General features: G+C 43.0%; 2 protein-coding genes and 3 long non-coding RNA genes across 5 annotated transcripts; 3 read left to right on the top strand and 2 right to left on the bottom strand.

The window, feature by feature from the left end:
• Window positions 1–916: 916 nt before the first annotated feature.
• Window positions 917–3,986, bottom strand: LOC137600743 (uncharacterized). The gene is made up of 8 exons (XR_011036979.1): window positions 3,344–3,986; window positions 2,971–3,128; window positions 2,554–2,698; window positions 1,874–2,372; window positions 1,670–1,771; window positions 1,300–1,421; window positions 1,096–1,160; window positions 917–1,001 (listed from the first exon to the last, which is right to left on the bottom strand). It is a non-coding gene; the product is annotated as an uncharacterized lncRNA (long non-coding RNA).
• An 8,219-nt stretch (window positions 3,987–12,205) lies between these two features.
• LOC137600465 (uncharacterized) lies at window positions 12,206–23,373 on the bottom strand. Its single transcript, XR_011036944.1, has 3 exons — window positions 23,035–23,373; window positions 19,128–19,242; window positions 12,206–12,395 (listed from the first exon to the last, which is right to left on the bottom strand). It is a non-coding gene; the product is annotated as an uncharacterized lncRNA (long non-coding RNA).
• LOC137600464 (uncharacterized) lies at window positions 17,193–18,302 on the top strand. The gene has a single exon (XM_068322115.1). The coding sequence runs from the start codon at window positions 17,193–17,195 to the stop codon at window positions 18,300–18,302; it is 1,110 nt and encodes a 369-aa protein (XP_068178216.1).
• Window positions 23,374–52,448: 29,075 nt separating the features above from the next.
• Window positions 52,449–273,605, top strand: LOC137600858 (protein phosphatase 1 regulatory subunit 29-like). The gene is made up of 7 exons (XM_068322721.1): window positions 52,449–52,569; window positions 142,083–142,362; window positions 219,275–219,323; window positions 260,759–261,191; window positions 269,322–269,471; window positions 269,931–270,925; window positions 272,035–273,605. Exons 4-7 carry the CDS (start codon window positions 260,994–260,996, stop codon window positions 273,548–273,550), a joined length of 2,859 nt encoding a protein of 952 aa, XP_068178822.1. The 5' UTR covers window positions 52,449–52,569; window positions 142,083–142,362; window positions 219,275–219,323; window positions 260,759–260,993; the 3' UTR covers window positions 273,551–273,605.
• LOC137600859 (uncharacterized) lies at window positions 261,682–266,964 on the top strand. Its single transcript, XR_011036993.1, has 3 exons — window positions 261,682–261,781; window positions 261,873–263,066; window positions 263,268–266,964. It is a non-coding gene; the product is annotated as an uncharacterized lncRNA (long non-coding RNA).
• Window positions 273,606–288,358: the final 14,753 nt, after the last annotated feature.

Here is a 288,358-nt window from a genome sequence, read left to right as displayed (position 1 = left end):
GAAGAGTCACCCAAAGATCATGAACTTATTCACCAGTTTGTATCCCACCATCTTGCAGACACTGATGTCATTTCTCCTGACATTGTTGACGCAATCTGCCAGAGTCAGCTGGTTAAAGCCTCTCAGGCCGTTGATTCTGGTCAGTGTTGCATGACCCTGATCAAGTCGCTTTCCCGCAAAGCCGATGCTGTTCCAGAAAGTTACATTTCTGAAGATCACTTACCTGTTGTTCCAGCGCTGTCTCACTCCAGCTTGAAAGAAAAACAGAGGGCAGACCCAAGCATGAGAGAACTCATTCATCAGATGGAGACAGGAGAGAAAGTCCCACCAACAGCTAGGGTGGAATTGCCCGACCTCCCTCTCTCGTTGCCAGAATGGACAAGGTTAGAGCTCATAGATGGTATCTTGTACCGCAAGCGTACAACAATGCATCCTTGTCATACCAACTTGTTCTCCCTGATGAACTCCGCCCTTTTGTACTGAAGAGCCTTCATGATGATTTGGGCCACCTTGGAATCGATCGCACCCTTGATCTTGTTCATGCACGGTTCTATTGGCCTAAGATGGCTAAGGACGTCTAACAAAAGATTAGGACCTGTGGCCGCTGTGTGCGAAGGAAAACCCTTCCTGAGAAGAGTGCACCACTTGTCAATATCACCACCCCACATCCCCTCCAGCTACTCTGTATGGATTTCCTGAGCCTCGAGCCTGACTCTAATAATGCCAAGGACATTCTTGTTTTAACAGATCACTTTACAAAGTTTGCTGTGGCCCTTCCAACACCAAACCAAAAGGCAAAAACTGTGGTTAAGTGTTTATGGGACAATTTTATTGTCTATTATGGCATCCCCGAGCGTATCCACACAGATCAAGGAACAGATTTTGAATCAAAATTGATCAAAGAATTTTGTGAAGTTGCAGGAATCCAGAAGAGTTGAACCACATCGTATCATCCCAGAGGCAATCCCGTGGATTGGACACTTTTGAACATGCTTGGAACACTGGAAGAGAAGTAAAAGTCAAAATGGAAGGACTATGTGAAACCATTAGTTCATGCATACAACTGTACTAAGAACGATGCAACTGGTTACACACCTTATGAGTTAATGTTTGGCCGAACACCCCGTCTTCCTGTCGATATGGTTTTTGGACTACCACTGCTGGGGACCAAGTACAAAAGTCATTCACAATATGTTCAAGGGCTGAAGTTACGACTGGAAGAGAGTTTCAAAATAGCCTCAGAGAATGCTCATAAATCAGCAGGATGAAACAAAACACGGTTTTATCAGAGAGTCATACCAGCAGCATTGGAAGCAGGTGATCGATTGCTTGTGAGGAATGTCTGTCTCAGGGGAAAACATGTTTGACAAGTGGGAGGAAGACATCTTTGTAGTGGTTAGCAGAGCTGGTGATCTCCCAGTCTACAAAGTGAAGCCGGAAAACGAAGTTAGACCCACTCGCACACTCCATAGAGACCTCCTTCTCCCCTGTGGTTTCCTTCCATCTAAGGAAGACCATAGGGCATCATTTGAAACAGTTCCTTCTGTAAGACCATGTACTCGTTCTCGTCAATTTGTTGACCACTGCAGTCAAGATGCTGACAGCTCTTTGGAATACCTTGCTAGTGATGATGATTTTGAGACTGCAGTTTCATTGAATCCAAACTTACCTGCAGTCCAATTCACCATGGACAAAGACATTCCAGCTCCTGTTCCTTCGCAATCATGTGTAGCTGTCCAAAGCAGTCCTCTAACTCCTCCGTCTGTCAGCCCTGTGGTCTCGGAAGTATTTGAAGAGGAATCAAGGGTGGAAGAAAATCTTGTTAATGAGTCACAAATTGAAAACTTACCTGATATAGTATCTGTAGACTTACCTGTACCTGTAATGATCACTGCTGTGAGTTCTGTGGGTAAAGTTACATCTGAAGAGTCATGCCAACCAGTTGCCACTGACGCAGATCCACCAGTTGCCACTAATGCAGAGCCACCAGTTGCCACTGACACAGAACCATTAGTTGCCACTGATGTAGCTGACCATGACCCAACTCTTAGACGTTCAACCCGTGAACGTATAGCTCCTGACCAACTCCAGTATACAGCGCTACACCTACACCCAGGTTGATCATTACCCTCTGAAGGAAGTCAAAGGTGTTCTTCAGTGTTTTTGGATAATCCAAGGGAAGAGCGTATATTAGTCCAAATGTAATGCAAAAAGCTTGTGCATGGCTTTCAACATCATCCACAACAATATCACCTTCCAGTATGACAGCAATGCTAGAGGGTTCAAGGTGCAGGGCATGTGGAAGTGGCTGCTGTCCGTCTTCAGGTATAATAGTCAACAAGAACTTGTGTGACATTGGTAATATCAGTGCCCTGCAGATATAAAGTAAGGTCACAAACTAATTTGAAAATTTTGGCTTCATAGTGCAAAACTTTCAACATACCAAATTGTGCAAATTATGTGTAATACCTGGACATTCTAGTGGTATCATTTGTTATTAAGTGGCCCAGCCCTCCTAAGTTATCTGTTTACTTATTGTTAGTGTAGACCCACCTAATTTCAAACTGGACTAAAGTAGTTGCAGTTTCTGATTTCAGTGTGTTACAAAAATTTCTTTGAAAAAAGCACTTCCATCATCGCCAAGGAAAATTGGAAGACATCGCAGGACATCAGTCCTCATGGCCTCGATATCATGGGTCTAAAATTGGGGAAAATGTGAAATAAGGAGAAGCATTTTCTGAAGAAATTGAATCATATGTTTCCAACTTGAGTTATTTAAAGGAGTAGTTTTACATGTTAGGAAAGGTATGTTCTTGTCATACTGAGCTAGATTATAGGGTCGATTTCACTTCCATGTCTGTATGGCAAATATTTGCCATAGCTGGTTATCAGGGTATTTTTGTGTTTGGAAACTAGAACATTGTCAGAATGATACCACTTAAACAGTATAAAAAGAGACAGAATGCTTACTGTTTTTTCAACCTGGGAAAGGATCTCCTTAAGTGTCTTTCCAATTATTCAGTTTTAGATTTGAAGATCTCAAGGAAACGTAGGGTATGGCGGTCCAAGGACTCAAAGAAGTCCCACACAAGATCTTTACTTGCTGCCCTTGTGAATTCTGCAAAGACCTTCAAGGATAAAACAGAATACAAACAAAACATTTTGTACCAAGTTAAGAGTTGACCACAATATTATCATATAAAAACTATGAATGAGACTATTTTGCATTGTGTACAACCTTTGTGATTTTATGTCTAAGCAATGTGTATAGTTAAATTATTTGCTTTTTTTCTTATTCCCCTGAGCATGAAACATCCTGTATTTATTTAGCATATTTGCTTACCTGTTGTTTTCTGAAAAGAGCTGGCCATCGTTCCAAAATCAGTTTCACAGAGGGCTGCTCTTCCTCAATTTCTTTGTGTCTTAATGATAAGGTCTTGTTCATCAGCTGTATCACAAGGACTGCATTTGGGAACCTTTTCTTCACTTCATTTTCAAGCTGCTGTCTACAGGATTCAAGTGTTGAGGCATCTTGACCCTGTGGAAAATTTGTTTCACTTCTTCTGGGTCTCTTGAAGTTTTTAGGTTTCTCTGTCTCAGTCTATATTCAATATTTACAGAGAAATATGGCACCTCAAATGTAGAAGGCCATGGTTCACATGAGGTAAGTGGTGATGTCTCTTCTGTGCGTGGCAGTTTTTCTGTGTCAGACGACCCAGGTGAGGACAGAATCAATGCTGAAGACAATGCACTGGCTGAAGATATACTGGCAACAGATGTTACAACTACATTTTCCAGAGAGACAATCTTCAGTGTAGGCCTATCAGGCAGGTCAGTTATATCCGTAAGGTTGCAAAAAGTATAGTTGAACTCTGGGTCTTCATAGTGAAGCATGAAGTCATACTGCTGATCAAGTGTTTTTTTTCTAGCTCGCTTATTAGCTCTTCCAAAGAATTTGGCCTTTTGTGGAAAGTTACTTTTCAAATGTCATTTTCAGAAACTGGCCAGGACTGGTCCATGGTTCTGAAAAAATAACATAGGATATCAGCACAAACTTTAACGCTTTAGGGTCACAAACAACTGGCCTTTCACTCTGTCGCCAGAGAAGGGAAAGGCATCATTTAAGTCTTTCAACTCAGTTACAAGCAAGTTTGAGCTATTTTAACAGACTTCATAAGCTCTCAAATGTTTACAATTAGAACCTGCTGAATCTGCCTGAATTCCAGAAGGCCTGCACATGAACCAACAGACACCACCATGTCAGCTGCATACTTAACACTAGGGATGCGCGAGTACACCACTATCTGTATCTGTGTCTGTATCTGTTCAACCATTTAAATGATCTGTATCCGTACCTGTACTCAGAATGGGTGGGGCTTAAACCGGACGTGGGTGTAGTTTAACTGGAAATGGGTGAGGCTTAAATCGGTACATTACTTTAAGTCTGAAATTGATATGGATTGATCAGAAGTTGCTATATTGATTGTTTATTTTAAAACTATTTACAGAAAAGCCTCAAAATTGAGATTCAAATCAATATTTTTGATCACAATAGTAGGACAACTATTTACAGAAAAAGTTTTTATTAAATCAGAACATTAATATATTAAGTGTTTTTTGAAGTATATGGATGAATATTTACAGAACAGCCTCAAAATTGAGATTCAATGCTTTTGATCACAGTAGTAAAGGAACTATATACAGAACATTTTTTATGAACTCAGAGCATGAAGTGCATTTATGAATACAACGCATGCAATAGGAAATTATGAACTAAAGTATGTATGAACAAGAATTGTCATACTCAACACAAATTTCAATTTTTTTTTGTTTTCCTTTTTAATTGTTTTTAATTTTTATGATCAAACTGTTTTTTTCAATTATTTATTTATTTTTACCACCTAATGTTCTTGCCATTTTTTTCACACAAAGTTAAACAAAGTTTATTAAGGTGTGTGTACGTGTGTGTGTGTGTGTGTGTGTGTGTGTGTGTGTGTGTGTGTGTGTGTGTGTGTGTGTGTGTGTGTGTGTGTGTGTGTGTGTCTAATGAGGGTTTGTCTGAGAGGGTGACAGAGAGGGAGACAGAGAGAGAGCAAGTGTGGGTGTGCATGTGTGTGCGTGCGGGCGCTGATACAGTTAAAATATATATACTGTGTAGAAACTATTAATTTGAACTGAAGTGAGAAAGTGTCAAACTAAGAGCAAGCAGGTCAGAAAAAAAAAAAAGACTGGAGTGGAGACGATGCAACACCAGCAGTTTTCAGCTCTGTGAAATGCACAGTGTAAGCGCAACAAAAAAAACAAGAAACGAGTTCACCAAGTAACCTTTAATAGAACAAAAAATAGAGACAAGCTGAAGACAACCTTAGGAAAGCAAGTGAAGCCACGCACAGTGAAGCCACGCACAGAGGGATCAGTCAATGTCTGCGTATGCGCGAGACTGGGGCAGTGTCTCTGTAGTGTCTCCGTAGGGAGGGGTGGGCGCTGTGTCAGTTCTGAGGGTTTTCCTTCAGCTATGCCAGCTGGGATAGGCTCCAGCTCCCCGTGATGCGTGCAAGCGGATGCAACGGTCAGGAAAATGAATGAATGAATGAATGTATGAACGTGCACGAGTAAGTTTTACTAGTAACATGCTCGTACTCGTCAAAAATGCATTATCCGTACCGGATACTCGTCTGAAGCGAGTACTCAGCTTGACCCTACTTAACACTATCTATGCTAACAGATGTCGCTGTAAGGACTATGTTTTGATTCGCATTTTTTGCCAACAAATGGTGCTGCACATTGTCTGGAAAGGAAGAAATCATTGCATTATTTACTTTGTCTATTTCCAATACTGGTTTAAAAAATGAAGCAGAATGTAAATGGTAAGCCATCATCTTCTGACGTTGATCAGCCAAAGTCAGAGGAACATTTCTGAAGTTGTGGGGTCCCCTAAATACTTGCTTAAAGACTTTGTGTTTTCCCTCAAATCTCATAGTCCACACATCTACAAGTGGTCCAAATACTTGAATTAGATGAGGATAATGCTCCAAGTAATGGTGTTTTGGACGGAGTTTGTAGTGAGGGAATGCCTCTCGAACTAATGTTCTATGCTCTGACAACTTGAAATCCAGATAGTGGAGTGACTCCTCAGTAAACCTTGTGCAAATCACCAACTCCACCACATCTTTCAAGCAGAGTAAAACCTCCCATGATTTATCTTCTTCAGGGATATAATGGCCAATCAACAGGGGAAGGAGTCTGATCAAGCTCCAGTTTTTATGACCATTACCTGCAATGGTCCCTTTAGCATGGAATGTTTTAGAAATTATCTGAGGCTGGTTTTCTTTGTCCGAATGTGTGCCGGGAAATTCCTTTATGGCATGATTCATCATCTTAAGTGTGAAGAACTTCTTTTTTATGAAGTCCTGAATGCAAAGACACAACTCAGAAGGAACCATGCCCTCAAGCAAATCACGGAGGATATCAGGGGGGAAGCCATTAACAACATGAAAGTGCTCCAAATGAACAGTTAAAGGCAGCTCCCTTTCACACCCTATTGCTTTGCTATCTGGGCATCCTGGTGGACTTCCCACACATGTCGGTCATGGTCTTGTTTTGTTCTTAAGCAGAAGTGACCAGACCTGACTTCATTATCTTGTATGTTCTGTCGTGTAGCCATGCAAAAGTGGCAAATCTTATGAGAGGAAACTTTCATGGAATCCTGCCAAGGAGTGAGCAGCCAAATTATCTACTGCAATATACAGAACAGTTCCTTTGACACTTGAGCATAATTTTTCAACATATACACCATGCTTTTCAAGAAGCACAATATCCCGAAGGAGTGGATGAAGGACTTCAGAGTACCCACATACTTTGACAGTGTTTGTCTTACAAAGAAGAGCTAGAGTAACTGTATTGAGCTGAGAGAGGAGCAATATACTGCAATATACAGAACAGTTCCTTTGACACTTGAGCATAAGTTTTCAACATATACACCATGCTTTTCAAGAAGCACAATATCCCGAAGGAGTGGATGAAGGACTTCAGAGTACCCACATACTTTGACAGTGTTTGTCTTACAAAGAAGAGCTAGAGTAACTGTATTGAGCTGAGAGAGGAGCAGAATTTGGGTCCAATATTTAGTAGAACCCAATCTATTTCTCAGATTTTGTGTTTATTTTTAGAGGTCCACAGAGGGTTTACAACCTCAAATTCATCAATGTAACGTGCCAAGGAAATTTGAAAATTTTCCTCCACTAGTAAAGAATTTGTTTTGAAACGTGAATGATCCTTGAAGGCACTGTCTCCTCCCCAATCACCATTGCTAACTGTGAGAGCTTTGTCTGAGATTTAATCTTTGTTTAACAATATCTGGAGCATTTTAAGGACAGTTATGTATACAACTGATTGCATGTGTTCACTTGTGACAAACTTAACAGGTTCCACAATTTTAAACTCTCTCACCATGTAAGAGGCTCTTTTGCAGGAGGTGGATAGGGACCCTCCTTTTTGAGTATGTTTCAGAATGGCATCACTCTCTGAGATTGCACTTACTATATCTCTTGCAATAGATATGTCTGCATCAGGATAGTAGTTCAAGAGTACTCTCTGAATAGCAGAAAAATGCAAAGGTTTTGACAGTCCATTATCTGTCTTATTCTGTCCATTATTCTTGTGTAACCACCATGTTTCAATTTATAAATTTTGAGTAATTGTCCTCTCTTTTCACATGTGAAGTTGTAAAACTTAGATATCCACTGCATCAGTGTTGGTTGTCTGCGGTCAAACCCTAAACAAAGCAATAAATTAGATCACAAAAATAGCATCAAAAATAATTCACATACTTAAGTGAAGACATTTAAGGTGAATTAATTTTGGCAGAGCAAGCAGGGCATCTTTTGTCATTTAATCCAGAATGACAACACCTAAACAGTTATGAGAAATACACACCAGGTTGTTTCTTATTTGGTCATGGCTGTGGTCATTCTGCCCTGCATCTCTGCCCAAATTAATTTACCAAATATGTAAATGTTAATTTGAAGCAGAATAACAAGGTAGGAGTTCTGTGGGTAATCAATTATGATTTGCAATAGAATCATATTTAGGTCACATTACAACGGTGACGTTAAAGGCTACATTACAACGGTGACATTTACAGACTTCAATCAGTTTTTCAAGGGGGGGGCTCGCGGACCTAGCCATTAAAAATCAGGCTTAATAACTACTGAATTTAGCGTAATAACGACTGATCCGGTTACTGAACAGAGGACGGAGAATCAGAAGAAGACGGAAAAGTTTTAAGTTGCGGCAGCTCACGATGGAACAAAGCTTGCGTGTGTCAGAGCTCACCGGGGAGCGAACATGATGTCGTCCCGAGCGGAGCGAAGCATCCTGCAATCGGTCAAGAACAGAAAGAAAACACCGATAAACGTCCGGAGCGTCGATGGAGTGTTATAAAGCACTAACAGCCAACATTACAATTTATATATTAGCACAAGCCATGTGATTCGATTCAATTTCACTGCTTTTCTCTCGCTCTGACTTTTTCACATTTCTCTTAGGCCTGTATTTTGGGATTGAAGTGCATTGTAGTGGAAAGATAGGCAGGCGGTAACACTATTTTTGTGGATGACTACTATATTTCCAGGGATAATTGTGCCAAATACACAAGGGCAATTTAAGCTATAATTACTGGCTAGTTCATTAAGATATTCAGAAGATGTTTTGAAAGATGCTTGAAGAAAGTTTCTTTCCCTGATGTGAGATGTTCTGATAGAGTTGGAGAAAAAAAGTTGTCAAATCCCAGATCCTGAGATTGCTCCAAATAAAAAGGACTCTAGTATGATAGGAGCCAGCCATAGCAGATTAATCATGCTGTCAATGTGCACAATTTAAGCTAAAGTTTTAATTTATACATTTTTTAGGGGGGATACCATAAAATAATACAAATTAAGCACTCCACTGTGGAAAAGCTATGAAAAATAATGAACAAAAGTGCAAAGTGTGTCATTACACATGTAGACAAGAACAAAATGTTAGCATTGCAGTCATAAAGTCAACATTAACACAGCATTATTTTATGTATCAATTACATATCAATAAATGGTTAAACAATGCAACAAAATTGCATTTTGATCACCATTTATATCCAAGCAGAAACAGAATAAAAAGCCAAATGTGAATGAATTTCCCATTAGGTCGATATAAGGTTGCATCTCTGCTGTGAATAGGGAGGTGGTGGGACTGTTAGGCTTCTGCTTCAGAGACCACACTAAAATATAATGAACCACAGACCCATAACAACATGCAGTATAACAAGCAGTGAAGAAAGTATGTATGAGCTCATACGCATGTGGGAAATAAGTTGATATGTGCAGGAGTCAGTTAGTCATTAGTCCTAAAGAATCACATGGACAAATCCCTCTCCCCCGATAAATTAAATATCCACTGTAAAATCTTCCGTCCACTCATTTTTATTTACATATTCTTCTTCCACAGCAGAATAAACTCCATTCCAGGGGTCAGTAAAACTATGCAAAACGAACAAGATTTTGACTAATGTTTCAACAGAAAAAGGGCGATCACATAATCTCTGGTGGAAATGCTTGCATACACAAAAAAGCCCTTACTGAAATAAGTTTGCCTGTACATAACCAGGAAAACACATTCATTCAGTTCCATTGAGAATACTTCACACTTGTAAAAGAATGTAAAAGAATTGTAAAAGCAGAATGCTTTCACATATAGTACAGAGCTGCACAACTTTTCAAGGAACTCTGGACCAGTATTTTTCAGTGTATCCAACAGCCAGTCAGCCGTAGATGTTGATGATTCACACCCATCTAAATCCACAATATAAACCTTTAAATTGTATGTACATATTAGATAGTTTTTTTAATTGTTTTTTTGAACGATTGCAAAATAGTCATAATTCCGGTGCATGAAAAATAAATACTACCGATGTGTGACTAGCACGTATGACAGAAAATAACATGAATTTAATGTGGATTTTCTATAAAAGCTGTAATGTGCAGTTGTACAATATACATATAACATTTGGGAGTTATTGTTACTTAATAATCTAAAGTAAAAAAATTGCACACACACTGCAGCATATTCACAATGTGTGTAGTAGCAACTAATTTTCTTGCTTTCAATCTTTTCATAAAAAAGACAAACACAACCACAGTCTGAGATCAGGTGTCCACCAATACCACGGTAGGAAGTGTAGTCAGAGACTGACGGTGAGGGACATCAAGTCTGTCTGTACCTCGTCTTGCCTCACTGCTGTTACCATGACAACGGACTGAACCCTGGAGTGGGGTGCTTGAGATTCTTCACGTATACGTCCTGTCTCTCTTTCTCAATTTGTCTCTCCTCTTGACCTACTCTTCCATTTCTCACCCCCTACCAAGGGTTCTCTACACCCCTTCACCATTTCATCATTATTTTTCCCTGTCAACCCAACCAATACCTCTTCACCAAACAGTACTGATCTCACTTGGTCCTTTCCTTCCCGATGGATTTTCAACAATAACAAGGCAAGAACAGCAACCATAATAATAAGAAGAATAAGAATACGAATTAAAATACTGCATGAACATAAGTGTTCTCTCCTTTCCTTGGTTTTACAGCCAATCCACCCCATTTAATGTGGAAGTTGGAAACAAATACATTGTTTTGATTCCTGGTTTCAAAATTAAATAAAAAAAGTTACTTCATTGGGTGTAAGATGATGAACATGGATTAAGACTAGGACTGATGAATCATATTGGAGTCAAAATCCCAACGGGTAAATAAACTATGTGAACAAAAAAAAAGGGCATACCCCTGAAAAGTAAAGAGGGAAGAGGAGTAAATGATCATGCAAATAATTAAAGCAAGTTAAGTGGCTTAATCTCTTCATGAGGATAGAAGACGATGCACATGGAGTAAGTGGAGCTTTGTCCTCCACTTACTTACTCACTTACTTCCAAATTGGAATGCAGAACAGTAATGTGTCATGCAGGGAGGCAGGACTCATGTGCACGACACTGAGTGGTAAAATCAGACCTTGTTACTGGCACACACAGGGCAAGCGTTAACATAGTCAGTAACATCTTTCGCGATTTTAGGCCATCAGAAACGTTGTTGTACAACAAACAAAGTCTTATTGATACCGGGGTGACAGACAGTCTTATTGGGCCCAATGAATCACCTCCCCCAGGAGGGCCTGAACCATAAAGAGCTTACAAACAGGACACTCCGGAGGTACGGTGACACCCTCGGCCAACCTTGTCTTCCACTTTCCAAGAAAGATGGAAAGTTGATGCTGAAGCAACCGCTGAAGCACTGAGTGGACGTGGTGAGTGTGGATCTCTTCATCGGGGGAAAAGATCAAGATGTCATCCAAATAAACAAATACAAAAACATTAAGCATGTCTCGGAACACATCGTTCACAAGGTTCTGGAACACGGCAGGAGCATTGGTGAGACCAAAAGGCATCACAACATATTCGGAATGGCCCGTGGGAGTATTAAAAGCAGTTTTCCACTCATCCCCTTCCCTGATCCCTACCAAATGGTATGCATTGCGGAGGTCAAGTTTCGAAAAAATCTCGGCCCCTCCAACAACTCAAAAGCTGAGGAGATGAGGGAAAGGAGGGTACCTGTTTTTAATTGTAATGTCATTGTAATGTGATAGCCTATGCAGGATCGGAGGGTCTTGTCCTTCTTCTCCACAAAGACAAACCCGGCTCCAGCAGGGGATGAGGAGGGGGGATGATCCCAGCGGAGAGAGTCCCGTCACATAGTCCTCCATGGCTCTGAGTTCTAAAGCAAGGAGAGAATACAACCTACCCCTGTGTGGGGTTCTACCTGACAACAAGTCAGTAGCACAATCATAAGGATTGTGTGGTGGCAGGGACGTGGCCTTAGCCTTACTTAAAAAATTTCAGCTAGGTCATGGTAACATGGCGGCACGTTAACTAAGTCAGGGTTCAAGAGATCAGTGACGGTGGTAGAACTGTAGGATTTGGGGAGACAGGAATCCAAACAATTTGGTCCCCAGGAGGTAATCCTTCCATTATCCCAATCAAAATTTGGATTATGAGTCTTGAGCCATGGGTGTCCTAAAATTACCTAATGAGCCATAGAGTTTTGTCATGAATGTAGCGCAGAGATGCAGGACTCAAGTGCACGGTAAAATGAGTAAACAAGGTTTATTCCAGGTGGGGTTTGGTATACAGGTACACAGGTAAGGCAGGTAAGGCAGTCAATCCAGGCAGAGATATCCAAGGCGGGAGGCAAAAAGGCAAGGTCAAAAAACAAGCAAGGTTCAAACACGAAAAGCTATGACAAGAACTAGGTGCGGGAAACACAATCAGGGATCAGGTGCATGCAAATGAGGAGGGGGCAGGGCAGACAGGAACCTGGAACAGAGACAGGGGTGAGTGATCACAAAATAAAACAGGAAGACAAGACATGAAACAGGGAAGCAAATAAAACACTTAACAAACAGGATCATGACATAATGATTTCAAGATTATAACTGTTTTAACATTACTGATCTAACATTATTCACAAGCTGGAAAATGCTGGGTCCATGTTTGTCAGATATACATAAAGTATTGATTGGTATTATTTTTAGTGTCTAATTAATGTTGAATCTGAAACTACTACTGTTTTCCTATTGTGGGCGTTCTGCATTGCACACTAGTTGCATATTTTGAAGAGATTTAAAGCCATTTTGCAATCAGATATCTAGTCATCATTACAGATTTGACAGTTCATTTTATAAAATTTAATCATTACTTGAATACTATATTTCTTAATATTTATAAGAATTCGCTGTGGCTTTCCCTTCAGGGGTCGCCACAGCGAATCAGTTGCCTCCATCTAACCCTGTCATCCACTTCTCTCACACCAACTACCTTCATGTCTTCCCTCATTACATCCATAAACCTCCTCTTTGGTCTTCCTCTAGGCGTCCTGGCTGGCAGTTCAACACTCAGTATCCTTCTACCAATATATTCACTATCTCTCCACTGGACATGTCCAAACCATCTCAGTCTGGCCTCTCTGACTTTATGTCAAAAACCTCTAACATTTGCTGTCCTTCTGATGTACTCATTCCTGGTCCTATCTATCCTGGTCACTCCCAAAGAGAACCTCAGCATCTTCATCTCTGCTACCTCCAGCTCTGTGTTCTGTCTTTTCCTCAGTGACACTGTCTCTAGACCAAACATCGGTGGTCTCACCACAGTTTTGTACACCTTTCCTTTCATTTTAGCTGAAACTCTTCTATCACATATCACACCTGACACCTTTCTCCATCCATTCCATCCTGCCTGTACACCCTTTTCCGCACTTTCCATTGCTCTGGACTGTTGACCCTAAGTACTTAAAATCCTCCACCTTCTTAATCTGTTCTCCCTGTCACAGTCTCCGCCTCTCATTCCCCTCCTGTCACACCCCTGCAGTATTTTTCCACTCTCCCTCACTCTGCTCCACTCTACCTGCCGGCCACGCCTACTGCTTCAGCCCATGCTGCTCACCTGCTTCTGATCACTGCAATCAAGCCTGCATTTAGTCTCTCCAGCACCTTCACTCCATGCCAGATTGTTCTTCAGCGTCATGCGAGACTTTCCAGCGTTTATTCCCGGTCTGATTTTCCGGTATCGACTCTGCCTGTCCCTGACCTGCCATCCTCGTCTGCCTCCCAGTAAACTCACCTGCCTTCTGTCCCTGAACTCGTGCTTCGCCTCAGCACCTCTGGTATCTGCCTGCTCGTTTGGTTTCGACTCCTCCGCCTGGCCTTGTCTCTTCTCCTGCCTGTTCCTAAACGGTACCTCTGCCTTCACGGACTGTTCACCTGGCTTCGACCTCCCTGCCTGCCCCGACCTATCTTCGGCTCACTCCTCATCGGCCTCACAGTTCGTGCTGCCTGCTCTCCAGAACTCAGGGCGTGAGTCTCTGTTAACCTTCAACGCAGCAGAGGCTCGTCAGTCTGCATCATCCCTGGAACGAGCGCTAACCTCGCTAGCTGCCCAGGTACAGCAGATGGCAGCTTCCATGGCACAACACGCTGCTTCGGTCCCAGTTCCGGCCCCTCCTGCTCCTACCCCTGTGCCAGCATCAAGCTCCACATCTGAGCCCCGTGTGGGGGCGCCAGAGCGCTACGATGGGGATCCTGAGGGTTGCAATCCCTTTTTGACGAACTGCTCAATCCTGTTTGCCCTGCAACCCCATACCTTCGCCACAGAGGGGGCCAGAGTCGCCTTCGCCATCAATCACCTCACTGGTAGAGCACGTCTGTGGGGGACGGCGGAGTGGGAGAGAGGCACGCCTGCCTGCGCCACATTCCAAGCCTTCGGTGAGGAGCTTCGCAAGGTGTTCGGACCCGTTTCCCTGGGTCCTGATGCAGCAGGGGGACTCATGAGTCAGAGGCAGGGAGATCGGACAGTTTCGGACTATGCCATAGACTTCAGAACTCGGGCTCGTCTCAGCGATTGGAATGCTGCTGCCCAATGTGACGCCTTCCTGAATGGGCTGGCTCCTTACGTAAAGGATGAGCTGGTTCCGTTCGACCTTCCCAATTCCCTGGACAGTCTCATTGAGCTGACTACGAGGCTGGACAGGCGGATACAGACGAGGAGGAAGGAACAACGCCGTGAGAGAGGTGATCCCCAGCGTTGTGCTCGTTCACATAGGGTCCCAGTCATTCCTGTTCCCTCTTCTGAACCTATGCACGGGGGGGTGGAACCCATGCAGGTGGGGCGAACCAGCCTTACACCAGAGGAACGAGAACGACGACGCCGGGAAAATCTCTGCCTCTACTGTGGCCAAGCCGGCCATTTTGTCTCCCGGTGTCCAGTAAAAGGGAGGGCTCAGCAGTAGAAGGGGGCATTTTGCTGAGCCGGTCCCAGAACTCTGCCCCTAGCCCACGACCTCTGTTTCATGCCCAGCTCCTGTTGGTAGGGGGGTCCCACACCCTCGCCACCTTCATCGACTCGGGGGCAGACGTCAACCTGATGGATGAGGACCTCGCCCGTCAACTGGACATCGGTCGAGATCCTCTCCCTCGCCCCATGCCAGCCAGCGCTCTGGACGGTCATCTCCTGGGAACTGTCACCCATCAGACTGCCCCCATCTCTATGCTCCTGTCTGGCACACACCGTGAAACCATCCGGTTTCATATCCTGAGGTCTCCCAATCTTCCCCTCATCCTCGGCTACCCCTGGCTTCGACGCCACAACCCCCATATAGACTGGTCCACGGGGTCCATCCTGGGATGGAGTCCCTCCTGTCAGCAGATCTGCCTCAGACCTGTGGGGGCCCCCACGCCGTCTGCCAGCCCCTGTTCCATTCCTGATCTCTCCATGGTGCCTTCTGACTATCACGACTTCCGGGAGGTGTTCAGTAAGGCGAGGGCCACCTCTCTACCTCCTCATCGGCCCTACGACTGCGCCATCGACCTCCTTCCCGGCTCTGTACCCCCCAAGGGCCGTCTCTACTCGCTGTCCGCACCTGAAAGGGAGGCCATGGAGACCTACATCAGCGATGCCCTGGCCGCCGGAATCATTCGACCCTCCTCGTCACCTGCTGGAGCGGGGTTTTTCTTCGTCGACAAGAAGGATGGGTCTCTGAGGCCGTGCATCGACTACCGAGGTCTGAATGACATCACTGTGAAGAACCGCTATCCTCTCCCCCTCATCGCCTCAGCTTTTGAGCTGCTCCAAGGGGCCACCGTGTACACCAAGCTGGATCTCCGCAACGCCTACCATCTGGTGCGGATCCGAGAGGGAGATGAGTGGAAGACGGCCTTTAACACCCCTATAGGACACTACGAATATCTGGTGATGCCGTTTGGGCTCACCAATGCCCCGGCTGTGTTCCAAAATCTCATCAATGATGTGCTGAGAGACATGCTAAACAAGTTTGTGTTTGTCTATCTAGATGATATCCTGATCTTCTCCCGGTCCAAGCAGGAACATATCCTCCATGTCCAGACGGTGCTGCAGCGCCTGCTAGAGAACTCCCTGTTTGTCAAGGCCGAAAAGTGTGAGTTCCATGCCTCCTCCTTGTCCTTCTTAGGTTACATCATTGGCCGGGACCGCATGGAGATGGACCCCGCAAAGGTCTCAGCTGTCGCCTCCTGGCCTGTCCCTGACTCTCGCAAGCAGCTGCAACGCTTTTTGGGGTTCGCCAACTTCTACAGGAGGTTTATCCGGGGCTACAGCACGGTGGCAGCACCTCTCACCGCCCTCACCTCCTCCAAGGTCCCTTTCCACTGGACTTCGGCCGCCGAGGAGGCATTCCAGCTCCTGAAAGGGCGTTTCACCTCGGCCCCCATTCTCCTGATCCCTGACCCTGAGAGACAATTCGTTGTGGAAGTCGACGCCTCTGATGTGGGGGTAGGGGCCGTTCTCTCTCAGCGTTCTGCCAAGGATCAAAGACTACACCCCTTGTGCTTTCTTCTCCAGGCGTCTGTCCCCAGCAGAGATTAATTATGACATTGGGAACCGAGAACTATTGGCGGTGAAGCTGGCTTTGGAGGAGTGGCGCCACTGGTTGGAGGGAACCAAGACCCCCTTCCTCGTCTGGACTGACCACAAGAATCTGGAGTACATCCGCTCAGCCAAGAGACTGAACTCCCGTCAGGCCCGGTGGGCTCTATTCTTCGCCAGATTCCGTTTTACCCTCTCCTACCGGCCAGGCTCCCGCAATGTAAAACCTGACGCCCTATCCCGACAATTCATGGGCGGGGAGGAGGCCCCCTCTAGTCCTGACAACATCCTTCCTGCTTCTCATCTGGTGGCCGCTCTCACCTGGGAGGTGGAGGAGCGCGTGAGAGCTGCTTTGGAGGACCAGCCGGGGCCCAGCTCCTGCCCCCAAAACCGCCTATTCGTTCCCCAGCAGCTATGGTCTGAGGTTCTACAGTGGCCCACGCTTCTCGACTCACCTGTCATCCCGGAATACACCGCACCAAGGAGGTTCTGCAGCGGCGGTTCTGGTGGACCTCCATGGATGATGACATCAAAGACTTTGTAAACGCATGCCCAGTCTGCAGTCAGAACAAGGCTCCTCGCCGGGCTCCCGCCGGGCACCTGCATCCTCTGCCTGTGCCCCACCGACCCTGGTCCCATATCTCTTTAGACTTTGTCACCGGGCTGCCACTGTCAGGAGTTTACACCACCATCCTGACAGTAGTGGACCGGTTCACCAAGATGGCCCATTTCGTGCCCCTGGCCAAGCTCCCCTCGGCCAAAGAAACCGCTGAACTGGTCCTGCAGCACGTGTTCCGGCTCCATGGCCTCCCATCCGACGTGGTCTCAGACCGAGGACCCCAGTTCACCTCAGCTTTCTGGAAAGAATTCTGCCGCCTCCTGGGAGCCTCCACCAGCCTGTCCTCCGGGTTTCATCCTCAATCCAACGGCCAGTCCGAGAGGATGAACCAGGAGATGGAGACAGCGCTCCGCTGCATGGCTTCAAAGAATCCTGCCTCCTGGTCCACTCAACTGCTGTGGGTGGAATACGCCCATAACACCCTCATCAGCTCTACCACCGGCCTATCGCCATTTCAGTGCGCCTATGGCTACCAACCACCCCTCTTTCCTGCACAGGAGAAAGAGACGGTCTGCCCCTCCGTGGAGGCCTTCATTCGCCGTTGCCGCCGGACCTGGACGCAGACTCGGACAGCTCTCCTGCGAGCCATTGACCGGTACACGACAGCCGCCAACCGCCGTCGATCCCAGGCTCCCCCCTACCAGGTGGGACAGATGGTGTGGCTGTCGACCCGAGACCTTCCGCTGAGGGTGGAGTCCAAGAAATTGGCCCCCAAGTTTATTGGGCCATTCTCCATCGAGAAGGTGGTAAACCCTGTGGCTGTTCGGCTCAAGTTGCCCCGCACCATGCGGATTCACCCCACCTTCCATGTTTCCAGGGTCAAACCATTCCAGGAAAGTCCTCTGCAACCTGCCTCCCAGCCACCTCCGCCTCCTCGCTTCATTGACGGGGCCCCTGCTTACACAGTGCACCGCCTGCTACGCTCTCGTCGCCGTGGGAGGGGCCTACAATACCTCGTCGACTGGGAGGGGTACGGTCCGGAAGAACGGTCATGGGTCCCGGCCCGTCAAATCCTGGATGCTAGACTCATTAAGGAGTTTCATCGCCTACACCCCGACCAGCCTTCCAACACTGTCTCTGAACGAGGGGGTCCCATCGGCAACACTCGGTCTCCTCCTGCATCTGGGGCATCTACAGGGGATGACGTCAGCTCGGCCTCGGAGGGGGACAGTTCTCTCTCGGCGGACGAAGAGACTAGGACAGAGGCCTAGGGGTGTGGTGAGGGGTGATGGGGGGTCTCCCTGCCCCGTGCGCCTTGGGCCTGTCCCGTGCGCCCTGGCGGTGGCGGCCGTTGCCTCCTTTGGGTCCCTGGGTCTACGTGGTTCCCAGTGCCCCCGGTGGCTCTTCGGGTGATGGTCTCTGGATGCTCCTGGCTGCCGGGGTTAGCTCGGCTAGCGTGGCCCTGTTGAATTCTGGTACCCTATCTGGATGTTGGTTTCATCACACATGCATGTTGGGTCAGGGTTTACCAGCTCCTGTCAAGTTTAATTATTGAGAACCATTGGGTCCAGTCAGAATGTGATGAGTCTCACTTCAGTCATCACAATTTTATGCCCTCTATCTTCCTCCTACACTGGTTTCCTCTGGTGGCCTATTCTATATTATCAGGACCTCCACTAATCTGATGTTTTGTAACATCAGTTCTAAGATAGAATAAAACAGCCTAAACCTTTTTCACTCCAACAGCACTACCTGTCTATCCGCTACCTTGTTTGTGTTTTCTCTCCCTGTCTCCTTTTGCTTTCCCCCTTAACTCACAGGGGTGCAGCACTTCCCTCTCTGGCTCACAATAGGAAATTCTAATAAAGACTGACAATTTTGTTCCCAGAGAGGAGTGGTGACGGTCACATGCACGCATTAAAATATATAAAGAGATTTTGCTGCAAGACTAAAATAAGCATTGATCTCATAAAAGGTTGACCCCCTTTTATGGGGTTAAACTATGAGAATACATGCAGATGGGACACAAAAAAAAAATCAGTAACTTGTAGCATTACAGAACATAATTTCGTGAACAACTTGGTTTTGTAGTTTACCGCGCTCTCCAGAATCCCCTCCATCCAATTGACGCGTCCTCCTTCACCAGAGGAACAGGCGCTTCTCCGGTCCAGAACACGGTCCCAATTTCACCCTCTACCAGAAATACCTGCCCTAGAGACAGGCCATAGATACATAATATTACACATAATAAGGCTGAACAAACCGAAACAGGAACAACTACAGTATTCACATCACGATTATTAACAGTGCAATTAGCAGCCGGCATGGCTGGCGTGATTCACGTGACTAACATGACCAGCCTCACTAGCGCAGCAAGCACGATTAGCGTGGCTAGCACGATTAGCGGGGATAGCGCGACTTTCAATTTCCGTCTAATCTGTATGAACTCATATGCACATATATGTGTACCGACAAGCAGCGGACCTTCTCCACTCACCACTGAATAGCCGCAACGCTTCTGTCCTTTATTAAATAGAATGTGGAATCCTCGTGGCTCTCTCTCGCAATTTGACACGGGCCGGCAGAGTGCGCTCCAGGATAAAAAGGTAGAAGACAAGGAGTAGACCCAACCTCAGGTGGCCAGGGATGCCGGGCGTCTCACCCAATTGGTCAGGACTCATGTCAAAGCCCTCATCACCCGCCCACTATGCCACCAACCAAATACCACTGTTTTCTAAAGCCAGGGCTACAATAGGACCTAGGCCTAGAACCCTATAGTGCATCTGAGCTGTCCTAAAAGGTGCCTTACTAAATTTTTAAACATCACGATAATGCGATAATGTAACAAAATGTAGGAAACTTACAAGATTTATAAGATTTTTAGCTATGAGTAGAATATCTGTCTATTTTTAAAGTATTATTTTTTGATTGTGTGATTAATCTCCAGGGAGCTGCAAGGGATGCATTAAAGAGCTACATGTGGCCCCAGAGCCGCAGGTTGCTGACCCCTTCCTTAGACTGTTGCTGAATTTCACATGATACACTGAGGTCCCGCCTCTTCATCTCTTTCATCTACTTGGCATTTTCATTTCTCATTAATTGATGTTACTAGCTTGACTTATTCCCGAGAGAGCTAACAATTTTGTTCTGCAGGTTTTGTAGCTTGTGAACTGTAGCTGTAACTGATAGCAAAGAATGCAATTGTCGGTGCTTTTGTTGTTGTATTAGTAGATGTAAACATATTTATTAAAGGCACCATTCAGTCTTTTTCTTATTATAACTGTTATCTATCTATCTATCTATCTATCTATTTATCTATCTATCTATTTATCTAACTGTGCATGTCTTTTTCTTGCATGCCCCTCTTGCTCTTTGTTGTTATATCCCGCTTCAAAGCAGTTATGTATTGTAATTGTCAGTGTTCGTGTGTTCATTCATCCGTTTGGCCGTCCATCCGTTAGTATGTCCACCAAATATCTTCACAACCATTGCAGATAAAAAAACTTGAAACAAAAAGCACATTGCTCTGGTGACAAAGGGGATGCAAATTAAATTATGACCTTGACCTTGAGACCTTGAAAGGTCAATACTATGTCCCTTGTCAGATACTACTTTCAGGGTACCCTGACCTAACGATCTTGGAATGTTGCCTTCATTCTTGTCTTTAGTTGTAGTAATTCAAGAAACCAGACTTGAGGTCAATTAATCTACAGGATAATGGGGAGTTCCTGGGTGATGCTATGTTCACCATGGTGTCTCCTAACTCTTTTCAGTCACATGTGCTCAATGGGACCCTTCAGTCATTGGTGAAAATGAACCTTCAGTCATCGATAAATGACTTTCCAGTTCTGGTGATCTGATGAATGCTATTGCTGCACCATGCTGGACTGTGTGCTAAGTTAATTATTTTGTGGGTGTAAGTATGTGTGTGTGTGTGTGTGTGTGTGTGTGTGTGTGTGTGTGTGTGTGTGTGTGTGTGTGTGTGTGTGTGTGTGTGTGTGTGTGTGTGTGTGTGTGCAGTAACTAAATAACTTAAAGAAATATAATTTGGGATTTAATTTCTTTGTTTTCTCCCTCCATCTCAAGCACCCAGGCAAGATCAGTGCATGTCTTAAGTCGTTAACAGTGTAGTACTTGAAATTTTTCTAATCTCAGGGTTGGCCGTGAACATTAAATGCATATCAATAGAGAATACAAGTGCAGGGAGTACCCTAACTAGATATGAAACATTTAGATAAGGAAACATTCAGTGCAGACAATAAAAGCAGTGACATTCACTACTGGGTTGAAGGAGTCTTGACTTCTTAAAACATCTGTAAAGGCTGTTGAAGTGAATTCTATTGTTGTGACACTATTACAACATTAATGGGTCTTTGTGGTAAAACCAGCCTGCCATTACCACTGAAATGGGTTAATTATTTTTAGTCTTGTATATTGTAATTTATTTTTGCTCCACATGGTCAGCACCTACCCAAACATTTGTTTGCTACACATGGCCCAACCTGAATCAGCTGTGAATCACAATTGATTTCAGTTTGTTACAGTTTTTATTGGCTTATATGTACATTTCACTTAGTTTATAAAAGACACACAAAGCATCTGATTAAATCATATATTTAAAGTCAAATGTGTGTGTGTGTGTGTGTGTGTGTGTGTGTGTGTGTGTGTGTGTTCAGTGCCTGTGCACACTAATATATATATATATATATATATATATATATATATATATATATATATATATATATATATATTGTTTTTTTTTAAATATATTTAATATATTTTATATATATTTCCCTTTGGGGATTATAATCAGTATATAAAATAAAATACATTTAGAATAGTTTCAAAAAATGTTTAATGTATACCTTAATTTTGTCATGTAAGTGGGATATAGTGTAGTTTCGGACTGAAAGCCGTTTATAACACCCAAATCTTGTATTTCTGTGGGGACATTGCACATGAAGTTCATATATCAGCTAATAGAAGATATTCGATATTGTTTTTGCTTGAACATGATGGAAAAGAGACAATATCTGGTGGTAATTATATATCTTTCTTTTCTCTTGTTGCATCGTAGATATAGTTTTATATTAATATATTTGTCAAAATATATTTGTCAAGATATAAAGTACTCCCTTTTTGTCACTTGTTCTCCCTGTTTTTCACCTTTTCTCAATCTTCCTGTCTGTATGAGTTATTGTGAGTCTGCAGAGCATGATTGCTCATTCATGTCATCTGCTTCTCCTTCTTCTGATCACCAACAAGCAGTCTCCTAATCAGAAGGCTCCTGTTTTATTTAGTGATGTAGCCCAAGCTCTTTATGTGATAAATGTGATATACATTGATAAGGGAAGTTACCCCCCTTGCTCTTGTAGGCACACAGACAACTGTGTATTTGCCTGGTGATTGAGAAAAAATACATCTAAATATCTTCTGTTACATGAAATGTATGGACAAATCCAGACAATTCAGACAACTAATGTCATGATTTTAATGAGTATTTCAGTATTTTTTACCTTGTGGATATTTTTAAACATCTCCAAATATAGTTCACATAAATTCCATGATATAAATTTAATGATTAGGTTTTGATTTACTATAACCTGGCAGACTCTGACGTTGTGTTTTCTGCCAGCCTATTTCAGACTGCTTTTCATCTGGGTTATGGTTAGTGTTATGGTTAGGGTTAGGGCTCAAGCCCTGGACTCTTTTAAATGTCAGAACAAAGTAATATTTTGAAAATCCCCGGCCTGCCAAGATTAATCAACTCATGCTCGAGGTGCTGGGTATTGACTGATGACAGCACAACAGGACAACAGAACAACAGCAAGCAGTGATTGATTGCTGGTGCTGCCTTCCCATGCTGTGTCTTAGTATGACAAAATAAACCTAAGCATCTGTGTGTGTGTGTGTGTGTGTGTGTGTGTGTGTGTGTGTGTGTGTGTGTGTGTGTGTGTGTGTGTGTGTGTGTGTGTGTGTGTGTGTGTGTGTGTGTGTGAATACCTTATGGATTCACATGTAGATGTGGGGCACCATGGTGGCACAGAGGATTAGCACTGTTCTCTCAAGGTTCCAAGCTCAATTCCGTTCCATGCAGTTTGTACGTATGTTTTATCCAGGTTTGCATGGGTTCTCTCAAGGTTCTCTGGCTTCCTTCCACCTCCAAAAACATGCAGCTTAGGTGAACTGGTCACACCTAATTGTCCGAGTATGTGACTATGAATATTTGTTTGCCTTTTGTATGGCCCTCCGATAAGCTGGCAATTCGTATGGGGCGTGACCCACAAGCTGTGGTACACTCTAGCAGACCTATGACTGGCAAGGAGGATAAGTGGCTGAAGACGAAACAATTACATTCATCTTGTCTCCAATAAAAATGGATAGATGTAAAGTATGTAGACGTGAATGTGTATGTTTTGATGGCTGGATCAATCAAAAACCATGAAAACCATGTCCACTGCAACTAAGTAGTTCCAAATTACACTGATAATATGCCCAAATCACACTTTCCCCAGAATAAAATTTTGCCAACCTAGCAAGATGTGTGGCCTTCTGCTCTGACAGGTTGTATGAAAAGGCAAATTGAAAAGGAGGGGAAGAAAAACATTGATGAAGGGTGTTAATGAATAGGCCCATAGATGTAAGGCAATGGTGACAATGATGGCTATAATAATGATTGAAACAACTGTCAGGATGTCATCATGGTATATTTGTGTATTAAAATTGGCATCAACAAAATGCAGCTGTGCTCTTTGTTTACAGTTTATGGCTGCCCACACTATAAACCCATCACCACACAGCTGCAGTGTAAGCAAGGATTCATCAGCGAAGAGAACTCCTCTCTTATTTGCAATCTGCCCTGTGATGGTTTCTGTTGATTTCTGATAGCTTGTGCTAAGAGTCTTTGGTAATGGAAACTAATAGTTGTCCACTGCGTTCGGGTTGCTAAAGTCAAATGATCTAGCAGGTGGAGAGACTGAATGGTCTGGTTCTGACACAGATACACTAGCCCGTGGTTAAGAATGTCTTGGAGAAATAAAAAAGTAGGGAAATAAAAAGATAACTGTGTTACATAGACCAGTGGTCCCCAATATCCCGGGCCGCGGACCGGTACCAGTCTGTGGGTCATTTGGTACCAGGCCACACAGAAAGAAATAATAATTTAAATTACTTCTATTTTATTTATTTTGGAGTCGGTAAGATGTTTTATTTTGAAAAGTGACGTCTGTGCGGAATGATGCACAGACAAATGCATGTGTCTGTGCCTCTTGACAGGTCTCGGTCATGTGACAGGTTACAAGCCATTACCCCTAAATTAAGCGCCCACAGTGTTCTGGATTACAGTCAGTGTTCTGGATTAAAGTCAAGGCAGATTATCCTAAAATTGCCCAAAAATTATCAAAACCCTGCTTCTGTTTCCAACCTCCTGTCTTTGTGAAGCGGATTTTCTGCAGTGACCATATTGTAATATTAAATCATTAACATTTATTGTAATATCTTCCAGGTGTTTTGATGTCTAAATGTATAACCCAATAGTATCACATCAACTGCACTTTACTATGATGTAGTTCTGTCGTGGATTGTACTTTTCATTATTATTCAAATATTCAAATATTTTGGCCTAATTTGAGAAAATTTCTCAATGTTAAAATCGTTTGTTTGTTTTTTATTTCTGTGACTTTAATATTTTATTTTAATATAACCATAAGTTTGGACACATTGATTTCTCTGAAAAGTGAGTGAAAACACATTATTTAAAGAAATGCCTTCAACTAAATCCAAATGAGCACTCCTATGTTAAACTAATTCACCACTTGGAGAAGCATACAGTTACTTTGGAAACAAACCTGGGATCACACTGAACATAAATCCCATTTAAAACTTGCACAGTTTGTTGGGTGAGCTAGAGTGTCAGTGTGAACCTCCTTCACAAACTCAACAGCAATTTCAGGTACCTCTGACTGAGTTGGCTGCCACCCATACAATTGCCATCCAGATGTTGTGCCAGTCCTTGAGAAAAAGGATTACTATTACAGCCAACAGTTATGTGGAACATAGTAATTATTTTTAATGTAAAATGTGTAATTCTTTCTGTCACCTGAGATGGTCATGGTTCCTATGTGTTTGTGTTGTTTTATCATGCCTCTTAAATTAACAGCTTAATTTAAGGGACAACATAAAATAAACACATACTGTATCAAAAATAGTATCAATAGAGGTGTGTAGTTTTAAATTCTGAAGGAATACAGTAAATATCATTAAATACTCCTTAACACTCAACTTATTTAGTAATTTCAATATTTAAATGAAGAGAAGCTAATTGATGAGGCAAAAATATTATAAAAATGATTTATGTGTGACAGTTTTGGCTGTTGAGACTGTATATCTTCATTTGGAATCCATTAATTGGTGGTGGCTGATGACCCTGGTGAAACTCTGGTGTAGATGATTAACCTATAGAGAATGGGTGGTGGCGGGGAGGTAGAACATAAGGAAACTGGTAACGGAAAGACCTTGTCACGTCTCTGGACAATTATTATCCTGTTTGTTTTCTTATTACTAACGTATCATGTCATTCCAGATCTGGTCCCACCTGCAATCAGTTCATTCCCTGCACATGCCTTCCCTTCATTCACCTGAAGCCACTCCCCTAATCAACCACCACTCTTCACATGCCCAGCTCAGCCCTCAGCTCTTGGCCAGATTGTTAGTGTTCACTAGTGATGGGCAAATGAAGCCCCATGAAGCATTGAAGCTTTTCATCCCAATAGGTTCACGCTGGTTCAAAGCTTCATGAGGCTTCATTTGCTGTAGTACGACATCTACTGGATGCTAAAATATAGTGGTGGGCCGTGCATTTCACACTTGGGCCTTCAGTGATGTTTTCCTATTCAAACGTGAATAAATACAACCCATAATACTATAAGCTGCTCCCACCACTGTCACCTATGTAGCATTCAGGACTGAGGTGTTTATATTTTAATACTGTTATATTTTTTTAATTTTATACTGTTTATATTTTAATTTTATACTGTTTATATTTTAGTTATAGTTTAGTATATAAGTCCTGTTAGTGCTACATGTGTCTGTTAGTGTAGTGTATGTCTTGTGGTATGTCCTGTGATGTCAGTGTTTCTTTTTCTCCTGGTGTTTATCCAGTATTATTTGTTATGTAATGCCTGAGCAGTGGATATATACGATTTCCTCCGGGATTAATAAAGTGTCTGTCTGTCCGTCCGTCCGTCCGTCCGTCCGTCCGTCCAAATCCAACCACTTTGTTTCTCCATGTTGCAATAGCCATTCAGCCAGTCCACGGAGTTGTGCTGCCCAGTAGTACAATTTCAAGTCTGGGAGGTTGAGCCCTCCTAACCTTTTTGGGTAACATAGTTGTTTAAATTTGATTCTTGGTTTCTTTCTCTGCCATATAAATCTGGAAATCATCTTCTCAAGCATTTTGAAATATTTTGCAGGGATCCAAATAGGTAGTGATTGATACAAATATAAAAACCTTGGGAGCAAGTCTTGACAGTTTCAATTTGCCCAAAAAGTGAGAGTGGCAAAATCTCCCATCTAACAATATCTGATTTTATTTGAGTTATTAATATACCATAATCTTGTTTATATAATTGAGACGTTTCTGGAGTGATACATACACCCATATATCTAAAACCCAGTGTTGACAAATTAAATGAAACCTCTGTGTCCAACTGAGATGGGCGGGTGGCCCATGATGGGCCTCAGATTTTGTCATCATGGCCTCACATTTTGTTTCATTAATTTTATACCCGGATACCGTTCCAAACTCCCTCAGACATTTAAGAAGTGTTAGAATTGATGTAAGAGGATCACTAAGGTACAAAATAACATTGTCAGCGTACAGTGAAATTTTATGAACTGCTACACCATTTGATATTCCATATATTCCCGGCTCCATCCTTGTTATTTCAGCTAGGGGTTCGATGCTTATTGCAAACAGCAACGGTGACAAGGGGCACCCTTGTCTGGTGCCTCTTTTAAATTCAAAGTTGCTCGACATAAACCCATTAATTCGGACCCGTGAAAGTGGTCCTTCATACATTACTTTAACCCAGTTAATAAAATCAGAATGAAAGCCCATTTTTTCCAATGTGAGTTCCAAATATAGCCAATTTACTCTATCAAATGCTTTCTCAGCGTCTAAGCTGAGAAGCATTGATGTTTGCTGAGACCTACGGGCCAAAGTAATTATATTCAGGGTTCGCCTAATGTTATTTACTCTGTCTTCCGAGAATAAATCCTGTCTGATCTGGTTTAACTTTTAATACAGGTCTGGATTCTTTTAGTCATTATGGTACTCAGTATCTTTAAATCTGTGTAAAGCAAACTTATGGGTCTATATGATGTACATTCTATTGGGTCCTTACCTTCCTTTGGTAACACGGTGATAATTGCCTCTGCCCATGTTTTAGGAGGGTCCCTCTCCAGGAGAGCATGATTAAAAACTCTTTGGAGAAGGGGTATGATCTAATTTCTAAAACATTTATAAAATTCTCCCGGATATCCATCTATCCCCGGAATTTTATAAAATTTTTAATAACATCTTCAATTTGTTGTTTTTTAATAGGTTCAGCCATTTTTTTGGAGTCTTCTTCATTCAATTTTGTCAGGTTAATTTTGTCAAGTAACGATCTAATTTTACCTACTTTATCATCACTTTATCATCATCACCGGTGCATCATATAACTCCCTATAGTAATCAACAAAAGCCTCTGATATTTCTTTTGGGTGCTGGGCTTGCACTAGGAGCTAGTATGACTAAGCCACTGTGGCTCAGTGTAAAATAATTGAGCGAGCCACCAAGAGCCACACTCTGTGTCCAAGACAGTGGCGCACGGGCAGATGACCAAGCTTGTTGCGGGGGGGCGTGGGGGGGTCCGGGGGGCCTCCCCTGGAAATTTTTTCTGAAAATGAGGCTGTTTTCCTGCATTCTGAGGGCAAACTCTTCTGTTCAGTTTACCTACAAAAATACACTAAAGTCAACAGTTCAAGCTAAACTATCTTTATTTCTGTCCTATTTTATGCAGGTATGAATGTGAGATTCAACAATTGAAAACTTCCATTCACTATGTGAAGATGCAGTCATACAAAATATTACTCAATGTTTACTTATAAGTTTTACTTAGACTAGAAGACATTTCAACTTTGACCACCACCAACACCATTGGTATGCTATTGTTTATTTTATTTTTATTTAATTAAATAAGATGATTTTTCATTTCAATTTAAAAAGGCATAAAAAGTAGCAAGCGAGGTGAATACATATTTACATGCATCGCTGGTTATTCCTGCCGGTCATAGGGAACAAAAGTGTAAGACTACAAACAAGTATTGATAATATCTTTCATTTACCTTCTGATCGGTTTGTCACTACTCAAACCGATCAGCATTCACCATTTGTTTTTTAATGAGGGCTTCAACACGAACTCTACTATAAAACACTGAATTCTTTCGATCGATCGCGGGTTCAGTTTGTAAAAAAACAATATTGTAAGTTTTAGCCTTTTTTCCGTAAAAATAAGAACGCCACTGTGGCTACACAGTCTAAAAACCTTGTAGCCAATCTGGAATTTACTTTGCCTATGGCAAAGTGGCGAATGGCTAGCGCAAGCCCAGGGGTGGGAAACTATTTTTTTGGAAATAGGATTAACAATTTTTGAAATCACTCTGCTGGCTTGTACCTTTCTTAACTGAAAGGCCAATAATCGACTGGCTTTGTTTCCGGATTCATAGTATTTCTGATTTATAATTCTTATAGCGCCCTCGGCTTTGTTCCTCAATAAATCATTTAATTCCCTTCTACACTTGTTAAGATTTTTCAAAATAGCGTCGTTATTTGTCTGTTTATGTTCCTGCTCCATTTTTTTAATGTTGTCTTCTAAATAGCTTTGTTTTTCTTCTCGTAATCTTTTGATTCTAGAGGCAAGTGCAATAAATTTACCCCTTAGTACCGTCTTCGATGCCTCCCACAAAGTAGATAGAGACACCTCCCCATTATCATTTTGTTCTAAATAATTCTTAAATTCATCCTTTATACTCAACAACATCTGGGGTATTTAATAATGAAACATTCATCCTCCACTGTTTGGGGTATTTTTCCGTTTCCATCAGAAATTACATGACAACCGGTCCGTGGTCTGATATAGTTATGGGTTCAATATGACAGTCGGTCACTTTGTGGGCTTCTCCTATTGAAATTAAAAAAAGATCTATGCGGGAGTATTTTTTATGCACCTTTGAGAAAAAGGTAAAATCTCTGTTCTTAGGGTGTTTCAAACGCCAAATGTCAGTGAGTCCAAATTCTTCCAAAAAATTATGTAATGTTTTTGCTTTTTGTGTGATTGGTCCCTGTTCATATGGACGTTAATCCATATGGACGTTTATGTTGGTTGTTGTGATACACTTGTGAATAAATACACTGAACTCACCCCTACTCTTGCCTCATTCCTGCAAACCTCCACATTGGTGACCTCGACGTGATATGGATGCCAGTCACAAAACCCAGACGGGTAGTTCGGCGCAGGTTCCTGCCGCTTCTCCAGCGATTTTTGCGGATACAGTTAAGCTGCCGGAGTTTTGGCAGCACGACCCGGATCCCTGGTTCCAACATATTGAGGCCCAGTTTCACCTCCATGGAATCACAGCCGATGAGACCAGGTATTTCCATGTGGTCTCAGCTCTGGACTCCTCCACCACCTGCCGCGTCATGGGGCTGCTGAGAGACCCGCCGCTGACCGGGAAGCCCGCGGAGCTGATGGAGAACATGCTGGCGCTGATGGGATCCGGTGATACTTCCTTCCTCTTTATCCATCTGTTCCTCCGCCAGCTTCCACCGCCGGTGCGCACGGCTCTCGCCACATCTCCCCTCACGCGCACGAAGGACTACAGAGGGTTGGCAGAGGAGGCCGACAGGATTCTGCTGGCGTCCCGTTGCTCTCACCTGCACGCGGTGCTCCCGGGACAGCCACAGCCCCCGCCAGAGGATGGGGCTCCGCCAGCCGTGGTCGCGGTGGCGGTGCACCGGAAGGACATTCAGGAGCTCTGTTTTTATCATTGCCGTTTTGGAGCCAAGGCAAGTCGCTGTATTTCACCCTGCTCCTTCTGCAACCAGGGAAAGGCCAGGGCCGGTGCTCAGTAGCAGCTGTGGGCACTGGTACGGCGGAACGGCTGCTTTTTGTGGAGGAGGAGTTGTCTGGGCTTCGCCTGCTGATGGACTCAGGCGCTCAGCTGAGCGTCATACCAGCGTCAGCCGCGGATGCCCTGGCTGGCAGCGTCGGACCTCCGCTCGACGCTGTGAACGGGACGCCCATTCGCACCTTCTGCTCAAGGTTTGTGACTGTCTTTTAATGGACGACGGTTCGGGTGGGAGTTTATTGTGGCTTTTGTCTTGGTACCCATACTGGGTGCGTATTTCTTGTGCGCACACAGACTGCTAGTGGACGTAGCGAATCGCCGTCTTATTGACGCTGTTTCGTTTGCCACCTACCCCTGCACGCTGGGGAGCTCCGTGCCGCTCGCCCTCGCCAACATCCTCGCTAGAGGGGACGTATATCAGCGGCTCCTTGCTGAGTTTCCGGCCCTGACAATCCCGACTTTCTCTGCTGTGGCCGTGAAGCATGGTGTGGAGCATCACATCACCACAGCTGGTCCGCCGGTTTTCGCCCGGGCGCGGCATCTTGATACCGCCAAGCTGGCAATCGCAAAGACAGAATTTGCCACAATAGAGCAGCTCGGCATCGTGCGCTGCTCAGACAGTCCATGCGCATCCCCCCTGCATATGGTTCCTAAGCGGGAGGGGGGTTGGCGTCCCTGCAGGGATTTCCGGTGCCTCAATAATGCCACCACCCCGGACAGGTACCCCGTCCCGCACATCCAGGATTTCTCTGTGCACCTAGCAGGGGCAGTAATCTTTTCGAAGGTGGATTTGGTGCGGGGTTAACATCAGGTGCCAGTCCACCCGCAGGACATTCCCAAGACTGCTGTCATCACTCCGTTCGGATTATTTGAGTTTTTGCGGATGTCGTTTGGCCTTAAAGGGGTAGTGCAGACTTTTCAAAGGATGATGGACTCCGTCCTGCGAGACATGCCCTTTATTTTCGTTTACTTGGATGACATCCTGGTGGCCAGTGCTTCTGTAGATGAGCCCTGTCACATCTTCGTTTGCTGTTTGCTCGGTTAAGTGAACATGGACTTATTGTGAACCCGGCCAAGTGTCACTTTAGCCAGACTGCTATTGACTTCTTGGGACACCGTGTCTCGCCCCTGGGAGCCGTCCCCCTGCCTGCTGAGGTTGAGGCCATTTCTTCCTTTCCTCAAATTCCGGACTGTTAAGGCCCTGCAGGAGTTCCTCGGCATGGTGAACTTTTACAACCGGTTCATTCCCAGGGCGGCTCACCTCATGCGCCCACTGTACGAGGTGCTGAAGGGTCAAAAGGCCAGCGCACCTGTGGACTGGTCGCCGGAGAGGGTGCAGGCTTTTGAGGACGCCAAGGCTGCACTCGCCAATGCTGCCCTGCTAGCACACCCATCGGCTGCTGCTCCTGTGGCCCTGACGACAGATGCCTCAGATTCTGCGGTGGGGGCGGTCTGCGAGCAGTGGGTTAGAGGCGCATGGTAGCCCCTGGCCTTCTTCAGCCGGACGCTAAGGGACAGTGAGCGGCGGTACAGTACATTTGACAGGGAGCTGCTCACTCTTTTCCTGGCTACACGTCACTTCAGGTTCCTGCTGAAGGGCCACGAGTTCACCGCCTTTGTGGACCACAAGCCTCTTACCTTTGCCATGGCCAAGACTACTGAGCCGTGGCCTGCGAGGCAGCAGTGCCACCTCTCTGCCATTTCGGAATTTACAACTGACATTCGCCATCTGGCAGGGAAGGATAACCTGGTTTCTGACTGCCTCTCCAGAGCACAGGTCACCTCTGTGCATTTGGGGGTGGACTACTCTGCCGTGGCTGCTGACCAGCTCTCAGATGGGGAGATCCAGGCGTTCCGGTCAGCAGAAACTGGACTGCGCCTGGAGGATGAGGTTTTTCAGGGCTGTGGGGCCACGCTTCTCTATGACGTTTCCCTAGGGCAGCCCCACCCCTTGGTCCCCTCCAGCTGGCGCCGCCGAGTTTTTGACTCTGTGCATGCCCTTTACACCCGGGCGTTAAAGCTTCGGTAAAGCTGGTGGGGGCAAGGTTTGTCTGGCCAGGCCTCCGGAAGGACGTCCCAGGAATGGGCTGCTGCCTGCGTGCCCTGTCAGCGTGCCAAGGTGCACAAACACACTAAAGCACCTCTGGAGCCGTTTCTCATTCCACAGAAACGGTTTGACCGTGTCAACGTGGACCTGGTGGGTCCGCTTCACCCATCTGGGGGTTTTACTCACCTCCTCACCATGGTAGATGGGACCACCAGGTGGCCGGAGGTGGTGCCCTTGTGTTCCACCGCAACAGTGGAGATTGCCCGGGTGTTCATTTTTGCCTGTGTGGCCAGGTTTGGTACACCCTCTGACCTGACATCCGACCGGGGGCCACAGTTTACCTCTGAGCTCTGGACGGCAGTAGCGGGGAGCGTGGGCGTGAAGCTCCATCTCACCATGGCGTACAACCCACAGGCCAATGGGCTGTGCGAGCATTTTCACCGGTCCCTAAAGGCAGCACTCCGAGCCGCACTCACAGAGGCCAACTGGATTGATCGACTGCCATGGGTCTTGCTCGGCCTGTGTTCCGCTCCAAAGGAGGATCTGCGGTCTTCATCAGTGGAGTTAGTCTACGGCCAGCCACTGAGGGTCCCTGGGGAGTTCCTGCCGGAGGGTTCGCCCCCGGGCCAGCGGTGGTTCCCCGGCCCGTGCCCCCCAATGCTGACCACGTTTGTGTCCCTGTGCCTGTTCACCACTGTCTCCCCATATCATACATCCCGAAGGACCTTCTCGCTGCGGAATACGTTTTCATCCGGCACGATGCTCACCGTTCTCCACTCCGGCCTCCTTACGACGAGCCATTCAAGGTGATTGAGGCAGGGCCGAAGTCCTTCAAAGTAGAAGTGGGGGGACGTTCAGAGCGGGTTTCTGTGGACCGCCTTAAGGCTGCGCATCTATTATCAGAGGAACCGGTCACGGTGGCTCAGCCCCCGCGCCGCGGCCGGCCGCCCCTTGTTTCATTACGTTAAACGTCTGCTCTTGTTTCAGGTCGTGCCTCTAAGACAGCCCGCCGGCCAGAGGAGCTGCCCCCGACCCCTGCCCGCTGTTAGGCATAACCGTTGGGGCTGAATTATCAGGCCGCCCATGCGGGGCTGAGACTTTTTCGGTGGTTGGCCTGTTCATAGTGTTCAGGGGGGGGCTGTGTAGTGGACACTTGAAGAGCTGTCTCACACCAGGCAGGCACAAGGGAGGTGTGACGTCACGGGGTTAAGGGGTGTGATAGAGGAAGTGGATATTTAAAGGGACTGTGTTGGTTGTTGTGATACACTTGTGAATAAATACACTGAACTCACCCGTACCCTTGCCTCGTTCCTGCAAACCTCCACAAATGTAACATTCCTAATGTTACACACTTCAATGAAGTAATGAGTCCATAGAGGTGTGGTTGGATTTTTATTTTACTGGATAGTTATCTGCAACATAATTTGTACGCACACACCATGAGACACGTTCTGTCCAGCCATCTCACTCAATACAACTGCCGCGTGTACTGACTTCCTCATTGACTGACTAACTGGACATCACTAAAGAATAGATATAAATAACATCACTAATTTGGTTTATAGAACACAATACAGTTTATCAAATGTTATTATTAATCTATTATGGTATATCACCATCACGGTGAGTTTTCATACTATATTAATAACATTAGACACACACACATAGTTCTGCTTAGGGCCGACTGCAGTGTACCTTACTGTTAGCATTAGCTGGCTAACCCAGTAGAACGAAGTCGAACATGAATGACTGCAGTACACTAAAACATACTGTGGGTACAGATGGCCATCCTTCCCACTATCATATCATATGCCCCTCTCCTGCAGTATACTGTTGTATTTATCTAGATAACCCACTTATATCTCACCTGCAACACAATTTGTACGCACACACCATGAGACACATTCTGTCCAGCCATCTCACTCAATACAACTGCCGCGAGTACTGATTTCCTCATCGACTGACTGACGGTAACCTGCTACTCACTGGGTTATCGCCCTCTTGTGGCTCAACGGTGCTATAGCGTTGTGTTCTTGGCAGGGAAGACATAAATACTGGGTCCGTTTCACAAAGCCGGTTTAGTGGAAAACCTGGGTAAGTTAACCCTGAAATTAGGGAAAACCAGGGCTTTCGGTGTCACAAAGGGAGGTAACTTAACCCAGAGTAAGAGGAGTAAACCTAGCCTGTGTCATGAGGTAAACCTGTAGGTTTGTTACCACAGTAACAAATTCTGAAGCTAACCTGGTCTGGAGGAGGGGCCGTGTCACAAAGCAGGTGCAGTGGAAACCCAGAGTAAGTTAACCCTGAAATCAGGGTTCTCGGTTTCACAAAGGGGGGTAACTTAACCCACAGTTAGAGCAGGAACCCTGGCCTATTTCACGTAGCGAAGTAAAGTGAACCTCTGGGTTTGTTACCACAGTAACAGACTCTCTGAACATAACCTGGTCGGGAGCAGGTTTTATTCCACAAACCCAGGGTTTTTGACTCCGCCCCCTTTCACCGCCGCTCGCACGGCTTCATTTCCTGGTTCCATCGGACGGAGAGTCTGACCGAAATAAGGTTTAATAAAAAACTCCGTATTTTAGAGATGTTTTAGAGGGGAACATGTCATGTCCGTTTGACGTGGAGCCCCTTGATGGAGTTTCCGCATTAATTCACAGAGAATTAAATATGTTTGTATCGCGTTCAGATGTCCCGTCATATCCAGACAGTTCTCTGTATGAACGGTACACACACACACACACACACACACACACACACACACACTGCGTGTAGCGCTCCGTTCAGTTTTTCATTTTTTATTTGCAAACGGTAATTTTCCTATATATATATATATATATATATATATATATAATGTGGGAGATGCTCAGTGCGCCTCGCCTTTAAACTTTTACCCCACTTTTTCTTTTTCCCTGGAGAGAAACCCGTCAGGATCATCAAGGAGGAGTTCCACAGGACTGCAGGTGAATGATGTAGAAATCTGATTAATTTGAAAGTATGTTCTCTTAATGATATTGTGCTGCAGTCCCAGACATTAATTTCTTTCGGATGTCCCAATGTAATTTGCTGCCATAGATGGTACCCACATTCCCATCAAGGCTCCCTCACATAAAGAAGGTGATGATGTGAAGAGGATGTCCATTCACAGAAAATATATGCAGGTACAAGTACATTGACTACTGTTTCTACACGTTAAAGACTGCATCATAGATAAACTAACATCTGTCCAGATCACATGTGATGCAGCAAACTACATTTTCCACCTTTATTTATATAGCGCCTAATCACTTCAGCAGACATTTCAAAGAGCTTTAACAGACAGACACCCAACAGAACCCTCCAGAGCAAGCATAGCATACTGATGTGGAGACGGAGCGGTCCTGATTGGTTCCTGACTCACAGGTGTATGATGAGTCTCACCTGAGCAACAGACTAATGCATTAAGTAAAGATCAGCACAATAATTCACTTGTCTCCCATCGTTTAATCCACTCTAATGAATCTACTTTCCATTACAGGAGTCTGATCGTTGTTTTCTGGGGGACAGGGGTTACCCATGCCCAACTGAGGCTGCTGACCCCTTACTAACCCAGGCCTCCAACAGAGCTTCAAATGGCTTCACTGCAGGACGAGAGCCCGGGTGGAGATGACCATAGTTCTGCTGAAAGGCCGTTTCCAGTGTCCATGACACCTCAGGATGATTCCTGAGAGGACCTGTGATGCAGTTATGTTCTTCATAGTAGTATTGCCACTATCAGATGAGAACAACACCCTACCCCACAAACTGAACACCCCGATGATGACCCCGTCCACCTGCCAGCTATCCAGGGTGGCAGAGCAGTGACTCCATCTGCCAGAATCATTTCAGAGTCTGTGTAACTCACCATCACCACAGCGGGCAATAAAAACATATAATATACATTTCATTTGGTCATCTTTATTACTTACAAATACAAAGCCATTTCTTAGATCATTTTAGTGATGAACATTCTAATATTCAACATGATTCACTTGTGAACAACACCCACCTCTAACTTTGTATTTGTATCTTCAAATCTGCCCTCCTAATCTGGAGGTCCAAAGAAACTATTTTTTATCTGTTGTCTGTATTTCATAGAAAGCAAATTGGATAAAATTCTCTAACAAACAGCTGGAAATACAGGAGGACGACATCAAAACATACAGTTGCATATGAATGCCACAGAAAGAATCGCTGGTGTTCACTGAGCGTCTATCTGTACATTGGATGTGACGGACTGTCCTGCTTGCTCTGTTAAAAAAAGATGAGAAATTGTTGATCCTTCAGTGGAGGCTAAATGTCACTCCGTATTGCACCAGAATGTTAAGGAATAGGAACAATCAGTAACAGAAAATATTTGACCACCTTTCTTAACTTCAATTTCCTGTTAATTTATTTTTCTTTTTGTCAATTATTTATTATTTGACTAAAAGACAGATAATTGAACATGGAATGCCTATAGATGAGAGCACATTTATGTGTGTGACAAGAGCATTCTGTTGGCAATAAAACAACTGACAAGCCGAACGTCCACTTATTATTTACTGTACAATGTCATTATGTTATAATGAGGAAGAGGAGGATCCCTAACGAGATGATGCAGAAGTCTGACCTGTGTGAACGATGTTTTTAAACTTCGTTCTCAGCTGTTGACATGTGTGCTTCTCCCCCGCTGGATTGCATCTAAGAAAATAATTTAATAAACTATTATTCAAGCCGTTTACCTCCGTAATTGTACCGTGAGTCCAACGGACTACGTTTAGACGTACGCATCGACTTGAGCAGCAGTCTCAAGTCATCTCTCTCTTCTTTACAGCTGCAACGCTGTTCCTCTTTTCATAACATGTCCTCTACGTCTTCATACACGTAGATTACAATCTGCACTTCAACTGCGTGAAGTAACGCGGAGCGCGTCTCGTCCGTCGTCATGGTGACTCGTCAAATCTGGGCTCCATTGATGATGGCTTTTTAAAGTGGCGTCGCGCCTGTTAAACTGCAGGTCAACTTTCCCTGGGTTACAAAAACTAACCCCAAGAAGCGCTTGTGAAACTGAAAACCCTGGGTTTCCAAGTTCAGGGTAAAGCAACCCAGAACCACAGGTTGTACTCGGGGGGTCGTTAACCCTGCTTCGTGACGTCGTGCCGTTCAAAAAGCAGGTTTAGTGGACAACCAGGGTGAGGTCTCCGTGAAATCAGGGAAAACCAGGGCTTTCATTTTCACAAAGGGAGGTAAGTTAACCAAGGGTTAGAGCAGTAACCCTGACCTGTTTCATGACGCGAGGTGAACTGAACCTCTGGGTATGTTACCGCAGTAACAGACTCTCTGAACTTAACCTGGTCGGGAGCAGGTTTTATTCCACAAACCCAGGGTTTCCTCTGACTCCGCCCCGTTTCACCGCCGCTCGTGCGGCTTCATTTCCTGGTTCTGTGAGACGGGGAGTTTGACCGAAGTAAGGTTTAATAAATAACTCCGTATTTCAGAGGTGAACATGTCATGTCCGTTTGACGAGGAGCCCCTTGATGGAGTTTCCGCATTAATTCACAGAGATTTTTTTTTTGTATCGCGTTCAGATGTCCAGTCATATCCTGTCGGACAGTTCTCTTTATCAGTTCTCTTTTAAAAGGGATGGGAATCTGTTAATACTTAAGTAGAGGATACATTTCACATTGTATTCCACCAGAATGTGAAGCAATGGGAAGAGAACAATCAGTAACATTAAATATTATCCCACCTTTGTTTTCTTCAATTTCTTGTTAATTTCTTTCTTTTTTTTATCCATTATTAACTCCTGTGTGTATCATGTGACTAAAGCAGACAGAAAATAAAACCTGGAATACCTTAAAGCGGTTATAAGCAGTACAATGCCACGGCCACTGTTGTATGAACTAAAGCAGTTTTGGCTATGACTGTATCAAACGAGCTACATGTCAGCTCTTGATTTCAGTTCTTAGATAATATCGGTGTACGCAATGGTGTGAATATCCTTCTCAACTGTTTTTGTAACGTGCATATGTCGATTTACTGTTTCATCTACACAACAATAACACGTTTTAATGTATTTCATTATTTAACAGAACCTGATATAGATTAGAGCGCTTTTATGTGCGTGAAAAGAGCATTATGTTGGCGATGAAACAACTGAACAGTCAAACGTCCACTTAATATTTATTGTACAATGTCAAACACAATGAGGATGAGGAGGATCCATAACGAGATGATGCAGAGGTCTGACCTGAATGAACGATGTTTTTATTTTCATTCTCAGCTGCTGACGTGCGCTTCTTCCCCCACTGGATCACACCTAAATAAAATAAATTAATAAACTATTATTGAAGCCGTTTACTTCCGTATTTTTACCGTGAGTGCAACGGACTTAGAGCTTACGCATCGACTTGAGCAGCGATTCACTCCCACCACATGTCGCTCTTCTTTGCAGCTGCAATGCTTTTCTGTTTCTTCTGAAAATTTCCTCAAAGTCTTTCTATTCATAAATTAAAATCTGTACTCTGACTTCCGTAAAGTGTTGCTGTGCGCGTCTCGTCCATCATCATGGTGAATCGATGAATCGGGGCTCCATTGATGATGGCTTTTTTTCAAGTTGTCGTGTCAGTTAAACTGCGGGTCAATTTACTCTGGGTTAGAAAAACTAACCCTGAACCGCGTTTGTGAAACCGAAATCCCAGGTTTTTCCAAGTTCAGGGTAAAGCAACCCAGAACCACAGGTTTACCTCAGGGTAGGTTAACCCTGCCTTCGTGAAATAGGCCCACTATTTGACTATAAACCATTACATGAATCAAAAACAAAAAGGAAATACACTTGCAAGAACTGTCATGCTTTTTAACTATTTTTAACTTGTGATCTCCTCGTGAACTTGAGTGGGATTAAATATAATGACCCAGAACAAATGACTAGAAAATAAACACACAAAAAATAGAGGGTGGCTTTGCCTTAGCTTCCACTAATAGTACCTACTACCATGATGTAGCGTCCCTTTTTGTCTTCATATACTGCTTCTGAGACTAAATTTAATGTTTTATGACTCAGAATTGCAACACCTCTTTTTTTACCGTTTTCATATGAGGCACTAAAAACCTGACCTACCCACCCCTTTCTCAGCTTCTTGTGTTCTTTCAAATTCAAATGTGTCTCCTGCAGTAATGCTATTAAACAATTCAGCCTTCTCAACTGAGTGATCATTTTTGTTGTCTTTATAAGGATGATTGATTCCGTTTATGTTGTAACTAACTAATTTTAATGTATTCATATTTCCCGTTTTATTTTGTTACTTGAGTTTGCTGGATACTTTTCCATGTTATGGTGTAGACTGTATTTTGTAGTTTTGCCATGTATAGATATAAAACCAAAAAAACAAATGAAACCCCTTAGTATCAGCAAGCTTGCAGCAAAACACAAACTATAAACAAATAAGTGAACACAAATTATTAATATATACCTTGAACAAAAATCAACTTCCAAATATCCAGTGGACTGTCTTAAAAAAAAACTATTCATCTCTAGAAAAGAATATCCAAATGCAGTCCACCCCCAATCTAAAATGGGCAGAGAGATGTAGCTCTCTGGAAAACACACTCAAAGTGCAACCACAACGAGCCACCAGGGTACCCCTGGTTGGGCAACTTGTCCTCTTAATAGTACGTCAGAGTGTATAGTGTTCATATCCCTTCCCTCACCCCGCCCAGACTCCAAAATGATAAATCAACTCTCTAATTCAAAACTGTTAGCCCTTATCTATTATCTGCATCTTCTCTCTGAAGTCCAACAAATGTTAATATCTTTACAGTCTTGATATTCAACCTCCATAACATTAGTCAAGGTTCCAAAAATAGTTTATGCTACTCCGTTGTCTCTATGAATGAGACCTCTAACATCCGTTAAATACAACTGATTCTTCTTCTGGTTTCCACGGGTCATCCATCCATCCTGCAGCAGCTCCCTCTCCAGCATATCCCGTTCCTCATTCTTCACTTCTACTCCAAGATCATTCAGCGTTGCTTGCGCGTCCAGCGGCGTATGGAAGATTCTCACTCCCGTTTCCATAAAAACTTTAAGTTGTGCAGGATATGGAGATTGGGCTTTGTATTTTTGTCTTTAAGTTTTTTGATTACCTCTTGTACCTGCTTCCTTTTTCTTTGCAGCTCGGAAGAACAATCATGGTCAAAGTACACTCTCTGGCCCTGGAACTGGATGCCTCCATGCTTCCATGCCTGCTGCAAAATCATTTGCTTCACATTAAAGTCCAGAAAACGAACAATAATGGCTCTTGGTGGAGCAGACGAATCCTTTGGTTTTGATGCAAGGGCTCTTTCAAGCTTAATGTCCACTTTGTTTCGCAGGTCCAATTCTGTCAATAAGAAGTCTGTAACGAAAGTCATCATATCCCTGCTTTCTGCACCCTCCTTTGTCCCATATAAACGGATGTTATTGCGTCGCAGCCTATTCTCCATATCATCACATTTAGCAGCCAGAGTAGCTTCATTCTTCAGCAAATGACTCACAACCCGTTCTAGCTGAATACTTTGGTCCTCTGTTGCACTCACTCTGTTCACCACCGCTGTCATTCTCTCATCCATTTTCTCCATCTGTTGTTTGATTTCGTCCACAGCAGACTCCACTCTGTTTAGCGACAGTTTGGTGTCCCGGAAAAACTCCGTATTCTCCTGCCGGAGCCTCTTTAACTCCGTCAGTATCTGCATATTGTCGCTTCTTTCCTCATAGTTAGTGCTTGCTAAAGACGTAGCTGCTAGCATTAGCTGTTTCTGACCGCTCTTCATTTCCACTTGTTTTGCACTTTTAGCATCTCTCGTGTTCGGCGCGTGGTTGCCACTCACTGTGACATGGCGGTCACTAGTGAGTCTTGTATTCATTTGTTGGATTAAAGTTTCATTTTGGCTACTTTGTCTGACGGAGCTCGGTTTTTGTGCGTCTACCTAGGTCATTACGTCACCGGAAGTCATGAACCACATTTTTTAATAAAAAATAAATTATGCACTACGTAGTCATTGAACAAGAAGAGCTTTTGAATCTTGTGTAGATTATTATTAAGTTAAATTTTGCTGGTTATAGTGACAGTAATTTATTTATATTTTTACAGCCTAAGGCCAAGAAGAAAATGTCCCTAAAAGTCCCTAAAGATAACTCGATGACAGAGGAGTCCAAAAATGATCTGGATGGTACATTTTTCTGTGTTAACTTTCAAGGAACTGTAATACTTCTAATAATTATAATTGTAATAATTATCTTGTCCAAATATATTTAAATGTTTAAAGTCATCTATTCATATGTTATATGTATACATTTTGTTGTAACTATGCCATTCTGTAGGTCCTGAAGATAAAGGAGATAAAGGCTCTGCTCCAAGTTGCAGCAGCACAAGCAGCATTGGATCAGGTAATGGTTTCTCATTTTCTAGCAGTGTCTCTTGGTTGTCTAAACTGAGTTTCATTTTTTGCGTGATTTTTCCGCCTGAGATTAAAGTTGTTGGCAGATGTTGTCAGTATACATGTGTGTTCTTACAAATCAAATTAAGACACACGCCATATCTGGTCCACTACCTTTGTTGCATGCATGTCATTCTCTCTCTGTCTCACTCATTTAATACTGTCAAATCATGATCTTTTTTTGTATCCTGCTCTCTTGTTTTTAAGGATCAATTTCCAAAGTGGAGTTCCTAGAAGCTAGGATCCAATGGCAAGAAAAAATAATAAAGGATCTTGAGCAAGAGCGCAATTTCTTGCGTGACCAAATCATGGGAAAGAAGAGATCATGTGAGTGATTTGGGGGCAACTTGTATCTGCAAAATATAATGTAATTTTAATGAACGGTGTGATATATTTCATAACAATCTGATCTTTATAAACCAACATGGCGCCGTGCTAAGTGGCGACTGTTACAGTAGCTCCCATGTGTTTCTTTGTTTTTGTATCGTTTCTCCTTTTGTATCGTTTCTCCTTCATTTTTGTCCTTTCATCTTTGTTTTTTTTTAGTTCCTGCCGTTGCCAACCAGATTGGCGACTACCTTCTTATCCTTTTGAAACTTTTCTGGAAATATCCCCAACTTTTTTATTCGGGTGATACTCATGGCAACTGGTGAGCGTATTGTTTACACCCGCGACCAGCTGATCGCGCTGCGCCCACCTGGGCCACTGCCTGGAGTGAGGCCCGACATCCCGGAGGAGTTGAGGAGGAGGGGTCAGGGCCGCAGAGCTGGGGCAAAGCTGAAGGCGAATAAGATGAGGCAGTAAGGTGGACGAGCTTGCCACGCTGGTTGAAACCCAGCGGGAGTAACATGAGTGTAGCGTGATGTGTTTCACAGCGACATGGCTGCACTCGTACATCCCAGCGTGGCGGTACCCGGCTTCAGTGTTGTTCGTGCGAACAGAGACGTTATTAGTAGCGGCAAGAAGAAAGGAGGAGAGATTGCACTATATGTGAGTGAGAAGTGGTGCAATCCGGGACACGTGCACGTGAAGGAGTGTCTCTGCAGCCCGGACATCGAGCTGCTTGCCGTGGGAATGTGGCCATATTACCTGCCACGGGAGTTCACGTCGGCTGTTATAATTGGTACCTACATCCCCCCATCAGCTGACGCACCAACTGCATGTGACGCCATCACCTCCACTGTCGCCAGGTTGCAGACCCAGCACCCGAACGCCTTCACAGTGATCACTGGTGATTTCAACCATGTCGCCCTGGACCGATTGCTGTCCACGTTCCACCAATATGTGGACTGTCCCACCAGGAACAATAAGTCTTTGGACCTGCTGTATTTTAACACCAAAGATGCATACAGCACGACAGCCCTTCCTCCCCTTGGCAGATCAGATCACAACCTGGTCCTGCTAAATCCCAGGTACTTCCCGCTGGTCAGGAGGCAGCCTGTCCACACCCTGATGGTACGTAAGTGGTCTCAGGAGGCTCCTGGGATGGGATGTGCTCTGTAGGCCACATGGGGAGGACATCAACAACCTGACGGACTGCATCACAGACTACATTAGGTTCTGTGAGAACACTACTGTGCCAACCCGGACTGTACTTTGCTTCCCCAACAACAAGCCATGGGTTACAAGTGACTTGAAGGAACTCTTAAATAAGAAGAAGAGGGCTTTCAGGTCTGTTGACCGAGGGGAATTGAAAAGAGTGCAACACGAAGCCCGAGACAAACTGAGGGAGTGTAAGGAGATCTATAGGAGGAAGCTGGAGGCCAAACTCCAGCAGAACAACATGAGGGAAGTGTGGTCGGGAATGAAGAAGATCACAGGGTGCTCAGGGGGACAATGGCAACCATCAGGCGGTCTAGACAGAGCCAACAAGCTGAATATTTTCTTCAACAGGTTCAGTTCACAACCGTCTGCCTCCCCCTCACATTCCGACCCCCCGTGCACCCCCTCCACTTCCATCACTCCTCTCTCCACCCCTGTTGGTGGGCAGTCCTGGGCACCCCCCCCCCACCACCACCACCGCCTCCTTCATGGAACCAACACCCCCATGGAACCAACACTAATACCCCCCACCAGCACCCCCCCACACACATGTCAGTGACTACGGGCCAGGTCAGCAGACAGCTGGAGAGACTTCACCAGAGGAAGGCAGCCGGACCTGATGGTATTAGCCCCAGGATCCCGAAGACCTCTGACCCCCAACTGTCTCCAGTCACACACCTCTACAACCTGAGCCTGAGCCAGGAGAGAGTCCCGGTGTTGTGGAAGACATCATGCTTGGTCCCTGTCCCTAAGAAGTCGGCCCCATCGGAGTTGAATGACTACCGACCAGTTGCCCTCACGTCCCACCTGATGAAGGCGCTGGACAGGCTGGTCTTGGCCGGCTTGAGGCCTCAGGTGAAGGAGTTGCTAGACCCCCTATAGTTTGCGTATCGGCCCCAATTGGGAGTTGATGATGCCATCATCTACCTCCTGCAGAGACCCCATTTGCATCTGCATGGTGGGGGAAGCACTGTGAGAATCACCTTCTTTGATTTCTCTAGTGCTTTTAACACCATTCAGCCAAGGCTGCTGGGCGAGAAGCTGCGGGGGATGGGTGTTGACACCTCCACCACCTGGACACCTGGATCAGTGACTACCTGACAGATAGGCCACAGTTTGTCCGTCTGGGCAGTGTTCTTATCTGATGCGGTGGTCAGTGATACAGGAGCCCCTCAGGGGACTGTGCTGTCCCCCTTCCTCTTCACACTGTACACAAACAACTTCCAGTACAACTCTGAGTCATGCCACCTACAAAAGTTCTCGGATGACTCGGCAGTTGTTGGGTGTATAAGTGAGGGGAGGGAGGGGGAGTACAGGGCTGTGGTGGATGACTTTGTGGAGTGGGCTGGAGCCAGTCACCTGAGGCTGAATGTTGGCAAGACCAGAGAGATGGTGATCGATTTCAGGAGGAAGGGGAACACGCCACAACCAATCTACATCCTAGGAGAGGCTGTAGAGGAGGTGGCGGACTATAAGTACCTGGGTGTCAAGATCTCTAAAAGACTGGACTGGAATTCTAATGTTGACGCTGTCTACAAGAAGGGGATGAGCAGACTCTATTTCTTGAGGAAGCTGAGATCTTTCAACTTATGCAGCAAGATATTGGAGATCTTCTACCAGTCTGTTATGGCCAGCGTACTTTTCTGTGCCGTGGTCTGTTGGGGGAGCAGCATCAGAGCCAGCGATACCAACAGACTTAATAAGCTAATAAAGAAGGCTGGCTCTGTGATTGGCTGTAGTCTGGACACTGCGGAGGCCGTGGTGGAGAGGAGGACTCTTAACAAACTTTTATCCATCATGGATAACCCCGCTCACCCTCTCCACCACACACTGGACAGACAGCGGAGCTCTTTCTCAAAGAAACTACTACAGCTCCACTGTCAAACAGGAAGTCATTCCTGCCACAAGCCATCGCGCTGTACAACAGCTCTGAAATGTCAGACAGCGTCCCAGAGTCCGACCACCAGTCTGATGTTCTGGTATGGCTTCACTAGGTCCTGTGTATGGCCACTGAGTGCCACACTTATTTATCTATGACTAAAGGCCTACCATGCTTGGGTACTGTTGTTAGTATTGTTACTATTATTACTATTATTACTATTATTAGTGTTAATATTGTTAATATATTTTTTATTTGTTATTATATATTTGTTATTATTATTATTATCTTTAACTGTCTTATTTTTCCTCAATGCACATTTTCTGTATATTTACTGTAATAATTCTGCTCTGCTACTGTGACACCTAAATTTCCCAGTTTGGGATAAATAAAGTATATCTATCTATCTATCTATCTATCTATCTATCTATCTATCTATCTATCTATCTATCTATCTATATCTTTGTCTCATCTATCCTCTATTTGATCAAAGCTCAACCTAAAGTATTTACTTTGGAGGACGACCACACGATGATGATGGCAACATGGATGAAGATGACATCATTCCCCCATGTTCTCCAGACAACAGTGAGTCCTTGGACAGTGATGTTGTCATCCAAAGAAGGAAGAAACGTCGGACACAGCCACCTGCATCTGCAACGGTGGCTGTGCATTGAAAAGCTCATGTAAGAGGTGAGAATGGCATAACTTGAACCACCTGCCCTGTTAGCACCAAGTGGTCATGAAAAATAAGTATTAATAAAAGCGTTGGAAGAGCTTTTATAAATATGTCCTGAAGTAATTATGAGGCAAAAATACAGATCTTCAGTTCTAGATTCTGAATATACTAGGGATCTGATAATAAATAAAAATTAAATGTCTAAAGTCAAAAATATGGCTTTCATCAAGAATAAAGCTCCATTTTATTTTGCAGCATTCACACTAATTATCATACAACATCAAATGTATTGCTAGAAAGATTTGTCGCAGAATTAAACATGATTCCGAACCATAAGACTTACCAACTAAACAGATCTTACAGAGTATCATTTTTGTATTGGATTCTGAACCACATATTGTGCGTGAAATCATATCAGGAGATGAGCAGATTCTTCAATTCCTAGAATATGCTTCATACTTTTATCAAAAGAGAAGTGACCAGTTTCAGCAATTTCAGCTGACCTTAAGCAGAGGTTTGTGCTCATTTCTCGTGTTCTTTGTTTTTGTTTTATATATTTTTCAGTGAAAGGACCAGCTGAGGTTATCAGCAGATATAAAAAAAGCCTTGAAAAGCTTAAGCAAAGTCCGCACCATGACTGAAGCCTTCAGAATCAATGGCGTGGACCGGGGAACCATCAAGATGACGGCTGCAATTGCAGAGCTCAACATTGTGGATCTTTTGACCTTCAACACCCTGAAGTATGATCCTGCAACTGAGACCCTGCAGTCCTTTGCTAAGAGGTGTGTACATAACCTCTGAGAAGAGCATTATAGAGGACATGAAGGCCAAAGGTCAACTCCTCTCCCTGTTGATGAAATATTAAGACTTAAGTGAGCTTCCTTGTTCAGTTAAATTATTTTATATTGTATTTGAAAACTGAAATATTTGTGCACAGGGGAATAAATCACCTGATGCAGTAATTACAGAGCAAGTTTAGGCTGTGGAAGTGCAATGTTTGTACAGTTCAGTACATTTGTTCTAACCTTTGACAAGTCATGTTGAGCTGTGCAGGTTTTTTATTTTTTAGATTTCAATTTTTTGTATTTTTGTACTTTATATTGTGTAGTGTTTTTTCAACAATAGAGTACCTGTATTATCATGCAGTATGACCTGCTTATACATTTGATACCATATTGTATGACATATACATACATTGATACACTTGTCAGCATTTGAAATTTCAGGAAGACCCCATTATCTGTTTGAGCAGTATTTGTTTTCAGCCTTGGGAAAAAACCTGAACCAGTGGTTTAATAAATGAGGTATTTGTACTTGTGCTGTCTTTGTTATTCTACCACTGAATGAGAGGGAACCTACTGTATAGATAGATCCATTTTTCAGAGGTGTAACCCATCACTTGTTTATTGCAGTAGTTATGTGCTATAACATATTAACTAATTGTGAAAAGGAGGCAACTTTAGATTAGGGAACATGTGTTGGTTAATAAGTGTTCAACTATTAGTGAATTAGTAATGATCAAGATGTCACTTTAGTATGGGGAACATATTCTAAGTAACAAAGACTTAATTTAGAGTTATTTGGACACTATTAATATTTGTAGTTTTGTGTTTTGTTATGTTCATTAAGTGGTATTAAGGGAAAATAACTATTCTTGGGGTACTACCACCTCATTAAGTCCATACTAAGCAAAGCATATTGAGATCGTAATTCATATACAACAACTTCCTTACTTAATACTAATAGGCAATAATTCTGAGGTTATTGAGGGAAGACTCTTAGTTCATGGCTTACTGGTTGTATAATAAGGCCATGCAGAACAAGGCATTAATAAGTACTTAATAATGACTAACTAAGAGCCAATGTGTTACTAATTTGCATGTTAATATGCAACTAAGTAATGGTGAATAGGTGTACCTTAAAATAAAGTGTTGCCGAAATTTCTTATCCTTTAAAGACGCAGAAAAAAATATACGTGCCTTCGTTACTTCTAGATTGGATTACTGCAATTTCTTATTATCGGGTTGTTCGAGCTCCTCTGTTAGGACTCTACAATTAGTTCAGAATGCAACTGCCCGCTTACTGACTCGAACTGGGAGGAGAGAGCACACTTCTCCTGTCGTAGCATCCCTACATTGGCTCCCGATTAAATCTAGAATACAATTCTAAATCCTTATAATTTCATTTAAAGCTCTTCACTGTAAGGCTCCATCTTACATCGAAGATCTCATTGAAGTGCATCACCCTCCCAGGGCACTTCAATCCGAGGATTCAGGATTTCTGGTGATCCATTGGGTTTTTAAGAGTAGAACAGGAGGCAGAAGCTCCAGCTATCTGGCCCCTTTACTCTGGAACGATCTCCCGGCCTCGGTCCGGGGGCAGACACCTTTAGCTTATTTAAAAGTAGACTAAAAACCCTCCTCTTTGATACAGCCTGCAATTAGAACTAACACATACCTCAGTATATATCCTGCTATAGGCCGAGGCTGCTGAGGGTATTTTTCCCGTGTCTCTCCCGTAAAAGGGAGATATTCTGGAGCTTCTGTCACTTCTCTTTCTTTATCTTTCTATGCTTTTGTAATTTACTACTACTGTTAAATCACACTCTTTGTTTGCAAGATAGTGCCGCTGTCTTTGTGCTTCTTTTCCACAGGTGGGGAACATGCATGGAAACAGGAAATCCAAAGGCTTGGAAATCCCACCCCCACTTCAGCAACAGCTCACTATGGACATGAAAGCTCAATCTGGCCTATCTGCCACTCTCTCTCTGTCTCTTTTCCTTAAGCTATCTCTATCCCCAGGGTTTTTCTTTTTCCCAACCAACAGGTCAAGGTGGATGACCGCCCTCCAGAGCCTGGGTCCTGCCTGGAGTTTCTTCCTCAATGAGGGACTTTTTCCCCACCACCGCTTTCCCCATCACCGCTTATGCTTGCTCTGGAGGGCACTGTTGGCTTTCTGTCTGTTAAGCGCTTGTAAATATCTCGAGATGTGATTAAGCGCTATATAAATACAATTTTATTGATTGATTGATTGATTGCAGTAGCTGCTGTAACTACAACAGCCTGTTGCTATCTCCCATTAAATCCTGAACAATGACCAATCATAACTGATAATAAGTCACCACATGTTCAGGAATACCATGAGAGACCACATGTGAGTTTGAATTAATCAGGTCCCCACAGTTAATTTGTTGTGCCAATTAATATACAGGTGCTGGTCATATAATTAGAATATCATCAAAAAGTTGATTTATTTCAGTAATTCCTGTCACGGCTTGCGGGATATGGACCCAAATGCAGGACACCAAAAGTGAATCTTCCATCCATGATTAAATGACAAACACAAAAAATTCTCCAGACAGAACAAATCACAAAATTAGGACAGACTAACAAGAATCAAACTTGAGAAAACGAGCCAGCAACAGGCTGTGACAAAAACCACCTTGAATCTGCTCCTGTTCCTGCACCCCACCTCGAGTCTGCTTCTGCACTTGGATCCCACCAAATTCCAGAACCTGTTCCTGACCCTGGGCCTGGACTCCATTTGGTTCGGGGGCACGACCCTAACCCCATAGATTTTTTATGGGGTTATGGTCAGGCGAGTTTGCTGGCCAATTAAGAACAGGGATACCACGGTCCTTAAACCAGGTACTAGTAGCTTTGGCACAGTGTGCAGGTGCCAAGTCCTGTTAGAAAATGAAATCTGCATCTCCATAAAGTTGCTCAGCAGCAGGAAGCATGAAGTGCTATAAACCTTCCTGGTAGACGGCTGCTTGACCTTGGACCTCAGAAACACAGTGGACCACCACCAGCAGATGACATGGCACCCCAAACCATCACTGACTGTGGAAACTCTACACTGGACCTCAAGCAATGTGGATTCTGTGCCTCTCCTCTCTTCCTCCAGACTCTGGGACCTTGATTTCCAAAGGAAATGCAAAATTTACTTTCATCAGAGAACATAGCTTTTGACCACTCAGCAGTAGAACAATCCTTTTTGTCTTTATCCCAGGCAAGACGCTTCTGACGCTGTCTCTTGTTCAAGAGTGGCTTGACACAAGGAATGCGACAGCTGAAACCCATGTCTTGCATACGTCTGTGCGTGATGGTTCTTGAAGCACTGACTCCAGCTGCAGTCCACTCTTTGTGAATCTCCCCCATATTTTTGAATGGTTTTTGTTTCACAATGCTCTCCAGGGTACAGTTATCCCTATTGCTTGTAAACTTTTTTCTACATCTTTTCCTTCCCTTTGCCTCTCCATTAATGTGTGTGGACACAGAGCTCTGTGAACAGCCAGCTTCTTTAACAATGACCTTTTGTGTCTTGCCTTCCTTGTGCAAGGTGTCAATGGTCGTCTTTTGGACAACTGTCAAGTCAGCAGTCTTCCCCTTGACTGTGTAGCCTACAGAACTAGACTGAGAGACCATTTAAAGGCCTTTGCAGGTGTTTTGAGTTAATTAGCTGATTAGAGTGTGGCACCAGGTGTCTTTAATATTGAACCTTTTCACAATATTCTAATTTTCTGAGATACTGAATTTGGGGTTTTCATCAGTTGTCAGTTATAATCATCAAAATTAAAATAAATAAACACTTGAAATAATCAGTGTGTGTGGAATGAATGTATACATTATACACATTTCACTTTTTGAAAGGAATTACTGAAATAAATAAACTTTTTGATGATATTCTAATTATATGACCAGCACCTGTACAATTCACCTATGCACACACATGTTCATATATGATGCTTTTCAGTCCACTCTTGGTGCTAACTGATAATCAAGAGAAGATGTGAAGCTTGAGTTGCACGGTGAGTTGTGAGGTATATGGAGGTGCATTTGGGTTTTCTGGGTGGTCAGATTTACAACAACTCTCACTGTTGTGTTTGACAGTCTGTTTTTGTGTGTGTGAACGGTGGCACATAGGTTAACAGCAGACACGCCAATACTGTTTACACATGCAAAATTTTCACATTCTGATAGGCAATGATATCACAACTCTTAATGGTGCTCTTCCTCTTTTATGTTATATCTATGCATGAGCGTGTGACTCACTTTGTGTGTTAGGGAGGGAGGGTGAGAGAGAGAGATAAAGATTTGATTCTTTTTTTAAAATCACATTTATTCATAAACTCGATATTACAAGATAGTTACGTTGGCACAAAATCCCAAAGAGATTCACGCAAACAGGAACTCTCACTTCAAAAACACATGACAGTGGTACCCCTACTTACGAAATGATTTGGTTCTGGAAGAAATTTCGTAAGTAGAAAATTTCGTAACAGATGTGTTTTCCATGCAAATGCCCTAATCCGTTCCAAGTCCTCCAAAACAACAGAGTGAACAACTGTCCTCCTTTTGAACTTCTCCAACCACACACGCGATGCCTTAAACTCCTTAAACTTCCTTTTGTTTTAATAACCTGGCGATTGTAGATGCATTACTGCCGTATTCTTTGGCGAGATCAACCAAATGCATCCCTTTTTCATGCTTTTCTAATATCTCTTGCTTTGTTTGTATGGACAAAATAACTCTTCGTCTTTTCTTTTCCTCTTTTCTCCGTCACTTTCTTGGGGTCCATAGCAAATACTCAAAAAGTTAATATATTTGCGTAAAACTATCAGAACACATCATTGGTCAAGGGACGAATGACGAGGACGCTGCATAGACACCTATGTAGCTACACACAGAGGTCCCTCTTAGCCAATGGGATGCCAGGATGCTAGGTAATAGCCAATGGCAGAGCAGCTATAAGAACATTGTGTTCAGGAACCTTTGGGCGCTGCGAGTATCAGCCCATATTGTATTTTTACCTTTTTTTTTTCCTGTTGAGGCGTTTCGTAAGTAGAACATTTCGTATGAAGAGACATTCGTAAGTAGAGGTACCACTGTATATGAAATGTATGTGAGAGAGAGAGCGAGAGAGACTCTCTCTCCCAGCATACTTATGAGGCGCCTCGCTACGTGCCCAGATTTAAAAGCAGCTACGCGCCACTGCACAAGAAGGTAATTGGTTTCACATGTGATGGAGGAAGAAACCCATGACTGTCTTCGTTTATTTTTTAGAACTTAACACATTATCGCAGACTAATACTAATCACCACCTTTGGAGACATGACTAAACTCCTGATATTTGGTGATTGTAGGCAATAAACCTTACGCTGCCTGTCTTATATAGGTGTCACTGAAGTTAGATTATCCCTCAGAGGTAATTACAGTTTGACATTTACGTTTGTAATTTTTACAGAGAAATCAGGAAAAGGTTGCAAGAAACTGTCTTCTTTCGATCACGCGAAGTCCCACGGGGAGTCCTGTAGGCTATTACTCTGATATTTGAATCTGGCTGTCTTTGACATTTGTAAGATGCAGACACGACATTTTAGAAATACTGAAAGTTCCCGAAAATGAGAGTTGTTGTTTTTTTTTAAATTTTATTTTATCCCGGAGGTTTGTGACACACTAATGGAATCGGGAGCGGCTCCCGATTCAACATCACCCGTGCCAGACTGAGTTACCGCCTCCCCCTCACCCCTCTCTCTCCCCCATCAGCCCGCCTCCGTCTCTCGTCCCTCCTCTTGCACACACACCCCCACCCCCCTCTGTATTTTTCTCCCTCCTGGAACGCACGGACCTTCGCCGCTGGCCGGGTTTAACACCATTGCTTTCTCTGTCTGTGCAGCTGGAAAACTGCGCGTTAAACTGCACACTGTCTCATCCTCCTTGTCAGACCGACACTTCCATCAAGGTAAGATAAGTCAAACCTCAACGTCCTGATTCCAAGCTGGGAACAATGTGCGCACTGGAGGCACGCATAATACTTAAACTCCTGTCGCTGTATGAAATGTTTGTCAGATTGTTGTTGAGGGTTCACGACTGAGGCACTAAAGACAGAGAAGTGTATACTGCTCAGAGAGGGGTAAAAAGAAATAGAAGTAAAATAAAGCACAGAAAGAAGACACATAAGGCAAGCTAAGAGAAAAAAAATCGCTTCATTTATTTTATGATAGTCAAAGATCATTATAATTATCATTGTCAGTATGACTATTCGGATAGACCGCAACGACTCTCCGGTTTGTAATGAGTGCCTGCTGACCAGGAGACAGAAGACATCCTGGAGCGGTGACGTGGTGCTGAAGTTGATCGGTGTCAAACTGCTTGTGTCTGCAGCGGCGTTGTGCGCATGGGTTTGTGCGTGCTTCTTTGTGTCTGTATGCACTGCCATAACCATATAATTTCGGGGTTTTACTTAACAGACATGTGCAGAGACAGTGTACAGCAGTGATGACTGACAAAAAAAAAAGGATTCGCACGCATTTTACGCGCGCACACGAGTGTCCTTGCTCGAGTTATCAATATTTCCATACATTTCCACACAAAAGTACTTGTCTCCATAGATTTTGCATTAATAGGGATGGAGGGAAAGTGAGGAAGGATAACTCTTCCATTTTAATCCCGCAATAAAAATCTTATTCAGTAGCAGCAGAGTCCGTGGTGTTACGGAGAGGTAAAGGAGAACAGAAAAGAGACGGACAAGTAGAGGGGGATGGAGGGCAGATGACAAAGTGGCCAAGGGGGAGACAGAGCGATGAAAGGGGGCCTGAGAGAGATGAGAAGAGGGAAGGGAAATGGCGTCCTACACCGACGCCTTCTGACAGTCGTTTGATTTATCGCCTCACCGATGCGAGCTGGCGCACAGAATTGCGGGTCCCCACTACTCGCCGTTATCTCACCAGTTGATCAGGATTATCTTGGATTGACGGTAGTCAATCCATCTAACCAAAAGTACCACACCATAACACAGATAGAAAGCTGTGTCGATCCTCACTCCTATCTCCTGTGTGATATCACCGGGCGGCCAAACGGGTAAAACACATTTCCAGATGTGCCGGCTGGTTGCTGCCGTAAAAGCAATCACGGCTGACGTAATGTGCGGGCCAATGGACATCCAGCAGTGATATGTTGTGAGCCCAATTAGATTCCCTCCCTACCTCCGAATTGTTTAGCAAGTTGATTAATTCACTTTTGCATCACATTGTAATTTTGAAAGCCTGACTAATATGACTTTGCAGTGCCTTGCTAGGATATTGGAGGTAAGAGCTGCGTTCCAGACTTGGAAAGGAAACCACATTTTATTACATTTGTAGCAAAAAATCATTACAAGGCACTTTTAATTAAATACTGTATATCGACAACACAAAATATTCTAAATGCATTTTAATGGTGGATGGAGTATTTCCACCTTGCTCGTCTTTCATTACTTTAAAATAGACTACAGTATTAGGAAACGGTCCTACAGAAGCATTCATAAATCTTCTCTGGGGCAACAGGTGAACAGGCAGCACAGGTGTAGATGCTACGGAAACGACGACTTAGTGATACAAATAAATAATGACAGGGATCAATGTACAACTAGAAATTATTTTTATGTATTTGCATTAAGTGTGGGTTTGTTTGTGTCTTTTACACACTTCAGTGATGGCTTTTAATCATGAAAAAGGTATGAGCAGTAGAAGAATATGGAGTTCTTAAGGGGTAAAATAAGCCATTGAAAAGGTGAAATCGGGAGACATATGAATAAAAAGATAGGATAAAAAAAGACAAAACAAAATAGAGGAGAATGAAAAAGAAACTCTTGATAGATGAAGACTGAAGGGACCAGAGGAGACAATACAGATGCTGACTGTTGTGTTTTCAGATCTCAAAAAGCTAAATTTCATACTCATTGAGCCATATTTCCAAATAATTTAACAAAGCTGAATAAATGCTTACATTTATGAATTTAATATGCACCCTGAGACTGAAAGCTGTGATTTTAAAAAAAAGGACATAGAGGGAAAATGAAAGTTTATGATGGTGAATGTTTCTGCACTGTGGCTGCATGTTGCCTTAATACTGGACAACTGGTGAGTATAGTTCATCACTGCCCAGCTCACTATAGTTGTGGTATGTGTACTAGTGGTCATATGCATTTCCACTGGAGCAGCAGGAATTGTGATGATTCAAGGAGTTAATGGAGTGTCATTTAACATAAGCGGTTGAGCAGAAAGAATGCGACATGTAAAAAAAAAAGTCACCCTATGTCCTATATTTGCGTCTGTTCCATAAATGTCATTGGTTATAGTCGTGCCTTTTTTCCATCGGTGGCACTTTTTTTCCCAGAGGTCAGTGGTGTTCTACTAGTCATATGGACATCAAGAAAAACTGAGGTCCACATTTGGACTTGGATGGTGTTTGCTTTATTATCAGTAGAGTTGCTCAAATGAGATTCATCTGCACGTAACTTTAATTAGTCTGCAAAATGATATGTATTTTAAATAAACCACTAAATTATGAATAGTAAAGAAAGGCTGATGAAGTAAGGCACACAAAATGTTCAGTGAAAAGAATAATAAATTCTAGTCTTATCTCAGGTAATATTCACAGAGGTGACTTATATTCTATTCGGAATCATGATGGACAAGTGTGTGAGCTTTAGTGTTCCGAATGTCCTGTCACAGTAATGTTAGTCGACTCAGTGTTATTTTTGTAGTACCAAATTACTATTACAAAAGTAATATAAAGGCACTTTCCTAGAAGAGCAGGTGTAGAACAACTCTTTATTTTAGAGACCCAACAATTCATCATGAGAGCACTTGGTGACAATGGCAAAAAAAAAAAAAAAAAAGCATGTTGAAAACACACCTGCAAAAACAAAACATGTAAAATATCTAAATGTCTATAGGGAACTCACACTGTTAAATAGTGTGAATAATTGTGTATCCAATGTGGATTTTTGGTTTTAAATCGGCAGTGGCTCAGTGGTAGAGCATACAGTGGAGCGGGTCGTCCGATGATTCAAGATCGGCGGTTCGATTCCCGCTCCCGCCCAAAACCACCTGGAGTGTGAGCTGACAGTGGGAGGTGTCAGCTCACACTCCGGGGCACTGCCGAGGCGCCCTTGAGCAAGGCGCCTCCCACTTTACAAATTACTCATGAGGGGCGCATCATGACGGAGCTGCTCACCACCCTACTTCCCCTTGCATGCCTACAGGCCCCCTTGTGTGTGTGTGTGTGTGTGGGGGGGGGGTCAGATCAGTATATAAAATTTTTAAAAAATGAAAAAAAAATCTACCCAAAGTCCTGGGACTATTGGTAGTCTGTGTAGAGTTTGCATCTATTCCTTATCTGCTTGGGTTTCCTGAAGGTCTTCTGTGGATTCCTCCCACAATCAAAATGATGCAGCTGATAAATAATTTGTGACTGATTTGCTCTGATTAAGGTATGAATGTGACTGACAATTATTGTTTGTCTCTCCGAATGTTGGTCTTGTGAGAAACTAGAAGCGAGAAGATGTCTATCACGTTATGCAGTTCATTGCCACTTTTAGTCTTGTTAGCATCAGAAAAATTCATCAACCGAGATTAAATTTAAATATAGGTGATTAATCTCTGAAATTTATCATACCACTGTTGAATTTCCACAATATATGATAAATCTATCCAAAAAAATATAAATGCTAAAAAGTTTATGTATATATGAAAAAAACTTTTTGGAATTCATGAGACATAGAGGAAGCATACTGTACTAATAATCAAACTGTACTGTAGCTGGGGGGAGTATAGCATCATATTACACCATGAATGTCAAGTATGTGCCAATGTGTGAATTTTTTAAGTTGTACGTAAATAAATTACAAAAAAGGTCACCCAAATACAAAAATATAACACTTATCTGTACACTTATACTTACAGACGTACTATAAAGTCTCTAAATAGGGGTTACATAGGCTAGCTAAAGGTGGTACAGACAGTTCCAAAATGATAAACACAATATGTTCCGAGAGGCTGTTCGTAAGATGCCTTGTTCTTAACCATGTAAAGCCTAAACCATTAAATATTTGCCAGAAAATCCAATTCTTCAAAACTGGAGCCTTTATTTTTCCTTTTGAAAAAAAAAGAAAATCAAATATAAATTTCCCGATATGAGTTTGAATATGTATCATATTTGATACATTGGGTCACAATGCTCAAATATTATTTTTTCTTGAACAAAGAAAAGACAGTAAAACACTAACAAATACAAAAAAAATGTTAATCCCAAACATAAAAGTGCTACTACAATGCAGCAATTAGAAATCCACCAATGGGACTGGCATCGTGGAGGTGTGGAAGACATAACATCTCAGTTATTTTTACTTGTTTTGCTGTTCACAACCTTGTTATTTTACATGATGTTAGGCTTGAAAACAGTTTTTGTCCTTGTCCAGACAAAAATCTCACAGTACACATGGGCAAAGTGGTCTACGCAGGCTTGCATCTTTGCCGGTTGTCCCATGTTGGGAAGTGCTCGAGGCCATCCTTTCTCACATCCAGGGACACCTCAGTGATTTTCCTCCTCCATTCCTCTACTGTCAGGTTTGACCAGTCGATCGTGATCATTGTAGTGACCACCCCTTGTCTTGTAGGTAAATTACTGTCGCCGTTAGATATCAGTGCACTGCGTAAATGTAATTAAATACAGTAATCCCTCGCTTATATGCGCTTGAAGATGCACAGCTTCACTACATTTTTAGTAGGTAGTCATGTGATACCGTATGCACATGCTATTGGCCGACAGCTTTCATGTGTGTGCTGCGTTCTGAGACTCATGTTTCCACCTGCAACTTGTCTTTAATACAGAAGTGTTTCAAACAGTCTATAAGAGTGTGGGAAAAGGTTATACAGATAACCATCCATTTTCTGCTGCTGTATCGGCCGTAGCGCGTCACGGGGAGCTGGAGCCTAGCCCCGCTGGCATAGGGCGTGAGGCGGGGGACACTCACTCCTACGGGCAATTTGGGACCGGTGGGAGGAAGCCGGAGAACCTGGAGAGAACCCATGCAGACATAGAAAGAGCATGCAAACTCTGCATAGACTGGGACTCAAACCCGAGACCACCGTGTTGTGAGGCGACAGCGCTACCAACTGCGCCACCGTGTCACCCTGGTAATACAGATATAAAGTAGTTTAATATTAGTATGGGAAGGATTCATTAACATTTAAATTACCGTAAATATTACCATGAGAGTGTGCTATTCTGTGCAGCAGAACAGCACACTCTCACGAACAAAAAAATCAGGAAGAGGATGAGGGAAGTGAAAGAGAAGTGGATCACAGAGCAGTGTGAGAAGGATATGACACGGCAACAGTAGAGCAGCTTACGCCACATTAAAGAAACTGACAAAGACGCAACAACCTAAAGCTACAATAATTGAAGACAAGAATGGATCTCTACTAACTGAAAAAGCCGCGGTAACCAAGAGATGGACCGAATACTGTAAGGAACTTTACAACTTTGCAATAACACCAGACCCTAACATACTTATCAGCGTCACAAAGTCCAGCATCGAATGTGAAGACATGCCAATACTCCAAGCTGAAGTGGAAGAGGCAATTAGGAGTCTAAAAACCGGGAAATCACCAGTTATCAATAACATTCCTGCAGAACTTTGGAAATACGGAGGGCAAGAGTCAATTAAAGCACTGACTCACATTTGCCAAAGGATCTGGGAAACGAAGCAGTGGCCCAAAAAATGGACCCAATCTTTAATTATACCCATCCCCAAGAAAGGGAATTCGAGACAATGCCAAAATTATTGGACTATCAGCCTCATATGTCATGTGAGCAAAGTGTTGCTGCGGATCATCCTAAAAAGATTGAGGAGTAAGGCAGAGGAAGTTATTTCAGAGGAACAAGCGGGATTGAGACCAAGAAGAAGCACCACCGAGCAAATCTTTAACATCAGACTACTGATTGAGAAGCACCTTCAGCATCAACACAAATTATGTCACAGCTTTATTGACTTCAAAAAAGCCTTCGATCGTGTCTGGCATGATGGACTATGGCAGGTTATCCGAAACTACAATGTTGACAATAACCTTATACAGCTCATCCAATCACTTTACAGCCAATCATCCAGTGCAGTGCTTATAAGCAACACTATGGGTGAACCTTTTAAAACAACAGTAGGTGTCTGTCAGGGCTGTCTCCTCTCCCCTGTCTTATTTAACATATTGCTGGAGAACATCATGGCAGAAGCTCTTCAGGGGTTCCACTCCACCATAACCATCGGAGGAAGACCTATCTCCAACCTTCGCTTCGCAGATGACATTGACCTACTAGGAAAAAGTGAAGCTGAACTCCAGGAACTTACCACCAGACTGGAGCAGGTAGCGGGAGCATATGACATGGAGATAAGTAAGAAAAAAGCAAGATGCTGGTCAACAGCTACAACCATCCAACATTAACCAACATAACATTCAACGGGCAAATACTGGATCAATTAATCTATTGTATGCAAAGATAAGATTTTCCTCCAGGAACTATAGTATATTAAAAAAATAAATACTTAAAAACCACTGGCATGCTAATATTGTTGATACATGACACATGTAATGAGTAGTGAAGTAAAGAAAAGGACTGAGTGTTAAATTGTATTATTTTGTCAGTGTGGTTGACTGGTTGGACACCTGTGCACCTGTGAAGTGACAAACAATATTTCCCTGCATCTGCTATCCTCATTTTTACTTGTGTTGTTTCTATCAGCACAAATATGAGAACAAAGGAAAGAGAAAGAGATGGAGAGTAGGGAAGAGAATGATATTTCTACCATCAAGTCTCTCATTTGTTTCCAACAGTAACACAAGCAACACTTAGGGCAAATCCTATCAGCTCCCTAATGTTTAGTTTTTGTCATTATGAAATGCAAGACTGTGGCTGCTGGCAATAAGTTGGCAGAGAAAAACAATATTTGTCTGCCTTTTTAGATGAATGCAGAAAAAGAGAAGAACAGGGCCAAGGAAATAAGGAAGAGGGATGCCTCAAGGACAGAGGAAAATAGTTTAACCTCATAGAATTATCCGTGCAACAGTATTTAAAAACTGCTACAGGCCTCTAAAACTATACATGGCAATCTAAACACCAATAGTTCTCATATAAAGTATATCGTCAGACTGAGATGAGAAACGGTTTAAGACATTTGTGGCTCATTGACAGCAATAGTCCAGATGTGACTAGAGCTCATCATTTTGAACTTAAAAATTTTGAAATTCTGAAAATATTTAATGAATGATGTACAAAACTGGTGAGACCAGCGATGTTGTTTGGTCTAGAGACAGTGTCACTGAGGAAAAGACAGGAGACAGAGCTGGAGGTAGAAGAGGTGAGATGCTGAGGTTCTCTTTGGGAGTGACCAGGATGGATAGGATCAGGAATGAGTACATCAGAGGGACAACACATGGATATGAAGTCAGACAGGCCAGACTGAGATGGTTTGGACATGTCCAAAGGAGAGATAGTGAATATATTAGTACAAGGATGCTGAGTTTTGAACTGCCAGGCAGGATGCCTAGAGGAAGACGAAAGAGGAGGTTTATGGATGTAGTGAAAGAGGACATGAAGGTAGTTGGTTTGAGAGAGGAGGATGCATTAAACAGAGTTAGATGGAGGCAATTGATTCACTGTGGCGACCACTGAAGGGAAAAGCCGAAAGGAGAAGAAGATTTAATAAATCCAATGCCTCAAACTATATATCTTGCCGTTCAAACATTTGGCTTTGTTGCAGTGCTGTCATGTATGACTATGTGTTGCTGAATACCAGAGTGTGCTTCCCAAACTGACTTCTAATTGTTTTGAAATTGTTACTATGAATACAGATAACTACATATATTGAATTTGTTACTAAAATCACATTTTCTGATATAAACTGTATGTTCTCTATCAATGAGAGACTCTTTCTGCACACAGGTACATAATTCATACCCTTCTTGAATTTTACCATGCTGACAAATGAAGGGGATCATTCAAAAACAACACAACAGGTGTGCTGGTATGAGAAATCTGATTGGATATTTTCAGACGGCAGTCATGATTCATTAATCAGAAGGCATTTTATATAATGTATTTGCATTACTCCTACCCTTTCTGGGCTTGCACTAGGAGTTCGTATGACTAAGTCACTGTGGCTCACTGTAAAAGAATCGAGCAAGCCACAAAAAGCCACATTCTGTGTCCAAGACTGTGACGCAGTGCGTGAACAACCAACGTTCGTCATGGGGGGGCATGGGGTTGTTTTACTGCATTCAGTTTACCTACAAAAATACACTAAAGTCAACAGTTCAAGCTTAAGTATCTTTATTTCTATCCTACTTTTTACAGGTAAAAATATGAGATTCAACAATTGAAAACTTGCGTTCACTATGTGAAGATACAGTCATACAAAATATTACTCAGTGTTTACTTGCAAGTTTTACTAAGACTAGAAGACATTTTAACTTTGACCACCACCACCAACACCATTGGTATGCCATAGTTTAGTTGAGTTTTTTTTTTTTTTAATTCGATAACATGATTTTTCATTTAAATTTAAAAAGGCATGAAAAATAGCAAGCAAGTTGAATACACATTTAGATGCATCGCTGGTTATTCCTGTCGGTCATAGGGATCAAAAGTGTAAGACTACAAAAAAGTATTGATAATATCTTTCATTTACCTTCTGATCGGTCTGTCATCACTCCTACCCCCTCTAAGGATTCACCATTTGTTGTTCAATTAGAATTTTAACACAAACTCTACTATATAACACTGGATTCTTAAGTTCTTTCGATTGATTGTCCTCGTCTTGTCGTACACCAATTCGCGGGTTAGAATCTTTTTGTTTTTCATTGGACGAGAAGAGATCATGACCCAAGTGCATATTTTATGATCGGGAGCGTTCGGGCCACTTCAGCTATTTCCGTCGGCTATTTTCCGTCGGCCGCTATTTCCTTCGGCCTGCTTCGGCTATTTCCGTCGGCTGCTATTTCCATCGCCGCATGCCGATGGAAATAGCGGCGCTAGTGAGAGAAAAAGTTTGTTATCGCTCGGGTCCAAAAAAGTTGTAAGTTTTAGCCTTTTTTCCTAAAAATAAGACCACCACTATGGCTTCACAGGCTAAAAACCTTGTAGCAAATCTGGAATTTACTTCGCCTATGGCGACATGGCGAATGGCTAGCGCAAGCCCAGCCTTTCTGTACTACTGCGATGGGGTGTGGGGAAACACACATAAAAGTGGTTTACAACCTCTATTTTTGATCCAGAAAAGAGCCATAAGAATTATCAACAATGCTCATTATAGAGCTCATACAAAACAATTATTCATCAAATCTAAACTACTGAAAATATGCATGATGCCATGCATCATAAGCTATAGAACTGTTTAACTTTGGGGCGGCAGTGGCTCAGTGGTAGAGCATATGGTAGAGCAGGTCTTCCGATGATTCAAGATTGGGGGTTTAATTCCCGCTCTCGTCCAAAAACACCTGGAGTGTGAGCTGACAGTGGGAAGTGTTAGCTCACACTCCGGAGCCCTGCTGAGGCGCCCTTAAGCAAGGCGCCGCCCCCTTTACAAATTGCCCAGAAGGGGCGCACCATGAAGGAGCTGCCTGCCACTCTACCTCCCGTTGCATGCCTACAGGCCCCCATGTGTGTGTGTGTGTGTGTGTGTGTGTGTGTGTGTGCTACCGGAGCCTATACTCACTAAAATATATGCATACATTTGAACTACTAATGAGTGTGCCTTCTTAATTTTCCTTCGGGGATCAGAACAATGTATAAAATTTAAAAAAATTAAAAATATACTGTATATAAATTAAAAAAAAACATGTATAAAGAAGCCAATAATTGTTTACTACATAATATACTAGTACAAATTCAGCATAATGAATCCAGCTATCAATTTAGAGGAAACATTTTAAATTATCTTTTATGGTGTCAAACTATGGAACAAATTGGACAATGAACAATGAAGTCAGGAGCCTAGGAACTCTATCTGCCTTTAAAAAAACATTTAAAACTTGACTTTGCAAGGTTATAGTTCTGACGTAAATGATGGTTAACATCTTAGAATATTATGGCTTATTAAACTATGTGTTATGCCTTTGAAAAATATCACTGTAACCTTAGGGTAACAAATGAGACCATGGACTATGACTGCTTGACATGGGAAAGGAAAGGTTTCCATCACATGGAATGTACTATTAGAGGTCATTAACAAAATTTGAAGTTACTCCAAGAACTGATAAAGACGTGAGCAAACACGCACTTCTATTGGAACTGAATGGACAGTTTTCTTTTTCAGGTGTTGTTGTTGATGTTGCAAATGTGATGAAGGTGAAGTCTGCTGTGATAACATGTCCGGAAAGAAAACATTAACAAAAAAATAAATAAACAATAAATCATTGTTGAAAGAGAGGGAGACAAAGATAAAAAACACATAAGTTGAATATCTTTTGATGAGATAGATTTATGTCCACTGCCACATGCGCAAGACAGCTGCACTGACACTGGGGTGCAATCTTTGTTTCTTGTGTGGCTTTCAGGCAGAGCTGACAGTGCATTGGAGGTGTGTTGCTGTGCCACTTTATACATTTTTAGATAAGTGGTGATAACTATGTTTCAGGAAGCCCGTACGTCCATGCTGACACCATAACACAGCTAATGCCAATGACTGGTAGACAGCAAATCAGCAGCATATTTCATCCCTATATTCACACAACCATGTTTTGGGAAACTGCAGAACATTCATAGAAATAAATATAGATGTTGGTCACAATTCTGGGTAATAGAACAAAGTTGCTTTTCAATGAGAAATACAAAAAAACAAGGGTCAAGTGCTAGCATGTGGTGAATTTTCATCTTTGTGGGATGCTTCCAACCTAATATGGAACTGGAAAGAAAAATATGTCTCTGCACCCCAGGGAATGGATGAGGCCAGCATGTAACAGTTAATTTTTAAATTGTTACATTCATGAATTTCAGAACCAATAGAAATATTAGGCAAACTCACTTTATAAGGATACATCTCTTGCACAGGGACCGAAACAACAATAAAAGATAGATAAATGAAAAAAGAGGGTTAATAATACACAATAACCATGGACAAAAAATATGCTAACAATGCTAATAGAAAACTACATAGAAAAATAGCAGTTGTTGACTACAAAAAACTGATAAATACATATACAGAGCTGAGGTAAAACTAAAAAAGATAAAACAGATTTTGCTCAAATTGTTCCTTTTGAACCTGCAGCCACCAGAGCTTCAATAGCAGCTAAAAGCAAAACATTTCTTCAGAGGAATGTTCTACAAAGTGAGTCCCTACAGTTTCTTTCAGAATTTTACATTTTTTTAAAAAAATCATCCGAAAGCCCTTCTGGAGAGGGAATCACTTCTTACCAAACAGTAAAGATCACAGTATCCATCTCTTTTTCTTTCAGTAGCATTCAATTTCTATTCCTTTGTTCACATGTACTTAGCAGGGCAGTATCTTGGAATCTTTAAATATGTAGAGAATAACTTTTAGTGCATCAGCAGTGCTGTGTCTTGCAAAAAATGTTTTTTTGTACCAGAAATCTTAAAATATTCAAGCCGAAGGATCACATTGTATGCACCATGGATTCAAGCAGTTTTGGGGGTTTTTTTGTCTCAGACTAAGGGGTGATGATATACTGTGGAATGGCTCTTGCTGTGACAACACAACAAATGTGATGCTCCAGCAGAATCTCAGAGGAAATGTAGATTACATTCTACTATTCATGTGAGAGCTTCCCTACTGCTGCTATTTCACCATGTCTCTTTCACAATCTTGGTGTTTTTTATTTCTAGTGATTCTGTTTAACTAAGTGGATGGAGATAAGCTTTAACAATAAATAGTTATGAATTCTTGGGTAACATGTTTAGTTTCAATAAAATGACCTAACCAAAACTCATTCATCTTCTTAACCACTGTTTCTGTCACAGTTGGGTGTGGCAGTACTGCTGTGTGGCAGGGAGAGGCCAAGCTTGTGGGTGGAGCCACGGCTCCACACTTGTTACTTATCATCACACCTGAACTTGTTTTGGGCTATTGACCCTGAGGCTTTTTAAGCCTCGCTGAATGAGAGCTAGTTGCTGGTGCATTGCTCATGTTTGGTTCCTGGTAGTCTTTCCTGATTTTGAGTTCCTTGTCTGTCTGGAGAATTTTTAAGTTTGTTAATAAATCATGGATGACAGTTTTGCCATTAGTGTCCTGCATTTGGGTCCATACCCCGACATACGTGACAGAATGCACCAGCCTGAACTGGATCCAGCGGACACTGACTATCTTGCTGCCTTGACCAGCAGCAAGTCCTGGAATCCGGAACAGGCTGCCGAGTTGAGACAGAGGGGGAGAGACACCTGGGCATGGCTGGCAGCATATGCTGGAATTCCAGCTCCACCTTCTCTGCCAGACCTCGAGCCTGTTCCAGTGCCTGTTCTGGTCCCCGCATCCCGAACTCAGCCTGTTCTGGTCCCCACACCCGGATGCCAGCTTGCTCCCCAGTCGGAGTCTGCTCCTTTTCCTGCTCCCAAGTCTGCTCCTGTTCCTGTTCCCCAGTCTGCTCCTGTTCCTGCTCCCCAGTCTGCTCCTGTTCCTGCTCCCCAGTCTGCTCCTGTTCCTGCTCCCCAGTCTGCTCCTGTTCCTGCTCCCCAGTCTGCTCCTGTTCCTGCTCCCCAGCCTGCTCCTGCTCCTGATCCCCAGCCTGCTCCTGCTCCTGATCCCCAGCCTGCTCCTGATCCTGATCCCCAGCCTGCTCCTGATCCTGATCCCCAGCCTGCTCCTGCACCCCAGCCTGACCCTGATCCTGACCCTCCATGGGACCGTTTATGGGACGTCGGGGGACGTCCCTTGAGGGAGGGGTACTGTCACAGTTGGGTGTGGCAGTACTGCTGTGTGGCAGGGAGAGGCCAAGCTTGTAGGTGGAGCCACGGCTCCACACCTGTTACTTATCGTCACACCTGAACTTGTTTTGGGCTATTGACCCTGAGGCTTTTTAAGCCTCGCTGAATGAGAGCTAGTTGCTGGTGCGTTGCTCATGTTTGGTTCCTGGTAGTCTTTCCTGATTTTGAGTTTCTTGTCTGTCTGGAGAATTTTAAAGTTTGTTAATAAATCATGGATGACAGTTTTGCCATTGGTGTCCTGCATTTGGGTCCATACCCGACATACGTGACAGTTTCTGCATTTGTATTTGGTCCGAGGGTCTTCTTCTGTAGGGTCTGCCTTTTTGTCTTGCTGGTGGTTGCTGGTGCCTTTTATTTCGGACCCGGTTGCCATTCGGGGCTTTTTTGGTGGCCCCTGAATCATTATGGGGGGCGGCAGGGTGCCACAGTGGGTCGTGCTGTCGCCGGACAGCAAGGCGGTGCCTGGTTTGAGTCCCACTCTGTGCAGAGTTTGCATGTTCTCCCTGTGTCTGTGTGGTTTCTCTCAAGGTTCTCCTCATTCCTATCACCTCCAAAAACATGCACTTCAGTTGAATTGGCCAACCACAAATTGTCTGTAGGAACCATCTTGCTGTGAGGCACTCACTCATGCCTTTCTTTGCATTAAGACTTTTAATCCCTATGATTTGAGCTGATATGTCTTTAGAGACAAGGTATTTTATCTCTCTTACTTGTAAATGTTAAACTTATCATTATCATGTTGATAATTACAAATATGAAGATGTAAAAGTAAACATTCAAGTTATGATTAATAAGTAGCTTTTTTCTTGGTCAGTTAAATACAGTATTTTTCCGCATAGATTTTAGTGTAATAGTACAAAAAGCTCAAGAATTACAATATGTAATTAAAGCTTCATTCACTCAGTCTTTTGCTGGAACTTCTTTTGCCACTGTAATGTAACAGGCAATTACATTTTACATGATGAACACACTAAACATATATTTATATACAAAAAAATCTCCATTTTAACTCTAAAGCTGGTGGAAAATGAAGTGTTTATCCACCAGTTCTATTTTTTTATCAACCCCACTTTAGGTTGCAAATGTCTCAAAAGTCAAAAACATACTTGTCAAAAGAAGGAATCACTTGTAAAAAAAGAAAAAAATTCTAATTTATTCTAATATGGATTTTTTTTTCCATCTGCTGCCGTCCTGCTAAGTGAGGTCTGGCTGTGAAAGAGTAACCTTATCTCACAAATTACCGGTAAGTGTGCTTTTGTTCATCTCTGTGTGACGATAACTTGGGAACCATTTCCTTTACTACTGCTGCTAACTCTAATTTAGATGGAGAGGGATTTTCATCCTGCAGGGAGTCCAGGAAAGGATTGTAACAAATTACCTGTCAAATATTTCAAAAATCCAAAGCAGCATATAATCATTGCTGGTGACTAAAGTGTCCACATTTTAAATCCATTAATGTACCAGATAATAAACAGATCATAGCCACCTCAGGCGGTGTACATGAGATAGGAGACAGATGAGAGTGTTTGAGTCTAATGACAATATGGAAACCTATACATAGTTGATCATTTTCTTTTCTTTGTATCATAGGCTTATTAACATTTGAATTAGACAACCTCTTGTGATCTTAATTTGCAGCAGGTGTCCCCATTTGGTTGACTCCAGTCCATATCCAGAACACTAAAGATTTTCCTCTATACTGAGAAGTCCTGCACCATAATGGGATGAAGCATATACCTATCCTTAAGATTAATTCCTATTTTACACCCCCACCCCTATCTCTCTCTCCCTCTCATTTATTACACACATACATACAAGCCGCAGTATACACACAAAGACTCAGTAGACATACAGCAAATGTAGAGAACATAGACAGATTGACAGCCATGGGGTAGAAGTATTGGTGTTTTTGAACTGACAACTTCAGTTCACACTCCATATTGTGGCCCACACTGGACTTGAACTATCTACCAAACAGCCTCCTAGCCAAGTCCTTGTCGACTGAGTTACTACAACTCTTCACAGTGATAGCTTAGTGGATCCATATAGGCCTTACTGTTTTTGATTGTTTGATTTCTTGAATATGGTTACTGTTGAGACAATTTGAAATGGAAAAGTATTCTATTGTATTAGCAGAGGATGCACAGCCACAACTCAGTGCTGCTAATCAAAATTCACCTGAAGAATCATGACTGACAGCTGGATTGTTTACATTAGAGCCTTTGTAGTCTGAATGACCACTTTTTTTTTAATCAGGACGTTTTGTTAAGTGATTAGAAGAATAACAGTTTGTAGCTTTTTGTTTTCTGAATCTGTACTGTATAAACTTGTACTGTATATCTCAAAGCATATAGGAAAGCACAAGAAAGTAAATGCTGTTAAAGATTACAATAGTAATATACGAAAACAATGCTACTGCAAAACTGTAGATACTTTACTCAGTGAAATTGTGAACAGAACTTTTGCCTGACAGGAATTATCAGCCATATATGTAGTTATCAAAGTCTTTTAATCACAACAGACGAGGAAGGTTTGCATTTCAAATTTAGATAAATGACACTAATTTGCTTAGTACTTGTGTATTTTGTGTGTTGTTTCTCTCTTTTTTTCTTGCTGCAGCAGTAGTCAAATTTCACATCAAGGATCATTAAATTTTAATTCTTTCAAATCTAAGATCGATGTAACCTGAAATTGGACATTTCTGGCAAACCACTTAACTTTCTGTCACTTTTGTTTAAATGTAACCCTAATTACTAAAAGTGTTAAATCCTTGCATATTCAGAACACTCTGGATCTCATTCTGGGAAACACATGCTGCTCCACTGGGGGCAGAATTGAGTGTTCCCATACATAGTAAGATGACTAACTTCTTAACAGTCTTTGACATTCACTGACTGATTATAATCCAAAATCCATTTTATGGCTAGTTGGGAGTTGTGAAAGATAAAATTGAGAGTGCTTATTGTGAGATACATGGTATTCAGAAATTTTATAATAAATGTATGTTTTCTTCTTTCCTACATATGGTGCCTTGTTTTCATTGATGTACTTATTTTGAGAGTGCTTGTGGTAAATTATTATTAAATGATGTGGTCAACTATTGTTCTGGAAATGCCAAAGAGTTGACCTGCATATGCGCTTTGTATCCATCATGTAAAATAACAGCAAACTCTAATTCAGAAGAAGAAGACGACAAAGAAGAAGAAATGTATACACACACACACACACACACACACACACACACACACACACACACACACACACACACATACACAGAGCCTATAGGCATGCAACATATTTCGCGAAAGGTAGAGTGGTGGGAAGCTCCATCCTGGTGCACCCCAATGGACATTTTGTTGGGGGGACGGTGACTTGCTCAAGGGCACCCCGGCAGTGGTCAAGAGGTGAACTGGCACCTCCCAATGCCAGTTCACACTTCAAATATTTTTGGTCCACACAGGCCTGAAGCTGGCAATCCTCCAGTCCCCAGCTCAAGACTTAGTCAGCAAGTCAGCTGAGTTAAGCTGCAGCAATCCTCGCGACCCAGCATAAGCGTAATAAGTAGTAAAAAATGAATAAATTAATGAATGCATATGAAACCAAAGCTTGCAAGTTAAGTGTCATGTGAAAATGTGACACAATTATGCTGCCACAATCACCAGGAGCTTTAAGGGATCCATCCATCCATCCATCCATCTTGCACTGCTTATCCGGAATCGGGTCGCAGGGGCAGCAACTTCAAAGGGAGCCCCAAACTTCCCTGTCTCCGGCCATCCACTAGCTCTGACTGGGGGATCCCAAGGCGTTCCCAGGCCAGCGTTGAGATATAATTCCTCCACCTGGTCCTGGGTCACCCAGAGGTCTCCTCCCAGCTGGACGTGCCACAAACACCTCCCTAGGGAGGCGCCCCGGAGGTATCCGCACCAGATGCCCAAACCACCTGAACTGACTCCTTTCCACGCGAAGGAGCAGGGGTTCTACTCTGAGCCCCTTGCGAACAGCAGTGTTTCTCACCTTATCTCTAAGGGAGACACCAGCTATCCGCCTGAGAAAGCCCATTTCAGCCGCTTGTATCCGCAATCTCGTTCTTTCGGTCATGACCCATCGCTCATGACCATAGGTGAGGGTAGGAATGAAGATTGAACGGTAGATGGAGAGCTTTGTCTCTCGGCTTAGCTCCCTCTTTGTGACAACAGTGCGGTAAAGCGACTGCAATACCGCTCCTGCTGCCCCAATTCTCCGTCCAATCTCACGCTCCATTGTTCCCTCACTCATGAACAGGACTCCAAGATACTTAAACTCCTTCACTTGTGGAAGAACCTCATTCCCCAATCGGAGAAGGCAGTCCACCAGTTTCCTGCTGAGGACCATGCCTTCTCAGATTTGGAGGTGCTAATCCTCATCCCCGCTGCTTCACACTCGGCTGCAAACCGGACCAGTGAGTGCTGCAGGCCACAGGCCGATGACGCAAACAGGACCACATCATCTGCAAAAAGCAGCGATGCAATCCTCAGGCCACCAAACTGTAACCCCTCCTCACCTTGACTACGCCTCGATATCCTGTTCATGAAAATCACGAACAGAATTGGTGATAAAGCGCAGCCCTGGCGAAGGCCAACAGCTACTCGGAACAAGTCCGACTTACTGCCGAGAACCCGAACGCAGCTCTCACTTTGCGTACAGGGATTGGATGGCCCTGAGGAGAGGCCCCCTCAAACTCATACTCCCGCAGTACCTCCCACAGAATATCCCCGGGGACGCGATTGTATGCCTTCTCCAAGTCCACAAAACACATGTAGACTGGATGGGCATATTCCCATGCCCCCTCCCTTTTCCAGGGAGGCCGAGGAGTGTGATGCACCTGTAGTTGGCACACACCCTCTGGCCCCCCTTTTTAAAAAGAGAAACCACCACCCCAATCTGCCACTCTTTCGGTACTGTCCCAGACTTCCACACAATGTTAAAGAGGCGTGTCATCCATGACAGCCCCTCAACACCCAGAGCCTTCGGCATTTCTGGGCGAATCTCATCAACACCCGGGGCTTTGCCACCGTGAAGTTGTTTAACCACCTCGGTGACTTCGCCCCGAGAGATTGACTCTGATCCCTCATCATCCTCCAGCTCTGCTTCTGCAACAGAGGATGAGTCAGTTGGGGTAGTTTGATTCAGGAGTTCCTCAAAGTGTTCCTTCCACGACCGACAACCTCCTCAGTCGAAGTCAACAGTGTCCCATCTTTGCTGTATACAGCTTGGATGGTGCCCCGTTTCCCCCTTCTGAGGTGTTGGACAGTCTTCCAGAACAACTTTGGTGCCGTCCGATAGTGATTCTCCATGGCCTCTCCGAACTCTCCTCCCACACCCTCTGTTTTGCCTCCATCACAGCCGAGGCTGCAGTCCTTTTTGCCCGTCAGTACCCTGCAACTGCTTCAGAAGTCCCCAGGGACAACATGCCCCTGAAGGCTTCCTTCTTCAGTCGGACAGCTTCCCTGACCACCGGGGTCCACCACGGTGTTCGAGGGTTACCGCCCCTTGAGGAACCCAAGACCTTGCGACCACAGCTCTCAGCTGCAGCTTCAGCAATTGAAAATTTGAACATCGACCATTCAGGTTCAATGCCCCCAGCCTCCACAGGGATGCACGAGAAGCTCCTTCGGAGGTGTGAGTTGAAGGCCTCGCGGACAGAGTCCTCCTCCAGGCATTCCCAGTTCACCCGCACTACTCGTTTGGGCTTACCAGGTCTATCCAAAGGTTTCCTCCGCCAACGGACCCAACTCACCACCAGGTGGTGATCAGTTGACAGCTCTGCCCCTCTCTTCACCCAAGTGTCTAAAACACACGGTCGAAGGTCAGATGATACAATCACAAGATCAATCATTGACCTCCGACCCAGGGTGCTCTGGTACCATGTACACTTATGAGCATCCTTGTGTTTGAACATGGTGTTAGTTATGAACAATCCGTGACTAGCACAGAAGTCCAACAACATAACACCGCTCGGGTTCAGATCAGGGAGGCCATTCCTCCCAATCACGCCCCTCCAAGTTTCATTGTCAACGTGTGCATTGAAGTCCCCCAGAAGAACAATGGAGTCCCCTGCAGGGATCCTATCAAGGGCCCCATTTAGGGACCCCAAGAAGGCCGAATACCCTGAACTGATATTTGGTACGTACGCACAAATAACAGTCAGAGTTTTCCCTCCCACAGCCTTAAGGCGTAGGGAGGCGACCCTCTCATCCACCGGGGTAAACTCCAACACACCGGGGTAAACTCAGCCGGGGGCTTGTGAGTATCCCTAACCCACCCTGCGCCTCACGGGCGCAGGGTGTCCTCTGGGCAGGGTCACATTTTTCCCTTTTCCGTTTTTCATGGGATCTTATGGAACCATTCTTTGTCTGGCCCTTCACCTGAGACCTGTTTGCCTCGGGTGACCCTACCAGGAGTACAAGACTCCCGACAACATAGCTCCCAGGATCCTTAGGGCACACAAACCTCTCCACCACGATAAGGTGATGGTTCCTTGGAGAGGAGCTGTAAGGTAGTCAACATCAAAAAATGAAAAAAGCAAACAAACAGGAAATGCTGGGTTTCTGCTGTCTGCATGTGTGTGTGCGTTTCTATTAAAGTGAAGCAAAATCTAAAACAAGAAGGCGACCAGTCATTCTGACAATTAGAGAGAAATTAAGTGTACAATAGTGTGTAAAAATAAAAATTAAGGTCTAAGTGGATATCATTATATTGCATCCATATCTTTAGGTCATGTTTCCAAACATTGGCTGGCTATCGGTTACCGCAACAGCTTTTGTTACGTTTCTAGATTTTAGAACCCAGACCTTTACCATAGAGATATGGTAAAATGGAACTTTTAAGTTGCGGCAGTAGCTTAGTCATGGACTTAGTAGCTAAGTCATGGACTTGGGACCGGAAGGCTGTCGGTTCAAGAGCCGTGTGGAGCAAAACATTTTGTAGTGTGAACTGACAGTGGGAGGTGTCAGTTCAACGTTTAAGCACTGGCACAGAGCCCTTGTGCAAAATCCCCTTTATAAGTTGCTCATCAGAGGCGCAACATGATGCTGCCTGCCACTCTACCTCCCCGTCACCTGCATGCCTACAGGCCCTTTATGTGTGTTACGGCCCTTTATGCTACATGCATGCAACTACTAACCAGAATGTGTACAGTAGACTGCTAATTTCAATACGGGGATCAATAGAGTTAGTAAACAAAACAAAAAAGATAGTAGGCACATGGTCATAATGTCATGGTATGTGGAATCTATCTAAAGACAATTAGATCCAAGCTTTTTAAATTCAGACAAGGACAAGTCAAAGTCACCTTGAATGATGGAATGTAATTTACATTTTCATCATCACTGATGTTTAATTAATTTGGCCTTTTTGCTGGAAAAGAAAGGAAAAGGAGGAGAAAAGAATGGTTTGAGTGTGTGTGTGTGTTAGTTGTAATCTTTTAACTTTATTACCACAGACAAGAACAACAAAATAAGAAAGAGAGAGAGAGAGAGAGAGAGAGAGAGAGAGAGAGAGAGAGAGAGAGAGAGAGAGAGAGAGAGAGAGAGAGAGAGAGAGAAAGGGAGAAGCTGAATGGCAGCTTAGCCAGCATTTGCTATAGTCTATGTGTGTTTGGTGTTGACATTGGAGTTCATCAATTTAAAACATTTATTAAATAGCAGGACATATTTTGAGTTTGACTTCCATTCTCTGACCTCACCACTCCTCACAGGTATGTTTAAAAGGTTATATTAGGGAGAACAACTCTTGTGGATTTACATACAGTGGTGGGCTGAAAGTGAAGCAGGAAGTGCACATGGATCAGCAGCAGCATTTATAGACAGAGGAAGTGATGGGAGTAGGAACATAAATTAACTGCCAATTGGAAAGCGTGTTGCTAATGTCTGAGGAACATAAGACATGCCATGTGCGTAGTATGTGTATTGCAGCGTGTGCTTAAGTTTTTGCATGAACTAGCTTCACAAGCTACTATCCATTAAATGGAAGCCCATATCTACTTTTGTAGTTTTTATTTGTAAATTTGCTGACACAGCAGGACTTCACACTCATATCAGGTTCTTGCAACATCACCTGTTTCATCCAACATTTTCTGTGATAATTTCACTATTCTAGTTTTTTAAGCTCTATTTTTAGCTCTCTAGGTCAACTTCATACTATTTTTTGTTTTTTTGTTTTTGAAGCGTGTAGCTGAGCTTTCATTCCAGTGACTTGTCAAGTGTGTCTGTGGAGTGTTTATCAGACCAAAAGAGTTGCCTGTCATTTACTTAAAAGCTAAATCCATCATCCAAAAATAAGCTAAAGTCTGTCAACCACTGCGAAATGACACACAAGAAAGAAAACTGCTTTTTATAAGGAAATCATCTGACAGAGAAATCATCTGACAGAGCTTTCTTCTTGAGCTGCCACTCAAGACGAAATATGATGTATGAATGATGTATGAGAGCTATAAGGGAGTTGAGTATGTTCTTTTCATCTTATCATGATTAAAACAAAAACTGCAATCAATGAAGGACTCCATCAAGGACTCCATAGACATTACGGTGGACACCCACCAATATGCCTATAGGAGGAACTGCTCCACCGACGATGCCATCTCCTCTGTGGTCCACACATCCCTCACCCACCTGGAGAGCAAAGACTCTTACATCCGCCTGCTCTTCCTGGATTTCACCTCCGCATTCAACCCCATCATCCCCCAGACCCCGGTGCAGAAACTGTTAGAGCTGGGACTGTCTGCCACCACAGGGAACTGGGTCCTGGACTTCCTGGCAGACAGATCGCAGACTGTCAGGGTCAACTACACGGTCTCCTCCCCCATCACCCTCAGCACCAGCTCCCCACAGGGTTGCGTGCTCAGCCCCCTCCAGTTCACCCTACTGACGTATGACTGCTCAGCAAAACACCCGAGCTGTCATATCGTAAAGTTCGCAGACGACACAGTAGTGGTGGGACGCATCCACAACAACGATGAGTCCAGATAGAGAGGAGGTGGAGCACCTGGTGCACTGGTACAAACGCAACAAACTCTGCATCAACGTGGGGAAGACCAAGGAGATGATGGTGGACTTCAGGAGGAAGAGACACTCCCCTCCCCCCCTGCACATCGGAGGAGCAGCTGTGGAGGTGGTCTCCAGCTACAGGTACTTGGGGGTTCAACTCACTGAGGACCTGGAGCTGTAACACCTCCTACCTGCTCAGGAATGCCCACCAGCGGCTCTACTTCCTTAGAAAGCTGAGGCTTGCTGGACTGGGGGGTCCCGTCCTGAAGGCTTTCTACAGGTGGAGAGCATCCTCACCACCAGCATCACTGTGTGGCACGGCAGCTGCTCTGCAGCAGACAGGAAAGCTCTGTAGAGGGTGGTGAAGGCTGCACAGAGGACTGTAGGGGGTGGCCTACCTATCACCACAGAAATCTACACAAGTAGGTGTAGAAAGAGGGCCACCCACATCATGAGAGACCCCTCCCACCCAGCACACAGTCTGTTCCAACCCCTCCCCTCACGCAGGAGACTACGGAGCTTCCGGAGCAGGACCACCAGGCTGAGGAACAACTTCTTCCCAGAGGCTGTTAGACAGATGAACTCCTGTGGTGCTCTGTAGTCACCCTCACGACACCCCGAGTGTCACCACAGACACACAGGGATCTGGTGCAATATGGTGCTTCATCAGGTGCAATGGATGGAGCACCCACATACTTACCCACATACAGCTGCTACACTGTAAATATACTTTGCTGTTTGAACACTTTTCAATTTACACTTACTATTCTTAACTTTTCTCTGTTCTCCTATTTATCTTACATTTTTAACCTATCTTTTCTTAACTTATCTTATTTATCTTATTTAATCTTATTTATCTTATTTATCAACCGGGCTTACTTGGACCTCCAGAGACATATTTCGTACTGTCATATTTAAACGTGTGTCAGCATGACAATAAAAAACTCTGATTCTCTGATTCTCTGATGAAAAAAACGTTATTATATAATATAGAACTCATTGTAGCTTTGCACATTATCATTAATCCTCAATCATGTTTCATTGTTCATACCAAAACGGTCTCAATTGGTAGAAAAGTGAATGTCAGACAAAAGTATGGCAATTAACTCATCAGTCCTCCCAATATATTTGGGTGACAGACACATTGCCTTAAAGCATTTACAAATTTTACTGTACATAATTTCAGATGTTCTAAGTATAGATTTACCTTGCTAATTTGTATTTGTATTATGTCATGTTTCCTGACACTGATTTTTTTGTCAGGAAAATTTTAAATATGTCTCTGGAGGTCCAAGTAAGCCCGGTTGATAAATAAGATAAATAAGATTAAATAAGATAAATAAGATAAGTTAAGAAAAGATAGGTTAAAAATGTCAGATAAATAGGAGAACAGAGAAAAGTTAAGAATAGTAAGTGTAAATTGAAAAGTGTCTAAAGCAAAATCTATTTACAGTGTAGCAGCTTAAGTATGTGGGTGCTCCATCTATTGCACCTGATGAAGCCCCATATTGCAGCAAATCCCCGTGTGTCTGTGGTGACACTCGGGGCGTCGTGAGGGTGACTACAGAGCGCCACAGGAGTTCAGCTGTCTAACAGCCTCTGGGAAGATTTCTATGGTGGTAGGTAGGCCACCCCTTACAGTCCTCTGTGCAGCCTTCACCACCCTCTGCAGAGCTTTCCTGTCTGCTGCAGAGCAGCTGCCGTGCCACACAGTGATGCTGGTGGTGAGGATGCTCTCCACCGCTGCCCTGTAAAAGGCCTTCAGGACGGGACCCCCCAGTCCAGCACGCCTCAGCTTCCTGAGGAAGTAGAGCCGCTGGTGGGCATTCCTGAGCAGGTAGGAGGTGTTACAGCTCCAGGTGAGGTCCTCAGTGAGTTGAACCCCCAAGTACCTGTAGCTGGAGACCACCTCCACAGCTGCTCCTCCGATGTGCAGGGGGGGAGGGGAGTGTCTCTTCCTCCTTAAGTCCACCGCCATCTCCTTGTTCTTCCCCACGTTGATGCAGAGGTTGTTGTGTCTGTACCAGTGCACCAGGTGCTCCACCTCCTCTCTGTATTTGGACTCATCGTTGTTCTGGATGCGTACCACCACTACTGTGTTGCCTGCGAACTTTACGATATGACAGCTTGGGTGTTTTGCTGAGCAGTCATACGTCAGTAGGGTGAACTGGAGGGGGCTGAGCACACAGCCCTGTGGGGAGCTGGTGCTGAGGTTGATGGGGGAGGAGAATGTGTTGTTGATCCTGACAGTCTGTGATCTGTCTGCCAGGAAGTCCAGGACCCAGTTCCCTGTGGTGGCAGACAGTCCCAGCTCTGACAGTTTCTGCACCAGGGTCTGTGGGATGATGGTGTTGAACGCGGAGGTGAAATCCAGGAAGAGCAGGCGGATATAGGAGTCCTTGCTCTCCAGGTGGGTGAGGGATGTGTGAACCACAGAGGAGATGGCGTCGTCGGTGGACCGGATCCTCCTGTAGGCATATTGGTGGGGGTCCACTGTAATGTCTATGGAGTCTTTATGTGTGCCATGACCAGCTTCTCAAAGCACTTCATGACTATCGGGATGAGGGCCACCAGCCGATAGTCATTCAGCTCCTTCACCGAGTGGCCTTTGGGGACCGGGAGGATGGTGGCGGACTTCAGGCAGCTGGGGACCGTTGCTAGCTGCAGTGAGGTGTTAAAGATGTCTGTTAGCACCTCTGCTAGCTGGTGGGAACAGTCCTTCAGCACTCTCCCTGGGACGCCGTCGGGGCCTGCAGCCTTTGCGAGGATTGATGTTTTGCAAGGTCCTCCTTACATCCTCTGTGGTCACATTGAGGGGCGTGTCGTCGGGGGGGGGGTGTTAGTTTGGTGCTTGGGGGGGTGTTGGGGTCCTCAAAGCGGGCATGACATTTATTGAGGGCATCTACTACTAGGGAGGGGTCATTCCTGGTGTTAGCAATGCACCTGATGCCCTTCCACATGCTCAGTGGGTCCCCTGAGGTCAGGTGACCCTGGATCTTTTGAGGATTTGGCCTCCTTTATTCCCTTATCCAGAGCCCTCCTCGCTGCCCTTAGTGCCCCTGCCTCCCCCGCCCTGAAAGCAGCATCCCTGGCCTTCAGCAGAGCTCTCACCTCTGCATTCAGCCAGGGCTTCTGGTTCGGGTAGATGGTGATTGTTCTGGTGTTAGTCACATTGTCCGCACACTTGGAGATGAACCCGAGGACAGAGGAAGTGTATTCCTCCAGGTTCACCTCTCCCCCCTGTGTGGCTGCCTCCCTGAACATCTGCCAGTCTGTGTATTGGAAGCAGTCCTGGAGCACTGGGGCCACATCCTGGGGCCACTGAGTGACAGTTTTCCTCGTGGGTTTGAGGGATTTCACCCTTGGACAATATGCTGGGGCCATCAGGATGAAGATGTGGTCTGATAGGCCGAGGTGTGGTTGGGGGAGGGACCTGTATGTGCCGTGTAGGTTGGTATATACACAGTCCAGCGTGTTGTCCCCACGTGTGGGTACGGTGACGTGCTGGTAAAAACTGGGCAGTGTGTCCGTCAGTTTAACGTGGTTGAAGTCTCCAGCTACCACGTAAAACACCTCCGGGTGCCTGGTCTGCAGTGAGCTGATGGTGTCATGCAGCTCACATAACGCTTCGTTAATGTTAGCGTTAGCATTAGCACCCTGCGGGACGTAAACAATGGTGACGAACACCGCCGTGAACTCACGAGGCAGATAGTGCGGCCGGCATTTAACAGTCACGTGTTCTATCGCCTCGGAGCAGTGGCTCTTGACTAGTTCACTATTTGTGCACCAGCCCCTGTTCACGTATGCACACAGTCCTCCCCCACATGTTTTCCCGGATCGATCGTCCCGGTCCGCTCGAAACAGTTGTAATCCATCGATCTGGAAAGCAAAGTCCGGCATGCTGTTGTTGAGCCAGGTCTCCGTCAAAATGCCGACCACACAGCAGCTCCTCATCTCCTCCCAGACCCTCAGCCGGATGCGTAGCATATCCATTTTATTGTCCAAAGAACGGACATTGGCCAAAAAGAGTGAGGGGATTGGTGGTCTGCTGGATTTCAGCTGGGTTAGCCAGCCAGCCCTCTTTCCTCTTTTCTGCCTCCGGGCACATCACTTCCTCTTGCCGGTCCGTCCTCGGGCCCCCCTGCGCCACTCCTCCTGCGTTCTGAGTATCCCCAGTCTGCCGAGAGTAGCTTTCACCGTTGGTGAAATTGATGCCGTTTTGTTATTTCTGATGAAGTACAGTTCGGCTGGGCTGTACTTCACATTTGTTGTTAAGCTGCTGTTCAGATTATTTCTTAAAGCGCTAGAAATGGGCATTACAGCAGGAGCTCCTGAAGCCACTGCAACCCTGTGCGCCGCCATAATGTTGCTGAACTGAATTTGAATTTGTTATTAATTATTTATTTTATTTCATTTGATTTTTCAGTATCAAATGGTACAATAAGTTGGTCAAAAATGTTACAGTTTAAACAAGATGTTTTTTTTATTTTGGGCAAATTGATGCACTTAAGACTTTTCTGTTACAGACTAAAAAATAAAGTTAATGAATTATTATTTGTTATACATTGAACTTTATTTCCTTTTTTTGTTTTCTTTAATGTTAATAAGGATACAATGTGTTAATAAGGATACAATGTTATACAGAGGTGTACTTATAACAATTTTATAGACAATTGATATTATTTATAGTTGTGTGAGAGAGTGTGTGTGTGTGGGGGGGGGGGCAGCAATTGTTTTCTTCTTGCTGGGGCGGCGCAACAGAAAATAAATCAGAAGCACTGAACCAAATGAACATTTCTTAATGTCTTTGGAGACAATTCTTTTCAATTCATTCTATGTACTGTTTTCTTATGATACAAATGGTAATCTAGTGTTAAAGCCTATCCTCTCTGTTCAGCCCATCTACTGAGTTTAACTCAGTGAGTTTATCTCTACCTGCAGACATTTTCTATTACTCTTTGTTGAGGTTCACCTCCAGCATGGAGCTTATGTGTGAGAATGCATACGTGTATAAACACAGATTCACACACACATATAAGCACACACACACACACACACACACACACACACACACACACACACACACACACACACACACACACACACACACACACACACACACACACACAGAGTGTGTGTGAGAGAGAGCGCGAGAGAGAGAGAGAGAGAGAGAGAGAGAAGGAGAGGGAGAAAGAGAAAGAATTTGGGAGAAAATAGTCTTGGTGATTGCCGATCCTCCAGCAGTTTCCACTTGCTGAAATCCTCAGTGGTAGAATTACAGTTTATGGCAGAACCTGTCTTCATGTAGGTAGTAACAGCTGAGCAGGAAATAAGAGAGTTTAAGAAAAAGTCAAGACTGATCTGATGAGGCTAAATGGTTAGATCAAACTGTTTTCAGCATTGTTGAGAGTTTGTAATTTAATTATATACACCCAAAAAATCATGTACTTGCTCAAGTTCAAGTAGTCCTCAAGATATAAACACCCAACTTGCAGGTTTATTAACAGCATCTGTACAGAAATAATACGAATTGTGGCATATTTAACAGTAGTTATTTTTACAATTTTTCCACTTCATGGTGTCCTACATTTTGAAACTGGTTGTGGAACATATAAATCCCCTATATGTCTCAAATATTATCACCAGTTTTAAAATGGTGACCACTTACTTCCTTTCTTGATCACGTTGTACTGTAGGGCAAAAATACTTCAATTTTGTCAACTAATAACAGCTAATTATTTTTCATTCATTTAGTCCCAGCCAGTTGACAATTTCTTTTATTTTTATCACTATGGAATGCCTGCCTTCTTCCTCTCCTCATGTATTACTGCAGTTTGTTTGCAATGTCTTTTGTTTACTGGTCGCAGTAGTCTACTGTAATTTTAAATGGTATAAACCATCTGCAAAACCAAACTGCAAACCAAACAAACCATTTTTTTAGGACTTTGACCCGAGAGAAGTTTCACACCTGTAATTTCGGTCAGCATAAAACTAGAAATGTCAAAGTTTGGGCAGTAAAAGGTAGCTGTAAAAAAAGTTTACCCTATGGAAATCAAGACAAAACACCAACATCAATCTGATAAAATCATATCATGTAATTAAATGGAGAAAATCATGATGTAATTTCTACATACACTTCTTCGTTTCCTTTCGGCTTTTCCCTTCAGGGGTTGCCACAGCAAATCAATTGCCTCCATCTAACCTCGTCTTCTGCATCCTCTTCTCTCACACCAACTACCTTCATGTCCTCTTTTACTACATCTGTAAACCTCCTCTTTGGTCTTCCTCTAGGCCTCCTGCCTGGCAGTTAAAAACTCAGCATCCTTCTACCAATATATTCACTATCTCTCCTCTGGACATGTCCAAACCATCTCAGTTTGGCCTCTCTGACTTTATCTCCAAAACCCCTAACACATGCTGTCCCACTAATGTACTCATTCCTTATCCTATCCATCCTGGTCACTCCCAAAGAGAACCTCAGCATCTTCATTCTGCTACCTCCAGCTCTGTCTCCTGAATTGAGACAGTACGTGTGACAATAAGCACCCTATTGAAGGACAGTTCCAAATATCCAGTTAATGTGAGGACTGTGCTTCCTTAAACCAAGGATACCCCTAGATTACAGGTTGTTGGGGAACGTCAGTGAAATGGAAGTTGAGAGACTCCCCAAGAGTACCTGACACGCACATGGACAGAGGAACATTTTGATGAGTGACCCAGCAGATAAGTTGAGGTCAATGGCGTCCAGGTCAGTGGCATGGAAGGGCTCGGCTAGGGACTCTATACCAATCCCTAAACAAGTAGCCAGGGATCAGTCAGGCAAGTTGGTGTCAGCTCCCGAGTCAATTAAAACACCAGCTGTTATTTCTTGTCCAGAGCAACGGAATTTTGCGTGCAACAGGGGTTGTGAAGACATATCAGCATTCACAGTTCTATTCACCAGCGCCCTCTGTTCATTACCTGGTGAGCTCACCCCTCTTACCAGACAAGAAGAAACAAAACAGCCAGCCTGGCCACAGTAGAGGCAGTGATTTTCACGCAGGCGACGCTCTCTCTCGGCTGGGGGTAGATGATAGCGGCCCAGTTGCATGGGTTCCTCCTGACTTCCAGGGACATCCTCAGTTGTCGGTGGAGGTATTCAAGTCATTGGTGGGTCGCGAGGCACCTAGACAGCCTTTGGGAAGCGCAGTCTCTCTCTTCTACTCTCCCGAAGGCGGCCATCTGTCCAGATAGCCAAGGCCACAAGAGAATCAAGATCAGCAGGGGGATCTCGCGTCCCCAGTTCATCTTTTACACGGTCGGAAATACCATGGTAAAATGCATCAAAGAGGGAAGCAGGATTCCAGTTGCCCTCTGCTGCAATGGTTCGGAAATCAATGGCATACTCGGCCACAGATCTTCCCCCTTGAGACATTTTCAGCAACCCCCGGGTTGCCTCTCTCCCAAAGGTCACCAGATCGAACACTTTTCGAAACTCGGCAAAAAAAGACTGGACAGAAGCACAGACAGGTGATTGTCGCTCCCATTCCGGGCCTTCCCCATGAGTAGGGAGACAATGTAAGCCACGCGAGACCGTTCCATGGGGAAAACCAAGGGCTGTTGCTCAAAAATGAGGGAACACTGTACCAAAAAGGACGACAGGTTCCTGGGGCACCAGAACAGCGCTCCAGAGGAGGAATCCGAGCTTCAGAATAGACGGGCGGATGAGCAAGTAGAACAGGAACAGCAGCACTGCAGAAAATGTTGCGAGATGTTCCCAGATAACCTCTATGTTGCACTCTAGGTGGGCGTTGTTGGACTGCATAGCCTCAGACAAGAAGGAAAGGTGCTGGTCGAGGAGCTGGATCTTGTTTGAGTCTATGTAGGACTCATCCCCAGCATCCCCAGCCGACAGCGGGGATGCTGTCGGCTGGGTTCATATGGGCCAGATTGTTCTGTCACGGCTCGAACAGGACTAGTGGTCAGAACCCAAAAGCACGACAGTGAAGCAGGCGGGTCAAGTCTCAAAACAGGTTTAATTGGACAGGCAGGGTTCTGGTACCGGTGAATCAGTCCAAACAGCAGACGAATCAGACAGACAGCAGGCAAACAGGCAGAGTCCAATAATCAGACGGGTCATACACTAAAGGCAATCCAATAAACCAGGCAGACAAATCCAAGGAGGAGTAGACAGCAGGTAGGGTCTGGGGAAATAGGCAGAGTCAAACACACAATCAGAATTGGCAGGAGATAAACACCGGAAAGTCAGGACAAACACTAACAATCTAGCAGAGAGCCAAGGGCTGAGTTGGGTATGGGAAGAGTGGTGGCTGCAGGTGAGCGAAGGGAAGGCAGGTGCAGGGAATGAACTGATTGCAAGTGGGACCGGATCTGAAATGACATGTTAGTGACAGGAAAATACACAGGATAATAATAGTCCAGAGATGTGACACGTTAAAGGAAACAGAAGCTGGTAATAGTCTATTATATAACACTTTTCTTGTCTGTGGTGTTAAAAAAGATGAAGGCTGAAGCCAGTGTGCATGCTTGCACTTTGAAGGTCGGAAAGACAGAATAGACACCCAGGACTGTTTCTTCAATATCCTTTGTATATACTGTAGTCTTGCTCTGAATTTTAATGTCTTCGTCAACTTTGTAAATAAAAGCCTTTTTTTCCCTTTTTTAAATGGATCAGTTTGGATCCAGACCAGAAATATTTTTTTATGAAGTTTCCATGTTATTCCCATGTCTAGGTTAGTTCTCTCTGGGTCATTCCGGTTCCTCTTACAGTCCAAAAATATGGAATTAAAGTTTATAGGTGTGAATGTATATGTGAATTGCTCAACGTCAGGACAAACTCCAGCTCTCAATAGCCTTGAAATTGATTGGCATTTGAATGTTAATGAATTGTTGGATATTGTAGAAAAAACAAAATGTGTGGAAATAGTGAGGACTAATGAACAACAGGTTATTCATCAGAAAGGTCCCATGTAGAGATAAGCCACAAAGCTGGTTGATATGTGGTAATGCAATTAATCAATTTGAGTCAATAGGTAATTAGGCAGATTGATAGTTGAGTGCCCAGGGTACATTATGTGGATTCAGTATATTCTTTTCATAGACACTAGTCTCCCATCACAGCCTCAACACACTTCAGCTCAGTTGGACTTCTAACTGCCTGAAGGGAAAATTGTGAATGTCTTCTTGCCTGCATTTGACTGTGATGGACTGCTGACCTGTCCAATTTGTCACTGCATTTCACCAAATAGGCCTTGGCTGTCCAAGGACTTCAAGAAAAAAGAAGGAATACGTTGGAAGGGTGTATCATAAAAGTTAAGGGTTGGTCTGTCAAAAGTTTGTCTATTTGAGGTGTTGAAAATTTACATAGCCAGATGAGCTCTTCTTTGCTGACAGTTGTCCAATGGTGCTAAAATATAACGATCAGCTGTCATGACAGTATGGCTACCAACACTTGATATGACAAAGTGTGCTTTCGGAAAAAGTTGTTGTAGTAGCTGCACATTTATATATACACAACTGAGAAACATTAGTGAGCTACCATATGTTATGGAGACTGTTGCTTTTGCTAACATCCATCCATCCATCCATCCATCCATCCATCCATCCATCTATCCATCCATCCATCAATCTTCAACTGCTTATCCAGATGTGGGTCGCAGAGACATCAATCTGAGCAGGGATGTTCTCTCTTTCCTCTCCTCAGATGGGCAAGATGAGGTATCTAGCTCTTCTGGGGGGATCCTGAGGCATTTCCAGGGCAGCTTAGAGAAATTGGCTCTCCAACATGTCATAAATCTTCCCTGAGACCTCCTCCCGGTAGGACATGCCCAGTACACCTCCCCAGGAAGGTGTTAAGGAGGCATCCAAAACATGCCTGGGCAACTTCAGCTGGCAGATCTTTGCAAAAATTGCATCACTGCAGCCGTTGTGGCTCCAACAATATGTACATTACCGTATTGGCCCGAATATAAGACGACCCTGATTTCAAGACGACCACCTCTTTTTCAAGACTCAGGTTTGAAAAAAGACTTTTTGAACACCACATTTAATTTTTCTCCATCTCCTTACATTACACTCTGTGACACCATATTTCACAACCGCTTTGCAATTGTTTGAGGACTCTGCCTCATTTATCACCATCATCTTGAAGTTTGCATCATAACTTCTCCTCAGATGCCAGTTAACCTGGCTGATCTTCGACCCACTTTTCTCCAGATTGTCGCTACGTTTCTCCATTTTCTGTTATCTCTTCCTTTATTTTCTTCTCTTTTTTTTCGTACCACTATTTTTTATTTTTCTTCTTCGTGGTACCACTATTTTCATTTTTCTTCTTCTTGAAGGGTTCGCTTTGGCCTGGGGAGTTAAGTTCAGCATTTGCTTTAAAGATATCTGGCACCATCTAGCGTTGTGGATGGGTATAATGTCTAGAACCCGAAGGTAAGACGACCCCCACTTTTTCAGTCTTATTTCAATGCAAAAAACGCCGCGTTATATTCGGGCCAATACGGTAGTCTCATCTTCCATCCTTCCCTCACTTGTAAACAAGACCCCAAGATACTTGAACACCTCAACCTGTGGCAAACACTCCCCACCCAGCTGGAGAGGCCAGACCACGTTCTTACGGTTGAGAACCATGGTCTTGGATTTGGAGGTGCTGATCCTCATCCCACTCATGCAAAAACTCAAGTGCATGCTGAAAGTCAAGGGTTGATGAAGCCAATAGGACAACACATCCACAAAAGGCAGAGATGAAATCCTTTGGTTCCCAAACCAGACTCCCTCCGGTATAGGTATGTACTCCTGTAGTCAATTTCTTCGTGAATTCTTGCCCACTCAGTAATATAAATAAAATGATGGCTGATGTGAAGGAGACACTGTTTCCTGGCAGATAGCTGACAGCTGAAGTGTGCCACTTGTTGGTGTGTCTATGTTCATGTCGATGTGAGTATACTATGCAGGTCATTTGATCAAGGATGTTCAAATTCATACATGCAACCATTTAGCTTTCTTGAATTGTGTGCTTTCGTCGTGTGAGGAATGGGCTGGACAGGGGGATTGAAGCACTTAAGTTAAATTTTGTATTCCTTGCAGCTGCACCTCATTTTAGATGAAGGAAAAGCATGCACAGCCACACACACACACACACACACACACACACACACACACACACACACACACACACACACACACACACACACACATACACACACATACACACACACACAAAACAAAACACATTTCTCAGGAGATGTTTTCTCCTTATCTCAAGAACGTAAGTTTGTTGCTTCCAAATTCATATTCTGCAGCCACACACTGTGCTCAGCAGTGTGTGGCTGGCTTGCTAAATATTAAGTGCTAAACATTTTATTATCGTTCTACTAAGTCGTATGTACCTGCTAAAAGCTTACTCATAGAATCAGCAGAGGATGGAAGCTTCAGGCTCTGCTGAAGTTGCACTTTGAATTTGAAAGGAAGGTATATGCTGTCAAAACATGGAACAACTAAAATAGAAAAAGAGGTTATGATTTCACTGACGTCTGACTGTCTGTTAGTAGGTGGAATTTATTTAGCACTTCTATTATACATAGACTGCCCAATGGATTTTGATTAAGCATTTTAAAACAGTTTTACTTGTAGCAAAAAATGACCTGGTAAACTTCCCAGCAGTTCCGGAGAGAAAGGCAACGGTTTTCCATTACTTTTTATAACAATATTTCATTATTTATATGTACAACATATTAGCAACCTGTACTTAAATAATCCAGTGCATGAAGTACATACCCAATCTTTGAAGTGTTCAAATCTGTTGTTTTGCCATCCAAGCGAAATGGCGACTGAAGGTTGCACTTTTTTCTCTGCAGTTTCCTCATCAGACCTTATTTCAATGGAGAAATAGGTAATGCAATGCAATAATATGGAATATGCATTGAACTGTTTCTTGAAGTGAGTAATTTAGAGATTACAGTATACAAAAACACTTATCTGTAAATCATCTCTGGGCCACTGTGCATGTGGGCCACTGCCCGTGGGTCCAGTCAGTGACAGTATTATGATGAATTCACAATGAACTTACACATGAGATTGACTGTGAAGCATTGCGGTTTGCAATGCAGATGTGTCGGTTACATCTCCAGTCATGCACGGACTGCAGGTACCCTGCCTTGCCAGGCAGACTAGTCTGACTCAAACAGACCTATCCAGATCCATTAAACTGCAATACATGAGTAATCATTTCAATACAGAGCACCTGGAATATTTGAATCGCTCTCTTTGGCCCTGTTCCCTGAACCATGCCTACTCTTTCTCTCTACCTCACTTCCCCAGCTAACTCAACCCAACCGCCATAATCTGCCTCTATAGTCAAGAAGATAATCGTTTCATATCTGGCCAACTGTTAGTCACAGAGGGAGAATAGACATATGTTGAATTTACATATCTGGCAATACAGTAAGCGAATGGTGATCAGATCAGTTTCACAGCAACAGAACTCTTAAAAGTTCTTATGAGAAACATGTTCATCTCATTTTGATCAAATTTTGGCAGTTTTTATGGTACCTTTGATGTTGTCTCTAAATACCCCATGAAAAAATGTCTAACATAGCTATGCTAGGTATCTTTTTCTTCGCCACAACTTCATCTATATGAAGACCTACTAACCAGTCACGCGCTGACCACGTCACTGACCATAAATATATGACAGGGAAAATAGTTTTGACCCCAAAATGGTAACTATGTGAACAGAACACCTGCTGTTTCATCACATGAGAAGTGGGCATTTAAACATATTTTCTATGGTCCAATGACAACAATAATTTCTCCGTTTTCCTTGGGACGATGGGCACCAAATGAAAACCAGGAAAAAGTTTCTCATTTACACTGTCACGTAAAGAAGACTGCAGTGATTTATGGAATTGACTTCCTTATGATCTCGGCACAGTGTCAAGATTATCGGAGTAGTAACGTTAAAGCTCTTTGGGAAAGGCCTTAACCAGTTGTTGGGTGTTTTTACAATTTTTTTAAAAATTGAAGCTTTCGTCGCCAAAACAGATCCAATTTCCACTCTCCCACTCGGTTTTGGTCTCTGTTTTTTTTCTTTTTTTTATGTCTTTGCCTTTGTCTCTCTCCTTTTTGCTTTGTCAGTCCTCTTTTAAGCTGGACACTAGCTGCTGCCTAATGTTTACATTATTTTGACAAGGGCTAAAAACACAAGCAGTCACACTAACACAACATTGACAAACACAGAGAGCTGCTATGATTTTATCTCAGTAGAATTATTGATAAATTAGTGAGAAAAATGCAAAGTCATTGACAGTTTATCGGAACGATACAAAGATAAGCAAGTAGCCCAAATGGAGAGCAAATTTTGATTGTGTGTGTGCGTGCGTGCGTGCGTGTGTGTGTGTGTGCGTGCGTGTGTGTGTGTTTCCTGTCTGACATACTGCATAAAGCACTGGGCCAGGCCACGCATAGATGTGTGGGTCGAAGTGATTAGTCAGTCCTGCAGTGATCTGTGAAAGAAGCCAAGCTGTTGCCAAGTTTGTATGCTGTGCATGTATGTGTGTGTGCGCGTGTGTGTGTGTGTGTGTGTGTGTGTGTGTGTGTGTGTGTGTATGTGTGTGTGTATGCGTGCGTATGTGCGTGTGTGTGCGTGCGTGCGTATGTGCGTATGAGTAAGAGAGAGAGAGAAAGCTTGTGCATGATGGGCAGGTAGAGAATTGCCCTGCAAGGAGCAAGGTCCCTGTTAGCAAGCATCTGGCAGACAGGTAGATAAATACTGACAGAAAGGTTTGCGGCTTTTAGACATTCATACACACACACACACACACACACACACACACACACACACACACACACACACACACACACACACACACACACAAGCACGCATGCTCACACACCAACTGTTATTTATTTCAGAATGCTGATGCTGTCATCTTTCATTCTATCTGTATGTATCATTTTACATTTCTTAATATCTTCTAAAGACTTCACATATAGTCATAAATTGAGTTTTTTATGTGCCACCATTTGTTTTTACATATAATAACATTAATCATTTAAACAATTCGCAGTTGAAAATATTAATTTCACTTATGAAACCTTTCATTCATTTGTGAAGAAAAACCACTTACTTTAATATGTCCTAGTCATCATTTTGTTCATTTATTCAACGTCAAATGCCCGCTTTAAATGTCGTCGTAGGGTGCTGGAGCCTACACCAGCTGACGGGGGCATGAGTCAGGGTACACTCCGGTCCCAAAGCCAGTGCACCGCGAAGCCACATGTAAACAGACACGCACACACACTCACACTTGAGAGAAGTTTGGTATCATCAGTTCACCTGAAGCACATGTTTTTATGTGGTGGGAGGAAGCCAGAGAACCCGGAGGGAACCCACACAGACACGGAGAGGACATGCAAACTCCACACAGAGCTGGATTCACACTGGGAACCGCTTTGCTGTGCAACAACAGCACTGCCACAGTGCCACCGTGCCGCCCTCATCACTTTATTGTTTTGCTTATATATTGTATACCTTTCATGTACATGAATGAATAGCCAAGCACATGTGAAGACATGTGAAAATGTGGCAGTTGCATGTGAAGGAGCATAGTTGATTTCATTTTATTTGACATGATTTGCTACCAGGTCTGAAAACAGAACAAAACATCTATTTAGTTGGATGTATACTTAATGAAAATAAGAATTTCATAAATGAAATATGAAACAAGAATAAAAAGCAGTGTAAAAGAGCTCAAGTTGCAATTATTGTATTTTGGTAGGACTCAAAAACAAACAAAAAAACGTTAACATGTGAAATTAGCCAGTGATGAGATGAAAAGTGTGAAATTGTGGCTTTGAGATAAAATTAAGCAGTGCAACAAAAAGCAATGTAATTTTTCTTCAACTGAAATATAAACTTGAAGATAATATGATGATTTTAGGAGTTAATAAATCATACAAAAAATAGTAGAATTTATTTCTTCAAAAATACATGACAACATAAAATTTAGGAAGTAGCTGTAAACTGAAGGGATTTGAGTTTGCACATCTCAAGTATGAGCAAATATAATCTCCATCGTACAAGTAATTTCACGCAGTCATGCAAAACAGCAGATTTACTGTGTAATTGATGAAACAAAAAAGAAGAGTAAGTTTGAGGTTTGTTCATATTCCCATGGAGTACCACATATCTACCTGCTTTGCTGCTTCTAAATCGGTGCTGCAGGGAGAGCATCTGTGCCATTATCCATTCACAAAAATAAAGCTTAAGCTTTCGTTTTGTCACACCATGAAGTCCTGCAATGCTGACTTTGGTCCTTTGAAGAAATTTTACACCGTAACAAATATTTACACACTACTTGGTTTATGACAACATGCAATCTGTGCCCATTACAAGCTGTGATATTCTTCCTGGAGGCTGCACTGGAGGAGACGGGAAAATGACTCACTCAAATTTTGCCTTTGCGTGAAGTTGTCTCATTGTTTTCATTGTGACTGCCAGTCTCTTGTTTTGTGTTTGGGGTCCAAGGTTTCGAAGGGAGGAAAAACCAATGAGGGGAAGGTAATGGAGTATTCCGTGTTTATTGGACCTTTCCAGCTGAGTGATAAGAACAGACATCAAGCTGCTTGGTCATTATGTCAAGACAATGGTGTACAGCAATACCAAGGCTTAAGAAACTATTGTTAAGGGGTTTTCATTTGACTGCCAAGCTGTTGATCTTGAATTACGAATTTGTTAACATTAAAAAATGTTGCCTCTATTATGAATGCTCAGGACATTTGGATTGAATGTGATTTTATAAACTTGTCACACGTTGCTTAGTATAATAAAGTGCTTATTGAACGAATCATTTCTTCCTCACCAGCTTTTTGATATTGATGACTTTGCTGAAATGGTGACATTGCAGAAATATTGAAACTTGCATTAATGCAATTGATTGCTGTGTGACTGAAGGACTGTAGAACTCACTGTAAATCTACCAGGGGAAATTAAAAAAACTGATAATTTTTTAAGAACTTTAGCCATGTATATTTAAGAACTTTAGCCACATATATTTAATACAAAAGATAGTTTTTAGTTTTATTTTAAATCAACCATTTAAAATCAAAATGTTCTGCATTTAACCCAAACTCTTGCTTGGAATCCATTTCTAATTTATTTGTTATTTGGGTTTATTGGGATTAAAACAAATAATTTTTGTTTTCACATGATGTGGTTTCTGAGAAAAATTATGTCCATATATGAAGACAGTTTCAAAGTAAATTTGTACTCTGTGAAATATTTTGTGCTGTTCAGGACAAGGAAACTACGACAAATGAAAAAATCAGTTTAGAGGATGAGCAACTGGAGATTAATTTTCATATTTTATTTGTCAGCTCTCTTTTGCCTGCTAAGAAATGCTTACAATAATTTTTCACCACTGACATTGGAGGAAGGAACCCAAAATCAATGTTTCTGGTGCCAGTGAAGGACACAGAGATAAGACATCTGGTCAGCCAATGTGTATCAAAAACTTCCACTGATGTGAATGGATTTGATATGAAGCTAATCAAGGACATACTGGATGGAATTCTGCTACATCTTAGACCTGTTTCAGTAACACCATAGTTGTAAATGCTGTTATAAAAATTGTGTCCAGCAGCTATTCCTTATTAAACCTACAGAGGTCATACTTCGCCTTATCCAAGCACAAGTCTGTGGGGTACAGGTGGATTGTGGGTGCAGGTGAATTGTGGGTTCAAAACTTGATGGAGAGCGGACATGTTTAAGTTGTTGTCTGGCGAAAGTTTAAAGCAAAAAACTAACCTCCTCCCATTTTGGAGCTGCAAGCGGGCAAAGTGGTTAGTATGATTTATTTCAACTTTGTGTTATTTTTGTACTGTGCTAAAGTTTAAGGATGTTATGTCTGTTTGTAGTTCTACGATGGTGGCGATGGTTGGAATGACGAATAAAGATGCTACGTTAAGCTAGCCATCAATAAAGATACCATCTGTATAAAGAACCGGAGTCCTCGCATGTTTCAAATGGGAGCACAAAAATTCTAGAGAAGCTGTTCAATAACAGACTGGATAAATTCATAACAAAGCACAATCTCCTTGACTGTAGTCAGTACGGCTTCAGGAAGGATCATTCGACTGCGTTAGCGCTAACAGAAACAATAGAAGTCAATACTGATGCGATAAATCAAAAGATGTACTCCATAGGAATCTTTACTGAACTCAAAAAGGCTTTTGACACAAAATTCAAAATTTTGAAATTCTAACTGAGAAACTGGAACAATTTGGATTCAGGGGTACAGTACCAGAATGGATAAAGAGCTACTTACATAAGAGATCACAATATGCCACACTGGGAGGGAGAATATAAAAAACATTAGACATTGTGTGTGGGGTACCACAGGGGTCAGTGTTGAGTCCAAAATGGTTTATACTTTACATAAATGATTTATGTAAGGTTCCAAATGTCTTTAAAATTATATTTTTTGCGGATGATACAACGATTCTTTGCAAAGGAAATGACATACATAAATTAGCCCCGACAGTAAATGAGGAACTGGCTAAGCTGCAATTATGGTTTGATATAAACAAATTATCATTGAACCTAACAAAAACTAAATATGTTATTTGGGAAGAAAAGCTGCAAACACAAAATTAATATCAAGGTGAATGAAGTAAATATTGAGTGGGTTGCTGAATTCAAAATGCTAGGAGTGATCATTGATGAGATGCTAAATTGGAAACCTCTCATAAGATAAATACCAAAAAAAAAAAGTTAGCCAGAAGTGTTTCCGTACTCTGGAAAACTCAAAAACTATTAAATCAGAAGGTGCTTTATATAATTTATTGTACATCAATCCTGCCCTATCTTAACTATGATGATGAAGTATGGGGAAAGACATATAAAAGTGGCTTATAACCTTTATTTTTCATCCAGAAAAGACCCATAAGAATTATTCACAATGAACATTATACAGCTCCTACGAATCAATTATTTATTAAATCTAAACTACTGAAAATACATGACATTATGAGGTATAAATCTGCTCATCTCATGTATAAAGCAGCTAATAATTATTTACCACACAATATACTAGCACAAATTCAGAATAACGAATCCAGCTACCAACAAAGAGGAAACAGAGCATTTTTACAGAAGAAAGCAAGAACTACACTAAAAACATTTTTATTATCTTTTATTGGTGTCAAACTTTCCCTTCGGGGATCAAACCAGTATATAAAATTAAAAATTAAAATTAAAAAAACAGGACAACAAAGTTAGGAGTCTAGGAACTCTATCTGCCTTTAAAAAAGCTTTTGAAAACTTGACTTTGCATGGTTATATTTCTGATACAAATGATGGTTAATATCTCAGATTGTTATGGCTATGGAAAAACTATCACTGTAACCTTAGCGCAGCAAACGAGACGGTGAACTGATAAAGACATGTGGAAAAACACACATCGAAAGGACTGAATGGACGATTCAAAACAACAATGTACCAAAATCAAATAATTTAAATGTGATATGTCAAGTATGAATTTGGTAGATGATGTGTTGTAATGACAGATGTTGTTGAGTCAGGGGAAGGGAATTTTACAATCCAATGGCTTCTACCCATCAACACCTTTTTTTCTTTTCGGATGCTTTTGATATTCCAAAACTGATGAAAGTGAAGTCTGCTATAATAAACTGACTAAATAAAAATATAAATAAAACTACATGAGTATTTTGACAGTACAGATAAAGTGCTGTTTATAGCCATAAATCACCTTCAATGTCCATTCCATTATTAACCTTTCTGTATACTCACGGTGGACTATCACAGCCCAGAAATTGCAATTAAGATTCTCCAGTCCCACGACAGCATACAAAGGTTGTATGTTCACTATATTTTCAGCTCACTCAACAATGTATGTGTGTGGGTTTGTGTGTATGCATACACATTGAAGTGGATGGTGACATTTCAGAATGATCAATAAACACGAACAGGTTAGTTAATTTATTTAACTGAGCCATAGAGAGAAAGCTGTTATAGCATCTTGTGTTTCTCTTCCCCAAAACACTTTGAATTTTCCAGAACACCCACACAAGAGTCTTCATAATTAATGGAATAATAATTCTTCTCAGTTTGCAATGCTCAGAGCCACACTGGGGATTAGCTGTGGTCCTTTATCTCCACGTAACACTAAGAGAATTAAAGGTAAAAGTAGGCAACATGATGGTGTAGCAGCTCTCTTGCCTGCAGTCTGCAGTCTAGCATGTTATTGTGTCCAAATGATTGTGTCACTGACCTTTCTTTCTTATCCTGACTAATGTATTTCTGTTTAAAAGGAAAAAGCAAAATTTCACACACACATGTGTTCACTCATCATAAGCATGTGTGAGGCTGGGTTTTTACAGGTTAGTTGATTTAAAGATCACTGGATCACTGAACATGATGTAAATTAAATGCCATTTAAAAAGTCACATGTCAACGCTATGCAGCATCTCATATCCTCTGACTGAGTCACTATTTGATTTACTTTGAATTGATTAATTGGCATGGACTAAAACAAGGAAGGGAATATAAAACAAGGGAAGACAAAGAAAACTAACATACCCTACAACCATTTATGACAGTAAGGGCAGAGCAGAAAGCCCAGTGACACTACCAGTTTTTGGAAGGAAAATGAAATTGGTTTTCAGAGGCCTCTTGATTTGAATTGAGCTATCCATCCATCCATCCATCTTCCACCACTTATCCGTAGTCGGGTCGCGGGGGCAGCAGCTTCAACAGGGAGCCCCAAACTTCCCTTTCCCCGGCCACATCCACCAGCTCTGACTGGGGGATCCCAAGGCGTTCCCAGGCCAGTGTTGAGATATAATCCCTCCACCTGGTCCTGGGTCTTCCCCGAGGCCTCCTTCCAGCTGGGCGTACCAGAAACACCTCCCTAGGGAGGCTTCCCGGAGGTATCCGCACCAGATGCCCAAACCACCTCAACTGACTCCTTTCCACGCGAAGGAGCAGCGGCTCTGCTCTGAGCCCCTCGCGAACAGCAGTGTTTCTCACCTTATCTCTAAGGGAGACACCAGCTATCCACCTGAGAAAGCCCATTTCAGCCGCTTGTATCCGCAATCTCGTTCTTTCGGTCATGACCGTCCAATCTCACGGTCCATTGTTCCCTCACTCGTGAACAGGACCCCAAGACACTTAAACTCCTTCACTTGTGGAAGGACCTCATTCCCCAATCGGAGAAGGCAGTCCACCGGTTTCCTGCTGAGGACCGTGGCCTCAGATTTGGAGGTGCTAATCCTCATCCCCGCCGCTTCACACTCGGCTGCAAACTGGACCAGTGAGCGCTGCAGGTCACAGGCTGATGACGCAAACAGGACCACATCATCTGCAAAAAACAGCGATGCAATCCTCAGCCCAACAAACTGTAAAGCCTCCTCACCGCGACTACGCCTCGATATCCTGTCCATGTTAATTACAAAACAGAATTGGTGATAAAGCGCAGCCCTGGTGAAGGCCAACAGCTACTCGGAACAAGTTTGACTGTGGTGGGGGTTTCGTTTTTCTTAAGGACAGGAGACAGTGTAAAATACAAGCTATTTATTTGTCAATTCAAATCATGTATAGGTTGAGTAGCAGTACAATAATATCATCAATAGGTTGAGTATGAGTCCAATAACATCATCGATGATATTGACAGACAAACAGGTTCAACAAACAGACAAGTTCAACAAATACTTATCTAAGCATGATGAGAGCTCTGGGGACGATGAAAAAGTCCTCCGGTGTGTTGTTGCAGAGTACTCTGGGTACAGGAAAAACTTCAAGTACAAACTAAAACATGGATCACATCTCTTTTTATACTCTAAAGGCGTAACTATGGGAGGTGTGAATCAGTTGTTTAACTTCATTCCCTCTGCTCTCCACTAATCTTACCCCCAGTTTCAGTAGGTACATCATGACCTCAAGAAGTTAGCAGAGACACCTAGTCGACAGTTTCACATGGCTGATGACATAACCTAATCAGTCACGCGGACATTTAGTGCATACAAAATTATTAACAGATACTGACATTTACGCAAACACTTCTAAAAACAGATTAGATTCTTGCAGAATCTTTCATGACCTTGAGACTTCCTGGGGCCGTTTCTCCCAAGTGCTGAAAGATTTGACACACACACTCTAGATTTTTGGGTCAAGAAATGATATTATTTTGGTATATTATTATATTATTTTATTGTATAATTTTATTGTATTAAAAACTTTCCCCCAAAACCTCCTCACTACGACTACGCCTCGAGATCCTGTACATGAAAATCACAAACAGAATTGGTGATAAAGCGCAGCCCTGGCGAAGGCCAACAGCTACTCGGAACAAGTTCGACTTACGGCCGAGAACCCGAACGCAGCTCTCACTTTGGGCGTACAGGGATTGGATGGCCCTGAGGAGAGGCACCCTCACCCCATACTCCCGCAGTACTTCCCACAGTATATCCCTGGGGACTCGATCATACACCTTCTCCAAGTCTACAAAACACATGTAGACTGGATGGACATACTCCCAAGCCCCCTCTAGTATCCCTGTGAGAGTAAAAAGCTGGTCCGTTGTTCCACGACCAGGACGGAACCCACATTGTTCCTCCTCAATCTGAGGCTTGACAATCGGCCGGACCCTCCTTTCCAGCACCTTGGAGTAAACTTTCCCAGGGAGGCTGAGGACTGTGATGCCCCTGTAGTTGGCACACACCCTCTGGTCCCCCTTTTTAAAAAGAGGAACCACCACCCCAGTCTGCCACTCTTTCGGCACTGTCCCAGACTTCCATGCAATGTTAAAGAGGCGTGTCATCCACGACAGCCCCTCAACACCCAGAGCCTTCAGCATTTCTGGGCGAATCTCATCAACACCCGGGGCTTTGCCACCGTGCAGTTGTTTAACTACCTCGGTGACTTCACCCGAGAGATTGACTCTGATCCCCCATCATCCTCCAGCTCTGCCTCTGCAACAGAGGACGGGTCAGTTGGGGTAGTTGGATTCAGGAGTTCCTCAAAGTGTTCATTCCACCGACCGACAACCTCCTCAGTTGAAGTCAACAGTGTCCCATCTTTGCTGTATATAGCTTAGATGGTTCCCCGTTTCCCCCTCCTGAGGTGTCGGACAGTCCTCTAGAACGACTTTGGTGCCGTCCGATAGTCCTTCTCCATGGCCTCTCCGAACTCCTCCCACACCCTCTGTTTTGCCTCCATCACAGCCGAGGCTGCAGTCCTTTTGGCCCGTTGGTACCCTGCAACTGCTTCAGAAGTCCCCAGGGACAACATGCCCCTGAAGGCTTCCTTCTTCAGTCGGACAGCTTCCCTGACCACCGGGGTCCACCACGGTGTTCGAGGGTTACCGCCCCTTGAGGCACCCAAGACCTTGAGACCACAGCTCTCAGCTGCAGCTTCAGCAATGGAAGTTTTGAACATCGACCATTCAGTTTCAATGCCCCCAGCCTCCACAGGGATGCACGAGAAGCTCCTTCGGAGGTGTGAATTGAAGGCCTCACGGACAGAGTCCTCCTCCAGATGTTCCCAGTTCACCCGCACTACTCTTTTGGGCTTACCAGGTCTATCCAAAGGTTTCCTCCGACAACGCACCCAACTCACCACCAGGTGGAGATCAGTTGACAGCTCTGCCCCTCTCTTCACCCGAGTGTCCAAAACACACAGTCGAAGATCAGATGATACGATCACAAGATCAATCATTGACCTCCGACCCAGGGTGCTCTGGTACCAGGTACACTTATGAGCATCCTTGTGTTTGAACATGGTGTTAGTTATGAACAATCCGTGACTAGCACAGAAGTCCAACAACATAACACCGCTCGGGTTCAGATCAGGGAGGCCATTCCTCCCAATCACGCCTCTCCAAGTGTCTCCATCATTGCCGACGTGTGCATTGAAGTCCCCCAGGAGAACAATGGAGTCCCCTGCAGGGATCCCTTCAAGGACCCAATTTAGGGACCCCAAGAAGGCCGAATACTCTGAACTGATATTTGGTGCATATGCACAAATAACAGTCAGAGTTCCCACCCCCCACAGCCTTAAGGCGTAGGGAAGCGACCCTCTCATCCACCGGGGTAAACTCCAATACAGCGGCGCTCAGCCAGGGGCTTGTGAATATCCCCACACCCGCCCTATGCCTCACGCCTGACGCAACTCTGGAGTAAAACAAGGTCCAACCCCTATCCAGGAGTTTGGATCCAGAACCGAGGCTATGCATGAAAGGTAAGCCCCACCAGATCCAAATGGTAACGCTCCACCTCCAACACAAGCTCCGGCTCCTTTCCCGCCAGTGAGGTGACATTCCACGTCCCCAAAGCCAACTTCTGCCGCCGGGGTCTGGTGACCTCCTGTCGTCACTGCCACCCATATGGCAGCGCACCCGACCCCATCGGTCTGCCCTGCGGGTGGTAGGTCCACAGGGGTGGGAAGAATCCACGTTGCCTTTTTGGGCTGAGCCCGGCCGGGCCCCGTGGCAGACCCGGCCACCAGGCGCTCGCTGACGGGCCCTCCGTCCAGGCCTGGCTCCAGATGTGGGCCCCGGGCTTCCTCCGGACAGGGTCACATTTTTCCCTTTTCCGTTTTTCATGGGATCTTCTGAACCATTCTTTGTCTGGCCCTTCACCTGAGACCTGTTTGCCTTGGGTGACCCTACAAGGAGTACAAGCCTCCTGACAATATAGCTCCCAGGATCCTTAGGGCACACAAACCTCTCCACCACGATAAGGTGATGGATCCTTGGAGAGATGAATTGAGCAGTTGAACAGTTGAAATCGCCCGTCCACCCCACTTCTCGCTCATCCATTCTCTAAATACATATGTTTAACCCCCCTGCCCCCCATCAAACCCTATTGTCCTTTCCTCTCTCCTTCCTCTTCATTGATTCTAGTTTGTCTATGAACATCATTGTTCTTTGTCTGTTCCCTCATCTCATCTCTATGCATATTTCTTTTTATTTTCCTCATTCTACTTTTTCTGCTCAACACGCTGACATTTTTCCCTCCCAGCCTTGGCCCTGATTTAATTTTCTGCACCATTAATGCTAAACTAGGGCCTATTGCCCAGATTTGCAGCCCCCTATGAGAGAAAGAAAGTCATATGTTTGGGGCTTTCCCATAAATAAAAATGGAGGCCAGTAGGCTGATGGGATTGGACATACCACAAACACACACAAAGACGCTTAAATAAAATTGGTATTCACACACACACACACACACACACACACACACACACACACACACACACACACACACACACACACACACACACACACACACACACACACACTGCGTTACTGCAAGCATGGTTCCGGTTGAGGAAAAGGCTGGTAATTGACAGGGAAAGGAGCAGCATGCGACTGAGGTGCAATCTACTGTGGCTTCTCCTGTATTATGATGAAGAACATATCATTAAACACTATCAATGACTGCACAATAAATGATGAACAGTGCTTTAATTCAGGAATTAATGCAAAATGGTTAGGATTTTCAAACATTACACTCAGTGCCCACTGGGAATTTCACTTCTCTGAATGAGTGGGGCGGTTTACAACACTGGGTTTACAAAAAAATGTTGAACAAAAAGTCCTGCAGTCATTGGTTCCAAAGATACAAGTTGCACATGGTTTATATAGTCACCCAAGCCTAATTTATTCCCCTTCTAGTAATACGTATGATTTTTTTTTTTACCTAACACTGTTCATTACTGAATAAGCTTGAAAGACTGAAAATTTTTCATCAGTATAATTGGATACAGTCATGGTGGTCCTGCTGGCATGCTGCAGAGCTAGTTGCAATTTCTATAAGTAGATTTCCCTGATGTTTATAACGGCTGCCCTTCAGGAAAGTATTACAGCCTCGGCAGACACCGATCACTTAGACAGACGTGCTCAGCTATACCCACAGTGTTAATGATTAAGTCTCACCACCTTAATTAACAAGGTCAAACTGATCTTCTTATTAAATGAATGACACACCACTAAAAAAAGTTCTCTCTACCTCTTGAACTGGGATTGTGTGTTCCGACATATTCAGTGTGCTATTAATCATTCAAATGCAATTTGTTTAAGGAGTAATCGGGTAGTGACTGAACACAAGATGTGATATGCTGGTGTATAATGCTGTTGTATAATAGTCATTCAAACTAGGGTTATTTACACAAGCAGCTAAGTTGTCTGATTTTTTTGCCAGTCCTTCATTGACAGAATCAAATAAAAAGTCATTCATTCATCTTCTTAACTGCTGTTTCCGCTTTTGTGGGTCACTGGAGTCTATCCCAGTGGACTTACAGGCAAGAGGCGGGGGACACTCTGGGTTGCGATGCCAGCGTAACGCAGAGCCATATGAAAGACGAACACACTCAAACACATGCTCACATCTAGGGACAATTTGGAACTGAACAATTCACCTGAAGTGCATGCTTTTGGAGATGGAAGGAAGTCGGAGAACCTGGAGAAAACCCAGGCAGACGCGGTGACAACATACAAACTTAGCACAAAGCAGGACTCAAACCCAGAACCATCTTGCTCTGAGTCAACAGCACTACCCATTGCACCACCATACCACCCAAATAAAATGTCAAATGGAATAAATATACAGAAGTTACATCGTGCCTTTGTAGTCTGACTGAACACTCAAAGTGCACTGACAGGGGCCATTGACTGAACCATAACAATAATGTAATACTTGAATCTAAGCAACTTCTAACTTGGGATTCTGATTCTGACAAGCCTTCTGCTAACCCAGAAGAGATGATATCCTTCTCTACCACAATGATATCTCAAGAAAAACTTTCATGATGCACTGAATTTTTCTGTCCTGACACATGTTTCACCACTACTTCAGGTTTCATGGAAATTCAGCATGTAGTAAATGTTTTCAAGTAGTTTTTGTTTGTTATTATATGAAAATCTGTCTGCTGAGCTTAGCATTTCAAGATTTTTCATGCCGCAAATTCACCCATGTCCATGATTGAGACTGTAGTATTCCACCTTAAGCCACTGAGCACCTTCATACATATGAACAAGTGAAATCAAATGCCTTGGAAGATATAACATCAATCAGGTTTTATGAGAACATTTGCCTAGGAGTATCTACAATCTACTATTCCATTGCATTGTCAAGTTTACTTTTATATTCTTGTCATGATCAAGGTTAGGTTGACATCTCCCAAATGAGCAGTTGGAGATGCCAAAAATATAGACTATAGGCTACCTGTAGAAAACTCAACTTGCCTGTTATTTCATTTTTTATTTTTCTTCAATAATTGACGAGGTTGTCCCATAGGAGCCAAATAATGTATTGGGTCTCCTGGGGTTTGGTGCTCAGGTATAAGTAGGAACCAGTGCTGGTAGGGTTAAGTTTCAATCAACATTTTTTGACCAGTGAACGCTTAACAAATCACAACCTGCTTGGACTGATTGATAATGAACTGATTATAACATAAATTATATCACAGTAATATACACGTTATAGACCAGGCAATGTTAGTTTAACAAAAGAAATAAACTAATGAAAAAGGGTAAAAAAAAAAGTTCAAATAATAATGTAATCATTCTCTGCTGCATCAAGATGCAATGTTGGTTGACCGCAGTTTGTTTTTTAACAAACAAGTAAGCAATTTGATGTGGATCTTTGGCATAAAAATGGCTGTTGCATCAGCTGGACTACAGCAGTGACACTTATACTGTGCCACTTTTTGCTGAGCTCATGCTTGGGTGCTGATTAACGCTAGTAATTTTGTAGCTGGGGGATATCAACATAGAGCAGCAGCTGATTATAGTAAATCACAAGAACATTGGCTGGCTCTCTAATGGCTAAAAAAGAAGGAGCATAAAAGAGTCATTAAAACTGGTAATTTTCTTAAATGATCTTCTCTGGGATGATCACTGAAAATTTCAAGTCCTTGTGCTCTACACACACAAGGTATGAGTTACTAAAGAGTTCATCAGTAATTGTGCCTTTTGATGGGCAGAAATATTTGATAAATGGCGAGCATATATATTTTTACAAGGATATAAGGAATTTGAAATTTAATTGATATTCACAGATATTTGATTGTAAGATACAGTACCAATAAATAATGTGGCTATATTTCCAAAAGGGTGAGAGTAAGCTAAAACTTTGTTTGAACATTTTTAGGTAAAAGGAAATTGGTTGTACCTAGGATTCAGAAATAAATCAGCTATCATGTTTGCCTAGTTACCTAGTTTTCTTCAATGTAGCCGCAAGAGGGCACAAGCCAGTGTTTTATTGTGCCGGTCCCAAGCCCGGATAAATACAGAGGGTTGTGTCAGGAAGGGCATCCGACAAAAAAATCAATATACAAATCGAATCTATGACTTCCGTACCAGATGGGTCGAGGCCCGGGTTAACAACAACCGCATCGATGCTGTTCACCTAAAGGGTGCCGGTGTAAATTGGACTACTGTTGGTCAAAGAAGGAGAGGAGAAAATTGTGTCGTAGGAATAGAGAGAAGAGGAACGCCACCAGTGTAGGACTGAGAGTAGGGACATTGAATGTCGGAACTATGACAGGAAAAAGTAGAGACTTGGTTGACATGATGCAGAGGAGGAAGGTAGACATACTGTGTGTCCAGGAGACCAGGTGGAAAGGTAGCAAGGCTAGAAGTTTAAGAGCAGGGTTCAAGTTGTTCTATTGTGGTGTAGATAGGAAGAGAAATGGAGTAGGAGTTATCTTGAAGGAGGAGTTTGTGAGGAATGTCCTGGAGGTAAAAAGAGTGTCAGATAGAAGTCTGAACCTAGAAATCAAAGGTGTAATGTTATTTATTGTTAGTGGGTATGCTCCACAGGTAGGATGTGAGCTGGAGAAGAAGAAATTCTGGTTGGACTTTGACGAAGTGATGCAGAGCATGCCTAAGTGAGAGAGTTGTCATTGGAGCAGACTTCAATGGACATTTTGGTGCAGGAAACAGGTTATGAGGAGGTTATGGGCAGGTTTGGTATCCAGGAGAGAAATGCAGAAGGTATACGCAATGGGATGAATATCATTCTCAACTGTTTCTGTAACATGCATAAGCCGATTTACTGTTTTGTCAACATAAAATTAAAATATTTAAATAGATTTCTTTATTTAATAGAACTTGATATAGATAAAAGCACATTTATGTGCAGGAAAAGAGCATTATGTTGGCGATAAAACAACTGGAAAGTCAAACATCCACTTAATATGTACTGTACAATATCAAACATAATGAGGATGAGGAGGATCCCTGAGATGCAGAATGCAGAAATCTGACCTGTGTGAACAATGTTTTTATACTTCGTTCTCAGTTCCTGACATGTGCGCTTCTCCCCTACTGGACTACGCCTATATAAAATAAATTAATAGACTATTATTCAAGCTGTTAACCTAAGTAGTTTTACCATGAGTGCAGCAGACTATGTTTAAACATACACATCGACTTGAGCAGCAATTCACTCCCACGCTATCTCTCTCTTCTTTGCAGCAGCAGCTCTGTTTCTCTTTCTTCTGACAATGTCCTCAAAGTCCAACTACCGTAAAGCACTTTGGTGCGCTTCTCGTCCGTCGTCATGGTGAATCGTTGAATCAGGGCTCCATTGATGATGGCTTTTTCTAGAGTTGTCGCGCCTGTTAAACTGAATATGCTGAAGGTATGACAAGGGGATGGAATAGGGTTGTCATGTCTATTTAGAGGATGAGGAGGAAGGCAGGATGGAGAAATAATGATTTGGAGGCAGTTTTAGCTGATGAGACAGAAAAATACCTCTAATAATACCTCTACTAAAAGTAACACTTTTGTATGTAAACTTCAGCACTTCACTCTTTTAACTAATTACCTGTACTCATTCTCTCAGGATTAACATTGGCACTTGTACTGAAGATATTTTTGGCTGACATTATGACATGTCCGGGTATCCATCATGGCTTCCAGCTGCTGGAAGAAAAGCGAAGTGGTAAGCTCGCCATCTCCAACTCCACTTTCACTTCCAGATTTGTATGCCAGTGGGATCCTGGTTTGTTCTTTTCCACAGGTCCACATTGGTTACTTTGTCTTTCCACCAGATGTGGAAAGACAGGATTCTTCTTAGGCAGGTGTTAATAAAAGTTTGCAGCCTTGTGTTATGAGTTTAGTGGTCCTCTGTGTCTTTGATCCCTACAGCATTGCCTGTTTCACATTGGAGTTGAAGGAGGTTCTTTGAGCTACAGATCTTCCTGAGCATGTTAAACATCACTCTAGCCTTGTTAATTCTGCTTTTTATGTCAGCATCGGTACCTCCGGTTGTGCCCACCATGCTGCCTATAGGTAAAAGCTTCTACCTCTTCTAGGGCAGTGTTGTTAATACTGATTAAGCGGTTGGTTCTGGTGTGGATCTTGATCAACTTTGACTTTGCAGTATTGGGAGTTTTATTGCAGCTTTTTCAAGCCTCTCTGTCTTTTCTTGCATTTGTTGGTGTGTATGTGAAAGGAGAGCTATCTCATCCGTAAACTCGAAATAATCTAGTTGTACTCACAATGTCCGCTGAATTCCATTTCTCTTCCCCTCTGTTAGTTCCCTCATGACCCAGTCAATTGCCAGGAGGAGCAGAAATGGTGAAAGCAGGTATCCCTGCTTGACACTCATGTTGACATCGAATCTCTGAGAGAGCTGGCCTGCATGTATGAATTTGCATGAGGTTCCATCATATGACTTCCTGATTAGGATTAGGACCCAGGGCCTTGGTCCTTCCAAGTCTTTACTTCGTGTTGCAGGTCCACAGCGGGATCATCAAGTAACTGGGAACACCTGGTTGGTGCTCCCAGGTTATTTAACCCTGCCTGCCATTCATATTCATCGGGGCGCATCACTTTAACTCACAGAGGGTTCTGGCTGCAGACGTGGAGGACGACTGTCTTTTTGATTAATGCCATGCTGCTAGTTGTGTTAATTTATTGGTATTAAGTTGGTCGTATTTGATAAACTTGTTATCATCTCCTTTAGTTTGTTGCGGTCTACGAGCTGTCCGTAACAGTGGGGATTCCATAATAGCCCATTAGTTGCAATAGTGTTGACCTGTCTAAGCTATCAAAAGCTCTCTCAAGGTGGATAAAGTTGATGTACAAGGATGTGTTTCACTCAATAGACTGTTCAATGATGATGCGTAGTGTTGCTATGTGATCTGAGCATGAGCGATCCTTCCTAAAACCTGCTTGCTCGTCCCACAGCCTCTTGTCTACAGCTTCCTGGAGACGATCGAGAATGACCCAATTGAAAATCTTACTGGGCACCGAAAGTAAAGTGATCCCACGGTAATTGTTATATTTCCTCATGCCACCTTTCTTTGGCAGTGTTATGCCCCCGGTCTAGGGGAACCTTGGACACAACACGCTTGTGCGCTCCCCCCCGTCTTCTCACCACAAGAAAAGGCCAGCAACAACAGTAAGCCAAGTTCATCACAAAAAGAGAGCAGTTTTATTTTCCTCAGAGGGAGAACAGGTGCCAACATAACAAACATAAAATATCCTAAACCAACCCTACCTTCCTAACAAAAGAAAAAGGGAAATAAATAACAGGGTACTATCCTAACTATCTAAACTCAAAACAGGAGAAAAGAGTTGAAAGAAAACGGCTTCTCCCTCCTACCAACTGCTCAATTGTCTAACAGATTATTTCACAACTATGTACAAGGGCAGCTTTAGCTTAACCAAAAACTACAAACACAGAATTGCCGCATTAACACCACAACACCAGTCTATCAAGCTGGCTTTCCTGGCGGTGGGAAGGCTGGAGAGGAGACAGAGTGCAGTCGGCGGGCTGTTCAAATAGGTCAGGGGCCCGCCCCCTGACCAATCGTGCGGCAGCAATCAGGCGAGCCAGCCAACGAGCGGACACCACCTGCTCCTAATTCACTCATTAAAACACACACACAAACCAAGGAGAGAGGAGACACTGCAACACAACACAAACATAACAATACATGACCCGTGGGGTCATAACAGCAGTTTCACTATGTGCCCCTTTGGTCATTCTGTGGGTGTCTTCTCTTTGTCCCAAATTCTCCCAAAAAGGCAGTATAGCCTGTCTGTGGATGTATCTATGTCCATTTTAAGGGCTTCAGGCGGGATATTGTCAAGGCCAGCGGCCTTGACAGTTTCTTGTTGCTCAATTGCAGCTTTTATTTCACTTTTTGTTCCCCTGTCACATTTGATTTTTAGTGGTATCCTGGCTTTTGGAATATACAGTATGCCTCTTGTGCTGGTGGTGGCCTGTTTGATTGGCCATTCTTGTCTGCGATTGGTTTATTGTTTTGATACGGCCTAGATAGCCTCCTTGTGGGGGGCCTCACAAGGAGGCTATCTAGGTCGTGCCCCTTGGGCCGGTCCTGTGCGCCCTGGCGGTGGCGGACGTTGCCTCCTTTGGGTCGCTGGGTCTACGTGTTTCTCGGTGGCCCCGGTGGCTCTTCGGGTGATGGCTTCTGGCTGCCGGGGTTGGGAGTGCTTGGGTAGCGTGGCCCTGTTGGGTTCTGGTAGCCTATCTGGATGTTGGTTTCATCACACATCCATTTTGGCTAAGGGCTTACCAGTTCCCGTCCAGTCCAATTATTGAGAACCGTTGGGTCCCGTCAGAATGTGGGTCTCATTTCAGTCATCACAATCTTATGCCCTCTATCTTTCTCCTACACTGGTTTCCTCTGGTGGCCTATTCTATACTGTCAGGACCTCCACCAATCTGATGTTTTGTAACATTGGTGTTGAGGTATCAGTTCTAATATAGGATAAAACAGCCTAAACCTTTTTCACTCCAACAGCACTGCCTGTCTATCCACTACCTTTGTTTGTGTTTTCTCTCCCTTTCTCCTTTTGCCTTCCCCCTTAACGCACAGAGGAACAGTACTTCCCTCTCTGACTCACAATAGGAAATTCTAATAAAGACTGACGATTTAGTTCCCAGAGAGGACTGGTGATGTTCACATGCATGCATTAAAATATATACAACAGCCACATCCAGCTTGGTTGTAAATAATTGTAAATTACATGAATGTACAAATTGATGCACGTTTTTATTAAAGAACTATTGTGGCATGACAATGCAGACATTGGGCTAAAAGAAATTATGTTTTATTAGCTGTTTGATTATATTATGTGTTTCACAACCAGTGTCACACTAATAATATACTTCATAGCAATTCATATGCAACAAATATCAATCTGTTCATTGAACTATTCATTACCTTCAGTGAACAAGCAAGGAAACTACTATTATTACTTTGTAATGATTCATCTGGCACTATATGTTACATAAAAGGCTTCATTTACACTTTGCACTTGTGCACTAGTGTATCCTACCTGTCTGATATTAGATTAGATTAGATTAGATTCAACTTTATTGTCATTACACATGTACAAGTACAATGTAATGAAATGCAGTTTGGCATCTAACCAGAAGTGCAATTAGTTTAGAGTAGTTTAGGATATACAGATATACAGATTTTTGCGTGTGATATACAGTATATACAGTATGTACATGTGTGGTGCTATGGACAAACTATACAAGAATATACATAATATGGTATACTAGTGGTATACCAGTTATTGGAATATACACTACAATGCAGTGGTTAGCAAGTGTGGAAAATATCAGTATACAGACTAAACTGCAGTGAGTATAAGTGGAACTAATATACGGATATATGGATAAAATGAGTGATATGAACATGCTATACAGAAGTACTATGGACATATTTTAGATGAGAAATAAATACACTATACATAATATACAGATGGATATAATATCCCTAATGCTGAGCAGTGATGGCTCAAATGATTTGAACACATCCTTCATAGGTCATCAATTCAATCATTTCATTTTCTTGTGATTAAGGCAATTAATAATGTTTCTTACAGGAAAGAATATGTGATAATTAGCAAGTCAGAATGTCTTTGCTGTTTGATTCTTCCAAGAGATTGATTCACACCGGTGGTGGATGATGACTGTGAAGAAGCTGATGACACTGTAAAGGCTAAGTCATCATGATGATGGATATATGAATCAACAATTTAAGGAACAGACTGAATAATCTTTAAAAGGTAAAGCAGCAGAATGATAGGTTGACAAATGAAGGTGTGCTGCTGTACTGCTGGATAAGTGGGATTGGCTGATGACAACATCTGATAACTCTTGATGGCCCAGACCTTGATGGAGAAAAATAGGAGCAGGCATGAGAGGTATGAATAATAGAATAACATGAGAACTTATGTATAGCCTGGGTGTGATAGACCTTCTTTTACTCTAGCTGTCTCATAATCAGTACACCAATCATAAATGTGCACCACCTAAGAAAAGCATATTATTAAGTGGACAGACCCAATTAAGTACAGGCAATCAAGTTGAATGATTTAACTGCACAATGGATTAATCAGCAAACGATCAATTAAGATCAGGATTATGCAAATGAAGCATCACATATGCATATCAACTATATATTTACTGTATATTAAAAATGTTGAATGTGGAAAGAGTTATAAGACAAAACTCATAACACTCAGTTACACACGTTAATATTAAACAATGTGTCATTGACACAGTATACTGTTTAATTGGATTACCTGTACAATTACTTATCTTCTTCTTCTTTTCCTTTCGGCTTTTCCCTTCAGGGGTCGCCACAGCGAGTCAATTGCCCCCATCTAACCCTGTCTTCTGCATCCTCTTCTCTCACACCAACTACCTTCATGTCCTCTTTCACTACATCCATAAACCTCCTCTTTGGTCTTCCTTTAGGCCTCCTGCCTGGCAGTTCAAAACTCAGCAGCCTTCTACCAAAATATTCACTGTCTCTCCTCTGGACATGTCCAAACCATCTCAGTCTGGCCCTTCTGACTTTATCTCCAAAACCTCTAACATGTGCTGTCCCTCTGATTTACTCATTCCTGATTCTATCCATCCTGGTCACTCCCAAAGAGAACCTAAGCATCTTCATCTCTGCTACCTCCAGCTCTGTCTCCTGTCTTTTCCTCATTGACACTGTCTCTACACCAAACAATGTTGCTGGTCTCACCACAGTTTTGTACACCTTTCATTTTAGCTGAAACTCTTCTATCACACCTGACACTTTCCTCCACCCGGCCCATCCTGCCTGTACACGCTTCTTCACCTCTTTTCCACACTCTCCAATGCTCTGCACTGTTGACCCTAAGTACTTAAAATCCTCCACCTTCTTCATCTCTTCCCTCTGTAACCTCACTTTTCCACTTGGGTCCCTCTCATTCGCACGCATGTACTCTGTCTTACTGTGGCTAACCTTCATTCCTCTCCTTTCCAGGACAAAAATATAAAATTACTTATATGGTAACTTATAAATGCACAGGACAAATCAGCGAGAAAACGATTTAAATTTCTTGGATGTGCTCCCAAGAAAATTTACAATGAAGTTCCAAAGGGAAGACACTGCTAAAAACTGTCAGGGGAACCGCTCCTACAGTTAACACTGACAAGAACACACCGGTAAATCAACACAACAGCCTTTCAACCCTACACGTAGAAACACAATAAAGAGTGCCCAAAACAATGTCAAAAAACAAAACATGCACTACCAAAATTATGTTCAAACTCACCCTCAGTGCATTTCCCTGCGCAAATGAAAGAGAACAAAAACGTAGTGAATGTCCTTGGCATGTCAATTAGACAGGCCCCCGAGTTGTTATGCCGGCTCATTAGGAAGATGTACACTGGGTGGCTCCAAAAGTTAACACAAACTAAAAACAAAACAAATAGCAGCATGACTTTAGTTAGAAATTACAGGAACCCAGCAGCAAGCTCCAACGTCTGCTATTGAAAGTGATGTCCTAGTGATGTCCGCTTTGTTCCTGCGCTCCGATACATGCCACGGACTCAGTGTGCGTTCCCGTGTGAAACACTGCTCCGGAGCCTGCTTCAAACAACCACGTGACTGATGACGTTTGGCACACCAAGTGCGCCGAAACACTAAGCGCCTCATTCACCAGGTGACACACTGGCACTCCATTTACCAGGTGAAACAGTTTAGTGGTCCGGATAAATGGGTGATCCGAAAGATGGATTAAGAGTAGGGCTGTCGGTTTAACATGTTAATTAGATTAATTAATTACACTGCAAATTAACGCGCTATAAAAATAACGCAATTAATCATGACTGGCAAGTTAATACGTAAGCATTTTAAATTTGGCCCATTGAGTGACCCGTAGGCTGCAGCTGCACGTCACTTCATACCTGCGCCACTAGTCAAAAGCAGGGGGGAAAGTTTATTTATAAAAAGAACAAAGTTGGGACTATCAACAAAAACAAATCGATTTGTACCTTTTGTAAAAGAGAATTTTCATATCACCGAAGCAGCTCCAGCCCAACGTATCATGTAAATGCAAAACATGTCAAGGACACAGAGTTGTCTTTTGTCAGTTCCTGTAACGTTAGCTTACCCTTTTAAAGGGTTAGGGTTAGGGTGCCTGTTGGCATCTTGCTATTGATGTTGCCTTATTTAGAGGCATGTTATACCATTCATTTCGAATTGCTGTATTGAGTCAGCTTTAGTATTCATTTTGATTGAGAGTCTGCTTATGTAGAGTATAACTTCATGTATCCCTTAAGGAGGTTCCATCAGGGAAATGTGCCTTATTTTACTTGTGAATTTTATTTATTTTATTTAACTGTGTTTGTATTGCATTTTTGGGATATGCACCTGGCCTAATTGGTTTACTGATGTGCTTGACCTTTTTTGTTTTGAATTTCATTTATTAAGCACACTTAACCAATAAAAATGTGGATTTCAAATCTTCTCTTCTTGGTGTATTCTATTGATTAGTCATGCACTACAATTTTGTAATGTCCTAGAATTCAAATTCATAATTTAAGGGCCTTTAGTGGGTATGAGATTAAAATGTGATTAACTAGATTAATTAATTATAAATCCTGTAATTAATTAGATTAATTTTCTTAATCACCTGACAGCACTAATTAAAAGATGTATTAAAATGGATGAAACAGCATGGTGTGCTGTCAATCGTGTCAATATACCTTGGATTGATCAAATGAGCGTTCTGATTGCTGACAGTTTGCGTCATAATTACTTTACAATGGATCCAACCAGAAAGAGATCCCAAGTCTGGGAACATATAGAACTGGTGCCGCCGAACAAAGTAGATTTTAATGTCTAAGAAACTCATTTACAGGCTGTTGCTCACACAGTAGAAAATAATAAACCACACACATGTAATTTTAATTACAGGTGAAGTATCTGCTTTGGTCCCAGCACCTGACATACAGTAACAACACGTCATCAATGATGAGGCGTTACCGATCCAGACGTGAGGATAAAGCCAGTGGTGCTGCTGTGATGGCATCTTGGAATCCCGACTTTTATCTCACCCCGTAGTCTTTGTTTTTTTCTAGTGACACTAATCATGCTATGTTACTCACGCGCACGAACAAATGTTTATATTTATATTAAATACACCTGCATGAACATGTTATCTATATCGTCTTATTCAACCCTGCAAGGACCAATGATCATAAAACAATTTCCTGTAATATATGGCTACAATATAGCAAGTAAGGATTAACACATTGAATTAGATTATATTTGGTTTTATTCAGAAAATACTGTATATGCAATACAGAAAACGTCAAAGCGCTGTTTTCTGGGCTCATTGACCGTTGTGTGGTTGCAATACAGCCACCCTGCCAAAGAGGGCGTCCACATTCTCAATGAATGGGGCGCTGAGTAATGAAACAACCTGCGGTACAATTGTCGCAAATGGTTCGAAACCCGATGGGGTGCCATTCAGACATCACTAACGGTGCCCCCGGTGAAATGGGAGGCAGGGTTAAGCAGCCTGGGAACACCGGCCAGGTGCTCCTCATTACTTGATGCTAACTCCGCATAGCTGAGGACCTGAAAAAAAGGCAAAGAATGACTCGGGAGGATCAAGGCCCCTTGGTCCCCCTCCCCAAACCTCCCATCCCCATCAAGTCAGGGTCTCAGAGGTTGAAAGTGGATGGATGGATGGATGGATGGATGGATGGATGGATGGATGGATGGATGGACGGCTGGAATTTGTCTCCACTCTCATATGTGCTACCTACTTAGAGCAACTCCATTGGCACACTTTTTACCACTATAAGTTCTGATCAATCCGAATGCAATGCATATCTTGAAGTTAAATCTCATAATCAATTGCTTTCTGTGAAACCTATCAACAGCAAAATAATTGAAGTATCAGAAGGTTGCGGGAGGAAATCTGTTTCTGGTCCACAATGTGATCATGAACTTCTACAAGCTCTCCACATACTCCACACTGAAAGTGATGCCATATGCTTTTTGGTTCTGTGTTTATGTGTATACTTTTCATTTTTGTATGATTAAGAATTCACATTCTGTTTATCCACAATATCTTGTCCCCCACTAGCACTTGTTGTGTGGGGTTTCCATGCCAATTCTCACCCCAGGTGGTAGCCCTAATTGGTCAGTAACTACATCATGGTGAGAAAGAAAGATATTTATTCATGGGTTTTAGCTGAATATGTGTAGACACCAAACAAAATGCTATGTGCACATAGAAAGTAACGGATGCTTATTTACAGAAATCATGTATGTCTGTGTGTGTGTGTGTGTGTGTGTGTGTGTGTGTGTGTGTGTGTGTGTTGTGCATAGAGATGTGAAGCTAAGAACAATTCTAACTCCATGCACCAACATTAAATTGGGTTAGCCTTACTCTCAGTTGCTATCTTAACGGATTTACGGTCAAGCTTGAAGGCATTGACTGAACAAATCGGATCCTTGCCAAAAATAATTAAATGCATTTATGAGACCTTTTAAAACTAACTAATTACTTGTTCAAAAAATATTTTTGATATTGTCTGGATTACTGATCAGCATATACAGTTATGTTCATAATAATTGCAGTGTATCTAAAAATGTAAGTAAACTTCAAAATTCTTTAAATATTTTTTTATTTTAATGCATACAAATGCATTGGGGACATTACATTCTATTTCAAAGCAAGAGAAGTGGAAAAAGTCATTGAAAATGATGATATTTCACATAAAGTCATCAAACATAATGTTAAAAAAAGCCTTGGAAGAAATGAAGAACAAAATGAAGAAAATGCAGAAAGACATGGATGAAAAAGACCGAAAAATTGTTGTCTTGGAACAGGGACAACAAAGAATGGATGATTTGGAACAAAGCATTCGTATAAATGATGTGATCATCACTGGAATCAAAATCAAGCCGAGGAATTACAGAAATGCTATGGCTAGCACTGGCATCGAATCTCTGGAGCAACAAGTGAGTTCTCAACTGAGGGATTTGGAGATAACTATAGATCCGGACCAGATTGAGACATGTTACCCATTACCATCTGGAGGTAGGAGACCACCTTGCAGTGCTGATAAAATTCAACAACCGTAAACACAAGATAGCTCTTCTGAAACAAGGCTTCAAACTGAAAGGAAAAAATGTCTACACTAATGAGAATCTCACTAAAAAGAATGCTGATATCGCTAAAAACCTCGACAACTGAAAAAGAATGGGCTGATCGACAACACCTGGACGAACAACTACAGGATCTTCATCAAAAAAAAGGGGCTTTCTCTGGACCAGATGAAAAAAATGGTGATCAGAGGCCTGTACCATAAAACTTGATGAACATGGCCGGGCTTCCTCTTACTTATCTGGCTTCACTCACCGAAACATCCGCCCTCTGGATTTTCTGTACCATGAAGCTGGCTATCAACTCACTAATTCAATTCAGGCCTGTCCACTCTAGATCTGTGCGTGCTCACATAAAAAGGGCGGAGGTTGCTGCATGCGACCAATCGCAAACATGAAACAAACCGGCCCAAGACGCATATACCACAACGGAGGAGCAAACAATAATAATTAATAAATACGAGCAATACAAATGAATAATCCAGGCAAAAAGCAACACAGTTGCAGCTGCCAAACGGCGCAAGGATCGCTGACGCAAAATCGCCGACTGTGTCAATGCGGAAGTTAGTGCCATTATAATATTACTTCCCCACTATGACTGCACTTGCATATCCTACTACAGTAACATTTGTGTGTTCCATAAATGTATGTGTGTAGGACATCTTTCGTTATGGCAAGTGATTGTAGCCCCCGCGACTTTATGAATAGCTCTACATACTGTGTTCTTCCTGAGGTTTTCGGCATCGCCAACAGAATACATAAAAGTACCTATAAATGAATGAATCAATCCATGATTTACTTAAACAAATAATTGATTAAAGGGGCCCTATTATAAAAATCACACTTTTTCAGGTCTTTACATATACATAGTGGTCCTCCCTAACCAGACCAACTCCTAGAATCTGGTAAACAAACACTTCCTGCATCAATAGATATTTGGACTTTTAGGAAGTCATGGCTCTGAATGACTCGATTCGACCATAAAGTGCTAGAATAGGCATTCTTGACGTCAGACTTTGCACTCTGTGCTATTGGACAGAGCATTGGACAATGTGGATTGGTGAACATGCTCAAGGGCGTGGACGATATGGATTGGTTGACACGCCCAAGGGCGTGGCCATCCCCAAGACGGAGTTCTTTGTGTAAGTGGCGTCCGTGAGAAGGAGACAAGGTAGTTGCGCAGTTGTTGATTGTACAAATCAACACCAGTGTTTATTTTTAATCCCATCCAATGAAGAACAGAAGAGAGCGTGGTTGCATTTCATTTTTAATGGCAATGTGCAGCTACATCGCCTGCACGTTTGTTTGTGTGTGGAACCACTTTTCACTCCAGCCTGTTTTAGCAATGAGGGTCAGTACAGACGCGGCTTTGCCTGAGACTGATCCTCATTCAAGGATCACTCCCAACCATACAGGACCAAGGAACTGCACCCCGGTTGCAGGTAAGTCTCACCACATTTATCTTTTTTGCAGTTGTCTGTTAGCATGGGTGATTAATTGCTATTTGGCTAATTAGGTGGTACTGCTTTGTTTCGTGTTTGCGTATTGCTTGTGTGTGCGTGCACTCCCACACGTGTGTGCGTGCACTCCCACACGTTTGTGCATGCTGGCCTACAGTATAAAACTAAAGCGCACGTAAGTTGGTTCATATTTTCTTATTGTTTGTTAGCCTGAATGAAGTCATGTTACGCTAGGCTATGTAGGGAAGTTGCCTCTGTTTCGGGTTTGTGTATTGTGTGTGTGTGCATGGACGCCCGATCACGTGTGTGCGTGCTGGACCTACAGTAGGTACAACATACATAAGTTGGTCTCATATTTTCTTATTGTTTGTTAGCATGAAGTCATGCTATGCTAGGCTATGTAGGGAGGTCTCCTTTGTTTCCAGTTTGCGTGATTAATGTGCGCACACGCTCCCACACGTGTGTGAGTGCCGGACCTACAGTATAAAGCTAAAACTCACAGTAAGTTGGTCTCATATTTTCTTTTCTATTATCTGTCAGCATAAATAAAGTCAGCTTATGCTAGGCTAAGTAGGGAGTCGTGCTTTGTTTCGTATTGTGTGTGTTCGCGTACGTGTTAGTCGATTGTTTGTTGGTCGGCATAGCGACAACGCACACAGGTCTGTCCTTCTTATCCAAAATCAGAACATTGGTGTCCTGAAATTAGTGTCCCTCTTCCTTGTGTATCCATTCAGCCTACAGCTTCAAAGGACGTGCCATGCCAAACTGACCCAGTGGACACTCATACTGTTGGTACACAGCTGTCTTGCAGGACTCTTCATTCCCACAATTGAAGTAAAGGTATGTACAAGTCATATCCCATACAATGTTTTAATAAAATTGGTTAAACACACCAATTTTCTAAATATAGTTGTCTATAGATGTTTGTGAATGCACATGTGTTGATAGTAGTTCAGTAAAAAATAAGAGTGTTGTGTATTAGAATTTTCCAACAAGACAGTAAGTGAAGTGAAGACTTTGGTATAAAAAAATTTGAGACAGATTCATGTATGTCATATATTGTTTTGGCTCCTTATTTCGTTACTTTTGGTGCACCCCTCTACAATGTACACTTTCCGAAGGCTTTTGAAGGGACAATGCAGGGTCAAACCTCATAAGACAGAGCCAACATTCTGTTAGTGTTGCAATATTTTAATATTTCAAACAAACATGTTTTGAAATTCTGTTGGTAATTGTTTGCAACAAAACACAGTAAAAAAGTAACCATACAAATAAATAAATTAGTAGCAAGTACCAGGATGTATTTTGAACACAATTTTTCTAAACAAAGAAATTAATCAAACAATATCAATACAGTAACAGTAAAGATCTATCTTTGTGTTTTATTGAACAGGTTTTGTAGCTGACATGTTGGACCTCATATGTGTCAAAGTCTTGGTGGACCCCATGCCATACACAAATGAGATGATGGCCATTGCTCTCCCCGAGAATCTGTCTGCCCAGTATGAGCGTCCTGACAAGGAGGAGGTAATTGCCAGCTACATGACCAGGTTCAACCAAGACTCGGTCTAAATCCAGCTTAGTGGCCTTTGTCTTCAAGAAACTCCTGGCGTATGTGAAGGACCACACATGCCGGGATGACAACCCAGATTCTGCACCCTAAGTAGCCCCAGCACCAGCCAACAAAGGTGCGATAGGCCAGATGTCTGCACCATCTACAGAAAAAGGACACAAAACTATTTATTTCACAATATTTTCAATCCCGAGTATTACAACTGTTGTTGATTTTCTGACAGGATGGCTCTGTGTTCTCATTATTGTTATTGGATGTATTGTTTTATGTAAATAAATGTTTATATATTTCAACAGAAATGGATTGTGAATACCAAAAAATATTCAACATGTCTATTAATAATACAAAAATCAAGGTGTAGCAAATACAATATATTAGACTTTGTTGTACCTATATATGTCATGTTACTGCATTAATGAAGGAATGCCTAATGAAGCAAAATAAGACATAACTAGTTTTTATTCCGACATTTTTCAAAGAACGACTTACCGATGTATTGGTCTCAGACGTGAAGGGCCATACTCAGCCCTCAGAACGTGACCGGCCATTTGTAGGGTGTACACGTTTAGGCACACAGGCTGGAACCCAGGATGTTGAGTCATGCACGGAACCTCATCAACCTCCTGCAGACGGCTCCTAACCTACAGTGAAAAACATGGTAAAGGTCATTTGAATTTACAATTGTAAAAGTAGCCGAATACTGTAGAGACATAACTTTGTGGTTTAGCTGTGAGCTTGCTACTTGTATCTTTAAACAGCAGATGTTTTCTGCTTCTGTTGGCATACATTCAGTGTCCACAGGAACACCTGTACAACAGGTGAAGACACCTCAAAATAGAGTAGATAAAGGCATCACTGCAATATGGTTACATCAATTCACCATTAACCTGGTGTGATGTGACAAGTGTTAGCTCCGTGTGTCTTGTCACAGAGGACTGCCTCAAATATTTTGCAGCTTAGTAACGGGTCAAATCAATGTGATAGAAAAATAAAGTAACTTAGCCATGAGCAGAAGCTAGCATTAGCCACATGGTAATAACTATCAGAACCACCATCAGACTTTACTGTCACTTATAGAAATACAGCAACTTTTTAGCAGTCAACACATCTGCACATATACAAAATACATAATAAGACATATTACATTATTACTGTGCGATGAGAGGCGGGAGTAGAAACAAAAGTAGCTACCGGACGATGCTAACGTCCTGTGATGACGTAGGTTACACAACAGAACACAACACAGAACCAACTAAGAGACGTTCACGCGTACTAACCATTCAGAAACGTCCTGCTGCAGCCGCACAGTCGGTGTTTCTTTAGGAGCCCCCGCTTTTGGGTCCGACTCAGGGTCATAAATGTACGGCGACATGATGGGTCTTCCAAACACCATAATGATAACAAATGTAATGCCGGTCAGTGTCCCGTTAGCCTAACGCTCTCCTTCACAGAGGCGTGACCCAGGTGAAGGAGGTGTTGACCAGTGGAGCTCATTAACATACTACAGCCGTTGGCCTGAAACTAAGCGTTTTGTGAGTAGCCCAGATGAGCGATTTTGAAAAGCTGATATTTAGGACCACAGATCACTTTAGGTCAAAATATTTGGAATACAGTCTAGTTGGACATCTGGCAGCTGAATGACTTTAAGTTAATAATACATAATATGGGACCTTTAATGGCATTTTATCTGTGGCTTGCTTGTAACCCATCCAACGAGGGATTTAAGGACATCATAATAATTACGAACATCACTAAGAAATATATTAACTGTGGCAAAGAACCTCAGTCCAATGCACACTGTCTGCGGGACTGTCAGTGCGTGGTTGCGGTGCGTTACATTACTGTAAGGCTCCAGCAGCTGACAGATGTAATGTAACCCCTCTCCCCAAAACTTGTACTTTTCGTACAGTGATTGTTCAGGCAATTCGAATGGATTACAGCGATCTCTAAATATTCTCTCGTGCCTGAGCGCTCTTCGCACAAGCTGTGCACCAAGATCCACCGGGTTCTCATAAAACGGACAGCCCATTTTCCTAGAGAACTGATTGGTCAGTAGGTGGGGCTGTTATACCTGCTGAGCTCTTATCCTGAACTTATCCTGCTCCGGAGCAGGTTAGGTGTTCAGCATAGGTTACCACGACAACGTAGCCCGATAGAAAGTAAGCCACCTTTATGGTACCGAAAAGCCAGGGTTAGGCCTGAAGTTATCTCGCTAAGCCGTAATCCAGCTTTATGGTACAGACCCCAGGAGTACAGAGGAGTTGATGAAATATGAGCAATAAAGACGGACAATAATTGTTACTACACCAAAGATCAGTACAATAGAGTCACTTCAATATTGGGAGCTCTACAACAATTTTGGACACGTCAAGTATTTCATGGAACAGTCGAAAAAATCAATACATTGATGTCAGAAACATGGACTAATGAACAAAAACAAACAAGCACAAAAAAAACAACAACACATGTATTTGTGATAACATGGGATAACATTAACGTTAAGACTTTAAAGAGCATGTTGATATCTTTTGACAATATAATACCATGTGAAACTGTTAAAGTGTCTGCAACAAACTGGTTAATTATTGTATAAACACTGCTGAAAGAGGTTAATATGATCATTATATTCTTGTGGAGAACACTGGCAAGGTCAACTTCTTGTTTTGACTATCTATGATGTTAACAAACCCTGTGTTCCTAGGAAGAATGTAAAAATGGTTATACTCTAGGGTAAAAGGCTAATATCTGGAAGTGGATAAAGGTATAAACATCTGTCAGAATTCAATGTATGAGCTGGTTGAAAACTTTTAATGTCTGAGTTTGTTGATTACATATTCTAATGACAGTGATGTTTTGTTGATAATTTAGGGGACGGGAATCTTACAAGCCAATGGCTTCTACCTGTTAACCCTTTTTTTTTTTTCTTTTTGGATGTTGTTGATGTTTCAACACTGATGAAAGTGAAATATGTTGTAATAACATGTCTGGAAAGAAGAAAAATGAACTGAATAAATTAAAAAATAGCAGTGCCGAGCTCAATTAGTGATGTCATTGATTATGTGAAAAAAAAGGTGTTAAACAGGTGGCCCTTCGTTAAAAATCAAGGCAACTGATGCTGTATATGCCAGCTGTGCATTTCTCCTTGAAAAACAGATTAGAATGGGTTGTTCAAGGGATTGTTCAGAAGAGGAGCGTTCCTTTTGAGAAGTTAATAAAAGAGGGGAAAACCTATAAAGAAGTGCACAAAATGATAGGTGTTCAGCCTAAATGATTTCAAACACTTTAAAATGGTAGCCAAATCCATAAAGGTGACTAAAACAAAAGAAAAATGACTACTCAAATGGATTCGCGAATAACCAAAATGGCAAATGCTCAGCCAAAGATCATCTCCAGGAGGATCAGAGAAGATCTAAGGTGGTCTCTGAGTACTGTAGCAATCAGATGAAGTCTATGTGAAGCCAAGTTACAAGCAAGAAGCCCCTGCAAAGTCCCATTGTTAAAAAAAAGACATCTGCTGAAGCGGTTACAATTTGCCAAAGAACCCATTCACTGGCCTAAGAAGAAATGGTGTAACATTTTGTAGACTGATGAAAGTCAGATTGTTCTTTTTGGGTCTAAGGGCCACAGACAGTTTCTCAGACAACCCCAGACACTGAAAAAAAAGCCCCAGTACAAAGTAAAGACAGACCCAAAACACACCGGCAAGCGAGCAAAATCAGACCAACACCATCCAACTAATGGAGTGACCAGAGCAATCCTGGGTCCTCAACCCCATAAAAAACGTGGGCTGACATAAAAAATGCTGTTCATGATGCAAAACCAGATGCAGAGGAATTGTGGAACCTACAATTGTCCTGGGCTGCAATATCTGTTGACCGATGCCAGAAGTTGGTCGAGTCCATGCACCACAGATGTGAAGTAGTTATCAGAGAATGTGGTTATGAAACAAAATATTAGTTTAAGGTTCTTAGGAAAGTACAATACATTTTTTTATTCAGTACACTACTATTTTTTGAACATTTGACTTTCTGTAAAATATTATAATATTTAATGTCTGTTTCCACTTTTCTTGCTTTGAAATAGAATGTGAAGTGTTCCCAATGCATTTGTGTGCATTAAAGCAAATTCTTTTATGAATGTTGAGGTTTACAAACATTTTTAGACACACTGTTATTATTATGCTCAAAAAAATTAGAGGAACTCTTTAATCAGAGTATAGCATCCTATCAGTCAAACTTCTAGTATATTTATCTGGTCAGATAAATATCAGAGGGGGTTGTTAATCAGTTTCAGCTGCTTTGTTGTTAATAAAATCAACAGCAAGTCCATCAGATGGGCAACATTGAGATGGCCCCCAAAACAGGAATGGTTTTCCACGTTGAGGCCACTGATATTTTTTTCTCTCATCTCTTTTGGCTGATTTTTTACTGACTTTCTACTGCTGTAGCTTTTTATTTGGCTTGGATCAACATCTCTATTGATAACATGGTGCGTTACCTGGATGCCACAGAGGTTGCACAAGTAGTCCAACTCCTCCAGGATGGTACATCAATATGTGGTGTTGCAAAAAGGTTTTCTGTGTCTCCCACTACAGTTTTAAGAGCATGGAGGGGATTCCAACAGACAGGTAGTTACTCCAGGAGAGCTGGACAGGACAATAGAAGGTCCTTTAACCCTCTGCAGGATCGGTATCTGCTCCTTTGTGCAAGGAGGAACAGGATGAGCACTGTCATAGCCCTACAATTCAACTCCCAGCAGGCCACTGATGTGAATGTTTCGGACAATAAAATCAGAAACAGGCTCCATGAGGGTGACCTGAGGGCCCACCGTCCTATATTGGGACCTGTGCTCACTGTCCAGCACCATAGAGCTTGACTGGCATTTGCCATAGACCACCAGAATCGGTAACTATGCCACTGGCACCCTGTGCTATTTGCTGACAAGAGCAGGTTCAACTTGAGCACATGCGACAGACATGAAAGGGTCTGGAGATGCCGTGGAGAATGTTGTGCTGCCTACAACATCGTTCAGCATGACTGGTTTGGTGGTGGGTCGGTGATGGTCTGGGGAGGCATATCCCTGGAAGGACGCACAGACCTCTACAGGTTAGATAATGGCACCCTGACTACTATTAGGTATTGGCATGAAATCCTTGGACCCATTGTCAGAACCTACGCTGGTGCATGGGGGCCTGGGTTCCTCCTGGTCCACGACAATGCCCTACCTCATGTGGCTAGAGTATGCAGGCAGTTCCTAGAGATTGGGTACCAAGCCCCAAGAGACATACACAGCCTCAATACAAGAGCTGCTGACCTTAGAAGGAAGATCGTGACCCAAATGGAAACCTGGAGCCTCCGACAAATACCGAAGCTAAGTTGTCAAGTACCTCCAGAAGATCTGCTAGAAGATGTGACTGCTGCAATAAGAACCATCCCCACAGGGAACATAACTGAGACCGACAAGATGATCCACAGTACAGCAACAGTAATACTTGAGATGCTGGGATATAAGATCAACACAGGGCATAACAAACAATACCCTCCATGGAAGAGACGGTTAGAGGCCAAGTTAAAGGCGACACGGAGAGAAGTCAGCCAGCTAGCCGAGCTACAGAAAGGGAACATGGTGAATAAAGGGGTACCTAGGAAATACAGCAAGCTCTCCATACCTGAAGCACTCGAAATTGCCAAAAAGAGACGGCTCTGGCTACCCGACTGAAGAGATACACCAAGGAGATTGAGGCCAGGAGAGTAAACAAGACCTTCTCCACTCAACCAGCAAAGGTGTACTCTCAGTGGCAGGGAAATAGCATCCGGTCAGACCCACCAAGAGCTAAGGTGGAGAAATACTGGAAGGGCATGTGGGAAAGAGAAGCATCACACAACACCGATGCCCAGTGGCTAGTGGACCTGAGGATTGACCACAGCTGCCTCCCAGAACAAGAACCAGTAACCATCTCAATGGTGGACATCGAAGAAAGAGTGTCAAAGATGAAGAGTTGGTCAGCACCGGGCCCGGATGTGATCCATACATACTGGCTAAAGAAGCTGACAGCACTCCATGAGCGTCTAGCAGCACAGATGAACCAGCTGCTAAGGGATGGGACGCACCCATAAGGGTTGACTGAAGGCAGGACATGGAAGACCCAGAGAAGGAATCTACCCCATCGTACTACCGGCCAATAAGCTGTCTCAGTACAACATGGAAGCTCCTGTCAGGCATCATGGCGGCGAAGATGAGTAGGCACATGGATCAATATATGAGAGGGGCACAGAAAGGAGTTGGTAGTAACACCAGCTACTGGTGGACAGAGCAGTACACAGAAACTGTAAGAATAGGCATACCAACTTGTGCACCGCCTGGATAGATTACTAGAAAGCCTACGATTCAACGCCACACACATGGATACTGGAATGTCTGGAACTGTATAAGATCAACAAGACACTAAGAGCCTTCATAAAGAACTTAATGGGGAAGTGGAAGACAACCCTGGAGACTAACTCCAAGCCAATTGCCCAAGTTAACATCAAGTGCGGCATATACCAAAGGGATGCACTATCACCACTGCTGTTCTGCATAGGCCTGAACCCCCTCAGTCACATCATCACAAACAGTGGCTACAGATACCAATTCCGAAGCGGGACAACAATCAGCCATCTCCTCTACATGGATGACATCAAGCTGTATGCCAGGAATGAGTGAGAAATTGACTCACTGATCCACACCACCAGGATCTACAGCAAAGACATAGGGATGTCATTCGGATTAGACAAATGTGTCCGGATGGTATCAAGAAGAGGCAAGATTATCAGAACTGAAGGGGTTGACCTACCAGGGGGCAGGATAGAAGACATCAAGGACAGCTACAAATACCTTGGAATTCCACAGGCTAATGGCAACCATGAGGAGGCTGCAAGGAAGTCATCCACAGCCAAATACCTCCAGAGAGTAAGGCAAGTCCTGAGCAGTCAGCTGAATGGCAAGAACAAGGCCCAAGCCATCAACATGTATGCACTGCCGGTCATCAGGTACCCCGCTGGGATCATAAACTGGCCAAAGGAGGAGATAGAAGCCACAGATATCAAGACTAGAAAGCTCCTCACCATGCATGGAGGGTTTCACCCCATGTCCAGCACCCTGAGGCTGTACACTAAGCGGAAAGAGGGAGGCCGAGGACTAGTGAGCATCAGGGCCACTGTCCAGGATGAGACATTAAAAATCCAAGAGTACATCAGGAAGATGGCCCCAACAGATGAACTGCTCAGTGAATGCCTAAGACAGCAGAAACCTGAGGAGGAAGAGGAGGAGGAGACAACATAGAGGGACAAGCCCCTATACCGCATGTACCACCGTCAGACAGAGGAAGTGGCTGATATCAAGAAGACCTACCAATGGCTGAATAAAGCTGGACTGACAGACAGCACAGAGGCACTGATCATGGCAGCACAAGAACAGGCCCTAAGTACAAGAGCAATAGAGGCCAATATCTACCACAGTAGATCTGACCCAAGGTGCAGGCTATGTAAAGAAGCCCCAGAGTCAGTCCAGCATGTGGTAGCAGGGTGTAAGATGCTCGCCAGCTCAGCATACATGGAAAGGCCCAACCAAGTAGCTGATATAGTGTACAGGAACATCTGTACCCAGTATGGACTAGAAATACCCAAATCCCAATGGGACATACCACCGAAGGTGGTTGAGAACGGCTAAGATCCCTTGGGACTTCATCTTCCAGACTGACAAACAGCTGCTGGCTAACAAACCGGACATAGTGGTGACCTCAACCCCAGAGACAGGAGAACCCGCCTCAGAGAACCCAGACTCTGTTTCCTCATGGGAAGGCGTGTCTGCGGGATTGAGGAGGTCTTCGAAGTATTCTCCCCACCGAGTCACAGCGTCCCAAGTTGAGGTCAGCAGTGCCCCATCCCCACTACATACAGTGTGGATGCTGCACTGCTTCCCCCTCCTGAGACGCCTGATGGTGGACCAGAATTTCTTCAAAGCAGACTGGAAGTCGTCCTCCAAGGCCTCACCGAACTCCTCCCATGCCCGAGTTTTTGCCTCAGCAACCACCAAAGCTGCATTCCGCTTGACCAGCCGGTACCTATCAGCTGCTTCAGGAGTCCCACAGGCCAAAAAGGCCTGATAGGACTCCTTCTTCAGCTTGACAGCATCCCTTAACGCTGATGTCCACCAACGGGTTCTGGGGTTGCCGCTACGACAGGCGGCAACCTTACAGCCGCAGCTTACCTTACAGCCGCAGCTGCGGTCGGCCGCCTCGACAATGGGGGCGCGGAACATAGTCCACCCCGCCTCCCCCGGAACTTGAGTGAAGTTCTGTCGGAGGTGGGAGTTGAAACTCCTTCTGACAGGGGATTCCGCCAGGCGTTCCCAGCAGACCCTCACAATACGTTTGGGTCTGCCAGGTCAGACCGGCATCTTCCCCCACCATCGGAGCCAACAAACCACCAGGTGGTGATCGGTTGACAGCTCCGCCCCTCTCTTCACCCGAGTGTCCAAGACATGCGGTCGGTATATGTATATATACAGTATATATATATATATATATATATATATATATATATATATATATACATACTGTATATATATACAGTATATATATGTATATAATATGGGCGGCACAGTAGTGCAGTGGGTAGCGCTGTCGCCTCAAAACACAGCGGGTTGGGGTACGAGTCCCACTCTGTGCATGCTTTCCCCGTGTTTGCATGCTCTCCCCATGTCTGCGTGGGTTCTCTCCGGGCTCTCCGGCTTCCTCCCACCTCCAAAAGCATGTTCTTCAGGTTGATTGGCCGGTCCCAAATTGCCCATAGGAGTGAGTGTGTGAGTGCATGGTTGTCTCTCTCTGTGTGTGGTGCGTTGGCGTCGTGCCCGGAGTGTCCGCCGCCTCACACCCTATGCCAGGTGAGATAGGCTCCAGCTCCCCGTGACCCGCTATGCCGGATGAAGCAGCTTGGTGATGACACTGTGGAGCTTGTCAAGAGCTTTATGTACTGTATCTGGGATCCATAGTGACGGACAATGGGCACCTTAAAGGAGAGATTCTCTGCAGAAGAGCTCTGGCAGCATAAGCTCTACAGTCTCTCTGGAAGACCATCTCATCAGACCATCTCATGCAAGACAAGCTCTGAATTTACAACTCTGCCATCCTCTTCATCCTGCTACAACTCAGAACTGCGTCACATCCAGAAGTATGACACAGCTATCGTGGGATGTATCAGGGACAATGAGGAGGAGGAGTATAGATGCCTGGTGAAGGACTTTGTTGACTAGTGTCACAGCAACAGCAGCTCAACACCTCCAAAACTAAAGACCTGGTCATTGACTTCAGGAGGGACAGACCCCAACCTAGACCAGTTCTGATAGGAACAGAGGAGGTGGAGATTGTGCAGACCTATAAATATCTTGGGCTGTGGCTGGACAACAAGCTGGACTGGACCAGCAACATGAGGCAGCTGTACAAGAAAACACAGAGCAGAATGTACTTTCTGAGGAGGCTGAGGGCATTCAACATCTGCAGGAAGCTTCTTTGGATGTTCTATCAGTCTGTTGTCGCCAGCGTCCTGTTGTTCACCTTGGTGTGTTGGGGAGGGAGCGTGACAAAGGCGTATTTCTCCAGGATGGAGAAGCTGATCAGGTGGGCCAGCTCGGTGGTCGGGATGAAGCTGGTCCCTCTGGCAACGGTGGTAGAGAAGAGAACATTAGACAAACTGCTGGACATCATGGACAATGTCAGCCACCCTCTGCACACAGTTACTAACAACCAGAGAAGCCTGACCAGCCAGAGGCTGCGCCTTCCAACATGTAGGACAAACAGACTGAAGAACTCCTTCATCCCCCGTGCTCAACTCCTCTCTGGGGGAGTTGAAGAAGAAGAAAGTCCACACGAGAGCTGAGGGATGACACAGACAATACAGCAAAAATAATACAAACACTATAGACATTTCACGATACCCATACTTAACCAGGCCTGTTTATTTTTTATTTCTATGCCTGTTTATGAGTTTCTACTTATATATTCTTGATGGGTTATTTATTACTTTCTATTTGGTGTTGTACTACTTTCTATGTGCTGGGGCTTCCTGTGTGTTTTTCTGTATGTGTATATATATATATATATATATATATATATATATATATATATATATGGGCGGCACGGTGGCGCAGTGGTTAGCGCTGCTGCCTCACAACACGGCGGACCCGGGTTCGAGTCCCGCTCTGTGCGGAGTTCGCATGCTCTCCCCGTGTCTGCGTGGGTTCTCTCCGGGTTCTCCGGCTTCCTCCCACCTCCAAAAGCATGCGCTTCAGGTTGATTGGCCAGTCCCAAATTGACCATAGCAGTGAGTGTGTGTGTGAATGATTGTTTGTTTCTATGTGGCTCCGCGGTACACTGGCGTCGTGCCTGGAGTGTCCCCCCGCCTCACGCCCTGAGACTGCCAGGATAGGCACTGGCTACCCCCTCGACCTGCGTTAGCGGATTAAGCGGGTTGGAAAATGAATGAATGAATGAATATATATATATATATATATATATATACAGTACAGACCAAAAGTTTGGACACACCTTCTCATTCAAAGAGTTTTCTTTATTTTCATGACTATGAAAATTGTAGATTCACACTGAAGGCATCAAAACTAGGAATTAACACATGTGGAATTATATACTTAACAAAAAAGTGTGAAACAACTGAAAATATGTCTTATACACTATTCTAGGTTCTTCAAAGTAGCCACCTTTTGCTCTGATTACTGCTTCACACACTCTTGGCATTCTCTTGATGAGCTTCAAGAGGTAGTCACCGGAAATGGTCTCCCAACAGTCCTGACAGAGTTCCCAGAGATGCTTAGCACTTGTTGGCCCTTTTGCCTTCACTCTGCGGTCCAGCTCATCCCAAATCATCTCGATTGGGTTCAGGTCCGGTGATTGTGGAGGCCAGGTCATCTGGCGCAGCACCCCATCACTCTCCTTCTTGGTCAAATAGCCCTTACACAGCCTGGAGGTATGTTTGGGGTCATTGTCCTGTTGAAAACTAAATGATGGCCCAACTAAACGGAAACCGGATGGAATAGCATGCCGCTGCAAGATGCTGTGGTAGCCATGCTGGTTCAGTATGCCCTCAATTTTGAACAAATCCCCAACAGTGTCACTAGCAAAGCACCCCTACACCATCACACCTCCTCCTCCATGCTTCACGGTGGGAACCAGGCATGTAGAGTCCATCCGTTCACCTTTTCTGCGTCGCACAAAGACACGGTGGTTGGAACCAAAGATCTCAAATTTGGACTCATCAGACCAAACCAGATTTCCACCGGTCTAATGTCCATTCCTTGTGTTCTTTAGCCCAAACAAGTCTCTTCTGCTTGTTGCCTGTCCTTAGCAGTGGTTTCCTAGCAGCTATTCTACCATGAAGGCCTGTTTCACACAGTCTCCTCTTAACAGTTGTTCTAGAGATGTGTCTGCTGCTAGAACTCTGTATGGCATTGACATGGTATCTAATCTGAACTGCTGTTAACCTGTGAGTTCTGAGGCCGGTGACTCGGATGAACTTATCCTCCGCAGCAGAGGTGACTCTTGGTCTTCCTTTCCTGGGGCGGTCCTCATGTGAGCCACTTTCTTTGTAGCGCTTGATGGTTTTTGCGACTGCACTTGGGGACACTTTCACAGTTTTCCCAATTTTTTGGACTGACTGGCCTTCATTTCTTTACTTGGCTGCTTTTTTTCTTGCCATAATACAAATTCTAACAGTCTATTCAGTAGGACTATCAGCTGTGTATCCACCTGACTTCTGCACAACACAACTGATGGTCCCAACCCCATTTATAAAGCAAGAAATCCCACTTATTAAACCTGACAGGGCACACCTGTGAAGTGGAAACAATTTCAAGTGACTACCTCTTGAAGCTCATCAAGAGAATGCAGAATGTGTGCAAAGCAGTAATCAGACCAAAAGGTGGCTACTTAGAAGAAACTAGAATATAAGGCGTATTTTCAGTTGTTTTACACTTTTTTGTTAAGTGCATATTTCCACATGTGTTAATTCATAGTTTTGATGCCTTCAGTGTGAATCTACAATGTCAATAGTCATGAAAAGAAAGGAAACTAATTGAATGGGAAGGTGTGTCCAAACTTTTGGTCTGTACTGTATATATATAATATATATATACACTGTATATACACATACACACATACTTTATGTGTGTGTGTGTGTGTGTGTGTGTGTGTGTGTGTGTGTGTGTGTGTGTGTGTGTGTGTGTGTGTGTGTGTGTGTGTGTGTGTGTGTGTGTGTGTGTGTGTGTGTGTGTGTGTGCTTTGAATGTTGATCTAAAGATGTGCTACTTTCATTTGTGATAGTTTCCCACATGGTTTTCTTTAATCACATTGTGTCCAGACTCCTTCTGTCTGTCGCTGCAGCTGGAGGTGCTCCACTCTCAGATGCTGATGCTTATTAGAGAGCGATGGGGAGACTTAGTGCAGGAAGAGAGATATGTACCTGCAAAAAAGACAATGATGAGAAGTTTACATATGCCCAGCCCTTGTCATTGTAAAATTTGACCCCACCCATGGATTGGCAATAGTGCATTGTCAGCACTGAATAACAAAATTTCCTGGTAGTGAGTCAATATGGATCATTGGCAGCAACAGATGTACAAATCTTATTTGACAGTTTTTGCTCAAGTTTATATGGGGAAATGAAAATGAAAGTGAAGAACACAACATTAATATGCCATGAAAAACATGGTATTTTAGGGCATACATCTCTCTTTTGTTATTTTGAAAAGAAAATTAGAAATACCATGGGAAAAAATCATTGAAAGAAAAGGTGTGGAGTTAGAAAATCATTGGGAAGATGGACAGTAACGGGTGGAGAAGTAAGAAAGTTCATGAACAAGAGAAAGTAAGGTTTTCGGTTTCACAAAGGGAGGTACCTTAACTCAGAGTTAGAGCATTAACCCTGACCAGTTTCATGAAGCGAGGTAAACTAAACCTCTGCATTTGTTACCATAGTAACAGACTCTGAAGCTAACCTGGTCAGGAGCAGGGTTTCCTCTGACTCCGCCCCCTTTCACCACCGCTCGCAAGCTTCATTTCCTGGTTCAGTCGGATGGAGAGTTTGACCGATGTAAGGTTTTATAAATAAGTTGGTATTTTAGTATTTTGTATTTTGGAAGCAGTCATGACATGTCCGTTTGACGAGGATCCTGTTTGTGATGATTCAGCATTAATTCACAGAGAATTAAATATTTTTTTGTCGCTTTCAGATGTCCCATCATATCCAGACAGTTCTCTTTATGATCGGTACTGGTTCACATCCCGATCCATCAAATACATCCATGACCTAATCCATCCTCACATCTGCAGCATCACTGCGTGTAGCGATACGTTCAGTTTTTATTTTTTCTTTGCAAACAGTAGATTTTCTATACAATGTGGGAGATGCTCAGTGCGCCTTGCCTTTTACCCAAGTTTTTCTATTTCCCTGGAGATAAACCCATCAGAATTTCATTTTATTTCATATACTTATTGGGATCCCCGAAGGGAAATTAAGACAGCACATTTTAGTAACTTTGTTAATCAAATTCATACATTATACATTAGGGGAGGCAGTGGCTCAGTGGTAAAAGCAGGCGGTAGAGCGGGTCATCCTATGATTTCAAGATCGGCGGTTCGATTCCTGCTCCCGCCCAAAAAATGCCCGGAGGTGAGCTGAAAGTGGGAGGTGTCAGCTCACCTCTGGAGCACTGCCGAGGCGCCCTTGAGCAACGTGCCGCCCCCTTTACAAATTGCTCATTTAAAGCGCACCAAGATGGAGCTGCCTGCCACTCTACCTCCCTTGCATGCCTACAGGCCCCCTTGTGTGTGTGTGTGCTACAGGGGCCTGTACACACTAATATATATATATATATATATATATATATATATATATATATATATATATATATATATATGCATGCGTTTGAATCATTAGCTAGAGTGTGCATTCTTAAATTCCCTTCGGGGATCAAAACAGTATTTAAAATAAAAAAAATTTAAATGTGTATATCTATATATATATATATATATATATGTCCCTCTCACCCTTGTGGGGTGGTATCCGTGTGTCATCCTCAAGCTCGGGTCCTCTACCAGTGGCCTGGGAGTCTGAGGGTTCAGCACAGTATGTTAGCTGTTCCTAGGACTGCGCTCTTCTGGACTGAGGCTTCAGATGTTGTTCCAGGAATCTGCTGGAGCCACTCTTCCAGTTTGGGGGTCACTGCCCCAAGTGTACTCCTACCACGGGGACCACATTAACCTTGACCTTCCACATCTGTTCCAGCTGTTCTTTCAACCCTTGATACTTCTCAATCTTTTCGTGTTCCTTCTTCCTGATGTTGGCGTCAGCTGGAATCGCCACATCTATCACCACTGCTCTCTTCTGCTCTTTGTCCATCACCACTATGTCCGGTTTGTTAGCCAGCAGCTGTTTGTCGGTCTGGAAGCTGAAGTCCCACAGGATCTGAGCCTTGTCGTTCTCAACCACCTTCGGTGGTATGTCCCATTGGGATTTGGGTACTTCTAGTCCATACTGGGTACAGATGTTCCTTTACACTCTCACAGCTACTTGGTTGTGCCTTTCCATGTATGCTGAGCTGGCGAGCATGTTACACCCTGCTACCACATGCTGGACTGACTCTGGAGCTTCTTTACATAGCCTGCACCTTGGGTCAGATCTACTGTGGTAGATATTGGCCTCTATTGCTCTTGTACTTAGGGCCTGTTCTTGTGCTGCCATGATCAGTGCCTCTGTGCTGTCTGTCAGTCCAGCTTTATTCAGCCATTGGTAGGTCTTCTTGATATCAGCCACTTCCTCTATCTGACGGCGGTACATGCAGAGTAGGGGCTTGTCACTCCATGTTGTCTCCTCCTCCTCTTCTTCTTCCTCAGGTTTTTGCTGTCTAAGGCATTCACTGAGCAGTTCATCTGTTGGGGCCATCTTCCTGATGTACTCTTGGATTTTTAATGTCTCATCCTGGACAGTGGCCCTGATGCTCACTAGTCCTTGGCCTCCCTCTTTCCGCTTAGTGTACAGCCTCAGGGTGCTGGACTTGGGGTGAAAAACTCCATGCATGGTGAGGAGCTTTCTAGTCTTGATATCTGTGGCTTCTATCTCCTCCTTTGGCCAGTTTATGATCCCAGCGGGGTACCTGATGACCGGCAGTGCATACATGTTGATGGCTTGGGCCTTGTTCTTGCCATTCAGCTGACTGCTCAGGACTTGCCTTACTCTCTGGAGGTATTTGGCTGTGGATGACTTCCTTGCAGCCTCCTCATGGTTGCCATTAGCCTGTGGAATTCCAAGGTATTTGTAGCTGTCCTTGATGTCTTCTATCCTGCCCCCTGGTAGGTCAACCCCTTCAGTTCTGATAATCTTGCCTCTTCTTGATACCATCCGGACACATTTGTCTAATCCGAATGACATCCCTATGTCATTGCTGTAGATCCTGGTGGTGTGGATCAGTGAGTCAATTTCTCGCTCATTCCTGGCATACAGCTTGATGTCATCCATGTAGAGGAGATGGCTGATTGTTGTCCTGCTTCGGAATAGGTATCTGTAGCCACTGTTTGTGATGATGTGACTGAGGGGGTTCAGGCCTATGCAGAACAGCAGCGGTGACAGTGCATCCCCTTGGTATATGCCGCACTTGATGTTAGCTTGGGCAATTGGCTTGGAGTTAGTCTCCAGGGTTGTCTTCCACTTCCCCATTGAGTTCTTGATGAAGACTCTTAGTGTCCTGTTGCTCTTATACAGTTCCAGACATTCCAGTATCCACGTGTGTGGCATTGAATCGTAGGCTTTCTGGTAATCTATCCAGGCGGTGCACAAGTTGGTCTGCCTATTCTTACAGTTTCTGTGTACTGCTCTGTCCACCAGTAGCTGGTGCTTGGCTCCCCTGGTGTTACTACCAACTCCTTTCTGTGCCCCGCTCATATATTGATCCATGTGCCTACTCATCTTAGCTGCCATGATGCCTGACAGGAGCTTCCATGTTGTACTGAGACAGCTTATTGGCCGGTAGTAGGATGGGGTAGATTCCTTCTGTGGGTCTTTCATGATCAAGACTGTTCTGCCTTCAGTCAACCATTCTGGGTGCATCCCATCCCTTAGAAGCTGGTTCATCTGTGCTGCTAGATGCTCATTGAGTGCTGTCAGCTTCTTTAGCCAGTATATATGGATCATATCCGGGCCCGGTGCTGACCAACTCTTCATCTTTGACACTCTTTCTTCGATGTCCACCATTGAGATGGTTACTGGTTCTTATTCTGGGAGGCAGCTGTGGTCAGTCCTCAGGTCCACTAGCCACTGGGCATCGGTGTTGTTTGATGTTTCTCTTTCCCATATGCCCTTCCAGTATTTCTCCACTCAGCTCTTGGTGGGTCTGGCCGGATGCTATTTCCCTGCCACTGAGAGTTCACCTTTGCTGGTTGAGTGGAGAAGGTCTTGTTTATTCTCCTGGCCTCAATCTCCTTGGTGTATCTCTTCAGTTGGGTAGCCAGAGCCGTTAGTCTCTGTTGATATACCATATTGATATACCATATTTATGATATCATTGTCTCATTTACATGTAATACTGGATATGTGAACTGGAACAGAGTTGGAGAGAAATTAGATGAATTCAAATGACAGGAGAGATGATTCAGGTTCTAAGTAAAGTAGATGGGGCACCCACTCTGTCATTATCCTCAGATTGATCTCCTTTTTGTTTTTCTTGTTTATTATTAAAGGGACAGTAAAGTTAATTTTATGTGACACATACGTTATTCATCATAATGAAAAATAGAAGAAAATATACATTTTATATGTGTAGCATAATCTGTTTGGTCAAAAAAGCTTAAAATCCTCGGATTCAGTGGTCACGTGGGCGTCAACGTCCCTTGCGCCCAACATAGCTTGACAGCCATAAGAAACAATGTAGCTCTAGACGCGATTTACACCAAAACCATCATGGTTACCTGCGCGGTGAACGGTTCTGTCAACAGAACAACAAAAAAATGCGAAGACAAGGACCTGTCATTCTTTAGAATAACTTCTGCGAAGGTGTCGCGCTAAAAATGCCAACGCACTAGCCCGTCAATGGGATTGTTCATATTATACTATATTATATTATACTATAAGTACCTGGGACTGCAGCTAGACAGCAGACTGGACTGGTCACTCAACTCCAACTGTGTGTACAAGAAGGGGTAGAGCAGGATGTACTTCCTAAGGAGGCTGGCCTCCTTCAACATCTGTCCTAAGCTCCTTTTCATGTTCTATCAGTCCGTAGTCTCCAGTGTGCTGTCATATGTCATTGTGTGTTGGGGTGGGGTGGCCAGAAAAAAGAGATATGGACCGTCTGAACAGACTCATCCGCAGAGCGGGCTCAGTGGTCGGGCTGAGCCTGGACTCTGTGGATATGCTTCTGGAGAGCAGGACCATGTCTAAAATTAAGGCCATCATGAACAACACCAGGCACCCCCTACACACCACCTTCTCCCAGCAGAGAAGCACCTTCAGCGGCAGACTGCTGTCACACAGCGCCTCCACAGAGAGGCTGAGGTCCTCCTTCGTGCCCCGTGCCATCAGGGGGTACAATGACTCTCTCAGGAGGAGCGGGGGGGAGGTGGCGAGGTCAGCACGGGGTTGAAAATGGATTTAATTTAATTTCATTTAAATTTAATTTTATACTGTTGTATATAATATATATATAAATTATTTATTTTTTATACTGTTTTACATTTTAATTCAATTTTATACTGTTTAGATTTTATTTTATACTGTTTATATTTTAATACTGTAATATTTTTAAATTTTATACTGTTTATATTTTAGTTATAGTTTAGTATATAAGTCCTGTTAGTGCTGCATGTGCCTGTCTGTTAGTGTAATGTATGTCTTGTGGTATGTCCTGTGATGTCAGTGTTTCCTTTTCTCCTGGTGTTTATCCAGTATTATTTGTTATGTAATGCCTGAGCAGTGGATATATGCAATTTCCTCCGGGATTAATAAAGTATCTATCTATCTATCTATCTATCTATCTATCTATCTATCTATCTATCTATCTATCTATCTATCTATCTATCTATCTATCTATCTATCTATCTATCTATCTATCTATCTATCTATCTATGTTAGCATTGAGCTAACTGCATATAACTTGTTATTAATTCCACAGTGAATTTATTTGAAAGTGGCGTCTTTTTGCTGTTCAACCGTTCACCGCGCAGATAACCATGATACTTTTAGTGTAAATCGCGTCTAGAGCTGCATTGTTTCTTATGGTGTCAAGTAGTGATGTGACGCTGGGGATCGAAGCTCCAAAGCGTGTGCCAAGCAGGAGAGGGGCGTTCCCGCGAAGTGCGAATCGAGGCCTGCTTCATCGATGGGAGGAGCTGTAATTGATGACGTCCGAAGCCTCGCAAGCAGCGAGGCTTCGGGCATGTCTTCCGTATCGACGCTCCCATCACGGGAACGCCCCGCTACGTGGCCGATACCACATGACTGATTCGGCTCACGACACGCGTTCCAACACCAATATAAAGCGATCACACTCCATTCAGAATGTAGTTGTATGGTGGAGAGTTGTGGTTAGATAGTGTGGAGACAGTTAAGAATTTAGATAGCGTTAGATATATTCTGTAGCAAGATATAGATAGTGTGGAGAGAGTCAGTTTAGGAGATTCAGGAAATGGAACCTGCCACAGTGGAGAAATTGTTTCTAAATAAAAACCAATGATGTCACCAAGCATAATCACTGGCTATACCTCAATGTTACAGAAACACAATCATTGTCCATACCCCAACCACCCTCCCCTCAGTGTACATGTTTATTTGGACATGAGGAAAAAGAAAATAATCACTTTCCATAGAGCTGGTGTGTGTGTGTAATAGAAACAAGCAAACCTTGGTTTGGGAACACTCTAGACATCAAACAAATCTGAATTCGACCAAAAAATACAAACAAAATTTGGAAGATGAACGCAAAACAAATGCCTTTTTCTAGCCGCCAGGCGAGCGAAAAGTCTAGAGAAAACATGACGGTAATGTGCTTTTTCTTTTAGTTTACTGTATTCAATAATTTCACTTAATTTGCATTCCATTGCCTATGGTACAGTACCCTAAACTTCGGTCCCAAAGACAATGATAACTTGCATCTTGGGCTAACCATATTTCTTTCTCATGTTTGCTTCCTTCTTTTACATTTCTTTGACATGTTTCATTACTATGCAATTTGATATATAAATGACTATAAAATGTTGAAAAAAAGTGTCTTGGAACCGATTAAGACCCTTTACATTATTTGAAATGGGAAAATTGTATTTGAAATTCAAACAAATCGTTATTCGAACAGCCTTCCGGAACAAATTGTGGTCAGAAACCGAGGTTTCCTGTATATATATATATATATATATATATATATATATATATATATATATATATATATATATATATATATAATCACTAAACTATACATGTTTTGCATACTTCTTTATTTTGCTGACAGTTTTATTAACAGGATTTCTGCAAAATGCTGCAAACTTCAAACTCATGCCACCTGATATTTTACCATCCAGTAGATGTCGTACCAGAGCAAATGAAGCCTCGTGAAGCTCCAAACCACCATGAACTGATTGGAATGAAAGGCTTCAATGCTTCATGGGGCTTCATCTGCCCATAACTACTGTCAAGCTATGTTGGGCACAAGTGACTTGACGCCCACGTGACCACTGAATGTGGAAGCTGCTGCGGCGCAGATTTTAAGCTTTTTTGACCAAACGGATGATGCTAAACACATAAAATTTGTATTTTCTTCTATTTTTCATAATGATGAATAACATATATGTCACTTAAAATTAACTTTACTGTCCCTTTAAGATTCTTATACGTCAAACTCAGAATAAAATCACCCCCACGCCCACCCACCTTTGCATCATTCTTAATTTTGAATTGTACTTGCTGCATCAAACAAATTTAAGCTTGTGTTTGCATTAACAAAGAGGTCACTAAAATGGGATTGTATATACCTTTTCCTCACTAACATCTTCAACCTCTGACTCCTCTTTCTCCTCCTACTTCAATCCATTTGGTGTTTCTGGTTGTTTGCTTGTACATCAAAATCCCTGGTAGTTGTGAGGCAGAGTCAAATAGGGAGAGTGGTGCACTGGCTAATAATGCAGTACTCCTTTTCACCTGAGCCATTTAGATCTTGTCCAAATACACCAAGATATACATTAAGTATATGGAGTAAATTGTGATATTGATGGATCTTTTCATGTGTCAAGGGTCCACTTACGTAAATACTGTACAATACTATTTTTTGTGCTTCATCCACATGCGCTGTGCATGATAAAGAAGAAAACAATCATGTTTTTCCATTTTCCAGAGCACAATAAAGGGTGTGCTCAATAACTGACTCTATTATGATGATGCAAGTCTCACTCATTATGTATCATTAAAGCTGTTTCTTCAAATTGCAATGATTAAGCCAATCAGACAAAGGACAGTTTGTGATTTGACATAGTGATCTTTTCAGTGCTTCATTAACCTCCTCAGTTTAGGTCAACAGTGTTCCATCTTTGCTGTATACAGCTTAGATGGTCCCTCGTTTCCCCCTACTGAGGTCTCGAACAGGCCTCCAGAACAACTTTGGTGCTGTACGAAAGTTCATTTCCATGACCTCTCCGAACTCCTCCAACACCCTCTGTTTTGCCTCCATCACAGCCGAGGCTGCAGTCCTTCTGGTCTGTCAGCACCTTGCAACTGCTTCAGAAGTCCCCAGGAACGGACGGCTTCCCTGACCACCGGGGTCCATCACGGTGTTCGACGGTTACCGCCCCTTGAGGCACCCAGGACCTTGAGACCACAGCTCTCAGTTGCAGCTGCAGCAATGGAAACTTTGAACATAGACTATTCAGGTTCAATGTAACCCCAGCCTCCATAGGTATGTGAGAAAAGCTACTTCAGAGGTGTCACTTGAAGGCATCGGGGACCGAGTCCTCCTCCAGACATTCCCAGTTCACCCGCACTTCTCGTTTGGGCTTACCAAGTCTATCTAAAGGTTCCCTCTGCCAACAGACCCAAGTCACCACCAAGTGGTGATCAGTTGACAGCTCTACCCTTCTCTTCACCCAAGTGTCCTAAACAGACGGTCAAAGGTCAATTGATACAATTACAGTTCCAGGAACACTTACGAGCATCCTTGTGTTCGAACATGGTGTTAGTTATGAACGATCCGTGACTAGCACAGAAGTCCAACAATATAACACCACTCGGGTTTAGATCAGGGAGGCCATTCCTTCCAATAATGACCCTCTAGGTGTCTGGTGTCTCCGTCATTGTCGACGTGTGCATTGAAGTCCCCCAGGAGAGCAATGGAGTCCCCTACTGGGGTCCCATGAAGGACCCCCTTTAGGGACCCCAAGAAGTCCAAGTACTCTGAGTTGCTATTGGTGCATACACACAAATAACAGTCAGAGTTTTCCCTCCCGCAGCCTTAACGTGTAGGGAGGCGACCTTCTCATCCACCGGGAATTAACTCTAACACAAAAGCACTCAGCCAGGGGCTTGTGAGTATCCCCACACCCAACCTGTGCCTAGCACCTGGCGCAATTCCTGTGAAAAACAAGGTCCAACCCCAGTTCAGGAGTTTAGATTCAGAACCAAGGATATGAATGGAGGTAAGCCCCACCATATCCAACTGGTAACGCTCCATCTCCAACACAAACTCCAGCTCCTTGTCCATCGTAACCCCCTGTCTTCACTGCTACCCAAAAGGCAGTGCACCCAACCCCATTGGTCTGTCCTGCAGGCGGTGGGTCAACAGGGGCGGGGAAAATCCAAGTTACCTTTTTGGGCTGAGCCCGACGGGGCCCCCTGGCAGATCCGGCCACCAGTCCATTCGCTGACGGGACCTCTATCCAGGCCTGGCTCCAGATGAATAGCATACCTGAGAACTGACCACAGCAGCCTCCCAGAACAAAAACCAGGAACCTTATTGTGGTGGAGAGGTTGTGTGCACTTTATTCTACGGCCCCCCTAGGGGGGTGCGACCCACTATTTAAGCATTGCCCTATGGGAATTATTTAAGATTTTTTTTTATTTAACTATTTCATTTTCTTTTTGCGAATGACATTTCTCCATATACATGAAGTGTCATTATGGAAAATATGCTGAAGGGTTAATTGAATAGGATATGGAAAATATCTTATTCAATTAGCCCTACAACACATCTTTTTAACTCTTGACCTCACACTAGATCTATTTTCTCCAACCTGTGATATTCTTATTTTTGCCACATGCACACATTCATACGACCATCATTATGTCAAGGTTGTAGTCAGCAACTTCCTATTTTTTCACATTTACTTTACTTTCTCTCCATCTGTCAAATTGGCCTTCCAACATATGTCTCCTCTTTTGCACAAACACTGTCACGGAAAAGCTCTCTTCATAACTTAAGACCAGAGCTTTGAACCGGTTCATGGAACGAAAACGAAAACCAGAAACTTTTGGTATTTTGGCAGGAACGAAATGGAAACCGAAAACTTGATATTTTTTAATGTTCCCGAACAGAATCGCAACAGAAAATAATTGTAAACCGGTTAATACCGGGTTTTTTTTCGTTCTTGAAAAAAATATTTGACCTCATGTTTCACTCCCTGTCATTCACTGGACGCGGGATAAGAGCCGAGAGAAGTAGCGGCTATCAGCAGCAGTTAGCAAAAGGGCAGTCTCCCAGTCACCATTTCATCATAACAGGTAAACACTGCAGTATGTCAATCTTAAAAATGTGTGATTTAGACATTAACTCATTGGCTGCAGTCATTTTCAGAGCAGTGTGTTCCCGTACTGCCAGCGCTTTGTTGCAATATTGAGCTATGGGAGAAGCACAATGAAGATCTGTTGTTCAGCAATTAATGACATGGCGGAAGTTATTCTTGTCTTATTTCATGTAATGTCTGAGTAGGAGGCATAAGCCTTAACTACAGTGATATAACTTAAAGCAGAGGTGCAGTGCTGTGGTACTGTTTACTGTAGGGTAGGGGCATATCTATAATTATGGTATATAAACTAATTGCTTTAGTTGTCAATTAAATTTAAAAGTCCTTAAGTTACCGTATTTTGCGCACCATTCGGCTCATTGTACAAAGAGGCGCAGTCTAAATAATGGAGTTTATTTCTGTACTTTAACCGGACACACAGCGCACATTATTACTCGGTGCATGGTTGCTATAGGAAGCAAAAAGCTGACTGTGGTTGGACTGTGTTGTGCTGCGTATTTAAATTTAAAAAAATACACCAACATTATTTTTTATATATGTTTTTATATGTTTTTATATGTTTTAAATCCTTCGAAGTCCTCATCTTAAGTCTGCATTGAATAGCTCGGCAATTTCACTATCGCTGACAGTCACGTTTCCGGGTGGCTGTCCGGTAATGATGCTGGCTTTTGCGAAACATCAGGCAAAAGTCGAAGCAGACACGTTAGTCCAGGAATCCGCAATCCACGCACATATTGTGGGGGTGTAACTCGCGGTGTAACTCGCTCGGAACTGCCTCCAGTCCTGGTAAACGTGTGTTCACCATCTCATCCATCACCCCACGACGCACGCAGCTTAACTTTAAAGGCTCTGTTTACAGCGTCCAGCGGTTGGAGTTCTTTCGTTAATCCTCCAGGATGATGGCAAGCTCAGAATTCAGCTGCTTGACGTGGTTTTTGATAGAAGCAGTGGTGTGGGCGTGCATGAAGTCACAGATCAATAGAGATGGCGAAGCGTGAATAAAGCCCCCCGATTGAATGAAGCCCCTGAACGAACCGATTTGCAAAAAATTCTGGTTCAAAGCCCTGCTTAAAACCCACTTGAAGTCTCATTCAGGGAAGAAAAAAGTATCTGTCTATTTTTGAAAATGGTGGTTATTTTTTTAATACCACTGTGGCAAATCTCCTTTTATATGAGAAAAGTTGAATATGTATTTAGGCCTATTAGTTATCCCATTCCTGCAATTTTATTCTTCAGACATGTTTGAATTTAGGGGATGGGAACCTCAATATAACTGTTATTTGTGTGTATAAACCTATTTGATTACATTTTACCAAGCACAGACCAGATCAGTTACTGTTGCACAAGAGCTCTAAAAGAGAATGCCTTTTAAAAAGCACACTTATATTTGAATATCAACTCCTTAAACCAATATTGAGATTATATCTTGTTAGCTGAGTGCAAAGTGCAAAAGAAATATCACGTTTGCTGCTCAGAACAGTTTTAGTTTAGATGAAATCTTCAAGTCAGCCCACAGAGCAGGTTCTTCTCACTTTTCATAATTATTTTAATACAGAACAATATTTTCATTTACATGATCAGATGGAATTACACAACTGAAGAATATAATGTCTAATGGTGAATGACAATGCTGTAGAAATCGTAAATAAATTCTCCCCATCATTACAAGAGTTGTCATTCACAAGTTTCCCTGTATGCCATGGAATATAGATGACCACCACTAGCTATAGAGTGAGCTGCATCAGGGCTCGAAATGAACCTTTTTTCTTGGTAGCACTGGTGCTCCCAAATTTAGAAGTTAGTAGCACCAGCAAAGACTTTAGGAGCACCTACCCAAAAGCAAAGGCAGTGACAGAGCGATAGAGACCGCTCATCATCTCTGTTCCGCGCCTCTCCCCTTCACCCAGCAGAGCAGCCGCAGCTGCGCTCTCATTGTTTCCTGGCAGGACCGCAGGAGCGTGGTCTCACAAAAAAAGGCGCACCAGATTTTTTTCCTTAGTCTCACCGGTGCTCCCAAATATATTTAATAGTCGCACTGATAAAAATTTGGGCGCATATGCGACCAAAATGGGCACAATTTCGAGCCTTGTGCATGCAGTCTTTGTGATGTGTTCACCTACACCTTTTGACCTGACACAAGCAACATTCAAAGTGACATAAAGGTCATGATTTGTTGAGGAGGGACAAACTCCGGGCTCGACGCCAGTGTGCCGCAGAGCCAGATATTTTCTTTGCTTCTATATATATATATAGAAATATTTGTGAACCTTGTATATCTCTTACCTCTTGCTCAGATCTGTAGTCCGTTGGTCTCTTATTGTGTGTGTGATTGTGTATACTGTGTTACTGCGAGCCTTGGCTGAAAAACAAATAAAGGAGAAGGATGCCTTCCAAGTACAGAGACTGAGATAAGTGTCGGTATTAGGAGAATCACCATTTCTCCATAGTTGTCTGTGATTTACAGTATGTCTCTACTGTGTATATGGAGAATCCCATATAAAAATGCATTCTATAAATCTAACATGAAGATAAAGCATCAGAGAGAGCTTTAAATACATAATGTTGCCGCGACATGTTTCTGTGTTTAAACTGTAGCTGAGGAGCTTAGTTCTTTCAACTCTAACCAAAAGGAAATCTTTTGATTCCTTTACTATTTTTCTCTGTTTAGGGAAATCATTTTTGCAATTGTGATTCCTCACATTCCGCCACAAATGATGTATTTTGATATCATAGGATTTTACATGTCTGGTCCAAAAGTTTCATTCTCTCAACCTCTCATGCTGAAAAGAAAATATTGAATCAAGAGGAAGAGGCTTTTTGATGCGTTTGTTCAGTGAGAAAGTATGTCATTATCTTTGAATGAAGTATTCAACTCTCCATAGCAACTAGTGTAAGGGAATGTGCTCTCTGGTCACAAATTAGTTAGAGTAGGCGGTTCAATATGATGGTATGGCAAAAGAAAAAAAAAGCAAAACTATCATCCTTCTACTGCAGTATAGATTTTTCTCAAAGGTATAGACTTTTTTGCTCATTTGAGCATTGCAGCTTTTATTTCAGTATCTAAAACTTTATTTCATCTGATATTCTAACCTTGCACATTTGTTAGACCAAAAGGTAATTTCAAGTTTTATTGACATCTAAATCATTTTCTTTTCTCTTTTCTATTTCAGTATTGCTTCAAGACTTCCTTTGGCCTAAGGAGAAGAATCATTCTCCTCTGGATAAATAATCTACTGGACCAGAAAACTTCCCAATGTAGACTACCGATGACACTCCTAAATAAATATGATTGAAGCTCATCAGTTCAAAGGTAGAAGTTCATAGTCACGTATTCGAAGACCATCCAGACCCTGGAGGACGATCAGCTGACTCTCCACATAGTCATTACTTGCACAGACTTGGCTTCCCACTCTTTTCTCTCTGGACTTCAGTCATTCTACCAAAACAGAGGTGAGTGAAACAACCAGCTAGCAAAGATCAGCTGTCGCTTAGACTCTTATTCAATTGTACTGATGAATATGAATTGGTGGACTGGGGTTTTAAAAGGTGTTTAGAACTGTTGAATTGTGTTCATGTTTAAAAGAGAAAATAGTATAATGCTTGAATATATGGGATAAGATTTTTTTCTGAACTAAAGATATTGGATGCATTTTTTGTATGCACAACTTTATTTGAGAGACCAGAGCCAAACACAACAAGTAAATCCTAAACCAAATTGTAAACCAAATCCTAAAATCCTAAAATTGTCCTTATGAAAAAACGGTACTATCTATCATAGGTAACTATGAGCAAGCTGACATGAAAATGTTCTAAGTGGAAATAGGCCTAAAACTGTTACATTAAGCTAATTGAGGAAATTAGTATTGTTGATTAGTATTATTCATATCATTATTGTTAATAATGTAGCCGCAAGAAGGCACAAGCCAGTGTCTTATTGTGCTGGTCCCAAGTCCGGATAAATACAGAGGGTTGTGTCAGGAAGGGCATCCGGCGTAAAACTTTTGCCAAATCAAACATGCGAATCGAATATATGACTTCCACACTGGATCGGTCGAGGCACAGGTTAACAATGACAGCCATCATTGCTGTTTAGCTAGAGGGTGCCGGTGGAAATTGGACTACTGTTAGTCGAGGAGAAAAGGAAATTGTGTTCGTAGGAAGAGAGAGAAGAGGACCGCCAAGGGTATAGGACTGAGAGTAGGGAAGTTAAATGTTAGAACTATGACAGGAAAAGGTAGAGAGTTGGTTGATATGATGCAGAGGAGGAAGGTAGACATACTGTGTGTCCATGAGACCAGGTGGAAAGGTAGCAAGGCTAGAAGTTTAGGAGCAGTTTCAAGTTGTTCTATCATGGTGTAGATAGGAAGAGAAATGGAGTAGGAGTTACCTTAAAGGAGGAGTTTGTTAGGAATGTCCTGGAGGTAAATAGAGTGTCAGATAGAGTGATGAGTCCGAAGTTAGAAATTGAAGGTGTGATGTCCAATGTTAGTGGGTATGCTCCACAGGTAGGATGTGAGCTGGAGGAGAAGGAAAAATTCTGGTTGGACTTTGATGAATTGATGCAGAGCATACCTAAAAGTGAGAGAGTTGTCATTAGTTCAGACTTCAAGGGATATGTTGGTGCAGAAAACAGAGATGATATGAAAGTGATGGGTAGGTGTGGTAACTAGGAAAGGAATGCAGAAGGACAGATGGTGGTTGACTTTGCAAAAAGGATGGAAATGGCTATAGTGAATACTTTCTTCCAGAAGAAGATGCAGGAACATAGGGTGACCTATAAGAGTGGAGGTAGGAGCACACAGGTAGACTACATCTTGTGTAGACGGTGTAATCTGAAGGAGATCAGTGACTGCGAAGTAGCGGTAGGTGAAAGTGTAGCCTAACAGCATAGGATGGTGGTATTGTAGGATGTCTTTGGTGATGAGGAAGATGAATAGGAGAGCAAAGACAGAGCAGAGGACGAAATGGTGGAAGTTGAAAAAGAAAGAGTGTTGCATGACTTTTAGGAAGGAGTTAAGATTGGCTCTGGGTGGTCAGGAGCTGCTTCCAGATGACTGGACAACTACAGCTAATGTGATCAGGGAGACAGGTAGAAGAGTACCGTATTGGCCCGAATATAAGACGGTGTTTTTTGCATTGAAATAAGACTGAAAAAGTGGGGTCGTCTTACATTCGGGGTCTAGACATTATACCCATTCACAACGCTAGATGGCGCAAAATATCTTTAAAGCGAATGCTGAACTGACCTCCCCAGGCCAAAGCGAACCCCTGTCACGAAGAAGAAAAATAAAAATAGTGGTAGCACGAAGAACAAAAATTAAAAATAGCGGTAAGAAAGAAAAAAAAAGAAAATAAGAGAAGAGACAACAGAAAATGGAGAAATGTAGCGACAATCTGGAGAAAAGTGGGTCGAAGATCAGCCAGGTTAATCGGCAGCTGAGGAGAAGTTATGACGCTGTTAGGACTGTAAAACAATGGTAAGGTGTGCTGTAGGTGTGACAGAGGAGTTCAAGGTGGAGGTGGGACTGCATCAGGGATCAGCTCTGAGCCCCTTCTTGTTCGCTATGGTGATGGACATGCTATCAGACTAGGTTAGACCAGAATCTCTATGGACTATGATGTTTGCAGATGACATCTATAGTGAGAGCAAGGAACAGGTGGAGGAGAAGCTAGAAAAGTGGAGGTTTTTCCTGGGAAGGAAAAGAATGAAGGTTAGCCGCAGTAAAACAGAGTACATGCATGTGAATGAGAGGGGCCCAAGTAGAAGAGTGAGTTTACAGGGAGAAGAGATCAAGAAGGTGGAGGATTTTAAGTACTTAGGGCAACCGTCCGGAGCAATGGAGAGTGTGGAAAAGAGGTGAGGAGGCATGTACAGGCAGGATGGAATGGGTGGAGAAAAGTGTCAGGTGTCAAGTGTGATAGAAGAGTTTCAGCTAAAATGAAAGAAAAGGTGCACAAAACTGCCATGAGACCAGCGATGGTGTTTGGTCTAGAGACAGTGTCACTGAGGAAAAGACAGGAGACAGAGCTGGAGGTAGCGGAGATGAAGATGCTTAGGTTCTCTTTGGGAGTGACCATGATGGATAGGATCAGGAATGAATACATCAGAGGGACAGCACATGTTAGAGGTTTTGGAGATAAAGTCAGAGAGGCCAGACTGAGATGGTTTGGACATGTCCAGAGGAGAGATAGTGAATATATTGGTAGAGGGATGCTGAGTTATGAAATGCCAGGCAGGAGGCCTAGAGGAAGACCAAAGACGAGGTTTATGGACGTAGTGAAAGAGGACCTGAAGGTAGTTGGTGTGAGAGAAGAGGATGCAGAAGACGGGTTTAGATGGAGGAAATTGATTTGCTGTGGCGACCCCTGAAGGGAAAAGCCTTCAGGTGAATTGGCCTGTATGAAATTGATTGTAGGTGGCAGTGTGTGAGTGAGTGTTCGTCTGTGTGTATATATGGCTTCGCAGTGCATTTGCATCGCGCCTGGAGTGTCTCCTGTCTCACCCCCCAGTCGGCTGGGATAGGCTCCAGCAACTGCGGGACCCACGCCAGCAAACAAAAAGCGGGTATAAAAAAATGAATCAATATGATTGTATGATTATTACAAAAAAGTAATTTACCTATGGGGATTATTAAAGGATTGATGTTTGATATTATTATTTTTATTGTCGTTGTTGTCATTGTCGTTGTCGTTGTTGGGAAGTGAAAACATTATTGAATTCTGTGCATTTGGTTTTTAATTGATAAAATAACTGCTTTTATGGCCAAGTGACTGTGACTGACTCATGACATGAAACCTAAGAAAGGGGTCTATACAAATTAAATTATTTTAACACAAGAGAAGTCAGATATGTTGAACATATGCATTTACATCAATCCTGGCAGTGACACATTGAAGTGACAATAAAAATAAAGAAATTGCCAGATTCCATGTCTTTGCAGAAAATGTACAATACTTCACACTTGGCATTATAACCAGAAGGATTTGTTCACATTTCACTGAGCGTTGAATGTTACATGTCTATAACATATAACTGTTTCGGCTTCGTCAATGAGATAATCAGTCTGAGCTGCCTCGCCTATTGTCTCTATTCAAGACTCAAGACTATTGGGAGGATATTATAATTTGTCTGGTAAAAATAGCACTAGACTAGAAAGAGCAGGTGGCAGGGTGGGTACTGCTGTTGCCTCATAGCCAGACGGTTCTGGGTTTGATTCCTTTCTGTGCAAAGTTTTTTTATTTTCTCCCTGCATCTGCAAGAGTTCACACTGGATTTTCTGGCTTCCTACCGTAACCCCTCTATTCAGGCCTACTCCCAGCAGACTGATGACAGCACAACTTCTCCCAGGTTGATAGTGTTTATTGCCAACTCTGTTGATCAACAACAACAACACAGGTGGTTGGTGGTGACTGTGTATGGCTCAAGTAACACAGCTCCCATAACAGAAAATGCAGCAGCGCAGGAGCGCGCACAGTGTGATCGTATATATATATATATATATATATATATATATATATATATATATATATATATCTTCTTCTTTTCCTTTCGGCTTTTCCCTTCAGGGGTCGCCACAGCGAATCAATTTCCTCCATCTAGCCCTGTCCTTTGAATCCTCTTCAATCACACCAACTATCTTCATGTCTTCCCTCATTACATCCATAAACCTCCTCTTTGGTCTTCCTCTAGGCCTCCTGCCTGGCGGTTCAAAACTCAGCATCCTTCTACCAATATATTCACTATCTCTCCTCTGGACATGTCCAAACCATCTCAGTCTGGCCTCTCTGACTTTATCTCCAAAACCTCTAACATGTGCTGTCCCTCTGATGTACTCATTCCTGATCCTATCCTTCCTGGTCACTCCCAGAGAGAACCTCAGCATCTTCATCTCTGCTACCTCCAGCTCTGTGTTCTGTCTTTTCTTCAGTGACACTGTCTCTAGACCAAACAACATCGCTGGTCTCACCACAGTTTTGTACACCTTTCCTTTCATTTTAGCTGATACTCTTCTATCACACATCACACCTGACACTTTCCTCCACCCGTACCATCCTGCCTGTACACGCTTCTTCACCTCTTTTCCACACTCTCCATTGCTCTGGACTGTTGACCCTAAGTACTTAAAATCCTCCACCTTCTTGATCTCTTCTCCCTGTAGCCTCACTCTTCCACTTGGGTCCCTCTCATTCACACACATGTACTCTGTCTTACTGCGGCTAACCTTCATTCCTCTCCTTTCCAGGACAAACCTCCACCTCTCTAGCTTCTCCTCCACCTGTTCCCTGCTCTCACCGCAGATCACAATGTCATCTGCAAACATCATAGTCCATGGTGATTCCTGTCTAACCTCGTCTGTCAGCCTGTCCATCACCATAGCGAACAAGAAGGGGCTCAGAGCTGATCCCTGGTGCAGTCCCACCTCCACCTTGAACTCCTCTGTCACACCTACAGCACACCTCACCACTGTCTTACAGTCCTCATACATGTCCTACACTGCTCTAACATACTTCTCTGCCACTCCAGACTTCCTCATACAATACCACAGTTCCTCTCTGGGCACCCTGTCATAAGCTTTCTCTAGATCTACAAAAACACAATGCAGCTCCCTCTGGCCTTCTCTGTACTTCTCTATCAACATCCTCAGAGCAAATACTGCATCTGTGGTACTCTTTTTTGGCATGAAACCATACTGCTGCTCACAAATGCTCACTTCTGCCCTTAGTCTAGCTTCCACTACTCTCTCCCATAACTTCATTGTATGGCTCATCAGCTTTATTCCTCTGTAGTTGCCACAACTCTGCACATCTCCCTTGTTCTTAAAAATGGGCACCAGCACACTACTCCTCCATTCCTCAGGCATCTTCTCACTATCTAAGATCCTGTTGAACAACCCAGTCAGAAACTCTACTGCCACCTCTCCTAGACACTTCCATACCTCTACAGGTATATCATCAGGACCAACTGCCTTTCCACTCTTCATCCTCTTCAATGCCCTCCTCACTTCATCCTGACTAATCTTTGCTACATCCTGGTCCACAACAGTCACCTCTTCTAGTCTTTGTTCTCTCTCATTTTCCACGTTCATCAACTCTTCAAAGTACTCTTTCCATCTTCCCATCACACTACTGGCACCTGTCAATAGACTTCCATCCCTATCCTTAATCACCCTAACCTGCTGCACGTCCTTCCCATCTCTGTCTCTCTGTCTTGCCAACCGGTATAGATCAGTCTCTCCCTCCTTACTGTCCAACCTAGCATACAAGTCATCATAAGCTTCTTGTTTGGCCTTTGATACCTCTACCTTCACCTTACGCTGCATCTCCCTGTACTCCTGTCTACTCTCCTCGGTCCTCTCAGTGTCCCACTTCTTCTTAGCTAACCTCTTTCTCTGTATGCACTCCTGTACCTCCTCATTCCACCACCAAGTCTCCTTGTCTACTTTCCTTCCAGATGACACACCAAGTACTCTCCTACCTGTCTCCCTGATCACATTAGCTGTAGTTGTCCAGTCATCTGGAAGCACCTCCTGACCACCCAGAGCCTGTCTTAACTCCCTCCTAAAAGTCATGCAACACTCTTCCTTTTTCAGCTTCCACCATTTCGTCTTCTGCTCTGCCTTTGCCCTCTTGATCTTCCTCACCACCAGAGTCATCCTACACACCACCATCCTATGCTGTTTGGCTACACTCTCACCTACCACTACTTTACAGTCACTGATCTCCTTCAGGTTACACCGTCTACACAAGATGTAGTCTACCTGTGTGCTCCTACCGCCACTCTTATAGGTCACTCTATGTTCCTGCCTCTTCTGGAAGAAAGTATTCACTACAGCCATTTCCATCCTTTTTGCAAAGTCAACTACCATCTGTCCTTCTGCGTTCCTCTCCTGGATACCAAACCTGCCCATCACATCCTCATCCCCTCTGTTTCCTGCACCAACATGTCCATTGAAGTCTGCTCCAATGACAACTCTCTCACTTCTAGGCAAGCTCTGCATCACTTCGTCAAAGTCCGACCAGAATTTCTCCTTCTCCTCCAGCTCACATCCTACCTGTGGAGCATACCCACTAACAACATTGAACATCACACCTTCTATTTCTAGCTTCAGACTCATCACTCTATCCGACACTCTTTTTACCTCCAGGACATTCCTAACAAACTCCTCCTTCAAGATAACTCCTACTCCATTTCTCTTCCCATCTATACCATGATAGAACAACTTGAACCCTGCTCCTAAACTTCTAGCCTTGCTACCTTTCCACCTGGTCTCCTGTACACACAGTATGTCTACCTTCCTCCTCTGCATCATGTCAACCAACTCTCTACCTTTTCCTGTCATAGTTCCAACATTCAACGTCCCTACTCTTAGTCCTATACTCTTGGTGTTCCTCTTCTCTTTCTTCGAGCGAACGCACTTTCCTCCTCTCCTTCTTCGACCAACAGTAATCCAATTTCCACCGGCGCCCTGTAGGTCAACAGCGCCGATGGCGGTCGTTGTTAACCCGGGCCTCGACCGATCCGGTATGGAAGTCATAGGTTTGATTCACATCTTTGATTTGGCAAAAGTTTTACGCCGGATGCCCTTCCTGACGCAACTCTCTGTATTTATCCGGGCTTGGGACCGGCACAATAAGACACTGGCTTGTGTCCTCTTGCGGCTACATTTATATATATATATATATATATATATATATATATATATATATATATATATATATATATATATATATATATATATATATATATATATATATATATATATATATATATATATATATATATATATATATATATATATATATATATATATATATATCGAGCAGCTGGATAGTACAGTGGTTAAGTCAACTGACTTGCATGCAGGAGGTTGTGAGTTCGAATCCCGGTCGGGACAAACACTATCCAGTCAACGTGAAATGCAGAAAGGGGCGTGGTCTGGAATGCAGGAGGGCGTGGTCTGGAATGCAGGAGGGCGTGGCTTCGAACCCCAAGACATGGCAGGCACTATCCAGTGAGGGTCCTTAGGCAAGACCCTTAATGCTATACGAGCCTACCTCAAACATGAGCGAACACAATAATGACAGAGTCATACCGGCTCGGACGTCGCCCAGGTCAACAAGGTCCGCGTCAGATGCTAGGGAACCAGGGCAATCTGATGAGAAATGGGCTACTGGAACAAGACACACATGGACAAGGGCGGAGAATACGGAGTTGTTGGAATGCTACTGCACAAGTAATCCCAGAGAGAGGGGATATATGGGGCGGATGTGGGACCAATGGATGCTTCGAAACCCACAATCAAGGCTAACAAAGAAACAGCTGTTAGCCCAGTGTTCCAACATCCGTAACCGAAAACTGCTGTCACAACTAGAGATCGATGAAATACAACAACAATGCTACGGCAAGGGGGAGCCAGGACGCCAGGTCAGCGGGGGGATATCACCCCCCCCACAATCCGTGATTGGGTACCAAGCCCCAAGAGACATAGACAGCCTCAATACAAGAGCTGCTGACCTACGAAGGAAGATCGTGACCCAAATGGAAACCTGGAGCCTCCGACAAATACCGAAGCTAAGTTGTCAAGTACCTTCAGAAGATCTGCTAGAAGATGTGAATGCTGCAATAAGAACCATCCCCACAGGGAACATAACTGAGACCAACAAGCTGATCCACAGTACAGCAACAGTAATCCTCGAGATGCTGGGATACAAGATCAACACAGGGCATAACAAACAATACCCTCCATGGAAGAGACGGTTAGAGGCCAAGATAAAGGCGACACGGAGAGAAGTCAGCCAGCTAGCCGAGCTACAGAAGGGGAACATGGTGAATAAAGGGGCACCCAGGAAATACAGCAAGCTCTCCATACCTGAAGCACTCGAAACTGCCAAACAGAGACTAACAGCTCTGGCTACCCGACTGAAGCGATACACCAAGGAGATTGAGGCCAGGAGAATAAACAAGACCTTCTCCACTCAACCAGCAAAGGTGTACTCTCAGTGGCAGGGAAATAGCATCCGGCCAGACCCACCAAGAGTTGAGGTGGAGAAATACTGGAAGGGCATATGGGAAAGAGTAGCATCACATAACACCGAGTGTTAGCCCAGTGGCTAGTGGACCTAAGGACTGACCACAGCTGCCTCCCAGAACAAGAACCAGTAACCATCTCAATGGCAGACATCCAAGAAAGAGTGTTAAAGATGAAGAGTTGGTCAGCACCGGGCCCCGATATGATCCATACATACTGGCTAAAGAAGCTGACAGCTCTCCACGAGCGTCTAGCAGCACAGATGAACCAGCTGCTAAGGGATGGGACGCACCCAGAATGGTTGACTGAAGGCAGGACAGTCCTGATCATGAAAGACCCACAGAAGGAATCTACCCCATCCAACTACCGGCCAATAACCTGTCTCAGTACAACATGGAAGCTCCTGTCAGGCATCATGGCCGCTAAGATGAGTAGGCACATGGATCAATACATGAGTGGGACACAGAAAGGAGTTGGTAGTAACACCAGGGGAGCCAAGCACCAGCTACTGGTGGACAGAGCAGTACACAGAGACTGTAAGAATAGGCAGACCAACTTGTGCACCGCCTGGATAGATTACCAGAAAGCCCACGACTCAATGCCACACACGTGGATACTGGAATGCCTGGAACTGTATAAGATCAACAGGACACTAAGAGCCTTCATCAAGAACTCAATGGGGAAGTGGAAGACAACCCTGGAGACTAACTCCAAGCCAATTGCCCAAGTTAACATCAAGTGCGGCATATACCAAGGGGATGCACTATCACCACTGCTGTTCTGCATAGGCCTCAGTCACATCATCACAAAGAGTGGCTACGGATACCAATTCCGAAGCGGGACAACAATCAGCCACCTCCTCTACATGGATGACATCAAGCTGTATGCCAGGAATGAGCGAGAAATTGACTCACTGATCCACACCACCAGGATCTACAGCAAAGACATAGGGATGTCATTCGGATTAGACAAATGTGGCCGGATGGTATCAAGAAGAGGCAAGATGATCAGAACTGAAGGGGTCAACCTACCAGGGGGCAGGATAGAAGACATCAAGGACAGCTACAAATACCTTGGAATCCCACAGGCTAATGGCAACCATGAGGAGGCCGCAAGGAAGTCATCCACAGCCAAATATCTCCAGAGAGTAAGGCAAGTCCTGAGAAGTCAGCTGAATGGCAAGAACAAGGCCCGAGCCATCAACATGTATGCACTGCCAGTCATCAGATACCCCGCTGGGATCATAAGCTGGCCAAAGGAGGAGATAGAAGCCACAGATATCAAGACTAGAAAGCCCCTCACCATGCATGGAGGGTTTCACCCCAAGTCCAGCATCCTGAGGCTGTACACTAAGCGGAAAGAGGGAGGCCGAGGACTAGTGAGCATCAGGGCCACTGTCCAGGATGAGACATCAAAAATCCAAGAGTACATCAGGAAGATGGCCCCAACAGATGAACTGCTCAGTGAATGCCTTAGACAGCAGAAACCTGAAGAGGAGGAGGAGGAGGAGGAGACAACATGGAGGGAAAAGCCCCTACACGGCATGTACCACCGTCAGATAGAGGAAGTGGCTGATATCAAGAAGACCTACCAATGGCTGAATAAAGCTGGACTGACAGACAGCACAGAGGCACTGATCATGGCAGCACAAGAACAGGCCCTAAGTACAAGGGCAATAGAGGCCAACATCTACCACAGTAGATCTGACCCAAGGTGCAGGCTATGTAAAGAAGCCCCAGAGTCAGTCCAGCATGTGGTAGCAGGGTGTAAGATGCTCGCCAGCTCAGCATACATGGAAAGGCACAACCAAGTAGCTGTGATAGTGTACAGGAACATCTGTACCCGGTATGGACTAGAAGTACCCAAATCCCAATGGGACATACCACCGAAGGTGGTTGAGAACGGCAAGGCTAAGATCCTGTGGGACTTCAGCTTCCAGACCGACAAACAGCTACTGGCTAACAAACCGGACATTGTGGTGATGGACAAAGAGCAGAAGAGAGCAGTGGTGATAGATGTGGCGATTCCAGCTGATGCCAACATCAGGAAGAAGGAACACGAAAAGATTGAGAAATATCAAGGGTTGAAAGAACAGCTGGAACAGATGTGGAAGGTTAAGGTTAATGTGGTCCCCGTGGTAGTAGGAGCACTTGGGGCAGTGACCCCCAAACTGGAAGAGTGGCTCCAGCAGATTCCTGGAACAACATCTGAAGCCTCAGTCCAGAAGAGCGCAGTCCTAGGAACAGCTAAGATACTGCGCAGAACCCTCAGACTCCCAGGCCTCTGGTAGAGGACCCGAGCTTGAGGATGACACACAGATACCACCCCACAAGGGTGAGAGGGACATTTAAATATATATATATAATTACATTATTATTATTATTATTACGGGAATTATGACAAATAAAACTAACATGTTTATGTTTACAATGAATTAATACAATAATAACTTCCCAGCTTACTGCAAAGGCTCTTAGATATTTTCATCATGAAAGAAAAAAAACATATTTCCCTTTACAACATACCTGTTGATCAACAACAACAACACAGGTAGTTGGTGGTGACTGTGTATGGCTCAAGTAACATAGCTCCCTAAACATCAGAACGGAAAAAAACCAGTATATTTCAATTGGCTGCGCCATTACTATTGTTCAACTCCATGCTGAATCCTGCAACTTGTCACACTAGGGCAGAAGAGAAAACTGCACACCCTTCGACCCAATGACAGTTGCAAAACATGCCCACAACATTCATATAACTCAACATGTACTTTGATTTGATTGAAATTAGCATTTTTTAGCTTAATATAACAGGAAACGCAGCAGCACAAGAGGACGCGCTGCCCGTTTACTGTCAGTTGTATAGACCCCACCTGCCACCAGAGGGCGATATTACACCCGAGGGAAAATTGCATAGAGCCTGGCATAGATTAACCATAATACAAAATAATTTTGACGTACTTCAAACACATTAACAATTCTGTTACACTACCACCTCCAAAAACGTCCAGTTTAGGTGAATTGATCACTCCAAATTGTCCATAGGTCTGAGTGTGTGCATATGTGGTTATTTGTATTTCATGTGACTCCAGTGATTTTCTTGTGGTCTTGCGTTCTTGTGTTAACAATGGGGTATTGTATTATCTGCAACAATTGTAGTAATATTGCCTAATGTTCAAGCTTAGAATGTTAAATTTCAAGGTCTTTCAACTCTACAAGTAGTAGCAAGAAAATGTAAATGTTGAGTTGATTGTAGTATGAACAGAGAAACTCTGGGGAAGGCTTAGGGTGAGCCTGAAGCAGACTGCACACTACATATGAAGTGGGATGGGGAAACAAGGTAGAAGAGTAAAAACATACAGGGTGATCACATATCACATCACAGTTACATAGAGTACAGTGTTGTGATTATCAAAGCCCAAATTAAGTCACTGAAGGGAGAGGGCGGGGCTCTGTCTAACATGCTGAAACCAAGGATGACACATGAGGCATTAATTCTTAATTAATGCCCTGCGGGGATTATAACAGCGTATTAAATTAAATTAAATCAAAATTATTGCAGTTGTGGATGTCCATGAAGAACATACATTCTGTGCAGATGGACGATGACTGGACTAGATTAAGATGGAAAATAGCCTTTGCGTCTTACTCTTTGCATTTTTTACTCTTTGCGTTTTGGATGTTTACAGTCTTGCGTATTTTACTCTTTGTGGTCAACAGTAGTGATATCCACTTTGTTCCGGCACTTTGATACACGCCCCGGACTCAGTGCACGTTCACATGTGAAACACTGCTCTGGAGCCTGCTTCAAACATGAAAAAAACCACTTGACTGTTGACGTTTGGCACACCAAGGGCGCCGAAACACTAAGCACACCAGTCACCAGGTGACACACTGGCGCTCCATCTTCCAGGTGAAAGAGTTTAATGGTCCGGATCAATGGGTAATCCGAAACACTGGCCGGTCCCAGATGTTTTAAAATTATGGCTGTCACTTTAACGCCTTCATTACATTAATTAATTATGCTGCAAATTAACGCACTATAAAAATTAACGCAATTAATAGCGAGTGGCAAGTCAATGCGCAAGTATTTTACATTTGGTCTATTGACAGACCTGTAGGCTGCAGTGACAACACTTCCTGCCTGTGCCACTAGTCAAAAGCAGAGTCACTGACAACAGAGATGGACGCGACACAGGAGGGCGAGGCAAGCCCACTCAGACCTTTCGGCGGACATTTATTTCTAAAAAGAACAAGGACGGGACTATCAACAAAAACGCAGTAATTCTGCGCTGCCAATCTGCGCTGTAGACGCCTCCGTCAGTCTGCCCCAGGGCAGCTGTGGCTACACACGTAGCTTACCATCACCAAGTATGAAAGAGGAGTGAATGAATAATGGATCCGATGTAAAGCATCTTTGTAAAGCGCTATATTAATCTAATCCATTATTATTATTATTATTATTATTATTATTATTATTATTATTATTACAGTGATACCTCTGTACTCGACCGCCTCTATACTCGACCAAATCGGTGCTCGACCAAAAAATTCGAGTAGAAAATGTATCGGACCCCGAACAGATTTTTGGTACTCGACGAGCTGAGTCGACCCGAACGCGCTCCTCGGCTGCGCCAGCGGGTAAGCGTCAGTTCGACTCAGACCGCCAGCGGAGTAACACGTACGCAAATTACGTACGCAAATTACGTACGCAAAGACGTACGGAAATTATAGCAAAATATGAAAGTGGTATACGAGTGTCCGACCTCGCGTCGCAGTACGAAATGAAAGTCAACCATTTCCACTATCTTGAAGCAGAAGCAACTGACAATGGACAGGTTCCTTCTTAAAGAAAAGAGGAAGGCTACTGCCCAGCCAGATTCACCTCCACGGAAGAGATGGAGAAGGGAGAAAACCCCTGGAGGCGCGTCATAATGGAAGGGATTCCCCTTCCATGATGACACTAGTGCCATCAACCGCTCTCAAAAACATAAAGTAAATTATACAAAAGGGTTTATAATGCTTTATCTTTATCATGTACTGCTTGTGCACATTTACGTATTCATTGTTGTTTAGATACACGTTCTTATAATATTTTAGGTATTTTTCTAAATGGTAAGAACGGATTAAAATACTTTCCATTATTTCTTATGGGAAAATTGGTTTCGGTGGTCGAACAAATCGGTGCTCAACCACCACCTTAGAACGGATTATGGTCGAGTACAGAGGTATCACTGTATTACTATTGTTGTTGTTGTTGTTGTTGCTGTTATTATTATTTGTACCTTTTGTAAAAGAGAATTTTCATATCACTAAAACAGCTCCAGCCTAAAGTATCATTTAAATGCAAAACATGTCAAGGACACAGTTGTCTGTTGTCAGTTCCTGTAACGTTAGCTTATGCTTTTAAAGGAAAAGCCTGTTGGTTGATGTTGCTTTATTTAGACATGTTATACTATTCATTTTGAATTGCTGTATTGAGTCAGCTTTAGTATTCATTTTGATTGAGAGTCTGTTTATGTGCCTATTTGAGACTCAGCCTTATTTTATTTCTGAAATTTATTTTATTTAACTGTATTTGTATTGCATTTTTGAGAAATTCACTTGGCCTGCTTAATCCTGTAATTAATTAGATCATTTTTTTAATCGCCTGACAGCACTAATATATATATATATATATATATATATATAATTTTACATACACACACACACCTGCAGTATGTAAAGTGATTATTTGGACATGAGGAAAAAAAAAAAAACATGTACAGTAAGGGGAGGGTGGTTTGGATTGGGACAATGATTGTGCTTCTGTAACATTGAGGTATGACCAGTGATTCTGCTTTGGTGACATCATTGGTTTTTATTTAAAAAAAACGATTTCTCCACTGTGGCAGGTTCCATTTTCTGATTCTTAAACCAACTCTCTCCACACTATCTACACCTCTCTCCAAAATATGTCTAACTCTATCTGTGATAACTTGGACAAAAACCAGGACCACAAAAAATAGTTTTGAGTGGAGAAATTTATAAAAATAAATAAAACAGGTTGCGTACAGAAATCAGGTACAGCACGTTGCTCTAAACTAGACACTCGGCTTCTTATTCTACGCATCTGTCAACGGACAAAATGCAGATGCACCTGGGGCTCTAAAATATAAACTCCACCTTGTAGACTAAAACAGTAATAACCCGTCAACAATACAACACTCCTCCCCCTTTAAATTTCAAAATCTTCCCAACACAAATGTACTGGAACTAGAAACTTTTTTTTCCTTATTACATTCAGATTAAACATTCAATCTGTCTGGAGGTTTCCGAGCACGCTGTGATCAGCACAGCATCTCTGGAACCGGTGCTGGCACAACTGATGTACACTCTAAAAAATGATTCAAGAACCTAGTAAATATGACAGTAATATATAGTTATGCATGCTCAATAAAAATTCTGAATATCAGCATGATGACTATTTAATTTGACCTCATCAAAATTAATTAGTAAAAATCCAACAGGAATATTTGTGTGAAATAGACACATGTAAATTAAGTTTACTTACTTAAAATAAAGTATTATTTGACTCACAGATTACATGGTATAAATATTTGTAATAATAAGTGTATGTTTCACCAACCTTTTTGAGAATATATTAAAAAATATCATTTTTTATAAGTCAGTTTTAATAATTGCAATTATTAAACAACTCAATTGTATTGGAGACATAACTAACAACTTAAAGGTCCAATATTATATATTTTTAACTTAATGTCATTCAGCTGCCAGATGTCCAACTAGACTGTATTCCAAATATTTTGATATAAAGTGATCTGTGGTCCTAAATATCAGCTTTTCAAAATCGCTCATCTGAGCTACTCGCAAAACGCTTCGTATCAGGCCTCCGACTGTAGTATGCTAATGAGCTCCGCTGGTCAACGCCTCCTTCACCTGGGTCACGCCCCTCTGAAGGAGAGCATTAGGCTAATGGGACACTGACCAACATTACCTTTGTTATCATTACGCGTTCGGAGGCCCCATCGTGTCGCCGTACCTTTATGATCCTGAGTCGGACCCAGAAGCGGAGGCTCCTGAAGAAACACTGACTGTGTGGCTGCAGCAGGACGTTTCTGAATGGTTAGTACGTGTGAACGTTACTTAGTTAGTTCTGTGTTGTTTTGTAACCTACGCCATCACAGGACCGTAGCTACATTTTTTTTCTACTCCCTTCTCTTATCACACAGTAATAATGTCATCTCTGTCTTATTATGTATTTTGCATATATAAGGACGTGTTGACTGCTAAAATGTTGCTGTACTTCTATAAGTGACAGTAAAGTCTGACGGTGGTTCTGATAGTTATTACCATGTGGTTAATGCTAGCTTCTGCTCACGGCTAAGTTACTTTATTTTTACATCACATTGATTTAACCCGTTACTAAGCTGCAAAATATTTGAGGCAGTCCTCTGTGACAAGACACACGGAGCTAACACTTGCCACCATCACACCAGGTTAATGGTGAATTGATGTAGCCTTTATCTACTCTATTTTGAGATGTCTTCACCTTCTGTTTATTGTACAAGTATTCCTTTGGACACTGTGAACGTATGCCAACAGAAGCAGAAAACATCTGTTGTTTAGAGATACCACAAGTAGCAAGCTCACAGCTAAACAACCAAGTTACAGTATGTCTCCATTTGGCTACTTTTACAATTATAAATTCAAATGATCTTTACCATGTTTTTCAGTGTAGGTTAGGAGCCATCTGCAGGAGGTTGATGAGGTTCCGTGCATGACAACATCCTGGGTTCCAGCCTGTGTGCCTAAATGTGTACACCGGTCACGTACTGAGGGCTGAGTATGGCCCTTTACGTCTGAGACAAATACGTCGTTAAGTCGTTCTTTGAAAAATGTCACAGAATAAAAACTACAGTTATGTCTTAATTAGTTTCATCAGGCATACCTTTATTAATGCAGTAACAAATAACAAATATAGGTACAACACAGTTTAATATATTGTATTTGCGACATCTTGATTTTTGTCTTATTAAAAGACATGTTGAACATGTTTTGGTATTCACAATCCATTTCTGTTGACATATACAAGCATTTATTTACATAAAACAATACATCCAATAACAATAAGGAGAACACAGGGCCATCCTATCAGGAAATTAACAACAGTTGTAATACACAGGATTGAAAACTTTGTGAAATAAATAATTTTGTGTCCTTTTTCTGTAGATGGTGCAGACATCTGGCCTATTGCACCTTTGTTCGCTGGTGCTGGGGCTATTTAGGACGCAGAATCCGGGTCGTCATCCCAGCCTGTGTGGTACTTTGCATAAGCCAAGAGTTTCCTGACGACAAAGGCCAACTATGCTGGATTTAGACTGAGTCTCGGTTGAACCTGGTCATGTAGCTGGCAATGACCTCCTCCTTGTCCGGACGCTCATACTGGGCAGACAGATTCCAGGGGACAGGAATGGCCAAAATCTCATTTGTGTATGGCTTAGGGTCCACCAAGACTTTGTCAAATATGAGGTCCAACATGTCAGCTACAAAACCTGTTCAATAAAACACGAAGATATATCTTTACTTTTATTGATATTGTTTAATTCATTTCTTTGTTTAGAAAAATTGTGTTCAAAATACATCTTGGTACTTGCTACTAATTTATTTATTTGTATGGTTACTTTTTACTGTGTTTTGTTGTGAGCAATAACCAACAGAATTTCAAAACATGTTTGTTTAAAATATTAAAATATTGCAACACCAACAGAATGTTGGCTCTGTCTTATGAGGTTTGACTCAGCATTGTCCCTTCAAAAGCCTTTGGAAAGTGTACATTGTAGAGGGGTGCACCAAAAGTAACGAAATAAGGAGCCAAAACAATATCATATGACAAACATGAATCTGTCTCAAAATGTTTAATACCAAACTCTTCACTTCACTTACTGTCTTGCTGGAATATTCTAATACACACCACTATTATTTTTTACTGAACTACTATCGACTCATGTGCACTCACTAACACCTATAGACAACAATATTTAGAAAATTAGTTTATTTAACCAATTTTATTAAAACATATTGTATGGAATATGACTTCTACATACCTTTACTTCTATAGTGGGAATCAAGAGTCCTGAAGGACACCTGTGTACCAACAGTATGAGTGTCCACTGGGTCAGTTTGGCATGGCACGTCCCTTGAAGCTGTAGGCTGAAAGGATGCACAAGGAAGAGGGACACTAATTTCAGGACACCAATGTTCTGATTTTGGATAAGAAGGACAGACCTGTGTGCGTTGTCGCTATGACGACCAACAAACAATCGACTCTAACACGTGCGCGCACACACACAATACGAAACAGAGCACAACTCCCTACTTAGCCTAGCATAAGCTGACTTTATTTATGCTGACAGATAATAGAAAAGAAAATATGAAACCAACTTACGTGCGTTTTAGCTTTATACTTGTTGGCCAGCACGCACACACGTGTTGGAGCGAGCACGCAAACACGAAACAAAGCAGTACTACCTAATTAGCCAAATAGAACTGGATGCTCACAGACAACTGCAAAAAAGATAAATGTGGTGAGACTTACCTGTAACCAGGATGCAGTTCCTTGGTCCGGTATGGTTGGAAGTGATCCTTGAATGAGGATCAGTCTCAGGCAAAGCCCCGTCTGGACTGACCCTCATTGCTTAAACAGGCTGGAGTGAAGTGGTTCCATACACAAACAAACGTGCAGTTGATGTAGCCAGCACATTGCCATTAAAAATGAAATGCAACCACGGTCTCTTCTGTTCTTCTTTGGATGGGATGAAAAATAAACACTGGTGTTGATTTGTACAATCAACAACTGAGCAACTACCATGTCTCCCTCTCACAGACGACATTTCAACAGACTGCTGCCTCACATCCGACGCAAAGAACTCCGTCTTGGGGATGGCCACGCCCTTGAGCATGTCAACCAATTCATATCGTCCAATATTCTGTCCAATAGCACAGAGTGTCTAGTCTGACGTCAAGAATGGCTATTCTAAAGCAATATGATCAATTTGAGTCATTCAGAGCCATGACTTCCTAAGTCCAGGGAAACAGAGCGGGATGAGCGACGTGCAGACACGGGGAAATACGGACAGGATTTACGGGAAACAGGCAGGCAGGCAGAGGTACAAGTCTGAGAGGCAGAGTTTGTGGTCGGGGACAAAGCAGAGTTCTAATACGGGTCCAGGCAGGCAGGTCGGGGTCCAAAGACAATCCGGGGTCAAGGTAGGAGTCAGGATGAACTGGCGACAAACAAGGCATCAACACAGAGGATCTGACACTGGGTCCGTGTTCAAGCTGGGTCTCTATAGTCCGTGATTAGGGGTTAAATGGTGGCAGGTGTGTCTGTGATGATTGGACGCAGGTGTGGGATCTGTGCCGCGGGAAACCCAGCGCGAGGCTGGGGCGGACCCCGAGCCGGTTTGTGACAGGTAAAAGTAGAAGTACAGATACTCTGTTAAAATATACTCGGGTAAAAGTAGAAGTACTGATTCAACCCCTTCACTCAAGTAAGGGCTTAAAACCGAATTTCGGGAAGACGGAAAATGAACATTTCAACGAACCTGGCTTTTCTAGTTCGGTCCAAATCTGTTACACCCCTGATTATAAGGCTAACCAAATACAACCCACACTGCTGGCATCAACACACCCACTACCGTTCTACAGGCCAATGGATTAATGCGTTACTTTCCCTTAGCTAACATTAGCTAACCCTTAGCTAATGTTAGCTGTAACGTTACTTTCATTAGCTTTTGTTAGCCTGTTTATTGGCGAAAAAAATGTGACGCAAACACAACGCAGACTGTAATCGCGCTAGATGCAAAATCTGTCTTGGCTAAAGCACAGGGAAAATACTGTCACTGAAACAAACATTACTCACCAGTGTCTGACTTCTTGGACTGGTTCATCTCACTGGTCTGGTGACTGAGCACCTGCTCCGCTCCGCTCCTCTCTCTGATGAAGTTACTCGTTCAAACCGCCTTTTTCCAAATTTGAATATTAACAGTATTTACCTGTAATACGTATCATCTACATGCCATAATACAACTTGTTGTAAATTTTACAGTATGTTTGAGGGTATGCATGCAGTAAGTTACTGTAATTACTTTCGACCCAAGATGCATTGCGGTATACAGTTAAAAATTGTAAAATGACAAAACAAGAAGATACTGTAAAATGTTACTGTAGAAATTACAGCAATTTGTTACAGTGTTGGCATTCCCAGGCCAGCCAAGAGACATAGTCCCTCCAGCTTGTCCCAGGTCTTCTCCGAGGTCTCTTCCTGGTAGGACATGTCCGGAACACCTCCCCTGGGAGGTGTCCAGGAGGCATTCTGAACAAATGTCTGAGCCACCGCAGCTGGCTCCGCTCGAGGTGGAGGAGCAGCGGCTCCACTTCGAGCTCCTCCCTGGTGATTGAGCTCCTCACCCCATCTCTAAGGGTGCGCCCAAGCACTCTACGGAAGAAACTCATTTTAGCCACTTGTATCCGGGATCTTGTCCTTTCGGTCATGACCCAAAGCTCATGACCATAGGGGAGAGTAGGAACATAAATTGAGAGCTTTGTCTTATGACTCAGCTTCTTCTTCACCACGACAGACCTATATAACAACTGCATCACTGCGGAAGCTGCATCGATCCGTCTGTAAATCTCACGCTCCATCCTTCCTACACTCGTGAACAAGACCCCGGGATACTTAAAGTCATCCACTTGGGGCAAAGACTCTTCATCAACCTGAAGAGGGCACACCAAACCTGGTGTCCATCACCAGGTTTGGGGGCTACTGCCGTGACAAGCACCAGAGACCTTGCAACCACAGTTCCGAGCAGCTGCTTTGACAATGGAGGTTGAGAACATGATCCACTCTGACACAATGTCCCTAGCCTCCTGCAGGATCTGAGAGAAGCTCTCCCAGAGGTGGGAGTTGAAGACCTCACTGACATAGGGTTCTGCAAGACATTCCCATCAGATTCTCAAAACATGTTTGGGCCTGCCGAGTCTGTCCAGAACCTTACTCTGCCAGCAGATCCAGCTCACCACCAGGTGGTGATTGGTTGACAGCTCTGCCCCTCTCTTTACCCGAGTGTCCAACACACACGAGGTCTGATGATACAACAGCAAAGTTGATTATTGACCTCCAGCCTAGGATGTCCTGGTGCCATGTGCACTTATGGACATCCTGTGGTTGAACAAGGTGTTGTGGCGAGAGCAGAGTATGGGGTGGTGAGGAATACCGGAATTGAGTCGACAACGCCACCTGGGGAATTGCACCCCAGGAAATCCTAAACTCAGATTGATCACACAGGTCTGTTATACCACTGGGGCGAGACTGTTTTCCATTAAAACAAACAAATTTTTATTAACAAAAGAATTAAAATAATACAATATGTGGCACACACCAGTTATGCCGTACTATAGGGTGAGCACTGGGGTCAAAAGGAAATAAGGGCTGGGGCTCCAGGCTTACCAAGCGGCAGGGACAACCAAAATCAAACGAATCACCCAGTGACACTGCACACACTCAAACCAAAAAAAGGGATCGTGAAGAACGCGCCACCACCAAGGATAAAACTGCCGCTGTCAGCCCGCAGCACCTAACAGAAAAGGAAAAACAATTAAAACAACAGAACAGCACAAACTGGTGTGGACTAAATGATAATTCACATGATTTAAATATACAAACTAATTCAATAAACTAATGGTAAATAACAAAATGTAACTGAGAATGAATTAACCAAAATAAGAACAGAACCAAAATAAGAACCAAATGAACAAAAGGAAAGTCAAAGAGCCAAATAATCCAAAATCAAATGTGCCATACTTCAATAAAATGGTTAAGAGGGCCAGTATGAAATAAAACCAGTATAAAAGGGCCAAGACTAAGCCATTATAAAAAAAGGCCAGGGCTAATGAGAAGAGCCAGGGCTAATGAGAAGAGCCAGGGTAGCAGCGTGGCCCAAGGAGTAGTGGTCCGTGGTGTCCTGTAATGGCCAGCGCGCCGCAAGCACAGCACACCCCAGGCAACGGGAGGATGTGCGTCTCAAACACGCCTGGGGTACACAGCCTGGGATTTACACAGAGATGTTAATGAGCTGGTGCATGGAAACACAGCAAACGAAGGCGGACAAAGCGCAAACTAACATACCAGAGCGGGCAGGTAGACAGACGCGCTGAGCAGAGCTCCACACAGGTCAGCCCCTCTCCCTCGGCCCCCGATGTTATGGACAAACTATCATTGGCACAGAAGTCCAATAGCGGAACACCACTTGTGTTCGGATCTGGGAGGCCCTTCATCCCAATCACCTCTTTCCAGGTCTCACTTTCACTGTCCACGTGAGCGTTGAAGTCCCAAGAAGAACAATGGAGTCCCCAGTCGTACCACAGTTTGGTACCCCTCCCAGGGACTCCAAGAAGGCCAAGTATTCCACACTGCTGTTTGGCCCAGGGAGACACCTGTCCCCAACCCGAGGGCGCAAGGACAAGACCCTCTCGTTCACCGGGGTGAACTCCAACATATGACGGCTGAGCTGTGGGGCTATAAGCAATCCCCCACCGGACTGCTGCCTCTTGGGCAAAAAGAGAAAACTGGAGAGTCCAGGGTTTGGGTTCCAGAGCCCAAGCTGTGGGTGGAGGTGAGCCCGACTATATCTAGTCAGTACCTCTCCACCTCTTTTACAAGCTCACCCCCCCCCCTCCCTCCAGCTAGGTGACATTCCATGTCCCTCGAGCTAAACTCTTTGTCTGGGGATTGGGTCATCAAGACCCATGCTGATGACTGTCACCCAATCCACACTGCATTCATCCCCTACGGTTTTCTTGGCGGGTGGTAGGAACATAAAGCCTCTAACAGCGTAGCTCCTGGGTTCAATGAAACACTTAAACTCCCCCACCATGATAAGGTGGAAGTTCTATGGGACTTTTTTTGTTTAAATGAATTTTCCCCTCTCTGTTGACCATGTAATCCATTCTTTAGATCTTTGCATAAATCAGGACATATGTGCTTTGCACATCTACAAAAAGCTAGTTTGTTCCTATTTTTGTCTAGATGTGCAAATTTGAGGGGTTCTCCTCCCATCCATACTCCTTCCTTCCTTTAACTTATATAGAAACCAGCCAGTATAAATACAATATTTTTGTAAATTTACTTAAAATTTAGTAGAATGTAGCCGCAAGAGGACACAAGCCAGTGTCTTATTGTGCCGGTCCCAAGCCCGGATAAATACAGAGGGTTGCGTCAGGAAGGGCATCCGGCATAAAACTTTTGCCGAATCAAACATGCGAATCAAACCTATGACTTCCATACCGGATCGGTCGAGGCCCGGGTTAACAACGACCGCCATCGGCGCTGTTGACCTACAGGGTGCCGGTGGAAATTGGATTAGTGTTGGTCGAAGAAGGAGAGGAGGAAAGTGCGTTCGCTCGAAGAAAGAGAAGAGGAACACCAAGATTATAGAACTAAGAGTAGGGACGTTGAATGTTGGTAGAGTTGGTTGACATGATGCAGAGAAGGAAGGTAGAAATACCATGTGTACAGGGGACCAGGTGGAAAGGTAGCAAGGCTAGAGGTTTAGGTGCAGGGTTCAAGTTATTCTATCATGGTATAGATGGGAAGAGAAATGGAGTAGGAGTTATCTTGAAGGAGGAGTTTGTTAGGAATGTCCTGGAGGTAAAAAGAGTGTCGGATAGAGTGATGAGTCTTAAGCTAGAAATAGAAGGTGTGATGTTCAATGTTGTTAGTCGGTATGCTCCACAGGTAGGATGTGAGCTGGAGGAGAAGGAGAAATTCTGGTCGGACTTTGATGAAGTGATGCAGAGCATGCCTGGAAGTGAGAGAGTTGTCATTGGAGCAGACTTCAATGGACATGTTGGTGCAGGAAACAGAGGTGATGAGGATGTGATGGGCAGGTTTGGTATCCAGGAGAGGAATGCAGAAGGACAGATGGTAGTTGACTTTGCAAAAAGGATGGAAATGGCTGTAGTGAATACTTTCTTCCAGAAGAGGCAGGAACAAAGAGTGACCTATAAGAGTGGCGGTAGGAGCACACAGGTAAACTACATCTTGTGTAGACGGTGTAACCTGAAAGAGATCAGTGACTGCAAACTAGTGGTAGGTGAGAGTTTAGCCAAACAGCATAGGATGGTAGTGTGTAGGATGACTCTGGTGGTGAGGAAGATCAAGAGGGCAAAGGCAGAGCAGAAGACGAAATGGTGGAAGCTGAAAAAGGAACAGTGTTGCATGACTTTTAGGAAGGAGTTAAGACAGGCTCTGGGTGGTCAGGAGGTGCTTCCAGATGACTGGACAACTACAGCTAATGTGATCAGGGAGACAGGTAAGAGAGTACTTGGTGTGTCATCTGGAAGGAAAGTAGATAAGGAGACTTGGTGGTGGAATGAGGAGGTACAGGAGTGTATACAGAGAAAGAGGTTAGCCAAGAGGAAGTGGGACACTGAGAGGACTGAGGAGAGTAGACAGGAGTACAGGGAGATGCAGCGTAAGGTGAAGAGGTAGCAAAGGCCAAACAAGAAGCTTATGATGGCTTGTATGCTAGGTTGGACAGTAAGGAGGGAGAGACTGATCTATACCGGTTGGCAAGACAGAGAGATAGAGATGGGAAGGACGTGCAGCAGGTTAGGGTGATTAAGGATAGGGATGGAAGTCTATTGACAGGTGCCAGTAGTGTGATGGGAAGATGGAAAGAGTACTTTGAAGAGTTGATGAACGTGGAAAATGAGAGAGAACAAAGACTAGAAGAGGTGACTGTTGTGGACCAGGATGTAGCAAAGATTAGTCAGAATGAAGTGAGGAGGGCATTGAAGAGGATGAAGAGTGGAAAGGCAGTCGGTCCTGATGATATACCTGTAGAGGTATGGAAGTGTCTAGGAGAGGTGGCAGTAGAGTTTCTGACTGGGTTGTTCAACAGGATCTTAGATAGTGAGAAGATGCCTGAGGAATGGAGGAGAAGTGTGCTGGTGCCCCCTTTTTAAGAACAAGGGAGATGTGCAGAGTTGTGGTAACTACAGAGGAATAAAGCTGATGAGCCATACAATGAAGTTATGGGAGAGAGTAGTGGAAGCCAGACTAAGGGCAGACGTGAACATTTGTGAGCAGCAGTATGGTTTCATGCCAAAAAAGAGTACTACAGATGCAGTATTTGCTTTGAGGATGTTGATAGAGAAGTACAGAGAAGGCCAGAGGGAGCTGCATTGTGTTTTTGTAGATCTGGAGAAAGCTTATGACAGGGTGCCCAGAGAGGAACTGTGGTATTGTATGAGGAAGTCTGGAGTGGCAGAGAAGTATGTTAGAGCGGTGCAGGACATGGATGAGGACTGTAAGACAGTGGTGAGGTGTGCTGTTGGTGTGAGAGGAGTTCAAGGTGGAGGTGGGACTGCATCAGGGATCAGCTCTGAGCCCCTTCTTTGTTGCTATGGTGATGGACAGGCTGACAGACGAGGTTAGACAGGAATCTCCATGGACTATGATGTTTGCAGATGACATTGCGATCTGTAGTGAGAGCAGGGTGGAGGAGAAGCTAGAGAGGTGGAGGTTTGTCCTGGAAAGGAGAGGAAGGAAGGTTAGCCGCAGTAAGACAGAGTACATGTGTGTGAATGAGAGGGACCCAAGTGGAAGAGTGAGGTTACAGGGAGAAGAGATCAAGAAGGTTGAGGATTTTAAGTACTTAGGCTCAACAGTTCAGAGCAATGGAGAGTGTGGAAAAGAGGTAAAGAATCGTGTCCAGGCAGGATGGAACGGGCGGAGGAAAGTGTCAGGTGTGATGTGTGATAGAAGAGTTTCAGCTAAAATGAAGGGAAAGGTGTACAAAACTGTGGTGAGACCAGCAATGTTGTTTGGCCTAGAGACAGTGTCACTGAAGAAAAGACAGGAGACAGAGCTAGAGGTAGCAGAGATGAAGATGCTGAGGTTCTCTCTGGGAGTGACCAGGAAGGATAGGATCAGGAATGAGTACATCAGAGGGACAGCACATGTTAGAGGTTTTGGAGATAAAGTCAGAGAGGCCAGACTGAGATGGTTTGGACATGTCCAGAGGAGAGATAGTGAATATATTGGTAGAAGGATGCTGAGTTTTGAACTGCCAGGCAGGAGGCCTAGAGGAAGACCAAAGAGGAGGTTTATGGATGTAATAAGGGAAGACATGAAGGTAGTTTGTGTGAGAGAAGAGGATTCAAAGGAAAGGGTAGATGGAGGAAATTGATTTGCTGTGGCGACCCCTGAAGGGAAAAGCTGAAAGGAAAAGAAGAAGACTTAAAATTTAGTAGATCTTTCATTTGATCTATTTATTTCTTCAAGTTTGATTTCTGGTTTCTGATGATTTTTGACAAAGCTTTGCTATTTAATGTAATTTTAATGCATCTACTTTATGCTGTTTTACAAGTATTTTTGTTGCGTGTCCATCTGAACTAGATAGATACATAGAAAGAGAAAGAGAGGGAGAGAAAGAGCAAGAGAGAGAGAGAGAGATAGCAAAAATAATAGCAGCTGTACTCAAATATTGATGTCATAATTACATCAGAAACTACAAAGTGAAAACAGTGCTTAATAATATAAAAAATTAGTAGTGGTACTACTACTAAAGACGACAAAAATAACATAACATCAATGATTCATATTAAATATTCAATAATAATATATAATAAACGAATAATGATAACATATGTGTATCAGTACAATGTATGCTGTAGACAACAAGAGAGGAAGGATGACTGAAAATATCAATGCGTCATGGGAAGTCTCCTAATAAATATACACTAATGAAAATGGTGTTTCGTCTCATTCACTATATAACTCTTATTTATGTCAGTACAATTCAGACCAAATAGGAAGGAAGTCACATAAATAAGAATATCAATAACATATTGTGATATGTTATAACATATTTTTATTTTTATCTGATTAGTTTAGTAATATGATTAATCAATAGATTAATGGATTCCTTGGGTAATGGATAGCTGTAGCCCTTAGTAAACAAGATTATTTTCAACTGGGTGAACATATAACCATTGAACCATTCTCCTAAAATTGATACCCAATTACATTGTGAAAAACAGATTACGTGGGTATTGTTGATTCATTGGCTGAAAAGTCTCTGCCAGAGTACATTGTCTCTTTCCGGAGGATGCAGCAGGCCAGTGGCCAGGTAGGGGGAGGGGCTAAAGGTGTGCCTGAGTCACTCACTCAGGCAGAGACTCAGAGAGTAGCAGGGGGCGCTGGGCGAGAGAGGGGGGGGGTGCGCTGTTTGCACAGAGAAGCGGCGCTTTGAGGAAATTGGTGGAGGAGCAAAGTATCGATCACAGGACAATAGTATCGATCCGATCCAAGTACTTGCTTAGTATTGATAATATCGATATTTGGATCGATCCGCCCATCCCTAACGATTGGTCGCATGTCGAATTAAGGCTGCATTGATGGCTTTTTTTAGATTTGTTAAACTGTGGGGCAATTTACGCTGGATTAACAAAACTAATCCCTGGTTTTCCAAGTTCAGGCTAAATCAACCCAGAACCACAGGTTTACCTCAGGGTATGTTAACCCTGCCTTCGTGAAACGGGCCCAGTAATTTCAGTTCTGTCGGAATTATGGTGTTGAGACCAACTTGTTTTTTATTGGGGGGGGTTTTTTTTGTTGTTGTTTTTTTTGTGGGGTTTTTTTTTTAGGGCGGATTGGTGTGTTTGTTTGTGTGATATTTTAATGGTGCATATATTGAGTAAAATTGATGCCAATGAAATATTTGAAGCATTCCAATATTATCTGATGTGTAATACAGTGCTAATATCTAATTTTAAAAAAACAGAGGCAAGGCCTTCAATGTGTTGAAATTAGAGGGTCATTGTTTCTAGTGGTCTGTGTTTATGAATTATGGAGTGTAAGGAAAGATTAAATTGGTGGATTAAAGTATAAGAGGTGGAACACAGTCCACTGGAACATCGATAGTCCCTAGATACACCTACATCTATCTTTGGCAAGAAAAAGATATTACAATTTAAAGTGTTTCAGTGTTTATTAGGGCTGTCACTTTAATGCATTAATTAGATGAATTAATTACCGTGCAAATTAACGCGCTATTAAAATTAACCCAATTAATCGTGAGTGGCAAGTCAATGTGCAAGCATTTTAAATTTGGCCAATTGAGGGACCCGTAGGCTGCAGTGACACGTCACTTTGTACCTGCGCCACTAGTCAAAAGCAGGGTGACTGACAAGAGATGGACGCAACACAGGAGAGCGAGGCAAGCCCACTCGGACCTTTGGGGCGAAAGTTTATTTATAAAAAGAACAAAGACGGGACTATCAACAAAAACGCTTCTGCGCTGATTCTGCGCTGCCAATCTGCGCTGTAGACGCCTCAGTCAGTCTGCCCCAGGGCAGCTGTGACTCCACACGTAGCTTACCATCACCAAGTATGAAAGAGGAGTGAATGAATAATGGATCCGATGTAAAGCGTCTTTTGAGTGTCCAGAAAAGCGCTATATAAATCTAATCCTTATAATAATAATAATAATAATAATAATTATTATTATTATTATTATTATTATTATTATTATTGTTATTATTGTTATTACTATTATTTGTACCTTTTGTAAAAGATAAATTTCATATCACCGAAGCAGCTGCAGCCTAAAGTATCATTTAAATGCAAAACATGTCAAGGACACAGAGTTAAACGTTAGCTTACCCTTTTAAAGGAAAAACCTGTTGGCATCTTGCTATTTAGTTGCCTTATTTAGAGGCATGTTATACTATTCATTTTGAATTGCTGTATTGAGTCAGCTTTAGTATTCATTTTGATTGAGAGTGTGCTTATGTGCCTATTAGAGACTCAGCCTTAATTTATTTCTGAATTTTATTTTATTTAGCCTTATTTTTATTGCATTTTGAGAAATGCACCTAGCCTGGTTGCTTTGCTGATGTGCTTGGCCTTTTTTTCTTTTGAATTTCATTTATAAAGCACACTTAACCAATAGAAATGTGGATTTCAAATCTTCTCTTCTTGGTGTGTTCTATTGATTAGTCATGCACTACAATTTTGTAATGTCCTAGAATTCAAATTCTTGTATTTGGGGGCCTTTAGCAGGTATGAGATTAAAATGCGATTAATTACATTAATTACAAATCCTGTAATTGATTAGATAAATTTTCTTAATCGCCTGACAGCACTAGTGTTAATTTAAACATAACAAACAACATAATTATAGATAAGGTATACCTTGCCTTGACGTAATTACAAATTACATCATTCTCGTTTACACGTTAGTTTTCAAAGTACAAAAAACAATTGAAAAATTAAAATCAAGTTTTATTCATTTTACTAGACTTGGAACTCCTGTGTTTGTTTTAAAACCTTAAAAATGTTTTATTTTATCATTCATTCAAAGCATCAACGATCTATGGTAGGCATCACCAAATTGTATCTTCATACATTATGAAGTTAATTATTCAAAAGGTAAAATGCATCTGATTTTTTGTTTAGTGAACACAATGTGTTTTGATATAAACAAGATGTATAACGTGAACTAAATTGCAGAAATTTGTCAGCAATAATTCAGCAATGTTTTCAACTTACAGGCTTGATTTTTTTTAAATATGCTGTGGAGGAAATTATGAATAGCTTGAATAATGCTATCCATTACCAACCCTTACTAGCTGAACACAGATAGAAGTTAGTTTCTTTAGTTTAATGGCATGCAGAACTTTCTCCTCTTTGCACCCTGTATAACATTTTGCTTGTACCTGCATAATTCTTCGATGTGTGCCCACATCTATTAAAAACTTTCTTCCAATCAGCGAGTATTTTTCCATGATAAGCAACACAGTCCACTGGAGTTTGGATAGTTCCTTGAAACACATACTGTATATACATACACATCCAGAAGGTAAAGGCTGATATTCTCTACAGTCAGGCTTAATAAGCAATTTGTCTTATGGAATTTCTTGATGATCTTTTTCATAGGATCATGTGATCATTAGTAAATTCTGAAATCCAAAAACTTGATGACAGTGTCTTTTCATAAGCTGAAAAAATGACTCTTTGAGACATATAGCTGATGTGTAATGTAACTCAACATCAGCCAATATGATTCCCAGGATCATTGACCTCGTATATGCTAATATGAAAAAAACTATTAACTTTGCTTGTTTTAGACTTTCCTTGTCATTTAGCCATCGAATGGACCTTCTTCTGCCCTTGGGTTCATTCTGCCTTTTTCCCTGTAAATTTCTGTGTACTGTAATCTGTGAAGAATTATTAAATAATAATGTTTTAATTATTATTAATAAGTTATCAAAGATCTTTGTGACAACATTTCTACATTGTCATGTAGTTCCATCTCCAGTGATTTCTCCACAGTCCACCCTCGCCTCCTAAAAGTGAAATGTCCGCAATGCAGGTCAACACCTACCTGCTACACTGGATCACTGATAACCTCACAAATAGACTGCAGTTCTCAAGGCTAAAGGACCACATAACAGGCAGTGACCAACACCACAGATTCACCAAAACAAATTGTTTCATTCACTCTATTTTGCTTGTGATCAAGCATGCTAGATGTGTGATTGGGACGGTGCTGGAATTGGTGGTAGTTACAGACAGAAGAACAGTAGAGAAGTTGCTGTCCACCATGGCTAATATTCAACCTCACCTCTTCATCCCGCCATCACATGACAGAGGAGCTCCATCCTCAGCAGGATGCTATCTCTGTCACGAGGGTAGGGGTTTGGACCCAAATGCAGAACACCGAAGAGACCGCTTTTGTCTATACCTTTAATCAAAAACTAACAACTACACGGGCAAGATGCAAACCAGACTCAGGCAGACCAAGGCAGAAAAACAAAACAGACTTACAGGACCAAACTTCAGAAAAACGAACCAGCACCGGCTGTGACAAAACCCCTGGCTGAAAGGGCCTCAAGACAATAACACCAAACAATGTTCAAGTGTGCACGATCAGAAAGGGGGTGTGGATGAGCTTCAGGTGTGGAGCCGTGGCTCCACCCACCAGCTTGGCCTCTCCCTGCCACACACCAGCACTGCCACGCCGAACCATGACAGTACCCCCTCCCTCAAGGGACGGCCCCCGACGTCCCATAAACGGTCCCAGGGAGGGTCAGGAACAGGAGCAGGATCAGACTGGGGCGGGGGTGCAGGAACAGGAGCAGACTGGGACTGGGGTTCAGGAACAGGAGCAGACTGGGACTGGGGTTCAGGAACAGGAGCAGACTGGGACTGGGGAGCAGGAACAGGAGCAGACTCGAGGCGGCTCGAGTCTGTGGAGCCGTCGCTCCACCCACCAGCCTGGCCTCTCCCTGCCACACACCAGAACTGCCAGGCCAAACCGTGACAATCTCAGAGCTGTTCTACAAAAAGACTGAGAAAATTCTACCTACGCGGGGCCATCAGACAGTAAATAACAGCACTATGATGAAGGGGAAGGGCAATGGGGTGGTCAGCAGCATACCTCTATCCCTGTCTGTAATCAAAGTGAAACATCATGAGATATTCATGTAGAGTATTGTTGTTTCAAAGCGGTGATGTATTGTAATTGTCAGTGTTCCTTTGTTCGTCTGTGCGTCCGTCCGACAACAAGTCTACATCACAGAGAATAACAGAAAAACACCCAAGATGCCTCTTTAATGATCCATCACCAGCTTGAATCTTCTAGTTTGTTTTTGCCAGATTTCATCAGCTAGCCTTTTCCTAAGCATGTCTCTTACTGTCAGATTACACCATTCCCAAAGGGCCACCAATCCCCCGGCTCTTCCATACACCAATACAAATCATCTCCCTCTTATTTTCCTTCACTCATATGTTTCCTGTCCTCAATGGGACCACATCCTTCCCTCCATCTTGTCATCTTAGGCAACCATGTCCCCTTCATTGTTTTTGTCTTTCCTGTCTCCAAGGATAAGACTGGTGCTTATGCTGTTTTGATAATGCACCAAGAGTAAGTGAAGATGAAAATAATAGAAACATTGAATCCACTGGTAATGGCTAAATATCCTAAACTAAATTTATTCCAGCATCCACAGAAGAAAAGCATTTATTCTTTTTATAATTTTAAAAAACAACATTACTTAATAAATTTGGTTTACCCATATTCCATCAAAGCATATTTAATATGAAACATCATCTATTTGAAAAACTGCCATTTGGTTTTTGAGCCTAATCCCAGCCAGAACGTCAGCAATTAATGTTCGGAATTTATTATTGAAAACTGAAATGTTGTTAAACCTAAATTATTAAGAAATGTCCTGGTTTTGCTGAATGTTAAATTCAGCTTAATTCATATTTAATCATTAATGATTAAATTTGAGAGGAACGAACTCACCTCAACTCCTAATCACTGGCTAATAAAGACTTACTGGCAACTGGGAAGCTGTTGAAAACAATAATGGCACATCAGAACAATGTACTCAGTAGAAGAATGGTGACAGCCCATGCAAAGGAAAAACGGGGGGCACTGAAACTTAATGATTAGGCTATCTCAACTGAAACAAAGAGATGAGAAGAGTAGATTTGTGTTGACTGTCATAGACAATTATTTCGGTTCTTTGCCCAAATGTAATTTATTACATCCCATTTCAAAGCGGTGATGTATTGTAATTGTCAGTGTTTGTGTGTTTCTCCATCCGTTCGTCCGTCCGTTCGTCTGTCCATTCATTAGTTTGTCCACAAAATATCTTGACAACCGTTGCAGATAGAAAGATGAAACAAAAAGCACATTACTCGGGCGGCAAAGGGGATGAAAATGAGATGATGACCTTGACCTTGAGAAAACTAGGTCATGGTATAATGTCAGCTTTTATACACTCAGGAACTGGATATACACTCAGGAACTGTATAAGATAGAACAACGAGGGAGAAGGCCAGTGCTAGTGCTTTGATCTATGAAAGTAGGTCACAGCACTAGCTTTGATATTTGACCTATGCAAGTACGTCAAGATAAAATTTTGAATTCAGGGGTGTCACGGGATGTTGAAATATGTGACTGCCTTGATTCTAGTCTATCCTGAGATATTTTTTCACATATCTCAGGAACCGGATAAGATAGGAAGACAAAATAAAAGACATTATAGTCAAAGGGCAAGGGTATGAAAATTAGATCACAACCTTGACCTTGAAAAACTAAGCCAAGGTCACATTTTCACTTTTATATCTTTTTTATTTATTAATTTTTTTTCAAGATGGTGCTGCACTAGTGGCGAATGAATACGGCAGCTCTCCTACCACTGGACATTGTTTTTCTTTTTCTTAGTGTTTTTCTTACTTCTTTTCTCATTTATTTTAAGAAACTAAGTAGTGTGGCATGGAGACCAAATTCGCCGTAATCGTGCTGTTCTTCATGTTGTTTTTTACATTGGTCACGACTGTGTCTGCGGACCCCATACGCAGCCAGGGTCCTATTGCTTACAGTAGCTGTGTTGTCCCAGGAGAAGCCCGACATCCCCTGGGAGCTGAGGAGGAAGCGGGATAAACATGCTGGAGCTGCTCGCCGGGCCAGGAGAAGAAAATTCAGACCCTTCCTCCCGTCCATCATAATGGGGAACATATGATCTCTCCCAAATAAGATGGTGGAGTTGGCGGCGGTGACCTGGCATCAGAGGGACTTCCGTGAGTGCAGCATCATGGTGTTTATGGAGACATGACTGAGCGCGATCACTCCAGAAACGGCCGTTAATCTGGACGGGTTTAATCTGGTATGGGCAGACAGGATGAGGGAGAGCGGTAAGAAGAAAGGAGGAGGACTGGCAGTGTTCGTGAATGATAAGTGGTGTAATCCTGGGCACATCACTGTTAAGGAGCAGTACTGCTGCAGGGACATTGAACTGTTGGCGGTCAGCATGCGGCCATATTACGTGCCGCGGGAATTCTCGCACATTATTGTGACAGCTGCATCTGTCCCCCCTCTGCCGACCCGGATGCAGCCTGCGATGTCCTCCACTCTTTAACGAGCAGGCTGCAGACACAGCACCCACAGGCCTTCATCCTCATCTCTGGGGACTTTAATCACACCTCTCCGTCCTCCACTCTGCCCACTTTCACCCAGTATGTTACATGTTTCACCATGGACAGTACAATACTGGACCTGTGTTATGCCAACACCAGGGAAGCATACATATCACCCCTCCCCCCGGGTATATCAGACCACAACCTGGTTCATCTCCTGCCTGTCTACAAGCCTCTTGTGGAAAGGCAACCAGCTGTGTCCCGCACTGTGAGGAGATGGTGCGACGAGGCTGAGGACGCTCTGAACATCTGTCTCCACAGAACAGAGTGGGATGTATTCTGTGATTCTCACGGGAAGGACATTGACGGTCTCACAAATACCATCACGGATTACACCAACTTCTGTTTGGATAACGTCGTACCCACCAGGACTGTACGGTGCTATCCCAACAACAAACCATGGAAGAAGAAAAGGGCATTTAAGTTGGGAAACAAGGACGAGCTGAAAGCTGTACAGGGGGAGCTGAAGAGGAAAATCAGAGAGGGGAAGAACATGTACAGGAGGAAGATGGAGGACCAGGTGCAGCAAAACAATGTCAGCGAGGTGTGGAGAGGCCTGAAGACCATCTTAGGCCATAAAGGACCCGACCATCAGGTCACTGGGGACCAGAAGTGGGCAGATAACCTGAATGAATTCTTCAATAGATTCAATCAGGAATCCACCCCTCCCCCAGCCCAGTGCTCCACGCTCCGGTGCCCCTGCCCCTCTCCAACACCACCAAAATCCCTCCCCCTCTACAGCAATCAGCTCACGGCCACCTCCCACTGCTCAGGTCATGTTACAGCCACCCTCTACGGCCCACCTCTTCAACCCACCCCCTCATCCACCCCCTCACCCACACCCCCTAGCACAAAGTCCCCCTGCTCCACCTTGTACCTTACTGAATCCCAGATAAGAAACCAGCTCCGGATGATAAAGACAAGGAAGGCTGTGGGTCCAGACGGCATCAGCTCCAAGCTCCTGAAATCCTGCGCAGACCAGCTGTGCGGGATTTTTGGACACATGTTCAACATGAGCCTGAAGCTGGGAAGGGGGCCACAGCTGTGGAAAACATCCTGCATGGTTCCCGTGCCCAAGACTCCACACCCCAAGACCTAAATATCTACAGGCTGGTGGCGCTAACATCTCACCTTATGAAGACCCTGGAGAGACTGGTTCTTTGTTATCTCAGCCCCCTGGTGAGCTCATCACTGGATCCACTCCAGTTCGCTTACCAGCCTGCCATGAGGGTGGATGACGCCGTCATTTTCCTCCAACATCGAGCTCTGTCTCACCTGGAGAAACCGGGGAGCACTGTGAGGATCATTTTTTTGATTTCTCCAGTGCTTTCAACAGAATACAACCGGCACTCCTCAGGGACAAACTGGAGATCACCGAGTTGAACCACCACCTCACGGACTGGATATTGGACTACTTAACCAACTGCCTACAATTTGTGAGGACCTAGGACTGTGTGTCAAACATGGTTGTCTGCAGCACGGGGGCACCTCAGGGAACGGTTCTGACTCCATTCCTATTCACCCTCCACACTGCAGACTTCTCCTACAAGTCCCCCACTTGTCACCTGCAGAAGTTCTCTGATGACTCTGCAATCGTCGGCCTCATCACTGATGGGGATGACGGAGAGTACGGAGAACTGACCCAGGACTTTGTGGACTGGTGCCAGCGGAACCGCCTCCAGATCAACGCGGGAAAAACCAAGGAGCTCGTGGTGGATTTCCACAGGCGAGGACTCTGCCCAGTTACACCGGTGAACATCCATGGTACGGATATCGAGGTGGTGTCCTCATACAAGTATCTATGTGTTCTCCTCAATAGTAAACTGGACTGGAGTACTAACACTCACTTTCTGTATAAGAAGGGTCAGAGCAGATTCTATCTGCTCAGGAGGCTGAGGTCTTTTGGAGTGCATGGGGCACTCCTGAAGACCTTCTATGACACTGTGGTAGCCTCAGCTATTTTTTCATGGGGTGGTCTGCTGGGGGAACAGCGTCACTGCGGCCGACAAGAAAAGACTGGACAGGTTGATTGGGAAGACGGGTTCTGTCCGAGGATGTTCCCTGGACTCAGTGGAGGTGGTGATGGAGAAAAGGATAGATAGATAGATAGATAGATAGATAGATAGATAGATAGATAGATAGATAGATAGATAGATAGATAGATAGATAGATAGATAGATAGATAGATAGATAGATAGATTATTAATCCCGGAGGAAATTGTATGATTGATGACAGCCAAGCTGTCATCAATCATGAAGAACCACTCTCACCCCCTGCAGGAAACGCTACAGTCACTGGAGAGCTCTTTCAGCGATAGGTTGCTTCACCTGAGATGTGTGAAGGAAAGCTATCGCACATCCTTCCTGCCCACGGCCGTCAGGTTATACAACCAGCAATCCTCCCAGCAGATCACTCAGAGACCATCAAATTCAAAAGCTGGATGATGACCAATATAGTCAGTAATCTGTAGTTTGTAGTCTGTAATGCTAGTGTAAATTGTAAATTGTTTATTATATATGTTAATATGTTTATCATATGTGAATATGTATATTTCATATGCTACATATGTTAATATGTATGTATTATTTAAGTATGTATGTATGACACCCCCCGCTGCCATGATCGCACAAATTTCCCCACTGTGGGGACGCGTCTGTACTTACGTAATTTTCTACTTACGTAATTTCTTTCAATACCAATTAATTTCATAAGTAGAGGTACCACTGTATTTCGGAGCGGTGCAGGACATGTATGAGGACTGTAAAACAGCGGTGATGTGTGCTGTAGGTGTGACAGAGGAGTTCAAGGTGGAGGTGGGACTGCATCCGGAATCAGTCATGAGCCCCTTCTCGTTCGCTATGGTGATGGACAGGCAGACAGGCGAGGTTGGACAGGAATCTACATGGACTGTGATGTTCGCATATGACATTGTGGTCTGTAGTGAGAGCAGGGAACAGGTGGAGGAGAAGCTAGAGAGTTGGAGGACACATAGAAATACTGGAGCACATATTAGAGGTGGGTGATCGTCAACATGTGAATCATGTTAACTATTAGAATGTTAAGTATTGTAACGATACAAAAATTACATTGTATTTTTCAGAAAGAAATATGCCCACAGGAAATGTGTATTGTATGTTTTTATTGCCCGCTGTGATGGTGGTGATGGTGACTCTGAAATGATTCTAGCAGATGGAGTCACTGCTCTGCCGTCCTGGATAGCAGGAATCATCATGAGGTATCACAGGCTCTCTCCTGTAATGTATAGTGGATTCATTAGACTGGATTACACAATGACGACAAGTGAATTATGTGCAAATCTTTAGGTTACTGACCACAATACAGTCTGCTGCTCAGGTAAGACCATATATCCAAGAGCTCCACATCAGAAATGTAGTCTGCAGCATCACATGATCTGGACAGATGTTTATCTATAATGCAGTCTTGAACATGTTGAAATAATGTTCAGTCTACACGTACCTTGATGGGGATGTGGTACCATCTGTGCAGCCAATTACATTGGGAAATCCTAAAAGAAATTTAAGTTAATAATCCAATTTTGAGGTTGAAGCACAATGTCATTAAGACAATATCATTTGCAATTAATTTATCGGATTTCTACATTATTCACCTGCAATCCTGTGGAACTCCTCCTGAATCTGTCGGGTTTATCTCCAGGGAAATAGAAAAATTGGGGTACAAGTTTCAAGGCGAGGCTCACTGAGCATGTCTCACATTGTATAGAAAAACTACCGTTTGCAAATATAAAATAAAAAACTGACCGGACCACTACCTACACACAGCACTGCTGCAGATGTGAGGATGGATCAGGTCGTGGATGTGTGTGATGGATGGACGTGAATCAATCGGTACCGATCATAAAGACAACTGGCCGGGCTATGACTGGACATCTGAAAGCGATACAAACAATTTTAAAATCTCTGTGAATTAATGCGGAAACTCCATCAAGGGGCTCCTTTTCAAACGGACATGCCATGTTCACCTCTGAAATACGGAGTTATGTATAGAAACCTTGTTTTGGTCAGACTCTCCGTCCAACAGAACCAGGAAATGAAGCCACCCAAGCGGCAGTGAAGGGGGGCGGAGTCAGAGGAAACCCTGGGTTTGTGGAATAAAACCTGCTCCCAACCAGGTAATGTTCAGAGAGTCTGTTACTGCGGTAACAAACCCAGAGGTTCAGTTTACCTCGCTATGTGAAACAGGCCAGGGTTACAGCTCTAACCCTAGGTTAAGTTACTTCCCTTTGTGAAACCGAAAACCCTGGTTTTCCCTGATTTCAGGGAGTTTCCACTGAACCTGCTTCGTGAGGCTAGCTTCAGAGTCTGTTACTATGGTAACAAACCTAGAGGTTTACTTTACCTCGCCTCGTGACACAGGCTAGGTTTACTCCTCTGACTCTGACTCTTTTGAACTGCCCCACGTCACGAAGCAGGGCTGTTTTGTGAAAAATTTTGCAGGTCCGCCGGAGGTAGGTACACAGAAAAACTCACACAATAAATCAGACAGAAAACTGCTGTGATGCTATAATAAATGAATAGTTTATTTCCCGCAGAGCACAGAGCAAACAAACAACAAATAATGCGCAGCAAACAGTAGATAATATACAACTATGATGCTAGAATAAACTGGTAGCTACATCCTCCACAAAGAACAGCTGGTGTAAGCTCGTAGTTTAATTCCCCACAGAGCATAGTAATGTACTTTGAGTCCCAGGACCCCTTATGATGCTAGAACAAATGTGTCGTTCATTCCCTCCACAGACCATAAGACAGTACCTACAAATTCTTTGGTTGAGCTAAAGCATTCCAAATGTGCTCAGTCTCTTACCTTGACACACGAATCGGGGAGCCCAACGATCCAGGTAGAGTAGCATCAACCGTGCTGGGTGTTCATACGCAACCCGCAGCTGACTCCAACATGGCGCCGGAAACCCTCTACTTTTATATGCCTGAATAAACAACGCACCACACTGTCTGAGAAAGACGTGGTTTCTCAGGCAGTGTGGGGAAGCCCTCGCTACACCTGGGAAGGCAGTGTAGGAGGCATTCACATACCCCGAGAAAAACATCTTTATCAGGGGACCTTGCGCACTGGAATGGACCAAAACAACTTAACTGAGTTGCCTGAGAACATGCCTCTCTATTCTCTTCAAATCCAAGCATGTGACATTCCCATTACAAGGGCTAACGAACCCCAAGTACAACCTGTGGTTCTGGGATGCTTTACCCTGAACTTGGAAACCCAGGGTTTTTGGTTTCACAAATGCTTCTCGGGGTTAGTTTTTGTAACCCAGGGTAAGTTGACCCGCAGTTTAACAGGCGCGATGCCACTTTAAAAAGCCATCATCAATGGAGCCCAGATTCGAGTCACCATGACGACGGATGAGACGTACTCCGAGTTACTTTACACAGTTGAAGTACAGATTGTATGTGTATGAAGACTTTGAGGACATATTGCGAAAAGAGGAACAGTGTTACAGCTGTAAAGAAGAGAGAGATGACTTGAAACTGCTGCTCAAATCGATGCGTACGTCTAAACGTAGTCCGTTGGACTCACTGTAAAATTATGGAGGTAAACGGCTTGAATAATAGTTTATTAAATTATTTTATTAGATGCAATCCAGCGGGGGAGAAACGCACATGTCAACAGCTGAGGACGAAGTTTAAAAACATTGTTCACACAGGTCAGACTTCTGCATCACGTCGTTAGGGATCCTCCTCTTCCTCATTATAACATAATGACATTGTACAGTAAATAATAAGTGGACGTTTGGCTTTTCAGTTCTTTTATCGCCAACAGAATGCACTTGTCACACACATAAATGTGCTCTCATCTTTAGGCATTTCATGTTTAATTCTCTGTGTCTTTTAGTCAAATTATACATAATTGATAAAAAGAAAAAAAAAGTAACAGGAAATTGAAGCAAAGAAAGGTGGTCAAATATTTTGTTACCGATTGTTCCTATTGCTTAACATTCTGGTGCAATACAGAGTGACATTTAGCCTCAACTGAAGGATCAACACTTTCTCATCCTTTTTTAACAGAGCAAGCTGGACAGTCCGTCACATCCAATGTACAGATAGACGCTCAATGAACAATAGCGGTTAATTCAGTGGAATTCATATGCAACTGTATGTTTTGATGTCCTCCTCATGTATTTCCAGTTATTTGTTAAAGTTTATCGAATTCACTTTCTATGAAATACAGACATCAGATTAAAAAATGGTTTCTTTGGACCTCCAGATTAGGAGGGCAGATTAAACATATAAATTGTGGAGCACAAGTTAGAGGTGGGTGTGGTTCACAAGTGAATCATGTTGAATATTAGAATGTTCACCACTGAAACGATCTAAGAAATGACTTTGTATTTGTAAGTAATAAAGATGACCAAATGACATGTATATTGTATGTTTTTATTGCCCGATGTGGTGATGGTGAGTTACACAGACTCTAAAATGATTCTGGCAGATGGAGTCACTGCTCTACCACCCTGGATAGCTGGCAGGTGGACGGGGTCATTATCGGGGTGTTCAGTTTGAGAGGTAGGGTGTTGTTCTCATCTAATAGTGGCAATACTACTATGAAGAACAGAACTGCATCACAGGTCCTCTCAGGAATCATCCTGAGGTGTCATAGACATTGGAAACGGCCTTTCAGCAGCCTATGGTCATCTCCACCCGGGCTCTCATCCTGCAGTGAACCCATTTGAAATTATATTAGGGACCTGGGTTAGCAAGGGGTCAGCAGCCTCGGTTAGCATGGGTAACCTCTGTCTCCTAGAAAACAACCATCAGACTCTCCTGTGATGGAAAATAGATTCAATAAAGTGGATTAAACAATGTAGACAAATGAATTATTCTGCTAATCTTTAGTTACTGCATTAGTCTGTTGCTCAGGTGAGACTCATCATACACCCGTGAGTCAGGAACCAATCAGGAACCCTCCTTCTTCACATCAGTACTGAGGGGAGTTCCTCCCCGCAGCTGCTGCTTATGCTTGCTCTGGAGGGTTCTGTTGGGTGTCTGTCTGTTAAAGCTCTTTGAAATGTCTGCTAATGTGATTGGGCGCTATACAAATAAGGTGCGGAAAATGTTGTTTGCAGCATCACATTGAATCTGGACAGATGTTAGTTTATCTATGATGCAGTCTTTAACATGTTGAAACAGTATCAATCTACTTGTACCAGGATATATTTTCTGTGAATTGTCATCCTCTTCAAATCATCACCTTCATTATGTGAGGGAGCATTGATGGGAATATGGATACCATCTATGGCAGCAAATTACATTGGGACATCCGAAAAGAAATTAATGTTACTAACATTGCAGACAATATCATTAAGAGAACATACTTTCAAATGAATTTATCAGATTTCTACATCATTCAACTGCAGTCCTGTGGAACTCCTCCTTGATGATCCTGACGGTTTTCTCTCCAGGGAAATATAAAACCTGGGGTAAAAGTTTCAAGGCGAGGCACACTGAGCATCTCCCACATTATATAGAAAAATTACTGTTTGCAAATAAAAAAGGAAAAAACTGAACGTACCGCTACACGCAGCGCTGCTGCAGATGTGAGGATGGATCAGATGTGTGTGTGTGTGTGTGTGTGTGTGTGTGTGTGTGTGTGTGTGTGTGTGTGTGTGTGTGTGTTGTTGGGACATGAATCGGTACCGATCATAAAGAGAACTGTCTAGATATGACTGGACGTCTGAACGCGATACAAAAATATTTAATGCTCTGTGAATTAAAACGGAAACTCCATCAAGGGGCTCCATGTCAAACGAACATGCCATGTTCGCCTCTAAAATACCTCTAAAATACGGAGCTATTTATTAAACCTTACGTCGGTAAAACTCTCCGTCCGACAGAACCAGGAAATGAAGCCGCACAAGTGGCGGTGAAAGGGGGCGGAGTCAAAAGAAACCCTGGGTTTGTGGAATAAAACCTGCTCCCGACCAGGTTATGTTCATTGAGTCTGTTACTGCGGTAACAAACTCAGAGGTTCAGTTTATCTCGCTATGTGAAACAGGCCAGGGTTACAGCTCTAACCCTAGGTTAAGTTACCGAATGTACCGAACAGAACTCGAATCCCGCTCCCGCCAGAACATCCATCGGAGTGTGAGCTGACGGTGGGAGGTGTCGGCTCACCCCCCAGCCACTGCTGAGGTGCCCCCCACAAGATACTCATTGGGGTGCGACCTCCATGCACGACCCGTCACTCTGCCTCCTTTGCACCACTATATGTCCTCTCTGTGTCTACTAATTGCATGCCTACAGGCCCCTAGTGTGTGTTGTGTTCAGGGGCCTGTAACCTGTAACCACGTGTGTAATTAACACATATATCTACATGTGTGAGTGTGAAGTGTAAAAAGAATTTCCCCAAGAGGGATAAATAAAGTACAGATTATTACTATTATTATTACTGAAGGGATGAGGATGTCCTAAGGAAGTTGATGAGTTTCATCGCTGTGTACATTACTTCAACACAATTTTCGCATAGGGTGGCACAGAGTAGTCTGATGGATGGTAACCTGGGTTGTCCTCTTTCATCCAGGGCACAGCCCCCCTCTCTTTTCCCACCATGTCCCCATCTATGATGATAGAGACCACCCATTTCAGATCTATATCCCTCTTTGTCAGCATCTCTTTTATTGCTGCATACATATCCCCTTCTCTTGTGTGTGTTAGTGGTGTTACACCCAGCAAAGAGCTTCTTGTCTTTGTGAAGAAACCTGACACACAAAAGCTGGGCATTACCAGTAACATCTGTAGACTCATCAATGACATCGCATATGCATGGTGCTCTATGAATAGTTGCATCAAGCTCTTAACATTTCTGATTTTCTGGTTGCTATTGAAGTTCACATTGGGATTTGATTGATTTTTTTCACACATCTCATCTTTCTGTTTTCCTTCAGATAATGTCTCAACAGCAGTGTTTAAACACTCCTTCACAACCGTCCCATCACTTTAAGATTTTTTTATGTTACCCCAAAATCCAGCCCAGCCAGGACTTCAGGGGATAACTTTGCTCAAAAGCTCAATGCTTTGTTTCATAGTGGCACTTCAAGTTACAATTTTTAATTAATGCTACGTGTTCAGACCATATGAGGTAAAATGGTTTTGAACTGCCTGACTGAAGAATAAACATAAATTTCTCCATCCACTCAATGTTAACCAGTGGTTTTAGTCATTAACTTCTCTTTGTTTGGAGCAAGCTATGCTGCCCTCACTGTCTCCCTTCCTCTGTGCTCTGCTGTAGCGGTAAACTCACAGTGGCAGTGGCAGCAAGCTGTCTCACTTCCAGGTGCACTGACAGAGCAGGTAAACAAACGATTTGATTAGCTGAACTGAGTGGCGCTATTACCGTGTTAACTGGAGGAGCAGTGCCCACTGTCTGTAGCCGCAACCGTCAGAACAGATTCTCCAAGAAAATCTACTCTCGTGAATTTATCATGGAGCGGTCACGGTTCCGGACAGAACCATCACGCTGTCCGTATTCGGACCGCGGTCCACCATTTGGTGACCCCTGCTCTTGAAGATGGACAATGTCTGTGTCAGTGGTTTCCCACTCCTTTTTCTGGCAGGATTTAGGCCACAAGATTTGAAGCTTTCTTCCATTAATCCTACTCTGTGGTGCAGACTCTGGTTAAATGGGCTCTGAACTCATGTCCATTGGTGGAACTGTGCTTGATTGAGCTTTGTCTGGGTTCTGATACCCTGTGGACTGTGGTGAATATCCTGCTGCTCATTGGTTGATTTGCCGTACCTCTGAGGAAGTGGTGGTCAATGCGAGGCCCCTCGCTGAGCTCTCTTAAGAACTTTTTCCTGCCCTGGTAGATCTTCAGACCCTTTTTTGATGTAATCTTTTTCCAGCCACAAATGCACTTTTGTAGCTTGTGTCCCGCTGGTGCTGTTTCAAATTTATTTATCAGATTTCTACATCATTCACCTGCAATCCTGTGAAACTCCTCTTTGATGATTCTGATGGGTTTATCTCCGGGGAAATAGAAAAACGGGTAAAATTTTCAAGGCGAGGCACACTGAGTATCTCCCACATTGTAGAGAAAACTACCGTTTGCAAATAGAAAATAACTGAACGGAGCGCGACATGAAGCCGTGAGGATGGATCAGGTCATGGATGTGTGTGTGTGTGTGTGTGTGTGTGTGTGTGTGTGTGTGTGTGTGTGTGTGTGTGTGTGTGTGTGTGTGTGTGTGTGTGTGTGTGTGTGTGTATGATGGATCGGGATGTGAACCCACACCAATGATTAAGATAACTGTGAAAGGGGGCTGAGTCACAGGAAACCTGGGTTTGTGGGAGAAAACCTGCTCAAGTTAGTTTCAGAGAATCTGTTACGGTGGTAACAAACCCAGAGGTTCAGTTTACCTCGCTTCATGAAACAAGTCAAGGTTAGTCCTCTGACTCTGTGTTAAGTTATCTCCCTTTGTGAAAGCAGAAACCCTAGTTTCCAGGGTTAAATTACCCTGGTTTTCCACTAAACCTGCTTTGTGAAACAGGCCCCCTATGTCTATTATAGACAATTCAAGATAAATTAGGAAATACAATACTTACTAAAATATACAGATAGATATCAAAGATAAAAGTGTACCCTCAAGAGGACACAAGCCAATGTCTCATCGTGCCAGTCCCAAGCCCGGATAAATACAGAGGGTTGCGTCACGAAGGGCATCTGGCGTAAAACTTTTGCCAAATCAAACATGTGAATCAAACCTATGACTTTCATACCGGATCGGTCGAGGCCTGGGTTAACAATGACCGCTATTGGTGCTGTTGACCTACAGGGTGCTGGTGGAAATTGGACTACTGTTGGTCGAAGAAGGAGAGGACGAAAGTGTGTTCATGGGAAGAGAGAGAAGAGGAATGCCAAGAGTATAGGACTGAAAGTAGGGATGTTGAATGTTGGAACTGTGACAGGAAAAACTAGTGAGTTGGTTGACATGATGCAGAGGAGGAAGGTATACATACTGTGTGTCCAGGAGACCAGGTAGAAAGGTAGCAAGGCTAGAAGTTTAGGAGCAGGGTTCATGTTGTTCTATGTAGCTAGGAAGAGAAATGGAGTAGGAGTTACCTTAAAGAAGGAGTTAGGAATATCCTGGAGGTAAAAAGAGTGTCAGATAGAGGGATGAGTCCAGTGCCGGCTGAAGCCTCCAGGGGGCCCTAGGCAGGCCCTCTATCCAGGGGCCCTTGGTGTGGCATTCGGTGCCGGTGAAAGATTTTGGACGTTTTAAGGCAGAAACCATTGAATTGGAGAAATATTGGGGTGTCTGGTGGCTTGTAGGGGTGTGGTGTTAATGTTAAGTGAAGTAAGAGTCATCAACTGAAGAAAACAGCTTCTCTTAAGCAAATGCAAATCCTACAGTGGGATTTGCATTTGCCTAAGAGAACCTGTTTTCTGTTTACATGCAGTGATGCATGCAGTGGTTTAGTACGATGAGTAGGATTCTTAGTAATAGTACTGCATCACTGCATGTAAACCAAGGCTCTTGACAGTGCATCAGTCCTCTATCCTTTAAAACAATTTGTTCAATAAGTAGACATATAGACCAGAATGAGGTATAAACAAACATTTACTGTATATAATATTCAAAATACTATAGTTGTGCAAATACTGTAGCTTAGCAGTAACAGTAGAGAAAACAAAAACAAATTAAAATAAAATAAATAACAAATAATAATAACACAACTGTGCAATTACTGTATTGCTATGGATTGTACACATAAGCCTACCAGCAAAATAGAAAAATGAAACTCTCTTGTCCAACTACTGTAGTGCAATCCACTAGTTCAAACATAATGCTGTAGTAGACTTTAGCAGCATCAGGAGCTCCCATCACTGAGCTCCCATCACTGAGCTCAGTAAAACAAGCAAAAAGCAAGCAGCAAAAAATATAATAATACAACTGTGCAATTACTGTATTGCTATACATTGTAAACACAAGCCTATAGGCTGACAATAAAAAAAATAAAACACAGTTTTGCAACTTACTGTAGTGCTATCCACTATTCAGTTCAAGCTTAAAGCTGTAGTGAACTATAGCAGCTTCAGGACCTCACATGTCTGACGTGACACATTTCTAAAATGGAGCTCACATCGCTGACATCACATATCTCCACATAAAGGGACAAGGACTGAAGGGGGGAAAGGGTTCTGCACACAACCAAGAAGCTCTGGTTCTCATGGACATCAGTCTATATGCATCAGGAGTCTGGACTCCCTGGTGCTGGTGGCTGTGGCTTCCTGCTCTACATCACTCTTGTGGCTCCTTTAGCCACAAACTTAAGCATAGCACCTGGAAGGTATGGATTACTAATATCAGTTTAGCTGCCCATTTATGTGTTGATTGATGCACTGTCAACAATGCCCATATCTTTACATCTCATTGAATCAATAGATATTCAGTCAATGTCAATGTCTTTCAATGTTATCCTTCTCGCACCAGTGCATTCGACATTTAACGAAATATCTATCTGATAGTGTAAGTACAGTATGTATTCTTTATTTCACTGTCAGTTTATTTTTGGGCATTGCTCTCCTGCTTAAAACTCACACAAATCGGTGGTGACCCTTCAAACACCATGGACCCACAACATGCCCCCCCTTTCTCTCTCTCTCTCTCTCTCTCTCTCTCACACGCACACACACACACACACACACACACACACACACACACACACACACACACACACACACACACAACCCACAGCATGGAATAACCATTATTTAACCAGCAACAACCAACGAGGACCAACCAACCAACAGAATGGCACTGCAAAAACAACATAATCACACACCTTACACACTGTATTCCACAGAGAGATCACTCACTGCCAGTCCAGACACACGCTGTCTGACAGGCAGAAACAACAGCATTTAAAAAAGCCGGCTTTCTGCGCACAGATGGCCATGGATCCTGCACACCAACAACAACACACCATCAACAGCGTTATTTAGTAGAGGTTTATAATTTAGCAGATTGCAGCTGGCGCTGCTCATTCTGTCGCTGTTGTTTTTTTCTTTTCTGGTGTCCCGTCGGATAAACCCATTTCATTTGTGTGTTTATTTTGCAACTTTTCCCACTTCGCTCTCGCTCCGTCTCTCTCTCTCTCTCTGCACTGTGGCTGCGCCATCACATGAACCGGAAGTAACTGTTGTCTGAAAGGGAAGGGGAAACTTCCCAAGACTGACAACTGTCAAAAAAAGCTTGTTCTGTCTTTTTTTCATGACACTGACAGCCAATCAGGAGTCTTATACAGTCACAGCAGTCACACTGGCGATCTTGCGTGAGATGTGTCTTGGCACTTTCAGCAGAGCTGCTCGTCGCTACAGGACGCGACGCTCACAGCTGGCTGGGACTGATGTTCTGTAACTTGTAAGCAACGTTGGTGGACCTTTTCGCTGGGTGGGGGCCCTACGCAATGTGCGTTGTGTGTGTTAGCCAAAATCCGTCTCAGGATGAGTCTGAAGCTAGAAATCAAAGGTATGATGTTCAATGTTGTTAGTGGGTATGCACCACAGATAGGACTTTGATGAAGTAATGCAGAGCATACCTAGAAGTGAGAGAGCTGGTGCAGAATTCAATGACATGAGGTGATGAGGAGGTGACGGGCGGCTCCATGGACTATGATGTTTGCAAATGACATTGTGATCTGTACTGAGAGCAGGGAACAGGTGGAGGAGAAGCTAGAGAGGTGGAGGTTTGTCCTGAAAAGGACAAAACCTGACAAATAGACTGCAGTATCCCCTCCCACTGGATGCTTTAGTTCACAAACTACCGGAATGCCCCCACCGAGGAAAAGTCAGACACCGGAGGACTTCAAGGAGATAAACTCTCTCTCAATACTCTGTGCGGCGATGTGACTGCGGTCAGAATGCAGCAGGAGCAACTTCTGGGGCTCCTGGAGGAGGTGAAACAACTATGCCTCCAGAATGTAGAAAAGGATAAGCGCATTGTGGATCTCGAGCGGCGAGTGGACGAGCTGGAGCAATACTCCCGCGTCAATGATGTGGTCTTCACCGGCATCAACATCAGGCCGCGCTCATATGCACGTGCGAGCAGGAGACACAATCGGTGGAGCAACAGATGGCTTCCTATCTCCAGAGCAAGGGGATAGAGTTGGACCAAGAGCACATCGAAGCGTGTCACCCACAACCAGTAAAGAACAAGAGACCACCAGCGCTCATATTAAGCTTTACTAATCGGAAAAAGAAAACAGCACTATTGAAACAGGGGTGCAAACCAAAAGGCAGAAATGTATTCATAAACGAGCACTTGACAAAGAAAAATTCTGACATCTGACATCACCATGGCCTCAGATTTGGAGGTGCTAATCCTCATCCCCGCTGCTTCACACCCGGCTGCAAACCGCACCAGTGAGTGATGCAGGTCACAGGCCGATGATGCAAACAGGACCACATCATCTACAAAAAGCAGCGATGCAATCCTCAGGCCACCAAACTGTAACCTCCTTAACGTGACTACGCCTCAATATCCTGTCCATGAAAATCATGAACAGAATTGGTGATAAAGCGCAGCCCTGGCGAAGGCCAACAGCTACTCGGAACAAGTCCTGAGGAGAGGCCCCCTCACCCCATACTCCCGCATTACCTCCCACAGTATATCCCCGAGAACCTGATCGTACGCCTTCTCCAAGTCCACAAAATACATGTAGACTGGATGGGCATACTCCCAAGCCCCCTCTAGGATCCCTGTGAGAGTAAAAAGCTGGTCCGTTGTTCCACAACCAGGACGGAACCCACATTGTTCCTCCTCAATCTGAGGCTCGACAATCGGCCTCCTGGAAAGGAGGTTTCCAGCACCTTGGAGTAAACTTTCCCAGGGAGGCTGAGCAGTGTGATGCCCCTGTAGTTGGCACACACCCTCGGGTCACCCTTTTAAAAAGAGGAACCTCCACCCCAGTCTGCCACTCTTTCGGCACTGTCCCAGACTTCCACTCAATGTTAAAGAGGCGTGTCATCCATGACAGCCCCTCAACACCGAGAGCCCTCAGCATTTCCGTGCGAATCTCATCAACACCCGGGGCTTTGCCACCGTGAAGTTGTTTAACAACCCCCGCGACTTCCCCCCCGAGAGATTGACTCGCATCCCCCATCATCCTCCAGCTCTGCCTTTGCAACAGAGGATGGGTCAGTTGGGTAGTTGGATTCAGGAGTTCCTCAAAGTGTTCCTTCCACCGACCGACAACCTCCTCAGTCAAGGTCAACAGTGTCCCATCCCTGTCGTATACAGCTTGGATGGTCCCCCATTTCCCCCTCCTTTCATTGTGTTTTGGACAGTATTATATTCTGAAAAGTGGGACTTACTAAAGCACTGATTTGTAAAATTAAATATGTTGTATAAACTGGAGTTGAGAGTGAATTATACTGAGCACAAACCCTCAAAAACACATGTAAAAAAAACGCTGTGTCCGTTTATGTTTAGGCTGTTTAACACTTACTCAATTCACCAGGACCTCCTATATAGTCAGTCAGCTATTTAGACATCTAGCTGTACTAACAACTATAAATACCCATGACAAATTTTTCTCTACTTCCCCTTCCACATTAAAACTGTGCATCAAGTATTCACATACACAAAAACCTTTCTACACTTGAGCATAGATTAAACGTTGGATAAAAATGCTTATCATGCTCAGTGGTAATACAACTGCAAAAACTGTTAGCTCAACCCTTGACCAGTCTGAGGTATCCAAGTGGTGCCTTTATGGTAGCATGATCTACATAATAATTATTCTCCCTCATTGTCAACCTTCCCTTGGTATTTCTTGGTCAGCTCGTGAGCTGTTGCATCCCAAAGACTTCCAATTACTATCCATCCAAATAAATTAAAAGTCATCTGCCATGCCAAATAGCCAATTAAGGAGACTGAAAGCTCTGACCCAATGAAAGAGCAGTGGACCCTGGAGGGGCCGTGTTATAAAATGACTTGAAAAATCGTGAGGGTCACCACCCCATAGGGCACCCAACATGAATTTTTAGAATTAATGTCTTTGCAGTGCTCATTTAGAAGTTAGAGACCTGCATGGTTAGAATTTTTGTAAAGGTCAGCACTAAACCTAATTTACTCTAACTGATACAGTGCCTGTTCAGAAACAAAAGTGTTAGTATGCCATGCATATTTAAACTTTAGAAAACAAGTCATTATTCGATTCGATTTCATATATCACTTCATATGACAGCAGGCATACAGATGGAAAAATGTTGTTCCCTTCACTTAATTCCATCCATGTTCTTAAGAATGTTCTTGAAAATGAAACAGTTGTAATTATGTCATTATCATCCACTTATCCGCTTTGCGTGTAATGGGTTATGCTGAACGTATCGCAGCCAGGTACAGGACTTCGAGAGATCAATTCACTTGAGCTACATGTTTTAATTCAAACAATCGGCTCTTCATACAGTGTATATACAGTGTATATACAGTGTATATACAGTGTATATACAGTATATATATATATATATATATATATATATATATATATATATATATATATATATATATAGGCTTTTTTTAAACTTTGGTAATAATGGCTTGCAGCTCATTAAAAGCAAAAAAAAAGAACTGTAACATTTTAAAACATTTTATGAAATAAGTTCTTTTATTACCTTAAATCATTGTCAAGCCCCTTTGGTATAAATTACTGATTCGATTTAGCGGAGTTTGGAGGTGTTGTAACTGAGGGGCTGCTTAGGTGTTATGGACGCTCAGACTACTTTGATAGCGGTTTTCAACTCTTCTGTGTTGTGGCATCTGGCATCTCTCATTTTCCCTTTTACTAGGACCCCACAAATTCTATGCAGATTTCAGGTCAGGTGAGTTGACCAGTCATTCAGGCTCAATAATACTGAGGTCACAAAACCGGGTCAGAATAGTTTCTGCAATGTAGGCAAATGTAAATCCTGAGTAGTACATGGAAGCGTGAAGTAATATTAAATATCATGGTAGGACGCTATTGACTGCACTACTGATTGTGGACTGTCATGCAACCGCAAGACCTACACACAGAATTATAGGGCAAAGGCAGCACTCATGCAAAACAGAGGGTTAAATGCAAAACTAGAAAAGTTATTTTGTTTGAGAGCTCAATACAAATGATCAGATTTAGGCAGAAGTATAGTCCTACTGTGTCCAGGCTTCAAAATTTGTGTCAAATAATCCAGGATGATTTCCGTGAAGGGCGTACCGAGGCGTGTGTTGATGACGTATGTGGAGACGTTCGAGGCCACATGTCCTCTGGACATGTCCAAATCAGCTCAGTCTGGCCTCTCTGACTTTATCTCCAAAACCTCTAACATGTGCTGTCCCTCTGATATACTCTTTCCTGATCCTATCCATCCTGGTCACTCCCAGAGAGAACCTCAGCATCTTCATCTCTGCTACCTCCAGCTCTGTCTCCTGTCTTTTCCTCAGTGACACTGTCTCTAGACCAAACATCGCTGGTCTCTCCAGTTTTGTACACCTTTCCTTTCATTTTAGCTGTACACCTTTCCTTTCATTTTAGCTGAAACTCTTCTATCACTCTTCTATCACACGCTTCTTCACCTCTTTTCCACACTCTCCATTGCTCTGAACTGTTGACCCTAAGTGCTTAAAATCATCCACCTTCTTGATCTCTTCTCCCTGTAACCTCACTCTTTCACTTGGGTCCCTCTCATTCACACACATGTACTCTGTCTTACCGCAGCTAACCTTCATTCCTCTCCTTTCCAAGACAAACCTCCACCTCTCTAGCTTCTCCTCCACCTGTTCCCTGCTCTCACTTCATATCACAACGTCATCTGCAAGCATCATAGTCCATGGAGATTCCTGTCTAACCTCGTCCGACAGCCTGTCCATCATCATCGCAAACAAGAAGGGGCTCAGAGCTGATCCCTGGTGCAGTCCCACCTCCACCTTGAACTCCTCTGTCACACCTACAGCACACCTCACCACTGTCTTACAGTCCTCATACATATCCTCCACCGCTCTAACATACTTCTTTGCCACTCCAGACTTCTTCATACAATACCCCAATTTCTCTCTGGATACCCTGTCATAAGGGTTCATGCAGGGTTTATTTACCTGTGTGTCCTCCACTTGCAAAGAACGAGATCATCTTAGTCACCATCTCACTCACAGCCTAGTCTGCAATGAAGAAATTTACAGATCAACGACAACACTCAACCCACAATTAGTGTTGCTGTTGATCCCAACATTAATCTACATAAATCAGTTCTCATTTGGCACACATGCAGAAGTCTTGCAGCAAAATCAAGCAACCCCAATTTTTTGTCAAATAGTGTGTTTGTTTTTACCATGAAGTAAATGGTTAGCAGACAGTTTATGTAAATCTAATCTTCATCTTTAATTGCCTTTATCGCTTAAAAGATGTAAGAAAAACAAATAAAAAAAACTGTTTGAAAGAAAAAGGGATTTGAGTAGAAATAACCTAATTTAGTGTATATAGATTAGTTGGATTTAATTGAATAATCAAGTGTAACACTTGGTTAACTAGTCTGATAGGTAAGTGGTAAAACAGAATAGTATACAGTGGACATGTACGACAGCCTCAAAAATAGATCACACAGAGATTCACACCACAAATTCAATGAATTTCTGTGTGTGTGTGTGTGTGTGTGTGTGTGTGTGTGTATATATATATATATATATATATATATATATATACACTGTATATAGTATACACTAACGGGAACCCGATATAAAAATAATATCAGACTTCGTTTTTCCTTTTTTTTCTTTGTTGTCACAAGAAAACAGACCACTGTGTCCGAGGAAGCCGTAACGGCTCCGTGTGCATGGGATGGACGAACAGGAAGACGAAGGCTGCTTCAGCTAGTGGCCCGAACTTCCGGGTAGACACCAGCCAAAACTGTACACAAGAAAATAAACTGTACACGAGAAAATAAACTTTTTCTTGTGTAAAGTGTGTTTGCATTTTATGTCAATGGACATTAAACAGAAAATAGAGTATTTTTTGCAGTATTTAATTCCACGATGCTCTCAGGAGCTTCTGTTCACGTCTTCCTTCTGGCAGACGCACCGTGATTGGTTGGGTGCTTGATTGACAGGTAGTGGGTTGAGTTAAAACTTGACAGTCTGAGGTTTTCAAGTGAGTTTATTCAAATATATAGGTGGGGAGATTGAAAAAGAGTTTGTGCATCCTAACATGACATTTATCATACCTGACATAAATCACTGTAAAATATTAGTCATCCCCCGTCATGATTTGGTGTTCCTGCTCTGCTGTGATGGGGTGTGGCAGGAGGAGAGGCCGAACTTGTGGGCGCAGCCTCGTCACCATACCTGTTGTTCATCTCCACCTGTTGCTCGTCTCCACACCTGGACCTGATTGGACTGATTAGCCTGAGACTTTATAAACTGGTTTATTCTTTTGGCTTATTGCCAGGTTGTTTTTATTCTGCTGCTTTTTTGTGTGCCTTGATTTAACTGTGATTGAAAGATGGAAGATTATCTCTCCAGAGCTTTCAGAGGAATTACTTATATATTCAGTTTGAAAACTGTGTGAAAATTTCTCTTGTAAAATATGTAGTGATGGGCAGATGAAGCCCCATGAAGCATTGAAGCTTTTCATCCCAATCAGTTCACGCTGGTTCGAAACTTCATGAGGCTTCACTTGCTCTAGTACGACATCTACTGGATGGTAAAATATCAGGTGGCAAGAGTTTCAAGTGTGGAATTTTGCAGGAAGCCTGTAAATAAAACTGCAAAATAAAGAAGTATGCAAAACATGTATATTTTAGTGATATAAAAATTTTAAAAATTCCCTCTCACCCTTGTGGGGTGGTATCTGTGTGTCATTCTCAAGCTCGGGTCCTCTACCAGAGGCCTGGGAGTCTGAGGGTTCTGCGCAGTATCTTAGCTGTTCCTAGGACTGCGCTCTTCTGGACTGAGGCTTCAGATGTTGTTCCAGGAATCTGCTGGAGCCACTCTTCCAGTTTGGGGGTCACTGCCCCAAGTGCTCCTACTACCACGGGGACCACATTAACCTTGACCTTCCACATATGTTCCAGCTGTTCTTTCAACCCTTGATACTTCTCAATCTTTTCGTGTTCATTCTTCCTGATGTTGGCGTCAGCTGAAATCGCCACATCTATCACCACTGCTCTCTTCTGCTCTTTGTCCATCACCACTATGTCCGGTTTGTTAGCCAGCAGCTGTTTGTCAGTCTGGAAGCTGAAGTCCCAAAGGATCTTAGCCTTGTCGTTCTCAACCACCTTCGGTGGTATGTCCCATTGGGACTTGGGTACTTCTAGTCCATACTGGGTACAGATGTTCCTGTACACTATATCAGCTACTTGGTTGTGCCTTTCCATGTATGCTGAGCTGGCGAGCATCTTACACCCTGCTACCACATGCTGGACTGACTCTGGGGCTTCTTTGCATAGCCTGCACCTTGGGTCAGATCTACTGTGGTAGATAGTGGCCTCTATTGCTCTGGTACTTAGGGCCTGTTCTTGTGCTGCCATGATCAGTGCCTCTGTGCTGTCTGTCAGTCCAGCTTTATTCAGCCATTGGTAGATCTTCTTGATATTAGCCACTTCCTCTATCTGATGGTGGTACATGCCGTGTAGGGGCTTGTCCCTCCATGATGTCTCCTCCTCCTCCTCTTCCTCCTCAGGTTTCTGCTGTCTAAGGCATTCACTGAGCAGTTCATCTGTTGGGGCCATCTTCCTGATCTACTGTTTGATTTTTGATGTCTCATCCTGGACAGTGGCCCTGATGCTCACTAGTCCTCGGCCTCCCTCTTTCCGCTTAGTGTACAGCCTCAGGGTGCTGGACTTGGGGTGAAACCCTCCATGCATGTTGAGGAGCTTTCCAGTCTTGATATCTGCGGCTTCTATCTCCTCCTTTGGCAAGCTTATGATCCCAGCGAGGTATCTGATGACCGGCAGTGCATACATGTTGATGGCTCGGACCTAGTTCTTGCCATTCAGCTGTCTTCTCAGGACTTGCCTTACTCTCTGGAGGTATTTGGCTGTGGATGACTTCCTTGCAGCCTCCTTATGATTGCCATTAGCCTGTGGGATTCCAAGGTATTTGTAGCTGTCCTTGATGTCTTCTATCTTGCCCCCTGGTAGGTCAACCCCTTCAGTTCTGATCATCTTGCCTCTTCTTGATACCATCCGGCCACATTTGTCTAATCCAAATGACATCCCTATGTCGTTGCTGTAGATCCTGGTGGTGTGGATCAGTGAGTCAATTTCTCGCTCATTCCTGGCATACAGCTTGATGTCATCCATGTAGAGGAGATGGCTGATTGTTGTCCCGCTTCGGAATCGGCCTATGCAAAACAGCAGTGGTGATAGTGCATCCCCTTGGTATATGCCGCACTTGATGTTAACTTGGACAATTGCCTTAGAGTTAGTCTCCAGGGTTGTCTTCCACTTTCCCATTGAGTTCTTGATGAAGGCTCTTAGTGTCCTGTTGCTCTTATATAGTTCCAGACATTCCAGTATCCACGTGTGTGACATTGAATTGTAGGCTTTCTGGTAATCTATCCAGGCAGTGCACAAGTTGGTCTGCCTATTCTTACAGTCTCTGTGTACTGCTCTGTCCACCAGTAGCTGGTGCTTGGCTCCCCTGGTGTAACAACCAACTCCTTTATGTGCCCCGCTCATAGATAGATAGATAGATAGATAGATAGATAGATAGATGATACTTTTGCAATCCCGGAGGAAATTGCACTAATATTGACTAAACTTGAAATTAAAATTAAAATTAATTAAAATTATTAACTAAAATTGTTCCATCAAAGAAGCTCATGAAGTTATTACTCTTCAGACTTATTGGAATTTTATTTTGATATATGTCAGCCTGGCTACATTACTTGTTCTTATTCTCCTTTACTGAGTTATAGGCTGCTCAGCAGAGGGTCCTCCTGCAGGCTCTAAGGCTATCTTGCCAGGAAAATTGTGAAAAATTGTCCTGTTTGGCATGATGCCATGTTCATGAGTTTTTAGATTTAGGCACACGTTTGATATATGTTACTGTATATCATGGAGCAAATTTCATCAAATCACACTTGTAATAATTTCCAAAATTGCACTCAGTTGAATTGGTCAGAATGAGTAGTTGTTTGTCTTGCCCCTCACACTTAGCTGGCGGGGGGGGGGCTTTCACCGGCTGGGCAAACCCATAACCTGCAAGACATAAGTGGCTCAATCATCTCATCTGCAAGAAAATGGTTGGATGGATAAATAGCTCATTTATTAATTATTTATATTAACGTATTACTCTTAGAATTTGATGATAACAGACATGTAACATTGAAGTAGACTGGGACAAAAAGAAAATGACAGAGAAGATAGCCGGGGGTGGAGAATCAAAGGTGTACTCCCTTTAATTTTTTTTCTCTTTCTGGGAAGCAGCCAATAGTGTGTAACATCTGAATTGCATGAGGGGGAGAAGAAAGGGAAGATTGGAGATTAGAGAGAGGATGACACAGATGCTATGAAGCGAAGATGTGTCAGGAGAGCCAGTGAAGGTAAGCCGAGAAAGAGCATTTGATTTGAAGATTTGTGGCTGCAATGAAACCACAGTAGAGGGAAATTGTGAGGTAGAGGCAGGCTGTGGATAAAAAGAGAGAGGCCAGAGGTGTTGAGTAAATGTAAGCCACACTGAGGGTGAGACAGAGGATTAACAGATGAGAAGCGTGCAAGAGCAAAAAGCATGAGGGATTGAGGAGTGTGGGTATCCAAAGCTACTGAAAAGTCTTGCAAACTTGCATAGGTCCACTTCCTCTCAAGATTGAGGAAAATGCAATAAATTTGACATTTTATTTGTCTAGAGAGTGTATTAAGAATTATCACTTGCTTACACTGCCTCAGAGTAAACAGTTAACAATTAAAATCTTGCAAAACTGAAGTAATTTTATCAGTTGAAGTTATAGGCAAGACATAAGCTCAGACATACTACAGCTAAACACTGACATTTTGAATCAACTTTGGATAGATCTTGAGGAAAAGCACTACCATGAAATTTTCTTTCACAGTTATTTAGTAATTGCATGTTTTGTGCTTCTGATATAAAACTCCTGCAACTGAATCATTGTGTTTTACCAATTGCCCATATAATATAATTTACCTCGTTGTGTTGCTTTGTTGCATGTCTGAACTGAAATTGTTCTTGCCTGGCATTCTTTCACTGTTCTGCTGCTCAAAACTGGTGCGGGTTCTCTTGAAATTGAGCTGGATTTTAACTACAGGTAGGATGTTAGCTGGAGGAGAAGGAGAAATTCTGGTTGGACTTTAATGAAGTGATGCAGAGCATACCTAGAAGTAAGAGAGCTGGTGCAGACTTCAATGGACATGTTAATAATAATAATAATAATAATGGGCGATCCGTCTTCAAGACATCTGCTCTACCGCTGAGCCACTGCCGCCCATGTTGGTGCAGGAAACAGAGGTGGTGCAGAGGTGACAGACGGGTTTGGTATCCAGGAGAGGAATGCAGAAGGCCAGATCGTGGTTGACTATGCAAATAGGATGGAAATGGCTATAGTAAATACTTTCTTCCAGACGAGGCAGGAACATAGGGTGACCTATAAGAGTGGAGGTAGGAGCACACAGGTAGACTACATCTTGTGTCGACGGTGTAATCTGAAGGAGATCAGTGACTGCAAAGTAGTGGTAGGCGACAGTGTAGCCAAACAGCATAGGATGGTGGTGTGTAGGATGACTCTGGTGATGAGGAAGATGAAGAGGGCAAAGGCAGAGCAGAGGACGAAATGGTGAAAGCTGAAAAAGGAAAAGTGTTGCATGACTTTTAGGAAGGAGTTAAGACAGGCTCTCGGTGACCAAGAGTTGCTTCCAGATGACTGGACAACTGCAGCTAATGTGGTCAGGGAGACAGGTAGGAGAGTACTAGGCATGTAATCTGGAAGGAAGGAGACTTGGTGGTGGAATGGGGAGGTACAGGAGTGTATACAGAGAAAGAATTTAGCTAAAAAGAAGTGGGACACTGAGAGGACTGAGGAGAGTAGACAGGAGTACAGGGAGATGCAGCGTAAGGTGAAAGTAGAGCTAGCAAAGGCCAAACAAGGGGTTTATGATGACATGTATGCTAGATTGGACAGTAAGGAGGGAGAGACTGATCTATACAGGTTGGCAAGACAGACAGACCAAGATGGGAAGGACGTGCAGCAGGTTAGGGTTATTAAGGACAGGGATGGAAGTCTATTGACAGGTACCAGTAGTTTGATGGGAAGATGGAAAGAGTACTTTGAAGAGTTGATGAACGTGGAAAATGAGAGAGAACAAAGACTAGAGGAGGTGGCTGTTGGGGACCAGGAAGTAGCAAAGATTAGTCAGAATGAAGTGAGGAGAGCATTGAAGAGGATGAAGAGTGGAAAGGCAGTCGATCCTGATGATATACCTGTGGAGGTATGGAAGTCTCAAAGAGAGGTTGCAGTAGAGTTTCTGACTGGGCTGTTCAACAGGATCTTAGATAGTGAGAAGATGCCTGAGGAATGGAGGAAAAGTGTCCTGGTGCCCATTTTTAAGAACAAGGGAGATGTACAGAGTTGTGGCAACTACAGAAGAATAAACCTGAAGTTATGGTTGTAGTAGTTGAAGCTAAACTAAGGGCAGCAATGACCTTTTATGAGCAGCAGTATGGTTTTATGCCACGAAAGAGTACTGCAAATGCAGTAGTTGCTTTGAGGATGTTGATAGAGAATTACAGAGAAGGTCAGAGGGAGCTCCATTGTCTTTTTGTAGAACTGGAGAAAGCTTCTGACAGGGTGCCCATAGAGGAACTGTGGTATTGTATGAGGAAGTCTGGAGTGGCAGAGAAGTATGTCAGAGCGGTGCAGGACATGTATGAGACATGTAAGACAGTGGTGAAGTGTGCTGTAGGTGTGACAGAGGAGTTCAAGGTGGAGGTGGGACTGCACCAGGGATCAGCTCTGAGCCCCTTCTTGTTTGCTATGGTGATGGACAGGCTCACAGACGAGGTTAGACAGGAATCTCCATGGACTATAATGTTTGTAGATAACATTGGGATCTGTACTGAGAGCAGGGAACAGGTGGAGGAGAAGCTAAGAAGGTGGAGGTTTGTCCTGGAACAGAGAGGAATGAAGGTTAGCCGCAGTAAGACAGAGTACATGTGTGAATGAGAGGGACCCAAGTGGAAGAGTGAGTTTGCAGGGAAGAAGAGAAGGTGGAGGATTTTATGTACTTAGGGTCAACAGTCCAGAGCAATGGAGAGTGTGGAAAAGAGATAAAGAAGTGTGTACAGACAGGTACCGGTGGAGGAAAGTGTGACATGTGATAGAAGAGTTTCAGCTAAAATGAAAGTAAAGATGTATAAACTGTGGTGAGATCAGTGGTGTTGTTTGGTCTAGAAACAGTGTCACTGAGGAAAAGACAGAGCTGGAGGTAGCAGAGATGAAGATGCTGAGGTTCTCTTTGGGAGTGACCAGGATGGATAGAATCAGGAATGAGTAAATCAGAGGGACAGCACATGTTAGAGGTTTTGGAGATCACTCTCCTCAGCCCCCCTGGGAAAGTTTTCTCCAAGTTCCTGGAAAGTACTGTAGTGCCCGACTGATTGTTGAACCTCAGATTGAGGAGGAACAATGTGTTTTCCATCCTGGTTGTGGAACAACTGACCAGCTCTTGACTCTTGCAGGGATCCTTCAGGTTGTTTGACAGTATGTGTTTTGTGGACTTGGAGAAGGCGTACAATCGGGTCCCCAGGGATATACTGTGGGAGGTATTGCAGGAGTATGGGGTGACAGACGCCTCTAATGAGGACCACCCAATCCCTGTACGCCCAAAGCGACAGTTGTGTTCGAGTTCTCGGCAGTAAGTCAGACTTCTTCAAGGGGCTGTTGGCCTTCGCGAGGGCTGTGCTTTGTCACCAATTTTGTTTGTGATTTTCATGGACAGGATATTGAGGCATAGTCGTGGTGAGGACGGTTTACAGTTTGGTGGGCTGAGGATTACATCGCTGCTTTTTGTAGATGATGTGGTCCTGTTTGCGTCAATGGCCTGTGACCTTCAGCACTCACTGGTCCGGTTTGCAGCCAAGTGTGAAGTGGCGGAGATGAGCATCAGCACCTCAAAACCTGACACCATGGTTCTTAGCAGGAAACCGGTCGACTTTTCCAAGTGGGGAATGAGGTCCTACCCCAGGTGAAGGAGTTTAAGTATCTTTGGGTCTTGGTCACGAGTAATGGAACAATGTGCGTTAAATTGAATGGAAAATTTGGGCAGCAGGAGCATATAGCAGTCGCTTTACCGCACTTTTACAACAAATAGGGAGCAAAATCGAGATGCAAAGATCTCCATCTACCGTTCAATCTTCATTCCTACTCTCACCTATAGGTATTTATTTGTGGTAACTGGCCTGCTTGCTGCTCTTAGACATGAAAAAAACAACACGTGAGAAATATGTTCATATTTATTATATTTACATTTGTGTTTGAGGTAGAATGAAATGAATAGATATTTTGCAGTAAATCCCATGGTGTGTGAGAGGATAATATACAGATTTATGTTATAATTTAAATTGTCACAGTCCCTTAGATATGTCACTCAAGGTTTGTTATCATGTTACCACATCAGCCCTTGTTGGATCACAGGCTGTCTCATACAGTGATTAAGAAGTAGTAGTATCTGGGGTGGCAGTGGCTCAGTGGTATATTGGCGGTAGAGTGGGTCGTCCAATGATCTGAGATCAGCGGTTCGATTACCACTCCTGCCCAAAAAAAAAAAAACCACCAGGAGGTGAGCTAACAGTAGGTGGTATCAGCTCACCTCCGGAGCACTGCTGAGGCGCCCTTGATCAAGGCGTCCCCCTTACAAGTTGCTCATTTGGGGCACACCAAGCAGGAGCTGCCCGCCACCCTACCTCCCTCTGCATGCGTACAGGCCCCTTGTGTGTGTATTTCTTGTTCAAGGCCCATACACACTAACATACGCTTGTGACTTGATTTGAATTGACTTAATAGAGTGTGCCACTAATTTCCCTTCAGGGATTGATCAAGTATATAAAATAAAAAAATAGATAAAAATGATAAACACTGAAATTAATAATAAATAATAAAGACTAAGTCATTCACTATACACAAGCTTCTAAAAAAGTACCTTACAAGTAATAGAAGAAATAAACACATTTTGAAAAGACAATACTAGGGAAATTAACTCTCAAAGCAGTAAGATGATTTTACATGTCAAGAAATCCTAAAGGACAAATATAATGCTCTTTTTAATCAGTTTCACAGCACTGCCAGAAATCCAACCAGACTGTATTTGAAATGTACTGTCCCAAACTAATCTGTGGTCCTATTGTCTTCTATTGAAAACTAGCGGGAACCCATGGGAATTCCACGATAAAACAATATCAGACTTTATTCCATATAAGTATTATAAACCAAGCGCACCCATCACAGAGTTCTCCCACCAGCAGGCAAGCGCGTCTCAGTCCAACCCAGAACTGGCTTCGGTGTATTTAACGAGGAACGTGAAAGAATTAATGAATAAATATATAAACTTTATGACTCATAAAAAAAGACACAGAACCCCCAAGGAGTTCCCAGGCCAGTGTTGAGATATAATCCCTCGTCCTGGTCCTTGGTTTGCCCAAACGTCTCCTCCCAGCTGGATGTGACAGAAACACCTCCCTGGGAGGCGCCCCGGAGGCATCCACACCAGATGCCCAAACCACCTCAGCTGACTCCTTTCCACGCAAAGGAGCAGCGGCTCCACTCTGAGCCCCTCGCGAACAGCAGTGTTTCTCATCCTATCTCTAAGGGAGACACCAGCTATTTGCCTGAGAAAGCCCATTTCTGCCGCTTGGATCCGTAATCTCGTTCTTTCAGTCATGACCCATCGCTCATGACCATAGGTGAGGGTAGGACCGAAGATTGAACAGTAGATAGAGAGCTTTGCTTAGCTTCCTCTTTGTGACAACAGTGCGGTAAAGCGACTGCCATACCTCTCCTGCTGCCCCAATTTTCCATCCAATCTCACGCTCACGAGCGAGGGAACAATGCAGACCCGGCATTTCAAAATAACTTCCCTTTTGCCAGCGTTTTTGTCTGGATATCTGTGTTGTCGTGTGGACTAAAGGCGTAACCACAACGAAAAGTCTCGCTGGCCGATGCCTTACACCATATTGTTCACGTGATATGTAGGTGGGGCGAATGATGAAGTGAACTTCCTGTCAAATTATCTGTTTTTCTGGACTTGCCATTAAAGAACTCAAGCTTATTCATTCATTTATTTATTTATCCTTTCATCCATCCATCCATCCATCCATCATTAACCGCTTATCTGGGGCCGGGTCGCGGGGGCAACACTATCAGCAGGGATGCCCATACTTTCCTCTCCCCAGACACCTCCTCCAGCTCCTCCGGGGGGAGCCTGAGGCGTTCCCAGGCCAGCCAAGAAACATAGTCCCTCCAGCTTATCCTAAGTCTTCCTCGAGGTCTCCTCCCGGTAGGACATACCCGGAACACCTCCCTAGGGCGGCGACCAGGAGGCGTCCGGAACAGATGCCCGAGCCACCTCAGCTGGCTCCGCTCGAGGCGGAGGAGCAGCGGCTCTACTCCGAGCTCCTCCCCGGTAACTGAGCTCCTCACCGTATCTTTAACGGTACGCCCAGCCACTTTACGGAGGAAACTCATTTCAGCCGCTTGTATCCGGGATATCGTCCTTTCGGTAATGACCCAAAGCTCATGACCATAGGTGAGAGTAGGAACGTAGATTGACCGGTAAATCGAGAGCTTCTTCTTACGACTCAGCTTCTTCTTCACCACAACGGACCTATACAGCGACTGCATCACTGCAGAAGCTGCACCGATCCGTCTGTCCATCTCACGTTCCATCCCTCCCTCACTCGTGAACAAGACCCCAAGATACTTAAACTCCTCCACTTGGGGTAAGGACTCTCCATCAACCTGAAGAGGGCACACCACCCTTTTCACCACCCTGATCGAGAGAACCAGAGGTGCTGATCCTGATCCCGCTCGCGTCACACTTGGCTGCAAACCATCTCAGTGCACGCTGAAGGTCCAGTTTTGATGAGGCCAACAGGACAACATCGTCTGCAAAAATCAGAGATGAAATCCTTTGGTCCCCTCCGGACCCTGGCTGCGCCTAGAAATTCTGTCCATAAAGATTATGAACAGAACGGGTGATAGAGGGCAGCCCTCCCAGAGTCCAACATGCACCCGGAACAGGTCTGACTTACTGCTGGCAATGCGAACCCATACTCCCGAAGCACTCCCCACAACATGCCACGAGGGACACGATCGAGTGCCTTCTCCAGGTTTACAAAACACATGTGGACTGGTTGGGCAAACTGCCATGAACCCTCGAGCACTCGATGGAGAGTGTAGAGCTGGTCCAGTGTTCCATAACTGGGACAAAAACCACATTGTTCTTCCTGAATCCGCGGTTCGACTGTAGGTCCAAGTACCCTGAAATAGACTTTCCCCGGGAGGCTAAGGAGTGTGATCCCCCTATAGTTGGAACACACCCTCCGGTCCCCCTTTTTGAAAAGAGGGACCACCACCCCGGTCTGCCAATCCAGAGGTATTGTCCCTGGCTTCCATGCGATGTTACAGAGACGAGTCAACCATGACACTCCCTGCACATCCAGAAACTTGAGGTACTCAGGGCGAATCTCATCCACCCCCGGTGCTTTGTCACCAAAGAGTTTGGCAACCACCTCGGTGACTTCAGCTTGGGTGATGAACGAGTCCACCTCTAAGACCTCAGCCTCTACTCCCTCTGTGTAAGACATGGCAGCGGGATTGAGGAGATCCTCGAAGTATTCTTTCCACCGCCCGACAATATCCTCAGTCGAGGTCAGCAGCTCTCCGCCTCTACTGTAAACAGTGTTGGCTGTGCACTGCTTCCCCCTCCTGAGGTACCAAATGGTTTGCCAGAATTTCTTCAAGGCTGACCGATAGTCTTCCTCCATGGCCTGTCCGAACTCCTCCCAGACCCGGTTTTTGTGCTGCTCTTCGTCTGGCTCATCACCCAGGACCTGTTTGCCAAGGGAGACCCTAGCAGGGGCATAAAGCCCCTGGCAACATAGCTCCTGGGATAATTCGGGTATTCAAACTCCCCCATCACGATAAGGTGGCAGCTCTGGGATGAGTTATTTGTTATTTATTTATTTATTTATTTTATACATAATGCCCAAATATCACCTGCCTTTCACGACTGATAACAAAATTGATAATCAATCAAATGAAACTTTCTGTTTCCATCTGTAGTGACTGTAGTTGTCTCGTCTATAAGAAAATGGATGGATTGATAAGTTAAAATGAAAATAAAGTATAAGTGCTGTTTGTAAGGTATGGCCTGTACAGAAGCAAGTGATGCCTTCGGCAGCTTTCATTATTGTTTGTAGTGTTATGTGCTCAGAGACATTACCAAAATTTGCTTCGCAGAGCATAAAACATTTCAACACATAATTGAATCCTTTCAGACGGAAAAGAAATTGCACTATGAACAGAGCACATTAGAATTACGAGTGGGAACTTTTCAACTATGTTGAGCGATGGGGTGGGAGGGTTGAAATTTTCACATGGACAGTAACTATTCCACTACTGATTCTACTCCTAATTGATACTGTGAATAGGAACATACCTAGAAGCTCGATCCGGTCCAGGATAAGCAGTAGAGGTGGATGGATGTTATATTTAGTATATCAAGTTACCAGTGTGTTACTTCTTACTATAGTGAGTTACAAAATACATAGACATTCAAAACCACATTCAGTGAGTGTACTTTGTTGTCCTGGTGTTTGAATGTATATCCACCAGTAAGACTGTGGGGCTGAAACAGTAGAAGTACTTATTGTTATTTAGAAGAGCTTTTATTAGCTTCTAGCAGGAGCTACACACTCAGCATCAATAACAATAATCTCACACACACCTGAACCGGAAGTGCTACAGCATTAGAAAACACAGGTGGCACAGAGAGCATCAGTGCAACAGCGACACCACTAGCGGTGCATATTGAAAAGTACAGTACTAAATTCAACACTCCCACTTACCTTTTCAATTAGTATTAAGCTCCTCTAAATAATATCACAGCGTGTGCTCTCCTTCACAAAACTGTCAATAAATTCTAAACAACAACAAAAACTTTCATTTTTCCTTTCTCAAATACTGGTGTTTACATTACTTTTATCTGGAACTCTTTTTCACAATGCTCTTTGTTTTCCCTTTTTTTTATGTTCTGGAACTCTTTTTCACATTTCTCAAACCTGTATTGATCAGGCAGCGTTCGGCGTACACCTGTCAAGCACAAACACCTATTCTAATTGAACAGGGAAAAGTCCAATCTCTCCCCTGAGACATTCAAACCTTTGTTTGGTCAGTGGCTTGGTCAATATATCTGCTTTCATGGCATTTGTTGGACAATATTGCAGTTGTATTTGTCCATTCTGCACACATTCACGAATGTAGTGATAGCGAATGTGCTTGGTCCTAGAGTGGTTCACAGGATTCTTCGCGATTACGATGGCTCCTTGGTTGTCTTCCAGGATCACTGTGGACATAGACTCCAATCCGAGATCACTCAGTAATCGTCTCAGCCAGATTCCTTCTTGAGCGGCTTGACAGTGCGATGTACTCGGCTTCTGCTGTTGAAAGTGCAACTGTTGGTTGTTTCCTGCTGAGCCAGCTCATTGCTCCTCCATTCAGTAGAAAAATGTTGCCTGTAGTTGAGCGACGATCATCCTGATCTCGAGCCCAGTCTGCGTCCGAGAATCCAGTCAAAGCTCCAGAGGATGACTGCTCATACCTGAGAGCAGTTGACACAGCACTCACTGCTTGAGCTATTTCTGGTCTTGTTGCCATTGCAGCATACAGCAGACTTCCTACCATTGACTGATATGTTTTGATCCACTGGCTTACTAACACCATCATTCTTCTTCAACTTGACGTTGGCATCAGCAGGTGTTGCTACAGGATTTGCATTATCCATTCCATATTTCTGAAGTATGGCTTCAATGTAATGCTTCTAATGAAGAATGACACAGTTCTTTTCTTTATCTTGAATCACAGAGATGCCCAGTATATAGGACAGCTCACCCATGTCCTTCATCTTGTAGCGCTCCTTGAGATCCACCTTGAGCTCGTTCAATGCTTTCAGTTGACTCTGTTATCAGAATGAGATCATCCACGTAGACTGCTAGTATCTCAAACTCTTGTCTTAATCTCACAAACACGCAGGGGTCTGATGTGATTTGTTTGAATCCAATTTCTATCATGAACTCTGTGAAAGCCTTGCTCCAGCAGCGAGGAGACTGCTTCATCCATAGATTGATTTTTTCAGCTTACACACCAGGTGTTCCTGCCCTGGTTTTATGTAGCCCTCTGGTTGCTGCATGTAGATTTCCTCTTCCAAGTAACCATTAAGTAACCATACAGTTACAACATCCATCTGGTGTACATGTAGATTGTTTTGAATAGCAAAGGACAGTAATGTACGAATAGAGCTGAAACGTACAACTGGTGAAAAGGTTTCATAATAGTCAGCACCATACAACTGTGAGTAGCCCTTGGCAACGAGCCTACACTTGTATTGTTCCACTCTTCCATCACTATGATGCTTGACTCACCCATCTCGATCTTACTGCTTTTCTTTCTCTTGGTAAATCCACTAAGTCCCAAGTCTCATTTTCCAGCAGAGACTCATAATTCCAGGTCAGCCGCCTCCTGCCATTCTTTTGCAATGGGATTCTCCAATGCTTCTTTTAGTGTGATTGGCTCTGTCACACGACACATATTGGCATGATGATCAACAGTCATTAAATCAGCAAACTCATCATATCCATATCTCCTTGGCTATTTCTGATTCTGCCGCTTCCTCTAACAGGGCTGGTATCAGCAGTGACTGCATCATATTGTGTTTCACTCTCATCTGTTTTCATGCTTATCTCGTTCTCTGAACAGGGTACTTTCACTTCCTGTTTCCAGTCAAAGTTTGATTCATCAAAGATGACATCACGACGAATTAGAAACCTTCTCTTCTCTTCATCATACAGGCGATAGCCTTTGGCATTGTTTGCATAACCTACAAAACGAAGCTTTACAGCCTTTTTGTCCAGTTTCCTTCTCTCTTCATCTGGGACATGTGCATAAGCAATACAGCCAAATACCTTCATGTGACTCATGTTAGGTTTCTTTCCAAACCATCTCTCATATGGCGTCTCTTCCTTTAGAACAGCTGTCGGCAGCCTGTTCTGTATGTACGCTGCGGTGGCTACGGCCTCTGCCCAGAACATCTTCGACAACTTTGCATGTGACAGCATGCTTCTAGCTGCTTCAACTAATGTCCTGTTTTTTCTTTCCGCAACACCATTTTGCTGTGGTGAGTGAGGTACAGTCATTTCATGGTGGATACCTTGAGTCTTCAAATATTCTTGAAACTCCTTTGAGGTGTACTCCCCGCCATTGTCAGTTCTTAGCCTTGCAACGTTCAAGCCACACTCATTTGAGAATGTTCTCTCAAATTCCTTGAACTTGTTTAGCACCTCATTCTTCTGTTTCATGAAGTATACCTTGCAGCATCTTGAATAGTCATCAATGAAAGTAACAAAGTATTTTGCTCCACTCATTGACTCAGTCTGCATGGGACCACAGACATCACTATGAATCAGTTGCATCTTGCGTTTGGAACAGATTCCTCCAATCGACTTGAATGGCTTTTTAGCTAATTTGCCTTCCACGCATCCTTCACAGAAGGGAATCTCTTTCTCTGTGGAGAAGTCTACTCCATTTACCAGATCTTTTAACTCCTTGTTTTGTGGTGTGACCTAGGCGCTGGTGCCACAGGCTGGCAGCCACTGATGCACTGTGACAGACAGATTCGCTTCCTTCAATGTCTAGCTGGTACAGTCCATCAGCTCTTTGTGTTCCCATTCCTTTTAATTTTCTATCTTTTCCACGTATGTAGCAGCGAGACTTTCTGAACTGCACTATATTCCCTTTTTTGGTAGTTGCTCCCACTGAAAATAAATTCCCAGACAGCTTTGGTACAGTACATTGTGGCATTTTTTACATGACTTAATTTGAAAGTCATTTTCATGTTGACATTTCCAATTCCTAGGCCATCAACAACACTGCCGTCACCTAGTTTCACAGACTGTGCTTTTGAGAATTGCTGGTATCCTTGGAGAATGTCTTTATCACAGGTCATGTGTTTTGATGCTCAAGAATCAATTATCCATTCAACCTGTCGTGGTCTGTCAGTGCTAGCCTCTCTGACTACAAAAGTACTTTCAGAGGAATCTTCCTCATCTTCACATGTCATGTTTTTAGCCTTGTGAATTTTCCTTTTTGTCTTATTTTTTAAGCTTGGACAGTCACGCTTTATGTGGCCTTCTTTCCCACATTTATAGCCTTTCCACGTGCTTTTGTCTACCACGCTCCCACTGACTTGGAGCTATCCCGCACATTTCCTTGAAATTGTGATGACATGGCTGATGCACCAGCACCTGGCATAGCACCACTTGAACCATTAGCATTTACCCGCTTTTGCTCTTCATTTTTTAATGCTTGCTGAACAAACTTCAGTGTCAGGTTGTCAATCTTTGTTTCTAGTGCAGTGACAATTGTAGCATAGCTTGGTGGTAAACTGCCCAACAGTGTTACAATTTGATCTTCCTCTTCAATTACAGATCCAATTGCTGCTAGCTGATCAGTTAGCTCCTTCATCTGTTTCAAATGATCAGTTAAGGCATCTCCTTCCATCATTTCACATCGGAAATATCTTTTCTTTAGAAACAGTTTATTTGCCAAGGTGTCTCTCTCAAAATGGGCTTTCAGCGTGGTCCACGCCTCTTTGGGAGTCTGGCAGCTTGTTATCAGGTATAACTGGGGTGTACTTACGTTCAGCACCAACATAAAGAATGCTTTCTCTCTCCGTCTAGCGAACTCAGCTTGTGCTGCTGCGTTAGCATCTTGAAAGCGTTTCTGTCTCCATTAACATACCCCATAGTCCTTTAGCCTTTAGCAAGTGTTCCATTTGAAACTTCCATGTTGCCCAGTTCTCTGGTCCGTTCAGCCGGTCAATAAACAGCTTATCCTCCATTGTGAATTCCACAACACTGTTTATCCCACACAACCGTGTACAACAGCTTTTTAGCGACGATCTGGGCCCATAACCTATTGTTATTTAGCAGAGCTTTTACTAGCTTGTAGCAGGAGCTACACACTCAGCATCAATAACAATAATCTCACACACACCTGAACCGGAAGTGCTACAGCATTAGAAAACACAGGTGGCACAGAGAGCATCAGTGCAACAGCGACACCACTGGTGGTACATATTGAAAAGTACAGTACTATATTCAACAGTACTGTCCCAGGGGGGAAAACACCACCTGTTTCTTTAAACTGCAACAATGATTCATGTTTAATGATTTTGCTGAGCTGATCTGTTACTGTAGATAGTGTGTGTGTGTGTGTGTGTGTGTGTGTGTGTGTGTGTGTGTGTGTGTGTGTGTGTGTGTGTGTGTGTGTGTGTGTGTGTGTGTGTCTGTGTGTGTGTGTGTGTGTGTGTGTGTGTGTGTGTGTGTGTGTGTGTGTGTGTGTGTGTGTGTGTGTGTGTGTGTGTGTGTGTTGAAAAGGCTAAGATATTGATTAGCAATAATCAGCATTTCACATTGAATTAGTAGACATCAGGGTTCTTAAAATGTTATACCTAGGTGTGGAACATAAATCAAAAAGACATGACCATGTCACTACATGATATATTGATGTGTATTAACCTGACATTAATCAAAAGTCCATTGATGTCTATCATTTATGCGCTCTGTATCCTGATTAACACAAGTTTGGTGACATTGTTACTACATACTAGTCAGAGTCTTTAAACATTGAGTTTAATGTGGTATTATCTTTGAGTCTTTAAGGAAACCAGGCAGCAAAAGTGTGTTTTCTTTAGGAAAAAAAATAGTGTGGATTTGTTCATCTACAGTTGTCGTTTTTCAGCTTTTCTGATTTGAGGCTTCAAGCCATACCTGCTGACCTACTATACCTTTTTACTGCTCATCTAATTTACTGGCCATGAAGTGTTGTCAGTCTCCCTTCCCCACAGTGCCACAGTATAATTCCCTTGCCTGTTTTCATTGATTATAAATTTCACCTTTACTCACTTACTAAGGAGGTTGAAGTTGAATTACAGTCAGTACTGTACTGTACCTCCCTCTTCAGCTCATTCAGTCTGTGCCTGAGTTGTTTTTCCTCTAGTTACTCTTCAGTTGGTCTCAGAAATCCAAATGTGATGTTTCACTGCCATTTGGTGTGTGTATTTGGAGCTGACAGTGGATGACTGTGAGGTGAATCTGTCTGTCTGTCTGTCTGTCTGTCTGTCTGACTGTCTATCTATCACAATCCAATAATGAGTGAATGAATCCAATGCAAACAGACAAACTTAAAAACACAAGTAAAAAGACATTGGTAAACAGGTGGGAAACAGACAATCTCAAATGGGTAGAAAGCAACCGACTGACAATGAACATGAAACAAGAAATAAACTAAATACAGGTAATGACAAATATTTATAGAAATGAAAAATAAAATAAACATGAGACAATAAAATTCAAATAAAAAAGAATAGAGGCAGGCCTGAACCATGGAAAAGAATGTCTCTAATGCAGCATAAAATAGCAAAGTTTTGATTTTCATATAAGAAAGCTAGTTTTAAAAGTGGGATGATGATGATCACAATGAAAAGATTAGGGAAAACGTCTCCACCCACAAATGAACTACATTCAACAAAGTTGTATAGGATGAATAGAGACGGGAAAATCATATATTCTTTGAAGTGGTTGGATGAATCTGTAAAGGAAGTTGGAAAGGTTTTTTCTTTTATATTTTCATTCAGATCACTGAAGTATAGTGAAAGTATGGGATTGCATCATATTACAGAGATGTTGCTTTTCATGTGTACTGATCGCAAACGGTATACTTTTGACATTGTTTTCACACTTTCATTTCATTCTTCTTTTTGTGTATTTCTTGACAATTTTTTTTCCTCATATGTTCTCGTTGGCCTGATTTCATCGTGAGACATTGTTTTTCATTGAGATAGATAGATAGATAGATAGATAGATAGATAGATAGATAGATAGATAGATAGATACTTTATTAATCCCTGAGGAAATTACACATATCCACTGCTCAGGCATTACATAATGAATACTGGATAAACACCAGGAGAAAAAGAAACACTGACACCAAAGGACATAGTGTTTCTTTGATGATGTCATATTCTATTCATGTATATTATTTTCAGCATCATCAGGGTGTTTGCAAAAGGCTACAAGGTACTTTAAAGCTTTTCTAGTCAACATATGATCCTAATCTCTAACGAGAAATCTACTTGCTTCTTACTACAGTCATATTTTGGTGTAATTTGTCTACAGCTGTTTATTGCTGCTTTGACCCCACATGGAAGGCCTGCTCAGCTGTTTGATTTCATAATTTGGACTCATTGATGTAGATAAATGAACCAATAAAAGACACTATTTTCCACTCAATATTTAGTCAAGCCCCCTGTTCATTGGGTATCACAAACTGATTTTGCTTGTTCTTTTATTTTTGTTTTTGTTTTTATTATTATTGCAGATTTCCATAGTTGACAAGTGACAAAGTATCCAAGGACAAATGAAAGGTAATGATTTCCATTGTATTGTGGTCTGTAGAGCTGTGGAATAATTAATGAAGATACACCTGCGTTGCTGAAGCTCTCTCTAGGAGTGGAAAAAGTTGGATAGGATCACAAATGAATTCATCAAAAGAACCGCCAAGGTGAGATGTTTTGGAGACAAAGTTAGAGAAATGATACTTTGATTTTTTTTTGACACATCCAAAGGAGAGATTATGAGTATATTGGTAAAAGCGTGCTGAGGATGGAGCTGGCAGGCAAAGGTCAAGAAGAAGACCTCAGAGATGGATGGATGTAGTGAGCATGAGGGCAGTTGGTGTTAAAGAGGAGGATGCAGAAAAGAGGCTGTCATTAATAAGTATTACACAAGTAACTGAAAATAGTCTAAAGTACATTAAAAATGTTGAGAAACAAAAATTACGGATTTTTGAAAACTGTATCTTGAGTTAGGACTTGATGTCAGTGATGCAACTCAAGTCTAGATAGAGTCATGATGACTGCTTTGTTGCATCACCACTCCTTTTACAATACTCTATGCATTTGAGAACTGAGGAGACTAATTGCTGTCATCTTGGATTTGGAGTGTTTTCTCTGTGCTGCCTTATAGAGTTTTATGTACCTAAGGAGTTCAGGGTCCCTTTGTTGTATTTCACATTTCATAATGCACCAAATATTTTCAATGGGTAGCAAGACAAGCCTACGGACAGGCCAGTTTAGTGCCCAGACTCTTACTATGGAACCATGCTGTACAGTGATTCCTCGTTACTCACGGTTAATGTGTTCAGGACAAACCATGAAAAACTCAAATCTGCGGTATAGTGACAATGTAGCCGCAAGAGGACACAAGCCAGTGTCTTATTGTGCCGGTCCCAAGCCCGGATAAATACAGAGGGTTGCGTCAGGAAGGGCATCCGGCGTAAAACTTTTGCCAAATCAAAGATGCGAATCAAACCTATGACTTCCTGTTTGCAGATGACATTGTGATCTGTAGTGAGAGCAGGGAACAGGTGGAGGAGAAGCTAGAGAAGTGGAGGTTTGTCCTGGAAAGGAGAGGAATGAAGGTTAGCCGCAGTAAGACAGAGCACATGTGTGTGAATGAGAGGGACCCAAGTGGAAGAGTGAGGTTAGAGGGAGAAGAGATCAAGAAGGTGGAGGATTTTAAGTACTTAGGGTCAACAGTCCAGAGCAATGGAGAGTGTGGAAAAGAGGTGAAGAAGCGTGTCCAGGCAGGATGGAACGGGTGGAGGAAAGTGTCAGGTGTGATGTGTGATAGAAGAGTTTCAGCTAAAATGAAAGGAAAGGTGTACAAAACTGTGGTGAGACCAGCGATGTTGTTTGGCCTAGAGACAGTGTCACTGAGGAAAAGACAGGAGACAGAGATGGAGGTAGCAGAGATGAAGATGCTGAGGTTCTCTCTGGGAGTGACCAGGAAGGATAGGATCAGGAATGAGTATATCAGAGGGACAGCACATGTTAGAGGTTTTGGAGATAAAGTCAGAGAGGCCAGACTGAGATGGTTTGGACATGTCCAGAGGAGAGATAGTGAATATATTGGTAAAAGGATGCCTGAGTTTTGAACTGCCAGGCAGGAGGCCTAGAGGAAGACCAAAGAGGAGGTTTATGGATGTAATGAGGGAAGACATGAAGGTGGTGTGAGAGAAGAGGATTCAAAGGACAGGGCTAGATGGAGGAAATTGATTCGCTGTGGCGACCCCTGAAGGGAAAAGCCGAAAGGAAAAGAAGAAGTGACAAAATATTTATTTTATTATTTACATATAATTTAAACATTTATGAACACTACCCATATTAATATTCAACCACCTTATATCTGTATTACCTTTTTGTTGCATATTTTAGAGCCATTGCAAGGGTTTTGAAAAGAAAAAAATTCCACTTCACAATGCAAAAGTAAACTTGCAGGAAGAACTGTATCAGAACGCAGAGCACACACAGATGCTGTCAGATGACAACAGCTCATGGGAGACATGTGCTCCTCGCCTCTCGCTCTCTCCCTTGTAAATCTTTTAAAAATTCGCAATGTGGTGAAGTCGCACATCTTGAAGCGAGGGAATACTGTAGTGAACCCCTGCCCATTTTTGATTAAGAAAGACTCAGCCTGCTCAGCTTCTAACCTGTTACCAGTTAACCCCATTAATTCTGAGATATTCTGTCTGGTGGGTTCTTTTGCATTTACCAGATTTTCCCATCTTTTAATGATGATCTTGCTGGTATAAAATTAAATGATTTAAGGCTCTTCTTTACATACAGGTAACGTTAAAATGCTCCATGCATTAAACATGGTTGGATCTGCTATATCCAATGGACATCTTTTGGGAGCATGAATATGAATATGCTACTTCTCGTGAATAAATATAAAAATTATAATTACAAAAGAGTTTGCATGCTCTCCCCGTGTCTGCGTGGGTTCTCTCCGGGTTCTCCGGCTTCCTCCCACCTCCAAAAGCATGCGCTTCAGGTTGATTGGCCGGTCCCACATTGACCATAGGAGTGAGTGTGTGAGTGGTTGTTTGTTTCTATGTGGCTCCGCTGGCGTCGTGCCCGGAGTGTCCCCCGCCTCACGCCCTGAGACTGCCAGGATAGGCACTGGCTACCCCGCGACCTGCGTTAGCGGATTAAGCGGGTTGGAAGATGTATGTATGTATAATTACAAAATAAAGACCTTTTCTTATACACAAAGCATCTGTGAAATTAAAAAAACAAAAAACATAATAAACCTTAATAAAAACATCAAGCTTGGAATATATGCAATGTTTCTCCTCCCCTGAAATACTAATTCATAAAGCTGTTTTTGATAACTTGCTCTCAGTGGTACCATGAGGTACAATGGCAAATAGTGATACCTTAACTGGTATATCTCTGAATAGCTCATACTGGATGAGATGGAAGAAAAAAAAGTTTTTAAATGTGCTGTAAATGTCAGATTTTCGTGTTTCACTCATGCTTTGAATGCATTGGAAGAGCTCTGATCAGCTCTTTTGCAACCTATAGATGGTCTAATATATCTCCACTCCTCTTCTTGTCTTTCGGCTTTTCCAGTCAGGGGTCGCCATAGCGAATCAGTTGCCTCACAGAAGTGATTTAAACAGTCGGTAGGAGTGTGGGAAATGGTAAAACAGATAGAAGGTGGTTTAATATCAGTATGGGGAGGGTTCATAAAAATTCTATTAATTTGTTTAAATTACCGTAAATAATATGCCACAGGGGGCGGCACGGTGGCGCAGTGGTTAGCGCTGCTGCCTCACAACACGGCGGACCCGGGTTCGAGTCCCGCTCTGTGCGGAGTTCGCATGCTCTACCCGTGCCTGCGTGGGTTCCCTCCGGGCTCTCCGGCTTCCTCCCACCTCCAAAAGCATGCGCTTCAGGTTAATTGGCCGGTCCCAAATTGACCATAGGAGTGAGTGCGTGTTGTTTGTATGTGGCTCCACGGTACACTGGCGTCGTGCCCGGAGTGTCCCCCGCCTCACGCCCTGAGACTGCCAGGATAGGCACTGGCTACCCCGCGACCTGCGTTAGCGGATTTAGCGGGTTGGGAAATGAATGAATGAATGAATGAATATGCCACAGCGGATCAGTTGCCTCCATCTAACCCCTGTCTTCTGCATCCTCTTCTCTCACACCAACTACCTTCATGTCCTCTTTCACTACATCTATAAACCTCCCCTTTGGTCTTCCTCTAGGTCACCTGCCTGGCAGTTAAAAACTCAGCATCCTTTTACCAATATATTCACTATCTCTCCTCTGGACATGTCCAAACCATCTCAGTCTGGCCTCTCTGACTTTATCTCCAAAACCTCTAACATGTGCTGTCCCTCTGATGTACTCACTCCTGATCCTATCCTTCCTGGTCACTCCCAGAGAGAACCTCAGCATCTTCATCTCTGCTACCTCCAGCTCTGTCTCCTGTCTTTTTATCAGTGACACTGTCTGTCATTGCTGGTCTCACCACAGTTTTGTACACCTTTCCTTTCATTTTAGCTGAAACTCTTCTATCACACATGACACCTGACACTTTTCTCCACCCATTCCATCCTGCCTGTACACGCTTCTTCGCCTCTTTTCCACACTCTCCATTGCTCCGGACTTTTGACCCTAAGTACTTGAAATCCTCCACCTTCTTTATCTTTTCTCCCTGCAACCTCACTCTACCACTTGAGTCCCTCTCAGTCATAAACATGTACTCTGTCTTACTGCAGCTAACCGTAATTCCTCTCCTTTCCAGGACAAATCTCCACCTCTCTAGCTTCTCCTCCACCTGTTACCTGCTCTCACTGCAGATAACAATGTCATCTGCAAACATCATAGTCCATGGAGATTCCTGTCTAACTTCATCTGTCTAGAAGGTGTTAGGGTTAGAAGGTGTTAGGGTAAGAAGGGGTGAGAAGGTGTTAGGGTTAGAAGGGGCTAGAAGGGGTTAGGGTTAGAAGGGGTTTAGTACTTAGGGTCAACAGTGCAGAGCAATAGAGAGTGTGGAAAAGAGGTGAAGAAGCGTGTGCAGGCAGGATGGTACAGGTGGAGGAAAGTGTCAGGTATGATGTGTGATAAGCTATGGGAGTTGATAAGCCACATTTTGAATTTTTTTGTGAAGGTCTTGTAAGTAGTTTAACCTCCTCATGTAATGAGTTCCACTCACTAGCACTCCTGACTGACCAGGCCGACTTACTGAAAGTGCTCCTGCACAGATAAATGAAACAGTCACGTCTGACAGAGCCTCAAGTGACCCGCTCAGAGCTGTTTCTTTGGCTGATGAACTCTACCAGAAGATCTGGAGCCAAATCATGCAGTACTTTATAAATCTGATTCAAATCTGTAAATGTGTGAAGACTGTCCCAGTCTAAAAGGCTGTTTTGTTTTGTTTTGTTTTAAATTGCACAGTGATGATAGTGCCTAGGTTTTTTATCCATAACTTGAATTGCTTGTTTGTACAAAGCTTTCAATTGTTTTTTTGCACTCTGACCACCCTCGGACCAACTGGTTAGGAAATAGTAGAAGTGGATGAAAATCACTGAATACATGTACGTTTTTGCGGCTTCAGGGAACAATTCATTTCAAATTCTGCAGCAATTTGGGAGATTTAATTTGATTTTTTTGACGATTTGGATTTTTTGCCCATTAACATGTATGTCAGGGTCAGGTGATGCTCTATTTGTTTTGGTGAAATACAGTACATGCCTACAGTTTTAGAAACATTTAGCTGTAGACAACACTCCTTCAACCAAGCTGTGACACAGGACATTGTTGTTATGAGTTTAACAACAACAGTGTATTAAGAGCGACCAAAAAAAATGGGTTCATAAAAAGCATTCAGCGTTAGGACAAACAGGAGGCAAATCATTGATATAAAGATTAAATAAAAGGAGGCCTAATGTTGATCCCTGAAGGACTCCGGAGGTAAGCCGAAGAGAACCAGATCTGCAGCTGTTAACTGGTACAGATTGTGTTCGATTGTCAGCTTTACACCACTCATGTGGCCATCCTGTCTCATTACAATCACCTCATTAATTATTGATAATTTCCTTTTTAAATCACCAGGTTTCACAAGACAGAAAGAAGCAGAGAGAGGAGGAAAAAAGTAATGTTGGTAAGTACAAAGATGCCAAGCGGCATGTTTTGCTCACTTTTAATGACTCTGTTACATCAAACTTTGAAGTTGTCAGAAAGCAGCAAATACTTTTCATCCAGTTCATCCTCAGCCTCTCCTCTTCTCATGTCATCTTTTTCATCTCTTTTCAGTATAAATAGTGGTATACAGAGTATGTTTGTATTGATTCATATGGTTGTGACAATCAATTCGTAGGTTAAAGATTAAATAGGCTAACCTTTGTATTAAAAGCTTCCACTTATTTCTGGTTATGAGCTCCATTGTTTTATGTTCTGACAATTTCCATTTGTAAATGTTCCTAGAATGTTTTGTTTTTGTTAAAAAGGAAAAACTGATATAATAAAAAATGAGAAAATAACTTAAAAATAAGTATTGAAAAATGAGAAAATAAATAAAATTTAAACCAGAATTCTAAAACTCAATATGTCTTCATATTTTAGTTTTCAGTTTTTGTTGTTATGACAAAGCTGTGTTTAAGGTCTCCTTAGAATTTAGCAGGACTGTTGTAGGTTACAGTATGTATGATTTTAATCCCCAAACACAGATAGGAATTCACAAAAATATTGACCAACTTATACTGTATATCTTGTGTATTTCATTAGCACCAGTGTTGGGTGACTTGAGAAAAAACTGAACATGCAGTATTATTTTTTTACAGAGAACTCTTACTGAGAACTCTTAAAAAAATTAACTTTTTCAAAAGATACTTGTTTTGTCACTGCCATTTCAAAAAATTTCAAATTTCAAAAAATTAGTCATATCAGATGGATAGACAGAGTACATGTGTGTGAATAAGAGGGACCTAAGTGGACGAGTGAGGTTACAGGGAGAAGAACTCAAGGTGGAGGATTTTAAGTACTTAAGGCAGTTGTTCTTAACCTTGTTGGAAGTACTGAACCCTACTGAATTCAATTGCTAACCCACCGAACCCTTCTTTAGTAGAATTTTTTTTTTTTTCAAATTTAAGACATAAGTATATGTTTTACTGGTGTATTTAAAGGAAATTGTGCATTGATGTCACCTTTTTCAAAGAACAATATCAAGACATGCATGAACTCTGATGAAATTACCTACCTCCAAATCAGTGTGACTTCTGCTGTTGTTATTGAGAGACCAGTTCAGATATGCATGGCTTCACCTTGACAAGTGTTATTCTAATGTCATTTTCACAGCAAAGTCTGTTTCTTTTGTTTTCCACGCGGCTTAAGTGTTCCTTTATTTTTGCCAGTGCGAGACTAGAGTTGCTCAACTTGACATTGCAAATTATGCAGAATGCTGACTCCCATCACGTTCCGTTATACAGTACATGTAAATTCATGTTGCACATATTCGTCCGACCACTTTCTTTTTTTGCTCAACATAGTTACTATTAATTAAAATATTAAGAAAGCAATCAGATTACATACCATCATGACAGGCATAAATCGACTACTAAGTGCGCAAAGTGCCATGTAGCACAGGTAGGCTAATCAATGTAGCATGATCACCTGCAGCCAGTGATGGCTAAGTAAGGCGTCATTCATTCATTCATTCATTCATCTTCCAACCAGCTTAATCCGCTAACGCAGGTCGCGGGGTAGCCAGTGCATATCCTGGCAGTCTCAGGGCGTGAGGCGGGGGACACTCCGGGCACAACGCCAGTGTACCACGGGAAGGTGTGTCATCACGAATTGACACGATGTGTCGAACATACACAGTGATTTGTGTATGTTTGGCAAAAACACCCGACACATCATTTCGGTTGTTTTTTCTTGACCTCTGTCTCCGCCGAACTCCTGAGACCGACTCACCGAACCCTAGGGTTCCATTGAACCCAGGTTAAGAACCGCTGATTTAGGTATAGTATGAGGAAGTATGGAGTGACAGAGAAGTATGTCAGAGCGGTGCAGTGACAGAGGAGTTCAGGTGGAGATGGGACTGCACCAGGGATCAGCTCTGAGCACCTTCCTGTTTGCTATGGTGATGGACAAGCTGACAGATGAGGTTAGACATGAATTTCCATGGACTATAATGTTTGCAGATGACATTGGGATCTGTACTGAGAGCAGGGAACAGGTGGAGGACAAGCTAGAGAGGTGGAGGTTTGTCCTGGAAACGAGAGGGAATGAAGGTTAGCCGCAGTAAGACAGAGTACATGTGTGTGAATGAGAGGGACCCAAGTGGAAGAGTGAGGTTACAGGGAGAAGAGAAGGTCAACAGTCCAGGGGAAGAAGGTGAAGAAGCGTGTACAGGCAGGATGAAATGGGTGGAGAAAAGTGTCAGGTGTCATGTGTGATAGAAGAGTTTCAGCTAAAATGAAAGGAAAGGTGTACAAATCTGTGGTGAGACCAGCGATGTTGTTTAGTCTAGAGACAGTGTCACTGAGGAAAAGACAGGAGACAGAGCTGGAGGTAGCAGAGATGAAGATGTTGAGGTTCTCTTTGGGTGTGACCAGGAAGGATAGGATCAGTAATGAGTACATCAGAGGGACAGCACAGAGGTTTTGGAGATAAAGTCAGAGAGGCCAGACTGAGATGGTTTGGACATGTCCAGAGGAGAGATAGTGAATATATTGGTAGAAGGATGTTGAGTTTTGAACTGCCAGGCAGGAGGCCTAGATGAAGACCAAAGAGGAGGTTTATGGATGTAATGAGGGAGGACATGAAGGTATTTGGTGTGAGAGAAGAGGATGCAGAAGACAGGGTTAGATGGATGCAACTGATCCGCTGTGGCAACCCCTGAAGGGAAAAACTGAAACGAAAAGAAGAAGAACAACAAGATGTTAAACTGTTGTTAAATGAATCAGTCGTGATATATCTTGCAAAAGCATCTTTTGTGATATCAAACTGAAGATGCATGGTGCAGAACCCTACATGCAGTGTAGTGACTGTGGCATCTATGTGAGGCACGTTTGCTTGAGCTCAATACGTTCCACATTTTAACTGTGGAAATGCTATTGTTTTAACCAGGTACAATGGTCACCATGTTAACCATCTTAGCATGGGAGTACAGAAAAATGCTTGCACAGTTTAAATACTTCGAAGGCACCAGCACTTGATTGAAAAGTATTATATAAAGAGTTATAATGTCACAAATATAATAGAACATAGAATGCAACAAATTAACAATTTGTATTAAACAAAAACCCAGACACATGAAAAAAATGGAATAGTGCATAATGACCACTTGACTTATTTATATCAGTTTTAATATGTAGCACTTTGATGTTGGTCTATTTACACGTTGATTTATGTAACTTTCTTTCCTTGAATTGATAACATTCTAGGCTGACTGAGGTCTACTGTTGTGTCTTTTGAGACAAGTTTTTCATTCCCTGTAGGAGGATGAACAACATTGATCAGTAGCTGTCAACAGTTGCACTAATTAGAGTGAGCATCCACACCGTCAAGGAGAGAGAGACAGGGAAAAAAGGCTTCGAATTGTTTGCCGACTGCTTTAGCCAGTCACTGAATAAGAAGAAATGAAGATAAAAAAAATTTCAGCTGGGGCAATCAGATATAAATAAATGACATAAATAGTAGGGGTTATCTAAGAATAAATTGGCGGAATAGATAAAAACAAATCAAGACACTAAATTAAAACTACAATGATTGAATGTTTTCTTTGTTTGACCCACATAACTTCTCTGCAATTACACATCCAAACTCAAACTGAAATTTAAAAAAAAATGTATTTCTGTGAAATTAAAACAATTGTGTCCTGCTTCAAAATAGATTGTTAAATTTTATTGGTTAATAAAAATTATTAACTACAGATAGTGGTGTACTCACTCATTCCTAATAAGTAGTACACGTGCGCAGCTTCATTTCCTGGTCCTGGCCACATTCTGTGTCCAAGACAGCGACTTACTATAATGGCAAGTAAAACTTACAAGTAAACATCGAGTAATATTTTGTATGACTGTATCTTCACATAGTGAATGCAAGTTTTCAATTGTTGAGGATGTAAAACCACATTTGTTGTGGTGTGTGTGGTGGAGGGATACCTCCCTACAGGGGGGGTCCAGGGGACCTCCCCCTGGAACTTTTTTAGAAAATGGGGTTGTTTTCCTGCATTCTGGTGCATTCTAAGGGCAAAATCTTCTGTTCAGTTTACCTACAAAAATACACTAAAATCAATAGTTCAAGCTTAACTATATTTCTATCCTACTTTATGCAGTAATAAATGTGAGATTCAACAATTGAAAACTTGCATTCACTATGTGAAGATACAGTCATACAAAATATTACTCAATGTTTACTTAGACTAGAAAACATTTTAACTTTGACTTAGACACCTTGATTTTTAATAAATTTGATTCTTAGTATTACTCAATGTTTACTTGTAAGTTTTACTTGCTCATTATAGCAAGTGAGGTGAATACACATTTACATGCATCGCTGGTTATTCCTGCCAGTCATAGGGATCAAAAGTCTAAGACTACAAAAAAGTATTGATAATATCGTTCATTTACCTTCTGATCAGTCTGTCACCACTCCTACCCCCTCTCAGCATTCACTATTTGTTGTTCAATCAGAGTTTTAATTCAAAATCTACTATAAACACTCATTTTCTTTCGATCGATCGTCCTCGCCTTGTCCGTACACCTATGTGCGGGTTTAGCTTGTAAAAATAGAATCCTTGTTTTTTCAATGGAAGAGAGGAGGTCATGACTCGAGTGCATATCGGGAGCGTTCGGGTCACTTCGGCTATTTCCATTGGCATGCGCGCCGTCGAAGAAGAAAACGAAGAAGACGAAGAAGAAAAAGATTTTTTTTTTTTTTTTTGCAAAAACACTTTAATCACATTCAAACATTTTACAATTTTACATTAGATGAAAGCACTAAAGTGTTTCAGAAGAAGAAGACATTTTTTTTGAAAAAAAAATTCAATCACATTCAGAACATTTAAAAGAGAGGAAGAAGAAGACGACGAAAATGCGTGCCGCCTAGCGAGAGAAAGACTTTGTTTTCTTATGTTATCGCACAAGGATTTTCGCAAGTTCGCAAGTAAGTTTTAGCCTTTTTTTTCCTAAAAATAAGAACGCCGCTGTGGCTACACAGGTTAAAAACCTTGTATCCACTCTGGAATTTACTTCGCCTATGGCGAAGTAGTGAATGGCTACCACAAGGCCAGCATCCATGTCCTGATCCATCCTCACATCTACAGCAGCGCTGTGTGTAGCGCTTTGTACTGTCATTAATTACATCCCGCGACGCAGTGATGTTTGTGTTTGTGTGTTCCTCCATCCATCCGCCCGTTCGTCCACCAAATATCTTCACAACCGTTGCAGGTAGAAAGATTCAACAAAAACCACATTACTAGGGCAGCAAAGGGGATGAAAATGAGATGATGATCTTGACCCTGAGAAAAGTAGGTCAAGGTCAAATTTTAACTTTTGTCGTCATGCAGGATTTTTGGAAGGCAGTCATGTGATACTGTACGCGCATTCTATTGGCTGACGGCATCCAGAAGTGCGCTACGTTCTGTGAGTCTCGGACTTCCGTGAGTCACAAAAGTCTTTTAAACAGTCTATAAGAGTGTGGGAAAAGGTAATACAGATAGAAGGTGGTTTAATATCAGTATGGGGAGGGTTCATAAATGTTTAAATTACCATAATAATAAAATAAAATAAATAGTTTGTCGCTCTATCGCGGAATTTGTGGTTCATGGAAGGCATTAACCACATAGAATGACGGCGCACTGTATACCTTTTTAGGTACACATCTCTGAAACCTGATGAGATATAATCACAAGACCAAAAGCAAAATTTTCAGGAAGGCGGAGTCACAAAAATGTGTAAGTCAAGGTAAAATGTTCAAGGGTGTTGGGGGATGTTGCAGTCTCTGACTAACTTGTTATTATTTGCAAATGGTAGTTTTTCTATACAACTTCCTCTGGGTTAACAAAACTAACCCTGAAAAGCGTTTGTGAAACTAAAATCCCTGCTTTTCCAAGTTCAGGGTATGTCAACCCAGAACCACAGGTTTATCTCAAGTTTGTTAATTCATTTTGTCTTTATTCACAAATATTTTAATAACTTAGGACCCAAACATTCACATGTACTTATTTAGGGCACACATAAGCACATGAATACCATCTCCCCACCTATATATTTGAATAAGCTCACTGGAAAACCTCACTCTGTCACATTTTAATGCCACCCACTACCTGTCAATCAAGCGCCCAACCAATCAAGGCGCCCAACCAATCACGGTGCATCTGCCAGAAGGAATCACGTAAACAATATGGCGTAAGGCAGCGGGCCTTTTTGTTGCGGTTACTTAATATGACAATGCTTATATCCTGGATATCTGCATTGTCCACACGACAGTGCAGATATCCGAACAAAAACAGTGGCCAAAGTGAAGTTTTTTGAAAACGCCGGGTCTGCGTTGTCGTGTGGACGCTGTAACCGAAACTTTTTCTATCCGGGGTGTGTCTCGCTGCAACGAAAACCGCTGTGACGTCAGTGTGTGTGAACCGTGTCTGCATATACAAACAGAATGAACGGAGTTAAAACCGACTATTTTCTGAAGTATAACAGCTCCACGTCAAAGACGTTAAACATGCTTGACAGTTGGATATTTGTTCGTCTGTTTTTTTATGAGTCATAAAATGTATATATTTCTTTATTCATTCATTCATCATTCATTCATTCATTTACTCACGTTCCTCGCCGACGCCAGTTCTTGGTCAGACCGGGATGTGCTGCCTGCTGGTGGGAGAACTCTGTGATGGAGGTCGTCCTCCAGGAGGAACGGGTGTTTTGTAAAGCAGGGGAAATATTGCCAATATTGCCCCTAAGACCTGCCACAGTGAACAAAAATGTTGTTTTTTAAAAAAAAAACAATGATATGACCCAAGCATAATCACTGACTATACCTCAACATTATGTGGTGGAATGTTTTAAATATCCCAGTTTCCAGGACTTCCAATAACCGCCCACTCAGGTCTGCAAACAGTGTAGGCTCTGTATGAATATATCTATATGTGTGTGTGTGTGTGTGTGTGTGTGTGTGTGTGTGTGTGTGTGTGTGTGTGTGTGTGTGTGTGTGTGTGTGTGTGTGTGTGTGTGTGTGTGTCAAATCATTCAGCGCTCGTGAAGGTGGCACCAGGCTGTCCCGATGTCATGAAGGCTCTGTATGGATATAATCTACTGTTTGAACATATTTGGAAATGCTTGCATGACTGTCGGTATCCTTGAATAATTTTGACATTTTTGTTATGTCTGGAGGTCATGTTGTACCAACTGAAACCGGTAGAGAACTGGTTGAGAGCAGATGTGTCGAGGTTAAACAACAGATTCATACCGCCCCCAGAGATGCCTTTTAGAGTATAAATGATGTGTGATCCTGTCATATCTTTGCGCTTGTGAACCGCTGCAGCTTTTGTCTGTAAGTCCCCTGCACCCAGAATATTCTGTAATAAAGCTCTGAAGGACTGTTCATTGTCTCCAGAGATCTCATTCTAATTAGGTAAGTATTTGTTGAACTTGTCTGTCTATATCATCGATGATATTATTGGACTTCTACTCAACCTATGCATGATTTGAATTGACTTAAGAAAAACAGAACCCCACTACAGTTACAAAGGCACAATCATTCTCCATACCCCAACCCCAACCACCCTCCCCTAACTGTACATGTTTACTGTATTTTCATTTTCGTCTTGTCCAAATGATCACACACACACACACACACACACACACACACACACACACACACACACACACACACACACACACACACACACACACACACACACACACACACACACACCGCGGCAAGTTGTTGACAGCTCTGAAGTGGATCACACTCATTAGGTGGGGTTGTAGATTGGTTTCTATTTATAGCTAGCAGCAGGCTCAGCAGAAGCAGCAGCACAGAGATGTTTGAAGTAGCACAGGAGACTCCAGAGAGCCCCGCTAACGAGATTCATCCAGAACTGATCACTCTCCGAGTTGCTTGACTCTGGTAGTTACCATGGTGTGAGCTAATATTCACCAGGTCATTTATTTATAGCAGACTTGTATTTGACATGTTAGGCTGGATGATACAGGATAAGTAGTTTTCAAAACTGCACACGATGCCTTGTGCCCAGTATATTACACATATTTCAATATATTATTTTACTAAGAGACAAATGTAGCCACAAGAGGGCACAAGCCAGTGTCTTATTGTGCCAGAGTGTTGTGTCAGGAAGGGCATCTGACGGAAAGTTTTGCCAAATTAACATGCGAATTGAATATATGACTTCCATACCAGATCGGTCGGGTTAACATCAACCGCCATCGGTGCTGTTCACCTACCCTGTGCTGGTGAAAATTGGACAACTGTTGGTCGAAGAAGGAGAGGAGGAAAGTGCGTTCGCTCGAAGAAAGAGAAGAGGAACAACAAGAGTAGAGGACTAAGAGTAGGGACGTTGAATGTTGGAACTATGACAGGAAAAGGTAGAGAATTGGTTGACATGATGCATAGGAAGAAGGTAGACATACTGTGTGTTCCAAGAGACCAGGTAGAAAGGTAGCAAGTCTAGAAGTTTAGGAGCAGGGTTCAAGTTGTTCTATCATGGTGTAGATAGGAAGAGAAATGAAGTAGGAGTTACCTTGAAGGAGGAGTTTGTTAGGAATGTCCTGCTCCGAGCTCCTCTCTGGTGACTGGGCTGCTCACCATATCCCTGAGGGTGCGCCCAGCCACTCTAAGGAGGAAACTTATTTCAGCCACTTGTATGTAGGATCTCGTCCTTTCAAGTCAAGACCCAAAGCTCATTACCATAGGTAAGAGTAGGAATGTAGATTGACCGGTAAATCAAGAGCTCCATCTTACGACTCAGCTCCTTCTTTACCAAAGGCAGACATACGCAACGACTGCATCACTGCAGAAACTGCACCGACTGGTTCTGTAGACCTCACGTTCCATCCTTCCCTCACTTGTGAACAAGACCACAAGATACTTAAAGTCCTCCTCTTGAGGCAAAGACTCTCCACCAACCTGAAGAGGGCACACCACCCTTTAGAGGTGCTGATCCTCATCCGACTTGCGTCACACTCAGCTGCATACCGTCCCATACACACTGAAGGTCCAGGTTTGAGGAGGCCAACAGGATAACATCGTCTACAAAAAGCAGAGACGAAATCCTTTGGTTTGATGATCTGAAACACAGAACACAGAAATCAGGAAGGGGGCAAATACTTTTTCACGGCACTGTACATTTATGGTACTGTGCTACTGCCAGAAAACAAAACTAAGGCCACCTTTAATTTGAAGCACACCAATGTGAGTGGACACAACCAGTAAAATGTAACCATTGAATAATAAACCCTGCTAGCATGGTCTATGGTTTTCATCTTGGAGACAATATTCTTCCAGATATTCTTTATTGCCGTAGGTACTCTACTCCGTCACAACTATCCTTTTGACCTGCTTGTCGAATAAATCATGTACAGTGTTCAACCCTTATATCTGATAGAAATCTACAGACCTGATAAAAGTGTGATATTTAAAAGGTTTTATCGAGTTCTATCTCTCCTTCAATCACACTTCTCTCTAGGATTTCATAATCCCCGGTCTCCCTACAGAGCTGATAGGAAAGGGAGGGGTGGGTGGTGATGGGGCGGTTTAGAGGATAAGGTTATACAGCATATTTTTCTACTGCAATTATTTAATAGGAAGTGAAGCCATTCTCTCTCAATCTTTGCACTGATGAAGTGAGGAAGGAAATTGTGTAGAGACATGTTGTTAATTATCATCAACAGTTACTTTGCACTGACTGTAGGGAGCAATAAACAAAAATGATCACCTCTTCTTCTATGTGTTTGTCTGCTTTGTTTAATCAGATGGGACGATCAAACACTTTTAATTTCTTGCGTAGTCAAAGCTCAAATATTTTACTACAGTGGAAGTTTGTGCATGACATGATCAGGAGACAGTAACAAAATGCCTGCAAGTGTTTAGACAGCACTGCTCATAGGCGAAAATGTCCTCTTGTACATATTGACATGGCACTTCAGGTTTTTTAAATGTCCCCAGAGAATGCACAACAAATACGGTGAGATTCTGTCTGGAGGCTTTTGTTGACATTTGGGGATCCCTGCAAGTTCAGTAGGCCTGCTCACATACAGGTACAGTATATAGATAAAAAAAAACGTTTCTTTTTTTTATCTATGTTTGCATTTATAATGAAAAGGAAAAAAAAATCTCACTTTCCCTATGCTGTGTGTACAAATTGTGGTGTTTATAGCATAAAAAACCCAAAGTGAATGTGACTTCACTGTTCTTCCCTAACTTGGTCAAACTCTTCTCTGACCTTTCATTGTTACAGCACTATTTCTACATGAATACTCCATTGTTGTAAATTCCCAATTGATTTGTTCTTAGTGGCACTCATGATTTCTTAACTTAATTTAGGATTTTTTTTTATTTTTCAAGGCAAACATATCAGGTCGAATACATTTATGTACTGTATATATATTCAATTACAAAAATATGTTGAATTAGAGTGAAAGTTTTGTTGTTGTGGTTATTTAAACTACTGTTAAAACTGTTGGTTAATTGGTTGGTTGGTTGGTTGGTTGGTTGGCTGGCCAGCTGGCTGACTGGCTGGCTTGCTGGCTGGCAGGTTGGGTTTGTTTGTTTATTTGTTTGTCTGTTTTTGACATATGTCACAGCCTGGATCTGTAGCCTTGGTAAATGTCAGAGATGCAAATATGAGACAAATAGGGGGAATAATCTATTCAATTACTCTATATGTGAGAATAAAATAAAATAATCGAAGAAAAGGAAAACGAGAGCTACATTAAAAAATAATTTAAAAAGTCAGAGACATCCATTTTTGGAGAAGGGAGATGGAAAAAATACTGTAGATGATATGAAAGTACTGTACTATAAAAATTAAGGGAAAGTTGATTCCACATTTACACAGGAAGTCAAGAACAAATGACAACATCTTTATATGTCAACAAGTAATGGCCAGAGAGAAAGCCAAATGTGTCCTCCTGTGAGCAATGAGCAGGAAAGCTGTGTCGGGTGTTTTGTCATCACTGGCTGCAGGTGATCACGCTACATCGATTAGCCTACCTGTGCTGCAGGGGATTTTGTGCACTCAGTAGTCGATTTATGCCTGTCATGATGGTACATCATCTGATTGTTTTCTTAATATATTAATTATGTTGAGCAAAAAAGAAAGTGATTGGACAAATAGGTGCAACGTGAATTTACATGTACTGTATAACGGAACGTGATGGGAGTCATGATTTGCAATGTCATGTTGAGCAGCTCTAGTCTGCACTGGCAAAAATAAAGGAACACTTCCTTAAGCTGCATGGAAAACAAAAGAAACAGACTTTGCTGTGAAAATGATATGAAAATGAAGAGTATGATTTGCCAAGGTGAAGCCATGCATATCTAAACTGGTCTCTCAATAACAACAGCAGAAGTCACACTGATTTGCAGGTAGGTCATTTCATGCGTGTTCATGCGCTGTCTTGGTTTTGTTCTTTGAAAAGGTGACATTAATGCACAATTCATTAAATACACCAGTAAAACATATATTTATTTATATTTATGTCTTAAATTTGAAAATATATATATATATTTTTTTTTTTTTTTTTTACTAAAGGAGGTTTTGGTGAGTGAGCATATGAAACTGGCAGGGTTCGGTACCTCCAACAAGGTTAAGAACCACTGCTCTAGATATAGAATCAGCGAAGTGACATTCTATGCCCCAAGAGCCAGGGGAAAAAATGCTAATCTGCAGTTGTAGAGACATTTTGGCTTTTACTGTTTCTTTTAAAGTAACAGTTAAAAATTTTGTTTTGATTTTGCAGGCGAAGCATTGAAAAGTAATTTAGTAAAATGTTTTACAGTGTAGCAATCCAAGACATTGGACAGACGACAATCTGGCTGTGCTAGACTTTCTACTTTATCATAGAGGTAAGCTCTACAGTATATACGCAGTATCTCAATGTAGGAAGACAGAAAGTTGGCAGCATCAGTGCCAGCAGTCTGCATGATGAATACACACACAAGAATCTGAATAGCAGCAGTTCAATAATGCACAGTTAGCAAGTAGCTGCACATGTGTAGTTGGTTCCTAGTTGCACCATGGGATTATGCAGATATCCACACACACACACACTCATTCTTATCTAAACATTTTTTATTACTTGGTTGAATTTTTTTAAAAAGCAATTTTTTTTCTCTCTTCTAAAACTATGTCTTCAAGGTATAATGATACAAATAATTATGAGTTTGACTTTGACCCTATCTACTGCTCCTAAAGCAGACTACATCATGTACGAAAATATACTTAAACACCAATCAGAGCCAAGAGTGCCTGTTCAAGTGCTCGTCAATATTGATCATGTGGATAACCCCCCTTTTTCGAACACAAGAGAGAGGGTCAAGAGCTGCGGCATTTTATTGATCATTATAAACAGCACGCTGGCGCAGTGGGTAGAAATGTCGCTGCACAGCAAGGTGTTTCCCAGTTCAAGTCCCACTCTGTACGGAGTTTGCATGTTCTCCCTGTGTCTGCGTGGGTTATCTCTGGGTTCCCCGGCTTCCTCCCACCTCCAAAAACATTTATTTCACAAGAATTGGCCTTTTTCAAATTGTCCATAGGTGCGACTGTATACGTGCATGTTTGTCTCTATGTGGCTCCGCAGTGCAATGATGTTGCGCCCAGGTGTACCCTGCCTCATGCTCCCAGTCGGCGGGGATAGGCTCCAGTTCCCCATTACCCGCGACAGCGGATAAAGTAGTGAAGAAAAATGGATGTTTCAAAAAGGCCAAGAAAATTTAGTTCTGAATGTTTTTGAAGTGGTGTTACAGTATCTATGATCAAATGTTCAGTCACTGGGACAGAACATACTGTCTTTTACAGTACTTTTGCTAAGTACTGAATGATGTCACTTGTCTATGTTGTAGTTACATGGGTCATAATACATTAGACACAGCATAGGTTGTGTCTAATGTATTATGACCTATACCTTTACATGCCAGAAACTGTAATTTGACCATAACGGTTTCAAGCCAGACAAGGAAAAGGCTTTCAGGGTATATGAATTTAAATCTGAAATCTAGATTACAGGAATCAACAGCCCATATGATTAAATATCATGGCAGACGACATTACTTAGAGAGACAATACCATGAAGATGCTTTTTTCCATTGAAAGCAAAACTGAATTAATGGCTTACCTTGTGCAAATGTATGTGATTTAGTCTCATAGTAGGTCAGCCGTGTGAACTGCCACATTTTTTAATTGTATTGCTGTCTTATCAAGCCAGTTTTGATTCATCTCTTATGCTACTAAATTGCTTATGCTCTGGAATAAAGTCCAAGGGAATTTTTGCAGTTCCCCAATAATATGTGCATTCAGCTATTTTACCTTGACTTAGAAGTCTGATCCTTCAGTTATTTCTGCTGTGAATAAAAATAACCAGAAACATATAGATTACATTGCACTACATATACATTCATAAAGTACAACATTTCAGAGTTGAGACATAACCTTGACATGATGTTGCATACAATAAGCGAAGAATAGAGCATGGTGGCACAGTGAGTAGCACTGTTGCCTCCACAGCAAGAAGGTTCCGGATATGATTCCTTTCTCTGTGGGGTTTTGTATATTCTCCCTATGTCTGCATGGGTTCTCTCCGGGTTCTCTTGCTTCCTCCCTACAGCAAAAACTATGAAAAATAGGTAAACCGATCACTCCAAATTGTCCATAGGTTTGATTGTGCATGAGTGGTTGTCTGTTTATGTGTGGCCCCAGGATGTGCTGGCGATGCATCCAAGGTATACCATTTCACTCACACGTAGTGACCCCTGACTCGTAAAGTGTAAAAAGCGACTGAAGATATCATCGATCATCATCATCTGTCCTCAAGACAATATAAATAACTTAAATAATTAGGAGGATGACGGGTTTTATCCATTCAGGTCTTTAAGAATGCCTTCCTCACAATATTTTACAATGTATAATGAAAGTAATGTGCCAGAGGATTACTTTCTGGGTCTCTTTTTCTAATCTTCTTCACAGTCATGTCAGATCATTTGCAGCCTGAAGTTGTTAATTTTTTTCTTCCATTTACCTATCATCAATCTCTTATAGAGTGTTATGGTTATTTTCAATCTATTAATCAAGTTTTATCTATGTAGTGCTTAATCATGGCAGCAGACATTTCAAAGCGCTTTAACAGACAGAGAAACCCAACTGAACCCTCCAGACCAAGCATAAGCGACAGTGGCGGGGAAAACTCCCTCGATGAGGAAGAAACTCCGGGCAGGACCCAGACTCTTTTGGGCGGCCATCCGCCTCGACCGGTTGGGTGGAAAAGAAATCAAAGGAAGATAAGAACAGCATCAGAGAGAGAGAGACAGAGAGAGAGTGACAGATAGGCCAGATAGAGACAGTATCAATATGGTTAAGGTTGCTAAAGTCAAGGCACAATTACAGCTGCGTGGATGACTGTATGGCGGCACGTAGGAAGAAAGGAAGCAGGACCCCAGCCGATGGATAGTTGAGGGGTGGTACTGGTGGGCTTGGAGAAGAAGGTCCACAGCACATGGAGAGATAGGGTGATACTGGTGGGCTCGGAGGTGCAGGTCCACCTTATTATTTATTCCTTATGTCCCATTCTCGAAATAATCTCCTTGATTTGTCTTGATCATCTCCTTTTCAACTGATTTTACTGCACACTTCACTTGGCTGCTGCCCTTGGATTACAATAGATAGGTTGTTTGTAAAGCCTTGCTATCTTACTCTTATTGGTCTTCTCTTTTTCACCCTTTTCATTTGTTAGTAGCACAAATGAGTGTGTGCGTGAGTGCGTGTTTGTCTTTAGGTGGCACTGCAATGAACTGGCCACTTATCCAGGGTTGAGGCATAAACGGTGTAAACCTGTGACTAAGGCCTTGTGTAGCTTCACACAACATGGACCAAAGACACTGTCTGAAAAAAAGGTCATGCACACTATATTTCGTTGGCCCACTTTCAGTTTTAATTAAAGCGCTTATTCACCATGACAGTATTTTGATGTTTATGCAGTTTCGTAGCTCTTATTTCTGTCCAGAGTTACATTATATTTAAGACCTTGTGTTGATGAAGGGAGTGTCTGCTGCATAAAATATTCTTCTTCTTCACACTCCAAATATTTTTATTTGGGTTAATGCTCGGACACCCTGGTGAACAATCAATGTTTGTAAATGATGTCATCACTTTTTTACAATTTGAAACCAGTGGCTCATGGCATAGTCATCTTTGAACATGCATGTGCCATCAGGGGAAAAAAATCAATTTATTGAAAAACCAAGTACAGTAATCCCTCGTGCATTCGTGCTTCAAGATGCCTGGCTTCACCTCATCGCGGATTTTTAGTAGGCATTTGTCCGTCCCACACACATGGAGCCGTTACGGCTTCGTCAGACAAAGCGGCTTGTTTTCTTGTAACACTTAAAAAAAAGGGGGGGGGGGGTCTGTTATTGTTTTATCATGGAATTTCCACGGGTTCCCGCTAGTAGAAAATAAATGCATTAATGATACAATATTCTTGATGTCCCTTGTTTTCCATCCAACATTCTACTGACATCTAGCCAGGTGATATCCTAAGAAAATCAATCAATTTTCCAGCCTGTGTTTAAATTTTTTCAGTAAGACAGATGATGTACAATTTACCCATTTGAGGCACCCAGGCAAAGTTGTGCTCACTTGATGCATTGCACTGCCTTGCGTCTAAGCATGCCATGGGAAAGAAAAAACAAGATGGAATTTTTACATATTGCAGTTTTGAGCAGGTGTTCTGTTGTATATGAACTAGCCACACAGAATCATGATGTACCTCCATGTAAAAACACTTATCAAAAAGGGCGGGGTGACTAAAACATTGCCACATCTCCACAACAATTACCTATAAATGGACCTCATTAAAGGTACAGTGTTGGAATAAAGGTATCAGCTACACTGTCTATAACAAAAAGACCTCTGTTCAGCACAGGATCAAAAGGCATTTAAAATCTATTAGCGAGGAATATAGCATCACCACTCTCAGCGACAGTGGCTCCACAAAAATATCAGTGCAATTCACAGTTGAAATACTACCTATGAGACATTGAAGTATAATCCCAAATGCAGTTGCAAGAAGAGGAGCCTAGACTGAGCCTTTCCCAACAAATGGAGAAGGAAAAAAAACACAAAAAAGCACAAGCGCAAATTAAGGACATTTGCAAATCTTTTCAATAGTCAATTGTATGTGTGGGTGTATTTTGCAACGACAAATGCAAATCATTTACAGAATATATTTGTTGGTACTATACATTCCCATACCACTTATTGGAGTTTTAAGTCATGTTTCAAAGACCATTTTATCTAATATCTTTATTTTTTGGTATCACCTCCATTGAGATTTCAAAAAAGCTGAGCAGGCGCTGATGTGAAACTACTGAAGTTGGCTGATTGGTTCGGGAGAATTTCCAAAGTATTATTGCATCATTGTATGGCACACATAGAATATTGTGCACAGCACAAACCCATGCCCACTGTTTTTCAACAGGATAGCTATTTGTAATAAAGTGTCTATCATATTTCTGATTGTGGTTTAAATATTGAAGAAGATACATTTTTACCTGTATTTGAGAGCTGATGAGATGATTGTGAGGTGTGTGTGTGTGTGTGTGTGTGTGTGTGTGTGTGTGTGTGTGTGTGTGTGTGTGTGTGTGTGTGTGTGTGTGTGTGTGTGTGTGTGTGTGTGTGTTTGTAGTGCATTGACTAGGACGGTTTGCTGCTGAGTGTGACGCGGGTGGGATGAGGATCAGCACCTCTAAATCCGAGGCCATGGTTCTCGACCGGAAAAGGGTGGTGTGCCCCCTTCAGGTCGGGGGAGAGTCTTTGCCCCAAGTAGGGGAATTAAGTATCTTGGGCTCTTGTTCACGAGTGAGGGAAGGATTGAACGTGAGATTGACAGACGAATCGGTGCAGCTTCCGCAGTGATGCGGTCACTATAAAGGTCTGTTGTTGGTGAAGAAGGAGCTGAGTCCCAAGACCAAGCTCTCGATTTACCGGTAAATCTATGTTCCTACTCTCACCTATGGTCATGAGCTTTGGGTCATGACCGAAATGACAAGATCCCGGATACAAGCGGCTGAAATGGGTTTCCTCCATAGAGTGGCTGCTTGCAACCTTAGAGATAGTGTGAGGAGCTCAGTCACCAGGGAGGAGCTCGGTGTAGACCTGCTACTCCTCTACCTCAAGTGGAGCCAGCTGAGGTGGCTCGGGCATCTGTTCCGGATGCATCCTGGACGCCTCCCTGGGGAGGTGTTCCGGGCATGTCCTACCGGTAGGAGACCTCAAGAAAAACCTAGAACACGCTGGTTGGACTATGTCTCTCAGCTGGCCTAGGAACGCCTCGGGATCCCCCGGAGGAGCTGGAAGAGGTGTCTGGGGAGAGGGAAGTATGGGCATCCCGCTGAGACTGTTGCCCCCGCGACCCGGCCCCTGATAGTGGTTGAAGATGGATGGATGGATGGATGGATCGATCGATCACTGATGGCGCCGCGGATGGCCGCCTCGGTGTTTCGGTGCGCCTTTGTTTTTCTTCTTTTGAGCTTTAATTCGGCTTTCTGCCACTCTGATGGCTACTACTCCAGGGAAGCTCTCATGGCCATCAGAGCTACTACTCCGGAGGATTTATTTCCGACTTTCCTGGCCTCAACTGCAGTTTTATTGCCAATTCTGACCAAGGAGGCTCGCAGTAAGGTGAGACGCTGCAGAAGAGGAAAGCGCTCAGGTGCGCTGGTGATGGCGTAGACTACGCACAGCGCTCCCGGGATATTCCTCTCTAACGTGCTCTCACTCTGCAACAAAATGGATGAGCTGAGCCTGCTGCTAAACACGAACAGAGATTTTTCCACATCCTGCGTTTTGTGCTACACGGAAACATGGCTGTGCGATCTCATTCCGGACTCTGCGCTTCACCTGAGCAAGTTCGATCTCTACAGAGCGGACAGGAACACGGCGCTTTCCGGCAAAACGAAAGGAGGTGGAATTTGTTTTTACATCCACAACGGCTGGTGCAACGATGTGACAATACTAACTCAGCACTGTTACTCGGACCTGGAAGCCCTCATCATCAACTGCAAGCCCCTCTACTCGCCCCGTGAGTTCTCCTCATTCATTCTCGTCTGTGTTTACATCCCGCCGGAAGCTAACGTGCGTGAGGCACAGCGTGCGCTGACCGACAAGATACTGAGAGCAGAACGTGCACACCTGGATGCCTTGGTTACTGTCCTCGGGGATTTTAACAAAGTTAATCTCTCCCAAGACCTCCCAAAGTTCAAGCAGCTCATCAAGTTCCCCACCAGAGAAGGGAACGTCCTGGACCACTGCTACTCCACTATCAGCAGTGCGTACCACACCGTTCCCCGCGCTGCACTGGGCCGGTCTGACCACATCATGGTGCATCTGATTCCTGCCTACAAGCAGAAATTAAAGCTCTGCAAACCTGTTGTAAGGATATCCAAGAAGTGGACCAGTGATGCAGTGGAAGAACTTAAGGAGTGCTTGGACTGCACCGATTGGGATGTGTTTAGGTCTGCCACCAACAGCCTAGATGAGTACACGGACACTGTGACGTCCTACATCACCTTCTGTGAGGACAGCGTCATCCTAACACGCACCAGGGTTAGCTACAACAACGACAAACCCTGGTTCACAACCACACTCAGAAGGCTCAGGTCAGAGAAGGAGGCTGCATTCAGAAGTGGGGACAGAGACAGATACAAGGAGGCCAAGTACAGATTTGGTAAGGAGGTGAAAAGAGCCAAATCTGCATATGGTAAGAGAAGAAGAACAATTCTCAACTAACGACTCTGCTTCTGTCTGGAAAGGGCTCAAAGCTACCACCAATTACAAGCCTAGAGCCCCCCACTCTGTTAACGACCTATGTCTGGCCAACAGCCTTAACGACTATTACTGTCGTTTTGAAAGACAATGGGACAGACCTGACCCCCCAATCATTATCTACGACCAGCCACTGGACAGCAGCCCCATCTCCTCCCCCACTGTCTCATTGGGTCATTCACAGCCCCACACCTCAGCGCCACCCCCCCTCCCCACACCTCTCCTTATCAAAGAAGGAGAGGTGAGGAGTCTCTTCCAACGACACAACCACCGCAAAGCTGCAGGCCCAGACTCTCTCCCTCCACCTTGAAGCATTGTGCCAACCAGCTGGCTCCGGTGTTCACTCAGATCTTCAACACCTCACTGAAGACCTGTCACGTACCAGCGTGCTTCAAGACTTCAGCCATTGTCCCAGTCCCAAAGAAGGCAAGGATCATAGGACTTAACGACTACAGACCCGTCGCTCTGACATCTGTGGTCATGAAGTCCTTTGAGCGCCTTGTCCTGACCCACCTCAAAGACATCACTGGCAACCTTCTGGACCCTCTACAGTTCGCCTACAGAGCCAACAGATCTGTAGACGATGCTTTAAACACGGCACTACACTTTGTCCTCCAGCACCTGGACTACCCAGGATCCTATGCCAGGATTCTGTTTGTGGACTTCAGCTCTGCTTTCAATACGATTGTTCCATCTCTGCTCCATGACAACCTCTCCCAGCTGAACATGCCCGACTCCATGTGCAGGTGGATCACGAACTTCCTGACAGACAGACGGCAGTTCGTGAGGCTGGGGAAGCATGTCTCCGACACCCGGACTATCAGCACTGGATCTCCTCAAGGCTGCGTTCTTTCCCCTCTGCTCTTCTCCCTGTACACTAACTGCTGCACATCTGGTCACCAGTCTGTCAAACTCCTGAAGTTTGCTGACGACACAACCCGCATCGGCCTCATCTCTGATGGGGATGAGTCGGCCTACAGAATTGAGCTGGACCGACAGGTATCATGGTGCAGCAGGAACAACCTGGAGCTCAACGCTCTCAAAACAGTGGAGATGATAGTGGACTTCAGGAAAGACCCTCCTGCCCCCCCCCCCCCCCCCCCGTCATCATCTGTGACACTCCAGTGACCCCTGTGGAGTCCTTCTGCTTCCTGGCCACCACCATCACCCGGGAGCTCAAATGGGAGCAGAGCATCAGCTCCCTCACCAAGAAGGCTCAGCAGAGGATGTATTTCGTGCGGCAGCTGAAGAAGTTTCACCTCCCTGTGAAGATGCTGGTGAACTTCTACACTGCCACCATTCAGTCCATTTTCACATCCTCCATGTCAGTGTGGTTTGCTGCAGCCACGGCCAGGGACAAGGCCAAGCTGCAGCGTGTCATCTGTTCTGCAGAGAAGGTGATCGGTTGCAGCCTCCCACATCTCCAGGAACTGTCCGACACAAGGACCCGCAGTCGAGCAGCCAGGATTGCCGCTGACCCCTCTCATACCGGCCACAACCTCTTCCAGACCCTCCCCTCTGGCAAGAGGCTACGGTCCATCCGGACCAGGACCACACGCCATAAAAACAGCTTCTTCCCCACTGCAGTCAGCCTCATGAACAATGCCCCCCCTCCAGGTAACAATCCGCCCCTCACCACTCTGCAAAGACAGTTTACTGTTTGGACTTATTTTCTTCACCTGCAATCACCATCCTTATACAGTATCTAAACTCACCGTAATGTGGATTGTAAATAGTTTTTGTATTCCTGTTTCTATTCCTCATTCACCACTATTCTCTTCTGCCTTTCAATGCACCGACACCGCGTCAAGTTCCTCGACAGTAATTTTTACTGTACTTGGCAATAAAACCTTTTCTGATTCTGATTCTGATCCTGATGGATAGATGTATGGATGTACAGCTGGCTGGATGGATGGATGGATGTATGGATGGATGGATGGATGGATGGATGGATGGATGGAAATTGCACTAATGTACAAACTAATACACAAACCTCCTCTCATATAGTTGTATATCTACCTTCCCACTCCAATAAAACAAAGTAATCAAACAAAAGCCAGTCATGGCATCAATTTTTCTGCTCAACTTTACTCAGTAATATGTGTATCAAGCCAAAACACCACAATTTTACAGCAGTGACTGGTTCACCAGGACCTGGTTTGAATCCCATTCACGTCTCTCTAAATTTCAGGTTTCATAAATACTCTAATGCAGGGGTATTCAATTAAAAGTCGTGGAGGTCCAGTTATTAAAATTTCCAAGTCCAGTTCATGTCTTATAGCTGGCCCCTATGTCCATATTTTCAGTTATTATCAATTTTCAATGCAGGATATTATTTAACTGCGTACATAGCTAGCTCTTTGATCATACATAAAAGTAGATGCAGCCAAATTAATTTAAAGCCTTTATGTAAGATTAAAGAACACATACAAACCTCAGAATTAAAAATTAAGTGCAAATGGAGCTGAACCCTTTTTTCTTGTGAATTAAAGAACTGAATGCCTACACTTGAAGTAAAAAAACATCAACATCTTGAGAAAGCATGAATAAAAAGTGGCTTCTTTGGGGGGAAGAAGCAAACAGAACTTTCTTCATGAGAGAAAGGGGCATGAGACTGGCCTGTCAGTCATTTAAATCTTGGTTGGAATGGACTCAATGCCATTGTCAAGCAGACATGTAGCTGTTCATTGGTGAACCTCGAACAGTACTGTACTTGGATTCTAGATTAGCAGGAGGAGCTGCTGAAGCTGTTGAAGCTTTTAGTGAAGTTAAGCAACTGAATTATTATGGCCCTGCAGCTTTATATTGATCCCACTGAGATGTGGTGTAATGTCAACCAAAAAGGCAGCCATATCCATCCTGTACTCATCTTGCAAAAAGAGTGAAAACTGTGTTGCTCTCTGACTCTTGCCCTGCTAAAAAGCATAGACAAGAACCGCTCCAGTACATTGCCTTTACTGAGCTACGTCACGTTGTTGTACAATAGCAGGCTTTTGCCTCAACAGCTTCCAGAAATCCTCTCAGAAGGCAATGCTGAAGGGATTAGGATGTCCTAAGGAAGTTGATGAGTTTCATCACTGTGCTTATTACTTTTAGCATAGAGTGGCACAGAGTATAGTCTGATCGATGAGACAGTGGTAAGGAATGATACCTTGGTTGTCCTCTTTCATCCAGGACACAACCCCCTCTCTTTTCCCACCATGTCCCCATCTGTGATGATAGACACCACCCACTTCAGATCTATTTCCCTCTTTGTCAGCATCTCTTTTATTGCTGCACACATGTCCCCTCCTCTTGTGTGTGTTAGTGGTGTGACACCCAGCAAAGAGCTCCTTGTCTTTGTGAAGGAACCTGACACACACAAAAGCTGGGCATTACCAGTAACATCTGTAGACTCATCAATAGCCACACATATGCATGGTGCTCTCTGAATAGCTGCATCAAGCTGTTATCATTTCTGATTTTTTGGTTGCTGTTCTTAACAACAGTACTTAAGCGCTCCTTCACAACTTTTTCATATTACCCCAAAATCCACCATGCCTTTAGTGAACATTCATTTGCATCTTGCTCGGATATTTTGCCCTCAGCTCAGACTTCAGGGGATAACTTTGCTCAAAAGTTCTGTGCTTTTGTTCATAGTGGCACTTCACGTTACAATTTTTAATTAATGCTACGTGTTCAGACCATATGAGTTAAAATGCTTTTGAACTGCCTGACAGAAGAATAAACATAAATTTCTCCCTCCACTCATTGTTAACCAGGAAGACAAAGAAGCGACAAAATCATCGAAATTAAGGCCAAGATAGAAGGTACAGTCTGGAGGCTTTGAGGGAATCAATGAATTCAAAGACCAAGATGCAGACAGCAATGGGAGGAGGGGGTGTGGGGGGTGTAATTTGTGGAGGCAGCAGAGAAATGAGAAAGGAGCAAAGACTTTGTTAAATGAATGCTATTCCAGAGAATGACAAAAAATAACAAACACTGAATCACGAGACTAGGACAGATTTTATGTTCTTGTTTATATTTATGTATTTAAGTATCAAATATTTTGTGACTATATACCACCTCTAAACATTGAAGTACAGTTCCCCCCTGCGCATTCGCGCATCAACGCTTGCTACTTCACCTCATCGCGGATTTTTGATAGGCAGTCACGTGACACCATACGCGCAATCTATTGGCTGACAGCATCCGGAAGTGTGCTCGGTTCCGGGAGTCTCTGAATTACGTGAGACACAAAAGTGCTTTAAGTTGGAAGGCACTGTCCCCTTACATGTTGCTCGTTGAACACAGCACAAGTAGCTGCCTGCTGCTCTACCTACAGTATTTTCTGCATGCTTACAGGCCCCTTGTGTGTGAATGCTCCAGGTCAAGGTACACATATATCTGTGTGTGACAATAAGCTTGACTGGGGAAAAAAATAATTATGATGAACACAAACAATGGACCATGTTTTCCCTTGCACGGACGTGGGTCACCGGGGCCCCCCTCTGGAGCCAGGCCTGAAGGTGGGGCTCGAAGGCGAGCGCCTGGTGGCTGGACCTGCACCCATGGGGGTTGTCCTTTCGGGCGCAGTCCACTCTGGACTTGCCCATGTTGAGAGACGCCGAGCAGGTGTGGGTATACTTATGGCCCCCCAGCTTGGCGCCTGTACATTGGGGTTCACCCCGGTGGACAAGAGGGTAGCTTCCCTCCGCCTTTGGGTGGGGGGATGGGTCTTGACTGTTGTTTGTGCTTATGCACCAAACAGCAGTTCAGAGTACCCACCGTTTTTGGAGTTCTTGGAGGGAGTGCTGGAGAGCGCTCCCACTGGGGACTCCATTGTTTTGCTGGGGGACTTCAATGCTCACGTGATCACCACCTGGGGGTGTGTTGGCTCCGATGGTGGGGGAAGATGCCGGTCCGACCTGGCAGACCCAAACGTATTGTGAGGGTCTGCTGGGAACGCCTGGTGGAATCCCCTGTCAGAAGGAATTTCAACTCCCACCTCCGGCAGAACTTCACCCACGTCTCGGGGGAGGCGGGGGACATTGAGTCTGAGTGGACCATGTTCCACGCCTCCATTGTCGAGGCAGCCGACCGCAGCTGTGGCCGTAAGGTGGTCGGTACCTGTGGTGGCGGCAACCCCAGACCCTGTTGGTGGACATCGGCGGTAAGGGATGCCGTCAAGCTGAAGAAGGAGTCCTATCCGGCCTTTTTGGCCTGTGGGACTCCTGAGGCAGCTGATGGGTACCGGTTGGCCAAGTGGAATGCAGCTTTGGTGGTTGCTGAGGTAAAAACTCGGGCATGGGAGGAGTTCGGTGAGGCCTTGGAGGACGACTTCGAGGAAATTCTGTTCCACCACCAGGCGTCTCAGGAGGGGGAAGAGGGCAGCATCAACACTGTGTATAGTGGGGATGGGGCGCTGCTGACCTCAACTTGGGACATTGTGACTCAGTGGGGAGAATACTTCGAAGATCGCCTCAATTCCGGAAACACGCCATCCCATGAGGAAGCAGAGTCTGGGTTCTCTGAGATGGGCTCTCCTATCTCTGGGGTTGAGGTCACCGAGGTGGTTAAAAAGCTCCTCGGTGGCAAGAAGGCTCTGGATGTTGTGGGGCTGTCCTGGTTGACACACCTCTGCAACATCACGTGGACATCGGGGACAGTGCCTCTGGATTGGCAGACTGGGGTGGTGGTTGTCAGGTTCAACCAACCTAGAGCATTTAAAACACACTCATAAAAAGGAGAAGACAACAGTTTATATTTTTTACTCGCGAGGAGAACAGACAGAGATGTGCTCAGTTACGGATCTCCAACCCATTCTCAAAATGTCTCTGCCGAACCCTCTCCTTTATTAACTTGGGGCGTTCCCTGTTTACAATATTTTTCTAAGGGATGGGGGCAGAGAAACAACAGTAAAACAACATCTGTGGCATGATGCCATAAAAGAGTAATAAAGTCATTCTGTTTACGGCATTCTCTCCTTTAAAGACAACAACCAGGGACATTCCTTATCAGCAATTCAGAGGTCACATTCTGCTCAAAGGACCTTTTGCTATTATTCCAGTGATCCCATTGCTGCTGTTGTCTCCCTGTAAAGAAGAACTCAAGACATAGCAAGGCACTTACACACAGATATAAACATTTATATGGTCATGGGGTGTAATACAAAGAATAAAGGAATATTAAAAGAGTAAATATGAGATAACTTATATACATTATTCTAACAGTGGTCCCCCTTTTTAAGAAGGGGAGGGTGTGCTCCAATTACAGGGGGATCACACTCCTCAGCCTCCCTGGCAAGGTCTATTCAGGGGTTTTGGAGAGGAGGATCCATCGGGAACTCGAATCTCGAATTCAGGAGGAGCAGTGTGGTTTTCGTCCTGGCCGTGGAACAGTGGACCAGCTGTACACCCTCCGCAGGGTCCTTGAGGGGGCATGGGAGTTCATCCAACCAGTCCACATGTGTTTTGTGGACTTGGAGAAGGCGTTTGACTGTGTTCCTCGGGGGGTTCTGTGGGGGGTGCTTCGGGAGTATGGGGTACCGAACCCCTTGATAAGGGCTGTTCGGTCCCTGTATGACCAATGTCAGAGTTTGGTTCGCATTGCTGGCAGTAAATCGGATTTGTTTCCAGTGAGGGTTGAACTCCGCCAAGGCTGCCCTTTGTCACCAATTCTGTTCATAACTTTTATGGACAGAATTTCTAGTCGCAGCCAAGGCGTTGAGGGTGTCCGGTTTGGTGGCCTCAGTATTGTGTCTCTGCTTTTTGCAGATGATGTGGTACTGTTGGTTTCATCAAACCGTGATCTCCAACTCTCACTGGAGCTATTCAAAGCCGAGTGTGAAGTGGTTGGGATGACAATCCGCACCTCCAAATCTGAGACCATGGTCCTCGGTCAGAAAAGGGTGGAGTGCCCTCTCCGGGTTGGTGGATGAGATCCTGCCCCAAGTGGAGGAGTTCAAGTATCTTGGGGTCTCGTTCACGAGTGAGGGTACGATGGAACGGGAGATCGATAGGCAGATCGGTGAAGCATCTGCAGTGATGTGGACTCTGTATCGGTCCGTCGTGGTGAGGAAGGAACTGAGCCGAAAGGCAAAGCTCTCGATTTGCCGGTTGATCTACATTCTTGCCCCCACCTATGGTCATGAGCTGTGGGTCGTGACTGAAAGAACGAGATCCCGGATACAAGTAGCTGAAATGAGTTTCCTCCGTGGGGTGTCAGGGCTCCCCCATAGAGATAGGGTGAGAAGTTCGGTCATCTGGGATGGACTCAGAGTCGAGCCACTGTTCCTCCGCATCGAGAGGAGCCAGATGAGGTGGCTCGGGCATCTGGTTAGGATGCCTCCTGGACGTCTCCCTGGTGAGGTGTTCCAGGCACGTCCTACCGGGACGAGGCCCCGGGGACGACCCAGGACACGCTGGAGAGACTATGTCTCCCGGCTGGCCTGGGTACGCCTTGGGATTCTCCTAGAGGAGCTGGACGAAGTGGCGAGGGAGAGGGAAGTCTGGGCTTCACTGCTTAAGCTGCTGCCCCCACGACCCAACCCAATGGAGAGTGTAGAGCTGGTCCAGTGTTCCACAACCGGGACGAAAACCACATTGTTTCTCCTGAATCCACGGTTCGACTATCGGTCTAATGAACTCCTCCGAGAGCTGCCACCTTATCGTGGTGGGGGAGTTTGAGTACCCGAATGATCCCAGTAGCTATGTTGCCAGTAGGAGTTATCTTGAAGGAGGAGTTTGTTAGGAATTTCCTGGAGGTAAAAAGAGTGTCAGATAGAGTGATAACTCTGAAGCTAGAAATAGAAGGTGTGATGTTCAATTTTGTTAGTGGGTATGCTCCACAGGTAGGATGTGAGCTGGAGGAGAAGGAGAAATTCTGGTGGGACTTTGATGAAGTGATGCAGAGCATGCCTAGAAGTGAGAGAGTTGTCATTGGTGCAGACTTCAATGGACATGTTGGTGCAGGAAACAGAGGTGATGAGGAGGTGATGGGCAGGTTTGGTATCCAGGAGAGGAATGCAGAAGGACAGATGGTAGTTGACTTTGCAAAAAGGATGGAAATGGCTGTAGTGAATACTTTCTTCCAGAAGAGGCAGGAACATAGAGTGACCTATAAGAGTGGTGGTAGGAGCACACAGGTAGACTACATCTTGTGTAGACGGTGTAACCTGAAAGAGATCAGTGACTGCAAACTAGTGGTAGGTGAGAGTGTAGCCAAACAGCATAGGATGGTGGTGTGTAGGATGACTCTGGTGGTGAGGAAGATGAAGAGGGCAAAGGCAGAGCAAAAGACGAAATGGTGGAAGCTGAAAAAGGAAGAGTGTTGCATGACTTTTAGGAAGGAGTTAAGACAGGCTCTGGGTGGTCAGGAGGTGCTTCCAGATGACTGGACAACTACAGCTAATGTGATCAGGGAGACAGGTAAGAGAGTACTTGGTGTGTCATCTGGAAGGAAAGTAGATAAGGAGACTTGGTGGTGGAATGAGGAGGTACAGGAGTGTATACAGAGAAAGAGGTTAGCCAAGAGGAAGTGGGACACTGAGAGGACTGAGGAGAGTAGACAGGAGTACAGGGAGATGCCGCGTAAGGTGAAGGTAGAGGTAGCAAAGGCCAAACAAGAAGCTTATGATGACTTGTATGCGAGGTTGGACAATAACGAGGGAGAGACTGATCTATACAGGTTGGCAAGACAGAGAGATAGAGATGGGAAGGACATGCAGCAGGTTAGGGTGATTAAGGATAGGGATGGAAGTCTATTGACAGGTGCCAGTAGTGTGATGGGAAGATGGAAAGAGTACTTTGAAGAGTTGATGAACGTGGAAAATGAGAGAGAACAAAGACTAGAAGAGGTGACTGTTGTGGACCAGGATGTAGCAAAGATTAGTCAGGATGAAGTGAGGAGGGCATTGAAGAGGATGAAGAGTGGAAAGGCAGTCGGTCCTGAAGATATACCTGTAGAGGTATGGAAGTGTCTAGGAGAGGTGGCAGTAGAGTTTCTGACTGGGTTGTTCAACAGGATCTTAGTGAGAAGATGCCTGAGGAATGGAGGAGAAGTGTGCTGGTGCCCATTTTTAAGAACAAGGGAGATGTGCAGAATTGTGGCAACTACAGAAGAATAAAGCTGATGAGCCATACAATGAAGTTATGGGAAAGAGTAGTGGAAGCTACACTAAGGGCAGAAGTGAACATTTGTGAGCAGCAGTATGGTTTCATACCAAACAAGAGTACTACAGATGCAGTATTTGCTTTGAGGATTTTGATAGAGAAATACAGAGAAGGCCAAACAGAGCTGCATTGTGTTTTTGTAGATCTGGAGAAAGCTTATGACAGGGTGCCCAGAGAGGAACTGTGGTATTGTATGAGGAAGTCTGGAGTGGCAGAGAAGTATGTTAGAGCGGTGCAGGACATGTATGAGGACTGTAAGACAGTGGTGAGGTGTGCTGTAGGTGTGACAGAGGAGTTCAAGGTGGAGGTGGGACTGCATCAGGGATCAGCTCTGAGCCCCTTCTTGTTCGCTATGGTGATGGAAAGGCTGACAGATGAGGTTAGACAGGAATCTGCACGGACTATGATGTTTGCAGATGACATTGTGATCTGCAGTGAGAGCAGGGAACAGGTGGAGGAGAAGCTCGAGAGGTGGAGGTTTGTCCTGGAAAGGAGAGGAATGAAGGTTAGCCGCTGTGAGACAGAATACATGTGTGTGAATGAGAGGGACCCAAGTGGAGAGTGAGGTTACAGGGAGAAGAGATCAATAAGTTGGAGGATTTTAAGTACTTAGGGCCATCAGTCCAGAGCAATGGAAAGTCTGGAAAAGAGGTGAAGAAGCGTGTACAGGCAGGATGGAACGGGTGGAGAAAAGTGTCAGGTGTGATGTGTGATAGAAGAGTTTCAGCTAAAATGAAAGGAAAGGTGTACAAAACTGTGGTGAGAGCAGCGATGTTGTTTGGTCTAGAGACAGTGTCACTGAGGAAAAGACAGGAGGCAGAGCTGGAGGTAGCAGAGATGAAGATGCTGAGGTTCTCTCTGGGAGTGACCAGGAAGGATAGGATCGGGAATGAATACATCAGAGGGGCAGCACATGTTAGAGGTTTTGGAGATAAAGTCAGAGAGGCCAGACTGAGATGGTTTGGACATGTCCAGAGGAGAGATAGTGCATATATTGGTAGAAGGATGCTGAGTTTTGAACTGCCAGGCAGGAGGCCTAGAGGAAGACCAAAGAGGAGGTTTATGGATGTAATGAGGGAGGACATGAAGGTATTTGGTGTGAGAGAAGAGGATGCAAAGGACAGGGTTTGATGGAGGCAAGTGATTCGCTGTGTCGACCCCTGAAGGGAAAAGCCGAAAGGAAAAGAAGAAGGCAACACTTAATTTCTGGAACATTTAAAATCAATTATTTTTTAGTATTTTTGACATTTAACTTTGTTGCCAATGATTTAATAACTAATAAACATGACAAAAACCTTTAAAAATACAAATAAAATGTTTACACTCGCCAACGTGGAACACAGTGCCTCTTTATTTAAAAATGAAATCCATCCTTCCTTCTTTATTCAAAAAAACTTCCATGACTCTGTCGAACAATTTATCTTTGCGTTTCAGATCCATCAGCAAATCTTTTGTCAAAGTACATGGAGGCTAATGCTGAAAGCCGCATCCTTCCAGTCGTATTTCTGGCATGCATTTTTAGACGCTTCCATGCCGAGAATGAGCGTTCAACAGAAGCAGTGGACACAGGGATGGTTAGAGCCAAAATGGCCAGTGCATAAAGTTGCTCTATTCTCTCACTCAGATTTTTGATCCAAACAAAATCAAGGAGATTTTTCCCTTCAAAATCAGCCACAGTTAGTTCTGTTTTAAGTTAGGGAAAATCAGTATTCCATGACTCTGCATAAAGCTGGAAAAGGTTGCTGGCGGAAATTTTTCCCTGCTTATGTGAAATTGCTGGGGATCGAGGAGGGAGAAAAACATCCTCATGATGTGGTCCTGAAATCGATTCCATATCTGGGAAAGAATGTTGTCTACAATGCTGTGGTGGAGGGTTTGGTAATATGCTCGCAGATCTTCTTAAGCTGCGCCCCAACCTCTGTGCACAGCTGGAACACCTGAGACGCGCACCGTTTCTTCATATATTCATTCATTCATTCATTTTCTGCCGCTGTATCCGCTGTAGTGGGTCACGAGGAGCTGGAGCCTATCCCAGCTGGCATAGGCCGTGAGGCGGGGGACACTCCGGGCACGACGGCAGTGCGCCTCGGAGCTACACACAAAGACAGACAAACACACATACACACACTAACTACAACGGGCAATTTGGGACCGGCCAATCAACCTGAAGTGCATGTTTTTAGGAGGTGGGAGGAAGCCGGAGAACCCAGAAAGAACCCACGCAGACACGGGGAGAGCATGCAAACTCCACACAGAGCGGGATTCGAACCCAGAACCGCCGTGTTGTGAGGCAACAGCGCTACCCACTGCCCCACTGTGCCGCCCCTCTTTGCTTGCTCAACTGAGTAATAAAACTTGTTCACCCTTGTCAAGCAGAATTGTACATCCAACGTTTTATCTGTAATATTGCAAAAAGCACATCAGGATGTACAAAAATTCCATTGAATTTGTTGAGCAAAAACAAAAACTCCTTATCCTCCAAACGTGCATTAAATCCATCTGGAGAAAGTAGTGTCATCATACTGGTCGTGGCATTCTAATATATGATTAAATAACTCCTTAGCGCAATTTGCTTCTCAAAGACTGCATTCACCTGTCTAGACGTATATTGCCATTGTGTTGGTGCAACATGAGGGTGAAGGCGCTTGCAAATTTCATCCACGAGTTGCGTGCACTTCGGAGATCTAGAGAAGAATGCAGCAAGCCCATTCAGATTAGCAAAAAAAGCTTGCAATCTCTAAGTCTTGAGTCCCCTTGAGTTAATACTAATTTCAGGCAATGTGCATAACAGTAAATGAATAGGGACATTGGTGCCTTCTCTTTCACTTTACTCTGCACTCCGTTTTGATGCTATCACCGTTGCGCCATCGTAACACTGCGCAACAACTTCGGCCAAAGAACATTTGTATTCCTCAAGAAGATGAAAAATAAGATTGGCAAGATCATCAGCTCGCCTGCCACGAGTTACGTCCACAAATTTTACGAAATGCTCTTTGACACCTGTGGGTGTCACATAACATAGGACCACTGCTACCACTCATCTCCCTAGGCTTGAAGTAGGAGGTAGTATGACTAAGCCACTGTGGCTCAGTATAAACGAATTGAGTAAGCCACAAAAAGCCCCATTTTGTATCCAAGACAGAGGATTGCTATAATAGCAAGTAAAACTTTAAAGTAAACATTGAGTAATACCAAAATCAAATTTATTAAAATCAAAGTGTCTAAGTCAAAGTTGAAATGTCTTTTAGTCCAAATAAAACTTAGTAAGTAAACATTGAGTAATATTTTGTATGACTGTATCTTCACATAGTGAATGCAAGTTGTCAATTGTTAGGGGGTGTAAAACCACGCTCGTTGTGGGGGGGGTGTGGGGGGATATCCCCCACAGGGGGGATCCGGGGTGCCCCCCCGCGGGAAAATTTTTAGAAAATGGGGTTGTTTTCCTGCATTCTGAGGGCAAAATCTTCTGTTCAGTTTACCTACAAAAATACACTAAAGTCAACAGTTCAAGCTTAACTATTTTTCTATATTTCTATCCTACTTTATGCAGGTATAAATGTGAGATTGAACAATTGAAAACTTGCATTCACTATGTGAAGATACAGTCCTACAAAATATTACTCAATGTTTACTTGTAAATTTTACTTAGACTTGAAGACATTTTAACTTTGACTTAGACCAGTGGTTCTTCACCTGGGTTCGATCGAACCCTAGGTGTTCGGTGAGTCAGTATCGGGTTCGACGGAGACGGAGGTCAAGACAAAACGAACATACATGAATCACTGTATACGTTTGAAACATCATATAAAATGTACACGCCCCCTTAGCCATCACTTGCTGAAGGTAATCACGCTACATCGATTAGCCTACCTGTGCTACATGGGATTTTGTGCACTCAGTAGTCGATTTAGGCCTGTCATGATGGTACGTGCTCGGCACGGTGGCGCAGTGTTTAGCGCTGTCGCCTCACGACACGGTGGGTACAGGTTTGAGTCCCACTCTGTGTGGAGTTTGCATGCTCTCCCCGTGTCCGCGTGGGTTCTGTCCGGGTTCTCCGGCTTCCTCCCACCTCCAAAAGCTTGCGCTTCAGGTTGATTGGCCGGTCCCAAATTGCCCGTAGGAATGAGTGTGTGTGTGTGCATGGTTGTCTGTCTTTGTGTGTGTCTAGTGTCCCTATGCCAGCTGAGATAGGCTCCAGCTACCCTTGACCCGCCACGGCTGATGAAGCGGCAGAAAATGAATGAATAAATGAATAACGATATTCTAAATATTTTAGTTCATAGTAACAATGTTGAGCAAAAAAAGAAAGCGGTCGGACGAATATGTGCAACGTGAATTAACATGTACTGTATAACGGAACGTGATGGGAGTCAGCGTTCTGCATGATTTACAATGTCAAGTTGAGCAACTCTAGTCTCGCACTGGCAAATATAAAGGAACACTTCCTTAAGCTGCATGGAAAACAAAAGAAACTGCCAAATGAAACAAAACAAAAGAAACTGAAAATGACATTAGAGAAGCACTTGCCAAGGTGAAGCCACGCATATCTGAACTGGTCTCTCAATAACAACAGCAGAAGTCAGACTGATTTGCAGGGAGGTCATTTCATGTGAGTTCATGCACTGTCTTGGTTTTGTTCTTTGGAAAAGGTGACATTAATGCACAATTCATCAAATTGTAAAACATATACTTATGTCTCAAATTTGAAAAAAAAAAAAATATTTTTTTTTTACTAAAGAAGGGTTTGGTGAGTGACCATATGAAACCGGCAGGGTTCGGTACCTCCAACAAGGTTAAGAACCACTGACTTAGACACTTTGATTTTAATAAATTTGATTCTTGGTATTACTCAATGTTTACTTGTAAGTTTTACTTGGACTTGAAGACATTTTAACTTTGACTTAGACAACACCATTGGTATACCATAGTTTAGTTTTGGTTTTTTTAATTTGATATGATTTTTCATTTCAATTTAAAAAGGCATATAGAATAGCAAGCGAGGTGAATACACATTTAAATGTGATTCACTGGTTATTCCTGCCAGTCATAGGGATCAAAAGTCTAAGACTGCAAAAAAGTATTGATAATATCTTTCATTTGCCTTGTGATCGGTCTGTCACCACTCCTACCCCCTCTCACCATTCACCATTTGTTGTTCAATCAGAATTTTAAAACAAAATCTACTATAAAACACTCTATTCTCATTTTCTTTCGATCGATCGTCCTCGCCCTGTCATACACCAATTTTCGGGTTTAGCTTGTAAAAAAGAATTCCGTTTTTCTTTATATTGGACGAGAGGCAGTCATGAGCCAAGTGCATATTTAATAAACGGGAGCGTTCGGGTCACTTCGGCTATTTCCGTCCACATGCGAAAATAGCTGCGTGCTATTGTTTTCTTGTGTTATTGCTTGGGGATTTTCGTGAGTCCAAAAAAGTAAGTTTTAGACTTGTTTCCTAAAAATAAGAATGCTACACAAGCTAAAAACCTTGTAGCCATATGGAATTAACTTGGCCTACGACGAAGTGGCGAATGGCTAGCGCAAGCCCAGTCACCTATCACTTCAGTAATAGGATAAATTAGGTTGTTTTGGATTTTTCCTGATGTTCCAGTAAACACCCTGTTTGTGGACAGGTGGTACTGCAAGTCTGGCTCGTGTTCAGCAAGGAAAGAAAGAAGTTCCACGTAGTTACCTCTGTTTGAGGACTGGTAGCTTTCATTATGTCCCCTAAATGAAAGTTCTTGTTTACCCAAAAAATGACACAATCCATCAGTCTTTTCATTCATTGATCTTCTAATCACCGGTTTATCCACTGCCACTGTTCATGGGGAGCTGGAGCCTATCCCAGTTGACTAAGGGCGTGGGACGGGGCAAACTCCGTGCATGATGCCAGTGCGCCGCGGAGACACACAGAGACAGACAACCATGCTCGCTCACAGTCACACACTATGGGCAATTTGGAATGGCCAATTAACCTGAAGCAATGTTTTTGGAGGTGGGAGAAAGCCAGAGAACCAAGGGAGAACCCAAGCAGACCGGTGAGAACATGCAAACGCTGCACGGCGCGGGACTCAAACCCGGGACTGCCTTGCTGTGTGGCAACAGCGCTGCGCCACCGTGCCACCCCAGTCTTTTCAATATCTCCTTATTCTTCTTTACTTTTTCATTGTGGACCCCTGTTGGCCTGTGTGCCTGTTAAGTGAGCTGCAAATCCACTCGGATGTTTCCAAATGTTTTTGAAAGTACAGTAGCTTTTTAAGTGCCCAGACAATACTTGGTGTTTGGTTGCTGCTTTCGTGAGACAACTCAAGTTGACAAACCCAGTATGGCTCCAAACACCAAAACAATCCGATGAAAACAACAGGCATTCCCAGCAATATAATTTGCAGCGTTTTTCTGAAGCTGTTAGGCACAGATACTGTTTATAGTTGATAGTTTGAAACTGGCGGACAAAATCTTTTGCCTGCTGGGAAAAACAAGCTAGCACGGGGGTCGGCCGACCTCTGCTCACAATTTCCAGTTTTTCTTGGAATGTCCATCTTGAAAATGGTGTGGCAGGTATATCTGCAACCAGATCGGCCTCTTTTCCTCCTTCAGCCATTGTAGGTAGCCGGCGAATGTCCTGGTTCCCCCGGGAGCCTGACATTTTCAGGTTCCCGGGAGAGCTTATCCAATCACAGGACACGTACGTGTTGCCTTCTAGTAGAAGGCAACACATACGTGTCCTGTACCTCAAACCTAGCAAATTAGGTTTGAGGTAGCAATTTAGGTGTACTCCACAAACCATCGGAGTCGTTTGTCAAAGCAGCAACGCTGTCTGCCACGTTGCCCCGCAATGACTCCTTTGCACCAGCACATGTCAGCATTGTAGAAGGCTTCTATCTAGGAACAGCTAGAAGGCCCTGAGGTCGCAGTCTATTGAGATGATTGGTCCAAGCGCTGTAAACTGAAAGTGGTCTACCCAAGTGCTCCTACTACCTCTGTGGTCCCAGAGGTAGTAGGAGCACTTGGGGCAGTGACCCCAAATTGGAAGAGTCGCCCCAGTAGATTCCTGGAACAACATCTGAAGCCTTATTCCAGAAGAGTGCAGTCCTAGGAACAGCTAAGATACTGCGCAGAATCCTCAGACTCCCAGGCCTCTGAAGGAAGACCCGAGCTTGAGGATGACACACAGATGCCACCCTACATGGGTGAGAGGGACATTTTTTAAATATATGTAATATACTGTATATACAGGCATCAGACAGCCCTTAACAAAGGGCACCGAACTCCTACAAGATACTATGAGGGACTCGGTCGAATGCCTCCTCCAGATTCACAAAGCGCATACGGTTTAGTGAACTCCTATGGTTTAGTGAACTCCAAAAATCACCTTCCCCCTCAATCCAAGGTAAGACTATCAGTTTAATCCCCCTCTCCTCAGAGTTTATTTTACCTCAAGAAAGTAGTGCATCCCTGGGATGCGCTTCGAGAAAATTCTGTGCATCCCAAAATGACGTTTATGCATCCCAAAAGTAATAACAGAAAATAAGCTAGAAGAGTACACAAGGATTGCATTTTGTCAATAGTACAATATAAAAACTAAACAGACTGTTAATCTAAGTGTTTATATTAAAGGTCCCATATTATGTATTTTTAACTTAATGTTATTCAGCTGCCAGATGTCCAACTCGACTGTATTCCAAATATTTTGACCTAAAGTGATCTGTGGTCCTAAATATCAGCTTTTCAAAATCGCTCATCTGAGCTACTCACAAAACGCTTCGTTTCAGGCCTCCGGATGTAGTATGCTAATGAGCTCTGCTGGTCAACGCCTCCTTCACCTGGGTCATGCCCCTCTGAAGGAGAGCGTAAGGCTAACGGGACACTGACCAGCATTACATTTGTTATCATTGTGGCGTTCGGAGGCCCCATCGTGTCGCCGTACATCTATGACCCTGAGTCGGACCCAGAAGCGGAGGCTCCTGAAGAGCCACCGACTGTGCGGCTGCAGCAGTACGTTTCTGAATGGTTAGTAGGTGTGAACGTTACTTAGTTGGTTCTTTGTTGTTTTATAACCTACGTCATCACAGGACGTTAGCATCGTCCGGTAGCTTACTTTTTTTCTACTCCCGCTTCTTACAGCCCAGTAATAATGTTGTATGTTATTATGTATTTTGTATGTTGTATATACTGTATAAGGACATGTTGACTGCTAAAATGTTGCTGTATTTCTATAATTGACAGTAAAGTCCTATGGTGGTTCTGATAGTTATTACCATGTGGCCAATGCTAGCTTCTGCTCACGGCTAAGTTCCTTTATTTTTATATGACATTGATTTAATCCATTACTAAGCTGCTAAATATTTGAGGCTGTCCTCTGTGACAAGACATAGCTAACACCTGCCACCATCACACCAGGTTATTAATGGTGAATTGATGTAGCCATATTGCAGTGATGCCTTTATCTACTCAATTTTGAGATGTCTTCAACTTCTGTTTATTGTGCAGGTGTTCCTGTGGACACTGTGAACGTATGCCAACAGAAGCAGAAAACATCTGCTGTTTGGTGATACCACAGGTAGCAAGCTCACAGCTAAACTACAAAGTTATGTCTCCATTTGGCTACTTTTACAATTATAAAATCAAATGACGTTTACCATGTTTTTCACTGTAGGTTAGGAGCCGTCTGCTGGAGGTTAACCCATGACTCAACATCCTGGGTTCCAGCCTGTGTGCCTAAACGTGTACACCCTACAAACGGCTGGTCACATTCTGATGGCTGAGTATGGCCCTTCACGTCTGAGACCAATACATCGGTAAGTCGTTCTTCGAAAAATGTCACAGAATAAAAACTAGTTATGTTTTATTTTGCTTCATCAGGCATACCTTCATTAATGCAGTAACACATGACAAATATAGGTACAACAAAGTCTAATATATTGTATTTGTGACACCTTGATTTTTGTCTTACTAATAGACATGTTGAACATTTTTTGGTATTCACAATCAATCAATCAACTTTTATTTATACAGCGCTTAATCATATCTGAAGACATTTCAAAGCGCTTAACAGATAGAAAGCCAACAATGCCCCCTAGAGCAAGCATAAGCGACAGTGACAGGGAAAAACTCCCTCAGTGAAGAAGAAACTCCGGGCAGGACCCAGATTCTGGAATGCAGTCATCCGCCTTGACCTGTTTATTGGGAAATAGAAATACATTGGTGAAAGAGATAGGTCAAGTAAAAGAGACGGAGAGAGAGAGAGAGTGGCAGATAAGCCAGATTGAGTTTCATGTCCATAGTGCGCTGTCGCAGAATTGGGGGCGGGATTTCCAGGCCTTTGGGTATCCTGTCTTCCATCTATCCATTTCTGTTGACATATACAAGCATTTATTTACATAATACATCCACTAACAATAATGAGAACACAGGAAATCAGGAAATCAACAACAGTTGTAATACTCAGGATTGAAAACATTTTGAAATAAATAATTGTGTGTCCTTTTTCTGTAGACGGTGCAGACAGCTGGCCTATCGCACCTTTGCTGAGTGGTGCTGGGGCTACGTAGGGTGCAGAATCCAGGTAGTCATCCCAGCCTGTGTGGTCCTTCGCATACTTCAGGAGTTTCCTGAAGATGAAGGCCACTATGCTGGATTCAGACTGAGTCTCGGTTGAACCTGGTCACGTAACTGGCAATGACCTCCTCCTTGTCCGGACGCTCATACTGGGCAGACAGATTCTCTGGGACAGGAATGGACAACATCTCATTTGTGTATGGCATGGGGTCCACCAAGACTTTGTCAAATATGAGGTCCAACATGTCAGCTACAAAACCTGTTTAATAAAACACAAAAATATATCTTTACTGTTATTGATACTGTTTGACTCATTTCTTTGTTTACAGAAATTGTGTTCAAAATACATTCTGGTACTTGCTACTATATATTTATTTGTATGGTTACTTTTTACTGTGTTGCGAGCAATTACCAGCAGAATTTCAAAACATGTTTGTTTGAAATATTAATATTGCAAAACTAACAGAATGTTGGCTCTGTGTCTTGTGAGGTTTGACTCTGCATTGTCCAGACAGGGCACTCGGCAAATAATTTTAGAAGACAACTTTCATACACTATTTATTTTTTGATCTTCTGGGTGGAAGTGGATGATTTCTGCCTATATAAAAGAAAATGAGAACACAATTAGAAATTAAACAGTAGTTGTACATGGGTACAACTACTGATGTAAATAACAGCAGCATTACAAAGGCAAATATAGTCAAAATTATAGAAGATCTGCAGGACAGGAATGTAATTTTCCATAGAGGCTCAAGTTTTGTGAATATAAACTGTACAACAGAAACGTAATGAAATAAGGAGACAAAACAACATCATACGACATGCATGAATCTGTCTCAAAAAATTTTATACTAAACTCTTCACTTCACTTACTGTCTTGCTGGAATATTCTAATACACAACATTATTATTTTTACTGAACTACTATCAACACATGTGCACTCAATAACACACACAACAACATAATGGGTAACTTACGACACAAGTGTTGACTCTGACAGTGCTATGATGGACTCTGCAGGATCATGGGTGCGATCATCCCCCTTTGAAGCTAACGTAGTAGAGCTGCCCTCTGACGGATCTTCCTCCAGCTCTTCTTCAAGGTCCAGACGAGTTCTCTTTGAGGGTCTCTTTATAGGTGTTGATGAAAAAAGAAAGGATGAGTCAGCTGGGGACGTTCCAACACCAACATCTGTACAGGGCGCAGTTGCCTGAACACCTATAGACAACAATATTTAGAGAATTAGTCTATTTAACCAATTATATTAAAACATATTGTATGGAATATGACTTGTACATACCTTTACTTCAAGAGACTTCTTCAGTTGGAACTGAAGAAGTCTCTTGGATGAGAGACAAAACATTTTCAAGAACTTTCTTAATGTCCAGTGGATCGACTCAACAGCTTTTGGATATTCAGAACCATGAGTTCCCAAAACTCCAAATATCTATTTATGAAGGGAGCATTTGTTTACCAGATTTTAGGAGTTAGTTATTCTAGGGAGGACCACTATGTATATGTAGAGACCTGAAAAAGTGTGATTTTCATAATAGGGCCCCTTTAATAACGACCACATAACTGTTCAAAAAAAAGGGAAAGAATAGACAAAAATCATACATTGGTTTTATCAACATATTAAAGCCTAGTAGTCATTTTAAAAAATTATTTAGAAATAAAGATGAAAAAAAATTCACGTTTGCTTTTCACTCAATAGTTTTCTTTGCCTTTAATTCATATACTGTATTCTCCTGATGACACTGCAGCAAGTTGACAGAGCCTTCTCCGCCAGTAATATCTGTCTCTTTTTTTGATTTACATTTGATTGTTTTTCTCCAACTTTTGCATCTTTTTCAGAGGTATGATAATAATCATCAATCACTCTTTATAACATTCTGCTTCAAAGTCGTGATGTATTGTAATTGTCAGCATTTGTGTATTTGTCTGTTCGTTAGTCCACCAAATATCTTCATAACCGTTGCAGATAGAACTAAAAAAAAAAAGAACATTACTCAGGCATCAAAGGGGATGAAAATGGGATGATGACTTTGACCTTGAGAAAACTAAGTCAAGGTCAAATTTCAACTTTTGTAAACTCAGGAACTGGATAAGATAGAAAGATGAGGGAGAAGGCCAGTGTGAGTGAGAAAGTTGGTCAGAGCACTAGCTTTGATCTTTGACCTATGCAAGTAGATCAGGGTAAAATTTTGAATTAAGGGGTGTCCCGTGATGTTCAATACTGTGACTGCCTTGTTTGTTTAGCGCTTAATCACATCAGCAGGCATGTCAAAGCGCTTTAACAGAGAAACCCAACAGGATTCTCCAAGCATAAGCAACAGCTTATAATTGCTCTGGAGGGTCTAACTAACTCCTCGCTCTCACTGCAACGCGCAAAACGAGCAGATATTGATTTCATTAAGGCAGAATCATGCGGGTGAGCCTCGTGACGAGAAAATGGTGATTTCCACATTTGAAATTTAAGACAAGAAATGGAAAAATTGTGAATTTTTTTGCTGAATGGAAGTGTATTTAAAGCATGCGTCCCAGGGACATCTGACGATCGTGCGTCCATGTCAAAAAATATGCTTCAAAGACACAAAAACACGCGCAAACAAGAGATTCACGCAAAAGGAACACATCTCAAAAGAGTGAAAGAGAGACGCAAACTTGTTAGCAATAACACATATACATATACACATACAGTGTACAGTGCACCCTCGTTCTTTGCAGTTAATGCATTCCAGGAACCACATGCAATTGAGGAATCCACGATAGAAATAGAAATCTTTTTATCTTATTATTTACGGTAATTTAAACCACCTTATATCTGTATTACCTTTTCTCACACTCTTATCGACTGTTTAAAGCACTTTTGTGTCTCAAGACAGTCCGAGACTGACGGGATAGAGCGCACGTTAAGATGCAGTAAGCCAATAGAAAGCACATACTTGACTGCCTACTGAAAATCCGTGATGAGGTGGAGTTGCAATCATTGATGCGCAATTGCACAAGGGTGCACTGTACGTGTGTGTGTGTATATATATATATATATATATATATATATATATATATATATATATATATATATATATATATATATACAGTATATGTATACAGCGTTCTCATTTTGCGTGTGCCTTGTGTCTTTGACACATATTTTTTGACAGGGACACACGATCATCAGACATACAGTATATGCACTGTATGTGTATACGTATATACATTATTGGTAACAAGTTTGCGTCTCTCTTTTTGAGATGTGAATTTTTTTGTGCGTGAATCTCTTTTTGATTTTGTGTCAACGTGATTATCTTGTAATTTGGCTTTTATGAAAAAACATGATTTTAAAAATCTGTCGCTCTCGACAAACAGATATACATATGAAACGCAGGAAGAATTTTTAAAAAAAAGAATTGGCAGATTCCAAACTTCTGTGCCAAGCAAAGATGGCGATTTATCTAAGCAGGATGGAAAAAGTTGAAGGTTCGTCTGACTGCAGTGCAGAAGCCATTTTAAGAAGAATGTGTCAAACAATAATCAATTTTAACTATTTCAGAGCTATTTATGATTTAGACACTTTTACGAACCTATGGTGAGTCAAAGGTGTCATATTCCATGTTAAATGAGGAAGTCATGTTCAGTCAGTGTTTGGTTTAATTCAAATATACTGTGCCTACATTTCATATGATAGGGTTTTTTTGAAGTGTGTGTTCAATGTTTGAGCTCTTGTTAATGTTGTTAACGTAACTATCTTGTAATATTTACTTCATGAATAAATGTGATTTTAAAAACCTCTCTCTCTCTGTCCTATCTTTATCTGATAAGGAAAGAAGAAGTGACATTCTCCTGATGTGAACATGGGGAAAGGACTTCTACCACTTATCAACATCAACTCTAATCCCAGTGAAGCACTATCCTCCACCCACCTCTCTAAAATTTAGTCTGCTCACCATGGCCATGCGCTCTTCTTGACTGAAAACTGCTGCTTGCTGTCTTTATACCATTTAACTCATTATTTTCCTCTCTACTACTGAGGTGACCTTAAAAACTGATATACATCATGGCCAGCAGACACTATATGCCCTTCTTTGCTCCCTCCTTCTCCCTCCTGCTCCCTGCTCTGTTGATTCTCCTCTCTCCTTGCATGGTGAAAGGGGATTGCTGGCTGATAGAGGGGGATAAAGGCTATGTATGGCTGGCAATATGCAGTCAGAACCAACCTCCGTATGAGACCATACCCCACCACATCAACAGCACGGTCAGTATACATTTTATATATTGGGAGTGTGATGATCTGCATCTGCCATGTTCTGTTTTGTCTTTTTCATACGCTCCTGACTTTGTCTTTTGTTTAGTGGTTGTCAGTTCATGCGTTTTCTGTCACTGCCACATTCGTTATTCTTTGCACCCTGGTCTATTTAAGCTCTTTCATTTCTGTGATGTGCTGTCGCAGTGTAGTTGGTGTTTGTTCAGAGATCTGTGTATGACTCATCGTTATTTCTTGACTGTTCCCTTTACGACCTTCGAGTTTTGCCTTGTCTTATTTGTGAATTTCCAGATTTTGACCTTTGCCTGTTGTGACCACGATTTTTTCTTTTCTGCCCCGTGAATGACCTGGCCATGTTCGTTGGAAATTCGTTTTTTGCCAGCTGTCTTTGTACTGTCGTTATCCTGAACTTCCGGTTTTGACCCCTGCCTATTCCTGACATCGGATTAATTAAAAGCTTAATTTTACTTGACACCTTGACTCTCACTCCTGGTTCCTTTGCAAGTCGTAACAGTACACTGCGACCAGAAATGGAACCAGCGAGAGACCCACAGCTCCAGGCTTCAGTGGAACAACAAAAGGTAATTCTGGATCAACAACAACAACAGCTGCTAGCAGTCATGCAACAACTGCAGATCATTACGCACCAGTTGACCAACCTGACATCCACAGCAGGAGCTAGCCGACTCACTGCTCAGTCCCCGCAGCCTGCCACAGCAACTCCGCCCGAACCCCACCTGCCCCCTCCCGAGAAATATGATGGTGAGCCTGGTACCTGTCGAGCTTTTCTAACCCAGTGCAAATTAATCTTTAGCCTTCAGCCCAGAACCTTCCCCACCGAACAATCCCGCGTAGCCTACATCATTACGCAGCTGTCCGGCAAAAGGCTAAGAAGTTGGCGACTGCAGCGTGGGAGGCTGGGTTACCATGCACCCAAACATCTGCCCTGTTGGAAGAAAAGATGAAGAGGGTCTTCGACCGGTCTCGGCACGGTCATGAGGCGGGAAGGTAACTACTTTGAGTCAAGCAAGGTTATCGATCTGTCTCTGATTTTGCTATCGAGTTTCAGACCCTTGCCACAAACAGTGGTTGGGAGAGTAGAGCTCTTCATAATGTTTTCGTTGACGGCCTTTCGGAAAGGATCAAAGATTAACTGTTGACCCGGGACTTACCAGACAATGTTGAGAGACTCATTGAGCTTGCCATTCGAGTGGATTCGCGTTTGGATGAAAGAAGACATGTGAACAGTTCCAGTAAGTTTCGAGCTCATCCCACTCCCCGATCATCTTCTGGACAGACCTCCCTGGATCGAGGGAACCCTACATACCCACCTTCGGAGGGGGAACCCATGCAGTTGGACAGGGGCCGCCTCACCAGGGAGGAGAGAGAGAGGAGGGTGAAAGAACGTGCCTGCTTTTATTGTGGTAAGAATGGACACTTTGTTGAAAAGTGTCCAGTAAAAGCCAGCACCCACCAGTGAGGAGAGGAGTACTAGTGGGCGTAATCCCTGTCGAAACCTCCTCAAAAAACTGAACTTGCTTGCCTGTAATTCTCTGGAGTGGAGTGGGGGTCTTAATAAGACCTCGGCCCTGGTGGATTCCGGCACGGAGGCCAACTTTTTGGACAAGGGAGCAGCCAGCAGGTGGGGGATTCCTCTGGAGGGGGTAGAGCGTCCACTGGTGGTGAATTCCCTTAATGGCCAGAGAATTGACCGCGTCACCCACTCAACCACTCTCCTTAAGATGAACATGTCGGGAAATCACCAGGAGGAGATCAAGTTCAACTTGATAAATTCACCACACTCCCCTGTGGTGCTGGGCCATCCCTGGTTAAACCGCCACAACTGGGGAAAGAATGAAATAAAAGGTTAGAGTCCATTTTGTGTCGAGTCTTGTCTAGTTCAAGCAAGTAACCACTCTTTTGCTCCTCGGGAAGAGGAGATTCCTTGTCTAGATCAGGTCCCCAAAGCATATCGGGACCTGAGAAAAGTTTTTAGTAAATCTTGTACTACCTGTTTGCCTCCTCACAGACCTTATGACTGCTGTATTGACCTTAAACCTGGGGCAGTACCTCCTAGGGGTCGCCTGTTTTCTCTCTCTCGTCCAGAGCACCAGGCCATGGAGAAGTACCTGGAGAAGTCGCTTGCTGCTGGGATAAACAGACCCTCGTCGTCACCTGCTGGAGCCGGATTCTTCTTCGTGGGCAAGAAGGATGGTTTCCTCAGACCCTGTACTGATGACCACGGACTAAACGACATCACCATCAAGAACCGGTACCCCCTCCCTCTCATATCCACTGCTTTCGAGCTGCTCCAGGGTGCCACCATCTTCACTAAGCTGGACCTACGCAATGCTTACCATCTGGTGTGTATAAGGGAGGGGGATGAGTGGAAGACTGCATTCAATTATCCCACAGGGCACTGGGAGTACCTTGTGATGCCGTTTGGACTATCAAATGCTCCAGCAACCTTCCAGTGTCTTATTAACGATGTGCTCCGGGACATGTTAAACCGTTTTGTTTTCGTCTATCTGGATGATATTCTGATTTTTTCTAGGGCCACAGAAGAGCACATTGAGCACGTCCGGCGGGTGTTAAAAAGACTTTTGGAGAATCGTCTGTTTGTCAAAGTTGAGAAGTGTGAGTTTCAGGTTTCGGCCACTACCTTCCTGGGATTCAGTATTACAACCGGGTGCATCAGTATGGACCCTGCCAAGGTCAATGCTGTCTTGGAGTGGCCGACACCTAAGGATCGTAAGTCTCTCCAACGTTTCTTAGGCTTTGCTAACTTTTACAGACGCTTCATTCGGAATTACAGTTCGGTGGCTGCTCCTCCTACTGCCCTCACCTCCACAAAGATCCGGTACTGCTGGCCAGAGAGGGCGGAGGAGGCATTTCGAACACTGAAGGAACAATTTGTCACCGCTCCCATTCTAATCCTCCCTGACCCTGAGGCCCAGTTCATTGTCAAGGTTGACGCCTCGGATGTGGGGGTAGGGGCAGTTCTTTCTCAGAGGGCAAAATCTGACAATAAACTTCACCCTTGTGCCTTTTTCTCCCGTTGTTTGAGCACTACGGACAGGAATTATGACATAGGTAACCGGGAACTGCTGGCAGTCAAGCTGGCGTTACAGGATTGGCGGCACTGGCTCGAGGGTGCCAAACATCCTTTTTTTGTCTGGACAGATCGTAAGAATCTGGAGTACCTCCAAACAGCCAAAAGACTCAACCCCCGTCAAGGCAGGTCGGCCATGTTCTTTGCTCGCTTCACTTTTCACCTTGCTTATCGTCCAGGTGTCAAAAACATTAAGCCGGATTCTCTATCCCGACGTTACGAACAGGAGGGAGCTTCCCCTATGGACGACACCATCCTGAGACCGGAGGTTTTCGCCAATGCTGTCCCTATGGACATAGAGACTCAGATGATAGCGGCCCAGGGAGATGGTGCTTCACCTAGTAACTGTCCTGTGAATTGTTTATTTGTACTGGTGTCAATGCGCAAGAGGGTTTTAGAGTGGGGTCATGCTTCTAATTTGTCATGTCATCCAGGGATTCATCGTACTACTAAGTTCATAGCAAGGAGGTTTTGGTGGTCTGATTTAAAAAGGGATGTACGAGACTTTGTTTCTGCCTGCTCAGTCTGTGCCCAAGCCAAGGACTCCCACCAGCACCCCGGGGTGCTCCAACCCCTACCCACACCTCACCACCCATGGTCCAATATCTCACTAGATTTCATTACTGGTCTGCCAGCTTCCAATCATCACAATACTATACTAACTGTTGTGGACAGGTTTTCTAAAGCCGTTCATTTCATTCCCCTGACCAAACTCCCTTCTTCACAAGAAACTGCCTCTCTGCTTATCCAACATGTTGTGCGATTGCATGGCATTCCTTCAGAAGTAGTTACAGATCGGGGTCCTCAGTTCACTGCCAAATTTTGGAAAGCGTTCTGTAATTCTCTGGGTACTTCAGTCAGTCTTACTTCAGGTTACCACCCCCAATCCAATGGCCAGACTGAGCAGGCAAATCAATGCATTGAAACCGTTCTTAGATGCATTTGTGCTAGGAATCCCTCATCTTGGAGCCAGCAGCTGCCGTGTGCCGAGTACGCTATAAATAGTCACATGTCTGCGGCTTCTAACCTATCTCACTTTGAGTGTTGTCTGGGGTATCAACCCCCGCTTTTTCCCAGTCAGAAGAAGAAGAAGAAGATACACTTTATTGATCCCCTAGGGGAAATTACATTTGTCACTCAGGTGTACATTTGTTACATTTTTTTGTGTTAGTTTTTCACACACACTATGTATGTACAGGCCCCTGAAACAACCACAGCACACAAAGGGGCCTGTAATCATGCAGTTAGTATACAAACACAACATCAAGCTGTACATCGGGAGGCAGAGTGACGGGCAGCAGCTTCCTGGAGTGCGCCCCAATAGAGCAGCTTGTAAGGGGGACGGCGCCTTGCTCAAGGGCGCCTCGGCAGTGGCTGGGAGGTGAGCTGACGCCTCCCTCCGGAGATGTTCTGGCGGGAGCGGGAATCGATCCACCGATGGCTGGGCGATCTGTCTTCAAGACCTCTGCTCTACCGCTGAGCCACTGCCGCCCCAAAGTCAGGAGGAGGCAGTAGCGGTACCGTCAGTAGAGGCATTCATGAGACGTTGCCGACGCATCTGGACCTTAGCCCGTCGGTCTCTTTTACGGGCGGCAGCACGGATGAAACGTCTGGCAGACCGCAGACGCAGACCGGCGCCCTCCTATCGAGTGGGACAAAGAGTTTGGCTTTCCACTTAAGATATTCCTATCCGCGGTGGGACTCGTAAGCTCTCCCCCAAATTCATCGTCCCTTTTCCCATTGTTCGTGTAATTAGCTCCACATCTGTGAAATTAAGATTGCCACTAACCATGCGCAAGATCCACCCCACCTTCCTTGTATCCAGGATAAAGTCAGCTTTTACCCACCACCTGAGTTCTGGTCCGGACCCCCGACCGCCCCCCCCGTGTCATCGATGGAGGTGAAACCTATACAGTGCGTGCTATCTTGGACTGTCGTCGTCGGGGGAGGGGAGTCCAGTACCTCATTGAGTGGGAGGGGTACAGACCGGAACATCGAAGCAGGGTTCCTTCACGGTTCATCCTGGACAGGTCCCTTATCAGGGATTTTCACAAGGACCGCCCATTGCCCAGGAGGTGAAAACGCCCGGAGGCGTTTCCTTGAGGGGGGATACTGTGATGATCTGCATTGCCATGTTCTGTTTTGTCTTTTTCATATGCTCCTGACTTTGTCTTTTGTTTATTGGTTTTCAGTTCATGCACTTTCTGTTTTCTGTCACTGCCACATTCGTTATTCTTTGCACCTGGTTTGTTCTCCCCTGATTGTTCCATTTGCTCTTTAGCCTATCCGGGTCTAGTTCCTTCCCAGTGTTCACACTTAGTTAATTGGTTAATTATCATCTCCGACTGTTCCTAGTTTTGCACCCTGGTCTATTTAAGCTCCTTCATATCTGTTAAGCGCTGTCGCAGTGTAGTTGGTGTTTGTTCAGAGATCCGTGTATGACTCGTCGTTATTTCTTGACCGTTCCCCTTACGACCTTCGAGTTTTGCCTTGTCTTATTTGTGAATTTCCGGATTTTGACCTTTGCCTGATGTGACCACAATTTTGTCTTTTCTGGCTTGTGAATGACCTGGACCTGTTTGTTGGATTACGTTTTTTGCCTGCCGCCTTTGTACTGTCGTTATCCTGAACTTCCAGTTTAGACCCCTGCCTGTTCCTGACATCGGATTGATTAAAAGCTTATTTTCACTTGACACCTTGACTCTCACTCCTGGTTCCTTTTGAAGTTGTAATGGGGAGGCTTTGTACACTATACAACTAAAGAGTTCATTTTACCTCAAGAAAAAGAAAGTAGTGTATCCCTGGGATGTGCTTCAACAAAAATTTGTGCATCCCAACATGACGTTGATGCATCCCAAAAGTAATAACATAATATACGATAGAAGTGTACGCAAGGATTGAGTTTTGCCAATACTGCAGTATAATATAAAAACTGAACAAACTGTCAATTTTAACAATTTTATCAATAACGACGTCATAACTGTTTCAGTAAAAAGGAAAAAACAGGAAAATTACATATTATTATCAAAATATTACAGCCTGATGGTCATTCTTTAAAAAAAACAGTTTAAGAAATAAAATAAAATGTTATAGTTTTTTTTCCCTTTTGCTTTTCACTCAGTATTTCTCTTTGCCTTTAATTCATATATTCTCCTGTGGACACTGCACCAAGCTGACAGAACCTTCTCCACATACACTTTTTCTAAGCTGCATTTTGTCTTGGGTGCTGACATTTAGCCATGCTTCACCCATGGAAAAAATCGCGTTGCGCATTGCGATACAAATGTTTGGATTTTGCTGGTTTTCGCTCGGCTTCTTCTCCATCTTCTTCCGTACTGTCCACAATAATATCTGTCTTTCTTTTCATTAACTTTCCTTTTTTATTCAGCACTCATTGTCACTTAGGCATGATGATAATGTGTGACTAATTTGTTGCTCTCTCACTGCAGCGTGTAAAAAGAACAGACGTCGTGTTGTCGTTTGGTCAACTTTATTCATTCATTCATTGTCACAAACCACTTCATCCGTCTATCCCAGCTGGTTAGGACTTGAGGCAGCAGAAATTCCGGGCACAACGCCAGTGCGCCGCAGAGCCACACAGAGATGCAGACAACCACGCACGCAAACACTCACATCTATGGTCAATTTGGGACCGGCCAATTAACCTGACGCACATGTTTTGGAGGAAGCCAGAGAATCCAGAGAGAACCCATGCAGACATACGGAGAACATGAAAACTCCACATAGAGCAGGACGTGAACCCGGAACCGCCTTGCTGTGAGGCGACAGCACTACCCACTATGCCATCGTGCCGCCGCTTGTAGATTTTAACAAGGCTGAATCAAGCAGATGAGTCTTGTGACGAGAAACTCGCGCAAGATCAAAACAAAATGGCAGTTTCCGGGTTCAAAATTAAAGTAGAGAAATGGATCAATTGTGCATATTTTTATTTAATGGAAGTACAATTTTTTCCCAATATTATATCACAGAAAAAGGTGGCATTGATTTTTTTGTTTTATTGTAAGTATTTAAAGCTTGCGTCCCAGGGAAAACAAAATTCCACGACAAACTATTTATTTTATTATTTGTGGTAATTTAAACATGTATTAACCCTTGCCATACTGATATTAAACACCTTCTATCTGTACTACCTTTTCCCATGCTCTTATAGACTGCTTAAAGGACTTTTGTGTCTCACGGAAGTGCACTGCTTTCTGAGACTCACAGAACGCAGCGCACGTCTGCATGCTGTCAGCCAATAGAATGCATGTACGGTATCACATGACTAGCTACCCAAAATCTGCGATGAGGTGAAGTTGCGCGTGTTGATGCGCGAATGCCCTAGGGATCAATGTACAGTGTTTGCAGAATTTTGTTTAATTAATACACTTTTCACAACACTGAAAATGCTGAAAATGATGTTATTTTTGGTAGGATTAATTGTTATGTGGATTGTTTGTTTTTAGGGAGTCTGTGTGTGTGTGTGTGTGTGTGTGTGTGTGTGTGTGTGTGTGTGTGTGTGTGTGTGTGTGTGTGTGTGTGTGTGTGTGTGTGTGTGTGTGTGTGTGTGTGTGTGCGTGTGCATGTGTGTGCATGCGTGCATGCAAATGGAACAGAGTGCACGTCCAGATGCCGTAAGCCAATAGAATGTGTGTACGTACACACACACACACAAACATATACCTTTAACATAAGGTATATGAAATGTTTGTGTCATTTGAACATTGCTGTTTTTAATGGTAAAATGACAACAGGAATGTGTGTTTATGTCAAATGACATTAACACACCTTCATGGCTTCAAAATAGGAATAAAAATATTCTTCTCAAAATTTCATGCACCTCTACTAACTACTTATATTTAAGTTTCCCTTCAAAATGTATATAATTAAACACTTTTTTTTTATTCAACAGCAAACTAAACGTGCAACATGCACTGCTCTGGTTGTCCTCTATGTCTGCCAGCATCACAATGCATCACACCAAATGATGTACTTTGTTATCTCCTTAGGTTCATGACCTTAGGCTGAATGAGAACAAGCTGAAAGCAGTGCTCTTTACCTCCATGTTCCGCTTCACAAACCTTACTGATCTCAATCTTACAAAAAATGAGATCAGCTACATCGAAGATGGAACCTTTGCTGGACAGGCCAATCTGCAGGTCAGCCTCAAAAAATTTATCCATTTTGTTACTTATTTACCTTTTCTTAGTTACCCAACTAAATATGTAAATTAATTGTTTCAAATGATAATTAAAAAATCATAACAGACAAGTAATCCGTTTGTTCCCTTCTCAGTATAAAAAAAAGTTAGAGACCATCCAAAAAGATGGTCATGGAATTGTAAATTGATTAGCATGATTATGACTACACTTGTTATAGTTTCATATACGTACATTGGTTTGATTTATCAGCAGTTGAGGTAGCTTCTTTTGTTTTTATTATACTGCACGGTTTAATATTACAAGAAAAATTGAGTTATAAATATATTTTAACATTCTAATATCAAAAATTTTAGTTCTCATTAACTAGTCTGACTTTTCTTAAGAAACACATCTATGAAATCATTGTTACATTTTAGTTTTGCAAAATATGTGCCCCTCTCTCTTTTTCTATCTCAGGTTCTTCAGCTGGGCTACAATAAGTTGACCAATTTGACTGAGGGCATGTTGAGGGGTCTGGGTAGAATGCAGTGTCTCTTCTTGCAGCACAACCTCATTGAGGTCATTGCCACCAATGCCTTCTGGGAGTGTCTGAGCCTCAACAGCTTAGACTTATCTTCAAATAAACTGGCTCGTCTTGACCCTTCTACCTTCATTGTCCTCAACAGGCTGATGGTGTGTGAACTAGCAGGAAACCCATTCCACTGTGGATGTGATCTCTTTGACTTTCTCACCTGGCTGGAGGCATTTAACAATGTCACTCACACCTACGACCGCCTTCAATGTGAAACTCCAATTGAACTGACTGGTTTTACTCTCCTTAGCCCAGTACCTGGACACATTAGGAATGCCCGCTATATTCTTATATCCATGTGTCGTGATGGTGTAATTATTCCAGGTATGACCTCCCAGACACCAGGTCAAGATGGCTCAGGAATGGGTTTGGAAAATCCAGATCAGGGTCTGTATCAACAACCAAACACATCATCTACTCCTGATCCAAACTATAGCCATCATATTTCTATGAAGCTTCACGCTGTCTCCCTCTACATTGCTTCCTTGATGGTGCAGATACCACGACCATACAGTAAGATGTACATCCTATCCCAATACAACCACACATTTGTTGCGGACATTATGCCCCTCAAGAATAAAAAGGAGATAATAACATTAGACTGGTTAAAACCACACACTAACTACACATTTTGTGTGGCTTCTGTCAGCAAAATTCAGCGTTACAACCACACCTGTCTGTCATTCACCACACGAGCTATTGGACTTGATGACCTGCGGAACAATTCATCCACGACTACACACTACATCATGACCATCTTAGGATGCCTGTTTGGCATGGTGATTGTACTGGGATTTGTCTATTACTGTCTACGACGGCGACGATTCCATGAAGAGAAGCAGAAAACCATTAGTATGAAGAAAACTATTTTGGAGATGAGGTAATGTATTCTTAATGTTTGTTAATCAGTGTCCTAAAGACCATTTTACAACAATTTTTCATGACAATGGATTGAAGAGCCACTATTGAAGCTGACCTTGTTTTGCTTGTAGAATCTCAGCTTCTATCTTTGTCTGCTGTGTATATATGTATTCCTTTGCCAGGCATTTTATTGAGGATTTTGGGAGCACTATTTATAATTTCCAACAGAGTAAAAACAGAAAATATTCCATGATTTTATTATCATTATCTTGACATTTTTTTTCTTAGAGAAGCTATTACAAAAATGCTTTTTTAACCTAAAAAAGTGTTAGGTTAAAATAAAATTTGAGCATTCCATTTAGGATATTGGATCCCGTTCAGACTGCAGGCAATTCAGATTTCCTTCGATTTCTGATTTTTAGGGCTGACTGTTCACGCTGTTTTTATCAAGTGTCCAAACGTGTTCTGGCTTTGTTCAGACTGGGCCACATTATTGGCCAACCTGACAGGTTGCCTCAGCAACGACGTCGGGGCGGAGGCATCATTCAGTGCATGTAATGTGTGAGATCATATAATTGCGACGGCGGCAACAACAATAACGACGAACATGAAGTTTGCTTACCTTACCGTATTGCCGATATCACTGTCTAGTAGGTAGTGATATCTACCAGACAGCGATATCACTGTCTGGTAGACATCAGACAGCTATATCACTGTGATACACACCAGACATCGTCAGTTTGTTCTTCCGTTTTTTACCATTCCGTAATGCGTGACGCTCTTTTTTCTGGCGCCTTGCTCTCACTTCGCGGATATGACGTCACGATCCATCTAATCCGACTGGACTGTTTGGAGTTGTCCAGAATGCAGAAGCCTCTGTCCCTATCCAACACAAAACTATCTCCCGAATGTGGTTTCAATCTGTCCCGCAAAAATCAGTTTTCATGTGTTCTGGGACTGTTCAGACTACAAACAAGATATGCCACATCAATCTGGATGGGCTAAAATCAGATATAGGTGACGAGTCTGAACAAGGCCTTAGACATTAATACATAATGCTATGTATATTATTGCATTAATTTTAATGAAACTGTGTGAGGCGTCTTTCCTAATACCTGAATTCTTCAGATATGGTCCAGAGGCTGCAGCAGCAGTGGCCAATGACCCAGGGGCCATGCAGCGTTTCAAGGAACAGACTCACCACCAGCACCATCATTCTGGAGGAGCAGGACCTAAGATTCCTCCATCTGCCTCCTCTACAACCAGCACGCTCCATGGATTAGCAAATACTACTTCTTCTCAACTCTCTACCTTACCGCAGGTGGAAAAAATAGCTACTGCCTTTTCTGAGGCAGTAGGTGGCAAGGGCAACTACATGGATATGAGAATGACCGTCGAAGGCGGGGAGGAAAGAGCAGTAAGGGGTGAAGTAGTTGCAGATAATCTAGGTGGGCCTGAAAATAAGAAAGAGGCTGGAGAAGATTCAGATGATGACCATGGCTCAGCATCAGAGATCTCCACCATTGCCAAAGAGGTAGACAAAGTGAACCAGATAATTAACAACTGCATTGATGCCCTGAAATTGGATGTGTCCGCCAATGCTGTTACCACAGTTGATGATGTCAACTCTGTGCCCTCCTCTCAGACTCCAACTTGCATTTCATCCCTCCCACTGAACCTCCTGCCCCTCTCTCCTAGCCAACTTGGAGATACAATCATGGCCTCATCGCCAAAGTTACATTCAAAGCCTCATACACATCCCCAGCCTCATCCTCAGGTGTATCAGCAGCCTCATTCACCTTCTATGGCCCCGGTTCCTCTTGTCCTGCCCTTGTCAGAGCGGCCAGGAATCAGTGGAGGGGGATTCCTGTCCCCTCCTTACCGTGATCCACCTCCAGCTAATGCAGTGCGGCCATTTCAAAGACAGATGAGCGCTGACACTGCTGTGGCAAAAAACCGTTGTAGTGCTCTTACTGTGGGATCTGTCCAGAGCACAAGGTTGTATAGTGCGGATATGCCTGAACAGCGTTGTGACCCTCCTAAGTACCCAACAGAAAAAGGAAGCCCTACAAGCTGTGGTGAAGGCAGTGGAAGTGTGGCAGTTGGCAAAAACAAGAACTGTAATGGCACTGGGATGGAAAGCATTAATAATGATAGGATGAGTGTGAATGGGAGTGATATAGCTTGCAGTAATGGGAGTGGAGGTGGAGGTCGAGTCATGGGCCCTCGCCAACAGCATCACCATCTGGAGATTCAGCCAGACTATCACAGCTCAGAGCACCGCCATTCCTTTCCTGCACTCTACTATCAGGATGACAGTGATTCACCCTCACCTGCTCAAAAGCCCTTGCTCCTCAAGCCTCTAGGCTGCACCAAGAAGGATGCTACAGTCACCTACTCCCAGCTGTCACCTTCTCGTCATCACAACTACAATTGTGGTTACTCTTCCAGTCCAGAGTATTCATCTGAAAACACACTGCGGATCTGGGAGAGATTTCGGCCTTACAAGAAAAACCCTAGAGAGGAAGATTCCTATATAGCAGCAGGTCATGCCCTGCGAAAGAAGGTGCAGTTTGCCAAGGATGAGGATCTTCATGATATTTTAGATTATTGGAAAGGAGTTTCTGCCCAACAGAAGCTGTGAACCAAGGAGGCAAAGTATTGTACATGGAAGAATATAGAGTTTGGATGCCAAAATAAGGGAGGGGGTGGATTGTGTAAATATTGAAGTGGCCAGATATATCATTTATTTTATTATTAACAATATTATTATTATTATTATTATTATTATTATTATTATTATTATTATTCTCTTTTGGTAATTGTTTGAGGAATTTCACAATTTTTCATTTATGTTAATTAAATGACATTTTATAACATTGTTTCTGATATAAAATGTTTTCATTATGTTTTCAATACCTCTTGATAATTAATACAGTAATACCTGGGCACTTTGGTCCTTGCACGCTTCCGTAGAGCCTGTTAAACAACCCCACCCTCTAAAGACTAATGCAAAGGTGGTGACATGCAATTGTCTTCTACCTCATTACTGGCACACTGTGGCTCAGCCATTTTACCATGTGTAACTCCATTCCTAATATAAGCTTCATACTGCTTTTCTCCAATCCAACTATACTATCTGTCGCAAAACATCATTCCATGGCACTGTAGATACCTGCTTTCCAGTAGCCATATCATTTAAGGACGTAATGAGGACATAGGAATGAAGAATTAGATGTATTTTCTTAGACTGAATATCCTCTTTGGGAGAAGACCTTAATTTTGACATGCTAAGTGACACTGGCAAATATGCCAGTTTAAAGAAATGTCAGGGTGGCCAAATGTTGGCCATGCCTATTGATTTGGAAGTCTACATATAAGGGAATGTGGTTGTGTACACTTTGTGCATATGAGTAATATTATCTGGCAGGAATAGGATTGAATTTTAGATAAAATCATCTCAGTCAAAACATCTTCTCCATCAGCTAGTGGATAGTGGAAAAAGTGGATAGCTTAGTGCTGACAACTGATACTAAGTATATTGCTGCTTTGGGATATACGTAGATCAGCGGTCCCCAACCTTTTGTGCACCACAGACCGGTTTCATCTAAGACAATATTTTCACGGACCGGTCTTCATTTGCTCGATAATCGTTAATGATGCCAGGGCAGCTGTAGTCTAATAATAAATCATCCACAGTGGTTGTATTTAAAATGCACGCATCAGCAGACAATAAACAACCTTTTTTTAAAATAAATTGATAATCAATATCTCTGTAAACGAAATAATTGTAAGAAATAATTATATTAAAAACTCGATTCAAGTGACTGCACTGATGAGGTTTATTTTGAAATATAGTGACTTACAATCAGTGCATTCAACGTAGGAGAAATACTGATCATTTCCAATACAAGGGTGAACAAGTCAATCAAATAATAATAATTACAATAATGAGGATTAGTGGTTGAGGACCGCTGATCTATGGGTAACGGGAGACAAAGACACCTGAAGTGCATTCTGGACGTCCGGTCTACTTTGCAGTTTGGTTTTCTTTACGGTCACAAAGACAAGAGGTTGGAAATGTAGGTAGGGTTTGTCATACTTTTTGGGCGATCTCAGGATAATCTGTCTTGACTTTAATCCAGAACACTGGAGTAGCTGTGGGCGCATAATTTAGGGGAAATGGCTGACAACCTGCCACGTGACCGAGACCTGTAAAGTGGGACAGACACACTCATTCGTCTGTGGGTCATTCCACACAGATGTCACTTTTCAAAATAAAACATCTTTAGACTGGTAATCAATAAAAGAAAGAAAGTCAAACGTTCTGTGCCGCCCAGTACCAAATGACCCACAGGCCGCTACCGGTCCTCGGCCCGGGTGTTGGGGATCACTGATATAGATGATGCATCAACCTAAACAAACTGATTTTGAATTGTTCTTTGTGTGTGTGTGTGTGTGTGTGTGTGTGTGTGTGTGTGTGTGTGTGTGTGTGTGTGTGTGTGTGTGTGTGTGTGTGTGTGTGTGTGTGTGTGTGTTTTAACTCATTTCCTGTTTACAGGCACAGCTGTACTTTAAACAAAAAACCCTATGTGGTAAGAAATATACTTTCAACAGTACAGCACATGCAAACATCAAAAGGAAAAACGGATGTAAATTACAGAATTGATGAGCTCCATGTGACGTTTAAGTTTACCTGCATCTCAATTCGGCAATATCTTTGTTAAGGAGAGGAAATAGGATTAGGTATCATATGTACCAGCTCAAGATGAGCTCTCTGAGTTATACAGCAAGACGAAATGGATGATGAACCAATTTAAGGCCCCAAGGACATGGTGCCTAAGATTGGGTGATTCCTCACTCAAAATATACAACCTTACTTTGCTCTAAACGGAAGGTTGCTGTGGACCAAAGTGCCTTCAGGAGGTATGATTTCAGAAATTTCTGCTTCATATTTCAACCTTTTGCTTTTTCTTTTTTAATGTCATTAATAAGACAAAATCAAGAGAGAAAGTGATTGCCCTAATTGAAGTGCTGATTCTTTTTCAGAATTTGAATTTACTGTTCATGAAATCTGTTAAATAGGAGCAAGGCTTGGTATTTTAACAAATCAATCAAAAGAATTTAGAGATTTGTTTCTCACCCTTATCAATGCCTGGAGCATTCCCACAAAAGAGCCAAATATTTGCGATTCTAACCACACATATACTTTACATACGTATGCACACTGTACTTTTCATCCATATGAATTATGTTTATGCTATCTTCCCACAAAAAGATCTGCAGTCAAAATTTTACTTTTGGAAGAAGTATTCATTTTCCTTTTTATAATTGACATTCTGACCTTTCCCTTTCTGCGCCATACATTTCAATTTAATAGCTATGAATTCCATCCTAAAGTGTCAAATTAATTAATTCCCCAAGTGTTTCTCCCAATCTTTGTACTTTCCCCCTCTTTGTACTTTCAATGTAACGAGGTAATCAGTAATTTATGAAGGTTGATGTTTTACCACCATTTGAGGTCAGAGGGGTGTGCTGATATGATTAATTCTGCCAGACTGGGAACAGAATTGAAATTAATGACAGCTGCTTCAAAGTATTTCCATTATGTCCTGACTAACCATGTTCCATCTATCTCTATTGAAATATAGACAGGCATGGTCTTCAGAAAAACAGTTAAAAAAAAAATGAAGGTCAGATTTAGGCATCAAAGGCATTATAACCCAATTTTTAGTGTACAGAAATTGATCGATGAGGAGTGGTCTATTAGGCCTGGAAATAATTATATTCCATTTTAGTTATCCAATGTGTTAGTGGTGACATGATCATTGTGACTGCAGTTGTATTGATTTCATTAAAGGTCTGACTTTGATGGGCAATGTAAAAAGGAACGGTGACAATTGTACTTCGACTTACAACAATACATACAGAATGGACTGCACTTCCGAGGTCAGCAAAGAGAGCATAAATTAATTGTGAAGGAACAAGCTGATGCTCTCTCTTGTTCTTTATAGGGTAAGAAAATCCAACAAAGAATCAAACCTTCTATTTTTTTACTTTCTTTTTTACTATTACATTCTGTTTCTAAAGTAGAAAGTAGTTACAGTAAAAACTGCCAGTTTTTATTTCTAGTGCTGAGTACACTATAACATTCCTCCACTTGCAATGTATACTTGTATTGGCAGAAATCTCAGAGAGATATGTGGACCTGCTTGATGCATCATGTTGTTTGTAAGATAAACAGGCCTTTTTAATTATGCTCCAATGACACACCTACTTGCCTATAATTCTCTATTATGTTTCATGCAGAGTAATGACGTTCCCTCTGACTTCTCAGTGTCATTTGTGACAGCCATTACAATAGACCAATTAGCTTTCACAATGGATTGTCAAATCTGTCAGATATATGCTACCTAATTAAGGCAAGTGGGACCAATCAAACACGGACAAAACTCTCTTGGGCACTCATTTTGACGTCCTTCATTTATAAAGGGGAGAATTTTCCATTTCGCCCTATTGTTTAAATTCATCTGACAGTGGATTGGTGCTGTAAATTGCATGCAGAGGTGGAACCTTTGTAAATTTAATGGTTCTATTTAGAGAAATGCAGAGAGCTAAATCCAGCTTTTTAGTTCCCATTTTATATTCCAGTCCTTGTGAAATAAGTTCAAACAATGCTGAGCAGCCTATTTCTGCCAACTAAATCTTTGTATTTTCCATGCAGCAGAGTAGACTTTTATCATACTGGCACACTGACAATTATGTGCTTCATGTTCGCTGGTAATGATTACTGTCAGTGGTGAAGGTAGGAGTAAACATAGTGACAGAGTAGGGTAACAGGTATGGAAGATGCAACTACTGCTAATATTGTCTCACTTGTTCATAAACTCAGTAAGGGTAATTTTAACTGCCGCTAATCATCATCAATATTATTATTATTATTATTATTATTATTATTATTAACCTACTGTTATTAGTCTCCAACTACCTTTATGTAAATCTACACACCCTACTGATAATCTGCTCCTTCCTGATCATGGACAATATTTGTTACAAAAATTGTTAAAACCTACAGTTGTTCCACAATGTCTGAGCCTTGCTCCTCTTCCTCATGTAACTTGACAGCACTGTGTCTGGTCTCTTTTTACAGATAGAGGTTCATAATTCCAGTCCTCAGGACCACACATTGAGCTTAAATAATGTACAAAAAATTCCATAGGAACTGTCTTTGAGTTCTTTCTCCAGTCTGGGCAATTAGCAACAATCATTTATTAATCAATGAATGAGGTGCTTCTAGTCAGTTCAGATGAAAATGTCCAAATGTAGTGTGTAGTGTGTGTGAACAAAATAATACAATTTATTAGGAAATCTTTGAGTTAAAATTAAAGAATTGGCTTTTGTGCTTTGGGCAACATCTCTGAATAATAGGCAACTCGTTTTGTAGTAATGTAAAAACTGGAAGGCTGGTTTTCATACACCTCAAACTAATTCATGAGGGTTTAAAATTCCTCCAAATAAAACTGCCTGCTGCTTCCAGGACTGATTGCCAAGCAGGTCCAGCTTCTCATTTTAGGTTTTGAAGTTTGAGCTTAAAGAAAAACATAAATCATGGAAAGTCATGGAACAACACTCCACAATGCAACACAACAGCATTTCCTCCCTCTAGAGATGTAGCTGCCCTTTATGCAAAGTTTTAGCAGAGACAATGATTTTAATCGTTCCATGGGAAAGGCATTGAGGTCATAAATTGAAGTAAATTTTAAGTTACAAGATTTTCAGAAGAAAAGTGGTCTTTAATTTAAGGGTGTACCCTATGAAACATTGTTCAAGCTAATTAATTGCTATAGCAATTTACTTTGGTAATTGCTTGGTTGATATAGCAATTTACTACAGCAATTAATAAGTGAGCAGTACTTCAGAGAGACTGACCAAGGGACATCTCTTCAGATTACTAGTAAAAAACAATTAGGGAGTTTCGATGGCCAACATGCACTCTCACACAAACTCACAAACCATCACAAATAATTTAATACTGTATTCATGTTTTAAATATATCAAATATATTTTAAAAAAACTTTTTACATTAGATTCATCTTTGTAGCCACTGTTTGGTGCATTATGATATACAGTATTTGTGCTATAGTGTGAAAAGATGTGAATGAATCCACTGCTTTCCACTGTTTAATTGACAGTTCATGGCAGCTACTTTACTAAAAAATGTTCTCACACTTGCTTTGGGGAAAAAAATCAACATTTTTATTCTTCTAGGGTTGTTTTTCTTAAGTTCAGGCTATCATGAATCTTTACAGGCAGAGCCAAAGTCCTGGAGGTGTCTGTCAATTGTCTCAAAAGTAGACCTACATCTCAAACCGTAGCCGTATTACCTTATTAAACCACTGGCATCATCCAGATCCTTTGATTGACAGACATTGCCGGAGGCAATATGCGGGTTTGAGGAAGTAACTGTCTAAAAGAGCACAACACCCCCTCATGAAGCACAGATTTAGCCTGACTAGAGGAATGGCAGATAATATGCAGAAGCTGACAACTCACATGAAAAATATGAACATGGCCTGAAGATCTGCACTGGTATTTATAGATCAGATACTTTTTGTTTTAGCACTTGAGAGTCCAACTACATATACATATTGCCTGGCTCTCTGTAATTTTCTTACATTAATGTTGTAAAGTTATAAAACATAGTTACCTTTCTCTGCAAAGTAGTTCTGTTTATTTTGTGTTAAATGGACCATTTTATCACTGACATGGAAGTTATATTTTCCTTGTTTGCTGGTGCATTCAATATTTGGAAATCCTTCCCGATTAATTTTCACAAATTGCTGTTGAAGGATGAGGTGGAAGAGACTAAACTGATTATTTTTTTCTTTTTTTTCCTCAACATTTAGCTTTGTTGAGGGTTGGAGCATGGGTCAGTGAGCTAAACAGATTTTTTTTTAGCCTTGGTGGAGGTACATGCTCTACTGAATATTATTCTAGTCAATTTATTGGTCTTTGGCTCTGCCTCAAAAAATTAGCTACTTTCAGGGATGCAATGCTCTTTAGTGACATGTTTGTAGCTTGCGCTGTGTACAAAAAACAACTTGGGGAATTCAATCCCCTATAGCATATCAGGGTTGGTCTTTGCTATGGCTAGTTTTACTAGCTCTAAAGAAGAAGCAGGACTGTGGTAACAATGAACAAATGTTTTTTTTTGTTGAGTTTATAGAATTTGGGTTGACCGGAATTATTGATAATAAGAGTTGTGATCAACTGAGGGACTTCCTTTGTGAATCCAAATGTGTATCAAAAATCAGCTTGTTTTACCGGTTTCCAACTGTGACAAACACACAATCTCACACAAATAAGCATTGTCACTCTATGCACACACACACTAGAGGACAAATTGTTATATTGTATGTTTTTGAGTAGATTAGTCAAAGTACTATACAGTATATGGACAAGAGGTGAGACAACACAAACACACATTCCATACCCAACAGTATACTCAAACTGTTTCCTGCATTGCGCGCACACACACACACACACACACACACACACACACACACACACACACACACACACACACACACACTCATACCATATTCACAACTGACCACAAATATTAAATGAACATCAATGTATAAAACATGAAGATAAAAAGTGCCAAATTGGTGGGTTTTATGTGAAAATTGTGTGGAGCCAATCACCCACAGAAATAAGATTTGCCTTTACAGGCCCATATGTCTTAAATTTGCTGTTATGTAATGCATTAATTCATTTATTTTCTCAACTGTAGTCAGTTGAGAAAATAAACGAGTGGCTGCTGAACTAATAGTCCTAATCTGATATTGTGTATGTTGTAATGAAATTCCTTATAGTCACTGTCAGATGTGGAGTTCTCATGGGTTGATCAGGCTTTACCATCTTAACATACCAATAGATTTAGGTAAATTTTGTACTTTTTGCAGTTTACTCACAACCAAAAAAAATCTTTGTTTTGCACCTGTCTTATTTAAATTTACTGGGAGCACGAATTTTATAATCTATACTAAATATTTTTATGTGCAAGTATTTAAGGACTTTTAGAATTGTATCCAGTTTTTAGTTAGCTAATACTTCTCAGCCATAGTATTACATTTTTAAGTGTTATCTCTTCAGCTTTATAGATTCAGGCACTTCCGACACAAACCTGAGTTTGGCTGGAAAAGCTGATGATACTCCTACCACCTTTAGAAGGACCTTGTTTTCAATACAGGTCACTGGAAGGCAGACGAAAAAGAGAGACCTGGAAATGTCTGATTGTGTCCTTTTGGAAGATACTCATAGGATTTCATATTATTCTGTACATGACTGTGTTTCTGAGTGCTTTTAATACTTGTGCATGTGAACGTTTGTAGGCACATATATCCATGCTCAGATTATTTGTCATATTTGACAGTGCAACTCAGCAGGAGTATGTAATTAACGTGAGTATAATTCATAATGGTAAGACTCTGTTCCATGTTTGAGGGATTTTATAATGATTTTTTTTAATGTTCTGTCAGGCAAGCAACAGTTATGGAAAGTGAATGAATACAGACTCATAAGAGTGCTATGCAGACTGTACCTCTCACTCAAATGCACACACTCTGACTTCGTCCCACAAGAATAGATTGTAATGGCATGCTGCCCACTTCAAACACATTTTGCATTTGTACATATTTTCTCGGAAAGCAACCAGTCATTAAAGAATATGTATTTCATGTCTTTCACAAGCAATGATAGTTATCACAGCCTGGTTTGCCTACATACACTCTTTTTTACTGACAGAGGTATATCATGATTCATATTAACTCTTGCATGAACCCCACAAACTGACATTCCCCCTCCACATCCTTGTCATCCCTTTGCCCTTCTGCTTGAGAAAATTATCCTCCATCCTTTTTGTAGTACTTTTCATTTTGATACTTCAAACTCTTGCTGGTTAGGTCACATTGTATCTATTAGCACTGTGTGCTAATTGTTGCATTGTCTGCCCTGCAATGGGTAGAAAGAGCAAAATAAATCTTCCCCAAAGGGCAAGAGAGATTATGAATATAATTTTATAAACTCTTGTGACTACATTGCAGCTGTTTACCTGTTTTTCTTTCTCTAGTCATGGAATGCAAAAAAGTAGAGAGAAAAACTGAAGAAAAATGGATCAGAAAAATGCAACTAGAGGGCACTCAGAGGGCACATACAGTACCTCCATAAAGCAATTTTCCGGATCAAATTATGACAACATCAGGCCCAGCTGGTTCCACTTCTGACTAGCTTGGTATGATGATGCATCTCACATATTTAAGTGTGTCCAGTAAGCTCAAACAACAAGCATCTAAAGCCAATCTCCTGCTCCTCAACTAAGGGCCCACAAAATTTCATAGAACTCCAGTGTAAACGTAGTGAGTCAATTATGCAGACAATGAAAAATCACAGAATCAAGCATGGGTACATGTCCTTGACAAAATCTCATAGATGGAGGTACAAATAAAGGCTGCAAGAACTTAACACCCCACATCCATTGAGGTATGCACCAGCTAATAGAGAGTTAGCACATACTTAGAGGTGAATATTTGTGAGCAGTATGCATGGCATGAGGCATTATGATCATGTGGTCGTAGTAATTGTACATTATATGCTAGTATTTGATGTGGAGATCACACCATTAAATGTTATTTAAATAAAATGATGTTTGTCACAAAAAGCTTATTTCTTGTTTTCTGCAAGTGGCATTATTACTTGAACATGAGCGCAGGCTGGGTTTTTGTGCATGGTCTTCACCAAATTGTCATGTTTGACCAAGACTGGACAACAGAGTAATAACATGTAGTAAATGGCAATGTTACTGTGCACCTGCATCCATGTAACCACCTTCTGTGAAAGCCCTTTAATAACTTTTCATCAGTAAGGTTGAAGCTGAATTGACAAATTTCATACAAATTCGGTGCAGTCTGCGGGAAGGATGGAATACAACATGCAAAGGTGAAAAGTCAGACTCAGATAGTTACTTTCTGATTTGAAATCATACCTGATAAGCATATGTTGACTTTTATGGTGTGCTCTTCTTCCAAAGTAACGATCAAGTGGTCAGTTAGGCTAATAATGTGTTATATATAGTGTTGGTACCATCAATTTGCCATTAACAGAAATTATAAGTTCAATGGGAACCAGCACAGGGTGACAACAAATGAAGCAGAAAAGTTCTCAAAAAAATCTCAAAAATCATTTTGCTGGCCATTGGTTCTAAAAAGACATGAAGCTTCATTTAATAAATGTCTCAGTGATCTTTAGCTGGATTTGAGCAAATGTTACTTTGTGAGATGGAGAGGAGGAGAAAGTCATGTCATTGTGAACCATCTTATGGAGAAGATTGTTTTTTTCAGTGCATGAACAGTCAATCATAAATCCATTAATCAATCAATGAATCAGTCAATCAATGAAGAGCAGACCTCACCATCCTCTAAAGAGTCTTACTATTGAGATCAGTGCAGTTGTAGTATAGGCAATCAGGATATTCTCCATTGTACACTCATAAATGTTACTCTGGCATCACTGTTGAGCCTATGCAGCTCAACAACCATTATCTGGATAATTTTTGCAGTAGAATCTGTGTGGTGACTCCAAGTCAGGTTTTCACTTATGTGGACACCAAGAATCCTGAAGATGTTGATTCTCGTCCCATTGATGAATATGAGGGGCATATGCGCTTCTCTCTTTTTCTGTAATCCACTAGCAATCCTCAATCAACTTTTATTTATATAGTGCTTTGGCCCCGTTCAGACTGCAGGCATATCAGATTCCCTTCCATATCTAATTTTTAGAGATGACTGTTCGCACTGTTTTTAGCAAGTGTCCAAATGTGATGTGTCTCTGTTCAGACTGGGCCACATTATCAGCACATTAACTGACATGTTGCCGTAGCAATGACATCGGGGCAGAGTCATCGTTCATTGCACGTAATGTGTGAGGTCATATAATTATGACGACGGCAACAACGATGAACATAGAGTTTTGTCACCTTAGCACAGTGGTTCTTAACCTTGTTGGAGGTACTGAACCCTTCCGGTTTCATATGCTCACTCACTGAACCCTTCTTTAGTAAATCCAAAAGCTGTTTAAGTCAATCCACTGGACGTTAAGAAAGTTCTTGAAGACGTTTCGTCTCTCATCCAAGAGACTTCTTCAGTTCAGAGGGTGGCTGATCATTTCCCAGCTTATAAACCCTGTGGGGTGTGGTCAGTGCTATTCACATTCCAACGACCGTCGTTGAAACCCGTCTGGCTCCTCAACGATTGTTGGTGGGGGTGCCAAAGGGAGTCGCTGAGATGTGAGTTTCACCTTTGAAATACTAATGAGGGTTATTAGCATGAGACACATCACTTGGGTCAATCTGCTGAGACAATCTTTTTCGGAGTTTTGAAAGGACATGGTTGTAAATGGGAGAAAGGTGATGTGCCAGACCACCCCCCCTGTTCAGAGATGGCTTCTCCACTTTGACGTGGATGGCCTCTTTCACTCCTCTCTCAAACCATTTATCTTCCCTGTCCAAGATCTGAACATCGGTGTCCTGAAATGAGTGTCCCTCTTCCTTGAGGTCAAGGAAGACTGCTGAGTCCTGTCCTGATGTGTTGGCTCTTCTGTGTTGATCCATGCGCCTGTGTAGTGGTTGTTTGGTTTCCCCTATGTAGACATCTGAGCATTCCTCGTTGCATTAACTGCATACACGAGATTGCTCTTCTGAGTGTGTGGTGTGGGGTCCAGACCAGACTTTGTGTTTACTCGTTCTATATAAAGTTCCTTTACTATTGTGATCAAAAGCGTTGACTCTCAATTCTGAGGCTCTTCTGTAAATAGTCATTCATAGACTTGAGAATATTCATGTTCTGACTCAGTTCCATAAAAAACTTGTTCTGTAAATAGTTCTCTTACTTTTGTGATCAAAAACATTGATTTCAATCTCAATTTCGAGGCTGTTCTGTAAATAGTTTTACAATAAACAATAAATATAGCAGGCGGCACGGTGGCGCAGTGGTTAGCGCTGCCGCCTCACAACACGGCGGACCCGGATTCAAGTCCCGCTCTGTGCGGAGTTCGCATGCTCTCCCCGTGTCTGCGTGGGTTCTCTCCGGCTTCCTCCCACCTCCAAAAGCATGCGCTTCAGGTTGATTGGCCAAATTGACCGTAGGAGTGAGTGTGTGTGTGAATGATTGTTTGTTTCTATGTGGCTCCGCGGTACACTGGCGTTGTGCCCGGAGTGTCCCCCGCCTCATGCCCTGAGACTGCTGGGATAGGCACCGGCTCCCCCGCGACCTGCGTTAGCGGATTAAGCGGGTTGGAAGATGAATGAATGAATAAATATAGCAACTTGTGATCAATCCATATCAATTTTAGACTTAAAATAATGTCGCGATTTAAACCCGACCCATTTCCGGTCAAACCACACCAACTTCCGGTTTAAGCCCCGCCCATTACGAGTACAGATACAGATACAGATAATCTAGTTGGTTATACAGATACAGATAATGGTGTACTCGCTCATCCCTAGTATTTTGTCTTGACCTCCGTCTCCACCGAACCGCTGAGACCAACTCACTGAACCCCTCGGGTTTGATCAAACCCAGGTTAAGAACGACTGCCTTAGCGTATTGGTGATATCACTGTCTGGTAGAGGTGGAGAAAATCTCTCACACTCCAGACATCCTGAATTTCTTCTTCTGTCTTTTACCGCTCGTAATGTGCAACGCTCTTCCTTCTGGCGCCTTGCTCTCACGTCGCGGATATGACGTCACGGTCCGCCACATCCAATCGGAGTGTTTGGAGCTGTTCAGACTGCAGACGACTCTGTCCCTATCCAACACGAAACTACCTCCCGAATGGAGTTTCAATCCATCCTGCAAAATCCGGTTTCATGTGGTACAGTATGTGACTGTTCGGACTACAAACGACATATGCACATCAGTCTTGATGGTCTAAAAATCAGATATAGGCGACTAGTCTGAACAAGGCCTCAATCACATCATCAAACATTTTAAAATGCTTTAAAACCAACAGAACCCCCCAGAGCAAGCATAAGCAACAGTGGTGGGGACAAACTCCCTCATTGAGGAAAAACTCTGGGGAAGGACCTAGAGTCTGGATGGCAGTCATCCGCCTTGACCAGTCGGGAGAAAAAGAAATACAAAGGGGATAGAGACAGAGCAAGGAAAAGAGGGAGAGACAGAGTGGCAAATAGGCCAGATAGGATTTACAGTCAAGATTGTGCTGTTGTTGCTGATGTGGGGGCAATGTCATCTGAATGAATTACAGTGTTATGATAATAATAACTTCAGTTTTTGTACTGTTCAACATTAAGAAATTGGGAAGCATCCAGGATTTAATATCTCTGAGGGAGGTCTCTAATTTAATTAGATGGCCAGATTTGTGTGCGTATTGTCTGCAAAACAGTGAAAATTAATGTTTTTGGTGCTGTCAGGCGATAAAAAAAATTATCTAATTAATTAAAGGATTTGTAATTAATTAATCTAATTAATCGCATTTTAATCTCATACCTGCTTAAGGCCCCCAAATAAAGAATTTGAATTCTAGGACATTACAAAATTGTAGTGCATGACTAATCAATAGAATGCACCAGGAAGAGAAGATTTGAAATCCACATTTTTATTGGTTAAGTGTGCTTTATAAATGAAATTCAAAGGCCAAAAAAAAAGGCCAAGCACATCAGCAAACCAATCAGGCCAGGTGCATTTCTCAAAAATGTAATACGAATACAGTTAAATAATATAAATAAAATTCAGAAAGAAAATAAGGCTGAGTCTCAAATAGGCACATAAGCGGACTCTCAATCAAAATTAATACTAAAGCTGACTCAATACAGCAATTCAAAATGAATAGTATAACATGCCTCTAAATAAGGCAACTAAATAGCAAGATGCCAACAGGCTTTTCCTTTAAAAGATTAAACTAACGTTCAACTTTGTGTCCTTGACATGTTTTGCATTTAAATGATACATTAGGCTGGAGCTGCTTTGGTGATATGAAAATTCTCTTTTACAAAAGGTACAAATAATAATAATAATGACAATAATAATAATGATAATAATAATAATAATAATGGATTAGATATATAGCGCTTTTCTGGACACTCAAAGATGCTTTACATCGGATCTATTATTCATTCACTCCTCATTCATACTTGGTGATGGTAAGCTCCGTGTGGAGTCAGAGCTGCCCTGGGGTAGACTGACGGAGGCGTGTACAGCGCAGATTGGCAGCGCAAAATCACTGCGTTTTTGTTGATAGTCCCGTCTTTGTTCTTGTTATAAATGAACTTTCTGCCCAAAGGTCCGAGTGGGCTTGCCTCGCTCTCCTGTGTCGCATCCATCTCTGTTGTCAGTCACTCTGCTTTTGACTAGTGGCGCAGGTAGGAAGTGACATCAATGCAGCCTACGGGTGTCTCATTGGGCCACATTTAAAATGCTTGCGCATTGACTTGCCACTCGCGATTAATTGCGTTAATTTCTATAGCGCGTTAATCTGCAGCTTAATTAATTCATCTAATTAACGCGTTAAAGTGATAGCCCTTTTTTTTTTTTTATTTACATGGACAAACTGAAATCGGTCGGATAGATATGACCTAAACCAGTCTATGTCCAAGTTTTTGATCCCCACTTCCTCTTCCAATCGCCTTTAGAAGAATATTATGATCAACAGTATCAAATGCTGCACTCAAGACTAGAATATATAGAAGACCTTTTTCTGACCCTATTAAAAGGTCATTCGTTACTTTAAGTTGTGCAGCCTCCGTACTGTAGTTCGTTCTAAAACCTGACTGAAAATCCTCTAACAGATGATTCTCCAACAGGTAGTCTTTTAGCTGTTCAGTCACTACGTTCTCTTGGATCATAGACAGGAATGTCAGGTTGGAGATGGGCCTGCAGAGGGGGCTAAAGTCTAGGTTTGGTTTCTTAAGGAAAGGCTTGATCACAGCCACTTTAAAGGACACATAACCTATTTTTAAGGACTGGTTAATTATTTACAGTATAGGTTTATTAATTAATAGTAATACCTGTTTGAGGGCCGTAGTTGGAATTTTGTCCAGCAGACTGGTGGCGGACTTAGCAGAGGAAATTAGGGAATTTAAATCGGAGAGTTCCATTTGCTGGAAGCACTCCAGGATATTGCTAGTTTGGATCAAATCATTGGTTTTTCTAATATGCAGAATGATGCTATTGTTGTGACACTAACTATGAGACCTTACATTTGTGAGTCATCAGTGATTAGGCTAATAATGGTAATGTTTTAAGAAAATCTAACAATAATGGAAATGTGGGTGCATTTTAAAAGGGAGTACAGGGTTAGTGCCTGAGAATGTAGCCCTTGGTGGTGATGGTGTTAAAGAGTCAAGGTGGAGGTGTGCCGCCGCCGATCCACACAG

Source organism: Antennarius striatus, chromosome 8 (assembly GCF_040054535.1).
Source record: "Antennarius striatus isolate MH-2024 chromosome 8, ASM4005453v1, whole genome shotgun sequence".
In the NCBI taxonomy this organism is placed as follows: domain Eukaryota; kingdom Metazoa; phylum Chordata; class Actinopteri; order Lophiiformes; family Antennariidae; genus Antennarius; species Antennarius striatus.
The sequence above is the reverse complement of the archived record's forward strand: the minus strand, read 5'-3'. Positions and strand labels throughout refer to the sequence as shown.

Bases quoted from the DNA above. Each gene is read 5' to 3' on its own strand.
- LOC137600464 (XM_068322115.1), top strand. From the start codon at position 17,193: ATGGCCCATTTCGTGCCCCTGGCCAAGCTCCCCTCGGCCAAAGAAACC.
- LOC137600858 (XM_068322721.1), top strand. From the start codon at position 260,994: ATGGCCAGCAGACACTATATGCCCTTCTTTGCTCCCTCCTTCTCCCTC. The intron at 261,192-269,321 runs GTCAGTATACAT...TTATCTCCTTAG, and splicing joins CCCACCACATCAACAGCACG to GTTCATGACCTTAGGCTGAA. The intron at 270,926-272,034 runs GTAATGTATTCT...TGAATTCTTCAG, and splicing joins AAAACTATTTTGGAGATGAG to ATATGGTCCAGAGGCTGCAG.